At 37.9% G+C, this 227,229-nt stretch overlaps 11 protein-coding genes across 16 annotated transcripts; 3 read left to right on the forward strand and 8 right to left on the reverse strand.

Annotated features, from left to right (window-relative positions):
* Positions 1-7,533: 7,533 nt before the first annotated feature.
* Positions 7,534-57,278, reverse strand: dpf1 (double PHD fingers 1; the record flags this gene model as incomplete). The annotated part of the gene is made up of 12 exons (XM_081369801.1): positions 57,160-57,278; positions 43,918-43,947; positions 36,020-36,180; positions 35,811-35,918; positions 35,110-35,237; positions 32,631-32,720; positions 29,888-29,966; positions 28,988-29,119; positions 10,508-10,627; positions 10,312-10,424; positions 10,096-10,177; positions 7,534-7,604 (listed from the first exon to the last, which is right to left on the reverse strand). Exons 1-12 carry the CDS (start codon positions 57,267-57,269, stop codon positions 7,534-7,536), a joined length of 1,224 nt encoding a protein of 407 aa, XP_081225927.1. The 5' UTR covers positions 57,270-57,278.
* A 1,345-nt stretch (positions 57,279-58,623) lies between these two features.
* Positions 58,624-70,319, forward strand: LOC308693563 (zinc finger FYVE domain-containing protein 1). The gene is made up of 11 exons (XM_081370554.1): positions 58,624-58,821; positions 60,653-61,157; positions 62,865-63,082; positions 64,501-64,607; positions 65,492-65,600; positions 66,765-66,862; positions 66,952-67,069; positions 67,151-67,321; positions 67,443-67,632; positions 68,525-68,623; positions 68,734-70,319. The coding sequence occupies exons 1-11, from the start codon at positions 58,702-58,704 to the stop codon at positions 68,964-68,966; spliced, it is 1,968 nt and encodes a 655-aa protein (XP_081226680.1). The 5' UTR covers positions 58,624-58,701; the 3' UTR covers positions 68,967-70,319.
* Positions 70,320-74,246: 3,927 nt separating this feature from the next.
* numbl (NUMB like endocytic adaptor protein) lies at positions 74,247-119,888 on the reverse strand. 3 transcript variants are annotated; one of them, XM_081370246.1, is made up of 9 exons: positions 119,692-119,888; positions 91,153-91,303; positions 88,982-89,056; positions 87,262-87,336; positions 83,495-83,635; positions 82,061-82,265; positions 81,711-81,977; positions 80,008-80,184; positions 74,247-77,896 (listed from the first exon to the last, which is right to left on the reverse strand). In XM_081370246.1, exons 2-9 carry the CDS (start codon positions 91,276-91,278, stop codon positions 77,094-77,096), a joined length of 1,869 nt encoding a protein of 622 aa, XP_081226372.1. In that variant the 5' UTR covers positions 91,279-91,303; positions 119,692-119,888; the 3' UTR covers positions 74,247-77,093. The 3 variants fall into 3 exon arrangements, with proteins under 3 accessions (XP_081226372.1, XP_081226371.1, XP_081226373.1); XM_081370245.1 differs by lacking the exon at positions 119,692-119,888 and adding an exon at positions 100,059-100,379; XM_081370247.1 differs by lacking the exons at positions 87,262-87,336; positions 119,692-119,888 and adding an exon at positions 100,059-100,379.
* Positions 119,889-120,648: 760 nt separating this feature from the next.
* coq8b (coenzyme Q8B) lies at positions 120,649-129,965 on the reverse strand. 2 transcript variants are annotated; one of them, XM_081370791.1, is made up of 15 exons: positions 129,851-129,965; positions 129,066-129,244; positions 128,654-128,974; positions 128,101-128,167; positions 127,686-127,757; positions 127,482-127,601; positions 127,142-127,227; positions 125,849-125,989; positions 125,683-125,764; positions 125,483-125,576; positions 125,194-125,335; positions 124,823-124,930; positions 123,300-123,365; positions 122,913-122,999; positions 120,649-121,725 (listed from the first exon to the last, which is right to left on the reverse strand). In XM_081370791.1, coding segments are annotated over exons 1-15 (1,863 nt in total). In that variant the 5' UTR covers positions 129,852-129,965; the 3' UTR covers positions 120,649-121,428. The 2 variants fall into 2 exon arrangements, with proteins under 2 accessions (XP_081226917.1, XP_081226918.1); XM_081370792.1 differs by having other exon boundaries at positions 120,789-121,725; positions 129,066-129,269; positions 129,851-129,921.
* Positions 129,966-134,111: 4,146 nt separating this feature from the next.
* On the forward strand, positions 134,112-144,180 carry fbxo46 (F-box protein 46). The gene is made up of 2 exons (XM_081370799.1): positions 134,112-134,506; positions 141,157-144,180. The coding sequence occupies exon 2, from the start codon at positions 141,274-141,276 to the stop codon at positions 143,275-143,277; it is 2,004 nt and encodes a 667-aa protein (XP_081226925.1). The 5' UTR covers positions 134,112-134,506; positions 141,157-141,273; the 3' UTR covers positions 143,278-144,180.
* A 674-nt stretch (positions 144,181-144,854) lies between these two features.
* On the reverse strand, positions 144,855-152,076 carry slc5a2 (solute carrier family 5 member 2; the record flags this gene model as incomplete). The annotated part of the gene is made up of 15 exons (XM_081370163.1): positions 144,855-145,507; positions 146,207-146,342; positions 147,074-147,289; positions 147,395-147,563; positions 148,637-148,787; positions 148,902-149,009; positions 149,097-149,232; positions 149,317-149,546; positions 150,632-150,712; positions 150,938-151,043; positions 151,147-151,251; positions 151,347-151,406; positions 151,496-151,600; positions 151,782-151,853; positions 151,978-152,076. The coding sequence occupies 15 exons, from the start codon at positions 152,074-152,076 to the stop codon at positions 145,293-145,295; spliced, it is 1,989 nt and encodes a 662-aa protein (XP_081226289.1). The 3' UTR covers positions 144,855-145,292.
* A 71-nt stretch (positions 152,077-152,147) lies between these two features.
* On the reverse strand, positions 152,148-159,468 carry LOC308693321 (kelch repeat and BTB domain-containing protein 8). Its single transcript, XM_081370154.1, has 5 exons — positions 159,002-159,468; positions 158,286-158,451; positions 157,007-157,085; positions 156,454-156,681; positions 152,148-156,366 (listed from the first exon to the last, which is right to left on the reverse strand). Exons 1-5 carry the CDS (start codon positions 159,002-159,004, stop codon positions 154,842-154,844), a joined length of 2,001 nt encoding a protein of 666 aa, XP_081226280.1. The 5' UTR covers positions 159,005-159,468; the 3' UTR covers positions 152,148-154,841.
* Positions 159,469-160,431: 963 nt separating this feature from the next.
* On the forward strand, positions 160,432-171,434 carry sars2 (seryl-tRNA synthetase 2, mitochondrial). The gene is made up of 16 exons (XM_081369738.1): positions 160,432-160,738; positions 160,856-160,951; positions 161,401-161,430; positions 161,646-161,786; positions 163,225-163,279; positions 163,799-163,862; positions 163,942-164,047; positions 164,246-164,293; positions 165,176-165,284; positions 165,925-165,970; positions 166,081-166,168; positions 166,918-167,030; positions 167,346-167,439; positions 167,686-167,778; positions 168,633-168,698; positions 168,779-171,434. Exons 1-16 carry the CDS (start codon positions 160,472-160,474, stop codon positions 168,902-168,904), a joined length of 1,542 nt encoding a protein of 513 aa, XP_081225864.1. The 5' UTR covers positions 160,432-160,471; the 3' UTR covers positions 168,905-171,434.
* Positions 171,435-185,347: 13,913 nt separating this feature from the next.
* p4ha3 (prolyl 4-hydroxylase, alpha polypeptide III) lies at positions 185,348-197,224 on the reverse strand. Of its 3 annotated transcripts, XM_081370194.1 has the most exons (15): positions 197,150-197,224; positions 196,903-196,972; positions 196,365-196,519; positions 196,001-196,224; positions 195,223-195,366; positions 194,327-194,378; positions 193,996-194,159; positions 191,228-191,404; positions 190,943-191,038; positions 190,357-190,421; positions 189,991-190,150; positions 189,696-189,758; positions 189,445-189,513; positions 188,856-188,952; positions 185,348-185,998 (listed from the first exon to the last, which is right to left on the reverse strand). In XM_081370194.1, exons 3-15 carry the CDS (start codon positions 196,405-196,407, stop codon positions 185,928-185,930), a joined length of 1,425 nt encoding a protein of 474 aa, XP_081226320.1. In that variant the 5' UTR covers positions 196,408-196,519; positions 196,903-196,972; positions 197,150-197,224; the 3' UTR covers positions 185,348-185,927. The 3 variants fall into 3 exon arrangements, with proteins under 3 accessions (XP_081226320.1, XP_081226318.1, XP_081226319.1); XM_081370192.1 differs by having other exon boundaries at positions 196,903-197,189; XM_081370193.1 differs by lacking the exon at positions 190,943-191,038 and having other exon boundaries at positions 196,903-197,224.
* Positions 197,225-201,186: 3,962 nt separating this feature from the next.
* On the reverse strand, positions 201,187-204,784 carry LOC308693206 (adenine phosphoribosyltransferase-like; the record flags this gene model as incomplete). Its single annotated transcript, XM_081369999.1, has 6 exons — positions 204,600-204,784; positions 204,324-204,417; positions 203,934-204,074; positions 203,396-203,461; positions 201,702-201,740; positions 201,187-201,371 (listed from the first exon to the last, which is right to left on the reverse strand). Exons 1-6 carry the CDS (start codon positions 204,720-204,722, stop codon positions 201,187-201,189), a joined length of 648 nt encoding a protein of 215 aa, XP_081226125.1. The 5' UTR covers positions 204,723-204,784.
* A 13,619-nt stretch (positions 204,785-218,403) lies between these two features.
* or95a1 (odorant receptor, family 95, subfamily A, member 1) lies at positions 218,404-219,354 on the reverse strand (the record flags this gene model as incomplete). Its single annotated transcript, XM_081370000.1, has 1 exon — positions 218,404-219,354. The coding sequence occupies one exon, from the start codon at positions 219,352-219,354 to the stop codon at positions 218,404-218,406; it is 951 nt and encodes a 316-aa protein (XP_081226126.1).
* Between the last annotated feature and the right edge of the window lie 7,875 nt (positions 219,355-227,229).

The raw sequence follows: 227,229 nt of genomic DNA on the forward strand, positions 1-227,229 counted from the left end.
ACTAAAGGGGTTACGGTTAGGTTTAGTGGTAGGATCAGGGTTGGTATCTAGTTTTTGTAATTATTATAATAGTACATAGTAAGTACATGCGGAACAGAACTGTAAAATGAAGTGCAAAGTTTATTTTATTTTATTTTTTGCTATTTAGCTTTCAATTGTATTTATTTCCGTTTAATTTCATTTAGTTGCAAAAGGCAATTTTTTTAAGTTTAAGTTTTTCAACTAATTTTTATATTTTATTTTATTTGAGCTTTTTTTATATATATATAATGAAAGTAATTTTTGGTATTTTTTGGATAACAATAACAACACTGAGGTTAAATGACTCAGGATTGAGTCAATATTTTAAAAACACAATGACAGTTCTCATAATGTGACCCCTATTTCTTGGTGTGTGTGGGGGGGTGTGGGGGGGGGCAGTTTAATCAAAGGGGGGGGGGTACCTTGATTAAAAAAAGAGACCATTATTAATTCCAGGTTAATGCTAGTTAGTGCTTGTCAGAGTAGTATACATTTTGTACATGTTATGACTAACACTAGATGGCAGACTAGTGACAGATTTCATGTGGCGTTAGAACGCAGCAGGACCCTGGGCCTCGGATTCCTTCAGAAAATATAAAAAGCTAGAAAAAAAGAGTTATGTAGAATTAAAATAAAGCTGTTTAAAGCCTGTATATACACATTAGCATTTCAGCTTTCAGTAAAGGCATGTAGAAATGTGTGAGTTACATATAAAGCATATTATTATTATTTATATAGATGGTTTAAACAGTAAAATCTCAAATATTACTGTCTCATAAGTTGGTTTAAGTTCAACATTCCAAATATCTTTATAAAATAGTTCAATGGGGAACTCTTTTAGATAATATTCCTTCATAAAGCCACATATCTATGATTTTCAGACCCATGTTGAATGGGCCAAATTCAAACATCCTCCACTCTCCTCCTCTGTGTCCTTTAAGTCTATGCATTTCAGATTTATTCATACATTTCCAATATATTTATGCATGAGTTCTCTCCACTCACCCCTCCCTTCCTGCACACCCCATCCCATTACTGTAATCCATCACCCCAGCATCATCCGCCATGCAAGCAGCCCCTGAGTTGCCATGGCAACCACCTCAGGCCCCAGCTCTTTGCAGCCGTACTCTTATTGGAAGGAAGGCTCAGGCAGTCTGAGGATGTCTGGTGGATGTGGTAATTGGCTTGGAGTCTCCGATCACCCCCACTCCTCCCCCCCACAAACACACACACACACACACACACACACACACTCAAACACATATGCACGAATAATGCAGCGGAACGCACAGACATTTTTTTATTTAGAACTGAATGTTATGGGCAGAATTCTGATCTTGGTGCAAACGGGTTTAAATTTTGTGGTTTGGACAGATGTATTGGAATTCAGATCGTGTTAACCAAAGGAAAATGCTTTTTTTTTAAATGCGGATCAAGATACAGTGCTAAAATAAATCATTAAAATGGAATAAAAATAGTGTGTCACAAATAGGCCGTTTACTGGTTAGTTAATTGTGTTTCTCCAAAACAGGCTGGCAGAAGGTTTTATTTATCTGTTTTATAATTCTCTCTTCCAATTAAAAGCACTGCTTTACAGTACAGCATGTGTGCTAGATTGCATGTCATTTATTAAGATGTAATGTTTTAGCAGTAGGAGAGAAAAAAAAGCCTTCTTTTATCACACAAACAGCTAAAGCCAGTTGGTTTCCTTGCACCAGAGCAGGAAGCTTCTATTGACCAATATGTTAGTTAATACTAAAAGTGTCATATACACTTTTTCCATCCTGTCTGCTTTTAATTTTAGTCAAGGTATATTGCACCAAGACAGTCATAATGTCGTTTTTCATGACCATTTTCACAGTTTCTATGAATTTAAAGTCACCATGAAATCAAAATGGACAATTGCAGTATTTACTGTATTATAAATGCGACCCTGGATCACAAAACCAGTCACAAGTCGTACGAGTATTTGTGGCAATAGCCAACAATACATTGTATGGGTCAAAATTTTCAATTTTTCTTTTACGCCAAAAATCATTAAGGATATTAAGTAAAGATCATGTTCCATGAAGATATTTTGTAAATTTTCTACCGTAAATATATAAAAACAATATTTTTGTGAGTGGATGCAGCAAAATCGTAAACATAAATGGACAACTTTAAAGGCGATTTTCTCAATGTTTAGTATTTTTGCACCCTCAGATTCCAGATTTTCAACTAGTCAACTTTGTATCTCGGTCAAATATTGTCCTATACTAACAACCATGCATCAATGTGAAGCTTATTTATTCATCTTTCAGATGTTGTATACATCTCAAATTAAAAAAAAATTACCCTTGTGACTGGTTTTGTAGTCCAGGGACACAAATGATTTTTTCACATACGTTATGTCTCTTCTCTTCTCTTCTCTTCTCTTCTCTTCTCTTCTCTTCTCTTCTCTTCTCTTCTCTTCTCTTCTCTTCTCTTCTCTTCTCTTCTCTTCTCTTCTCTTCTCTTCTCTTCTCTTCTCTTCTCTTCTCTTCTCTGATGTGTTTACTGGCATGAGGGCGGGACAACCTGTCACTCACATGAGATCGACCAATAGCAAACCACAACCATCTCAAACCAAAATCAAGTCCCACCCTACATTTTTTTCTTGTTCAAAAGCCGTTTCACTCATATTTATGTCACAATTGGGAACAAAAGACTATCATAACATCTGTTTCATTCCTACTTTAAAGGAATAGCTCACCCAAAAATGAAAATTCTCTCATAATTTACTCGCCCCCAAGCCATAGGTGTAAATGATTTTCCGTACACAATCTGAGTTATATTAAATAATATCCTGGCACCTCCCAGCTTTGTAATGACATGAGTTTTTGAAGCTCCAAAAAGCACATCCATCCATCAAAAAAGTAATCCATATGACTCCAGTGGGTAAATAAATTCCTTCTAAAGCGAAGCGATGGGTTTTTGTAAGAAAAAGATCCATATTTAACGGCCGTACGTGCGTTCACGAGAGAGCTGAGTTCCAGCAGGAGAGTGACCTCTGACCCGACGTTTGACGTAGGCGTAGACGCCTCGCACGAAAACCATGTAACTCATGTGATCGCGTGTACGGCCATTGGTGGAAGCCAGTGATTATAGTTTATAAAGTTTTAAATATGGATATTTTTACAAAAACCCTCGCTTCGCTTCAGAAGGCATTTATTAACCCACTGGAGTCATTTGGGTTACTTTTATGATGTATGGATTTATGATGGAGGCACTATTCAATGGCATTATTCCAAAGCTGGGAAAAGCTGGATATTATTTATTATAAGTCTGATTGTGTTTGGTTGAAAGAAGAAAGCCATATACACCTAGGACAGCTTGAAGGTGAGTAAATTATTGGGTGAATTATTCCTTTAAATTCTGTATTTCAGCGCTGCTCCACTGGAAACATCACAGAAGACAAAACCGGATAATGGTACAATTTTTAATTTTTTATTTCCTGCTTGTCAAAATGGACAGAAATAAAAGAAAGGACATTCTTTAAAGTGGATCACTGAGCAGCAGTCATCAGAGATGCTCAGTTCCATGAGGAGCACCCATTTCAAGTTCAATGAAAACAAATGTACAACTCAGTCCTGAGTCAGAACACGCTTCTTTTCTCCATACGTCTGTTTTATTTTTCTATGGACAGTTACAAGAAAGTAAAACACTCACGCATCCTCTCGCATGAGAGTATTTGTGTGTGTGGGTGTTTGTGGGGGAATAAAAAAAAAAACTGCAAGCGAAGATCACAGCACAACAATATACAGGTAGAGAAGACCCTGTGAAATCAGCGAGACAGATTAAAGACAAATAGAGCACAGATCTCAACCCAAGCAGGACAGAGGACACAGTGGTCCGCGTTGTAATGTAGCTGCTCACCATTTAAACAATCTGGTTAAGCCTTGTGTACCATCCTCCCACATAATGCCACTCATACTCTCACATTACTAAGAATACAATCACATCATTATGACTCCGCCCCTCGTCAATAAAGGCCTGTGAACTAACAAAATATTTTCATACAAACCAATCACGGCCCCTCTTTCAAACTTTGGGGGACATGAAAACAGCTTGACAATCGTTTGTAGTTCTAGAAAATACTACAGAACATGAAGGTTAGTTTCTAACCAAAAATCTCACCAAGGCAGACAAAATCAGAATATATTTCCCCCTCTTAATACTGTTAAAAGTGAATTGTGTCATTTCACTACTGAAAATATTCTAAAAAGGTTTTCAAAACACTCCTACCAGCCCTTCCATCTGCTATTGGTCACACAGACAGATAGCTCCACCTCCAAACGCTTGCTATTGGTTGAGCCAGTGTTGCTATGCCAGGCCGCTCAAACAAATAATGTTTTGAAAACAACACAAAGCCACAGTGTTTTGGCTTCAGGAACCGAGAGGGAAAGAACCCACACATTCCATGTGTAATCATTGTGTGTTATCAATATCAGAACATGCAAAATGCGTCTATAATTTTGTCTCTGGTGTAATTGCTTTAATTAAAATGCTCTAACAGTGCCCTCGTCCAAAAAAAAAAAAAAAAAAAAAATCACACAGACTGTGCAAAATAGTCATAAGTAAAAAAAGAACAACAAGGGGTTGGCTGAACAAAGACGTTGATATATCAAACGTGAGATGTGAAATCAAGACTATTTCTACCGAAGACTAAACATTTCTACAACTCTTTTAAAAAGAATTGAAAAGATTTACATATATGGAGTCAGAGTTACCAGTGGTGTAGTGCTCATTAAAACCATAAATTGGAAAATTATACAAAAATAGAAATAACCCAATAACATGGATTAATATTTCACTGACAGCGTAGAAAAGGCTGTTTTCACATTTCGATGAATTACAGCACATAAGACATTTTCACTTGAGTCTATAACATGGACTGATTCTGGAAAGACAGAGCACTTATCTATTTACAGCAAACGTCTCGCAACTTAAAGCTCAAAGACTCGGTGTGGAGAAAATGGCAGGCAGTCTTTTCAGTTAGGCCACGGATAAGAGGGGACTTTGGGTTTAAAACAGTCACCTCAGCACAATCGCACACACGCACACATGCTGCCGTCCCCATAACACTCCTCTGGATTTAGCTTGACATTTTTTCTTCTTTTAAGCAGGCTGCAGTAGCAAGTCTCAGAACACAAAGCAGACTTACAGATAGTAAAGAGCTCATTCTACAAAAGAGGCGCACAATTTTTCTTGTCACAAAGAGGAAAAATGCCCCTCCAAAGAGACTGGGGGGGATGGAAAGGAGTCTCCAAAGCTGGTCTTCAGTTTGTCCAGGAAATCAAAATGGAGAGTTTGCAGTGGCACCTGAAAACGTCAGAATTTCACAAACTCCTCCCCCTTTTTAAAACCCCGCCCCATTTCCCCATTCTGTCGTTTACAGTTTCGAAGTTCCACGAGAGTTTTAAAAGCGCACGTACATACCGACGCAACTTCCCCAGAGAGGGTCACAAACACAAAAACATTATTGCAGAATAAGTGTGCTTTCTTCGATTTTTTGTCCTTAAATGATTTAAAAACGATACTATTACAACATGCAAGCAAGTCATCATAAAAAAGACAACAATCAACCGTTTAACGCCCTGTTTTTAAAACAAGGACAGACGTCGCTCGATAAATATACACTCTTATAAACGCACCCTGGCTGAGAGGGAATTTTATGTTGGCTTGTTGAGAATAGGAATAGGAGGTGGGGATCATGTTGGAAGTACGGAATTAGTCAGCTGATTTTTGAAATCTACTTTTCTTTCTTTTCTTTTTTCACACAGAGCAAGTTTGACTCTGGTTGAAAGACATGCACCTGGGACTTTCTTAATAAAGGGATCTTTCTATGCATGAAAACTGTTTGCAGCATTACGACTTCCCTTGATATTCCAGAATTTTCCAGATTCAATACAAGTTCAGCAGCATTTGTGGTATAATGTTGATTGCCACAAAAATCATTTCTACTTGTCCCTTGTTTTCTAAAAGAAAAAATTGCAGGAACGTCGAAGCACTTAGAACGGAAGTGAATGGGGCCAATTTTAGAGGATTTAAAAGCAGAAATGTGAAGTTTATCATTTCATAAAAGCACTTACATTAACTTTCTGTAAAAACTTGTGTTGTTCACATATTTTTATGGTTGTTTTATTGTTTTTTCTTAACATTGTCATGGCAACAAAGTTGCTAAATTGGACAATTTTACATAGAAAAGGTCAGTAAGTCATTTTTTTCACACTAAAATCATGTTAACACTCATATATTTTTGTGTAATTTTGAGTAATTTAGTGCTTATGGATTGGCCCCATTCATTTCCACTGTAAGTGTGAGGAATGGATTTTTCAATCCCGCTCATGAAAAAATAAATAAATAATTGTCCTGCTCACACCGGCAACTTTCACGTTTTGTCCTGCACCTGTGGCAAAAGCCTGCAGGAGGAGGTCTAGACAGATTTGTCAGTCTCAGTCCAGTGTCATAGGCATTTATTTTATTCGCACCAATTCTCTGCTTCAGATCTCAGGTGCCAAACTTGTGCAAGTAGCATGTTGGCATTTGTCACAGCAGGCAAAAGGAATTTGCTCTACGCTGTTTCATTTGTTCATTGTCGCATACAATCGAAAAATATATGAGAATATCCAACTCTGCATATATAAATTGTGTTTTTTTGCTTAAAATCACTTTTTCAAAGTCTCTTTGCGTTAGGTCCCATGGATCCCGCAATTGACTACTTCACTGTAACCCTTTAAAAAATAATAATAAGTTTTGTGGTTACCAACTTTATTCTACAAGTGCTTGTATTGAACCTGCAATATTCCTTTTAACACAGACTATGCTCATGATATATCACCTTTTTTTGTAATGTGTTGCAAGAACCAAAAGTTGTATCCTCAAGGGATATTAATTATTGAAGAATTCATTCATCTCTACAACAGAAGTCTAATTACAGCTAGAATAAGGCCAAATTTAATGACTAAACATGATCTCATTATGTGCTGGTGTCTGCTCCTGAAGAATATACCGCAAAAAAAAAAATAAAAAAAAATGGCACATTGATACCATCTCTCACCAGAGCTAAACAAACCAAAAGCTGTGGTGAGATCAAGTGGCACTCGTCCCATCTGCAGTTGGTGCGTCATCTAATGGTGTCACAGAGACTCCTCCCACTGACATGCCCCCCTCAGATTCGTGCAAAATGTCTCCTCAGCGACAAACCGTTTGGCACTACTTGTCTAGCCACCATAAGATGGAGTCAGACAAGAAGAAGACCTCTCTGATCATTGAAGGAAAGAACTCTTTGGAGGGACTGACGAGGAAAGGTCTGCTTGAGTCCCAAATGACACAAAAATGTTAGTCGCACCCTACGTTTTCCTTGCTGTCACCATACAGGCAATGGGCAGATGAAAGTTGTTCTCTTCTGGTGGATGTTGGGGGAGTCTCTTTGGATCTGTGATGATGGGATAGAGTAGGATGAGACTGCTAGGGTGAAGTAGGGCACGGAGATTAGGTTAGTGTGATGTAGGCGGACGCTTTTTCCTTTAGCTGGCGCAGACACAGATGGCAACTCCAGCTCCCTGCAAAGGAAGAGACACAAATGTTGTTTTAAATTGAAGCGTGTAATATTTGGCCAAAGTTAGACATGGCACTTTTAAGTAACGGTTCTTGAACACTGCAAAAATGTATTGTTTAGCAGTATTTTTTCATCTTTTTGTTTTTCCAGAGAGTATATCGATACTGTCAGGCAGAAACATTGTATCTCCATATGTCATTATTTGATTTTTTTTTGCATAAATCATTACCATTGGTCACCCTTTACGGATGTCTGTGGGTTTTGCAAATATTTAACTAATGATAAGTATTTTAAAAAGCTTGTGACTAAACCTTGTAACTTCACTGGATCCTCAAACTGTCGGGAAAGCCTCATAACTACACACCGCCTCTATCGTGAATGAAGTGCCAATGAGAGTTTGGACAGTCTCTGATTGTTTGCAATGCAATGTGTCTTAGTCTAGCATTTGTTCTCAATTCATAGCTAATACTGTTTTAAATAGCCTGTGCGAAGCACTTGATCTTTAAAAACATGAGATTTTGGCCAGATGACAGAAGAAACTGAGCGCTCACATAGCAGTTAACTTTATAACTGGTAAATTGATGGAAATGTAATATGCTGCACTTTGTCCACTAATGGTGGACAAAACACATACACGTCCAAAATTCTCAAAATATTCCTGGTTAAAAACCTTGTAACTCCATTTGACCTTGATTTTGGTCAAATGTTAATAATATAATGACACAAGAGTCTGACCATATATAAAGCTACAATATCAACTTTGGCAACACAGTGTTTAATTATTTAAAAAGCACAGTGTTTTTTCCATTTCTAGAAAAGTAGCGTTTGTGGAAAATGCGAGGTTTCCACCAAACAAACTTGTGTAACAAAATGTGCAAGAGTAAAGTGCTTAAAACTAGAAAAAAAAAAAAAAACAATCCGACAAAAAATATCTACTAAATATTCATATTTGGCAAAAGTTTGAAATAGCAGTTTTAAGTAGCAATTTTTCATTAGCAAGTTCAATTTCATTATTTATTATTAATAAAAATAAAAATACTTATATACATTTTTTATTATATATGTGTATGCTTAATATACACTAACCTAAAGGATTATTAGGAACACCTGTTCAATTTCTCATTAATGCAATTATCTAATCAACCAATCACATGGCAGTTGCTTCAATGCATTTAGGGGTGTGGTCCTGGTCAAGACAATCTCCTGAACTCCAAACTGAATGTCAGAATGGGAAAGAAAGGTGATTTAAGCAATTTTGAGCATGGCATGGTTGTTGGTGCCAGACGGGCCGGTCTGAGTATTTCACAATCTGCTCAGTTACTGGGATTTTCACACACAACCATTTCTAGGGTTTACAAAGAATGGTGTGAAAAGGGAAAAACATCCAGTATGCGGCAGTCCTGTGGGCGAAAATGCCTTGTTGATGCTAGAGGTCAGAGGAGAATGGGCCGACTGATTCAAGCTGATAGAAGAGCAACTTTGACTGAAATAACCACTCGTTACAACCGAGGTATGCAGCAAAGCATTTGTGAAGCCACAACACGCACTACCTTGAGGTGGATGGGCTACAACAGCAGAAGACCCCACCGGGTACCACTCATCTCCACTACAAATAGGAAAAAGAGGCTACAATTTGCACAAGCTCACCAAAATTGGACAGTTGAAGACTGGAGTCTCGATTTCTGTTGAGACATTCAGATGGTAGAGTCAGAATTTGGCGTAAACAGAATGAGAACATGGATCCATCATGCCTTGTTACCACTGTGCAGGCTGGTGGTGGTGGTGTAATGGTGTGGGGGATGATTTCTTGGCACATTTTAGGCCCCTTAGTGCCAATTGGGCATCGTTTAAATGCCACGGCCTACCTGAGCATTGTTTCTGACCATGTCCATCCCTTTATGACCACCATGTACCCATCCTCTGATGGCTACTTCCAGCAGGATAATGCACCATGTCACAAAGCTCGAATCATTTCAAATTGGTTTCTTGAACATGACAATGAGTTCACTGTACTAAAATGGCCCCCACAGTCACCAGATCTCAACCCAATAGAGCATCTTTGGGATGTGGTGGAACGGGAGCTTCGTGCCCTGGATGTGCATCCCACAAATCTCCATCAACTGCAAGATGCTATCCTATCAATATGGGCCAACATTTCTAAAGAATGCTTTCAGCACCTTGTTGAATCAATGCCACATAGAATTAAGGCAGTTCTGAAGGCGAAAGGGGGTCAAACACAGTATTAGTATGGTGTTCCTAATAATCCTTTAGGTGAGTGTATACTTTAATATATCTTATAGATTATATATACTTATAAAATAAAAAAATGATTATCTCATGCAATAATAATTTAGCTTCTGAAGTAAATGTCTCTTGCTTTAAGGATGTTTCGATTTTTACTGAACGATAATACAAAAATACTGATTAAGAATAAGATTTTTATTTTTTTTTGCAGTGCACATAAAACACCTAAATGTAAAACACATAGTACATACCCTCCGGAGGCTCCGACATAGGGGGGCTTAGACAATACATATGATACCCTCTGTCACAATCATCACAGAATAAAAGCTGATCCTGTAAAAATAATGCAAGTTGATCCTTGTATGCACATGTCCCCAAACACTAGCGCTGGGGACTCGGACTAAACAGTTCTCAAACACAACAAAGATTGCACTGGAAAAGAAAGTTGCTTCGTTCAGCTGACTTACATCGTTCTCTGATGTACCACACAGGCTGCATGATTTGCACTCGATGCACTGCCAGCGGTAGGTCCTCACCGCCGCCGTCATGTTGACGGTGAACTGCAGGCACGACGGATGACCTGCAACAACCGAAAAGAAGGTAATATGTTGAGAAATTAATAAATCCCATTTCCGAGCTGAGCTTACGTGGGTTAGGCCGCACCTGATCGGCCGCAGTCCGCACAGGAAATTAGATCTTCAGGACAGCCTGTTTTCTTGGAGCCTCCTAGACAGAAGTCACAGTAGCCGTTTGGGATGACAGAACCATCAGCTGCTTTTTTGGCTGCAAAGAGAAGAGAAAGGTGCAAAAAATTTAATGAAACGAAAGAAATGACGAAATACGTTATTATTAATTAATGCATTAGGTATTATGGACTAACAATGAATTTTGTTTGGCATGGTAATGGATATGATAATGTTGATATGCTTGGTTTGGCGGAATAGATATGCTACGCTGCTGCTGTTGGTTATTGCTGCTGCAGAGCAAGTATGAGACTTACTACTGCCAATACATACACGACATGCCGCTGCTGTACAAAAGCATACATGAATTACCCGTAGCAGATCTATACAGGTGGAGCTGGGGAAGGTGGAGGGTTTCTGAAAGCGTGCTGGAAACTGCTACGCAGACAATGAGCAAGTATTAAAAAGTAAAGCAGCAAGCTCATTGGCTGCTGATACAGCACGAACCAATCAGATGTGCATTATATAGAGAATAATGTGATTGCAAGCAGATTGAGTTAATGACCTATTAGTATCAGTAAGATTTTTTGTTCAAAAGTGACTGTAAAGACAAAATTACAAAAAGACAAAAGACAAAAAAAATGTATCATGGTTTCCACAAAATATTAAGCAGCACAACTGTTTCTTGAGCAGCAAATCAGCATGTTAGAATGATTTCTGAAGGATCATGTGACACTGAAGACTGGAGTAATGATGTCATCACAGGAATAAATTACATTTTAAAATATATTCAGATGGAAAACAGTTATATTACATTTATATAACAGGATATTACTGTTTTAATGTATTTCAAATAAACACAGCCTTGGTGAGCAGAAGAGACTTCCTTCAAAAACAAAACAAAAAACTTTTTCTTTATGTTTTTTTTTTTTACTTCACAATTATTTTAAACAATTATTTTAAACTTTTGCTGTTAATAGGTTACTAAGTGCTGTAAAATATTGTTCATTGTTAGGACGAATTGAACATTATTGTAAAGTGTTACAAGAAAGAAAAAAATGCCACAATATTAAATGTTTTTGAAGAAAAATCACGTTGGATGTAGGATTTAGGATGTTAAGATGTTGTGGATGGTCGCTATGCAGCTCATTGTTACATGGTTGCTAGGGTGTTTTTGTGGTTTCTAAAGAGCCTTTTAAAGTATACTCCTTGGCAGTGGGTGTGCAAGATGTGTTTGGTGCATGCGCACTAACTAGTGGACTCTAAGTGCTCAAGTCACTCATATGTGGCGTAAGCGCGGACACAAAAATTGGGCAGCACGTGGACGGTGTGCGTAAATGTCCACGTAACCGTCTGATGATGAAAATTACCTCGCGTGGACCACCAAAGTAAACTTTGGGCTTAGGCTGATGCCACCCCAAGTCACTATGATATTCTGTTTCTGTCTCTAGTGTGTTTTCTGTCCATATGTTTCCTTTCACAGTGGTATACGGGCCTGCTGAAGCCTGCAGTCTGAGCGGAGGGAGGGGGACACGCTCTCCGCTGGGAGAACTGGAGGTCTGTTAAATATTGTCACAGGAAGAGAGGAAACTGCTGCGGAGAGAAACAAATACACAGCAGGAGACTGGTGTATATAATTAACAAGGAAACAAGGATGTCTCTGTGTAGATCAGTTTGAATTCATGGCTGAACAGGTCTGTCTTTCAGTGGGTTGAATTAAATGCAACACAGTGCGACTAGTGATGGGTTGAGCACATATATAGTGGAAATAAGCATATGTGCTACTGTAAATCGCACACACACACACACACACACTGATGATGAGTGGTGTGTGCAGCTCTATGGGGTGATTTGGAGAGATCTGGCCCTCTCCAGCGAGGTCATTAATCCACTCCATCCTCCAGAGATCCTATCAGTGGGGGAGGGAGCATGAGCGAGCAGGGGGAATATGTGCTGTTTTATTCCCTAATCTCCAGAGAGAAGAGAGAGAGAGGGAGAGAGAATGGACCAGGATAAGATAAGAGACAGAGGACGTATTAAAAAAAAAAACATTGCAGATGAAAAAGTGGTCACAACAAACTCCACAGAGCACACATTACACATGCAAAGTTGAGCGGGGAAGACAAAAACAACCCGGCAAGAACTGCATTGAAGCGGTTTGTAAATGAAGATTTAGGCGCACACTAGAGCATGTCGTCTGTGAGAGGCTGCATTGTGTTGTGTGCAGCTGCAGCAGTGGAGACCAGCAGCATTAGAGGCAGGACTGCACTTCCACACAGTAAGCCGCGGAGCTGTCCGTGGTGCTTACAGGGAAACTCATTTTAGTGCAGGTCGGTTCACACAACACAGTGTGAAAAAGAAATCTGGAGGTACTGACACCATCTGCAGGCCTCTATTTCACTATTATGAAGTTAAAATATAGTCTCAATACATCTCACTAATGGACAGGGCAATGCACAATTATGCAAACAAATACATACAATAAAATAAAAAATCATAATTTTACAAATAAATCTTTTTTGCATTTGTTCTCTGCATGTACAAAATACATGTGAATGCAAAAAAAAATATTATTTTTTTTTAGAGACATCCACAAAAATGGCAAAATCTTTCTTCAAATGTACCGTTAAGCATTAGAATATTGGAAGAATTCCACTTAAATAATAATTAAACAAATTTGTCCAAATAATAATAATAATTATCATTATTAATATTATTATTATTATTTCTAAAATATATGGACAAGTGTTTTTTTAAATAGTTTATTTATGACCAATATAATAATAATAACAATCATATTTTTTATATCTCAATAAACAAATTATTCAATAAAATATATCCTAAATGAATAATACATTCTCCAAACCATTTTTCCTCTTTAAACTCCCAGTAGTAATAATAATTATTATTATTATTACTATTATTATTTCTAAAACATATGGATAAGTGGATTCTCTTTATTTTAATTGTTTATTTATGACAAATATAATTATTATTATTATTTCTAAAACATATGGACAAATGGAGACTGTTTATTTTGTTTATTTATGACCAATATAATAATAATGATAATAACAAAAATAATTACTATTATTATTATTAATAATAATAATAATTCTAAAACATATGGACAGGTGGATACTGTTTATTATAACTGTTTATTTATAATAATAATAATAATAATAATAATAATAATAATAATAATAATAATTTGTTATATCTATATAAACTAATTGTTCAATGAAAATATATCCTAAATGAATAATACACATTCAATTAAAAACATATCATGGGAACATTCCTTGTTCTTTTGTATTTGCAACCAATTCTTCTAGATGGCTGTAAAAGCACCTGTCTCATGAATATGATCCTTTAAACAAAATACAGTATATTTTTCAACAGCTGCTGTCTCTGTGAACTGATCTGAAATCTGTGTACCCTGACTCCCAGAAATTGAGTCTATACAGCCAATCAGATTGAAGCATTGTGTTTTTGTATGCGACCAGATGGTCAGTCAATGGTTCATTGGCCTGAAGCTGAGACTAGCATACAACAAGCAACCAGTTCACACTTGCCATGCAACTCTGTTAAATAATCAGTGTGCAAAAATAGTAAAAGCTAGTAAATAGAGAACAAAAGGGTCGGAATGTAAGTTATAAGGATAATTATACAGACAGCTGGACAGTTCACCGAAAATAAGTAGTGTACTCAAAGCTTCTCATTCACACTGCATAATTAGAGCATGTCAACTGGTGAAGGAGTGAACTGCACTCCAGAAAGCAGCGCTACAATCTGCCTTACACAAATATTGGCTGTAGGATATGACATGAGGGTGAATAGATGACTGAATATTCATTTTTGGGTTTAAGAATGCAGAATGCACTATTGATAAATAAGAAGGATGAACTTGACAGTACAGCATCAGAGATTCTTTATCGAAAGTTATAGAAAACATGCAAGTATACAGACTAATACATTATGTTTTCCAACAGTTCTTATAGAAATAGAAATGAAAGGTTGTGAAAGAAATCAATTCTTTTGTCCGTCTGTCTTTTGTGATTCTCTCATGGACGCGATGTGCTCACAAGTCCCTGTGGAGTGCATGCATATGTATGTGCAGAAGCACTAACATTCTCCATCTCAACACACTTTCCTTCAGTCTCACATCATGTACAAAACACACACATATTGCATATATGTCTAAAATAAAGGCTTAAATACTAGATTTCAAATAGCATAGTGTGAATCAGCAGTTTCTAATATGGCTGTGTCTGTGTGAGAGCGGGTCTGCCCTGTAGTCTGCCTGACTCAAGCAAAAGCCTATCAATGATTAAAAGCCTGCAGTCGCGTTTAAGGTGTAGTGTTCGGATGACAGCCACAGGCAATCAATCCTGCTTTCTCGTACATGTGCGCACACACACATATCTACACACACACACACACACACACACACACACACAAAAAAAAGATGCGAGGAGAGAGAGAGAGAGAGAGAGAGAGAGAGAGAGAGAGAGAGAGAGAGAGAGACAAAAAGATCCTCTATTCCTAAATCTATTGAGCTGCCTCCATAGGCTGCATGTTAAGGCATCATAAGGCGCCCCCCACGCAAAAGCTGTTCCAAAAGGTACAAGGCAACTTAATTATGATGCCTTCTAAGATAGGCCTACCTCATTTCACATGTATCCATTGTGGAAAAAGAAATCCCAGAATGAGAGAAGGGGATATGCAGTAGTTCACTTCATTAGACAAAATTCATTTGTTTGTAATGACAAACACAAAGAACACTTGAGTTAATATAATATAATATAATATAATATAATATAATATAATATAATATAATATAATATAATATAATATAATATAATATAATATAATATATTAATAGTCAATTTATAGTTTAGCTTATATCATGCTATCACTAAAACTCGAGTATCAGATATGAAGAGTTTTCCAAATCAGTCACTTCTGAGTTTCCATGACAGAGGGATGCAGCTAAGACATCTGTCTAAGGCAGCAGACAGTGAGGCAGCACACTAGGTATTGGAACAAAGCCCTATATTAACACAAAAAAGGAAGATGGGAAGAACAGAGAGACGAGTCAAGCCAAAAGAAAAACATAGAGAGTTTCAGAGACAGACGCAGGAGTTTCTTTGCCATGCCTTCCTGCCTCCCTAAATCTTTCCCGATGCAGCATTTGGCCAATTACGAGGAGAATACAGGCAGAACAGCACACTTCACAGCTTTCAAGTGTGTCTGCAGCCCCATGGGAATCGAAAGAGAGAGTAGGAATAGGAATCCTCAAAAACCTCCCTCCCTTATCATTTCTCGCTCTCTCTCCACACCCCAATTCTTCTCCAAATGATCCTATAGTGACACGATTCTATTTTAGCAAGATCACACATCTCTAATTAGGACACAAATGGCTGGGAGAGAAAGCAGCTCAAGTAACAACACCACAGGAAGGACTCACGAGCACCTGTTGGCACAAACCTTTCTATGATCTCAGTTGCCAAATACTCCAAAAAAAGAAAAAAAAAAAACAGGCTTCATGAGGCCATTAAACTAATCATGCAAAAGCATTTTAGCAGCACCTCTCACATAAAGACAATTCCACATGCCTGGACTGACGTGTGTCTGTAAAATAAAATAAAAGCTTAAGAAAGTCAGATGCACATTTAGCAAGTCAAGCAGTTATTAGGTCACCAATGAAGAGCATTTCAGCACCATCATCCTGCACCGTTTTTGACTTGCATATCATACATTTAAATGTCAAATATTTTAAATATATAATGTGAAAATAGATTGTTTACACAGAATATACCTTGAATATGTGCCTTACGCTACAGAAAACCACACTCAATAGCGTCTCCATAAGCCAGAGCTTTAAAATAGAACATACTGTAAGAAGCACCTCATTAAGTTTTGCTGCAGTGTGGATGGATTTTGCACAAACAAATGACACATTCCACATGCAACCCCCTCCTGAGCTAGGCTTTATTGCTGGTACATCTTTGCCTAATCTTTTTTGTTTTTTTGAGGTTGCCCGCATGCTGCACCCCACTTCTTGACCATGACAAATGGGGTGGAATCCTGCTTTTAATAACCCCCTTCATCAAACTACCACAGACACACACACAAATGTCCATGTATGGTCACACATACAGTTTTTCTCAGTCGCTTTGGTGCATTTCTCACATCACTATTTACATTTGCACAACAGTTAGTTCAACCTCCACAACATTTAGTCATTTGTGCACATCATAGTAGCAGTTTCTCATTCCTTCCAACAAATTGCAAATGCTTTTGGACATGCATCAATTGCTTTCATACAACTCTCTGCTGTTTTATAACATTATCATTTGCTTATGTCATGTCAGTCAAAATTAACTATACTTGTGAATGATGAATAGTCATTCCATATAAAACTAATAGTCCTCATTTCATTGCTTGAGTCATTACATACAAAAATGTTGAACTAGTTGTCAAAATCTGTCATTTAAAACAACAACAACAACAAAAAAATCCTGAAAAAGTCTCCAAAATTGAAAAATTTGCAATTGAGCAAGAGATGATATTCGCTGGGATGTAGATGAAATTGTGACCAGACAGAGAGGAACGTCTGGATGTGCATGAATGATTACAGTCCTATGTATGTTGTATGTTCAGTTCCAGTACAGTATATAGGCCTACTGCAATATTGTTTACAGTTGTGCACAGCTCTACCCAAAGGGAGTTTATGTTTGTTGTAAATAATGGTGTATTTTTTCTTTTGCACAATGCTGTGAACAAATTAGAATTGCAAAGAGCATATGCAGTAAAAATGTGAAACATACATATTCAGTGTCTTGTACTCAGTTACCTCATAAATACAGTAATGTGTAACTTTACTGTATTTTTCAAATGGCTGTGCAAATAGTATTTAGTGCTGTATTGAGCATTTTCAGGTAGTGTCACCAAGATCTGACTTTTTTGCATTGGAAAATATTTACAGAGTAAACTGTCATGATGAAAACATGACAAAGCCATTTGACTATCTTGTTCATAAACGATGGTGTCAGGACTTTTCATTTTGATGACACTGACACATTCATTGACATAAATACTTGCTTTTGAGGAATGAGCTATTCATTTTGAGCAAGTGACACGCTTTTGCAGGTTATCAACTAGGTTTTGCAGTTTGTACTAATTGTTTTGAGAACTGCATTAACTGTTGTGCAAATGTAAATAGTGTTATGAGAAATGCACCAAAGCGACTGAGAAAAACTGTAATAAACACACAGCATTTGTATTTTTGGGTTAGGAATAAAACCAGACAGAAAAATATGTAGACAGACAGAAAAAGATATATAGATAGACAGACAGACAGACAGACAGACAGACAGACAGACAGACAGACAGACAGACAGACAGACAGACAGACAGACAGACAGACAGACAGACAGACAGATAGATAGATAGATAGATAGATAGATAGATAGATAGATAGATAGATAGATAGATAGATAGATAGATAGATAGATAGATAGATAGATAGATAGAGAAAGACAGACAGACAGACAGACAGACAGAGGGATAGATAGATAGATAGATAGATAGATAGATAGATAGATAGATAGATAGATAGATAGATAGATAGATAGATAGATAGATAGATAGATAGATAGATAGATAGATAGATAGATAGATAGATAGATAGATAGATAGATAGATAGAGAAAGACAGACAGACAGACAGAGGGATAGATAGATAGATAGATAGATAGATAGATAGATAGATAGATAGATAGATAGATAGATAGATAGATAGATAGATAGATAGATAGATAGATAGATAGATAGATAGATAGATAGATAGATAGATAGATAGATAGATAGATAGAGAAAGACAGACAGACAGACAGACAGAAAGTCAGATAGATAGATAGATAGATAGATAGATAGATAGATAGATAGATAGATAGATAGATAGATAGATAGATAGATAGATAGATAGATAGATAGATAGATAGATAGATAGATAGATAGATAGATAGATAGATAGATAGACAGACTGAAAAACTTGAAGACAGACATAAAAAGATAGATAGATAGATAGACAGACAGACAGACAGACAGACAGACAGACAGACAGACAGACAGACAGACAGATAGACAGACAGAAAGTCAGATAGATAGATAGATAGATAGAGAAAGACAGACAGACAGACAGACAGACAGACAGACAGACAGAAAGTCAGATAGATAGATAGATAGATAGATAGATAGATAGATAGATAGATAGATAGATAGATAGATAGATAGATAGATAGATAGATAGATAGATAGATAGATAGATAGATAGATAGATAGATAGATAGACTGAAAAACTTGAAGATAGACATAAAAAGATAGATAGATAGATAGATAGATAGATAGATAGATAGACAGACAGACAGACAGACAGACAGACAGACAGACAGACAGACAGACAGACAGATAGATAGATAGATAGATAGATAGATAGATAGATAGATAGATAGATAGATAGATAGATAGATAGATAGATAGATAGATAGATAGATAGATAGATAGATAGATAGATAGATAGAGAAAGACAGACAGACAGACAGACAGAAAGTCAGATAGATAGATAGATAGATAGATAGATAGATAGATAGATAGATAGATAGATAGATAGATAGATAGATAGATAGATAGATAGATAGATAGATAGATAGATAGATAGATAGATAGATAGATAGATAGATAGATAGATAGATAGATAGATAGATAGACAGACTGAAAAACTTGAAGACAGACATAAAAAGATAGATAGATAGATAGACAGACAGACAGACAGACAGACAGACAGACAGACAGACAGACAGACAGACAGACAGACAGACAGATAGACAGACAGAAAGTCAGATAGATAGATAGATAGATAGAGAAAGACAGACAGACAGACAGACAGACAGACAGACAGACAGACAGAAAGTCAGATAGATAGATAGATAGATAGATAGATAGATAGATAGATAGATAGATAGATAGATAGATAGATAGATAGATAGATAGATAGATAGATAGATAGATAGATAGATAGATAGATAGATAGATAGATAGACTGAAAAACTTGAAGATAGACATAAAAAGATAGATAGATAGATAGATAGATAGATAGATAGACAGACAGACAGACAGACAGACAGACAGACAGACAGACAGACAGACAGACAGACAGACAGACAGACAGACAGACAGACAGACAGACAGACAGACAGATAGATAGATAGATAGATAGATAGATAGATAGATAGATAGATAGATAGATAGATAGATAGATAGATAGATAGATAGATAGATAGACAGACAGACATGTAGACACAGAAAAAGAAAGACTGAATGAAAATGCATTGCTGTATCTCACAGGCCTCAGTACTTTGACCAGTCAGTGGGCTGAGTTGCATAACAGACCTCAAACAGAACGACACTGTGAAGGGAGAGGAGGATCAGCTTTTGGTGCATAATAAAACCTGATCTATGGTTGCGGTGCAGTCAGTCTGACATGCACACACCCTTACACACAAACCAAGACTGTGAGATACATGGAGACATAGAGCTCTAGTGATGAAAGCAAACAGTGTGATGCAGCAGTTCCACAAAGAGTATCCTGCATCCCAAAATTAATGCCATTATCACTCAAAAGCAAAACTACACTCCACCACAAAGTGTAATAAAATCAACACAAAACACACACAAGCACCAGCATGCTGATTCTTTACACAAGACAGTCACAGTGTGACTTTTCTGCTCTCCAACTTTCATTGAAGAAATGGAAACTGTAAACATTTGAAAATCAATAATTCTACTGCAGAACCCTGGGATTGTGAATCCAGAACAACCTCATGCAATACATATGATACCAGGCTCTAACACTGAATGATTTTGTACTCTCTGTCCTTATAGTATATGTCCTTAGATATGTGCATATTTGTAAAGAAAAGAAATGAGAGGTCAGGGGTGCAGTAAGCTCTTTTCAGAGGGCATATGCAGAATTTGACTCTGGGCCTCCCATCTGCTTGAATTGAGGACATTGGAGTGTAATAAAAACTAATATGTATATGCACGTCATTTGCAAGGTTAGGTCAGCTACAAGAAGTAAAAGCATGCATACAAATAGTTTCCAATGCACAATACAGAATATGTATTGTATTGCATTATATATTAGGGATTCACCAATGTATCGGCCAATAATCGGTATTCTCACTATATGTAATGTAACTGATTCGTTACAGCAAGCTCTACGTTAAAGCAAGCTCTATTTAACCCTATGAATCATCCGTTCAGCCAGGGTTGCCAGGTTCGTGGTTTTTCCCTACACAAAACATTATTTGTAGTGTGCCTCCCGTTTAATAATGGGAGGCACTGAGGCACTTAATTTCTGATAAGAAACAAAGTCTCAGTTTTCAAATTAAAAATTCACGCATTATGTGCATGAAAGTCAAAATGGCGTTTTGACGCTCTTAATTGGTCTTGACAAAGCCTTAGTTTATGCGGCAGTCTTTTTTCCTCTTTAATACAATTATAGGCAAGGGTGGCAGTGCCTCCTAAAAAATTGGGTGAGAAAATAACCTATATTACAAAAATAAATCAACGCAAGTATTACAAATTGTGACATTAAAAAGTGTATAAATCACACGTTTTTCTAAAGTAACAATCTCTAACAGCGACATCAGCAGGTAAAGTTACAGCAGGAGTCCGCATCTCTCTTGCCTCCCCTGAGCCCATTGACTTTTAACAGACCCCCCTAAAGTGTGTGGTGGCTTTGGTGGGGGAGAGTAACTGAGAATGAATGGGGGAAAGACACGTGTGAGGAGGCAATGTGCTATGATTGGATATGATTGGTTATGGTTGAATATAAATGGTTCATGCAATAAATCCCACCTCGTTTTTGTCAGAAGACTAATGGGAAGACTAATTAAAAAATAAATAAATAACTCAGCCACTTAGATATATATTACCGCTTTATGTCATACCAAAATCAAACGTGAAATGTTCTGAAAACATGATGAATGTGTTTTTTTTTAATGAGCAAGCCGCTTGGTGAAATTAAAGGTACATTGTGTCTGTGACCAAGCTTGATGTGTGACTGTTAGAAAGAAAAGCTGAACATTAGTTCACAAATAATGTAGTAAATTTTTACTACAGTTAGTTGTTATTTTGGAATAAATGAAAAATGCTTAAAAACATTAAATTGATGAGATTTATACTTGGTTTTAATAAAAAGAACATTAATTACATTGTATAGTTAATGAATATAAAATAGAATTGTATTTGGTTTCTCTATTTTTATGTAGTGTTTATTTAACTAGGAAAATGTGACAACATTAAGTGTAACTGGGACATGAATTTACATTTGATTAATAAAAAATAAAAAAAATAAAAAGTATGAGGACTTTGCCTCCTCATTTTAGAACAATATATATATATATATATATATATATATATATATATATATATATATATATATATATATATATATATATATATATATATAAAATACTACACATTTTATTAACTGTTAAAACAAATTGTTACAAAAATATTTTGGTACTAAACGTTTTTTATATGAGGATGTTTACATGTACATGTGAGATAGAAAGTGAAGAAAAGAAAAAGAAAAGAACAATGAGTGAAAGAAAGAGAAATTTTCATTTTCTCATGCATTTTCCTAAGGCCCCAGTCTAGCCAAACAGCCCTCGGCCCTCTTCTTAATACAGAATAGCAAATGAGGCAGAACGCAGTAAAATACAACACAACTGTCTGGTCTAATATATATGCCAAATCATAGAGAATTCAGCAAGTCTCTCTCTTTCCCTGATTTAATGAACCTCCCTACCCCTCCATCCTCAAACCTAGAGAAACTCCAAACTCCACTGCCTCCCCTCCCTTCCACGCTCTCGATGTACATATAACAACCTATTCTTTATAGAGAGAGTCTGGCTGGCCAGTCTCCATGGCAACACCATCACTAGGCAACGGCCACTGCTCTTCCTGCTTTGTTTCGGAGCAGACAGGAGTGCAACTGTGGCAGGTAGCGACCGGGGCCTAGCGGAGCGCAGAGTGGAGACAGGTAAACTCCTACGAAGAAGTATACTTGAGCTTTTGCCGAAATTGCCAGAGTCTAGCATAAAATTAGACTTTACTTAATTCATTTATTATATAACGCATTACCAAGGTAGCAACTGTAAAGGCAGTTATAATACGCTGCAATACCTGTTCATTCAAGAGTATAATGCATTGCTAAAACATTGTGTTTTTATGTTTAAGGTCAAAATCAATTAAAAATGTACTCTTTCTTAATGCATGTTCTTTGCTTTATTGTGAACTATTTTTTATTGTGAAATATATTACCGGGAATGATTTGTTGTCTTTATTCAAAATGTAGTAACATGTTCTGCTGCTGCTGTGTGGATTATTTGATGATGTTAATCAATAGCCAAATAAATGTACTGAACTCTAGAATTATAATGAGGGTATTATAAGAGAATGCGTATACCAACAAGACATTTAAGCCTTAGAGAAACCTATAACATGTCAGTGACATCACCATCACAGTATACAGATTTAAATATTAAACACAAATAATTATAAAATATACCCATTAGTTATAATAAAGATAATATATGTGAAACAGCCTGTATGGGATTTATGTTACGCCATTCCATATTGTTTAAAGTCTCTTTAGGGCATAATGCTATTCGTTGTTACTTTATTTTTGCCATCAGTTTATTGCAATTGGTTGTTGTGCTGCTGATGATGATAAGTTCAGCCTCCTCTCGTTCCCAGGTGTGCTGATATGCCATTATTATTTGTGCCGTGATTCAGCCTCACAATCACGATTCCTCTCGTACAAACAGCATGAGGGAATTCATCTGAAGAAGGGAGTCATTCCGAGCTTTCAGAGCAGTTTGCTTACCCGCCATAATCACTGCAATTGTCCATAAAAAAAGAGTATGTGATTACTTAGGTGTGTGTGCATGTGTCACATGTGGAGGAGAAAAATAAAAGCAAGGAGAAAGGGAAGAGGGAAAATAAATTTTAGGATTGAACATAGAACGCAAACAAACAGACAGAAAGAAAGATCAAATCTGACCTTCAATGCAATGAAAAACAACCCCCACTACCATCTCTACAAAAAAAAAAAAAAAAACCTGCTACTACCCCTTCAACTGTCCTCCTGCTGACCGCTTGTATAAAGCGTATTCCATAAACCTCAGTCTGAATCTCAGTGTACACTGTACACTCTAACTAGTTTATTTGTCTACTAACAATGGGCAATATCCAGGAGAATTCTGTCTTTTTATTAATAAATTAGTTCTGAACATTTCTACCACCTCTCAAATGATATACTGTGCAGTGGCCTAAAAACATTCAGTGGAAGTATCCTTTTTTTTTGGTCTTCAAATTTTCTCCAGCCATTCACTCCCATTATAAAGCTCGAAAGAGCCAGGTTATTTTTTAATATAACTCCAATTGTATTCGTCAATAGGAAGAAGAAGAATGTCGTATACACCTAGGATGGCTTCAGGGTGAGTAAATCATGGGCTAATTTTTGGGTGAACTATCCCTTTAAGTTAAAGCACTAAAGTTTCTAACTGGAAATAAATAAAAACTGAACTAAAAATAAAAAAGTTATAAAAATTACAAAAACAAAAAATTATACAAACAATACTAAAATAACACTGATACAAAATAAATGTTGAAAAACGAATGTAAAAAAAAAGGTGCGCTATTTACCTTTTGGCCCTCTGGCGGTTAAAAACAAAATTGCATGCAATCTGGAGAAGAACATTGTTTTGGTTGTGCTTAGGCTCTGCATGACAGTGCGAATGAATATGGTTTCCCAATAATAAAAACAAAAAAGTAATAAAAACACCATCTACGCGTGCGTCACCTTAACATTTCAAATCCCTCAGTTCTCGCCATCTCCAAAAAGCCAAGTCAATGTTGATCTTGTTTTATTACGAGCTCTGTCACGTTCTCTCTTTGCCAGCAGACTCTCCTCTGTTCAGCATTTGTTTTAAACGGGTGATTCACCGGAGATTTAGCGGCTCCATGTTGACCTTTCTTGCTCGTTGTGACAACTAGCCTCTGCCACTCACATACCATGCGTGTCAAAGTCGCCAGAGCAACTTTTCTCTATTTATGGATATGATGAGATGCACGGGCGAGTGACATATGTATGCATTTTTCCATGAAAACCAGGTCTAAAATATAAAAACTTATAATAGGGTTACCATAGTTAATAATAGGCGTACAATAGTTAAATGTTAAAACACATTTTGGAAGAAGGATTGATTATGTATAGACTTAGTGTACCTTTAAATAAATTAAAATTGTTTATGAAAATGAATGTTGAAATCAGCTCATTTAAAAAAAAAAAAAAACATACTCCTGGGACATAAAAGTGTCAGTAGTTTATGAAACACACTCTATAAACATTTAAAGTGATGTTATTTCTATTATTTAGAATGCCGTTTTTCCACATACAATATAAGACTTAGACTTAGACTTTGAATTCCTTCATTGATCCCCAAGCGCAAAATAAATTGCAAGTTATGAACATACTTAAGAGTTAATCATAATGTTTGGTTTCTTTTCTACATGTAAAACAATGCAACAAATTGTATTTATACTATTATCACACACAATGTAGTGCAATTCAGGTATTTTGTCATGTTCTGACAGAAAAACAGTGTAGTCTGCACTGATTTAAATTTAAATTTGAAAAAGTATTTTATTGTAAGAAAGTAGGGTTAAATCTATTTATCTATCTATTTATCTATCTATCTATCTATCTATCTATCAAATCCTAGTTTTTATCAGTGTTTTCAACATTGATAATACTTGACACTGAAGACTGGAGTAATGATGCTGACAATTCCAATTTGCATCAAAGGAATAAATGACATTTAAAAAGTTTATATTAATATACAAAACAGTTACTTTAAATTGTAATAATATTTCACAATATCACTGTTTATTTTTGATTAAATAAATGCAGCTCACCTTCCCCAGACTTTTAAACGATAGTGTAAATATCACTGAATTTTAATGTATGATTTAGATGTATGCTTAAAATGGTACTATTATGCTCATTTACAGATTCATAATTTTTGTTGATGAGCTCTACTAGAATACGTTAACATCATTTAATGTTCAAAAACTCCTTATTTTTCTTATAATTTACATTGTTGCAGCACCTGTTTTCACCCGCTGTCTGAACGCTTTTAGTTTCCGCTTCTTTAAAACCCGCCTCCCGAAAAGCGCAGTCAGCTCTGATTTGTCAACGAGTTAAGGAAAATACTGTACATGTAATTTAAGACATGTTCTCTAACGAAACATTTTAATGTAAAAATTCGCTACTCACACAAATCTATCTTGTTTTCTGGATGTTTCAATAACTGGAAAACGACAGATGGTGTGGTCTGCACTGATTTCACTTTAAAATGCAGAAAAAGTATTTTATTGTAAGAAATTAGGGTTAAATCTTCTAAAATGCTGGCTTTTTTTAACAGCCAAACATTATGTGGGAGCAGAGAGCTTGTATATGTGTGTGCGTGTGGGGGAGGATTTTAACTAGAACTCTCAAATCACGAAATCCAATTTTCAGGTGCACATCTAGAGGGTCGACCTCAAATGCAAACAGCGATCCCCCCCCCCCCCCCAACCCACCCACCATCTACCCCTCTACCCTTTTCCATACACATTGACACCAGACAGCACCCCTCCCCCATGCCCTGCTGGACAGCCCCCAAAACCCCCTCCGTCCGACCAGCAGCACCACAACACTATATGAAAAAGAATATGAGCAGGCATGAATTTTAATGCAGTCACTCATCTCAGCCAAGCAGCCTCACTTCTGCAGTGGAAATAAATAAAGAGGGGGAAAAATACAGAGCACTGATAGATGAATCTTAAATCAAAAGGAGACAGAGGAGAAAGCATAAAAGAGAAAGCAAGAAAGGGAAAGCAAAAACTAGAAAGGAGAACGAGAGAGCAAGAATGAGAGGTGAAATCTCATCTCTTGGCTGAATAATCTGTCATTCATCAAACTGATAGAACAGAGAGAGGTAGCACAGCCGTAAAACGAAATAACGGCAGAGGATGAGAATTTCGGATTTGGTCTGGCTCCAATTCACCATCTTGAGTTGGGTGGCCCTAGTTATCGTGCCTACATCTACATCTTTCTCTTTTTGGTCTAAATATTGCATGAATAATGCATGAATCTAGGTTTCATTAAAACCTCTCTTATTAATAATATCGCTCGTGGTGGAGTATGGGAATACGGGGTGTGTGTGTGTGTGTGTGTGAAATGAGAAAACGTACCTTCCTGCAGACGCTCACGTTTGTGCTCTGTCTAAAAAATCCTGCAAAATTGAACACGGCCCTAATTTTCTGCACTTTTCTTTATAACCAGCTTTCGAAACCAAAAAGCCAGTGGCGGTGAGGGGTAAACAGAGCGATGGGCAGGCCAATTCAGCCAAGCACTCAGCCAGATAACTCTGGGAGGCAAATGGGCATGATTTCACAAGGACACTGCAATGAGGTCACTGTTACCTTGTCTTTGTCAGGCAAAAGGATTCAGACTGAACACAACAAAGCCATAAACAAGTGGTGGAAGATCTCGATACTGATACTGTCACATGACTTTAGCATGATGCACTGTGCACTGCAAAACAAATCATTTTCCAAATCTGTATTTTTGTCTCGTTTACCAGTAAAAATCTCAAAACTAAAAATGTAAAAAACAAGATTATATGTGCAGTAAAACTGGAAGGCTAATTTTTAACAAATATATCTTGGCTAACTTTTTTTTTTTTACTTTGTGCTCTAATTATATCTTTCTTTTTGAAAGAAAGAAAGAATTTTAAACTTTTATTCAGTGAGGACACATTTAATCAATCATTAAAAAAATATCTTTCAAACAACCTTTCTATTCATCAAAGAATCCTGAAAAAATGTATCTTGTTGAAAAAACATTTTTTGCTGAAAAACGACCAAATACTGATCACGAAAACTGCTGTGTGACTCAATGTAATGCATGTGTGAGATGGTTAATACCCTTTTCCACCAAAATGGTGCTGGTGCTCAGGGACGTCTCTCAGAATTTTACCAGGTTTCACTGACTTTAGAGACAAACGATGAAGTAACTAAGTTAATAATAATCTTTCCAAAGACAAAAAATATATATATATATTTTTCAGATAAGCTGATTTTTTTTGCAAATCAGAATCAAATCCATTTAGTTTGAACAGAAAAAAAAGACATTAATCTTATTTTTACAAACTCAATCCCAATTTTTTTTTTTTTAAATGTCTCAGTCCATTGGACTTCAAATCATTGTAATCTTTTTGTCATTGGCCATTGCAGGTTTTGGACACTGTAAATGCATGAATATGTAAAAAATGCCTCGGGACATCAGCACCGTGGTGAGATGTAGCAAAAAAAAAAACATGAGCAGATGCAAAATGTCCAGTTTTCCATCTTGTTTTTCCACATTGACAGTTACTATTTATTGTTCTATAAGTCTCTTGGCATTGTTCTGACTGGTTATTTAATTGGTAGCTGAAGTAGATATGGATATTGACAACGTCTCAACAAATGGATCAAATTTCAACATTTGCGAAATAACAAAGCGGACACTGAATCCAAATCGGATTTGTGTGCAGTGTGAATGAACACAAGCTTTGTTTAGAAGTCTTTTGCTTTGTTCATGTCGTGTCGTAATTACCATAATTACAAGATTTTAGTGTGTTAACGTCTTCAGAACCAGATATTTGTTTCTATGGAAACCCATAGAACGCCAAATGGATCCAGGCTTTGATGTTGATGACAAATTACTTAATAACGATGTTAATTCACCACAATGCTTTAAAAACAAAGAAGGAAGAAAACGATTAATATTATTAGAATATTCAATATATAATGAATAAAAATCATAGCAATCAATTCACACATATTTGTAAATAAAATCTTTTTATTTCAGACAGATGGGGAAAATAAAGTGGCTGGAGTAGCTTTGCAGCACAACAAAAGTAGGAACAAAAAAGGACAAAACAGGATGTCGACTGCTGCATTGGGCACTTCCAGTTAGCTTTGTTGGTTATAATGAACGATCTAGTTCTGTCATGAGTTGTTGTTTTGGAAACTTTAAGTGGTATCCCGCCCCTGGTCCCTGGCGATAATGGTGCCTGGTTTAAGACCAGCAGAGTCAATTACGTCCAGGCCAGAAGCACCTTTAATTCATTGGAAATGAATGCGTGGAACAGGGCCAGATTGAACAGCGGCTCCAGCACCAGCACCGGGTCAGTGGAAAAGGGGTATGAGAGTGGGTTAACTGTGTTAGAATAGTTTTACTCTATGGGTTGTGGTATGAGTGTGTAATCCATGGCTGAGGCTGATGCTGGGCTCACGTTTGTGGTTGTTCTTGCGCTGGAAGGGCAGTGTGTGCCGCTCGGAGTCTTCCTCACCCTCCTCGTCTGCCAGGTGTGTGTGAGTGTAATGGTAACTCAAACCTGGACGGTTCTTGTAGCGCTTCCCACAAACTGAACACAGAGGAACACACAAGGAAACAAAAAGACAAAAAAAACTGTAAGAATGTGTACAAGAGTTTGGTTAATATAGTTATGATGAGTATCATTATATTTATATACATTTTATATTATTGTTGTTGTTATCATTATTTATTGTCAATCATTTTAATTCATGTAGTATTTTAATTTAATAATAAAAATTAAATTTTAATTTAATTCAAACTATATTAGTATAATAATAGCTATTATATACATAATTAGATTTTATTATTATCATCACTTGTTATATTGTTTAATTGTATAATTGAATTTTAATTGAATTTAATTAAATAAGTATTATTTTTGTACACTAAAAGCTATTATGTAAATATTTTATTACAATATTTATTAATTTATTTTGTATTAATTTAATAATTACAATTAAATTAACTTCAACTTAGAAATGTATTATATTTAGTTTATTATAAATATATATATTTTTTTTATTAAATACATATTTTATCCATCCTCATTCATGTATATAAACATTTCCGCTGTTATTGCCCATGAGAAAAGATACAGTTTGAGATAACAGTAGAGAATATTGTCACACCATGCAAGATAAGTCGCCACAATGAAACTTGACATTAAAAATCCCATTATCAGGGGAAATGCATTGTACACGTTCATATGGCTATATGGTGCTATATTTGTAGTTCTACCACTCCTTCCCCAATGCTGGGTTTGGTAATAAATATAGAGTTATATTCTGTGTTCAGTTGTTTTGTGCATGATACTCACTGTCACACACATATGGCTTGTCTCGATCCTCTAGGGATGCTGGGTCCTGTCTCTTTCTCATCCCCCCAACACCACATGCCTGGACAAAAATTACATGTAAACACACACAAATGAATTTACAGTTGGCGACCAGTCTATTTTACACAGGTGCAGCTAGAAAACCATCGTTATTTTTGCCTTGCGGTGCGGAGCACCCCCCACTTCCTTCATCAAGCTTTAAGCAAATCCTCTTACACAGCATTAATTACACCTAGCACACAATTATCACAGCATCTCTTCTACACACTGCCAGCTAACTATGTGGGGTGTGAGAGATCTTAGAGGAAGAAGTGTGCCCCAATTAACAGCGCAGAAGGTGACAGAATCCAGAGAGTGAATCGGAGACAACCTCGTATGTATTTCTGCTAGACTACAATCCTGAAAGTCGCATGTATTTCTGCCAGGGTCTTGCACGGCGCACCATACATCGACATTTAAATTTGCTGAATTTGAATTAACATAGCAAACAGAATGAACAATTGCCATTCAAATTTGATTTTAGAAGTAGAATTCAAATATAATGAAATTCTAAGAAACTGACGTAACTGTAGTTTTAAGTAAAACATTTCATTGTTTTCAGTATGAATTAATGTTTTCATACACATCTTATGCAGAAACATTACACGTTAATAATAATCAACCTTTAGAAATATGTATTTCATTTATTTATACATGTGATCAATTAATTTTCCTTTTCTTGACTAAGGTGGAATACGTTCTCTGGTACGTTCCTCTTTTCCCAGAATACTATATTACATTATGTAATATCAAATATTATGTAATAAATAGATTTACATTTTAATGTCAATATTTATTCTACAACTTTATCTGAAAAAATAATATGGTTACCATATTATATGGTGCCATGCGGCAATTGTTGTTTTGATGGCAGAGAAGTCATTATATGTCTAATCAGTTTGTCCAACACCAATTTCTGCATAAAAAAGTATACATTTTTCATGTAAGTTCATGTAATATTCAGCATATACCATATTTAAAACCAAATGCCCAGTTTTTTTTTTTTTTGTCTTATTTCACTCCAGAACCTTGTTCCTCAATAAAAAAATAGCTATCTGTACAGTTTTCCTTCTTTAGTTTGTGGTTATTTCATGGCTAGGCTACTGCAGCTTGCATGCATTTCTGCAGAGAACCACTTACTATTCAAGCCTTTCATGTATGTGGAGTTATAATTACAGATGAACTTAGCCATGTTTTCAGAGTTCTATCAGACATCAGGTGTTGTCTTTAAAGTGGTATACAAAGGATGTTTTTCATGGCTGTTGGGAAGGAGCTGCTTTGAATCAACGCAAACCCAGTAGAACGCAATGATGAAAGGTACTCAGGGATCAAACCTGGAGATGTACTAAACAGCCATAATGGATCAGTGGCTGATGATGAGCTACAATGGTCTGCTTTGTTCAGAATGCAGCCTTGAAGAAACAGGAATCCCAGATTAAACAAAGACCATGCAGGGCTCACTGCAAACCTACAGGTCTGTGATATATTAAAACATTCAATTTGGGTTGTGGGTTTAATTGCTACCTAGAGGAGTGGTTCTCAACTGGTCAGTTGCAAGCCAACAATGTATAACAGTTCTGTTCTGACATGATCACAGACAGAAGGAAACAAAACAATATTAAATGCAAGAAGTATAATGTAAATAACAAATAAATTAATAATAATACATAGTTAGGATAGCAAAGTGGCTTAACTTCTAAAAGAAGGCAAAAATGCTTTCAGTATTTTTTGTTGTTTACATTTAAAGGGGACCTATTATGCAAAATCCCGGCATCTGAGCCGTGAAATTCACTGTGGTTGAATTTTCATTTATGAAGTGAGTCGTTAAAGTGTTATATATTTGCGCAAATCATTTTATGCCGGACTGCTTCACAAACTAGGGTCAGTTCAAAACTGGATTTCCACAAAAGTTCTTATTAGATTAACATGATGGTGCATGCTAATCGATTAGTTGAATCAACTTAACTCCACGACAACTACTTAAACGTATCCACTATCCATTCAGAATTGTACAGTTGCATTATAAAAGTTGTAACTTCTTTCTGAGTCTCTCCATCAGTGTCCGACTCTGTTTCGAACATGTAAGGAAGGCTGAAAATCGCTTCTGACAATTTCTGACATTTTGGCTGCGTGACATTCTCCAGTTTTGTTGTTGCCGGAGTATCCGAAGCACAATTTATAAAGGCACAGCCCTCTTCTGGAAAAAGGGCCGGAAGCAGCTGCTCATCTCCATTTAAAGGGGCGCACAAAAATGACGTGTTTTTGCTCACGGCCAAATAGGGGCAAATTTGACAAGCTATAATAAATGTTCTGTGGGGTATTTTGAGCTGGAACTTCACAGACACATTCTGGGGACACCAGAGACTTACTGTATATTACATCTTGTGAAAAGGGGCATAATAGGCCCCCTTTGAGGCTCTACGCCTAATCAAACTCTAGAAAACACATCTAATACCATCTAAACTACTAAAGGTATATGAAAATACAACCCATATACCATATACATTTGGCTCGGAATAAATGAGTTTTTATAATGAGTTCTGAAGCAAAAGCAGTTGAATCTTAGGGCATAGTGAGTAATCAGCCTGCAAAACCTGATGATTCACTCTAGTATTAGTATGATTCATACTAATTAAGTAGTCAATGCAGGTCCAAGCAGAACATGTTATAGCTGCATGTGTTTTACCCGTCCTTTGGTGCGATTCTTGCGTTTGGGAACGTCCTCCTCCATCTCTTCCATGTCCAGCTCGTGAGGAAAATCTCCCACCAGCAGCTTCTGTGACCACAAGGAAAGACCAGCACATTTGAGTCAGCTGTACTGTATGAACAACACTGGGAAATCTGGTGCAGGAAAGAATAACAGACTAAAAGAAAAAATATATATGTAAAACGTTTTATATTGGTTCACAATAAAAATGAGCTTGTAATGGCATTAAGCAATTTGTGCAGGTTTACCCAGCGGACACAGGGTTACAGTTGCTTGAATAAACTGAATTATCTAGTTGACAGTATTTTTAACATTTAGGTTACCTTTGTTGTCTTTCTGTGAAATCTTGCAAGCAAAAAAAGTCCATTGTCTATTGTCAATAGTGAAGTAACTTATGAAGCACAGCTCAAACAGAAGTCAATTTCAAACCAAGCCGCTTTGTGTTGTTGGTCAATGCGGCGAATGCATAACGCCTTTGAACCAGTTGAGAAACCTTTCAACCTCACACCAAATTCCCAGTCGCTTGGTTTCCTATTGAAATAACTGGATTTTACACAAGGAAATTTGGTGAACAATATTAAATGAGACCCTAAAAAACATTAAACACTTTAATTGTTAAATGTAATCTTTAACAAATCTCAAACTGAATATTCATATCCATTTTCATACTGTACATCATAATTCAAAATGACAGATTTTATTTTTTTTATTTTTTTTTTTATTTAGACTAAATATAGATTAAATATAGAAAAAAATCTACTTATTTATATCAGCCAGACTATTGGTGCATCCCTAATTTTCTTCACCTGTCTGCCAGGTGGAATTTCTTAGGTCTGATCACTTAAAAAAGTAATAGAACACACCACAAAATTTTGCTAATGTGGTGCACCTTAAAGGCTCTGATACACTCACAGCCGCCCAAACTGCAAGAGCGGTGTTTAGATGAATATGGTGTATTAAGTGCTTTCCTCTCAATTATAAAATAAACACAACAAAACAGTTAAGTTAATAAAGCATCATAGCAACATGGATATGTTTGTACAAGCTCTGCAATTATGCACATCAGTCAAGTCATGTCACATTCATTTTAAAAGCACTTTGACTTTATACACTAGATTGTTTTAAAGCAAGCAACTTTACAGTATTAAACATGAAAAAACAGTGTGTGTTGCTTTCTATCACAACTTAAATTTCTACAATAACGCAGCTCTTCAGTGTGTTCATGTTTTTACTCGCGACTGACCTCGACAGGCTGAACAGAATAAATGAACCAGAGAAGATTTCCACGTCAAAGAAGGCGGAGTCTCAGAGCCACACCCGTTACATAATTACCATGGATCATTTTGAAAACAGCCATTTTGAAATCCTGAAACAAACTCCAAACAAACTTTGATTTGGCCTGATTTAGTTCGAAATGGTGTGACACCAGTTCATTCTTCAATTTCGCTTGAAGTATATCAGAGCCTTAACTGTGTTGATTGCCTTAAAAGTGCACAACTGTAAATGTATTCATAGTATGTGGCTGTGGGAAGTGAACAGAGGTAGCAGGGAGGCGCATAGCTTTTTACCTCCTGCAGGGACCTGAGGCGATACAAGCAGCAGGATCACAGGTCCGCTCTCAGGGGAAGGAGCGCTCTAAAGAGTGACTCTTAATTGAAGTGCTAATTGGTTAACTGTCCATCCCTGGGATAGATGTCATGTTGTGTGCAAAACAGTGAGGGTGATGACACTAGTGGCAGCTCAATCAACTGGCAGGCTGGTTCATTAGGTTCTATAAGCATTCGCACGTCAACACGGTCAAAAGTAAGTGCCAGTAAACTCAAAGACGTTGAAAATGAGCATCCGCTCTCCACAAAATCAATACAACAACTTTGTCAAACTTACTAACATACACAGACACACACAATAACATAAATACACTCGCGGTACACTTTGTAGTTAACAACGAAGTGGGGGTGTGTCAGCCCTGCAGGGATTTGTGTTACTGCCAAAAAAAATCAGAAGGGGAGAGAAAGAGTAAAAGAGAGGAAGACGGCAGAAGAGAGCAGACAGAAACCCAGAACGCAGTGTTGAACGTGATTTCACCAAGAACAACATGTTCCTGGATCAACATCTTTTTTGATCCTGGAACAACATTCCAATCAAAATCAGATTTGAGAGACAAGTTTACAGTTTATGTCAAGTTTAGGCTTAAAATCAGGGTTAGGTGCTTCTACATCATCTATCACTTCCCTCTGATTTTAGGGATAAGTTATGGGTTGGGTTAGGTTTAGGACAAAATTTTCAGACGCGAATGTTGTTCCATCAACAAAATATGTTGTTTTGTTCCCAAACAGTGTCTTAGTGTGTACTTCAAGGCTATAGTGTGTAAAATAACTCTTACCTAGTTGACTGTTGAGTGTGTGGCTACAAAATCTCTCTAGGGGGAACAACTCCATAGTGGAGGAATCTTTCTTACCTGGCATTCACTCATGGGTTCCTCCTCCTTTGTTTCAACTTTCTTGTCCAGCAGTTCTCCACTGAGGAGTGACTCCAGCACAGGACCCTCAGGAACACCCCCTTCCTTCTTTAGTGCCGTTTCATAGTCTGAACACACACCGGGCACAATTATTACGCCAAGGCATTTCTACTCAGCTCATAAAACATACAAACATATTAAGCAGCCCAGCTGTTTTGAAAATTGAAACAAAAAGTGTTTCTTGAGCGTCAAATCAGCATATTGGAATGATTTCTGAAGACTGGAATAATCATGCTGAAAATTCAGCTTTGCATCACAGGAATAAATTACTATTCAAATATATAAAAATAGAAAACAATCATTTTAAATTGTAATAATATTTCACAATATTACTGCTTTTACTGTATTTTTGATTAAATAAATGCAGCCTTGGTGAGCATAAGAGACTAATTTAAATAAGAGAAATCCCAAACTTGTGAAGAATGGTCATTTGTGTGGTTTTTGTTGTCGTTGTGTCTTTTTTCTGCAAAATCAGACTAAGTAGATACCTTAAGTTTCTGTTTTTCTTTCACTGACTGAAAAAAAAAAGTTTTTAGGGTGTTGAATCAGAAAATACAATTGTACAACATACAAAAAAAACAGCCCCCTAAAAAATGGATAAAAGATTTATTTGTGTCCTTCTCGTCAACACCAGCTCTCACCGATTTTAAACTCGATGGGTCCAAGACGTGGATCCTCTAAGATGTTTAACCGTCTCTTCTTTCTCCAGCAACGTGCTGGATAGGTATAGAGCTGCCCTGGAGCCACACCTGGGTCAAACAGAACCAGAGGCGGATAGAAACATGGCCTAAACATCCAAAACCTCAAAATCACCTATGTAGTACGATATACTGTACACATAGACACACACCTGGCCCACGATGGGTCTTCTCCATCCATATGTAGCAGTTACTCTGTGCAACGCCTGTTTGGGAGTCGAGGAAGGGCAGGCGCATGGAGCGCTCAGCACAAAGTCGAGCATTATAACTGCGGCAGTGCTCAATGGCCTCGCGGTAAAACTCCTCACCAAGGCTGGAAACAATTAAAAAGTGGAAATGTGTCACAACAAACACATGAATATAAGAACGATTGATTTCACCGCTCAAACAACTAATTAAAAACAATATTTATTATTTAAATGCCCATGAAATCGAAATTTGAGCTTTCCACGTGTGTTAGTTTTAAAGCCATCTATAGAGAACACTTAAACATTGAGAAAATTCAAATTCTAAGAACATACGCATTCATAATTTACACTCTCTCTTTTGGGAAATTAGAGTAAAAAATATTGATGAGTCATGTTGCGCTAAACAGATTTTTGTCCAAGTAACTTCAAGGGGTCTTTAAATTTTCATCCTTCTATGCAGAGAACTCTTTGTACTGACATGCAGGAGGCAAATAAATGTCTTGGTTGGTATTTTATTGGAAAATATAAATATCATTTCCAGCTCTGTTAGCAACATATCACATGTGCATTGCAGTATACTGTACAGAATCTCACTCGTGGATAAAAGGGTCAGGTATTAGGTATTGTTTAAAAACACTGCACCATGAGAACTGTGGTGAGCATTAATGGTTCATGTAGGGGGAGGAAAAGCACGCAGTCAACAGTTCTGTCCTCAAGAGTACGTCTGCATGCTTGAAACTGGTCAGGACACAAGTACCAGCAGTGATTTTATTGCTGAGGCTGCAGTGAGAAACCTGCATAGCAAACTGCTGTACTTGTAAAAACAATTTTAAGATCAGGGAAACACTTTATAATAACTCATGAATGAGTCAGTAACAACAGTTATATATTGCTTTACAGCTAAGTAGTTAATTTACATTCAAATTTGCATATATGAAAACATATAACAAGTTAATACATTTTATTTTGGTGTGGGTGGATGGGAGGCTACCTTGTGAAAAAGTAGTGCACTTGTAGTTTATTTCAAATCTTATCTTATATACAGTATATAAAAAAAAATTCAACTGTAATTGCTAATAATACAGTATTAATAAAATAAAAGGCCACTCTTAGTGTACTTACTACAGTAATAACGTTAATTTTCTAACAGAAATGACATTGAACTTTGAAGTATATTTTAGTTTACCATAAATGCTTGTCAGTACATTCAGCAGTACGCTTTAACCATAATTCAAGGACAATTAGAAGTAATTATAAAACTAGCACAGAATGCCGAATGACCAATCAAAATCCGATATTTCAAAGCGAGACGTAATAATGATTGGCAAAGTTATAAATCAAAGTGTCATCGAATTTAGTCAAGATGTTCCTTTGATTTTGCTAGTTTATTCAGCATTGAAGGTTATTCTCTAATGTTTTCTCTCTCACGGTTAACACAAGGAAAGATCAAAAGTGCAGAAATAATTGTGGGTGCTTATAAAGTCCTGACAATAGTCTTCTTAGCCCTTCTCTCTCGCGGTTGCCTTTTCTTCTTTCTTTCTTTGTGCAAACCGGCTGAATAAATGACAGTTGACTCCCTGCCCCGTCATAAGCTATTGTAAAAATGAACCCTATGGAAGTATTAGTGAGGACAGGAGTTTTGGGACACAGTCTGACTGGTTTCTGCTGATGCGCCATCATTTGTTTCATTGAAATCAAAAGCGCTGATCTGCAAACAGGAGTGAGAAATAGAGAAAAATTGCATCATGCAACAATGACTGCATCCCTAAAACAAGCCTGATAACAAATTGACAGAGGCTTGAGGTGATGTTGATGCTGTAAGTGTAAATCCATTGTGATTGGTGAACTCATCCATTTCTCCTTGCGGGGGAATGATGAAGAGCCCTGTGGCACAAGACTAACAACTCAGTCAGACTGAAATAAATAACCCTCATTTCTCCAAACAAAATGGCGGCCAGAGCAAAACACATTTTCTATCTAATTTAGACCATGTTTGATTTGGTGGCCACATCTTGGTCATTCAGTGTGGGCTGGAATCAGTCCTCAACATGTGGGTTGAAAAGTCACTAAGTGTGCAGGGGCAGTAAATTACAGTGCATCGAATGTCATGTGCTCAGGTCCACCTGAGAGGAAATATTAAGTCCTGTGGTGAAGTGCTGAGGTTCTCCATTTAAACACCTCTACACACAGCAGATACTCATTCTGCGGTCAATCTCACACAATGGACCAGCAATATCTAAAGGTCAGAGAGCGAGTAAAAAACAAAGTTCAGAGCTCTGTGATATGTGAGAAATAGTTTTTTAGGGTAAGATCTTATTAAATGAGCATTCAAGACTGTTTTCGAACAATTTCTGAAAGGCTTTCTGATTGGAGTGGTTTTCATTTTTTAAAGGTCCCATATTATCAAAACTGAAATTTCCTGGCTTTTTTCATGATAACAGGGGTCTAGGAGCAATGAAATTACCATAAAAGTTTCAAAACAGTCAATCACAGACAAATGCACACAGCCTGCATAAAGTAGCTGTGTCTTTTCACGAGACGTTGTTGCTGAGTCCCAATTCGCATACTATCCGTCCTAAATAGTATGCGAAACTAGAATTAGTACGTCCCAAATCGTAGCATGTTGAAATGAGTATTCCAAAGATACCCGGATGGTCTACTATTTCCGGTTAGAATTCGAAGTGCAGATCAATGCACACTCTAACGGCTAATATTGCCCACAACCCATTGCGTGCGGGAGGGAGGAGTTTTGCGGTGATGGTGGTGATGTAAACCTGGCAGTCGGATGCAGCAACGGAGATGCGCCTTCAGTTTTTAAGTGTAAGAATTCAAATGTTTAACCCTAATTAAAGTTATATTTTATTGTCTCGTAATATTAATGGGTTTATGTTGTGCCAAAAAAGTACCGTGTTTATCTTGTAGGGTCCGATGAAGATACCGAGCGCCTCATTGCAGGCTACAAAACAATAAATAAAAAGGCTCTAGTACAGTGTCATGCAAGTGTCTTTTTTTATGTATTTCTTTTGATGTTTCTGTCTGACTTATTTGTAGTAATACTGTGGATGTACATATGTTAACTTTATCAGTCCAACCAAAGAAACATGGTTACTACACTTTTACTATAGTAAAAGCATGGTTCATTTTCATCGGGGTATTTTTAAGTATTATACATAAGTATAAGATTACGTATAAAATACGTTAAACAATAGTTACACTATAAACTTTAAATAATTTAACTCAGAAAATAAGTAGCGCTAGCTTTTGTTACACATATTTGCACATGAACGTCAGAACCAGCCGCCTCACAAACGACCTGCGTTTGGTTGATCTACGACGACGCCCTGCTTCACTCCTCAATTTGGTAAACACATTGTAAATGTATTGTGGAAAAAAAGATGGGAATAGTAAGTAAAATCATATTGGATATATAAGAATGAATGAAATGTAGTACGTGATTTAAATGTTTTGTTAACAGTCGCGGTGTCACAGTGTCTGGTTTGTGTTCCTTGGGTCACCACTAGATGTCCTCCTTCCTCACGGTGTCCAGCACACTCTCGTACTACATTCCCCATGATTCTTGTCTTTTCATTGCACTCAGCTGTCCCTTATCACTCATCATTGCATACAGCTGTTTCTCGTCACATTGTTTGTACCTGTCTATAAATACCCTGTCTGTTTTAGTCCTTGTCACGGAGTCATTGTGGTATGTCACTTACACTTCTGTTTCCTGGTTTGAGTTTGTTTTGTTCCTTGTTTGTTTATTTTGTTATTGGACTGCTAACATGGATTTTGACCCCTGCATGGATGATGACGAATTGGATTGCCCTACGAATAAAAGTGTTGTATTTGGATCCACCTGTTTCTCTCCCTTTCCTTTGTGTGTGGATCGTGACAGAATGACTCCTTCATACAATGGATCCAGCAACATGAACATTTTGCAGGGCCTTGCTTTATGGGCCCGCCAGACCGAAGAGGCCAGGGCGCTGAATTCCCCTAAGCACCCTTCGCCGTTGATTCCGTCCAGCTCAGAACCTGCACGTTACCGTCGGAAACAGAGGAGGAGAAGGAAGACCTCCTCCGTGACTGTTCCAGGGGTCCCAGTTCTGGTGGTCCCGAGTCCGGTGGTCCCGAGTCTGGTGATCCCAGTTCCGGTGGTCCCGGGTTTGGTGGTCTCGAGTCCGGTGGTCCGGAGGCGGAGGAGGAGGAAGACTTCCTGCCTCCCCAATGGCCCGGAGGCTGTCCCCTCCAAGCAGCCCGCTGTCATCCCTGAGATCGTCTCGGAGTCGCCCACCATCAGTCCTGCCACGGCCAAGAGAGTGGTCTTCCTTTTTTATGCAGTGGCGGTACTGCAGTCGTGGAGGAAGCACGGGTCGTCTGCCGATCCAGAGACTGTTCCTGAGCCGGAGCCAGTGTCTGTTCCTGAGCCGGAGCCAGTGTCTGTTCCTGAGCCGGAGCCAGTGTCTGTTCCTGAGCCGGAGCCAGTGTCTGTTCCTGAGCCGGAGCCAGTGTCTGTTCCTGAGCCGGAGCCAGTGTCTGTTCCTGAGCCGGAGCCAGTGTCTGTTCCTGAGCCGGAGCCAGTGTCTGTTCCTGAGCCGGAGCCAGTGTCTGTTCCTGAGCCGGAGCCAGTGTCTGTTCCTGAGCCGGAGCCAGTGTCTGTTCCTGAGCCGGAGCCAGTGTCTGTTCCTGAGCCGGAGCCAGTGTCTGTTCCTGAGCCGGAGCCAGTGTCTGTTCCTGAGCCGGAGCCAGTGTCTGTTCCTGAGCCTGTTCCTGAGCCCTCAGTGACCGCGACACTGGCCATTATGGCCACAGCCATGTGGTGTGTGTGGGCTACGCACACACTTGGGCCGGTGGTGTCTGTTCCTGGGCCGGTGGTGTCTGTTCCTGAGCCGGTGGTGCCAGTTCCAGTGCCTGAGCAGGTGGTGCCAGTTCCAGTGCCTGAGCCGGTGGTGCCAGTTCCAGTGCCTGAGCCGGTGGTGCCAGTTCCAGTGCCTGAGCCGGTGGTGCCAGTTCCAGTGCCTGAGCCGGTGGTGCCAGTTCCAGTGCCTGAGCCGGTGGTGCCAGTTCCAGTGCCTGAGCCGGTGGTGCCAGTTCCAGTGCCTGAGCCGGTGGTGCCAGTTCCAGTGCCTGAGCCGGTGGTGCCAGTTCCAGTGCCTGAGCCGGTGGTGCCAGTTCCAGTGCCTGAGCCGGTGGTGCCAGTTCCAGTGCCTGAGCCATTGGTGTCTGTTCCAGTTCCTGCGCCGTGGCCGCCCGAGGGGTCTTCACCGCCCTGGCCGCCCGAGGGGTCTTCACCGCCGTGGCCGCCCGAGGGGTCTTCACCGCCGTGGCCGCCCGAGGGGTCTTCACCGCCGTGGCCGCCCGAGGGGTCTTCACCGCCCTGGCCGCCCGATGAACTGTTGTCTCCGCCCTGGCCGCCCGATGAACTGTTGTCTCCGCCCTGGCCGCCCGAGGGAAAGTCTCCGCCCTGGCCGCCCGAGGGACTGTTGTCTCCGCCCTGGCCGCCCGAGGGAAAGTCTCCGCCCTGGCCGCCTGATGGACTGTTGTCTCCGCCCTGGCCGCCCGAGGGAAAGTCTCCCCCCTGGCCGCCGGATGGACTGTTTGCTTCGCCCTGTTCCCCTGATGTATTGTCTGTGTCACCCTGGCCCCCTTTGAGTCTGTTACCCCCTGTTTCTGTTTCCCTTCATGGACCTGGCCCCCTGTCCCTCCCCCTGATCCTCCACCGTGCCACCTCCCTCCTGAACTCTTGTTTTGTTCCGTGTCCTGTCTTGGAGTGTCTGGGAGCCACTCCGTAGAGGGGGGGTTATGTCACAGTGTCTGGTTTGTGTTCCTTGGGTCACCACTAGATGTCCTCCTTCCTCACGGTGTCCAGCACACTCTCGTACTACATTCCCCATGATTCTTGTCTTTTCATTGCACTCAGCTGTCCCTTATCACTCATCATTGCATACAGCTGTTTCTCGTCACATTGTTTGTACCTGTCTATAAATACCCTGTCTGTTTTAGTCCTTGTCACGGAGTCATTGTGGTATGTCACTTACACTTCTGTTTCCTGGTTTGAGTTTGTTTTGTTCCTTGTTTGTTTATTTTGTTATTGGACTGCTAACATGGATTTTGACCCCTGCATGGATGATGACGAATTGGATTGCCCTACGAATAAAAGTGTTGTATTTGGATCCACCTGTTTCTCTCCCTTTCCTTTGTGTGTGGATCGTGACACGCGGTGTGCGTAACTAGGCAACCACGTTCAAGTTCACGTTGCATGACGTCATCGAAGTATGTCCCAGAACGTGCATACTTTTTTGCTACACACTCAAAAGTATGTACTTTTTCATCACAAAAAAAGTACATACATTTAGGTCGCAGTATAAGTAGGCGAATTGGGACTCAGCCTGTGACTTCCGTATAAATGTGAGGTCAGAACTACTCAGTCACCGCCTTCAGTCACCACCCCCACCAATGGTGGGTCACTCAGAAAACAACAGGCCAATCAGAAGAGAGGCTCATGAATATTAAGTAGACAGGCAAAAATCGACCTGTTCTTGGCAGAGCTCCTGAGAAAGGAGCTGTAAAAATATATTGAGATGGTTTTTGGTACTTATGCCATAAATATATATTCTTAAGGACATCAAAACCTAAAATAAAACTTCAGAAAGGTGTACAATATGGGACCTTTAAACAGAATACTCCATTATGGGCCTCTCCAACAGTTGAAAGGAGTTGGGTGCAAAACAGCAGTTCCCTCAAGAACTTCCTGAATCGGTGAGATAAGGTGGCTTCTCTGTATGACATAGTTTGTTTTCATATCCCACGAACACAATGAAAAAGCAATTAATTATATCTGAAATATATGGAGCCCCGCACGTGACATGCAGAAGAGAAAAAATTTAACTATACTGTGGCCACAAATTTGTTCTTACTTACAACTTATTAATATTGTACTAATTTGCTCCTTCATGTTGTCCCAAGAATTCCATCCCAAGATTTATTAGGCCTATTTTGTTCCCTCATTTTAAATAAATCATGGCCTTGTTGTACTAATTTGATTCATCGTTTTAGTTAAATCATGGCCAACTATCACTCATCATGGCCACTATTTAACTAAATCAAAATTAGGTAATGAATTAGTGAACATGGCTACGATTTAACTAAATTGATGCAACAAATTAGCACAACATGACCATGACCAAATCTTGGGATGGAATTCTTAATAATGTTTTAACAATTTAACAATAATGTTTTATTTTTCCGTAGAAATATACAAGCTAATGTAAATGCAAATAAATGCCGCATTCTCCACTTTGCCACAAGGGGCGCCATAGCATGGATTAGCATAAAATGTCTAGCATTTTCTCTTTCAGGTAAACAGCTTTTGTGGAGCAACCGTTTGAAGAGAATCTTAGTCTTGTTGAGCAAGTAAGTCACAGTTACTTAAACTGTCAACGTGTTTATAGGTTCCTCAAATCAATCGATGTTGTCTCAATGAGCCCACTTCTGCTGGTGGTTTAAAGTGTGGCCACACCAGCAGAGTTTCTGCAAAATTGAATGGGCAACAAAAATATGTCAATAGTGTAGCAATGTATGAAGCACAGCTCAAGCACAGCAACTTTTAAACCAAGCAGCTTTATTTTGGTCAATGCAGCAAATTCACTACCAACCAATGCGAAATCTTAGTGGGAACCTTTTCCACCCTCAATTGAAATTCCAGATTGTTTAGATTCCTATTGAAATGACCGGACTATGGCAACGAAATTTCACCAAGTCAATAGTAAATGTGACAGCACTTTAACACTCTGTGTTCTGTGTATGATTATGTACCAGTGAGGAGAAGGAAGATTAGATCAGTGTATTGGATTTAACAACCATACCTGTTTTTTATGACAGTTCCACTTGATTGCCTAAGAAGAGGGAGAAAAAAAAGACAGAAACAGACATGAGCAGATGCAGAAAATATCTAATTCCAGTGAGTTATGTACAATAAAAGATCATTAAATAGACGGAATTCCATTCGAACTATGTTAATTAACATAAAAATGACCAAGCATTAATTGCAAAATGCAATACCATTAACTATACAGACAAAGCCTCTTAACCATGGTCAACCTATATAGGTTTTTTCCAATGCCAATATTTAAAGAACAGGATGACCTACTGTATATGACCAATATAATGATGTAATACAATTTAAAGGGATTGTTCACTCCCCCTGTTTTTGCCAAAACAACCCTGAATCCCATTTTCTTTCATTGTATGGACAAAAAACCACTGAGATTTAGAAAGAAAGAAAGAAAGAAAGAAAGAAAGAAAGAAAGAAAGAAAGAAAGAAAGAAAGAAAGAAAGAAAGAAAGAAAGAAAGAAAGAAAGAAAGAAAGAAAGAAAGAAAGAAAGAAAGAAAGAAAGAAAGAGTCATACCAGCTGATTAACAGGCCTGGCTTATATCGGACTCTGAAACTAGGATCGGATACCTTGACATGTTTTCTGACTTGCCACATGAGCAGCATGAAGCAGCGGCATGCAGTTTTACAGCTGACAGGATAAGCAGTTACAGGAATAGCAGCTAACAGAAAACATTTCTTATTGCCTTTTTAACTACATTACTGAGAGATGCATTATTTGCAGTCATTGTATTCGCACTGTATGGGAGCTCCAAAAACATAGGGTATCTTGGAGGAAAGCTGACAGAATGGAGAAATGGGTGAGGTTAGCTAATATCAGAAAAATCAATAAGAGGAAGCAAAAGCCTAAAGCAAACCAACCAGAGCTTGGCTTGTGTGCGGGCAGAGCTGGCCAGGAATGGCATCCACGGGGAAAAGTGTGTATGCCAGTGTGCCATGAGGAAGCGCTTTCACTTCTTTGTGAGTAAAACTATGCTGAGAGGGAGTGAAAGGTCAGTGTGTGTGTGTGTGTGTGTGTGTGTGTGTGTGTGTGTGTGTGTGTGTGTGTGTGTGTGTGTTCGATTTTAGCCTTGAGATAGTTGATGCTGAGTGTTATGATTTCACTTTGATCTAACTGACCAATGAGAAAGTACAGCAGGAAAATACACATTAACTTTAGTTTGGTGCCCATTTCTGATTCATACAATATATTTTGTGCACAATATAATAAAGAAAATAATATAATATTCAGTAATAAATAATATACCATGACATCATGATTTATTAATATACCATGGAAGTACAATTTTTTGAATAACACTAGAGTTCAAAATGTGCAGATACTTAATTTATTGCCCAAAAAAGACACACACTATGGTGGGCACACTTTTTCATTGACTTTTATTGTTTTTATACTGATGATGAATGATACTATTTTTTCATCCCGTACACAACCCCTACTCTTCAGAAAAAACGTAATTTAAAAAAAATGTTTTTTTACATTAATACATATTTTTTCTTAAGACATTATTTAATTTGTTTATTAAGCTACTCGAATAAAGGACCAGTATGCCACTTAAAAAACAAACAAATAAATGTACTAATTGAATAAAATTGTAAATAAAGCAAAATGATAAATAAACATATTTAAACTGTTTATTTAATTAATGTTTTAAAATGTAGCAAACATGTAGTAACAATAAATACTACAAATGTTAACAGTAAAATGTTAAATCATTTTTAAATGAAACATTTAATTAAATTGCATCTCTATGTATTGCTTTTCTTTTCCTTGCTAGTCACGTTGTCATCGGACAGTTCACACAGAGCAGCCAATAAGCTTTTGACATTTAAATAAACAGTTAAAGATTTATTTATTTGTCAATTTCAAAAGTGATTTAAAAATGTATTATTTTCATGAATTAAATAGTTTTATGGACTATATAAAAACTAAATGTATTATTGAAACCTAAATATACAAACTAAATAATATAATATAATAATCAATGAGTTGATATTGATAATTGTTTCCTTCTATTTATTTTTAAGTGGCAGTCCTTGTCCTACTTGGCTACTCTTGACTTGTCACAATTATGCTGGCAAATCCTTCCTGACCCACGCAGATAGAATGCAAATTTTTTCCCAATAATTTAAAGTAAAAGTGAGTTACTGTGATATAGACTTAGGCACAGACTTGAAAGCCTTAGAAGGAAATGGGTAGTGAAAAAGACACAAATGCAAAGCAACTCACCCCTGAGGTTCAAGCCAATGCTCCCTCCCCCCTCAGCCTCTTTCTAGTCTGAGCACAGAGCCGTCAAGCCCCCCTTCTCCATTCCATCACCTCACTCCTGTGTGTGTGCTAGTGGAACAAGTCTGGCTTTCAGTAATAAGTTGACAGCTGTAGAAAATGGCCGCTCTCAGTTTGTTTGCTTTTTTACACAATCTCATTATATTATACTGTGGCAGTGGCCTTGAAAGCTGTGAAATGTGTCTTGCTGGAAGACGAACGAAAGCCTGCCATATGGAATGCAGTCTGAAAGTAGGCCGAACTCTGTGAATTCCAATTTGCTCGATCAACACTGTTCCCTGCAGTTCTTTCTGTAATTTAATCACAATTCTTCATATCATTGGTGACCAATGTTCGACTGTGAATAAGTGCCTATGGATTTCATTAACTCTTTTCTCGCCATTGATGGAATTTTCCGGCAATCCACATTTTCACTGTTATATGGTAGGGGGGCGCTATTACGCATCTTCTGAAAGATTACTGAATTTCCGGATCAAAACACAGGCGAAGAAGAAGCAGAAACAAGTGAGAGAAGCATTGCTTATGCACATGTAAAATAGCGCGATCATCAAACATTAAACAGCATATAAATCAAAACTGCCTAATACTGAATGAAATGTTGTCCCAGGACGAGCTATAGGACTGTGAAGCTTTGGGGCTGTTGATGGACTCAATCTACTCTATGTTTTGATCATCAATCGAGACATAGTCTTTGACAAAAATGCGATATATTCGGGGGCCATGAAAGTTTTGTGAAAATGATCAAAAATGCTTGCGCAGTGGCGCTGGTTGGCAACTTAAACACACACAAAAACTGGTGGGGAAAGAGTTAATAGAAGTGAGTGACTATGTTATTGTGAAGGAGAATTTGGACAAAACCTTTCAGGCCGGACTTCAATTTGTCAGCATCAGTGACAAATGGAGCACAGATCTAATCAGATACATCTGAGGCAATTACTCTTGAATTTTCATTACATTTGAGTTTGCTGCACAGTGTTGCTATATTGGAAGCATATATCAAAGCAAAGGCTAATGAAAGAAAGCCTCCAAATTAATCTACTCTCTTAAAGCTATTTTTGGTAGCTGCTGCCCACTTAAAGAGTCCTTTCTGTGCAGCTAAAGCCTTTGCAGGGAATTGTCAACATGTCAATTCCTGCAATAAAATGTGTTCAGCATTGATAACGCATGCTTGATACAATGTGAATGTGCATGCATGTAATAACCACTTACAATTTACACAAAGAAAGCCAGGCTGACACACACACACACACACTTGCTAAACAAAGGAAAACAAGGAACTCAAGAGCATGGTGCCTTTTCCCCAAACCAAAAGAGAAGGGAAAAAAAATAAATGATTGGAGAGGAGCGCTTCGAGCATCCACACTGTCACTCCTGTGCAAAGCTCAACTATGACCCTCAAAAATAGAACATCCTCCAAAATTAGCTCTTCTTCTGCAGCCTATTTAATTTAAACCAGCGAGGAGGCAGAGGGAGATGTTGTCCAAATTTGTCTTGAAACTTACTGGTGTATTCCTCATTATACTCATTACACTACCAGAAAACTCCCTACAGTGCCAATTAGTCTCAATTAACAGTTGTCCTTTTGAAAAGTAACAGAGAGCTCCCTCTAGAGGCTGCACTGTGTCAGTAAAATATCAAACTCCAGTTGAACTACAGTACAGAGACTCCCAGGTGATTGAATGCAAACACACACATGCACAAAAAAACAAAAAAAAAAACAATATACTCATTTTAATTTAGTAACCAGTTACTGTCAGTATAATAAAGATATCATATATGCAATAATCATATAGATTGAAAAATATTGGGTAATAACATTTTATATGCTCCAGGGTCACAGAAAAAAATACAGTTTTCATTACTAACAATATCTTAATATTATGTTTCTTAATATTTTGAAGATTGTAGCTGCACCTATGAATTGGATACATCACAGTGCCTTAAACTTCTAAAGCATTTTACTTTGTTATATAAAGTATTTATTTTTATTTATTTTTTAACAGTTAGTCTGTGAAAGGAGTCGTTAAACCTAAACCTGTTTATTGTGATATCTTCTCACAATAAATATTAATATTCTACAGAATTTGTGTAAATGTAATAAGATTACTGGGAGAAAGGGTCTACATTTTAAAGAGTGTAACATTTCTCATAACAAGAAAAATAATACATATATCAATTAAAAAATAATGTCACAATTGTAACATTTTTATTTAATTTTAACTGTCGGATTTAGTTAAGATGATCAAGACAGTTGATATTAAAAGAGAATCAAAAGAAGAGCAATTTGATATGATTGAAACTAGTTATTTCATGATATATATGTTAGATAATAATTTATCTAAGATATCTAATAGCTCTCACGCGCAAAAAAAAAAGGGGGGGGGGATTTGGGCCTTTAATGCTTTTTAAAATGTCATACAGCGTGCCTTATTCCTGAACTGTGCCAGATAATCTTTACATAAGCCTAAACTCTACTTGCCAAAAAGTGCAGCGGCAGTACCACAACATCAGATGGTAATACCAGCAGTCCAGGGTACTTCAAAAAATACTATGCTGCTTCATTGTAAGTGGATCTTAGCATCACATGTGGGTGTAAGGGACTGAATTTCTGTGGCTGGTGCCACTGATGGTGGAGGCTGACTAATATGTTGATGTGGCCCACAGTATTTCCATGAGCTTAGGATTGTTAAAAGAGGTTATTGGCATGCCCATCCCCCATCAGTACTGTAGATTACACTTTGCAATAGCAACCTCCTCGAGCACCTCTCCCTTTTCGTCATCCGCCCCACTACCCCTCCCTCCTCTTTTTCACTACACTACCCCAGTCAAATGATTTATCTCATTTCTTTCTTCATCTGCCTCTCTCCCTCTATAGAAGTGCTGCAACATTTCCTCCAGCCTGCTGAAGACTAGCTTATTGAGGACTGGAAGAACTGCAGCACATTAACAGATGCATAGTCAAAACTCAGCCCTGCATCAGAGGAGGCCAAATGTTACATAAACATTTATGAGTCTTATCGACTTAAATTAAAATGCATGCTGATTATGTCAGACAGTGGACAGCCAGTATACTACGGCTAAACGTTGAAATAAAGAACGGTATCGGAGCAATGCGAAATGAGTAGTAATATCATTGTAAACCGAAGTTGATGTGTCTGATTTGGTGAGATTTGGACCCTGTTCTGTCACAAGTTTCCATGTGAGGATTGATTTTGCACAAAAAGTCACTAGTGCATCATAATGTTTAACAAGATAGCTGATGGAAATGTTAATTAGCAATAAAAGAAATTGTTTAACTTTAGCTAGCGCATAATTATATATCGAAAAACTCATTTGGAAACACTTTTTTTTGCGGAGAAAAGGGGCTATAACGCAAATAACTGTGGTGTCAGTCACATGCTTTCACGTCTGTATTTTGATCCCATTAAAGGAGAACTCCGGTCAATTTTAACATTGAGCTAATTTTTTTTGTACATTTGGAGTGCTGTCAATACAGAGAACAACGACAAAAATCGGTGTTGCCTACACCGAGTTATTCTATTTTTAAAATTTGCACCCTGTCAATGGGGCAAGTACTAAACCTGCTTTTAGCCTCTTAACATCCTTGATGTGTCATTACAAGTGCACAGAAAATGTGAGTGATTCCTTCAGAGTGAACACGAGTGAATCTGACTGCAGTAGATGTGAAAGATATTCATAAAAATGGTGTTATTTAAGCCAGCGCAAATATGTGCGTTTACATCCTGTTTTCGGGTGAAGTCCAAAGTAGTCGATTGCCGAGTTCACGCGCATAGGTTTAGTACCTATGACAACGCACGTGAACTCTGCAATCGACTACTTTGGACTTCACCCGAAAACAGATTTGTCGTTGTTCTCTGTATTGACAGCACTCCAAATGTACAAAAAATGAGCTCAATGTTAAAATTGACTGGAGTTCTCCTTTAAAGTTGACATGAAATGAAAATTTACCCAAAATTCATTTGCAAGATCTTATTTTGAGCGAATCATGTATTAATTAAATTTTTGTATCTTTTTTTTTAATTTGCAATTTTTAATTAAAATGTCATTACTTGATTTCATGGTTAAAATAAATAAAAAACGTCTTCTTTTTTTCTGATGACGTATGCCAGATAATTTCGTCCTCCAATAATTTTGTCCACTTAATCCCCGCCGCTCCACAATCACCTCTAAGCTGGCATTCATTTTTAAGTGCAATGCCCTCATCTCAAAATCCAATCAACAACTGATGGATATAGAACCAAGTCTCCACCCTACATTTCTTTCTTTTTTTTTGACAATCTGTTATACTCCGGTATACATCACAATACAAAAGATAACATCTGTCGCTGCTTCTGTTTCATCGCGACTTTAAGCGTCATTTCTCTGTAATGTTCAAGGGTGCGTTGAATCTTTTCTGACTTCATACACAGTAGGCAAACACAATTCTTTAAAACAGAGCAAGTTAATTATTTATCCATGTGATGAAGAAATGATTAGGAAGAGAAAATTACATTTATTTGAAAACAGGTTGCATATGACATATAGAGCGCTTGCATGCAGAACAGCACAGTTGCTTGTTTCACATTAAAATGTCACCAAATGCAGCAAAATGTTGGTATTTATAAGTTTATTAAATATTCCAGCTCATATGAATTTGTCTATGAAAAATGTGTTTAACAAAGTCAATGGATTTACCCTCAACCACTATCAGTGGAGAATTCATTCTAGTTCACCAAGCACAAATCCAAGGATGCAAAAAGCAGCATGAAATTACTTCCATATTCATCAGTATCACCTCAGAGAAGAGTTTCAGTTTTAAAAAGTGTCAAAATATCTCATTTGCATGCAGAACCAAATGAGCTATTTGAAACGTACTCGCCGAAAGTGTTAATGCTGAAGATGCTCAATGAATTTTCAGAGATTGTCTGCTAAAAGACACCTGCGTTCACAGTGGAACGTGATGCTAGCAAACACCCGTGCTCAAACGGAATACCCAGGATCCTTCGCTGCTGCTGTAGACAAGAGAACCATATATCCTCACAGGCATTTGTCTACTATATTGAATTGCCCTGCTGTGTTTGCTGGCACAGGCTATGTGTTCACATAAATCGTTGCCTGTGGTATAACATGGACCTGATGTCCTGCCACATGTTTCACTGCTTGAAAAGACTGCAGGATGGACAGGGAGGCTTACAGGTGCACTTGTACTGCAGGGTGAATCCCATTGCTTATTATAAGACTCACATTTTCACTGCATAAAATACATATTTGGGGACCCATCAACTGATTTGTGAGCTCCGTACACTGTAGAACTTGCCTTTCAGCTTGCGCTTCTTGCGTGATGCTCTTCGCAGATCGTATTTAAGCCTTTATGTTTCCCTCTTGGACCATCTATGGTTTCCTTGAAACAAGTATTCATATAGATCTCCAGTGAAAATGGCTAGTGGGACAGTTTGTCCGGTAGAGAGATGAATATTTCGACCCTCTGCGCTTTAATAATATCTGAAATCTTGGGAGAGGATCTATCCACCTAATAACGGCGAAAGAAGAACAGCTATAAATCTCATCTGATGGACCCACGTTTAGCAATGGACTATGCCATACACTGCTATTCTGCTTCAAATGCATGTTCTGATTCATACTGACACACACACACACACTATAGCGCTCAACAGCACAAAGTACACACAGTCTCATGAGGCTGAAGATGCCCATGTAGAATAAGTTATATGTTCAAAGAGTGAACAAAAATGTCTATGGTATTAATACCCTGATGGATGCAGATGTCCACCTCCCAATGTAGAAGCTATATATTTGAGGGACTGAGGGGCATTTTACGTTTGGATATAGAGTACTATAATACTATAATCTGCTAGAGGCTGTACTAGGCACAATCATTATTTGTTTAAAGCGTGCCCTATAGGCAATCTCAGCTCGGGCCAGCCTCTGATTGCGTTATGCAGTAAACCCTGCAGACCACCAGCTCAGAATATCAGTGAGATCCATCCCATCGAAAACAGGCTGAAGTTGAAGACATTCTCAATCAAACAATGCTTTTTGTAAGAAAAAGATAGCTCAAACCATGTGGCTTGTTGAGGAGAGGTGTGATATTACTTTTCGAAGTCATAGGTCTTACAATTTTCACTTGGGAGATGAAAAAATGGATGAAAAAAAATCCCATAAACTTACACTGATGAAAGGACCCGAATGTCCAGAATATTATAGAGACTCCAGGGTGTGCATTTCTGACTTGAGCCTGTAAGCAACCAACAAAAATAACCTAGCAAGCAACTGGGGTGGGAATCAGTGATATTATATTAATATCTGGGACTGGGTCTAGTCTAGTGGAGCAGGGTGGCTGATTCAATGATAGCAAATGCAATGTACACACTACACAAACTTGCTTTAATGAAAATAAATGATTTTACACAGCATTTACCAACACGAGGAGAAAACTTAAAGGCCCCCTGAAATAAAAATGAAAGTTTTTTAGCTTTTAGTATGAATATGTTAGCCTTAAGGTTATGAGCATTAAGCATTAAGTTATTAGGAGATATAAGCATTCAAAACAGTCTATCACTTTCTCTAAAATGGATCACGGATTTATATGACATCCCCACTGAATTCATCTTCTCATCATGTCTTCAGTCCAATCAAATGCTCTCTAGAATTTAACGTATCATCAGTGCTCGGATTCAAAACCATGGTGCAGTCTGTGAGGTAAACTAAACGCTATTGGCTATTTGAAAAGGGGGAGGGGCCATTAAATATGTCCCGCCTTAGTTTCCTGTTTCGGTGGAAATTACGTCAACGCATCATACAAAGCTGCGCGTTCCAAGGCACTTCAGTGGTCCTTTAACTATTTTACAAGATGACGACATCGTATGAATTTGTATAATGTGATTGGTACGGAAACATAGCCTATAATTAAAAAAAAAGAAAAGAATGTCCACCCCAAACCTAACCGTAAGTGGGTTTGTAAGCTAATCGTATACGGAAACATACAAATGAGATCATTAACATGAATTAACCACCAATTCACCAAAATGTAAAATAGTGTTGTCATATAGCTACTCAAAATTCTAAAGAAAAATGACAGTATCATCAATACAGTATCATGAGGTAAAATACTTAATACAAATACAAAAAAAAAAAACTTCTACTATACTAATATCCAGACATTTTTGCACAGCCAAAGCTCCTATTCTCAAAACTACTTGACTCAGATGTTCACACTGACAAGACTGAATCATCAGCAAGCGGCACCCTCCCTCGGTCCACATCTGATGATCTTCCCACAAGGTGTCTCACCTCCCAAAAAAAAAAAAAGAGGGAAAGTGAGCAGACCCGTGCCTCTCTAACCTTCTAAACAACTGCAACACCACTAGTAACACTACATATAGACTATACATGCTAACTGCACATTATAAGATCCCTGAGCAACAGTGTGATGACTGACAGTGAGTAAGGTAGCTTTGGAGAAATAGGTCATAGAGCTAAAAATACCTATCTGTGTCTCTCTCTCTCCTCTTGAAGACAAAGAGAGTCTCTCTGGAAGAAAAAAAAGTGAGTGAGTGAAATGAGGAGAACAGCCCACACCAGTCTCAGAAAAAAAAAAGCCCTTATAGAATTGCGGCTGCTTATGCAAACAAACATTAAAAAGGGCCTGAGTATAAGGATGGGGAGGAAGGATCTACAGCGGGGTGACAGTCTTCGGCTTAAGAGCGACAGTGTGAAGAATTATCTAGAATTCATTTTTCTCAGATCAGTGAGGCAAAGCGGAATAACTATCCAAGAAGTCCGCATTCCGCATCCCATGAAATGACTGGGGGAGACAGGGCACCATCACTTTAGGAGACAGAGAGAGATAGTGGAAGATAGAGGAGGAAATATAGACAGTAAGTGAACCTGAGTAATTACTAAAGATTTGAAGACCAGTAGAGGAAGAAAGACTGGGAAAAAAAGCACAACGAGAACAGTGGGAAACTAATTCAGTGATTCAAAGATTCCCAATGAAATGTCATCATTTTGGTGAAGGCATGCCAGTTAGCAGATAATCAGCAATCAAGGCAGGCATAATTTAATCACCATCTCTTAAAAATTAGTGATTTATAAAAGCCAGTAATGTAAATTAGATTGGCTCCTCAACTGATATCTCCTCATGGCTCCAGAAGTACTGCACTTTAACTGGTTTCTTTGAAGAGGGATATTGAAGAGCGTAATATCACAGTCATTCAGACGCTGATTGCAGCCCGTTTCTGTTCATTCATGTTTCTCATGCAAATATTTCAAATGCACCAAGATGCACACCTGACCTTGTACATGCTGAAAAACATTCATCCACACTCAACAACAAAGTTCACCGCTCAGGGAAAGTGATCGAACCAAAGAGAACCCGGTAAGATACTGCAGGATTTGTCATGTATGAGTTACTTACACAAGTCACTGAATCAAAACTGCGGATTTACAAAATCCACAGACGTTTTATTCCTTTACAGAAAAGTAGTATAGTGCTACTGAAGTTAATCATAGTACTGAATGATTACAATATTCATGTACTGGCAACACTGTACAATAAGTTCCCATAGGTTAATGCATTACCTAACATTAACTAACAATGAGCAATACTTACAGCATTTATTAATCTTTGTTAACCTATAGGGTTAGGTTAGTTCATGTTAGCTCAGGTCTATTAAATGTTAACAGATACAACTTTTAATTTTAATAATGCATTGGTAAATTTTGAAATTAACATCAAGTAGCCTACCAGTAAATGCTACAGTACTATGTTCTATAGGCTATGTTTCATTGTTAGTATTGATTTAACTAATGTTAACAAAACAGAACCTTATTGTAAAGTGTTACAAATAGTGGGCTATTTATGATAAACTACGGTAGCCTAATTCAAAGAATATTATGAATGATGACACATGTCCAAAAAATACTTGTTTTAAGAGTAGGCTACCCATTGCTACACTTCATTAAAACTATTAAGGTAAGTTACTCTAAAAAGTAATTAATTACTAGCTTACTAATTACATCTTCAACAGTGTATTACTACAGTGCTACTAATTACTCCAGCTAAAAAGTATTGGATTCACTTTACAATATGGTTCTAGAACAAGTAGGCCTAACTGTAATTATATTAAAGAAAAATTAAGAGTAATCCCTTATTTTACCTTTTCAAGGGACAAGTAATTAAATTACAGTAAATAGATTGCTTAGAAGGCCAATTAATTACACTCAACACTGGTTAATGTATAGTATGGACAGGAAATTGGCGTTTAATGCCCGTCTAGTTACGCGAATGTCATTCGTGTGCCTTTAGAAATTAAGGTCATGTGACAAGTGTGTAGCCTAGGCCTAGGCTATATCTCTCCATATTTTTAAAAACAACTATATTCATGTATATTTGCTACACTTAGGCCTATATCCGTCCCACTTACTTTGGCATGTTTGAATAAGTATTTTCTACAACATAATATTTGTCTAAATTCAATTATGCCAAAGCTGTTCGTGCATTGTACCGCTATAGTATCCAACACCCGAATGTTATTTCACTTATATTACTCTCATTTGTTATTTGTGACCCATTTTGAATTATAATTTGTCATAAGGTAGGCTACAGCTCAAAAGTGTCTTACCTCATAAAACCTTGCATCCTGTCTGACTATGAATGCTGCGCGCGCCGCTCTAGTCAGTTAACGGGTTTTTGCGCGAGTGGGAAATGTCTACTGTCTCGTGCGATCATTCAAAGTTGAAATGATATCCATAAAAATATTAATATTTTACTTTAGTCATATGTTTGGTAACTGTGCCCGTTGAGCCATTTTTTAAGTTGAAAAAGTAGACTTAACATTCCACAAGCTTTATAATGTGGCCTGGTTGTATTTTGGTAGGCTATTTTTTTAAACGTAGCCTACATGTTACTAACGTGGCGTTGCAAACTGCAACCAAAAACAACGTTGTGAAGACGTTTTGTGCTTGCAATGGGTCAAGGTAGGCAATCGTGGTGCAACCTCCCGGGTTAAAAAACCGACACAAGTGCAATTTCCCCTTTTCAAGATATGGAAGCTACAGTCACATTTGCATGGCAAATACAAACACGTCTCCCCATTCCGAAGGTCCCAGTCTCTACCAGACGAATGTAAAGCAATTTTTGGCACTGAGCCCGTGTGGCGTCTGCGTGCCGCACGCCGAAAAAATGTGACAGTGTGCACAAAGGAATCTAATGGAAACTTCACAGAATGTGCATTGATGCAACGGCGCATAAGAGATACCAAATGTTACACACGCCACTAAAATAGCATGCATAAACATGCATTCGGCTTAGAAACAATAACACTAACAATTCATATTCAATATGCATGTAATTTTGTAGCTACAGTCTAATGTGATCAGCGCGTGCAATGTAAAACCACCGAAACATGCTTAGTGTGATAAATTGCAACATTTTTCAGTTTGTACATAGACAGCGCTGTTACACAGACAGCATACCAGTTCGTTTTGTTTGACATCTTTCTATACAAAAGCTAAAGCAAAAATGTTCAAGTGCCATCGTTTATCTTGAGACTCGATGACCAGTGAACTCTCCGATCTCAATACCAACAACTGTAAGTTCCTAGTGATCAATAGGCTACTGACCAGGGACGCCGGGTCAACATTCTCAACATTCCTCCATATCACTGTGCATATGCAGAAATGACACCCGAGACTCTGCACTTTATAACATGCCATATTTGCCCAGATGACAAAATGTCGTCGCATGCATTATGATTTATTGCATTTCAACATGCTTTCGTAGTTTAAACCTCGCCGGCATTTTATACTTTTTAAAGATGTTTGCATATTTGTTCATTTGAACGAACGCTGTTTGTTGCATGACATGCATTTAAAAAAAGCATTAAAATATAAATATTTTTACTTACGATTTCAGAGGATTTTGGACCACTGTGGCCATTTTGATATAGAATGATACAATGTAAGACTGCAGATCCCCGGTATTGTACATGTAATATAGCAGCAATTTCAATTTCATTCATTCTCTGGGGCTGCGGCTGGATCAGCTAGCCAATAGGAGCGCGACTGACTGATGACCAGTGATGGGAAATGTAGTTTTAGTTCCCTGATGTCTTCAAGAGTCAGCGGCGCGTGTACTACAAATAGCACAATGCACTACGGTTAACTGTATACTAGTCCCGCCTTGATTTTGTATGGGTAAGCCAAAACATCTACTGTAAATTCAAGGTTGGATTGCTGGACTGTCTGTCAGTATTTTGCTCTCATGTTGGTAGCTTTTTTTTGATTCGTAGAGAAATGGTAATATTTTTAGATAGCGATGGCAGAAAGAACAGCATAAAGAATCGTCCGTTCTTACAATGCATGTATTAGGCTATACTATAAATAATGACAGAAAATGTAGGTAGGCACTGATCAGTATCACATAGCTTTATTAAATAGATTTATTTAATAAATAGGCTGTTGGCCACATATCCATCTCACTAATATAGGCCATCATGTAGCCTATATATTTGTAGGCTACACACATTTATTTTCCTATCACTCCTTTGACTTCCACTGTGTAGCTATAAATATTGAGCTAATACTATCTCCTAAATCTAACCCTCAAAACAAACTTTTTTGCATTTTACATTTTCATTAAGCCATTCTTTTCGATTTTCTTATTTTGCATACACACAAATATATATATAAATATATATACAAACTACATAGACAATGACATTATTACTCATTAAGGAGTTATTCTCCTATATGGTTTACTAATGAAATACAAATTTACAAATATTGTGACAAGAGGCCTGACTGACCTCTAAAGGAAATGGAAGTGACTTATAAAGGGCTCTTCAGTCCAGTTAACTGCAATGGCGCCACTTTGAAGGCATTCTGTGACATGTGATATTTATAGATCCCTGCTAACAAATATTTAATGAACCTTAGCAAGCTCTATGGAAAGACTGTCTGAACAAAAAAAAATCCTGTTGATTCATCAGGGATTTCTGCAGAGCACCACATTTTTGCATTTTTAAAGGAGGTTTTAGAGTTGAGCTAATCTTCAATTCATCATAATATTGCGATGCAAGAAATCCTATAACTAAAATTAAACATCAGTGATATTCTGTTTGCACCACTATAATTTTACCAGAAAAATGCCATAATTATATAATAATTAAGTAATTTTAGAGCTTATTTTATGGAGACTTTTATTGAACAGGTTTGTATTACAGGATGAACTTCTGTTTTCTGCACACAAAGACCTCCACAAGACAGTTCATCAGAATATCCACTAGAGGGTGTCAGAAAGCGCTCAGTAATACTTAATGAAGGCGCTTCACAGAACAGCAACAGCGCCCTCTTGAGGTCAGCTAGATATCCAAGTAAATAGTCCTGGCTGGGACAGTTGTAGTCTAACTAGCTTTCCGGGGAGTTGGGATGGTTTTAAATCTTTCACTATGTCTGAAATGCTACTGAAAGATATGGATGATATTAGTCTCGAGTCTGTTAAGATGGACGAGGAGAAGAAGGAAAATGGACGGAGTTTTCTCCTGGTTGACGAAAACGAAAGCTTGCAGGTTTGTTTTTGTTAGCTTCTGCGTTAGCAATCAAGCTATTAGGTAAAAAGCACATGTAGTGTCTTTGTTGTTTTTATACACTTTGACAGGTGTTTGTTAATTCACGAGCATGATAGTTACTAATTATAAAACGTGTAATATAAATAATACACAGATAAACTAACCCTAAATTGTCAATATTGCTGAATCACAAGGAAGAGGTGTCTTTTGTCAACATTTAAGGATCTCACTGACATGTAATCTTACTCATCGATTATCATCGATTATATCTGTGGTTTGTGTAATTCTGATGTATTTTTGTCACGTACATTCATAATAATGCAGGGACACGTGGTACAGCAGATGATATATCTGTCAACACAGTGTGTGCTAGTGTGATTTACAAACATTGAATGATCTCAGTGCTGTATACTGCTATTATGTTAAAGTACATGAAATCACATGTGTGTTTGTGTAAATATGGTACCATGGTTTATCATGTTTTCGGACATGTATCATAATGATCAACCATTATATTATTGATGCACATTGTTAATACTTATATTAATCATACTGTTATCTGTTGGCTATCCCTTAAGAGGTGACAGTGCCATTTCAGATTGTTTACGGTCTTTCTAGTGACCAGCATGAAAGTAGTTAATTGCTTTCACTGTGAGATTGTTACTGTATAGAGATTCAAAATGAAACTTCAATATGTTCTTATTCTTTTGTTGTTTCAAATCTTCTGTTGTTTCAAATCCATCTGACTTTCTTTCTTCAATGGAACAGAAAAGGCAGGATGACTCATTTATCATTAATGATGACAATTGTAGGGTGAACTGTCCCTTTAAGATAGATAGAAACAGAAACAGAGACTGACAGATATATAGATAGACAGACACGATATACACTCACCGGCCTCTTTATTAGGTGGACCTTGCTAGCACCGGACTGGAACCCTTTTGCCTTCTGAACTGCCTTAATTATTTGTGCCATAGATGCAACAAGGTGCTGTAAAAATTCTTCAGAGATTTTGGTTCATATTGACATGATAGCATCACCCAGTTGCTGAAGATTTGTCAGCTGCACACATCCATGATGCGAATCTCAATCTCCCATTCCACCACATCCCAAAGGTGCTGTATTGGATTGAGATCTGGTGAATGTGGAGGCCATATGAGTATGCCAAGAAAATATCTCTCACGCCATAACACCAACACCACCAAACTAAACCTTTGCCGCAAGGCAGGATGGATCCATGCTTTCATGTTGTTTATGCCAAATTCTGACCTTACCATCTGAATGTCATGACAGGATTGGAACCTGGTGTGTTATTCTGTTGCTGTAGCGCATCTTCTTCAAGGTTCAACGTGTTCAGAGATGCTCTTCTGCAGAACTCGGTTGTAACGAGTGGTTATTTGAGTAACTGCAGCCCGAATCTGGCCATTCTCCTCTGACCTCTGGCATCAACAAGACATTTTCGGCCACAGAACTGCCACTCACTGGATATTTGCTCTTTTTCAGACCATTCTCTGTAAACCCTAGAGATGGCTGAGAGTGAAAATACCAGTAGATCAGCAGTTTCTGAAATACTCAGACCAGCCCGTCTGCACCAACAACCATGCCACGTTCAAAATCACCTTTCTTCCCCATTCTAATGCTCAGTTTGAACATCAGCAGATCATCTTGACCATATCTACATGCCTTTATGCATTGAGTTGCTGCCATGTGATTGGCGGATTAGGCTAGATATTTGCGTTAAACAAGTGTACCTAATAAAGTGACTGGTGAGTATAGATAGATAGATAGATGCTCTAATCTTGATGTCTCTCATACTCTTTCTCTCTCCCAGGTGAAGAACGAAATCCATTTTTTGGAGAAGTTGGGCTGCAGAGCTGCTCAAGGAGTTAAAGTGCTTTCCATCTTTGGCAACACGGGTGACGGCAAGTCCCACACTCTCAATCACGTGCTTTTCCATGGCGAGGAGGTATTTGCCACGTCTCCTTCTCCATCCTCATGCACGGTGGGCGTTTGGGCGGCTTACGATCCGCTCCAGAGCTTGATCGTGCTGGATACAGAGGGCCTGCTCGGTGCCGCCAATCAGCAGAACCGGCGTATGCGTCTGCTGCTGAAGGTTCTGGCCATATCAGACGTGGTCATTTACCGCACACGGGCCGAGAGGCTGCACAACGACATGTTTCAGTTCCTCGGCAGCGCCTCGGCCGCTTACCTGAAGCACTTTACACCTGAGCTCCGCGCTCTGTCTAACCGCTGCGGGCTGGACGTGCCTCTCTCCAGCCTGGGACCTGCCGTTATAGTTTTTCAGGAGACTTCTCGCACTCAGCTGCTAGGCCAGGGTAAGTCAGAACTTCCACACTTTCACATTTACAAGACCTGTATTTATAAGTATGAATACAGCATTTTTCTGATACATGTTGTTGCCAAAGGCTGTTGTACGACTAGCCTGGGGCAAAGGGATTGGGGTCTGCGCACCCTCGTGGGGCCTAAACAAAAACCCTTTGAAAAAATCCTGCATTTTAGACTGGTGGAGTGTCCCACTGGAAAAACACAAGTTGTCAGTCAAGCTGAATTGTTTCATCGCTCCCACTTTTATTTCTCTCTGCTTAGTGATGAGAATTTCAATTTGTTTCATTGTCTCTGTAGTCAAATGCTAAATCTTTATAGAGATTTTAGTCTGTAATATGCTGGGCCAATATAACAAAGTGCTATTGTTTTGCTCATTTTTATCTATTAGCCTATTTTAATCAAAAATACATTCATAAAATGCAAGCCATACAGACAAAGCTTAAATGCTTGATGAAAATGTTTTTAATTTATGAATTAGGTTTCATTTCATTAGGTCCATTTAACACATTCTGTTGACTATAAGTAACGTTGAACCTACATGTCTGCTAACTAGAGTATTAGTAGACTGGTTAGAGTTAGAATAAGTTGACATATAGTTGCAAAGTCACTTCTAGTCAGTAGAATGTCTGTTGGAGGAGCATAACAATAAAGTGTTATCAGATAATAAGCAGACAGTCTACTAATACTCCAATGACTGTTAGTTGACATGTAGTTGCAAAATTACTTGTAGTCAACAGAATTTTCAAATAAAAAGGGACCATCAAAATAAAATACCATGATGTTACCATGAATTAAAATTCATTTTTAACTGTCCTGATATCATAATGACTTAAAAGCCTAAGTAAAATAATTCACTTATTTTATTATTATTTCTTAGAAAAAAAAAATCACTGCTTATTAATATTTGAAAAAAGTCAAAAGTTTGAAAATAATGAAGTCATGTGGTGCCATCAACATAACAGGAAAAAAACCCTGCAGACTTTCATTGCTGTGTCAAGTTAAAAATAATAAAGTATATTTTAAAACATTTAACAAATAATGTGTGCGCATTTATTCAAAGTATAAGGAAAATGTTTTTACTTTTTTTACATATTGTTAGTCATTAAATTAAATTGTCATTAAATTGAACTACTTGAATATGGTATAAATGTTTTTAAAGTCATATGAAAATGATATTATTTAAAATATAATTCAATGTTGCATTTTCAGGTGCCTTATTGCTTCTATAAAAGATAACTGCATATTAGTGCATAATAAAAATATTTCATTAGGCCACATTTTCAAAGGAGACAGATATTCATAAAAATCCTTTTTTTTTTTTTTTTTTGTCATTTGTCCAAAAGAAAAGAAAAACACTGGTGCGTTAGAATTGGGAAGGAAGGTGATTTAAATGACTTAATGGTTAAGCTACTAGTTATCTAACACTGACTGCAGGGAAATCCCAAGGAAGGGTGGCTCAGGTGTGGACCGTTACAAAGATCACAATACTGCTCAATTACAATTGTGCCCTTGGGTAAACCCCATGCTTTCAGCATGCTGTAAATCATGGTTCATGAAATATATTATATAAACCACATGAAAAACGCTGTAAATGCCTGGAAAAACATCTTTCATCTTTTTATTTTGAAACTATTGAGTTAGTGTCATCCAGTGAAGTGTGTCAGGCTAAAGAAATATGGGTTTGTTTTCTTATCCAGATGTCTCTGTCCTGGGGCAAGCAGACACGCTGCTGCAAAAGCGGTTCCATGACTTGAGCATGAGCACAGACGCCTTCAGCTCCGTTCAGTACGTGGGCACCCAAACCATCACTCCCCCTACAGACTACTCACAGTTACTGCAGATAGTCAATCAGCAAGTGAAGAACACATCCCAGCGAGCCCCGCGCCAGCCTGCCATTGTGTTCAGTGCATTACAGGTAGCTCGCATTTCTTTGTGTATGTGTGTGTAAAGTGACCCCAAAAAGAATTTAGACACTTAAAGGGATAGTCCACCCAAAAATGAAAATTCTGTCGTCATTTACTCACCCAGCATTCTTCAAAATATCCAAAGAAATGAAAAACAGGTCCCAGGCACTCAGTCAAATTTAATGAGGAGAAGGATAAAGTTAAAAAGCCTTTATTTAGTGTGGCTTAAGTCATTAACATGTTGGCTCGTGTTTTGTTTTTATAATGACTTAAGCCACACTAAATAAAGGCTTTTTAACTTTATCCTTCTCCTCATTAAATTTGATTGAGTGCCTGGGACCTGTTTTTCGTTTCTTTTGATTTTTTTCCCTACCCCAAGAGCACCTATCACGGACTTTAGAACTTTTCCTGAGCGCCTGGTTGAACCTCTTATAATTCTTCAAAATATCTTCTTTTGTGTCCAACAGAAGAAAGAAATTCATACAGGTTTGGAACAACTTGAGGGTGAGTAAATGATGACAGAATTTTCATTTTTGGGTGAACTATCCCTTTAAGCTTTGATATTTGGTTTGATATATTTTGTATCTAATGCAAATAAATTCATGCATTTAAAGGAATAGTTCACCCAAAATTTAAAATTCTGTCATCATTGTTTATTCACACTCATTCCAAACCTCTGTGACTTTATTTCTTCCATGGAACACAAAAAGAGAAGTTTAGCAGAATGTTCACAATGCTCTTTTCCATACAGTAAAAGTGAGCTGACCAGGGTCAAGTTCCAAAAATGCCCCCTAAAAGTGATCTTTTTGACTCTGTTGCTTTAAGTAAACACACTCTTGTTCAAAAGTTTGGGGTTAGTAAGAATTTTTTGAATGCAATAATGTGTTAAATTGATCAAAAGTGACTGTTGTTCTTTTGAACTTTTCATTCATCAAGGAATCCTGAGAAAAAAATATAGTAAGGTTTCGACAAAAATATTAAGCAGAACATGCTTTTTTTTAGCATTGATTATCAGAAATGTTTCTTGAGCATCAAATCTGCGAATTAGAATGATTTCTGAAGGATCATGTGACACTGAAGACTGGAGTAATGATGCTGAAAATTCAGTTTTGCATCACAGGAATACATTTGAAATTTAAAATGTATTACAATGGAAACTAGTTGTTTTAAACTGTAATAATATTTTACAATATTACTCTATTTTTAATCAAATAAATGCAGCTTTCGGGAGAATAATAGACTTATTTCGAAAACATCTTGCTGACACCAAACTTTTGAATGGTAGTGTACTTGCAGTAAGTGTGGCGTAAGTGTCCTAAAGTACTTTTTGAGTTCAGGGTAGGCATGTACTGTATGTGTTCACCTTTGACCACTGAGCATGTTTCTGAAACTGCGCTTCACTGAACCTCACTGCTCTGCTCTCTCTCAGGCCTTGAGCGACAGGTTCTGTGGCGAGATCTCCGATGACAAATTCAGCATATGCTCCTTCTTTCCTGATGAATATTTCACTTGCCCATCAGTCTGTCTCAGCTGCAAGTAAGTCCACACACTTTATGCTCTGAGCAATAGATTGAATGGATGTTGTTTTTTTAAAGAGATAGTTCACCCAAAAATAAAAATTATGTCAACATTTTACTCACCCTGAAGTTGCTCCAAATCTGTATGAATTTCTTTCTTCTGCTGAATGCAAAAGAAGATATTTTGAAGAATATGGATAACCAAACAGTTGATGGGCACCATTGATTGAAAAAAAAAAAAATACTATGGAAGTCAATGGGGCCCATTACCTGTTTGGTTTCCCGTATTCTTAAGAACAGTCTTCTACTTGAGGGCGAGTAAATGAGGAAAGAATTAAAAATTTTGGGTGAACTATCCCTTTAATGCAGAGGTCTTCAATCCTGCTCCTGGAGGGCCACTGTCCTGCAAAGTTTAGTTCCAACCCTAATCAAACACACCTGAATCAGCTCATCAAGCTCTTCAGAATGGCTTGAATAGTCAAAGGCAGGTGTGCTGAAACAGGTTGGAACTAAACTCTGCAGGACAGTGGCCCTCCAGGAGCAGGATTTAATGTGTGGCCCTTTGATGCATAGTAAATCAAGGAAATTTCTGCATTGTCACACAAAAGACTCTAATTTCATTACATCAACACTGAGCCACTTTGTAATTTGATGATTCACAGTTAGAAATAACTAGGATCTGTATTCAGCATGCAAAACTAATGTATGGAATTGATTCACACTGAAAGCACAAAAAGTTGTCAATACACTGTAGTTAGAATGTAATTAGATCTTGCATCAATTGTTATTGTTTTAGCGTGTGTGTGTGTGTGTGTGTGTGTGTGTGTGTGTGTGTGTGTGTGCTCAAGAGCACTTAATAGCTAGCAAATCATATCTAACCTTTCCAAAATCCCACGACTTTAGCGTTCGGTGTAAAAACGGCATGAACCACCAGAAAGACGCGGTCCCACACGTGGCTGATGGATTATGTCAGTATGCCCACCAATACAACAATAAAGTTCTCATCTGCAAGGTAACCTCGAGGTTAAGATTGCATTTTTTTTTTTTTTCACATTTATTTAAATTCCTTTTTATGGTTTGGTTTTTATTTTTCTGCTTTTATTTAGATCTTTTTTGTTTTTTTATTTTATTTTATTTTATCATTTAATTGATTGTTTTGTTTGTTTTTCGTTTTGTTGTACTATTGAAGAAATTTTTTTGAAACTTTATTTTACGAAATTTCTCATTGTATGCACCACACAGCTATGCTGCAAACACTTTGGCAATGCAAAAGTGCAGGTTTTTTTCCCATGTAAATAAATCACACTAAATTAAATTGAAATTAAAACTGATTAAAGGTACACTGTGTAACTTTTCGCCCTCTTGCGGTTAAAACATGCATTTTGCAGAAGAACATTGTTTTGGTTGTGCTTTGTTTCTGCGTGACTCTGCAGACGAATATGGTTCTTTCTCGTAACTAAAAAGAGGTCATAAAAATTGTATCGCTCATAAAACATTCACTACTAGGCTTAAAAGATATAAGCAGTTTAGATGAAAAGGATCTCAAGCTGACTAGCTGAAGACGTTACTGTAGCTTTACCCATTAATAGACATGGTACTTCCTTGAAAATAAATAACAGCACAACAATCATAATGAAATGAGCCTTCATAATAGATAATGCTTTACAATCAACTCTGTTATAGAGCTACATATGGCAATTTATCTGTTCAATAAAATACCTTACTAACCTGTTCAGTGAAGAAAACAAAAACGGGTGATTCGCCGGAGGTTTGAGATTTAGCAGCTCCATGTCGGCCTTTCTCGTTCGTTGTAACCACTAACATCTGCCACTCGCACACCATAATGTAGCCGGAGCAACTTTTCTATTTACGGATATGACAAGACCCGCAATCATCACGCTAGGTCTAAAATATAAACACTTATTAATAGGCTTACCATAGTGAAGCAGGGTAAGACAAAAACACGTTTTGGAAGAAAGATCAATGATGTGTTGACTCATTATTTAAATTTTGTTAATTGAGAACAAAAAAATGAAGGCTATTTTCTTTAAGACTAGTCCTTATATTTAAGGGGATTCGCCACTTATTTAATTGAGGTTTCCGATTAATCTGTTTGATTTCTCAATTTAAAGCAAAAAGATGATGGGATAATTATGATAAACCATTTCTGTTACAGAGGTGCTATGAGGGCGGAAAGGAAGTAATTGTCGTACCCAAAACAGCTGCCTCTACAGATAACCAATGGCTTGGTCTGGCCAAGTATGCATGGTCAGGGTGAGTGAGATGGTTTTTTTTTCTTCTACTGAAACTACCCTCCACAGCTGCTCCTCGTCCATGCTCTGATCCCTGGTCTTGTTCTACAGATATGTTTTAGAGTGTGCCAGCTGTGGCATCATCTACCGGAGTCGGCAGTACTGGATGGGCAACCAGGATCCAGAGAGCGGTGTGGTGCGGCCAGAGGTCAAGCATGTCTGGCAGGGGGTGAGTCGTTTCTCTGTGTTCCCATCCATGTGCTGACTCCATTGATGCTCACAGTAGTTAATGTTGTTTTTATGCTTGTAGACCGATGCCTTCCAGACAGACCATCAGAATGCAGCTCAGCGGGTTTTGGATGGAATGAATTACATAATCCAGTCAGTGTCAGAATATAGCTCAGGCCCAACCAAAGCTGTCACTGCCTGGCTCACAGACCAAGTGGCTCCACCCTACTGGAAACCCAACACTGAAATCAGTGTAAGTTGAAATGCCCTATAGGAATATGTGAAAAAGAATTACAGCATGTGGAAAAAAAAAATCAAACGCATCAATTGTTTTATCATGTGAAGACAATTAAACATCTTGTTGGTCTGTTCAGGAATGTCATGGTTGTAGGAGAGCGTTTGAGGAGGCGGAGAGGAAACACCACTGTCGGGCATGTGGGGAGGGTTTCTGTCAGGCCTGCTCCACTCACAGCAGGCCAGTTCCCGAGAGAGGCTGGGGCGTCACCCCTGTACGAGTGTGTGATGACTGTTACCGGCAGGGAGGACCTCAGAACACTGGACAGGGTTAGGGCATCGTTCTCTCTTAAAAGCACACTTCCCGTCAGCCCTCACCTCTGTAACGCACCTCTGTAACAGAAATGGTTTATCATGGTTATCCCATCATCGTTTTGTTTCAAATTGAGAAATCTAATCCATATTGGACAGTTTTTGCAAACAGATTAATCTGAAACCTCAATGATATAAGTGGAGCATCTAGGGGACTAGTCTTAAAAGTACAGCATTTAAAGGTATAGCGGAGGATTTTCCCGAATTTTAGAAAAGAACCGCCCTCTCCACTTTTTGAAAAAATGCACATGCGCAACACTCTACCTGCTCCCGAGAGGGAACGCCTATTAAATATTATTAGAAATTTACATGAGCTGTTTTCCATTTGTATCTATTTTAAAATGTAATCTATTCCTGTGATGCAAAGCTGGATTTTCATTACTCCAGTCTTTAGTGTCACATGATCCTTCAGAAATTATTCTAATATGCTGATTTGATGCTCAAGAAACACTGTTGAAAACAGCTTTTACTGCTTAATATATTTGTGGAAGTCTTAGATGAGTAGAAAGTTCAAAAGAACAGCATTTATTCAAAACAGAAATCTTTTGTAACATTATAAATGTCTTTACTGTCACTTTCGATCAATTTAACGTGTCCTTGCTGAATAAAAGTATTGATTTCTTACCCTAAATTTTATATGTAGTGTATTCAGTTTGAGTTTGTATTTTCTCATCTCGACTGATTCTGTGCTTATTTGTCATATGTAGTGCAGTCTGCAGAGAATACTTAGCCTTGTCAAAAGAATATTCTCCCAGGGTTATTAAGTTCAGTTGACTGAGTGTTGCATTTTCCAAAACAGTTTGTAATGGCCTCAGTGTGGGATGTTGACAGTACATTCTCTCCCTTACAGTGGCCAGTACGGAACCCCGGATACTAGTTGCCCGCAGAGTGACGGAAGTAGCTCAGTCCACTCTCGACATGGTCTCCACCGCTGTGGACTACCCTCTCTGTGAGTGTGACCAGTACACGTTAAGTGTCTGAATTTACACAAGAGAAATTGCTTATGAATTTTTGTGTGTGTGTGAGGTGACAAATGGCATTTTTTTGCACATAATACAGGTTTTGTAAAGGGAGTTGCGAGACCAGACTACTGGATCCCGGATCATGAGATCACCCAGTGCCACTGCTGTGCTAAACCCTTCATCCCCAGCATGTCCAAGCACCACTGCAGGGCATGCGGGCAGGGAGTGTGCGGAAACTGCTCCAGGAAGACCAGGCCAGTGCCGTCTCGTGGCTGGGACCACCCAGTGCGAGTGTGTGACGGCTGCGCTGACCGCAGGGATTCCCTGTGACCTTGCTGTGCCTCTGTAGCGCTACTCTAACACGGCCGGCATCTCTTGGTGCTCAGAACCAGGTTGTAAGCAGTTTTTCAAGCCTTCATGGATGGGGGAAATGTGAAACTCACTGCAGTTCTGCATAGACAAACACTCAGGCTCTATAAAGCATTAGCTGCTAATAGAGAGTGATTATGTCTGGGTTCAATTTAAAAGAGTTAACTAAGAAATGTTGCATAGTGAAAATAATGTGTAGAAATATCAAGGTTCATTATATGACAGTGAAGCATATTTTATCCACAAATGCTCATTGCTGTAATAAAAAATAATAATAATACAGTTCTCTATACTGAAATACAGCAGTGAAAATCACCCTGGACACACACATGTAATATAAAGAAATGCATTTTTTTTTAAGATTTGCTGCAGAAATTATAAAGAAGAGAAAATATAAATTTTAATGGATTTTGATAGATTCTATAGTGCTGGCACTGAAAACAAATCGCCTTCTAAATTTATGCATTTCTGTGTTTAACATCTCATCATTTCTATCCCAAAGATAAGATAACAGACTAAACGGCGAGAGCAGTAAATATTAACATATCTAATGTTTAGTAAATTATCATTTGAGATGCGTAGGAGATGTTTTACACTAATAAAGAAGCGTTTGAATATGATATAGCAGCCTTTTATTGGTAGAGTTTTATACTTTATTCCTGGAACAGAGCAAGAGTAGACAAGGTAAGCCTAGAATTCACATTCCAGTCAAGACAATGCAATGTGAGCTCATATCTCATTGTATTTTTTATCAATATAGTTCTTTACTAATTTTTCTGAAATAACAACTGCACTTTATCTAATTTTTACTATCAGATTTCTTTAGTTGAGAGCAATGTAACTAATACTGAAGATACAAACTGTACATATATAATGAAAGTGGAATTATTCAGCAGCATTTGCAGTGCCTAATGGATCTCAACAACTATATCTTGCATATAAACAGTAGTGGCAAATAACAGGATGGTTTCACAATGTGGCTGTGAATGACATTTAAAGCAGATTTACACTAAACCAAATGTTGAGTGGTTTCCTAACATGTACAGCTCATAAAATGGCTTATATAAGGCACTTTATTCTTATTTGATTTGATTTTTTTTAACTATGATGTTATTTTGTTTTACAATTCTGCTTCTACTCTGTATTTTTATCTGGATTAGCACATTGTAGTCTTCTATGAAGGGGTTTAACCAAAGCGATGGCTGTAATTGCATATAACTCAACCTGCATTTGACAATCCTGCGAACTTTGTTTTGATTGGCCGGTACTGTTTTTCAGGCTTCGACTCAGAACATTAAAGCTATTTGAAAACCGCCTGCCTTCCTGATTCACAAGATAACAGACATCTATGGAAAAGAATAGGCTATAGCTCTGTAAGTGCACAAATGCGAGGTCATCTGGAGGTAGAGGTCTAGATTTCCTGCTCAAGGCCCTTAAATAGATGAAACGGACTCAAAATCTGATTTAAATCATGGAGGTTGTACTCACATTTCCTCCATTTATAACATTACTGTCTGGCAAACAGCCTGCCTCGTCACATCTACAGGAAATGATGGGTTTACTGATTATGTCAGCACTTGTGTGAGTATCATTATGAACATCACATACAGGCCTGGTTTCACAGACAGGGTTTATATTAAGCCAGGATTAGGCCTCAGTTCAATTAGGGCAAGTAGCTTTTATAAGCTTGCCTTTGAAAAAAAAAAATACTGGTGTGCATCCTGAGACAAAACAAGGGCACTGACATATTTTAAGGTGTTCGTGCAAGTTGCTTTCAGTTAAAACAGCTCAAACATGCATTTTAGTTTGGGACTAGCTTAAGCCTTGTCTGTGAAACCTGGAGAAAGTGTATCATGTGAAGAAGGGCTATTGAAGGGACATCAAATGTGTGAAAAGGTAGCTATTGGGACCATGGTATTACCATATAACTAGCCAAAAATATGGATTTTTAATTGCTGGTACTGGTCGAGAGCAGGACTGATAAAATGGCGAAATGTAGTGTATATGTCTTTTCTTATACCCTTTTCATTTTACTTACCCCAAACTTTTGAATTGTAGTGTATCAAAATATTTAGCAGCAAACTGTTTTCAACATTGATAATAATATTAATAATAGTTTGATAATATGAAGAAAATGTACATAAAATCACTGAAATTAGCTGAAGATATATATCACACATATATGTGTGTGTATATATACACAATTGTAATTATTTATAAATAAAATAAAACAAAATTTCAATATTAGATTTAAAACAAATTAAACTACAAAGAAACTTAAAATTATTTCAGTTATTTGCCAAGGCAACATTTCTAACATTTAGTTTAATACCAATATTAGGCTACTAAAACTGAAATAAAAATAAAGCTAAACAGAAATATATTAAAAAATATATTAAAAAAATTATAAAAGCACATAACACAATTACTAAAACGCAACTAAAATGAAAACTTTTTTATTATTATTATTATTATTATTATTATTATTATTATTATATAAATAATACTAAATTAACACCATGGTGTTCCATTTTTTTTTTTTTTCTATTTTTTTTTTTTTTACAAAGTTGCACTACCACACTGTAACCTGCAGAGGGAGGCACCACCACTCCCAACAAGAGACCCACTGAGACCCCGTTCAAGATTTTAGGATTTCATTCATTCTAGGGTCTTGCACATTGTACGTTTTTATTATATTTGTAACGTAGTATATATACATAATAATAATAATATAATACAAAAAAAAGTGACTGGGGTATCAAAAGTCTGTTAAATAAAAAAGTGACTGAACTAGACGACAGGTCTAGTTCATTGCCAAAAAAAAAAAAAAAGCCATTTCTAGCTCTGGTTCATTTAGGGACAAAAGGATCAAAAGAGTGACTCCACTGTTTAATCCATGGGTCTTTTATAATTGATATTGTTCTTGTAAAGGAAGATAAAGATTATGCACAAAGACAAAGATCTAACATAAATACTTCATCAGATTACTTTATGAAAGTACATTTGTTGCACAAGAAATGATGTAATGGACTGCTTATAAAACATTTCACATCCCATACCTTCATTACGACAGTTTAAAATATATATATATATAACACCCAAATTTTAGGAAAATTCAATATAGATAGATTTTTATTTTCAGATTTAATCTTCACTGGTTTTTTTATGCTATTATATGAGTTTTGGGTCTGTAAGATTTTCAAAAACAAACAACATTTTTAATGTTTTATGACCTCATGAAACCACTTGATTTTTAAGTATATTGGGGAAACGGGGACTATATAGTGGTTTCACTTTAGAGAATTTTTCAGTGATTTTTTTGGGGGGCCAAGTTATTTAGTAAATTCCACCATTTATATAGACTATTCAGTAGTATTTTGTTTGAAATCAACATAGAAAACTAAGGAAGACACACATTTGTGTAATTGGAAAAAGCACTTTCTGACAGCAAGCCCCAGTCTACAGTAAACTCTGCAGGTCTACTGTTGTCCTCTTTATGCTGTTTAATGCCATTGAGGTCCACTGCTCTATTTGAGTCTGAATCATTACATATTTCACTGTGAGCTTTATCAGTCTCTTAAAATGCGTAACATCATTTGCATGGACAGCTTATAGTCCACTGCAGGACGCTGTTTATCTCGTCCTGCAGACGCACATGCTCGGACCACGAGCTCCAGCCAGTCAGAACAATGAGCAGCACATCCCAGTTCAACAGAAAGAATTATTGTAATTCCTTAATCCCCATTTCACACATTACTATTTCAACTGGAACCACTCTGATAGGCTGTTTTATTTATGTTTTGGATGAACCTTAATCTAGGCCACTGTTTTAAACACAAAAACTGCTGTGGATGCATCAGTGTAGAACATTGTATAGCCTACTCACCAGTGTCCTCTCTTATACTGGAAGCCTTTGCCAGTTTAATTTATATCCGGGGGCCCAGTGTTTTTCTGCTTACTGTGGCTCTTTTTGGATGATTATTAATGGCTGTTTTGCTTCCGTATCCATGGCAACTGATCCTGCACTGTCCTGTTTTCCCCCTCATCCATACAGTCACTCTGTGGGTGCAGGACAATAAGAGGAGAGTCGCCACCGCGGAAAGCATTCTCTCATTTTCTCACGCTTCCCCGGGGAAGACACGGCGCCTTGCTTGGGTCCATTTAACAATTTGGATTCTCAGCTTCTACTGTAACACAAAGAAGGCACTAATAACCAGTTCTGCCAGTTTGTGTGGTTGATGGTCTGTGACTTTTTAATTTCAAAAAGTCCATTCATAAATCTTTTCAAGGGGCTCTATTAGATTAAGAACAAGAGGGACCATACAGTATAGTGAAATAATGGAGGAGCACATCAACAATATTCCGTTTTGTTTCATAGCCCCGGACCATACTGAAGACATTAATGTAGTCAGATTCATTTGACTAATTTCTATAGAAAATGGTATTTTTTATGTCATTAAACTGAAAATAAAGTAATTAATATTGAGCATAAAGCAAATTAAAATGATACTGATACTGATATTGATACTGATATGAAAAAATCATTAAGTATAAGTAAATACTTAAGTATTAAGTAAAATCATGTAAGTATTTATACATCATGGTATGCATAAATACTAAAATTAACATCACTGCATCATATATATACATACTGTATATATATATATATATATATATATATATATATATATATATATATATATATATATATATATATGAAGAGTTCAGATGCAAAAGCCTCTAAGTGCCATCTGAAATTTTCTTCTAGAATGATAATTTTTATCAAGCTTGTATATTTAAGTTCAGTAATTTCACTTAATTGGCAATGAAAATTACCTATTATTTGTCATTTAAGTGAAATTACTGAACTTAAATATACGAGCTTGATAAAAATGACCATTCTAGAAGAAAATTTCAGATGACACTTAGAGGCTTTTGCATCTGAACTCTTCATATATATATATATATATATATATATATATATATATATATATATATATATATATATATATATATATACACACACACACACACATAGTATGGTAGTAATTGTGTATGTGTGTGTGTGTATGTATATATAATTTTGTGTGTGTAACATAAATACTGTATGTTTGTGTGTATATATATATATATATATGTGTACATACACAATATATTCATATTTTCATCTTCCTATGTATGTATGATGTACACGAATTAAGCCACCAACAAAAGTACCATTGTTTATATTATATTATTTATTTATCTTTTATACAATGTAATTACAATAGAAATATGTAGGTTTAAATACAAAATTCTGTAAATAAAGAATAAAAATAAACTCCACTGGTTTGTTATCACTACACTTAAGTTTACAATCAACTTCATGAGGTAATTTAGTTCCCTGGTTTTGAAAAAACCTAGATTTTGTCAAGGGGGAGAGAGTGGACAAAAAGACCAGGGCAATCGAGTAGAATTAATTCATCCATTTAACGCCATACATCATATCGCTTGGCCGAATTACAAACGCATTGTCTTTGGAAAAAGAACAATTTTTAGATTCATTGTGCCACACAATAGACCTGCTTGACCCTGTAATAAACAACTGATAAGAAAACCGGGAGGTCAATTTAAAACACATTACGGTCAAAATGGCCTTTTCGAAACAGGAGTTAAAAACATTGTGCCTGCCTTGAATGTCCACTGCTATTCCGTCTCCACAGGAAGAGTGTGTGGAGTTCACTTCATCGAGCACAGTGTGCAGTCTGACTTTGATCGTCTAGCTTTGAACCTTGCAGGCTCAACACACTCCAGAAAGATCATTCAACATCTTATTAGTACACTCTGATGAAAATAAATATACAAACATTGAGCATTTCTAAAGAGGTCACATGATGCTTTTTAATGTTTCATCAGATCAGCAAAGTTTCAAAGCCTCCTACAAAATGATTTATCGAATCGACCTCAATCGAATTCCAGATATTACTTCGGGGAATGTCTGTGTCACGATGTGGCATATTGAGCCTGTCCAAAAAGGCATACGCAAAGAAAGGAAGAAAGGCTTCAGTGAATTCTAGTGTTGTTATCATGTCGTGGAGACGCTGTGTGTTTGGATGCGAAAACAAATTTCCTTTGTTAGGCCAGCAGAAAATAGATGAAATTAGGAATAAGTGGTTACGATTTATTTATAACACTGTTCCTGCACAATAAAAAAACAAAAGTTTGCTTGTGTACAGCGAGGACAGCTTCTTGAACCAGGGAGAGCTCAATACACTTCAGTATGTTTTTTAAACTTTATTTTATGCTCTCACTTCAAGGCTTAAAGTTGTTACAGTGAAGATGACTAATTAAACCGTCATGACATTTTATCTGAAAAGTAAGTTGTACAAAATAAAAACGTACCACCGTGAAACGTTCTGCTCAAGTCCTGCTTGCTATATTGGTTATGTTCTATCTGCTCGATCAACCACATTTCCAGAATCTTACTCGTGCTTGATACTGTAATACCAATGACATTAATAAATGTGTGTTTACAAGCCTTGGAAACTGAAGCTGCGGTTATGGTAAAGGGTGTTACATTTCTGACACATGCTTGAGGTTTATAGCCAATCACAACGCACCATGTCAACTGGCCAATCAGATCGCTCTGGGCTTTTTGGAAGGAGGGGCTTTGTAGAACATTTCAGACAGACTGGGAATAGAGGTACTGCAATAATTTACAAAATGTGAAAAATAATGTGTTTTTTGAACATTACATTACACCCAATAAACAAAATAAACTTTTAAAATAGCATCATATGACCTCTTTAAATGATAAATGTGCCTAAACGCACAACGTTGGAGAAAATATGAACCTCATGAATGAGAAGGATTTGATTTTAGAATAACTGCATGAGATCCTTTTGTGTAGAATGCTTGACATTATTCACCTGCAATTAAAGACAATTATTCCCTTTCTTAGACCAGCGAGAGTGAAAACAGTGGTGATAAGAAACGAAAGCCAAGACTAATATGCATATTCAATGTTTTAACATACTGTAATATGGGATATTTTAAACATGCATGAACGGGACAATTTGACTCTGCCCCATTAAGAGTCTGTGTAGTCGTTCCATTGCTTGCATAAACGAACACTATAACCTCCCTCTTCAACCCTTTTCTAACATTTTCTAATACAGTTGCTCTTCACAACCACCCATTCTAACCCATTTTGTAATTTTAATGCCCTAGAATGGTCACAAAGTTTTTGAAATACATTCTTAATAACTGAGAAGCCCCATGAACCCTACTGAAGGTATTGTTATTGTCGACTTAAAACATATTATAAAAAATAAAACTATAACCCTCAGAAAAGTTTTTCCAGAAAAGGTTCCATGTCAATAAAGAAAGGTCAAGGTTACTACACTGGCATTTTGGTCTAGTTTTTCATTGCATTATGGGTGTCAATAGTTAAGTCAGGGTTGGAATGTGCCTGTTGGTGGAACTTTTCGTATCCACTTGTTTCAGAGCTGATGCTTCAATGGTCACGACTGATTCATTTGAAATGAATGAAACTAAACGGCCACAGAAGGGGCAATAAATAAAAGTAAACTGAAAGCATGCTATTTACATCACAAAGTAAACTCACTGTTCAACAAGATACTGTAGCTCAAATTATTTTTAAATCTATAATTTGGTGACTCGGTTTTCAAGTAGCCAATTTATTCCACTTGTAATTTTTCACCCTGTTCAATAAAAATAAATAAGGGAAACCCAAGAATAATTAAAATCTGATTTAAAATAACCATTATAATCGGATAAAAACAATAAATAGATTCTGACCATCCCCTAATTTCAGCATTTCCTTTAGGTAAAAGGGTCATTACTGGTGAAAGTAATGTGCAGGTTTCTCTTTTAAGCTGTCCCGTAAGTGCCGAACCATTGTGACTGTCTTTCCGTTCTCCAAATCTTGAGTCTTGACTCATGACACAAAATGCAACCGGATGATCTTTTACAACATCCAATGTCCTCAAACAGACCAGGAGCGTAAGAAAACCCATTCGGAGACCAAAAAAAGGGGAAGGGGAATTGGTTATGAAACAGTTCCAAACTTTCAGAGTCTCCTTACAATTATAGTTCAATCTCAAAAGTCTTTTGTAAGTCATTCGAGAAAGGGTTTTGCGCCTTCGGTTGCGATTTGGACTCCAGAGCTGCCCACTTCGCCTCAAAATGCTCTGCTTCCTGGGAACTGCCTGTGGGATTCGGATTCAGACTCTCCATCGGCCAACTAGTACCGCTTTTTATGGTACTACCGTTTTGAGTAACACTGGTGGTCACGGCCGTTGATGGAAAGGAGTTGTGCGGGTGGCCGTTGACGGTTGGAGGAGAGGCGAATGTGGTGGTTGGGAAACCTCCGGGCAGGGTGGGGAAAGCTGAATGTTGGCCACCACCAAGCGTACCTGTCTTAGGCCCCATCCCGATTCCCATCGCTGCTCCGCCCCCTGTGCTGGCTGCAGAGCAGAATGCGTTAGCTACCATTTGCGATGGTGTGATGCCCACCACGGGCACACTGGCATTGGGATAGGTCATGCTGTTGGCCAGAGTGGGCATATATGCCTGCATAGGTACAAAAGCCGGTTGAAGAGGCTGTTGGGCGAACATGCCGACAGGTGCGGGAGTGACGTCAAAGGCCATTGGGAATGGCTGCACTGAGGTGGGGAGGGAACCAGGCGCGATGGGAATGGTGGGCATGGGTGGAGGTTGCTGAGTGGGTGGTGGCGGTAGAGCAGGTGGAGTCTGCTGCTGGGCTTTCACCGCTTTAGCCACCTCTTCCAGCCAGCGCTCTGCTTCAGATGGGGTCCGTTTGTGGCCGCCCTGAGGCACGGGAGGAGGAGACTGGACAGCAGGCTCTGTTTGAACCCATGAGCTTGTAGCTGGGGAACAACGGGAGGGATAAGAACGTTAAAATATGCCTGTACTATTCAAGTCACCTTTATTTATATAGCATTTTAAACAATCCAGATTGTTTTAACCTGTTAACAGTAAGCCCCCATTTTTAGCATAGACGTGAAAGTGTACTATGCAAACTTAAGGCCAATTCACACCGCACCGACAGGCAGAAATAAACATTTCGTCAGGTTTTGTCGAATCGAGTGTTACCCCTGTCGGAATCTGTTGGCGTCTGTCAGAGCTTGATTTCGCGGATTGAACATGCTGGATTGCCGTTAGAATGTCTGAGAAGTGACGTGCTGTAGTCTGATTTCTGTCGGATTCTGTCAATGCAGTGTGAATTGGCCTTTAACTGCTTGTAATTCATGAATGCTTTGGGTTTGGAAGACACTCAGCGGATAATTGCTCAAGTAAAAGCACTTGAAAAAAAAGAAAGTGTAAAAAAGTTTGTTTACTGTAAAGCAAATGTACTGCACTTAACATTTTATATTTTATACAAAATGTATATTTTACAGAATAACTTGAACTCTAAAACTGTTCGAAAATCAAAGCCGTATGTCTAACCAAGTTGTGTTCCAAATTTGAAGTTGATATCACAAAAATTGAGGTTCCTGTGAGATTTTGTTTAGGTGATATACCAAAACAAGTAATAAAAACTCGGTGAGTGTTTTAGCGCAATTTTCTCACCTCATGGGATCACAACACTAAGAGAAAGTAAATCTTTTCCTGGATTTTTTTTTGTGCGTTCCCGAGATTAGACCTTCCTTAACATAATGCCGAAACCCCGAAGTCTCTAGGTGGTCTGGTTGAGGAGTAGATAGAAGTGCAAGATTGGTGCGCACAGACAGAACAGAAATCATGAGTTAACAAGCGCAATTTTGTCCGGTGGAAAATTGCGCTAAAAAGCAAATGGGTGACACCCACGCTCCAGTCACAAAACCGACAAAACTTCTATCGCAAAACAGTGGCCAAATATATAACATTGAGTCTAAGACCTTTTCAACGATATGTGATTTGTCAAGATTAGAAAAAGTTTTGAATACAAAATAGTGGAGTAAATTTTGTCAAATTTGAAACATGAGACCGCCCACTAGGGGGAGGAGCCCCTGCTTTCATGGTAACAGAATGTCCAGTTTTAAAATGGTTTCCACAGAATGAATTTTGAGTGTTTAAGCTTTTGAATGATACCTAATTTTTGATGATTACTAAAATATGTGATAGGGATAAAAGTGAATAAATATGGAGCGCACTTAGGGCCTGATTTATTAAACGGGAGTGGAATGTTCGGCACGTGATCTACGCAAATTAAAGAACACCAATGCAGCCGGATCATTTCCATAATGACCAACGCAATCTACCAAGAGCAAATTAGCATCTGTTTTTTTTAATAATGGCGCAAATACCATTAAATCGTCTAGCGCAAACCTTAGTAAATCACCTTGTATGATTAATTTAAATACAGTACTACTCTCCTCCCATAAATTTTGCATATGAAAGGGAAACTCCAACAAATGCACATGCAATGAGCCAGACGGAAAAATAATCCTTTCCACGCTTTTTCAGCGAAAATTTTTCACTGCATGTCTAAATCCTGACAGTAATTTATTATCGCCAAAAGAGGGTTTGGACTAGTGCAAGCTGTTAGTAAATCTAGCCTCTAGAGTCCCGCTACCAGGACACTGACAGTTAAACAGCTTCACAGAAATTAACAGGAAACTAACAGAAACACAGAAATACAGAAATATGAGACGAACTCAGTGTTGATTCAGTTCAGTTCAGTTTAAAGTTAATCAATTCTAAAATTTGTTTAATTCAGCTATTCAGCTCTACAAAAGACAATAGTGTCGTTATAAACCTCAATTCAGTTCAATGTTGATTCAATTTAATGTCGATGTTGCAAAATTCGTCAATTATGAAATTATGAAATGAATTTGATTCATCTATAAAGCAGCTCTACGGAAGACAATAGAGTCATCATCCAGCTCAATAGAGTCAGTGTAGTCAGATTGATAATATTATTGAATATCAAGTGTCTTTTAAACCCCTGTTCGCAATATATCTATATGTTTGTGTTTGGTTATGCAGTTTGTGTTACCTTGCAGTGGAGCAGGTGGAGGGGGAATGGCAGGTGGAGCGCTGCAAACTGGCAAGCAGTTGCTGATAGCTTTGGCACACAGGTCCTCAGATGGTTTGGTGAAAGAGTTGTTGATTTGGCTGCACAGAGCGTTTATGCTGTCTGCCTCTCCTGCCAAAGACAGATCCATCTCTGGAACTAACACAAACCAATAGGGAAGCTCAATCACACTTGTGTGGCTCATATTGGTGCGCCATGCATGCAGTTTATGGGATTTTGCTAGTTACAATAACCTGGATCTATGATATAACATACTGTTTTGAATCAAAAGTGATCAAAAGTGACAGTAAAGACATTTATGATGTTACAAAAGATTTATATTTCAAATAAAGGCTGTTCTTTTGAACTTTCTATTCATCAAAGAATCCTGAAAAAAAACTTTAAGAGGTTTCCACAAAAATATTAAGCAGCGGGTTTTTTATCATTGATAATGATAATAATAAGAAATTGAGCACCAAATCAGCATATTGAAATGATAAAATACATATAAAGAAATTATATAAATAATATAAAAATCATGTGACACTGAAGACTGGAGTAATTCTGCTAAAAATTCGACTTTGTATCACAGGAATAAATATATTAAATAGAAAACAGTTGTAACAACATTTCACAGTATTACAATTTGTGCTGTATTTTAATCATATAAATACAGCCTTGGTAAAACCTCTTTCAAAAATATTTTAAAAAGAATCTTACCAACTTCAAACTTTTATTTATACGTATAGGTTTATAATATGTGATATGATAATGCTTGAATTCTCAAATTGTTGAATAAATTCATTTGTGGCTTTTAAAACTATTAATGTAATTTGTAGTGTGTTATAATGCTATTTTTAATACAGTATAGTATAGAATTTTATTATCAACCATATATCGGTTATCAACCCTAGCCTGACAATAATTGTCAGATTATCAGGATCACACCGAATTTTAAAATAGGATTTCTAATAAAAAAAAAATAGCCTGAATCAACAATGCAGTTAAAAAACTTTTTAATGATCTGCTTTCTATTACAGTCCTCCTCATATCAAATTTGCTTGCACAACTACAAAGGAACATTTTTATGAAGAAAAACAATTGTACAACATACAATATGATGTCCTCAAACTTCCTACATATTTATCCATGAATAATAAATATAAAAATAATAAATATGTAGGAAGTTTGAGGACATCATATTGTACAACATACAATATGATGTCCTCAAACTTCCTACATATTTATTATTTTTATATTTATTATTCATGGATGGCATTGTTAAAAACATGACCCATAATTCCCCTTTTAGAATTTAGTCTAGGGGATTAAGCTAGAGAACAGAAACAGCAGCATAATTCTGTGCAAAACATGTTATCTATAGAGCGCTACATAAAAAAGGACCAATGGAAGGATCCCTCATATAGATAACAGATCTAGGTAAATGCAGCAGTTTATGGTCTAGAATACACGCTCAAATGAATTTATGGGTACAATCAATGGAAATAGAGTTTTCTGAGATGGTCCTTTATACATATTTGTATGCAGGCTCTGCATTAGATACATTTTAAATGCCAAAGTCCACTTGATGATACAGAGCGCACAAAGTTAAGGCGGTAAACATTACTGGGTCAACATTACGGTTCCATTACACTTACACAGCTGAGTACACAAAAATAACTCACCTGGGTTCTTGGTCTGGAAGTCCGTCTTGCGCTGAAGGGTTGATGGGAGATCATTCAAGCGTAGGGAGAGCTGCCGTTTGAAAGGTGAGTTCTTCTGGCTAAGTTGAGGGAAGCCTCGGAAGGAGCCCTGCCGCACCAGCTGCTCGATAGGAGCGTGTCGGCGCGGGATGGCGTGAGGCCCGCCTGGCTCCGCCCTCTCCCCAGGTGAAGCCGCTCCTTCTGGAGGAGAAGCATTTCCAGGTGGCATTGCAGAAGTATAACATGCTTCTGCAGAGAGGGAGATTCACTAATCAGCATCATTTGTACAAAGAAAGCCTTTGGTGTTTGAGGGTAATGGAAACGAGACTGACCTTTCTTTTTGTCCTGCAGCTGTTTCATGATGTCCTCCCGGTCACTTTGCTGTCCAGCAGAGGAGATGCGGAAGGAGCCTTCCCTCACGAACGAGGTCCGGCTTGCATCGAAGGAAGCCGTGACCCCGCACTCCTTCTCTCTGCGTTGCTTCCGCTCAAGGCAAGCAGCAAAGGCGCATCCAACTGCATGACTCAAACGTTCACCCTAAAGTTGCATTAGCATTGTGGAAACACCAAAAAATATTTAGAATGAGCTTTTTTGTCTTGTTGTTCAAGTAATAAATAATAAATAAATTTCAGATAAAAACATAGTATATATATTCTTAAAAATAATAATATTAAAAATAATGTTTAATAAAACAAAATACAAATACATACTTTAAAGATATTTAAAACTTCTGATTTTTTTTCACATAAGTCTTATAATAATAATGAAAATGTTGTGGATGATGCTACATCACGAGGTAACACTTTAGTTTAGGGTCCAATTCTCACTATTAACTAGTTGCTTATTAGCATGCATAGTAAAGCGAGCCGAGTCGAGTCATACCACACAGTGGAAAAGTGCCTTTACTAGGATATTGGCTGATTATTATTACTTATAAAGCACATAATAATGCCTTATTCTGCATGATATTCTACATCCCTTAATCCTACCCAATACCCAAACTTAACAACTACCTATAAATAAGCAGTAATTATGAATTTATTGAGGCAAAAATCATAGTTAATAGTTGGTAAATAGTGAGAATTGGACCCTAATCTAAAGTGTGACCCATCACAGCAACACTGTACACTTAAAAAAATCTTTTTAAATGAGCTTTTTTATTTTATTTGACAGTTAAAATATTTTGAAAAGCTAAGACCAATTTAAGATAAAAATATATTATATATAATAATAATACATTTTTTTATTAAAAAACAATACAAATATATATTTAAAGATATTTAATACTGCTGACAGTATGACATTATATCTTAAATTAAGCTTATTTTTTGTCAATATTTGTAGATTTATGCTTGAAACGAAAAGAAGATAATGCTTTATAAGTATGTAACTATGTATTATGTTTTAAAGGTTGTTTAAACTTTTTAACTTTGGAATGAAAGTACTGATTGGAAGTACTGTATCTAAAATACTAACTAACTAGGTTAGTCTGTATTCACATATCCAGTTCTGTTATTGTTTTTTTATGGGGTGGACAGAAACGTGATATGGTCACAAAAGTTTGTTTTTGTCTAGAATAGTATTGGGCTCCTAATCAAAACTCCATTCCATTCTAATCCTTAATGTGTTTTTCTCTGTGCCCCAAGTGCAGATAACAGTCTCTAAGCGGTTATTCCGCTTGAGATAACACTGCCATAATCCCTATCTTAATCCCACTTTGCAGGGAACAGAGGCTGAAGAATTAATCCCCGCTGGGTTCTCCTCACCGAGTCCTTCAAGGCCATGAAGCAGTGGCACATCCAGCGGCGAGTCGTTCCATCACGGCAGATGTAGGAGAATGCCTTATCGTAATTACGGTCAGGTGCGCAGAAAGACACTTTCTCAATGGTCTGGTCAACAATGAGGTCCTACAGAGAAAATAAGAAAGGGACAGATTGGGACAGAAGTATTTTGGAAGTGCCTAGTTCCATTTCATCAATATTTATTCAAAAATGTATTATTGTATTGGGTTTCATATTATTACTGTACATATTATAATTATACAGACAATGGGTCTTATTAATTTTTCATGATAGAGATAGTTCTTTCAAAATGTTAGAACAAACATTTTGTGTTCTTTTAGGCAAACTGATGACTGCATTGATAACACTATAATAAGTTTGTTTGCCACCATAGATCTTTAACTATTGAGGTTAAACGTATTTGGCTTGCTGTCCCCAGGAGGGGCTCAAGGAAGTGGCTTCAACTCAAGCTCTAAAATACCTCCAGGGACTACTAGTGCTTGGAAAATATTTTTGGAAGGGTGCGTGTCGTATTTTTCTGGCCACCGAAAGTTGAAAAAAGTTCAACTTTCGGTAAAACACAGTGCTTGTCACTTCACTTTTTACCCAGCTGTCCAATCACAGTGGAGGAGGGGTGGGACAAATACCACACCAACAAAATGTCACATACTTGAACAATGACAAAACAACAATGGAGGAGAAGTATTGTTGGTATTGGTATTATTGCATTTTAATGCTCAGTAATTGTTGATAAATCAAACTATCTGCAAAATCATATACTAGTAACACATTACTTCCTCGGATATTCCGTATCATAGCAACCAAAACGGCTAAAAAACGGTACACTATGCAACTTTTTTTTTCAAAATGTACAAAATCGTACATATGTCAATCGCCCGTGCGTGTTTAGTCATATCCGTAAATAGAGAAAAGTTGCTCCGGCTATTTTGACGCGTGTATGGTGTGAGTGGCAGAGGTTAGTTGCCACAACGAGCAAGAAAGGTCGACATGTAGCCGCTAAATTTCGAACCTCCGGGGAATCACCTGTTTAAAAAAAATTCAGAACAGAGGAGATTCTGCTGGCAAAGAGAGAATGTGACAGAGCTCGTAACAAAACAAGAATCAACATTGGCATTGCTTTTCGGAGATGGCGAGAACTGAGGGATAAGAAATGTAAAAGTGGCGAGAAGATGGCGTTTTTATTACTCAACAGGCGAAGTATTTTTTTCAACATAAATTGCTATATGCAGCTCTCTAACAGAGTTCATTGTAAAGCATTATCTATTATGAAGGGTCGTTTAATTATGGGTTGTTGTAGCGCTGTGCTGGAATTTGTTTTCAAGGAAGGACCATGTCAGAGCCAAAGCACAACCAAAACAATGTTCTTCCACAAAATGCATGCAGTTTTGTTTTTAAACTGCTAGAGAGCTAAAAGTTACATAGTGTACCTTTAACTATAAAATCTGAGGTTTACCAAGCGTTTGAGGAGAGTTTTTAGGAAGGTCCAATTCCTTGAAGGTCCAGTTTTAAAAATTTTATTTATTTTTCTTTTTTCTTTATGCAAAAAGTGGTATAACTGTACTGAGATAGTGATAAAGTGATTTCAGTTTTAAAATATTATTTGAATTATTGTATCCAAAAGATTGGTCTTCCTTATTTATTCTTATTTGTCCATGACCCAACCACATTGTACCGTTTTAGTCCTTTTGATTGTTCTAACATGACTAAAGCTTTTTGTGTAGCCTGGACCTCCCACTGTAACAGTGGCTAGTGTTTCCTAGTTAGGGGCCACACTAAATACATAATGCATGAGCTGAACAGTGTAGAAGTGGTAGGTGAGGGGTCAGTGAAGCAGAGGAGGACTGGGTTGAGGTGAGGGGCCCATTCATTGTAAGCCAATTACTGACCGAAGGGGCCCTGGTCAGATTTCTAAAAGCTTGAACATGGATGAATGTGTCCTGGGGGGATAACGGGGGTTTACAGTGGACGGGAAGAACTTTATGGATTCATGAATGCTGACTCATCTCAGTTGTCAGGAATAAGACCGTCTGGTCTTTACTAACAAAAACAAGTCTGGTCTTGTAATCAATAACCCTTTTACTATAATGAAAATTGACATGCCAAGTAGGGCTGCTAATCATAATTGTTTTGGTCAATATTGTAATTACGGCTATTTAAATGATCAGGACTGGGAGATATGTCCAAGATCTTATGCATATATTTTTTTTCACAATAGTGATATATATTAAGTATATTTTTCTGGAAATAGGGTTGTTATGATATAAAAAATGTAGATACCAAATGTAAGTAAAAAAAAGTCCTCAAACATTCATTGAAGACAAGTCAGAAATACAATAAAAAACTAATCACAAACAAAATGACAAATACAATAAAAAAGATGATTCTTAAAGATTCTTGTTCAAGCTATAAAAGTTATTCAGTCATGAACAGTGAGTGACTTCCTCTTTATCTTTTGTAGTTCTATCAACAGTAATGACAGACGGCAGTAGGTATATTAGGCTACTGTCACTTTAAGACCTAACACATGGATCCAATATACTGACACACATCTGACCTTTTAGTAACACACCCGAAGTCCAAGGTATACTTCGCTTGTTCGTGTTTCGCTCCGTCTCGAAGCGCACACACTGAAACTCACCTGGGGAAGAGTTTGAGTTTTCTTTCGCAGCTTAAGGCCTGTTCACACCAAGAACGACAACAATGAAGATAACCATATTGATAACTATATTAGCATCCACATCTATGCACGATAAAGTTCTGTTTATTATAAGCATGTGCTGCAGTAATGTCGTCTGCCACTGTATTCTGATTGGCTGTCAATCTTTTCATCGTTCATCAGCTGGAAAAAATCATTTTGAAAGTGATTCCAACGATATCGTTCCTCTGTGCCATTAACGTCATTGTTCTTGGTGTGAACGGGCCTTTAATATGCTCTTAATAACTCTTTAATATCAAGCAATGTCCTGCAGTAGACTGCATTTTATGGCAGTCACAATGATTAGACTGATTTGGACATTAAGTTTAGGCTTTTAAGGAGGGGCAAAAGTGATGTAGAGGAATGGAATGCGCTTTATCTCAATTATAATGTTTCACTATTGTTGGAAGACAAATTTGAAAGAAGAAATTTGATTAATTGCACAGCCCTGAAGTAAGGTTTAGCACGATAAAGGAGAAGAGGGACAGGACACACAGGTGGCGTGAGACAGCGGCAGGAAGGATTAGGTGGCAGTGCTGACTCATATGCATATGGGAGGATTACTAGAAGGGCATAATGAATGGACGTTTGAGTCTGGAGCCCTTACGAGAAACAAAAAAGAAAGCTTTGTGGCCTTCCGCCTTCTACTATGTGAGCTGAAAACTCATTATGTGAGGCCTTTGACCTTTTCTGGTTAACTTTCCGGGTTTTGTGTGAGGGAAGGATGTTACATTAATCCTCCAACTTTCAAAAGAAAAACCCAACCGTGAGAGACACGGGAACCCTTGGCCTCAAAAGTCATCTTGTGTCTGAGACAGTCTAAGTGATGTCTCATGAAGCCGGATGGTCATGTGACGGGTCTTTTGGAGGTCTGCCAGGTTCCTCTTACTGCATGTTTTGTTTCCTACAGACCTACTCTCTCACTGATAGACTCGGCTAATTGATGGCTTGGGAGCTTTTCGGGGATGAAAGACTTTTTTGACCCTTGATTAATCGCTTTCAATGGATGTACAACAAAATTTCTATGCACACATACCTTAGTTTTATCGTCCACTACTCTCAGGCCATCAGCAGACACCCAAAGCACAGCCTTGACAGTTTTTTTCCCACTCTGAAAAGAAATATTGAAATAACATCAGCCTTTTGACACAACTGGATATTAGCACTACTGCAGAGGTTTTGATTTGCTGTGGATCAAGCATTCTAGCACAATAATTTTTGTCCATGATATATTTCCATGACAGTTTTAGCTTTTGTCAGCTCAATATTTCCTACAGTGCATTAGAGGAGCTGCCTGACAACATGCTGACCTGTGATACATGTGAGTTCCAGGAACAAGCCCCATTAAGGCCAGATAAAACATTTAGCAGCTCAACCATTTTCAAAATTGATAATAATAAGAAATGTTTATTCAGCACCAAATAAGCATATTAGAATGATCCAAGGAATAAATTACAATTTAAAAAAAAACTGTTATTTTAAACTGTAATACTATTTCACAATATTACTATTTTTACTGTATTTTTTATCAAATAAATGCCACCTTGTAGAGCAGAAGAGACTGTGTGTGTGTGTGTGTGTGTGTGTGTGTGTGTGTGTGTGTGTGTGTGTGTGTGTGTGTGTATGCCTTTGTATATTAGTTACTCGCAATGCGATCTTCCTATTTGGGGGGTCCTTGGCCCTGAGGTACATTCTTTAGGCCAAACCATTAGACTGAAAGTACACATCTAGTGCGAAATTAGGACAGGTTCAGTAGACTGCAAGAGCAACTCTCTAGGTTTTGGAACAGGCTTTAAATTTTTCATTGAATCTGTTGTGAGCACATGTCTACTTGCGAGAGTGAAGGATAGGACACAGTGAAACGCATTTAATCTGGAAAAACTGAAGGAATAAGTAAAAGTGAAGAATGCAGCTAAATCAAGAAGAACTGAGGGAATCCAAATGTTGTTACAAGCAGCCCAAAAGTCACTGTCCAGCAGAACACTGAGGAAATGACACTGGCTGCAGGTAGAGAGAAGATACCGGGAAAATAAGGAACAAGCACAGGCACAGAGCAGAATGAGATAAAGGCTTTGAGGGTTTTGGGAAGAAGAGAAAATAAATGAAGTGACTGTGTAGACAGACACAGCTGGAACTACCATCATGGGGATAAAAGAGCAGAGCGTATATGAACAGATGGAGTGGCCCCAAAGACGAGGACCACACACAGTCAGTGTCATACAAACTTGAAACAATTAAAATTAAACTTTAAAAAATTGTTTTACAAACAAAAGTACATTATAAATACATAAAGGGTATTACAGGTCTGTTCTGACAATTCAGTAATGAGATTTGCAGTGTCAGAATACGGGTACTGACAGAGCAGCAATACTGAAGACAATAGCCATTGACAGAGCAGCTCCGATCTATAAAGATTGATTTTTAAAATAAATGTGACTCTGTTACTGTGAGGACTGAGGATCTAATGTACTGAGAGTCTATAAAAAGCATTTTGAACACAATGTGGAAATTTCAATTACTTTTCAAAATTACTCTTTTTTTACTTGGTGAGCAAATGGCCTAGACATGATCTAGCAAAAACTGTTCCAAAAAGTGGGGAATAATAATAATAATAAACATATCTATTGTTTGTTTCGTGCTGGTTACGCATTATTCAATTTCTCCAAAGAATTCAGCTTCTTTGGCTGCCAGTTTGCTTTTTATAGCAAGTGTATATTGTTTTACTCTGTGAGAATGGAAAGCATTACTGTACTCACCAGTTTCAGTTTTTTCACTGCATCTTCGCACACATGCATCCCTCTGGACTCCTCTACCTCCACCAGACCGAGGTACTGCAGAAAGAGAGAAAAAATATAGAGAAGAGAGCGAGAGAGAGAGAGAGAGAGAGAGAGAGAGAGAGAGAGAGAGAGAGAGAGAGAGAGAGAGAGAGAGAGAGAGAGAGAGAGAGAGAGAGAGAGAGAGAGAGAGAGAGAGAGAGAGAGAGAGAGAGAGAGAGAGAGAGAGAGAGAGAGAGAGAGAGAGAGAGAGAGAGAGAGAGAGAGAGAGAGAGAGAGAGAGAGAGAGAGAATGATGAAATTTTTCTTCCACAACCCCATTAATTCTCTAAATGACATGACATGAATTGTGAAAATAAAATCACTGCTCTGTCATTTTTGGTGAGGTTATGTGAGAAAAACAGACAGGAACACAAATTTACTCAACCACTTCAGGGAAAACTAGTCCTGTACAAACAGGGCTAGTGTAGATTTCAATGAGGAACCCATTGAAAGGATATATTTGCAGAGGATATATTTGTGGAACTCTGAAGCGAGACACTTTGTCCAGCCTAAACCAATCAAAATGTCCTCACATGGGCACAATTAATAGTCATCTAGCCAGGGTTATGTGATTATGGTGGCCATGAGGACAGAGGCCATTAAAGGATTACATCTCAGTCTCACAGAGATTCCTGATGCCACAGGATGGAGAGTAAAATTAGGCTGAATTTAATTATACAAGATCCACTGCAATATATCCTCCACTTTACTTAATGATAGTCTTTAGTCTTGAAAAAGCATCTTTGTATTTCAAAATAGGATTGTCAAATGCCTTTAATCAAAATAATTACATAATATTCTGATTAATTAATTACATTAATCACATATATCAGTACTTATTTGAAAAGCTTATTTGTTTTACTTTAATAGCAATACTAGCCACATTCTGGAATTCATATAGAGGTTAAATCTGTTATATCTCACAATAGATTTTCACACTGAAATAGGGTTGTGAATTTTCATTAAAATATTCACATAATTACACATTTAATGGCTTTTACATGAATGAATGGTATATACTCTACTTCTTAACATCCTATTCAAGCCATGAACTTGGTGTTATTGTGTGGGGCTTTGATTGGTTGCCCTTTAAGTTCAAGTCTTTTTTTGTTCAAGCTCTAGCCTTTGGCCCTCAGCCAAACACTGTTAGGGTGTTGCTGACTTTCAAACATTTAAAAAGTCAATCTATATCTGGACTTTCCTATTATACCTGTTTTATTCTGCCCTCTTGCCCTAGTATTGCTTTTAATAACAGCGCCTTAGCGCGACAATTATTCCATTTGAAGTCTAAGCCATTATATGAGTGTTAATGCTTAAATAAGCAAGTCTGGAACATCATAAACTACACTACAGACATTTATGTTGGCAGAGCCTGGGTTAGATTGAATTCAAATGAAACTGACACTATTTACTTTCTTTATAAACATTCCTAGTCTTATTGTGCACTCTTAGAAAAAAGCTTCAAAGGGGTTCAATATAGAACCCTAGAGTTACATTTTAAAGCCATTTTATGGCTTTTTATGCCAAATTTTATGCCAAAAAGGTTTTTATATAAGGAGAAATGTTTTAAGTGATTGCATAATACTTTCAATACTCATGTTTGACAGGTTATTGTTATACAGTATATATATATTATATATATATATATTAAAGTTTGTTTAAGAGGTGCTCACTTCATCAAATTTAATAAAAATAAAAACGAATAAAAACAAAATGAAATAATTAAACTAAATCCATAAAATGATCCCATGATGGGAACCCCACTAAAAGGTTCTATATATGGAGTGCTTGACAGAACCAACACTTAATGTATTAGCAACCATGAACTAACAATGAGCAATACATGTGTAACTGTATTTGTTAATCTTTGTTAACGTTAGTTAATAAAAATACAGCTGTTTTTTGTTTGCTCATGTTACTTCACAGTGCATTAACTAATGTTAACAAATGCAATTTTTGATTTTAATAATGCATTAGTAAATGTTGAAATTAAAATTAACAAAGATTAATAAATGCTGTAGAAGTGCAGTTCATTATTAGCACATGTTAACTAATGAAACCTTATTGTAAAGTAACAAAGACTTAAAAAGCCAGTTGACTTCTCAACTTACCCGGACAGGAAAGTTGCATTTGCCCTTCCGTACAGCCTCTTCATCTGCTTGCCATTGGTGTGGCCGGCTGGCTTCCGGCACGTAGGTGGGCTTCTTCCTGCGCAGGCTCTGACGCAGCTTATTCATCTCCACGCTCTCAAACTCTCTGTTGCTGAGGACAAGAAAGACGACGCGTTAGCAGGAGCACAAAGTAGCCCTTACTTCACCTGAGCTTCTAACTGTGAAGTCAGGACACACACTGGCTGGGACATCACACTGAATGTTGACATATCATACAAACGGCAGTGTTTCCAGTCATGCTGGATAGGCAGGATGTGATCACTCTGATTTGGATCTCAAAAAAAAAAAAAAATGCCACCAACATTAATTTCAGATTTCTTGGTATTTTTCACTGAATGAAAATAACCACAGTATATTGGATTAAACAGAAATGGCAGGGAATGTATTCAACTCGGTCTTAAAAAACAATTACTTTGCTCTCAAGAGGCCTATTTATGTAACATAATTAGGTCATTCATTCTACCCTTAATTTGCATTGGTAATTTCAAATTCTGATGCACAACACAACAAAGCCAGGTCGCTCTGAAGAATGCAAATATTTGAAGCTGTTTAGTCCAAATTACGCATGCACATCATAAAAATTCCACTGAAGAGAATTTACAGTAATACGCATACTAAAACATCAAACACTTAGATGGACAGTTCAGTGAAACAAAAAAGAAGATATTTTGAAAAATTTTACAGAAAGGTAAATGGGGACTGAGACTGTTAAACTTGAAAAAAAAAAGTTATTATTAATATTTTAGCTTTTTATGTTTTGATTTTCAGTTTTCAATTACATTTTTTTTTAAATGACTCATTTCAGTTCAGTTTCGAAGTCAAAATTTTTGTTTACCTTAAGTTTTTCATCTGAAATTTATATTTTATTTTATTTCACCTCAATTAATAAAATAGTTATTATCTAATAGTTATACAGGTATTAATTTTGCCAAATATCTTTTCCACAAAAGAAAATAAATCATACGGGTTTGTAATGACATTAGGCTGAATCAGTGGTTAAAACATTTTTGCTTTCATATCCCTCTTACATTTCAACTTTTACATACTAAAATCTCAAACTATAAAATGTATTATTATTACCATCTTTTCACACGGTTCGGCATATCTTCTCCTTTAAAAGCTGTACACTTTCCACAAACTGTTGTACCGCGTTCTTCAATGTGAACCACAAGCCACACAACCACTTTTGCTTTTATAGCATCACGTCAGAGGCTCAAAGCTCACATTTCCCAAAGCCATGACATGTTACGGGTAACAGGTGGCAGACATGGATTGGCGGAAGTACCACTATGTACGCCTGGCCCGAATCCTAAATGCCACGTAACACACCCACATATTCAAAGGAACACATGATTGTATATGAGTGTGTGTTTTTTTAATAGCCCTGGCATCTAAGTTTCTGGAGGCTTGACTCAGCTCTGGCACGCGCCTGTTGCTGAGCTTTACAGATCGGTTAGGGGTCAGACACAGGATACGCAGGACTGGCACCTGCCGCTCGTCCGGGTAGTGAAGCGGGAATGGGCAGCTGAATAAACCACATGACATTTTTAATGAGGCAGCAGGACATTACAGTACCACCAGTACATTCCCAACAGGAGGGTCTAGATGTTTGGCGGTTCTTGATCAAGATCAGTCAATGCTTTTGCAGGAAGAAAAAAAAATGGAGGAGCTTCCGAGATTCTGCTATACTTTCGGGATTGATCTAATGGCTGAAAGGCTGCCAAAGCTACAGAACAGCAGAGAGGGAGGGGAAGACATTCGCAGACAGAGAACAGGCCAAACGCCAATGAGAGAAAGAGAAGAGACTTTATAAGGAGAAGAAAGAAGGAGCTTGAGATGTAGAAGGGGAGGGAGACAAGTGCTAAACACACTCATTGAATCTTATTGAGGTCACAGTTTTAATGTGTGTCGCTCACACTGTGGAGCCAGTCACAAACGTCAAAAACTAAACATTTTTTTAACTTTAACTTTAAGTGAGCATTTTTTTTATTACAAATTTGATCTAAATGTAATAATACAGAAAATGACAATGCACAATTAAAAAGTTCAATATCGACCAATACGGTACTAACATCATGAATCTCTAGTCGGATTGTGTATGATTGACTGTTTACATTTGAATAATAACAACTTAAAACAACTTGAGCAATGAATTTGCTTCAATTCAATTCAATTCAATTTCTTAATGCTTATGTGAATATGTAACATTTAAATAAAAAACTGTTTACTAACATAGTAGTTTCTGCAATGGCATCGCAAAATTCCACTAGATTTGGTATCGCCTACTAATATTTTGGTGTCCTGACACTCGTTAACACATACAGCAAAGAAAACAATTTGTTCTTGAGAGTTTCTTATGAGACCCGCTAGGGAAATTTCCAAAACATGCATGTGAAAGTCACACAACAGCCATAAGAGCTATCCAAGCCATTCCATGGAAATGATTTCATCACCAAATGAAAACCAGCTGGAGCAACATGGGTAGAGTGAACCAAGACTAAACCAAAACAACACTCAAGACTTCATACACAAAACATTTGGCAGAACACTTCTCTTCTCATGTGTATGTCTGATGGACCGACCATCTACCACATCAGATCCAAGCAAATATCTTGGCTACTATGTATAAAGATTATACATTTATATTACGAATAATCTTGGCTTCTCTGTGAAGCAAATTAACTGATTTATTTTAAAAATCATAACATACTCAAAGCAAAATCCCACTGAAACACTTTTAAAGTAACAAGAAGAACATTTTTAAAAGGTATGACTTCAGAAGACTTGGAATCCACTGCATGAGTTGAATGGACCACTTCAATACTATATTTATTATGCTTTCGTGCCCTTTTTGAAACTTGAAGGAGAATGAGAATAATGCATGGATTCTCATTTCTGGGTGAGCTATTCCTTTAAGGTAATGGGTTGAAAGAAAGAAACTGTGTGGGAGGGAAAATGAAAGCGAAAAAAACAGCCTAGTGAAGGGGCTAAAACCTCACTTAGGACGCTTCAGTGAGCATAAGCGTAGCATCACGTGTAACTAACAAATCAAAAAGGGCTCCTATAGCAAGAGGCTCAAAATCTACAAAAGACCATCGTAAGCTCCCCTGCGGCATCTCAAGACTGTAGAGATACTGATGAGGCAAAGGCTGCAGTATGACTCTCACTACAGTGTGGAGGCGGGGGAGCAGATATAGCTTTTGTCTCATTATTGCAAAAAATCAATGCTCTCAGCGCAAGGAATCAAACCGCAGCAGCTGCCTGCGCTCATTTTAGAGACACCGTGGGTGGACAGTGTAATGGAGGCTTTTTGGGTGCTTTTGAAAAAGGGAGTAATTGTAGCATGACACTTACGGTCTCTTACGGTAGGCTGTGCTCAGGCCTCTTCACTGGCATTGAGATGATCGGGTGGAAAATAGTCACACACAATTTATTTCAGCAGGGATTAACGGGATAGTTCAACTAAAATGGAAAATTCTGTAATTGTGTTATTCTATCCTCATAATTTACTTGGCCTTTTATTGTTTCAAACATCTGTGAAATATAAAAAGAAATTTTGAAGAATATTACTGCCGCTTAATGAAAATGAATGGTGATCAGGGGCTGTCAAGCTCCATAAAGGTCATTTTCATGATGCTTTTTTTTTCTTTTTGCAGTTTGAAAGCTCCTGTTCACAATATGCTTTCATTATATGGAAAACAGAAGCTCAGATATTCCTCAAAATATCTTATTTTGTGTTCAATGGAACAAAAAAGGTCATACATGTTTGGACTGAATTATAATAAGTTCCGTTATCATGAGACAAGCAGGGCAAAGCAATTATGGATGCCCCGATATAAAAATTTGGACCAATACAATAAATCTATAATTATTTTCATTATTATGTCCGATAACTTATAAGTAGTTAACTTTTATACTAATTTGTCAAAATAAATTAACAATAATACAATGAAAAAAAAAGTATAATCTAAATGTGAATTTAGGTGTCACAACATTATAATATTGTACAAATGAAACTGAATATTACATTACTGAATATTAAATTATTAAAAAATAAACTAGTTATTATTAAATTAGCGTTTTAAAAGTTACATGTAAAATAAGAGGAAAGAATGCACAATTAAATATCTATTTTTGACCGATGCAATAAAAAACCTTCAAATATCGGCTGATAACCGATATGTTGCTGGTATGGTGTTCAAAGGCTTGGGGTCAGTCTTTTTATTTTTTTATTAATACTTTTTATTCAGCTAAAACAGATTAATTTGATCAAAAGCGGCATTTATAATGTCCATTTCAAATTTTTTATTCAAATAAATGCTGTTCTTTTGAACTTTCTGTTCATCAAAGAATCCTAAAAAATATTTATATCCCGTTTTCCACAAAAAAGATTTAGCAGCACAACTATTTTCAGCATTGATAATAATAATAAATGTTTCTTGAGCAGCAAATCAGCATATTAGAATGATTTCTGAAGGATCATGTGACACTCATGTGATATTTACTGTATTTTTGGTCAAGTAAATGCAGCCTTGAAAGTTATGTCATATTTCATCAAATAAGAGACCACAGTCCAATAAGAGTTGTACACATATTTCTGGAGTACAGATACAGAGCTGCACACAAGTGACCCAGTTTTAGACCTTATAAACCCCGTTTGCAAATATTATCTGACCCAGAGAGCAAAGGCGACTTGTTTCTCTGGCCATCTGTCACAGCTCGTCTAAAGAATCCACACCATAACACACCTGCTCCGATTGAGGTTACACTCACACACACATAAACATGACACCCACCCACACACACCCACATACGTCAGATCCAGACGTGAGTAATCGTGTTTGCAGCAGATGACAGGGGAAAAGGGACCAAAATGTTTATCCCAAGAGTAACAGGCCTGTGCTAATATCATCAATACCGAAAGACACTGACACAGTGACCATTTCACACTCAAAGCCAGTGTGAATATGTGGGTCATTCAGGTTTGCAGTACATGCTGTCGATTCAATCACGTAGGAGTTTTCGATCAGAATTCACTGACATAAGCTGATGAATGTTCGTAGCACACAAACTAAACCAATGTCCTAGTAAAACAATCCTCCTACAAAATGTATGTCTGCAAAGAGTTAGACAGCCGTGGGCTGTAATGCAGTGAGACAGCTGATTCAGAGACTGCCATCAAGACAAGTCTTATGCGCTCGATTGACAGACACTCTGCCTAACCAACAAGGGCTTCTGAGGCTTTTCCCAAACCAAATTTTCCCTCAATCCACCACAGGCGGAAATCAAACTCAACTTAAGAGGCATGATTATTATTTGGCAAGGATATTTCCCTTGCTCTGCTGTTTATTTTAGGGATATGTAGCTTCTTATTAGCAGTGGTTGTGAAAAGACATTTAACTCTCCTTTAGATATAAATCAACCTTACTTAGCGTTGAAACAATGAAAAACAATGACACAGAAGTAGCGACAGATTTTCCTCCAGGTTATTCTTCAGCACATCCAAGTGTAGCAGATTATCGGAAAAGAAAAAAATGTAGGACGTGGAGCATCGGTTGTTGGTTACATTTAGAGATGTGGGCATTGCATTCAAAAATTGAGCAAGTTTGCAGGGGTGGGGTTTATGCGGAATAAAGTACAAAGTATACTTTAGTTTTTAGTCGAAAAAGAAACTGAAGAGGCAACAACACTAAACTACTGGACAAACATTAATCTTTCTAGTAACTTTGAAAGGATATGCCTTCAACTCTAAGCAAATGCCTGTGTTCACATCCAAACTGAGGTATACTTTGGGCTTAAAAGATTGGAGAAATCCAGCAGAAAATGGAGTTATGCAACAACAACAAAATTACAAGGTCAAAACTAATTTAATCAAATAAAACATGCATTGCTGAATTAAAACTTGTGTCATTTTTCATTGAACAAAGACATTCAAAATTGAATTCCTTTTGAAGTAGGACACTTTCCGGTTCATCTTCATCCACCTTGGTCTTCCTCAACATCCCATATATGCCCACCTGACGTCCGTAAATATTTTTTAATTGGAAACATTTTATCGCATTCCCTAGACTCTCCCCAGGCCTACTGACCTTGACTACAGAAAGAGGCATTATTCACAAGTTTCTTTTCACAGCATTTGTAGATTAAACTTGAAACATGAGAGACAAAAAAGAGATAAAAGAGATAAAAGAGGCAATATATCTGAGTCTTCTACCAAGAGTGAGGGAAGGAGGGGCATGTGAACGGTTGTTATCAGAGGCTTTGCATGCGAATACCTCAGTTACATCTCCATACTTAACAGTCAAACTCTAACCCTGACCTCCTTGAAACCTTCAGTTCATCCCCTTACATTATTTAACAGCTAACATTCTCTAGAAGTGACTCCTTTGTCTTCCTCCTCTAATCCCTCTGTCAAAAGCATCATATATTGAGTAACAATAAAGGTAGAGTGTCTGTTTTCAATACATTCAATAAAAAAGATTAATATAGTTAAGTAAGAAAATCTCAACTCATGCAAGATTAACTAAATTTATCATGTATAAGCAGTGGTATTGATTGAATACACATAGGAAAATAATATTGTCTTGCTTATCTAAATGTGATGTAATGTGTAGTTTTCCTTGCTGTGTTGACTGAAAAACAGGATTTAGGCCTATTTTATGTAGCCTATTTTAAAAACTAAATAAATGAAACACACAAACTTTTAATGAATGTGCAGACTGGACAGAGTGCAGGGAAAGAATAGCTAAAGGTCTTCTTGAGTCTTGACTTGAATTATTGATTTTGTTTATTTTTGGGTGAAGGGCAGGACATTGAAAATAGCTCTGAGGTTTCTTTTTCAACAAAATGTCAACCAAGTACATAGTCTCTCATAGATTATCCAACATAGAGTGGGTAGATTGACATCCAGGAGGTTTCAAGAGCTGAGGCTTGAACTGTCTAGACAAGCATGTGTGATGCTCTTGAAGAATAATTCAACCTTGAGATAAAATTGAACACCTTGGTTTTCCAAAGCTTTTCTGACTATTTTGAATGTTCATAAAATATATTTTTGTCAAACAAAGATCTGCATGTAGCGTCAGTTATCAGCTCAATCTTTAGCCTGGCTGATCCATCGTCTAAATAAACTTGGACTAGGGATTAGTCACGATGGTCGACTCAATCAATTAATGAAATTCAGTGGGCAACTGGGATGTGTTCCTGGGTCAGTATTGTTGTTTGTTCTGAAGCAACATTCCCATCAACCAATCAGATTGTAGGGTTAAGGCTTAGGGAAGGGCTTGGGACTTCCTTACAATTTAAGGGTTGGTTAATTAGTTGGGGTTAGGGCAGTGGTTCTCAAGGTGTGGGGCGCGCCCCCCAGGGGGGGCGCAAGGTTACTGCAGGGAGGGCGCGGGAGATGAGCAAAAAAAATAATAATAATAATACAGCCGTTACGTTACTACGGCATTCAAGTGCGTGAAAGCGGTAGTGATAGCGCTCTTCTTTTATAAAGCGGCAACGAACGGCAATGAATCGTTCTTCTTCAGACCGTTGGAACAAGCCCAACATAGAAGTTGCTCGCCAAAGAAAAAAACCTCTTCAGCGGACCGAATCACGAGCTGCTATTGTGAACGCGGCACGCGGCACAATATATATATATATATATATATATATATATATATATATATATATATATATATATATATATATATATTTATTTATTATTAATTTTTTTTTGGGAGGGGGGGGCGTCAGATTTTTTTATAGGTTTAAAGGGGGGCTTGACCAAAAAAGTTTGAGAACCACTGGGTTAGGGTCATAAATACATCCATAGGGAAAAATAAATTAACCTAAAGAAAAACTGTAATATAATAAGATTTTTCTTACTCCATAAGAAATATACATATTTTATCTTAAAAAAAAAAACACAATTCAAGATATATTCTCTGTAAACTAATCCTAATAATGCACATACACCATTTTGCTTCTGAGGTAAATGTTTTGTTTTAATCATTTTTAGATATTTTTACTTTATTTATTTTGTAAGTGTCGAATGTTGTTCGAATGAATAAGTGTCGAATGAATGTTGAATACCTGGTATTGAATACCCAATACCTGAATTGAACAACTACCTACTAACCATTAATAAGCAGTAATAATGAGTTTATTGAGGGAAAAGTCAAAGTTAATAGTTAGTTAATAGTGAGAATTGGACCCTAATCTAAAGTAATCTAATCTAAACATATATTCTCTGAAAACAAGTCTTACTAGTTTTGTTATGTGTTTTAATTTGGGGGAAAAGTTGGGATTTTTTTCTTAATGAAAATGATAATTCCTCATACACAATTGTAGTGACCTATTTTGCCTTCTGCATATCATGCATGTAACCGTGGCCCTTTAAGGCCACCAGTAAGAGAAACTGATAGGTAGAGACATGAGAATCCTCTCAGTCCACTGCGTTCTCTGTAATGATGCCCTTCCAGGAGAGGAACATCAGACATGATCAGTCTTTAATTTGTTTTCTGATCAACCAGCCAACAATGCATTTGATAACCGCAGAGAGCCACAACAACATATAAATCGAATAATAAACAGACAGATAAGTATCAGCTGATCTATTCAGTTGGTATATCAATTTATCTATTCATCTGAGCCATATGGAGGCTCATGCAGTTACTTCCTGTAAGAGTATTAGCCAAACACAAGCCTTCAGAATAAGCTTGGTTACTAATCTGTAAGATGCACTGGTTCTAGGGCCCATGTATTTATTTTAATAAACACAAATTTCACGGCACGAAGCAAAACATCCATTACCCTATTCCCGCGAGGCTAATTCTTCATCTTTAAATAGAAAAAAAACTCACCTCCCCTCTTCCGTCTCATCCATGTCACTGCTGAAACTCATTTTAGACAGATAGCAGAAGACCAATGCCAGGTAAAGTCTCAAAATCGAACCACCGTTGGTTTCGCAGTCAAAACTGACGTTTGATGTAAAGCTTGAGGCAAAATGCTGTTGAATATTCAGTACTGGGATCCAAGAGAAGGAGGAAACCACACCTCCCCTTCAGAGATTAACTTGGAGAAGGCGACAATAACACATGTGCTCAGTCTCATCACCATATGTGTCCCCGTCTACAGAAACACACGCGGACGGAGGGAGACATGCGATTTGCCAGGATGTGCTGAGCTGCAGCCTCTGAGGAACAAATCAACTTTTTGTCTTTCCACAACACAGACTGCGAGGGGAGGATGGAGAGCGAAAGATAGAGAGACAGGGAGGGGAGGGGAGACAGAAACAGAGGAGGAGCGCGGGCGGAGGTGATTAGACTGGAGATGGTGATGACACACTTTCAGTCGCCCATCTGCAGTGCCAGTTGTCTGTGTCGTTGTGTTTGTACTCTTGCTGTGTTCCTAAGCTGCACTCAGCTCTTTAGGCATCATTTCTACTCATAGAATAGCTAATGTAAAAAAGACAGTTTTGTTATTCTGATAGATTGGTTATTGAGGATAGAGCACAGTACGTGCACATAGCATGCTTCCTGTAAGCCTATTAATGCTGTAGTTATGAAGAATGACCTCAGTGTACTGTACTACTTGCGTAACAAAACGCCTTTCATAATTTAAAGACATACTGCCTTTTAATTTGTATGTTTATATAGCTTTTTATTGTTTTATTTGTTACATTTTTCTAAGGAAAGACATTTCCTTGACATTTATAATGAATTTCGAAATATTTTTATTATTTGTTATTTTTTGAGGAACCCCTTTGAACTAAAATATGCACTTTAAAATTTAAAGTTAATATCAATAATTTTATATAATTATTTAATAAATTATTAGCTTTTTTCAACTCACAAACTCCCTGCAGTTCCCACACAAACCCCCTTTTTTTAAAAACCCTGAGGGTTTATTCCATAATTATTTATTTATTATTTGTTCTGTTTACATGTGCATGAAAGGAACCACAAAAAAAGTCAATTGTAGGTCATGCTTAAAGGTACAGTGTGTAATTTCTGCAATGTTAGTGGAACAAACCGAAATTGTTTTCAAACAGGTTTCCCAAAAACTGTCACATTGTTTAGGTATACAGTAAGTCCCGCCTCAAACTCACACCATTGGTTGAGCCAATGTTGCCATTTTGAAAGCACAAGTGTTTACTTTCCAACCTTACTTATTGTTGTCTCTGCACAATAAACTGGGATATAGAAAGTATTTTGAAAGTGTTTGCCCTTCTTTTTGTTGTACATGTGATAAACATTTTTTTTTTTATCAGGAAATGATGAAATCGCTCAATATGTCACTTGAACGCACATCATTAGGACTAACAAACCTATCTGTGATAATTTCACAGGACTTGAAGGCAGTATAACTGTCCCTTCAGCTGTCTTGTGCTGACTGTATAAAATCATCACTTATCTTTCGAATCATGTCGCTGCACCGGGAGTCTCTTGGCCGGTCCGACTGGTGGAGCTTCCCTCTGGTGCTGAATTGATCACGCTCTGTTGATTGAACTTGTCCTAAATTCTCATGACCCAAATGAGGGTCCACCAGCAGGACTGGATCAATGTATTCACATGGACATTTAACCAGACTAATCATGTCTAGCATTTTGTATAGCTGTTTTACCTAGAGGCAGAGGGGTCTTGAGCTCGAAAGAAAAATCACATGCAAAGTCTAGCAAAAGTATTTTGGTCCTTAACTAATTGCAAATTTTGTCACACTTTAATTCACAGCACTTCATTCTACAAATGGAACCTCTTTGGGTAAGCAAACTCTCCAATTTAGATGGATTGACACATAAATACATATTTCTATGCTATCTGTTAGTCGAGATGTATGCATATCCAATCCTCTCTGATATGAAATTATAAATGCTATATAGGAGGACCTCATATGAATATAAACAGGCCTCCTGGCAAACATGCTTTCCGTTGCCAGTCAGTTAAACAAGAGTCAATCAATGTGTCCTCCTCTCTCTAGAGGGTCAGAGAAAGCGAGGTCAGATTTATGCAGTTTGACTGTATGAGCCGCATCCTAGAGAATGACAGTCACAATGATTCAGTGGCACATTGCCCTCTACCTGCACTGAGCAGCAACAGGACAAAGGCCTGCGCATCTTTACTGAGCCGTCAGAGGATACATGATGTAAACGAATCTGTCAGTAGGCTACAGCTGCATATACCACGGCACAAGAGATCCACATTAAACAATCACTCAGTTAGAGTAAATTAATTCATTGTAATTTGTAATTTTATTTGAAAATGTCGTTATCAATGAATTGCAATTTCATTTCTTAGAATACTGCAATATTACAATCTATTTTTACAGTCAAATTTTTGAACACACATTCCTGGTCATATTGTACAAAAAATATCACCTCACACTATTCCAAAGAGGAAGAAAATCTGTACGTGTAAACTTTTATCAAAATGTAATACTTTGGATGAATGAAACATTTCTAATAATAAAATGTGACAAACTATAATCTTAGCCAAGACTACATTGAACATTAAAGGGTTAGTTCACCCAAAAACTAAATGTCACAAATTACTCACACTCATTCCAAAAGCTTTAAGACTTTCAATCATCTTCGAATTACAAATTAATATTTTTTTTAATAAAACTTGAGACTTCTGTCCCTCCACTGAAAGTCTTTTCAGCCAAACATTTAATGCTTTAAAAAGTTCATAAAGAGATCTTAAAATAATCCACATGAATCAAGCAGTTTATACCATTTCTTCTGAAGAGACATGATCACTTTTTACAGATTCTCAAATGTCAGGCAAATATGTTTGACCTTCCATTTATCATATTTGACGTGCACTACGTATATGTTCTGATCAACTTTTATATGTGAACAGAGCTTGACATTGACACCCACCAACCTGCCATTTCTCCATACATATTGATACTGAAATATCTGAAATGTTTCCAATACTCATTTTCCACAGAATAGATGATACCAGCTGCACTTCCTCACTCTCTCATCTCACCCACAGCAAGTTGACACACAAACCTGCCTCCTCTCACTCACTCGTTTAATTTACTCCAGATGAATATTGTTGGTGTTACAGGGCTTGAATTTTGCCGTGGGATTGCGCGTATTGCGCATAATTTTACTCATTCCCGCAGATTTTGAGCTCACACCCAAAGTACGTGCACATAAGGCCGCCTCTTAGTACTAAATTGAGCATAAACATAGTCAGTTATGTTTCAAGTAAACATAAACAATTGAGAAAGAAAATGCATGTGTAACAGTATAAAGGATCTTAAAGTGACAGCAGCATAATTTCCCTGCTGCCAAATTATGACATTATGCCATTATTATGAGATAATATTAAAAATATCTATATGGCATGTTTTCACCATGGTATCGATGTCAAAATTGTGGCCAGTGAAAATTCTGAGTGGCTGGTAACTTTGGAAAACCACTAGCCAAAGTGGCTTGTGGGCAAAAAAAAAGTTAACATCAAGCACTGTGAATAAAAGCCTAAATGAAATTGGTTAAGTGATCTTGTCTTTTCAGAAACCTTGGATTTGGAAAGAAAGAAGGGTGAGTAAATGATAGAATTAAAAATTTTAAGTAAATGAGTGCATGCAACCAGCAGTTTACTTCCATAAGTCCCAACAGAGGGCGGGGACTATGACTTCCCTCAGCTGCCCTGCATTCAGTCCCATCACCATGGAGGGGAGCCCCAGGCTCATGTGAACACACTGGCCCGGTCTGCTTGTTCTCAAAGCCTCAAGGTATAAAAAGCAGCCCATCTGACGCAGAAGCACTGATATCAAGCAGACGAGAGCCTCCGGCGAGGCCCAAAGAGGCGCAGAGACCAGTAGCGATGCCACTTCCTTGTTTGTTCTCTCGAACTCCACTGCATTTGATTACTAAATCTTAGTCTCAAACAACTCATTACCCCTAATGTGTTTTCTCCCTGCCCTCTCCTCTTTCTCTCTCTGCCTGTTTTCCTCCCTCGTTCTAATTTTCGCTACAGGCATGATTGCAGTCCCTGTTTGATCTGACAAGAGACCCAGAGAGCAATCACACCCAGAGGTCCGTCACGCTAAGAATCCTCACTGTTCGTCATACCTCACTCCAATCTACATCAACACCCCCCAATCACCACCTCCTTCGACTGCATGGCAACCAGCTCCCATGGCAACCACTCCTACAAGGGTTGTATGGGGTGAGTACCAAAGCCTGATGGAAGGAAGAGGCTATGGGAGAGATGAAGCATGGAAATGATGTGCTACTGCAAACACATTTTGACTAATTGTTGTCTTGACACTACTTCCTGGCACATGGTGGGGAAAATTCACAGTTTAACTACGCATAAGTGTCAGGAGAAAGTTTAACATACCTAATGCTAATATTTATACAAAGAATCTCTTTGGCAAATGACTGGGAGTGTTTTTGACAAATAGAATTCACTGGTTTTCATTGGCCGAGAGCAGGGTGTTCGATGGCTGATACAGCATAAAACCAATATGAATAGTATAATGAGACACAAAATTGTGTAAATTATTAGAAAACTTATTAATAAATAAATGAAGAAATAAATAATTGTGGAACATTTGCATGGGAAGTTATGTGCTTCTTTTTCTTTGTTCTGGTTACTTAATAAAGTTGATTGTTTAAAATCACTATTAATTTTAATTTGTAACCCAATTTACTTACATAATGTGACATATTTCAAAGTGAAACAGGATATTTAACAAGAAAAAAAGTATGGCACAACTTTATCCATTGGTAATTGATGGAAAGAATGGAGCCAAAAGAATGGAGCCAATGTAAATGCAAATTTACTAAAAAGGTTCTTATAGTTGTTTAATTTGTTGACATTATTCAATAGTCCATTGTGGCCAAAGTGATGACAGTGAAAAAGAAACGTCATTTCAGAGGAGGAGCAGGTCATTACTTTTTTATAGTAAGTAATAGTTACACTCAAGTTACACTTTGTTTTAAGGTGACATTGTTACATTGTACTTACTCAAATAAGTACTGAGTAATATTAATTAACTACATGTACGTACTATAGAGTTACGGTTAGGGTTTGTTACTTGTAATTATGCATAATTTTCTGTTACTACTGTAGTAAGTACATGTAGTAACGTATAACTGTACCCGTAAAATAAAGTGTTACCAGTTTTTGTATTGGAACAAAACGGAATAGAGAGCTAGAACTTCTGTTAAATGTCCAAGCAGGAATGTTTAATCAACCGATAATCTCAAAATGGCTAAATACCACACGATTAACCTGTTTTATGTATAAATCTGTCAATAGGTCAGAGTTAATGTCAACAGTGCTCACTGACATGCTAATGCTTTCGCTCAATTCTCCCCCACAAAGTCTACATTTCCCTGAAAATGTAATTAAATGCCGCTGGGTGCACAGTTCACAGTACACCCAAGACAGAAAATAAATAGACCACAGTGGGAAAGCACGAAAAAAGCCAGTGACTGAAAAATGTCAGCATGGCAGGACCTCCAGCCACGTCCAAGTCCATATATTGGATAAACACAAAAACTGTTTTTTAAATTTATTACCCGCAATTATTAGACTGCAGCCGAATGGTGCGATGACTCAAGTATGTTTTATGGAGGTTTCCACCACACTGGTAAGAGTGAGTCAGGAAAAGTGAGTGGAAAGGAGAACAGACCCACAGATGGCCCACAGCAGGGCTGGGACATGCCACATGGTTCCTTCTTGACAGCTAGTGGCATCCAACACAGGGAGCAGAAGTGGACAACTTTGTTATGCTAATGGCGTGGGACAGCTGCCTGTGGTCATGGGGCGAACTTAGAACGTCACTGCCCGGGTGAAACTAATAAAAAAAATGCTAATAAACCTATCATCACAGACGACACTGGTTCCTATCCATGCCATTAAATGACAAAGGTTGTCATATAATTTTAGGGATGCACAATATATCGGAACCATATCGGTTAGCAGCCAATATATTTATTGGTATATGTGAATAAAAGTCTAAATTATATATATATATATATATATATATATATATATATATATATATATATAAAGTATAGTTTTACTATCTCTTTATGAACTTTTTGAAGCATCAAAGTGGTAGTTGTGTAGCTGTCAATGGAGGAACAGAAAGCTCTCAGATTTCATCAAAAAGAACTTCATTTGTGTTTCAAAGATGAGAAAAAGTCTTCTGGGTTTGGAACAACACGAGGGTGAGTAATTAATGCATTATTGGGTGAACTATCCTTTTAAAGAAAGTTTGGAGTTTCCTACTCATTCTTGCTTTGTTTTCAGAGACTTAACATCTGCATGCTGCCGTTCTATTTAAGAAAGAAAACAAAGGCATGCACTTGTCTGACCCTGTTGTGATACGCAACCAAGAGTTTTTTTAAAAGAAGAGAAGTAGAAACCATTATGCTATCAGGCCATGCTACAAAACATTATCTCAAAATAAACCACCTAAATTGAAAATATTCCAGACATACCATGTTTGAAAACCTTCGATGTCCTTCAATACGCCAGAATAACAGACGGCTGTTATTTGTGGACTACATCGATTGTGCTTTAGTAGTGCCTTGGCTATAGTCTGGACACTTCACCCAGTGCATTGGATGACCTTCGCTAGGCAGATACAGTGTATTGATTCAAACTAAAAGGCAAGAAGAGCAAAGCAGACAGAATGAAGTTAGCGCTCCATGCTAGACTGAAACGACTGTTATCTCCAACTCTCGACCAGTCAGTGAAAGTCATTTAAGCCATGGAAGCGCACCTTTCCATTAATGTTTTGTCTGGATGTTAGGAAACAAAGCCTTGCGAGAGAAAGGGACTTGACAAAAACTCAACCCAGGCTGAGATGCTTCCTGAAAATTTTCCCCACTTGATAAAAATCATGAATAGTGGTAAATTTCTATTAGAGCAGAGGAATATAATGTATTACTTATATTTTTTGTATTTTTATTTTTTATTAGAATTTGATGAGAAATTAGTTATTTAGTTACGTATTAGCTATGTTTACAAGCACCCAAATAATCAATTGATGTCTCAATCAATCCAAATGAAAAGCCTTTATGTAAACACCTCATTCGATCCGACTGAGTTCGATCTGAATGAAATTCAAATCAAATAATCCGATCAATAGAAATAATTAAGCATATAAACACTTGAATTGCACACGCTCATTTCCTCAATTTTATATTTAGATTACCTTAGATTGCCATAATCAAACACTCACTTTGGGTGTGTTCACACTTGTAGTTCGGTTCGCTTGGTTCGGAACAAAAAAAAACAAGAAAAATGTAGTCCTGGTTCGTTTAGCATTCACATTGGCATTTTAACACCGAACCTAAAGGCATAGGGATATGTTCACACTTCACAACCTGATTGGTCGGCTTTTATTATGTATATTTCATGCCGTAACTTACCAAACATCCAAAACAAGGCTGTGTGCTGGGATTTCTGTGCTCGTCTTATGTGCGTAGCCTATAATGGTATTTTGACCAGCTGAGAACTCGTGAATAGCTTATATAATGTGTAAAGGAGTCAAAACAGCAGCTGGAATCCCTCCGTCACACACACAAATGAAGATCTGCTTCGAGGAGACGTGGTTCTGATGTCTGAACAGAACTGTGATGTTCAACATCGCGTCTATGACGAGAAAAAACAAGTATGCTTGAGCATTCTGTCCTTCTTAGGGTCGCATCTTGTGACATCATATCCCGTTTATGGTTAGTTTTCGTGTTTTATGTTTGTGTTGCGTTCATGTTTCATTCGAACCGCACCAGAGTCCGTTTGGAAGCAAAACGAGACCCATCTTTTCAGCGCTCTCGGTCCACTTGTTTGGTGCGCACCAGTGTTTGGATGACAGCATTCACACTTATTCAAATGAACCGCACTAACAGAGCAATCACACCAGGGTTCGTTTTAATCGAACCAAACATGCCAAGTGTGAACACACCCTTAAAGTTAATCTTCAAAAATCACTAGTCACGATGATCAATTTAACAGTTATCAGGCATAGCATGACATTATGAGCTTATTGGCCAGAATTTCAGTGTCAGAAGTTCAATATTTCAAGAGACAAATGTGAGATTTTAGTACATGTGAGATCTTCAATATGAGATCCAACAAATTCAGTCTGGACTCTTCTAGATCTAGGTTTTTGAAAACTTTACCTAAGAGACAAACCAAAAAAAGAAAAGAAAACTGAAGATATAAAAGGTGTGGCTTAACAATGGCTAGGATTTGAAGAGGCTGGACGGGTGTGCATACAGAGCTTAAAAGCACAGATCACAGATGGTCACCGCGTCTCATCTTTCAGCGGGCCCCAGCAAATAATTTGCAGAGGTATGCTGTGCGGCCTTTGTCAGCACGTGCGTCTGTCAAACACTAGCGTGTGCCAGGAACAATGGCTGGACTACAAAGAGACACAGCCCGGCCTCCCCGCCACCAACACAATTGCTGTGAATTGCTAGGCACGCGCAACTTGGAACAAAAGGGAATGGGACTGGTACTGGGTGGCATCAAGCCGACACAAGGCCCACCCTCAAGGTATCTGGCCAAAAAGCTTCAGCATCAGCATTCTGTCAGACCCCGTTCTGTCAGCCTTAAAAAAAGCGATTTTTTTTATACTATGCAAATCACTGTTCTGTTAAATTCAGTGTGCATTTAATATCGCATTAAATTTATCAACAGTGACAGTAAAGATATTTATATACACTCCAAAATATTTATATTTCAAATAAATGCTGTTATTAAATTGTGCAGCCCAACTGTTTTCAACACTAATAGTGATAAGAAATGTTTCTTTAGAAGCAAATCCATATATGTGACACTGAAGACTGGAGTAATGATGCTGTAAATTCAGCTTTGTCATCACAGGAATAAATTACATTTTAAAGTATTCAAATAGAAAATAGTTCTTTTAAATTGTGATAATATTTCACAATATTACTGTTTTTACCGTATTTTTTTATCAAATAAATGCAGCCTTGGTGAGGATTAGAGACTTCTTTCAAAAAAGGTTCAGCATCAACATTCTGTCAAACCCTTAGAAGTTGTGCTCACAGTTTTGCAAAAGCGTGTATGCGTACGAGTCGTGAATGCATATGGAAGCGGGGTTAATTCAGTGGAAGGGAGGTCACACCAAAGAAAGGAACATAAAAAGATCCTAACAGCTGGGACAGATCTACAGGGATACAATGGAGTCGGAGTGGGGGAGGGAGAGTGGCAGAAGAGAAATGGGACAAGGAAAAAAAAGATGGGTAGACGGGCCACCTTTCTAGAAGCCTGACAGGGGTCCTTTGTTACGGCAGCTGGTTGCAGGATGGTCAGACCAGCTGTGCTTCCACTGACCCCCTCCCCCCGTCCCGCTCCGCTCCCTGACCAAACACAGCCAGCTGTATGAGGGAGGAGTTAGGGGGTTTCAGTGAGTTTGGGGGAGGGTGTCCAAATCTTAGGACCCTTACATGGCTCACTTCTAAGTGATCTGCAGCTTCTCACTGTGGGATGATTAAGTGCTTTCAAAATGGTTTACAAATGGATCCAGTGCCTCACATTAAATGGCTCTGGACCCCAAAGCATTCAGACTCTAAAGCAGAGGTAGATAGTGACAAACCAATAGAGATCATTTTGAGATTATCTGCATTGCCAAAAGTGTCCGACTGCCTGAATAACAAAGGTGGTCAGTCTGGCTAGTATTTCAAAACAGCCTTGTCAAATGGATGGTACACTTTTTTGAGCAATATGTAAATTTACTGTTCTTTAAAGGATCATGTGACACTGGAGACTGGAGTAATGGCTAAAATTCAGCTTCGCCATCGCAGGAATAAATTACATTTTGAAATATTAAAATAGAATTTTTAGTTTTGATCAAAGTGATCAAATAAATGCAGCCTTGGTGAGCATAAGAGACTTCTTTCAAAAACATTAAAATAATGTTTTAGTGAATATAGGGATGACAAATTGATATTCTTCCTAAACTTTGCAACAAAAAAAATACATTTAAGACTTAAATTATTTTTAGTGTTTTTAAAGATCAACTTTACGTCAGTGTTAAATGACGGCAAAGGTAATCTAAACGTAAAAATAGAGCAAAGAACAATTCAATATCCAATATTGGCTTTTAAATATCCATCAATATGATTGGTATCAATAAACACAGATGAGCCAAAACATATACTGTTATACAGTGTCGACCTGCCGAGACATGGACTCTGCAAGACCCCTGAATGTGTCCTCTGGTATCCGTATTTGGCACCAAGACATTAGCAGCAGATCATTCAAGTCCTGTAGGATAGGAGATGAAGCCAGAGTGGATTGATTTTGTTGGTCAAGCACATCCCACAGATGCTAAATTGGATTGAGATCTGGGGAATTTGGAGGCCAGAGCAACACCTTAAAGTCTTCTTCTTGTTCCTCAAGCCATTCCTGTACAATGTGTGCAGTTTGCATTATCCTGCTGAAAGGTCCACTTCCACCAGGGAACACCATTGTCATGAAGTGCTGTACTTGGTCTGCAACAATGTTTAGGTAGCTGGCATGTGTCAAAGGTACGTCCACAAGATTGGCAGGACCCAGGGTTGCTCCGCAGAACATTGCCCAGTGCATCACACTCCTCCACGCTTGTCGTCGCCCCACAGTGCATTCTGGTGCCATCACTTCCCCAGGTAAACGGCAAACATGTCCAAGTGATGTAAAAGAAAACGGGACTTGTCGGACCAGACAACCTTCTTCCACTTCACTAGGGTCCAGCTGCAACGCTCACGTGCCCGTTGTTGGAGCTTTCAATGGCGGACTGGGGTCATCATGCACTCTGATACAGAGTAGCCCCATACAGAGAGTGCAATACAATGTGTGTTGTGATGCATTTCTCCCATAACCGTCATAAAAATTTTGTGAGACTTGTGCCAGAGTAGATCTTCTTTTTCTCGGATGAGACGAGATAGCCTCCGTTCCCCTCGTGCATCGATGAGCCTTGGGCGCCCAACACCCTGTCGCTGGTTTGTGGTTTGTCTTTCCTGGGATCACTGTAGGTAGATTCTCACCACTACTGACCAGGAGCAACCCACAAGCCTTGCTGTTTCAGAGATACTCTGACTCAGTCGCCTTGCCATATCAATTTGGCCCTTGTCAAAGTCGCTCAGATCTTTATTCTTGCCCATTTCTCGTGCATCCAACATGTTGATTACAAGAACTGGTCTTTTCTTACCATCTTATCGACCCATATGTGGCCTAGTTAGGTGATGATCAACAATATTCACGTAATCGCTTTACCTGTGACTGGTCATAATGTTTTGGCTCATCAGTGTATATTGTATACTATCAATCATTACCAATAAATCCAAAGAAATCTCTATTGGTATCACTAGTGGAGAAATCTCCACTAGTCAGACAGACACTGACACAATCTGAATTCTAAAATAAAACAAAGAATTCACAAAACACTACTATCAGAGAGAACACATTTGCTGTGTAAAAGTGTCATATGCTATGCATTGCCCCCCTTCTGAGACCATCTGCCTTAAATCCATAATGCATGTCACTGTATTACCTAAATGATTCTTTTATTTTAGCATTAAAAGCTGTTAAAACATTTACAAAGTGAAACTATTGATCCCAGCATCTATCCAGCCTGCTCGTAAACCTCTATGTTATGTTCACTGCTCGCAAAGGCTTTGCTCTATTGATAGACACATCTCATTTAACCATTTAAAGTCTGCAGAGGTCCTCTTATGGTCTATAAGAATCATATAATGGAAGCTAAAGTGCCAATCCACAGAGCAGGAAGACACTGCGGTCCTGTAAAACGGCGGAGAACCATAGACAGGAATATTCACTATTTTTTTCAAAAAGAGTTCCAGTAGAGCTCTTATTACACTACATCATGTTTCCAGACTTCTGCAATGACAGCCTGCAGGCGCCGTTTCACAGTGGATATATTTGCAAGTGAAGTCTGCACTGTAGATTGCTAATGAGGACTTGAGCTTGAGGTACACCTATGATATGAACAAACTGAATAAAGACCCTATTAAGAATATTTAGCCAATATTTTAGACTCTGAATTTGAGGTCTGTCTATTTTTCTTTGAAACTGTTAACTGAATGTTACTCAAGAATCTTCACTTGTTCCTAAAAAGGAAGCTCAAAACTCACAAAACGCATCAAGTAAAGATTTCTTATATTCCATCAAAAAGAAAATTTGAATCACTGAAAACTTCCAATGGTTCATTTATATATCATTTATATTAAAATTTATATATGATGATTTTAAAATAATTTGCGAGGACAACCAAAAATAGATAGGCTACTATAGGGATTGGAATTTCAAGTACTTTTGCAGTAGAGTACTTTAAAACATAAAAAAAAGTCTTAATAAATTAATAAACCTCAACAGATAAGGTTAGATTCCAGAACTATATTAAAAATATATGCATAAACCATGGACTGTAAAAAAATATACGGAATGTCACACCTCCACTCTCTTCCATTGTAGAAAAGTGAAGCCGCCAATGTCCCAATATGGCGCTGACATCTTGCGCTGATTCGGGACCCGAGTCTGCGTAGTAGTGAGCATGGAGTGGAGTATCAAGGCTCCGCCCACACTCCCACAGAGTCGTTTAGTACATTTTACTGCAGAACAACTCATGTCGTGTGAAATAAACAGTTATCGAAATGTAGAAATTAAAATGAAAGCACCAATCTCCTCCCCAAAAAAGTCAGTTGGTGCCTCAGTGACTACTTTGCTCAGCTGTCAATCACAACGGTCAATCACGTCAATTTTTATAGCATCAAATAACTATCTAAAACCAAATTTATTTTAAAAAAACGAACATTTGCACTTACATCAGCGTGATAAAAACTACATAAAATGACAAATACCATCTTTGGAAAAAAAATTTTTAAAGTGTAATTTAATTGTTTAGTTTGTCTCACGTGCCATTAAATTACATGGAGAGGGCGGGGTTTATGACCTATACTTTGACAAACCACCTGGGGGCGTTCGAGACACTTTGGCTTCACTTTTCAGGACTTGTGCGGCACGCTTGGCACAAACACATACAGACACACCAATAAAAAAAATAATAAAGTTACGACTACATAATAGTAAAATGTTTCATTCGCCCTCACCCATGGCATCTACACAGAAACAAAGTAAACTGCTAGCATACAGGCTAACGAAAGCGAAAAATCCAATTTAGAACAAACACAAAAACATATGAAAGATCTGGTAAAGGTCAACATCATAAACTCTTAGGGACAAACAAAGTTTTGTTGTTAACAAGTTAAGTTAACAACATGTTTCAAATATTCTTTCCAACTTCAATTATTCCCACTCATCTTGGCTAGACTTGCCATTATCATCAGTGAAGAACTGGCTCAGTTTTCTATCATCTGTCTTTTCCAATGCATGGGTGTGGTGTGTTTCGTTGTGCAGCATGCAAAGCAAATCAGTTTGTAAATTCTGAATACCCTGCTGAAAAGAAAACAGCTAAAACACTAGACTTCATAATGCATATAGGCCTATTGTTTTTGAAAAAGAGCTTGTGAAATGTGCTTCTTGCTTTTCTAGCTAGCAGGCTAATATTAGCTGTGGTTTATGGCCAGGTATGGCCTGGCAACCCAGAAAGCAAAGTCAAGTAATCAGATCTATTGTCATATCTGTTGTCAAACTCAAGATGGAGTGATGGATATTAGGGCTAAATGATTAAATTGATATAAAACAGCAAAAGCTATTATTATTATTATATACTATAGTCTATTTTACAGTGAAATATTACAATAATATTTACTAGTAGTAGTAAAAATAAAAATTGTGCAGCCCCACACAGCAAGGGCTGTAATAATTTTTTTAAATTATTTTATAAAATAAATAATAGATTTTAATTGCATTCACAATTTTAATCAGAAAAGCTAGTAAAAAAAAAAACTAACTAAATGGTGAAAAAAAGGTCTGGACATGCACTTTGTCACAGCACCCCAACAATTCAGCTTCTTTTCACAATACTGAACACAAGTTTTACTCATAAAAAAACTCTTTATACACTACAGAAAAATGAGAAAACATATTTCAATAAGTTCACTGCACATCTTGTTCAGAAAATTCTTTGTGGAGTTGAATACGTTCATTTTCTAGCCTCACTCAAACTGAAGAAAAAGTGAAAGTGAGTGAAACCACTACACCATATTGAGCAAATGCTGCAATAATAGATGATATGGGCTCCGCACAAGACGTATTGATCGAGGGCAGGAGGCTAAACAGAAAACGTAATAGACAGATGAGACTTAGCAAACCATGGAAGAAATGATGGAATCCAACCTTCTCTGATTGTGCCATGTTTCAATTGCATAATAGCATTTTTCTCTTTTTTTTATTTTGTAATGTAGATGTTCTATAGAATTTTGGGACATTCAGGTCTTCACAGCTATACAGTCGCACTGTCTGACTCTGACTACAAAATTCTTCCCCGAGAAGTTTACATGTTCTGTGTTTACATAGAATCTAACTTTCCATAAATTCCTTCCTTCCACTTTAAGTCAACTATTTGTGGAAATGGTATAGGTGACACATGAAAGGATAATAAAATCAGTCAAAAAGAAAAAAGCGACAACAAATACTACTTGACCTCAACATCCGTCTCGTATGAACAGATCACGTGGTCAGACGAGACAGATCTCCATTTACTACTGTACACCATGACCACTTGAGTCAGATTTCATCAAAGGGAGGGTCTCTGATAGCCTGGTAATACCAAACTCTGCTACTTCGCTTGTCTGAAGTTTAAAATCATTGGTTACCCGTAAGCCAATCACATAACGTTTGGTTATGGCGTGTGTTGTGCGCATGCTCAGCCGCATCTAACTTCCACTGTAAACACATGTATGATGCGAAAACAAAACCATCGAGTGAAATACCGGAGTGACCATGTCTGTGAATGACTTTTGCAGATTATGTGAAGTAAATCTACGCATCCACGGTACAATCAGCGTCTACGTCACGGCTCTCAACCCCGCCCTCTGTTCGTTGATTGGCCGGCTGTTTTCAGGCCGGAGGAAAACGGAAAGCTATTACGCTGTCTCAGACTGAGTACAGAAGCGAAATGAAATTGAGCGGAAGTACGAAGTCTGACATAGTCAGGCTAGGTCTCTGATGCCATTGATTTTGATGCCATTGATAATGTGTAATACGTCAAACACTCAGCATTACAGTAAGCATCCCTGTTCCATGGACCACCATTCTCATTTTTCTTTTCATATTTGGCCTAAAATACACAGTAAAATGTAAAAGCATTTGTTTGTTTCCTCCAACTCTTCCTCCTCCACCTCATTCCAGCGGGATCCTCGGTTACAGATGAGAGGATCTGCAACATCTGTTCAACAGCTGAAGACTTCTGGCAGATGTTTGGAAAGGAGAGGATTGGAAACAGGGGAATGTCAGGATAGGCAAAGATGGAAAAGCCACACCCTCCATCATTTGTCTATGTTAGCATTAGGCATGAGTCACAGTAATTACACAGGGCTGGAGCGGCACAAACCACGCCTCCTATACCCCAGTCACAGCCATGTGATACTTCTAACCTTTCAGACGAGTATTTGTGGAAGTATCTTGGCAATCAAGGTGCATGACCATGTCTTTTGCTGTGATCTTGGTATATTATAGCTGCCGTGTGTATTTTTCGATACTAAAGCACTATTCCAGTTCAACGCACATAGACATCTATAAGAATCTATTTCCACTAAATAAATAAATCATGAAAAATATGTTTCAACACAAGTTCACACTCCCATGCTGATTGAGATCATCTGAACGTGTTCCTTCTGAACTTTGTTTAAAAAAACATATGTTTCTAAAATATATTTATTTACTCCCCAAAATAAGAGATGGTCAAATTAAACACTCCTTTAAACATTTAGCAAGATAACTTATTCGTTAAGCAGTGCTAACTGGTTATCTTAGTGGTAAATAAAAACTAAAACTTTCTACTAAAGGCCCCCTCTACTAAATTTAATTGAATTCAATGCATTATTTGTCATTTCTGTGTAATTATTTGTAATTTGTCTTATGTTGCTAAGCAAAACAAAACTGATAATCTTCCAAAAACTCCAATGTTCAATCAAATTTTAAGATGTGAATCCCTCGTTCACATCTTAAAACTAAAGGTGACCGGGCATTTTCTTTTGACACATTTCTAAAAAAAGTTGTAATGGATTAGCCTGGCAAGCCAGACCTACATCAAGATGTTAGGTCTGGAAACTCACCATAGTCACGGCTCAATCCGAGGGGCGGGATAAACGGCTGTCTTTCAAATTCCCTCTGCACGCAATAGGACAGCGCTTCAACCAACCAGAGCGTTTTCCCTACATGATAGATTCAACTTTTGCCATATCTTGCTGGCAAAACGACGAACACATCTTCCTTTTTTTAAGAATGACTTAAGTGCCGTTCTTTGCTCTTTTCTCAAAGAAAAACTTAACTCCAAGTCCTCCAGAGTCGCGGCCAAAGCCGATTCGAAAGACCGTTGTTCTCCATCAGCAGCCGCCATTCTTTGTTTTCAAGTAGCAGCAGCCAGGTAACCGTCGCAACTCTGTCGTGTATGTTAAGCCCGCCCCCGCCTACTCTATACACAACGTGATTGGCCTGACCCAATCTGGGTTTTTGCAGCGAGAAGGTTTATTGAGAGTTGCTAGACGTACCTGGCTGCGAAATACATTTTGTTGCCGCTAGGGTGCGTCTAGATTTCTAGGCTAGTAATGGATGCTATGTCCCTGGTTTTTTAAGTACGTTATGGAAACATTCTTTTTGAAGTTCCATTTGGTGCCATAAATGGTGCAAAAATTGCACCTTAATGGAATGAAATGGCATAATATAAATCATTATTATTATTATTTTTTTATTCAGATACAAATTTGATTGTCTAAGACTTACATTATGAAACACAGCACAGCATAAATCTGTACTGTAGGGTGTGAAATTTGCTTTGCTTTTATCTTCTGGGTGTTGTGGATAGAATTAAAGGCTAACAGCAATGCATCTGCAAAAAAATCAAGCAGTTCCCTGCTGTTTCTGGCATTCGGATGTGGATGCTAAAAATAACAAAGGCATCAGACAGGAGATGCTACTTCATATTTTAAGAGTGCCTCATCACTGCAATCAGTGTGGAATTTCATTTCATTTTGTAATTGCGGTGTCCCTGACTTTGAAGTTGTGCCACACAGGGGAGCTCTCTCAGTCACAAACAGAGAAACGCCACTACTTTTATCCATCTCCTGTTTCTCTATCCCTGTTGCTCTCGCTCTCTCACTCGCTTTCTCTTACGTAAGCACAGAGACTGCTGCGGATGCTTTACAAGAGTACAAGACTATGAGAACACAGAGCATGAGCTCTTGTAAAGCATCCGCAGTGGTTCTGTTTATGGCTGAAACAAGCTGCTCTAATCTTACGGTGTTCAGTTTCATCTCCTTCCTTCACGCAAGTCTGTAACCCAGTCTGTAACCACTGATAGAGATTCCCATCGTCATTTACTAATCATTTAGAAAACAGTATAAAGAAGAACAATTACTCAATTCTCCACAAATGAATAGTGATGAAGGTGCCATAGTGGTTAAGGTCAACATGAAACCTACTCTGAAATGTGATCAACTCTCTGAGTCTCTACCTTTGATTTTGAGATGTTACTTCAGGTCCCACAAAAAAACTTTATAAAACTGTTTATAATCAACAACTTTATGTTAAGTATAGTGATGAACCGAAATTATTTTTTTACTGAAACACCGAAACCAAAATTAAAGTTTTCATTTTGCCCAAAAATTAAAATGATTTATTGAATATATAAAAATGTATTTAAGTTGTATTGCACATATCCGTTAAGCCACATTACAGAGCCCCAAAACAACATTTACTGTTTCTGTTAACTATTTCAGTTCAAATGTTCAATCAAATCAATTTCTCCTCTCAGTCCCTCGTTCACATCTTAAAACTAAAGGTGACTGGGCATTTTCTGTGGCTGCTCTATAGGCTCTGGAATAGTCTTCCCTTTCCCATAAGATCTTCCCCTTATGTGTTAATCCTTCCTCTTTGAAGACTTATTGTTTTTATTTATGTTTTAATTTAGTTTAAGGGTGTGATAATATATAGTTTATAGCAGGGGTGCCCAATCCTGCTCCTGCCGATCGACTGTCCTGCACAGTTCATCTCCAACCCTAATCAAACACACCTGCCTTTAATTCTCAAGTGATCCTGGATTAGCAGCGCAATACAACCAAAAATTCAGGTGTATTTAAAGACTGAATTAGTATTTCATTTGACGAAATAAATTGATTTAGATATAAGTTGACTATATTAGAATATATAAAGTATATGTAAAGGTCAGATAATGTAAAAAGCTCCAACAACCATTAAATACTACCTTAATTTAAGTCAAATCAAACTGGGATCATTGATAAAAAGAATCGAGCTGAACTTCTGAACACATGAGAAGAAATGCCAGAAATTACTGTAGCAAGTTAAATGGATGATAAAAATTATGTAAAATTGATGATAAAAATTATGTAAAATTGATGTAACACTGACGTCTTATGATATAATGTAATGTGGGCTAACCACACCAGACTTAAAAGATTTAAAGGGATATTTCACCAAAATGAAAATTCAGTAATCATTCTATGTCATTCTTCTCTTAAGATATTCTAAAATATGTTTGTTTGTTTTTTCATCCATTAAAGCCAGAAGACTCCAATGTGGTTTTGGACCTTATTGACTTAGATCGCATAGGCAAGACCAGCTGTAACATTTTTCTAAATATTTCCTTTTTTGTGTTCAACAGAAAAACTACTTTTAAATACTTTAGTATACATAATTTTGATTTGCCAGCATAGGCTTGCCGATCCATTCAAGTATGATGACTACATCAACTAAGAACATTATATAAAGACAATTAATATTATTTGTGCATTTAATTATTCTATGCTGATTATTATGTTGCTGATAATGATAGTCTATATAAAGCATCTATACACTGCAGTCCTGTACTCATATTTCATTGAGGGCTCTGACAAACTCCTCACAGTGTAAGGCCTAACCATTATTGATCAAAAACAGTCATCTAATTATTGATGAGGATGGCTATGCGTTTCTAATAAAGGCATAATATCACTCTCAATAGAGACACCTTAAATGTTACATAATTTTACACTGGATCATGCTATTATCATCTATCATATAGGCTAGGTTGTGTTTTATGATGCTGTGTGTTCAGAAACATCTGGACTCAGTCGCACTTACATTCTTGTGTATCCAGAAAAGGAAGTCTTGATGTTGTTTTTTTAACCCCATCATACCTTAAAACTCTAAGGGAATAACTCCATTATTTATATCTTCATGTTTTATCATAGATGGAGCTGATGAAGCAGATATGAGCAGACATGCAATCCCAAACCACTTCAGCTGTATTATATGATATCCTAAAACTATAAATAATGCATGTTAAATGAGAGCACAGATTGCCATTGGGACTTACCGAATAGAAGGATACTACAATGAGTGTCCGTGCCGCCTTTTGTGTAATCCAGAGGAAATATGGGGGAAAAAATTATTTAAGATTATTCTACATCAGAATTCCTCGCGAAACCGACGCTCTATTAGATGCACGTGGCCTGAGGCGCTTCGAATGGTCGTAAATTTTAAACACGGTCGTGAGAAATGGACGGATTTTTGATAATCTCTGCGTTTGTTATTCAGTGAGCAGCAGTCACTGGCGCATAGACTGCGCTCCTCCCGCGGCTCCACCCGCTAGCCCCGCCCAATCGACGAGCCCATTGGCGCACACGGGCGTTTATGCAAATTTTCTCTTCCCGCTGATGTTCAAGAGTCTGAATGGGACCATACAAGTATCCAGACGGCAGGCATAAAACACCGTCATCTAGAGGCCAAACCACACTTTTCTGAACGTTACCGTGTCTGTATTTTCAGTTTTTTTTTTTTTTTTTTTTTTTTTTTTACTGAGCGATTGTTCATAGATACTGACTTTATAATTTTAGAACTAACAACAAAATAATTATTTGTTGAAAAATAAATAAATAAAAATATTAAAACAATACTTTATATATATATATATATATATAATGAGAATTGATAATAATAATATTATTAATAATAATATTACCATATTCATGTACCATTGTATTTACATTTGAAGAGTTCAGATGCAAAAGCCTCTAAGTGCCACCTGAAATTTTTATAAAGCTTGTATATTTAAGTCATATTATATGCATATATATATATATATATATATGTATATATATATATTAAATTATATTATATATATATGTATATTAGTATATTGTATATTATTGTCACTTAAATGACAATTAATAGGTATTTTGCATTGCCATTTGAGTGAAATTATTTAACTTAAATGTACAAGCTTGATAAAAATGATCATTCTAGAAGAAAATTTCAGATGGCTTTTGCATCTGAACTCTTCATTTATTCCAAGGATTTCCAAGGAATACTATTGGTACTACCATGGAACATGTGGAAAACATGGATCATATTTAGTGATTTAATAAATAAATTGATAAATAAATAAATAATAAGAAAATATGCCGAATATCTGGGTGTGACCTCAGATTTATAATTTGTTCATCTTTAAAGTAATAAACAATTATCATATTTATGTGTCATAGTATTTACCTCCGTTTTCACAATATACTGTATGTTAGTGGTCTTAATTCAGTGGTCTTAAAACTATCACAAAGACAGTGTAATATTTACTAAACCATTATTCACTAATATTTACTATCTGCTACACCAGTTATGTCACATACTTTTAATGATGAGAAGAGAAATACACACATTGACTTTTCTTACTTGGTATAATTTGAAACATGATGTTGCAAATCAAACCGTGCGGTCAAATTCTATTGTTAGATTTATATCATTCACAAGAATTCTGATTTGTAATTCACTCCACTGGAGTAAAATCGTTATATTCATTGCTTACAGTGTCATAACTTTAAAAGCTTGGCAATGATAATAACAAGACCTTGTCAACTAATTCTAAGAATATCTACCTTTGCATTCAGTTTTTGTTTTTTTTTCAATCAAAGAAAATAAAAGGGAAAAAAACATAATGACACAATTGAACTTTCTATGTTTACATATAAATAAACATCTGTGTGTCATGATGATCTTGAAGTTCTTGATGATCTTGAAGTTCTTGAGTGATTAAATGGTCACATATAACCCTCAAAACCTAAACCTGCATGCATCTTTCCTGTCGTTGAAGTTTGTAGGCATTGTAAATATCAAGGAACATATTTCGGCAGGAAATGTGGGCCTTTAGCTTGGAACAGATGAGGAATGAGCCAGCCATTTTGCGGTGCAGAGAGTAAGTCTCCTCTGGAGGAGGAGTGAGACGGTGTCGAAGCATGACAGGGATCAGGCTCTGGATGCGCTGTGTGGTACTCTGAGTGCCAAAGTCAAACACTTCCGAAGAAGCAAACGCTTCACCAAGGATCATCACTGCCTCCACGTGTGCATCCTCGAAAGCCTGAAGAGAATAAGACCATTTTTTTAAAGAGGACAGTCTAGAAACAATAGACACTTAAAGGGGTCATATAATGGTACATGCACTTTTACAAGTTGATTGTACTTAAATGTGTATTGGCAGTGCCTGTACACAACCATCATAAAATGATAAAAATCCATCCAGTGTTTTTTTTTAATCTTCTTATATGTTTCCCCCTCTCCTGAATCAAGCTGTTCGATTTTGTTACGTCACAAAATCGACGCCCCGCCCACGATGGTTGATTGACAGCAACGTTTCAACACAGACCCGCCCTCGCGCCCTCGTGAGCGAGCTGTCAATCATAGCCCGCGCCAACTGGCGCGTTCATTGCTGATAGCTGGAGCACTGAGTAGAATGGCGTCTAAGCGATTGTGGTGTTCTTGGGTGTTATGGTAATAACGAACACAGCAGTCATTTTGATGTTCCTAAATCCGTACAGCTGAAGACGCAGTGGCTGAGTTTGTTTTCAAAGGGAATTCCCCGCGCTTTTATGTTTGCGCGAATCATTTCACTAGACTGCTTTACAAACGAGGGTCAGTATAAAGCTGGTTTTGCTAAGAAGCTGCTCCTGAAAAAAGGATCGGTACCAACTATTCGTGTTCCTGCTGCACCTCCAGAAGAAGTGAGTGAGTGTAACATTTTATTAACCTTTATATTAATCTTTATATTAATCTGTGCAAATCGCTTGCTGCACGCTTCACGATGAATGCGGATATTTTTACACTCGGGGTACATTATGGCATGTTTTCTATGTATGACGTTCTCAATATAATTCATAATCCCATGTTTATAACAAACAACGCGTTATGGTTATTGTGTTAAATTGTGTTACAAACGGTGTACGCACAGAACAGAGGGGCGGGGTGAGCAGAGCTCATTATCATTTAAAGACACATGCACTCAAACGGCGTGCTGAAAACAGAGCTGTTTTTGACCAGGTAAAATTTGTGTTTTCTTACAATACTAATGAGAATTTTTAATTAAAGTATATTACAAACTTTTAATTTAGACCCTAAAGAATCATATTAGCTTGTACAAAAATGACATTATATGACCCCTTTAAATCTTTAAATCTAGGGGGAAGTAAAGGAAAAAGTGGATAGAAAATATCCAAGACAGTAAAACTATTGGGCATGAGTTTTATAAACCAACCATATACAGCCACAAACCTTGGCTTCGAAACCGGTAAGGAACTTCAGGTCTTTAGATTTCTGCAAAACAGTTGCCCTGTCTCCGATTGACGCTGCATGAACCACCTTGAATGACAATCATACACACTTTAAGAAAGATACATAAAAGGGAGCAATGGCAGTAATGATGTTCTTTTTAACATTTACCAATATTGTTGCATCATCTTACACTGTTTTTAAGTTATATTGTGAATTTTATAATAATTCACATATTTATTAGGTTACTGAATGTGTCTATGATGACAAAAATAGAGATTCCTATTAATAACAAAAATCTCAAGCTCACTTCTTAAGCAAAGCCCCTTCACATCCCATTCCAGCCCTACCCGCTAAGGTGTTGTGTAAAAATATTCCCAAAATCTGTACCTCAATGTAATCATCTGTGAATGACTCTGGGTAATCTCGGCAGGCTCCAAAGTCCAACAGAAATATCTGTTATGATGAAGAACAAATGAACAAATCAAAGTTGTACATACTGTTTCAATGGGGAGAAGTGGAAAGGTCTAACAGCACCCTGAACACAAACAGACATGCAATTAAGAAATTATGAAAGAAATATGGAAGTTAAAATATACAATATTACAATACACTCACCTAAAGGATTATTAGGAACACCATACTAATACTGTGTTTGACCCCCTTTTGCCTTCAGAACTGCCTTAATTCTACGTGGCATTGATTCAACAAGGTGCTGAAAGCATTCTTTAGAAATGTTGGCCCGTATTGATAGGATAGCATCTTGCAGTTGATGGAGATTTGTGGGATGCACATCCAGGGCACGAAGCTCCCGTTCCACCACATCCCAAAGATGCTCTGAGGCGTCAAGGTTGTGCGTGTTGTGGCTTCACAAATGCTTTGCTGCATACCTCGGTTGTAACGAGTGGTTATTTCAGTCAAAGTTGCTCTTCTATCAGCTTGAATCAGTCGGCCCATTCTCCTCTGACCTCTAGCATCAACAAGGCATTTTCGCCCACAGGACTGCCGCATACTGGATGTTTTTCCCTTTTCACACCATTCTTTGTAAACCTTAGAAATGGTTGTGCGTGAAAATCCCAGTAACTGAGCAGATTGTGAAATACTCAGACCGGCCCGTCTGGCACCAACAACCATGCCACGCTCAAAATTGCTTAAATCACCTTTCTTTCCCATTCTGACATTCAGTTTGGAGTTCAGGAGATTGTCTTGACCAGGACCACACCCCTAAATGCATTGAAGCAACTGCCATGTGATTGGTTGATTAGATAATTGCATTAATGAGAAATTGAACAAGTGTTCCTATATCCTTTAGGTGAGTGTATATACGATTTTGAAATATGATCACATTTTTAAATAACTGTTTTCTATTAATATCATTTTAATATAACATTATTATAATTTAATAGCAGTATTTTAAAATGTAATATATCCCTGTGATGGCAAAGCTGAATTTTCAGCATCATTACTCCAGTCTTCAGTGTCACATGATCCTTCAGAAATCATTTTCTGACCAAGAAACACTTATTATTATTCTCAATGTTGAAAACAGTCATGCTGAGCAAACCTTGATAATAGAAAGAATTATAATCGTCTTTACTGTCACTTTTGATCAATTTAATGCAAACTTGAGCATTAAAGTATTCATTACTTAAAAAAAAAAAAAACATTGTACTGACCCCAAACTTTTGAAAGAGAGGGTCTATAGATTAAATGCGATCTTGACGTGATTTCTAAAAAGTGATCAAGACCTTTAGAGCTGATTGGACTGAAGAACACATGCACACATTAATAGTTTTGAGTAATACAGAATGTGTGTGTGTGTGTGTGTGTGTGTGTAAGATGATTAAATGGGTTAATGTGAAACTATAGATGAGCAAATACATCTTGTCATCAGTACCTTAGTGGTTGCTCACCTTGTTCTGTTCACTATTGTAGAAGAAGTTGGACCAATTGGGGTCTGTCTGCATGAAGCGGAACTCAAACAGCTCTCTCAAACACAACTGCAGGATGTTAAAACTTATCTACCGAATAAAGGTGAGCAAGAATTATTTTCTGAAAGTTCATTTTCACAGTGAAATAAAATAAGATATCATTAGATAAACAGTCTCAAATTGCCAAATCAGGAGAAATACTATTGTAGATTATTCACACAACTCTTAGGTAATATGCAAAGGGTATATCTTTGATTAAAAGATTTAGTAAAAAAAAAAAAAAATGTAAGCAAATGAATAAATAAATCAAACAAAAGCTTATTGCAAATGTCTGTTCTCTGTTTAAAACTCACCTCATTTCTAGTCTCCTGATTCAAATCAACACAGCTGTCCAGTGGAACTCCATTAACCAGTTCCATGGTGAGCACACGACGACCCGACAGCTCATCAAAGACCTCAGGGACCACGAATACTGGATCTCCTTCAAGCAAATTCCTGTGAGAGTCAAGAAAAATAGTCAATAATGTGTAATAATAGTCAAAAACATTACCGACCCCAAACTTTTGAACGGTAGTGTTGTTGTGGTTCATTCAAACGGTACACAATCCAGATATTTATTATAACTGAACATTTATTATATACCTGAATCGCTTTGCACACTCTGCCTCTCTCTTGTAGTCACACTCCCATGCCAACTCCCTCTGAAGAACCTCGAGACTACTGTCAGCAAACAGACCTGTTCAAATAAATCAACAGCTACTGACATCCCACACAATGTGTATGACTCAATGTACCCAATTTTTGAACTTAATATAAAAAGGAAAACAATTGGCAGTGCTCACCATCAGGCAGCACAACACTCATCTTCAGAACAGACATAAGATTGTTGATGTCACTATGAATGCTCTCAGCGACACCAGGGTACTTATGAGAAATAAAGAAAAGTTTGTTTACACAAAACATTAATATATCTTGCAAAACATTAGACTGCTGAATTCTGTCTAATACCTGTATCTTCATTGCAATTTCCCTGCCATCAAGCAAAACTCCATGATGCACTTGACCAATGGAGGCAGCAGCAAAGGGTTTTTCCTCGAATGATGAGAGTTTCTCCCTCCATCCAGACCCTAAGTCTTCCTCAAGCACTTTCTGCACATGGGGTTTCAACATAGTTGGTGAGATATCACAAAGTGAACATAACAACATCTGAAAAACGTCAGTTAGTAGAAACTATTAAGGGTTAGAAGCAACACTAACAACTGCCATCAGTGTCATATAATGCGTTTTTGTCCTCCTGGGAAGTTCGTATTCACAAAGTCACTTTTGTCAAAGCAAGATGGCGTTGCACCTTCTCTTAATTACCTACACAAAAATACAGCAAGGTTTTTAAACTCTACTTCTAGAAAATGAAGAACAAAGAATGTGCATCAGATGTGTTTTGCTTTTTAATGGTTTTAATTTATGAAGCCACTGTATACTTTATCATTGCTATATTACAATGTTATCATATTTTGTGCAGGGAATTAGCTTATTTTGTAGTACATAAAAAAGCCTGGCAATGTCACTGCTAAATACCTATAAATATTGTGGTAAACCACCACGTTTTTTCACTGACAAACCCCAAACTCATACAGCTCGAGGCTTAATAAAAATCCACTATGTGATGGCATTCATGTGCGTTCAACTCATAAATGTGAACCAGCTGTATAAAGTGCACTGCCATCTACGAAACAGCATTGTTATGGTTAACTAAAACTAAAACTATTACAAATTGTTTTTGTTCATTGAAATAAATCTAAAATAAAGATGAGAAACTTTTACACATTTAGAAATGTTACATTGGCAACTGACTGAAACAAATAAGTTTAAATTAATGTACTAAAATTACTCAAATAGAAAGTGAAATAAAAAATGAATTAAAGCTAAATAAATAAATAAATAAATACAAAAGCAAAATTGCTAAAACAAACTAAAATTATATAATAAAAAAAAATTAAAATGTGAATAAATAATATAATAGTAGCATATGAATAATTGGACATTTCTATCTTTATTTCAAGGTAGTGTCTTAACAGTATTTTTGATGAATATTAAAACAGCTTGTTAGTAAAGAGTCTTTCCAGCATGGTGCTCATTAACCCAATTATTTCAAGACATCAAGGCAGTTTTTAATGTTGTGTGGTTAATATTTTATAAGATCATCATCATCATCATCATCATCATCATCAAAAAACCGCCCCAAAAAACAGAAGAATGTTTTCATAACACTGCATCAATGAAGTAGTAACCACTGTAACTTACATGCATTTGCCAGGCTGGCATGAAGTCTGCACTCTGTCGAACCCTCTCAAATATTTTCTGCAGTTGTGGGCTAATGAAACTATTATCTATTGAGGACATAAAAAATGTAAAACATCACAGCGGAAAATTTCCTAACACCACAAAAGTATCTAATTCTTTTTGTGCCTTTGGAATGCTTTAAATAATATTTAGTGAAAAGCAACAAAGGACAGAAAACATCTGGAAGAGTTTCAAGCTCTAAAATGGGGCTCTTGAAACAGGAATATTTAGTGTCATCATGTATATGAACAACTGAAAGCATTTGGTCCCAAAGTATTCACAATAAAATTAAATTACATACCCTGAATGCTTAGCATCTGTCCAATCTTGAGGGCCGCTCCTCTAACCTTACACAGTGTGTTCACTATTCTCTCTGCATTGGCCTCTGACAGGAGGGGAGAGTCTAAAAGAGCCCCCATCTCTGAAAGTGAAAGACACCAGAAGAAATTGGACTAATATGCCCAATAACAGTTTTAGAAACAAGGCAAGGGGTACCACACACTACCTGAGCGTTTTCCACCAAAAGACTGTTTTGCAACCTCAGCAATGGCTCCAATGCCTAAACCAACCACTAATCCTGCAAAAGAAAGCAGCAGGATTATTATGAATAGTCCAATTAATGCATTTTTAAGGTGTGACCACAATTATCAATAGTGTAGCGATGTAAGAAGCCAAGTAGCTTTCTGTTGGTCAACACGGCAAATCTACACAACCAATTACCCCGTTGCCCCGTTGCGAAATCCACTTGGGGAAACCTTTCACTTTCACAACTGAATAAAAAAACTGAATATATATATATATATATATAAATTATAACAATTTTATAACAATGGAAATTGAAAGTAATACAGCAAATAGAGGTTTTTTGTGTGTGTATTATACAGTCTGCAGTGCAAATAATAAAACTGAAAATCACTGACCCCCAAAATTGGCAAGGCGACTGATCCGCGTGGCAGGTACCTTCCGCTCTCTGGCTCGCTCGCTAAGCTGCAAAGCATCAAAATCATACCGCTCAATAAAGTCTACAAATGAGCAGCACATGCTGAAAAAGAAAACTGTAAATAGACACTTTTCATACTAAACAATATACTTCAATGACAAATACATTCCAAAATGCCATCAGAGGAGCTTTCATTTTAATTTTATGATTTTGTAATTTTTGTTAGTTTTTTATATTCCTATTTAAGTTTAATTCATTTTTATTTCAGTTGTAATTAATTAAATTTTTATTAATAATTATGAATTTATTTTTTTATTTAAGTGCTTCAACTTAGATGCGAATACATTTCCAATTTTCGTTTTTTCGTCTAATATTTATGTTTTATTTTAGCTTAATTTCAATTGTTTTAAATGTTTTAATAGTTTAACAAGCTAATGGTTTTAGTTTTAGCTAACAAAAATACATTTTCAATATATATTAATTGTAAATCACAAGACAAGTTTTCAACATAACGTTAACATTTAAAACCTCACCTTTTGCCGTACAGGCTTGGAAATATTCTGCTTTGCCTCCCGCGCCTTTTTAATGTCTTCAGGGCTTAACCTGGCCACCACAGAATCGTGGACAAACCTAGTGTGGTGACGAGACATTGATATGTGCAGAAATCGAGTGTTTTGACCAGGCCAACCAGTTCCGCCAGTAGGTGCAGCAAAAGGCGTCTCTGACGTTTCACCCCTTCCATCTTTGCTGGAAATGTCTGGGGGCATTTCAGAGCCGACTGCCCACTTTGCTGCTTCATCCGGGTCCATCTCCTCCCACTTCTCAATGTCAGGAAACTCATCAGTCTTGGGAGTCTGAAAATGTCCATTTAAAAAGAATTTATCTTACTATGTTCATTCATATCTATAAATGGGCAGAGAGATAAATCTTTATGAGTTCACTAACCACGCTTCCTCCCATTACAGTGCCCATCACACCCTCGACCGCCTCCGTTGCAGCTTTGACCCCTGCACCAAAGGTCGAGTTACAGGCCATCAGTCGGAGTTGTTCGCCCTGAATGTTGGCGAAGGCAGCACCCACCTTGCTGGCCCCCCTCAACACCTGCAGCACTTCTGCCAACATCACTGAAAATCACAGGTGCAGACGAACCTTCAAACATCATATCATTACTGAAAAGTTCAGAGCAGGCAGTTCTTTTAGTATTATTTATTTATATACTATTATAGTTTATTAATGAGTTTTCAGTTTTCAATTTTGATGTGTCTTTGTCATTTTAATTATTTTTTTATTTTTTTATTATTTTAGATTTGATCTATTTCCAGTTAGTTATTTAGTGCTTCAACTTAATCTTATTTCAGTTAGTTGCTTTGGCAACATTTCTCATTTACATTTAGTTTAAGTTGTTATGTAATGTTAATATTTTGTAATATTATAATATTATGTAATTAATATTTTATTCGAATCATATAATATTATGTTATATCATATAATTTCACTTTGCTTGTCATTGTGAAACGCATGCATTTACAATTTAGCATTTGCAAATGTGCGATTAGGCTTGATGTAATGTAAAGTTAAGGCACATTACAGTGCATTTATCCCATGTCCAAATTCATTGAGATGGGCATTAATAATACTATTGAATATTTCAGTATTAAAAATGTATCCGATCATGGAGCATTTAATAAATAAGTACAGAGGTGTAGTTTTCTAACAACAATAATACTCACTCGTGTTGAGAGATTGGTATCCTTCTCAGCGACTGTGAGAAGTGTCCTTTCTACTGCGCACACCTCTGTCTGTTTTGCAACCACTACCGGACACGGAAAGACTCTGGTGATTGACAACTGATATGGCCAACCAAATTTGCAGATATCAAAAAGGGGTTGGTTTTGCTGCTGACAACCAATCACGAGTGGAAATCAAACACGTTTAACATGGTAACCATAGTATCAGTTTTGACATACACGTCTTGGGCCAATAGAATTTGGTCAGGGCGTATCCGAATGTCTCAGTGACCAATGATCCGGTGGAGGATAACGCCGTATACTGGCCAGTGTGAGAAGTGCAGTTACAAACGACGCTGTCGCTGATTTTGATTGAGTGAAGCGCAACTAGCGGAGCTAAGTGACTTTCATTTGACTTTCTGGAGGAATTAATAACATATTATCAGAAAACTGCAGAGTATGTGTGTGATTCTCCAATAGAATATTATTAAATGTTCCTGAAACTTTTAAAACTTAAACACATCCACACTAAATAAATCGAAGATTATTTTTAAAATGTTGTTTAACGTTACATAAATGCACCGTTCATGTTAGCCTATCTATTTTAATAAAATTATGGCATTATCGCTTACCACCCCTGAAACCATGTGTCTTTTAAGATACATTATGTCCTGCAAGAAGGAACTTTTTTTAAATCATAACTCTTTTATAAAGTTTATGTCACTAAGTTTTGTCAGCAAATATTTATGAAAACATTAAAAAATTCAGGCGAAATGTAAAAAAAAAAAAAAAAAATCAACGTTGATAAAGGCCATGATTTTGTACTTCACTTAGCAGGTTCTCATTTATGACTGTTACAGGACAAACAAAAAAAAAACATTAAAGTAGGATTTGTACTGTAATAGGTTAACTGTAGTCAATAACAGTCTAATCTAAAAGTTTTGTACAAAATGTGTGCTGTTTTACTGTACACTGTAAAAAAAAAATCTGTTACATTTACGGTAAAATACCAGCAGCTGTGGTTGCCAGAAATTTACCATACAAAATATGGTAGCAAAATTTTAGATTTTACAGACTTTACTTAAATTTACAGTAATATACCGTATTTAAGTATCTGATATAATGTTAATTTACTAGCCTATTGAAGTATTTACCAGTATTCTGAAGAATTTATTGAAGGTTTGTAGTGTAGCAGTCCTTCAGCAGCGATGTTAGCATGTCGCCCTTCAACAATCTTAACCCAAAGTTCTGTGTCTAAGACAGAACTGTATACATGAAGACAAAAGGTCTACAAACAAAGGAAAACTGTTAGGACCTCCTACAGGAGATCGATCTAACTTGCTAATCCACTCTGAGCAATGCTGGTTCTTTTTATTCATTCACACCAATCAGTTTCATCTGTATGGGCCATTTGGCACACACCTTTGCAGACACAGACAGAGTTGAGTAAATCTAATGCACAGTAACCATGTAAATGCATCTGACTTAAGGTAACTGAAAATACACATAATCTTTCAACAGTCACATGATGAATTAAAGATCATCACAAGCAGCTCTTTCATAACAAAATTAATATTAATATATAGAAGCTGCACAGTCTCATTCATACAAACACTAAACACCATCATGTTGGTTTTTTGTATTTTTTTATTTTTTTTTATTTTAACAACATTAAATGTAACATAAAACCCTAATGTACATAACTGATTAGAAAAAACTAAGAAAACTATGACGAAACATAGTTATTTCAACAAAAATACATCAAATGTGAAGTGTCACGCAGGGATTTGTTTTTTCACTGTAAATTATACAATGACTTTTTCTTTTTCACTTCCAAAAACTGTAAATTTAACGGTATTTTACAGTAAAATTGCATTAAATGTACCGTTAGATCTATCACAGTTGTTTACCGTATATAGTAAGGAAACTTTCTCTTAACCAATTAGCCTAACAGTTTTTCACTGTAACATTTTTACAGTCTTTGACCGTTAAAATCATAATCATTTTTTACAGTGTAGCTTATATTAAAATCACCCTGATGATTTATCTGTGCACACCATTATTTTTTCTAATTAGCCTCCTTGTAAACTTTAAATAAAATAAGTTCCCCTCCCTCATGCAGCTTCTCTTCTCTTCTCTTCTCTTCTCTTCTCTTCTCTTCTCTTCTCTTCTCTTCTCTTCTCTTCTCTTCTCTTCTCTTCTCTTCTCTTCTCTTCTCTTCTCTTCTCTTCTCTTCTCTTCTCTTCTCTTCTCTTCTCTTCTCTTCTCTTCTTTCTCCTCTCTTCTTTCTCTTCTCTTCTCTTCTTTCTCCTCTCTTCTCTTCTCTTCTCTTCTCTTCTCTTCTCTTCTCTTCTCTTCTCTTCTCTTCTCTTCTTTGATGACATGTTTACTGGCTAAATTGTTTTCTTGTTCAAGAAGCGGTTTCACTTGGATATAAGTCACAATAGGAAAAAAACAATGATTGCAGCATCCGTTTCACACCGACAACAGCTGTGAATATCTTCCTGTACTTGCACAACCTGCATTTATTTTCCATAGTACAATCTCTGGTATGGTCTTATTTGCATCTCTTGCATTATTTATCAGTTATTCTCATTGGGAACTGTTTCCTCTAAAAGGCCGTCTCTCACTACACACTAAAGCTATTATAAGATAGCTGAATGCATTGTCTTTTTACCATTCTCAGTCCTAAAGATATGTGTTTAGTTTTTTACAGTTTTTCTCGATTGTTTACACACATTTTCTGAAAGCATGCCTCATATTCTCAGAACTCTACACACAAATCAAAAAACACACACACAATGGGCAAAACCCCTCAATTCTCCTGCAAAATGAAACTTTACATTCAAAACAATGTTATTTCTTCTCAAAATGGTATTTTGTTTTCAAATGACACACACAAACCATATGAATAGACATTTATAAGAACCAGTTGAACACTGATGTGCTCAATGTAAAACACTATGATGAATGGAAAACACTTCTTCTCCATTCATCATAATGACTTAGGCCTTTTTTTTGTTCAGTGTTACACTTACTACAGACAGTACATATATAAGTGTGTTGTAAAATATTTGAGAATATTGTTTTTATACTCAGAACACACAAATACACGGTAACAAATATATTTTATTTTTCCCACAAAAACAATATACACAGTATACATCCCAACCAACACAAAGCTGCACATACAGTGGTCTACATACAAAACAACAGAAGAATTTACTGTATACAGTTACAGTAAAAAAAAAAAAAATCCAATGTTGGCATCCATTGCCCCATTGAAGAGCTGACCTGTTGCCCTTTTATGCTAAAGCTCTGATTGCTGATTGTAAAACTGTGTGACGGGTGTTTGCCCATGTGATGAGTCAGTGTGCATTTTTGAATGGCAGTGTGTTCCTTGTGAAAACAAGAGATTTTCTGCATGAAAATTGTGCCAAAAGCAGAGAATTGTGTGTAGTGTTTTGAAAAAAGTGTGTTTTAGAACTGCAATCTGAGTGTAAAGCAGGAATTGTGCTTGTAGTTTAGCAGAATTGGTTCAGGGGGTTGGTGAATGAGTTACATGTTGTGGTCATTGTGTCTCAAGTACCAGTATTTGTGTGTAAACAATTGAGAAAAACTGTAAGCACCTTCAAGTTCACCCCGTGTTCTCATACTGATCATATCCAGTTATGCTTACTTTGACTGTGATATGGCAGCATATTTAGACAATTAGGAAACAATAAGGAACGTTTTTTTTATAGTCTACAGCTGTGCCCCACTAAACATAAAAACACAATACCTTTGCACTGTTCAGTATCCCTGTAGTCCTCATATTGTACATAAAGATAGATAATCCCATACACATCATTCACCCCTACTGTACTACAATGAACATACTGTGTGGTGCCCATACTCTGATGCACATTGCTTCTTATCCTTCTCTCACTATCTGTGTTTATTTTATATTTTATTTACAGGTATTTCAATACTTGAGAATTGTTGTCTTTCTTATTTATGTTTGTCCAGTGGCAGTGGCAGCCAAAGACCAATTGTAAAAGTACAGTTACAGAACAAAAACAGAGTCTGCAATTACAGTATGTTTCTGCTCAGACTTGACTTTTATGTGAAATGTGGTGAAAGTGAAAGATGCTGATTGTAATGATGAGATGAGTTAGAAGAATTTTCCTCTTTGTGGGTGTAGTGATAGAGGGGGAGTCTGAACATCCATATATGGGCATGCCATCAACTTTCTCTCCCCATTGGCTACAAGCGTTTTGCAGCTGCTTGTCAACAAAATGGCCTTCCTCAATTGCTTTTCGAGGACCTACTAACTATTTCTGTTTTGGTGAAATAGTATCGAAACTCTGGTTAAACAATAGAGACGACCATTTTTTTTAGACACAGTATTTACCAAAACATTACTGTGTTTAAAACAGACATATACAGTTGATAAAGCCAGATGAATATTGGGATTTTTGCTTCATTTTCGAGTTAGCTTGCAAATGCTAACAGTCTACCTGCAAACCCTCATCGACCTCAGCTTACATTTCTGTTTGTTTTTAAAAGCACAGAGAAAAAATTGAATGACTGTTGGTTTAAATCGACAATATAGCCATTTTTGGTTATAAAAGAAAAGCTGTCGGAGCGAAATCAGCGGAGATTTGGTCTCAGAAGAAGGTAAGCAGAGACATTATTCTAGCAGAGCTGCTACTGTTTTAGCTTGGCTTATTATTTATTGTTGATGGTGACATCAAGTGGAAATGTTTCAAAACGTTCAAGGCTGTCAAAAATGTAAACATTTGATTCTACAGAGTCGCTGAACTTCCACTACGTAATACTGAAATAAGCCAAGTTAGGAAAGTATAATAGAAAAGTTAGCAAGCTGAGGTTTACACTTCATGAAGACAGCTTAGCTAAACATATGCTAATTACACACTGGCGCAGATAAATAACAGCGTCAGTAATACACATTCCCTTTAGTGGAGAAAATACTAGTTTTAGTTATACTGCTACCGATTATTTCGGTTGACATGATTGTTAATTGAAACTGCATTGGAGAGAGAGGTTCGGTCATTTTCAGACGTTTTAAAGCTGGCTAATAGTTTGCAATTGCCAGTTAGCTGCTAGTCAGTTTGATTCGCTTTAACTGCCTCAAGTCAAATGATCCCAAACGCGTTGTCTTTATTTCGACTATTTACTGTTTTGAGTTCAGAGTGTTTATTGAAATTAAAAACATTGAAGATGCCAAGCGATTATGTTCAGACAAGCCATGGATTAACTTGATGAGTAGGCCTAGTGAACAGGAGGAGAGCTGGGAATATGCAATACATGACAACATAATTCACAAATCATTTATGAGTATCGTAGGATTTAATATGAAATCACTTATATTATTTTACTGTTTGGACTGATATCTTTGCTATGTTAATTATCAGCAATGCGAATATTTGCTGTCTTTTTTGTTATTTGCTTTTGGTGAACGGTTGATATGATTCGATCAATTTTTGGTGGTTTAAATTTAATCCGACCGTTTTCTAAGATTTTCCAAGAGTAGGCCGAAAAATATATGGTCATATTAACATTAAACGGATAAAGAACGATTTTACTCTATAAGGTACAATTGGTATTTAGAAAATAAGATACAAATATAATGTACTGTGTTGTTCACTCCTGAGTTAATCATCTCGTCGTCGACCGACTTGTTTAACAAGTCTTTGAACATTTTGTTTGTCCTGATTACCTGGAAGCGTCCTGGAGGAGTCATCAAATCTTTCTGTCCCCCTTTTTTCTTTTCTTTTTCTAGCAATAATGAGATCCAGCATGGATTATTTCCCGATGAAAATGAACTAATTAAATTTTCATCAGGTTAACTAAATTCCCACTTTCTTGATTTTTATTTATTCAGGAAGTTTTTTTTTTTTAAATTTGTATAAAGAGTTGTCCAAGCAATGGAGATTAGATGAGATAGTGTATTGATCTGAACCATGACTTTATTTATTTAAAGTAATTTGCTCAGTCTCTAAAAAATAGCAACCAACAAGACTATTAGCCATTATTGCATAAATATAATGACATATATTTAATTATTATTGTCATGCCAGATATAAAAATTAAACTCTTTTTGAACAGTACACATTAAACTATTCTGTATTATTCTTAACCATACTGTTTAATATTTATCCTTGTTTAGCAAACCTTTTTTCTCATATGGGTCAATGACATGAGGTGCCTATTTTTGTGTTTTGTTTCCTTTTAAAATAATTTAATAAATTAATGACATGTATCACTTTATTCTATAAAACCTATTTAGTTTGGATTAATTATAAGTACATTCAAATAATTAATATTATTTTATGTTTTGGGATCTTAACTCCCCAAAATATTAGATGCCGGCTAACCATTAGCACAAATAAACAAACTAAGAAAACTATAAGCTGGTGTTTTAATTATGAGAAATTCAAAATAATGCATAAGTTAAAAATGTTTTACATTTTCAATTATTTTCATGATCATTTTAAAAGCCACTATAAAGAAAAATAGGTAATACGATATATTACAATAATGAACATGCAGAATATTGTTATCGTGGGGACTTCAAAATATCGTGAATTATTAAGATTTTTAGAATGAAATTTAAGAATACGTTTCCCATTAATTGTTTAAAATGCACAACACCGCTGTATCAAAGAGGAATGCGCACACTCAGAGGTAAACAAGCCCAACACGCGTGAGCAGTGCATGGCGGAACAAGTGAAGGTGGCGCTGATGGAACGGCAGACATGCAGCCGTTACCCTGGTAACACCATAAACAAAGCATCTGCACTACTTTCTGTTTCTGAACAGTGTATAATAACGACACAAAAATCCTATTTTTTTCCGGACAAGCGACTGACCCATTTACTTGTAATATATGAAATCGATGTCACATTTTCAATCGTGATGGTATTCAGGAAAACGGCACTCCTGGTTGTGTGATGTTGCTTAAATGTATTATATGTTATAAATATAAAAACATTTTGAATTGAGTTTCTTTGTGTGTACTGCGCTCATTTGTTTCGATTTCTTTTCGAGAGACTGCGTGAGCCTCAACAGCACAATCTTGCAGGGCTCTGGACTGCGACCATTTTTTGAAAGTGTGCTAGTTAAAATTTGACGTGCTTGCATTTGGGACTGATCTAATCTATCACGTATTATCCACTACTGCAAATAGGCAACTCTCCAGTAGTTAGTCCCGTTAGAGTTTTTCCCTCTTTTGCACCTCACTTTGAAATTGCTAGCCTAATTCGAAAGCGAACGTAAAATTCGCACAGCTGCATGGACATTCATAAGTTGAGCTTCCATAGGAATCAACTGAAAATGCTCAAATTTATTTTGTTATTGACGTTTTAGTCAGGATTCTTGTCCAGTCGAGCAAATAAAATTCTCTTTCACTTGCCCCTTCAAAAAATCTTTCTCTCCTCAGCTCTTTACATTTTGTGCGCTAGTTACCTCCCTGTCATGTGACAGCGGAGCGCAGTGAAAGGGAGTGATTGACGGCTAATTAAAGGGATGGTTCGGAGTTAAATCAATCTAGGGTCCTTTGCACCATGACCTCAAGCCAAACACCCCCCCAGAAGACTTTTTTTCCCTTGGTCGGATATTATTAAAGTTAGAGCTTATTTAGAGATATCAGCCGAATGGCTTAGTGCAGGCGCTAATGGATCCAAGGATGTATCTCGTAAATTACCCCATTAATAATGCCCAGAATGGTACCAAACTTATACAGTAGTACAAATAGGTTCTGTACTCATAAAATGAGGCATTGGAAAGTTTGTAAGTACATCAGGAGTTTATTTAAATAACACTTGCCTGATGGCTCATGCTACCGCTAACCCGGACGTCGAGGCCACTTCCGTTATTTGGGAAAAGCACGTAAAAGTCCTGGCAGAAAGCGATGCATAAGGATGTAGTGTAACGACGCCCATTTCCAGGAATGCACTAATATTTTGTTGTTAGTACCATTTTGCAACAATTATTAGTTAACACTAAGTTGTCAACACTTCGGAAAAATTTGTTTTTCGCTAACGACGTAATTCGTCGTTACACTACATCCTTATGCATCACTTTCTGCCAGGACTTTACGTGCTTTTCCCAAATAACGGAAGTGACTTCGACGTCCGGGTTTGCAGTAGCATGAGCCGTCAGGCAAGTGTTATTTAAATAAACTCCTGATGTACTTACAAACTTTCCAATGCCTCGTTTTATGAGTACAGAACCTATTTGTACTACTGTAGAAGTTTGGTACTCCGAACTATCACTTTAACTAACCTAAATCTAATCTGCTTTAAAGTTAACAACGTAAAGTTGAAGTCTAATTGGTTATGTGATAGAACGGTGGACCGGTCACTGTATCAGCTCACAGCAGGCACATACTGTGCAGTAATTAGCAAACGTTTTGTAGAGAAACATTTATTTGCACTCGCAGAAATGCTCACAAATATATTTTGAGGTCGCACAGATAAAATTTCGGGAGCACATGCGACCAAAAGGGTCGGAATTTCAAGCCTTGTAATGGGCTATTTATTTTCAAACTTAAACATTTTTACATTTTAATCTGGACTACAACATGCCCTAGAGATATTGTTTGAAAATGTTTTGATTCTTTATTTGGTCACACTTTGCATTAAGGCTCCATTAGTTAACATTATTTAATTAATTAGTTAAAAAAAAAACTGACAATGAAATATACTTCTAAAGCATTTGTTAATCTTAATTTCAACATTTAATAACACTATTAAAATCATAAGTTGTAATTGTATTATTTAACAGACTAACATGAACTAACAGTTGTATTTTTCTTCTGTAACTTCCGTAACAAATGAAGCCATTGCTCGTTGTAATGTTAGTTAATGCTTTAACTAATGTTAACTGAGACCTTATTGTAAAGTGATGCTAATTATTCTCTATCATTCTTTTGCATTTTAATCTGTTATACATGTTTGTGTATTGCTTTATTTTATTTAAATATTCTATTATTTTTGTTATAAGAAAAAAGTTATAGTATGACAACACTTTTTTTTTTTGCAACTTATTTCAATATCGTGATAATACTGTATACTGTAATAAAAGCTTCAGCAATTATCACAACATGAAAATTTGATGCCATCAAATGCCTAGTTAGGACACATTTGATGGTATGGGTAGGGTTAAGGGGTAAGGGAAGAGTCAACAGTGTAATTATAGGCTAGATGTTAATTACAGATGTAATATGCAGGCTTTTCTTTATAAGTAAAATGTAAAACGTGTATATGTACACAAGTGCATTGTAACAAATTATTAATTTAAATGTTAATACATGATGGTAGTTAACTATATTTGTAGTTGAAGACTGTAGTCTAATGTTCAATTAAAGTTGCTATGCGTTTTATGTTTTAAACATTTTGATGAATGCATTTTTGATATTTTATTTTAAAATTCTCAGCTGACTTGATTATCAAGCTGATGATTATTTTTGTATCAATATAAAAAAAATACTTTGTTGTTATTCAATCCCAATTTATTACAGTGTATACCTTATCTATTGCACTGTAGCCTGTTCCAGTTCCCACATTCTGAATGCGATGTTGTGATTTATTCTGTTTTTGATCAATTTACTACTTTACTTCAATAGAGACTTTTGACCAAAACACTTTTAAATGTACTTGAAATGAAATGAAAATAAAATAAATAAATAAAGTCCAGTATTCAGCATTTTTCCTGCCATTATTAATGTGTCAGGTGGCACAACTGATATTCATTTACAACCATATAAATTCTTGATTTAAACCAACAAATAATTGGTCAAAGTGAACAAATGGCTGAAAATCGTTGATTGTGAATAGTGATTGTATTGAATGCATTTACTGGTATACTTTTTGATATCAATCAGTCTTTTAAATCAGATGCTGAAGATACTAAATACCTGGTCACTAGAATGCAATGATTATAAATTAATATGAATAAAATACACAACCATAAAATAATAAGTTAGGCGTTGTAGACACTCTAAGAGGTTAGGCTGCTTTGCTAAGATTTCACAATACAATTAGGAATATATATTTACAAACATTTGGTTGTCAAAAAATGTATTTAAATGTTAGGAAACTTGCAAAATGCAATTGAAACTTGTTTTGTTCCTGACTGGAAAATATGCATTACATCAATTTTACTTTTTACTTTTTTGAAGTTTTATTTGTCATTGAACCATATTCATTCATAGCAACTATTAGCAAGCATGTAGTGTCATCTTTCATATGCAATATAAAAATGCATTTAAAATGCATTGTGGACTAAAAATAGCAGCTTTTAAAGATTTTCAAATGGCTATACCCATTAACATTGTGATAGGTTTTTCAAGGTCATTTAAAACGTTGCATACAGTATGGTTCTAAACAAGGCTTCTCATTCTCTTTCCAGTTATATGTATTACACTCACAATATTATGTTAGTTTATTAAAGAGACTAGCAAAGCAATGTGTTTGTATAACTATAGTATAACACTTAAGATTGTCCTCCTCTACAATAGCATTCCCTCTCTTGGCAAAGGGTTTTTGTTGTATGTGGTCTTCAGAATGTATAAGCTCTTCTGCTAATTAATGGCCACAGAAAATAATGGGTTTTGTACGAAGCCACCCAGAATGAAAGACTGACCTACACTAATTGTGTAATTGTGTACCACATGTGTTGGAATGCAATGGGATCTGAAAGATCCAGTTTAATAAAAGGTTTTAGCCTAAGTGTTAAACAACTACATTTAACAAAAGGAATTAGACTAACTCAATATTGAAAGCAAAATTCCTGAATTTTCACTCTTTATTGATTGGAATTTTTCAGTTCTCCAAGTATAGCTTCCTTCTAGTAGAGATTACAGATACACCAGCAGCAACACCAGTACTGTTCCTGTAAGCTGGAATGATTAATCAATTTAGTTGACTAATAAAATCCACTGACATTTGTATCAGTGATTAAGTTAATAGAATTGATTGTAGTCTGTCAGCCCAGTCTTATTAACAGGCTGGTTGTAAAAAGCTGTGACACTGAAACTTTACATAAAGTAAATCACACAAAAGACAACGTACCCTACTTAATGGGATCCTCAATTCTCAACTTAGTGGCTTAAATGATATGTCTGATATCAGATTTAGCTCCTCAATACAATATTCAGCATATAATGTAGCCTTTTTTGGAGGCAAGTTGGTGTTCACATTCATTTCAGATGATTCACTATTTATTGTTGTAATTCTGATTAAGACATTTCAACAGATTTAGATTAATTGAGTGAAACTAAGTCTTGCCTCTTTTTCTCTTAGTCCTCAGATGGAGTAATCTGTCCAGCTGGAACATGCAGACCTGAAAAGTGAAGATGAGTGGTGAAATGCAAAGTAGCTGCCCAGTATAGAGGCAGGTATGCTCCCCATGGGCTCATAATGAACCGTGACACCTTTTCCCACATCCGGCTGTGGTGCCCACGCCCCTTTGGCACCTACTCCCAGAATAAGCCGTACAGCAATGGTACAATTCGTAATGGAACAACTACTACCCACTGCAAGGCTGATGATTCGGGGCTTACAACATTAGAGACCCATGTAGTCGGTGAGGAGCAAGATGAGGATGTTGGCACTGAAAACACCCCACCAGCTGCTTCATCTACCCTTCTGGTTCCACCACTACCTGCACCACCCTCTCCGAATTCACAGATGGAGGATGGCAGGGTACTGCTTGATACCTGGTATGTCATCAAACCAGGCAACACCAAGGAGAAAATTGCCTTCTTTGTAGCTCACCAGTGTAATGGTGCTGGAATTCCCAGGCCTAGTGCCATGAAAGTCAAGGGAAACTGGGCTACTGATTGTACCAAGGCCAAGCGGCGTCGTCGCTGTTCCTCTTATGACCCTCCCACTAGAGCTCAAAATGTTGCTGTTGATGTACCCACAGAATCCAACTTGGGGGAGGATGGTGTTGGAGTTAGTGAAACAGATCTGCTCTCTGTGGCCGAAATGGTTGCCCTTGTGGAACAGCGTACAGCCTTGGCCCTTCAAGGTATGGTAGCGCAAGGACAAACTAGTCCTTATACAGTCCATCAGAAACCTGTTGTAATCCTCTCAGAACCCCCTTCATCTGCACCAACTTCTCAAAGTGACTTTGATTTGCTGCAGCAACAGCAGGAATCCCGACGGGTTGCTCAGACTGTTGCACAGTTTGAATCTCGGCAGCAGAATCTTGACAGTACAACTTTGCGGCCTGAACTTAATGGTTCAGGAATAGACAGCATTCACACTGGTGAGTCTATGGGTGGTGCTCCAAGCCATGGACGAGGGGAAGTACGGATTGCTTTTCGAGTGTCAAGTTTGGACCCTCGCACCCAGTCTGAGCCTGTTGGCCGCCCCAAATGCATGTTTATGAGTTGTGGAGTCGGAGGGGGGCAAGCAGGAGCTAGAGGCAAAGAAAAGATCACTTGCGACCTCTACCAACTGGTTAGTCCCTCATCTCGAGATCCAGGTGCCCTCCTTGCTGGCTCTCCAAAGGCCGATCCACTTGGGGAAGGTATCAACGACAGGCCTCCCTCCACAACGTCAGATCCTAACCAAGACTCTGCCTCAGGAGAGAAGGCAGCGGTGACTCGAGAGCGGGTGACCGGCTTCCACGTTGAGGTTGTGGTCACGGGTGCAGTAGACCAATGTGTCTTCTATGGGAAGGACAGCACAGAGAATGTTCAAGAAGAGACTGTATGTTTTGCTATGCCTAATGGGGCTAATTCAACTGAATCCTCAGAGGATCCACCTCCTGGCCAGCTGTTCTTTCTGCAGTCACCATCCACTGAAGATGAGAGTTGTTCAACAGTAAATAGTGGGATGCTGTCTTTAGACTGTGCAAACAATAATGGGCAAGTGGGGCCTACTGTCGAGAGGCCAGACTCCCCACTGACAACTGTGGATGATTGTTCTGATCCTCCGTTGTGCCGCCTCTACCGACATGTCTCCCATGACTTCCTTGAGATTCGCTTTCAGATCCAGCGGCTTCTGGAACCACGGCAATACATGCTTTTGCTTCCGGACCACATTATGGTGAATATCTTCAGCTACCTGCCCACCCATTCGCTAGCAGCACTCAAATGCACCTGCCATGATTTCAAGACCCTGATCGAGACCTACGGCGTGCGTGCTACAGACTCTCGCTGGAACCAGGACCCGTTGTACCGTGATGACCCTTGCAAGCAGTGCAAGCGGCAGTATGAGCGGGGAGATGTATCGCTCTGCCGCTGGCACCCTAAACCTTACCACCATGACTTGCCTTATGGACGTTCCTACTGGATGTGTTGTCGGCGCACAGATAAGGACACACCTGGCTGTCGAGTTGGGCTACATGATAACAACTGGGTACAGCCATGCGAGCTGGTTCAGACCCGCACCAAAAGAGACGATGGGAGGTAAAGGATTGAGTCAGGGTTGTCCTTTCTCTCCCTGCTTTTGCTCTACTGAAACCTCATGCCACTGTACTATTTATGGTTGCGCTCGCCTCTCCTATCTTATCTTGTTAACCTTGCTATCATTGTCAGTATCAGTTCTTATCAGTGCACCATACTTAATTCTCGGTCCCTACATTAGCAGACCAATGTTTTGAAATTTGAAAACCAATGCTGGTTAAATGAATTGTCTGCTGCATGGGACTAGTCTTCACATGTACTTTAATTGGTTAGAAATTCTCACGGCTTGGCAATCTTCCAAGACAAGCTTTGATTCTGACCCCAACCTTATAAAAAAATCTGCAGGCTAGACAAAGGACTGCGAGTATAATGTCAGAGGTTGTTGTCAAGTTTAATTTGCTGTCCCTTTGGTCAAAAGCGTGCAGAATGATGTCACTTTACAAATCCAAATCCCTGATGTCACTTTGTAATCAACAGTTTGACTGCTTGTTAGATTTTTCTGTTTTGTGTGAATGTGAGTGAATAATATTTTTTTTGTTGTTGTTGTTGGACTTCATTTTTCCCCTCCTTCAAATTGATTTATGAAATCAGTCTTTATTTCTTGACCAAACCTTTCCTCTTACCTATCTCTTTGCCTGCCAGGCTGTCTCTGTGCTTGTTGGCAAAGGAAGCTTTTGCCAAAGCAGTAATTAGCTTCATGTGGCTGAAAGAACAACAAAGAACAGGACAACTCAAAACCTGATTCTAGCCTTAACCCTGTTCGTTCTGCTCATTCCACCAGTCTGTGAAATCTTACAAACAGAAATATTGATGCTGATCCCTCTGGTTTGGGAGACCGTTCTAGGTTTCGCCGTCAATCTGCTATTGGGAATTTTTGCCTCTAAAATGAATAAAAGATATTTAAAACTGGTGTCTGTGATATCATGTGTTTTCTTGGTACTTCAACAGTGAAATGTTTGTTTTGTTTGTAAATAATCAATTTATTTAAATTATTTATCTTGTTATTTTTTTGTTTCCTGCAATGTACATGGTTTTTATTTGTTTTGGATATGGTCTTAAAGGGATAGTTCATCCAAAAATTTTAATTCTGTCATTTATTAACCCTCAAATTGTTCCAAACCTGTACGAGTTTCTTTCTTCTGTTAAACACATAAGATATTTTGAAGAATGGTGTTAACCGGACATTTGACGGTAAACATTGACTTCCATAGTATTTATTTTTTTACTTCTATTAAAGTCAATGGCCACCGTCAACTGTCTGGTTACCAACATTCTTCAAAATATATTTTGTGTTCAACAGAAAGAAACTCATACAGGTTTGGAACAACTTGAGGGTGAGTAAATGATGACCATTTTCATTTCTGGGTGAACTATCCCTTTAATAAAAGGTGCACTTTGAAACTTTTGGCTCTCTATTGCCATCTGTGGTTAAAATACAAAATTGCAAGTTACTTGGGAAGGCGCTCTGTTAGTTGTGCTTTAGTATTACTTATTGGAATTGTTCATTTTTACTTAATATCTTCCATAGTACATTGTTTATGTGTATATAGGAACGTATTAAAAAAAAGTTGTACTATTAACTTTGAAAAAAATCAAAGCTTTTTATTTATTTCTGTGACACTTAAACATGAGGTATCTTGTCTGACAGTGTCAGCATCTCAAAAGTGAAATCCAGCATAATCCAATTATGTTCTCTCTCTTTTTAACTAAACAATTTATTCAATGATTTTATTGCATTTTCAGTGATCATTTAAAGTACTGTTCTCACACATTGTATCAGGTAGATGTTAGTCATTAACAGATTCTGTAGACATGTGAAAATTTAAAGATTTAAATCAGTGTTTCCCAACCTTGGTCCTGGAGTACACTTATCAGTACACACTTAGATGTATTCCTTATCTGGCACTTATTTCAGGTATCTCTAGTAACAAACTGATGAGTTGAATCATTTGTATTTGATTAGGGAGACTCTAAGACCAGGGTAGGAAAACAATGATTTGTCTTATGGTCAGTATTTTCCCCTCATGCATAGTAACCCCAACAATAAACAGCCACAGTCATCATTATTAGCGCATTAGCATTGACTATATTCTTCCAAAGTGGGTCTTCACTTATGTCAGGTAATTGTTTTGATGCTTCTGCCACTTCCTCCTCTGTAGGCTCTGGAGCCTGAGCATCACTTATGCCACAAACCCAGCCAATAATCTTCATCATTATGGATCGGTCACCATGTTCAACTATGGCAGAGAGTAAAGATATTATATATATATATATATATATATATATATATATATATATATATATATATATACACACACACACACCATACCAGGGGTATCCAATCCTGCTTTTGGCCAAAGTTTTGCTCCAACCTTCCCCAACACATTTGACTGGAAGGCTGTGTCCAAAATCACATACTAGTAGGTACTTATTTTGAATAAGTAATTACTTTGTGACCTTTTTAAAAAAAGTATGTTTGATAAAGTAAGAGTGTGTGTGTATGTAATCTAGTTTTACTACTTTCCCCAGACTGTCATTATCATGTGACCTACCAGAGTCAGTTGTGTCACTTCAATGCCATTCACAAATCCTCTTCAGTTGCCTCATGAGATAGTAAAGTGTTCATCAAATGCACACTTCAGAATCTCACCGGAAATAGTAGGTTATCTGAGTACTGTGAATTCGGACACCTCTTTTGTCAGTCACATTTTCGCCTATACTATACAGTAGTAGGGATGGATGTATGCGATTTCGAATGCAACCGAAGACCGTGATTAGATTTTTCAGGTGTGTTTAATTAGGATTGAAGCTGAACTCTGATAACTCTGATAAAGCCTGATAATGGCCCTCCAGGAGCAGGATTGGACACCCCTGACCTACACACATTAAAAATATACATTTTATCTACAAATGTTAATTTCAACATGTCATCTTACTTTGATTCTCATCAGTTACGACCTTTTCCTTTTCATCTGCCCCTCTTCGTGCATTCCTTCCTCGTTCCTCCGCTTCCCAGTCCAGATCGACCCTTTCTTCTTTAGAATAGCGCAAGGTAAAGACAAGGCGATGGAGCTTGGCAAAGAGAGCGAGGTAAATGTCATGAATATGAAGTCATTTTAAACAGCTTCAGCAGTTGATAAAACTACTTAGGTTAGAAATCTTTCATAATCCCCTCTAAGGATTATTTCACTTCAAAATGAAAATTCTGTCATCATTTACTCACCCCCAAGTTGTTTCAAACCATGTATGAATTTATTTCTTCTGCTGAACACAAAAGAAGATATTTCGAAGAATGTCTGTAACGCAGGGTTTCTCAAACTCGGTCCTGGAGGGCCACTGTCCTGCACAGTTTAGCTCAAACCCTAATCAAACACACCTAGCTGTGAGTTTCTAGTGATCCTGAAGACATTGATTAGCTTGCTCAGGTGTGTTTGATCAGGGTTGGAGCTAAACTGTGCAGGACAGTGGCCCTCCAGGACCGAGTTTGAGAAACCCTGCTGTAACCAAACAGTTGATGAGCCCCATTGACTTCCACAGAAGGAAAAACATACGGAAGTCAATGGGGTCCATCAACTGTCTGTTTACTGACATTCTTCAAAATATCTTCTTTTCTGTTCAGCAGAAGAAATAAATTCATACCGGTTTGAAACAACTTGAGGGAGAGTAAATGATGACAGAATTTAAATTTTGAAGTGAACTATCCCTTTAAGGAGAAACTCATTTGACACCATTACACAGCGCAAATAATTAAACATTACAGCACAATCAATCCATTCAATAATTACACAGCTTCATTAACTTACATGTTTGTCCTCTATGGGTGGGGTGTTGTAGCTTACAAACAGCACTAGAATAGTGGTGCAGAAGAAGAGCAGCACTGCAAAGTAAAGGTAATGAACTCCACATATAAGTTTTGGGCAGTCGGATGGATAGATGCAGTTTCCAGAGCCATATGCAAACTCGGGTACCATGCGACACAGACCGATAACCAGTCCTCCCATCAGGCCCCAGAAAGCTCCCTATAAGGAAGAAAAGGTGAGGATGCAAGCTTTTGGTAAATTTGTGGTGCAGGCATATGATGTTACATTTAGTGAAGACTAAATATGTGCAAAGCAGACACTTACTGACTCATTGACTCTCTTCACAAAAACGGCAAGGAAGAAGACCGCTGCAATAGGTGGAGCTAAGTAACTAGTCACAGATTGAATATAATCAAATAGCTGACCACTCTGGGCTGCCTGGACAACTGGGATCCAGCAAATGCTAATGGCGACAATGCAGAGTACCCACACCCTGTAACAGAAGCCACACCATGTGTTCAGTCCATGAAAATTGTAGAAAGAAATGTTATATGCTGGATATTAGGGTTAAACTGAAAGTACAATTAATATTTATGGTAGTTAAGGTACAATAAGGTTTCATTTATTAGTTAACTACATCAGTTAACGTGAACTAATAATGAACTGCACTTCTACAACATTATCATAATCATAATATTAATCTTAATGCTAATTTCAACATTAACTAATACATTATTAAAATCAAAAGCTGTACTTGTTAACATAAGTTAATGCACTGTGAAGTAACATGACCAAACAATGAACAGTTATACTTTTATTAGCTAAGGTTAACAAAGATGAATAAATACTGTAACATAATGTATTGCTCATTGTTAATGTTAACGAGACCTTGTTGTAAAGTGTTAATTAATTATTTGAATTAATCATTTCATATTTGTCCTGTCTTTCTTAGAAGTTCCCACATTTGTTGGAATTTAGGAGTAGGGTTGGAAATGTAGGTTCCATTTAGATTTTAGTAGGTTCCATTTAGATTTTTCCAGAATTCTTCAGATTCCAGAAAAAAAAGTAAGCGTGAATTTGCCACAAATTCACCTAAAGGAAAGTTATGAATTGCCAATGAGAGTGTTGAGGGGATAACAAAGATATAGCAAAGTTGCTTGATGGAATTGATGTACAAAATAAAAAAGTAAATTATTTTCTGAACATTGTTTCTTCACAATTTTTCAAAATGACTATTCATTGTATTGTTAAGGAGTAGGAATTGGAACAAGTCCTGATGAGAAACTATTGGTAATGATGTAATTCGCTCTATAAGTATCATTTTAAAACAGTGTATTTTGACACTCTAAAAAATGCAAAGTTGTTTCAACCCAACTTTGGGTCAAATATGGACAAACCCAGTCTTTGGGTTAAATTTTTAAATTACATTTTTAACCCAAATTTGGGGTTTGTCCATATTTGACCCAAAATTGGGTTGAAACAACCCAGCATTTTTACACAGGCAGATTTTGGCTGTGAATAAGTCATTAATTAGTGTGATTTAACATAAATTGAATGGCTCCAAACCTTCCAACAACCATTAGCTCTTTATCTCTAGCTTGAGGCCGGATACGAGTCCAAATGTCCATGGTGAACAAGGTGCTGCTGCTGTTGAAGATAGACGCTAGTGAGCTCATGAGAGCTGCTAACATAACTGCCAGCATTAAACCTCTGAGACCTGTTTAGGGATTGATTACATAGAAATAGGATTGAGAGCAAAAATGTATTGTAACCCAAACAACTTAATTTTTGTATAATTAAAAATCACAGAAAAATAAATTTGGTTGATCACCTGTTGGCATTACAGAAACCACTAGTTTGGGGTAGGCAATGTTGGAGCAGCCAACCTCTGTGCCACACACTTCCTTACAGATGCTTGGCTCCACACAACCTACTTCATCTGAAAATTGATTTTATTATTGACATTCTCTGAGCAAAATTGTAATTATAAAGACACGTGGTATGTTCATACTATTAAAATACATACCAGGGTAAAGCACTCTGCTGACCATGCCTGGAAACACCATGAGAAACATAGGGAGCAGTTTCAGGTAACCACACAATATACATCCTGCCTTCACATGCGTCAGACTGCGGGCAGCCAAACAGCGCTGCACAATTACCTGCAGAATACAATATGTAATGTGAAGAAATGGAGCAAAGAAGGCAGAGTTATATATTTATAATTATTTAAACACTGTCCTCACCTGATCAGTGCACCAGTACCAGCTACCAATAATTGCGATGCCAAATAACACACCCGGCCATGGCAGGTCCCCAGTCGTGGGATCCCTAAGCAAGTGAAAGGCATCCTCTCGTGGAGTGTAACAATGTTCAGAAATATTATATTCCAGAGGGAATAGGGAAGTCCTCTGAGATGGTAAAGATAAACTATACTTCTCCAATAAAGCACTGTAACCTCCAACTTCATAGAAGGCTGTTGACATGTAGGGGACAACACAAATGTCAGTTTATAACATAGCTTTACTGATATAAGTAAAGTATTTATTTATTTTTTTACATTTGCAAATGTCTGAGGTAGGACTTCATTATGATTTTGAAACACAAAATCTGACCACAATTATTATTATTATTTTTATCTCCGGGTGTGTTGTAACAATTGTGTTTAAGCGTGAAAAGAATATTTATGAAAACAACATATTTCACTTTTAAAAAGTTGTCTACTACACCGTGCAATTTCTTTTAATTCTAAAACACAACTTGTGATTCAAAATATGGATAAAACACACAGAAAAATCAACACAGAAAATTCCTTAATATTAACACTGTACATTGGGCCGTGATTTTATGAACTTTTCTTGGATTGTTTTTACATTTAAGTCAAATCAAGTCAAGTAACCTTTATTTATATAGCGCTTTTTACAATACACATTATTTCCAAGCAGCTTTACAGTGATAACTGGAAAATAATGCAACAAAGTTTGTTTCGGCTGGACAGACGATCTAGAAGAAAATAGTGTCATAGTCCAGCTTAAGTATGTTCAGTGATGGTTCATTTTTGTTGTAAAAAAGTTATTAATTATCTATACAGCCGCTCTGGAGAAAACAGGGACGTCGTCGTCCAGCTCAGTTCAGTTCTCATAATGATGTCAATGCAGGCAGGTCAATAATATTGCTGAATATTAAATGTCCCCAACTAAGAAAGCCAAAAGCCAAAGGCGACATTTACATTTAATCATTTAGAAGATGTTTAATCCAAAGCGACTTACAAATGAGGAGAACATTAGAAGCAATCAATCAAACCAACAGTAGGGCTACCACAGTATACGTAGCAAGGTTTAAAAAAAAAAAAAAAAAACATGGGTGGGGTGGGGGGGATTGTGTTGGTTAGGGGTGGAATGGTGCTTAAACTTAGTTAATGTTTAACTCAGAAAAAAACAACCATCAAGAAGTGCATGTGCTGTCTTTCTTCAGGAATGTGACATTGACTAGTACTTTATGTAAAGCGTCATCAAGTAATAAGGATGAATGGATTTTGAACTCCATGCAGTTGGTACTTACAGAATCCCATGAGGACGAAGGCTCCAGCAATGATAACAAAGGTCTGGACCGTATCTGTATACATCAGTGCAGCCAGTCCTCCTACAGAGGCATTGCATGTCATTTGCGGGCCTCAACAAATGGACGGAGCTCAATAGATAATTTGTTCCTAAAATGCTATTCAGTATCAACATTATATAATGTCGCTGTACCAACACCAAGGTCATGGATTTGATTCCCAGGCAATGAACTGATAAAATGTAGTCTTTGATAACTTTGGATGTAAGCGTCTGCTAAACGTAAATGAAATGAGATGGATCAGTTTACCTGTGATAGTATAGAGTGCTGTTATGCAGAGCAGAGCAATCACTGCAACATAGATATTCCAGCCAAGAGCCTGCTGTATAAAAACCGCTCCTGAGAACATGTCAACCTACGTTCATGCAGCGAGGAGGAGAAATTGATGAGTCGTGGAAAACAGCTCATTATGATCCTACATCGTTTTTTCTATTGTCTGGATATGACTTTATACTTACAGAAATCTTTGTAAAGATGTAAAGGAAAAGTGAAATGACAGAGAGATACAAGCTAATTCTAGACCCTCCAAATCTTTTCTTGAGGTACTGTGGCATTGTAATCACCTTTTGAAAAAAGAAAAAAAGAAGTGAAAGTATATTAAGTCTCTTTCACTTACATTATTCAAATAAACATTGCAAAGCATGCAAAACGAACATACCCCTGCGGTCAAATAAATAGGGACGAACACCCAGCCCAACAGCAAAACAATAAATAATGCCTGTGAAACAGAAGAATATTTGAAGAATTACAATCTAATCCAAATTACACCAATGATAATATTCTTATTTATTAAAATTTCCAGCTTACGTTCCATTCAAAACCCCCAACAGCTATTCCACTAGCAGCTGCTGTTCCTGCAAGGCCAACAAAATGGCCACTGCCAATGTTGCTCGCAAAAAGAGACGTTCCCACCTTGTGTGATGTGAATGTAAATACATAAGCTTTAAAATAAGCATTGAAATCTTTATATTATTTAGTAAACTTTTTTCATATGAGGAATGGAGATATTGCCACAAAACTGTGTGACTTAACATATAAACTGCAAATTAAAGTTTTTAATTAAACATTTAATTTGAATAAAGTTAGTACTCACAGGCCACCACACCATGGTCCGACCTGCAAGAAAGTAGCCGCCTACTGTGCCACGATTAGTCCTAAATGTAGACTACGATGAAAAAAGAGGGTTTTTATTTACATAAATTTAAAATGTAATTCTACAAATTTTAACCGATATATCAATTAGCAGCTATTTTGGCACTTTAAAACACAAAAACAAACTTTTCACCTACCCAAATTCCCACTGCAATAACCACCAAAAAGTAGCCAATGATCACACTGATGTCAGCTGGATTGTTGATGGTTGCGAATTTCGCTGTAGTGTTTTCCATTTTTGAAGGCAGACAGACACGATGCTAATTTCATTTATGAGATGACAGGATATGAAACAAACACCACGGATGAAGCACTTGAGGAGAATTTTATTCATACAGGATTTGAGGGTAAAATCCATGATCTTTGCCCACATTGCAAAAAGGGCTGATGAAGGAATATTAACAACAATAATTAACTTATTACTAGCCACTGAGAAGGGACTTTAACAGTTTTGAGCATTAAATGTTAGTCAAACTTACATCTTAGCTTACTGTACTTTCTCTTGAAAACATAACAACGTAGAACTTAAATTACTGTTAAATTACGAGAAAACATTAGAAGAGAACAAATTCCTTGTTAGTGTAAAACATTTAAGAGTATATGTTCATTAACTACATGTATTTACTATAGAGTTAGATTAGGGTTTGGTTTAGTGTTAGTTACATGTAATTATGCATAGTAAATACATGTAACAAAGACAATGAAATAGCTACCATTTTTCTTTTACATAAGCAGAAAAACATTTTCTTCCATTAATTTTCTTAATATCCCTTATGTTTGAAACACATGTTTGTGTTTGACACCAATGTTTAAAACCTAAAGCAATGTTTAGTATTAATGGTTTTAAAAATACATCACTGATTAGAATAGTCACTGGTCTGTGAGTTCCCCAGCAATACAGTTCTCGCCTTATTTGGAAATCACTAAAAGAGGAGGGGAAAAAAACTATTTTATGGTCTGGTTAATAATCCTGCACTTTGGTGTGTGTGACAGTATCACTACTTTACTGGTTTTAAATGCTAAAACAATTCACCTATATCTACAAGACAAGCCACAAAAAAACGTATGTTCAATTTATTTTAATGAAAACCAGAGCACAGACTTTCCATTCAAACAACGTCCAATATTTGACAATTCTAGGTCTTTAAAACAAACAGACCTGTTTGACATCAGATGTAAATACAGAGTCCTTTTTGTCTCTGAGAAAATGTTACTGTAAGATGAAATTACAATAACTTAAAGATTAAAAGAACAATGAAATCATACAAAAAGCATTCATTTGGTTTCTATTGCGATTCTATGTTTAAAACATGTCAGATGAGATGACCAGCTAAACCCAAAAAGATGCCATTAAAGCACTACTGATACGTTTACTGATCCACTTCATTGAGGGCAAGCTGAACAGTGCGTTACAACGATGTGCAGAAAATCATCAATCACTGTCATAATTAACTCAAACCTCCAAAGATGTTGTAGTGGACACTACAAAAATCACATATGATACTGAAAGGCTAACATAGACTGTGTTAATGTTAAGACTCATGTTGTGTTGCATTATTATTCAATGTTAGTTCAGTCATGTGAGATTTAAAACAGCGACTATCATCTGGGTTCTGGGTTTCAATCTCAGTTATGATTGTACGTATTGTACGTAAAATGAAAATGCAAAAACAATTTGCAAAGAAAAAGAAATGTCAAAAGAAAAAAAAATGGGGGAAGCCACTCCTTTATGAAATGTAATAAATTACCTTAGAATGCACAGATAAATGCTCTTAAAAACATTATTTGCTAGCGATCACTTGCCAGATAAAATTTCAGAATAACCAGAGCAACATTTTTTACCTAAGAAATGTATTAAGTCACATGACTTTATCTCTTTCTCCGCCATTAACTGAATTTTCACTGTCATATGGTAGGGGGATGTTATTACATATCCTCTGAAAGAGTATAAAATCACTGGCTCAAAACACAGGCAAAGAAGCAGAAACAAGCCATAGCATATGTAAGCAGATGCATATGTAAAATAACGCCAACAACATTCAAATCAAAATTTTTGTTATAAAAAGCAGAGGGTCTGTTCATTCTTTGAAAATATTGCATGTTCAGATATTCATACAACAAAATATTGTAGGGTCCAAGAAAGTTTTCCAAAAATTATCCAAAAAAAAAAGCTGGTGGGCAACTTTTTTCAAATACAATGGCGGGGAAAGAGTTAAAGTCTTTCAAATGCACATCAAACGATTTATTCTGTAAATGTATTTCAATCGTAGTTTATAGGTATGTTTTCGGGGGAAGAAAAAAAAATCATCCATCTCAAGAGAAGTGTATACATTTATTAAGAACATTATGGATATTTTTTTCGCATAGTGGTTTTTGCATCCGGCATTTTTAATGCAAATTTTGGGATACTACATAAACATGCTGGTTGATGGAAACCCAGAAAAAAAAAGAAAAAAAAGTCATGATGTTGCTTAATATTGGTTTAATATAAGTGTAATTTGTCACCACTGTCATTAAAAATAAATTAAAATGACAGATTTTAAATTTTCTTAGACTGTTTAAAACCCATATTAAAGATCTATGACTTTACAGTAGTATCAACTGCTGTAAGGGTAGCAATCTTGATGTTCTAACGCATGTAAAACTATACTCTTGGCTTTAAGCAAAAAATTTCAAATAAACTTCAGTGACTTTTTATTCATCGAGTCAAGCATCTTTACAACCTGTTTTTTTGCTGCAATTCAAACATTTAATTATTCTCCAAGATTGCTGTTTCTAAGATAAAATTTTAGCATCCGAAAAAAAATTAAGAGCAAAAAATTCTGAAATCATAACCAAATATTATGCATTTTCTGTCAGTACTTAGTAAACGAAAACTTGCGTTCAGCTTGCAAAAATGAAAAAATAATAATTTGAAAACATCTAGACATCAACTAAGAGTAAAGATGTAAAAGTAGGTGCATAAACTTGTCCGAAATGCCGATTTGTCTCTTTGAAAAAATCACACTTCCTGATTCGCCCTGTTGATCCGCATGACTCTGCATGACCGGGTCGGCCGTTTCTCCTTCCCCCGTTTCTGTTGAGCAGTCCGAAGACGTGCTAAAATGTGTTTTTTGGGGAACTTTAGGGTAGTACACCCAAACTGGCTAACTCCTCCTGTATCCCCTGGCAATTTCTCCCGTCTTTGGACCCAGCTTCTCCAGCCAGGTTTCCAGCAGTAGACGCTATCATAAAATCTTGATCCGTTCTCACCACCCAAAACATATATCCTGCGTTTCCATCTAGCCACACCACCGGCAGCAATGCGCCTCGGCAGACCTGGAAAAACCACCGGACTAGGGGCGCGGTCGCTACCGCCACCCCCTCGCTCTACTCCAACCGGGACCTCCCGCTCTACTCCAGATCCTCGTCCCTCTCGGAAGAACAACACGCGTCCTGTGGCATCAAGTGGTTCGGCCTGGGTGTAGTTGCCATCGATGAACTTGGCGGCATCGCGCAAATAACCCCCGACGGCACAAACACCGCCACGTACTGCTACTCCTCCAGCCAGGCAGGTGGCGCCAGAGTCTAGGGCGACACGGCTCCAGGTCCTTGTAACTGTGTGGTAGATAAGCACGCCAGCATGTACCACAGCCCTGCTCTGCTCCAGTGTGGTACCACCAAGTAAGTAGAGCCGACAGCGAAGGGCAGCGCAAGCAAAAGAACGCAACGGCAATGGCAAACGAGGTCCTGATGCCCAGGTCAGCGCATTAAGGTCAAATCTTTCGCATGTGTCTAGAAATGCTGTTCGGTTACAGCCACCGAGAGCGTATAAGAAACCTCCACAGCCAAGAAGACCCAACATCGCACGTGGTTCAGCCATCAATGGTCGTGTAATCCAGCGGTTTACCACGACATCGTACTCATGCAGTGATGATGAGACCTGGCCACTTCGCAGGATGCCGCCTGCCACAAACAGTCGACCTCCAACAGCGATGCAGCCCGGGCAAAGCAACGAGCCCAAGGCTGCCAGCTTCTCCCACTTCCCTGTACGAGGGTCAAAGCAATCCACCGTGAAGTCCCTGTCCTGTAGAGAATCGTCCTCCCTCGGCTTGAGATCTACACAAACTATTTTCTTCTCAAACATGCCTTCTCGAGGCCTCAGCGGTCCTCCCATGCCCTCGGTAATGGCTCGAGGCCCAAGTTCTTTGTTCATTCGGACGTTCTCTTCAGGACCCAAAAGGCCGGGACGTAAATGGCGTAACAAACTGGGCATGTGAACGTACCGATCTGCGGGCTGGTATTCTGCCCAGCGCCTTGCTGCATCGTAAACTTCGGTCTCAGTCTCCACACCCAATCGATCAGATTCCAACAAGCTGCCGAGAGTTCCTGGGTCCAACAGCAGGAAATCTCGCTGCCGAGACACTCGAGGGAAATGCTGACCCACCAACCTCAAAGAAGCCCGAAGAAGCAGCTGGTCATGATGTGAGCGAGCCAGAGAGTACATGCCCAGGCAATTCTCCACAGACAGGTGTTCAAAAAGAAACCTAACAAACAGGAAGATACAAATGTGAGCATCAGCCAGACAAGATACAAGGTAGAACGATCACAAAAAGATAGCATCTAAATAATACCTAGAGCAAAGGTCCTGCAAGGGCATCACTTGAAGACGATTGGCCGCTACAAACAAATCCTCTGCTGTGTCGAGACTAAGACCTGCCTCTCCTGTATAAACAAAGTGGATAACTGTCTCCATAACAAAGGGTGTCACCTCCTCCAGTCGGATCTCAGTAAGACGTGACTCTACGAGAGGGCTGGTAAACATGGCACGGAAATACGGACTGACTGCTGCTAAAAGAACTCTGAAAAAAAAGAAGAAAACCATTTCAAAGTTTGTGGCTAGTATGATTTTTATATTTATATTTATATATATATATATATATATATATATATACACACACTCACCAAGGCTGCATTTATTTCATTGTTTAATATATTTTAAAATATAATTCATTCCTGTGATGTGGTAGTGTATAATTTCAGCATACAAAATGTGCCATACAATTTAATGTGTAGTAAGATACAGTAGATTGTATGCCTTTTTTTAAATGATTCTAGTTGTGAAAATAAAACCTTTTTATGACAATCTGAAAAATAACCTTTAAAGCAGAAAACCATAAAACCAACCTGTGACACATGAACTTCTTTCCTTCCACCAAAAGAGTGACATCACACAACTGCTGAGCATCAAGTAACTGCTTCAACCCTGAATGAGTTGACAGAGGGAAACAAGGCAGATAAAAAGGTGGCTAAATTAATCAAATTCATATTGTCCCCATAATGGTCTCAACACTTCCACATGTGATGAATATGGTGAAATTTAGTTATGCTGTTTTTGAAGAATGGAGGAGTTTTTTATTTTTACTCATGACATGGCTGGATCTTTAGGGTCCAAAGGTCTGCAACCACTAGTCAAAATGCTTCTATTTTTCATTATTTAATTTAATAATAATAATATCTGATTATTATTATTTTTTTAAACTGTTTTGCATTACAAATTTACATTATTTGGATAGTGACCAAGAAGTAGTGCACACTCATAAATATTCCTTCATTTTACATTATAGCGTTCCCTTGATTTACATTTTTCACAAGCCTTAAACCTTTTGCCCCGGTTTACACCTGGTATTAAGATGCGGTTTGGTCGTTCAGATCACAAGTAGAAGAGGAAGACATTCCTGTTTACACCTAGTGTTTTAATCAGTCTCTTTTGTCCGATTTTCGACCACTTCTGTCCTGATTTCTTCAAGGGGAGGGTCTATGCATGGGTAAATGTATGAACTTTTTCATATCTTTCGATCTAATGGATAAAATAAACTCTCGCAATTTAGAGAACATTGTGCTTGGTATCTTTTTAATCTTCAAACCAAACTTGGGTCTCCAGGCGACAGAGTTTAAATCCCATCTGGCTAGCGCTTCCCATAATGTTTACGGTCAGTATGCGGAGAGTAGGTGGTCTTTTGTGGCTGTTTGAACATAACATTGATAACATGAGCGTTTAAACAATGAAAGCCATCCAGTCTTTTACGTTTTCGACTAAGTGGTCGTAAGTGGACAAGCTCAAAACGTTTTAGACCCCGTTTACACCTGTATTTAGCATCATCCACGTGTGATTAGATCGACCAAAACACATGTTAATACCAGGTGTAAAAAAGGGCCTTTGTTGGGTTCAAATGAAAGAAAATTCCTAGATTTTCTATCTTCTGGACCCCAATGCATATCCGGTGGCTGTTGTGATGTAGGACATACGTGTAAAGAGCAATAAAACAGGAGGAAGATAGATTGAAGCATGTCTGCTATGCAGACTCTTTTGAGATATTTAAAATTAAATAAGAAATTACATTATAGAATCCATAAATATATAATTATCTAAACAATCCATGTTTAAAAACAACCAATATCTCACCCTGAGTTACATATTCCCCCAAAGGAGTCGAGTAGTCATCAGGAAAATCCTCTTCCTCCGAGTCACTATCTGAGAGAGGTTCTCCACCACCTCTATCTGCATCCTTCCAAGGCTGTGGTCGCCAGGTAATAGTACCACCTCTGAGTGTACTACCTCTGACACTCATCTGTGACAGGGATTTAATGTAAAAATACATTGTTTACTCACTAGATGCTCTTATTCTGACAGTATAATACTTGTGATTACATTTACTGCACATTGATGACAGATCTGATTGGTGACAGCGTGCCAGTTTCTAGGCCTGAACTGGGAAGATATTTACAGTGAGTGTTCCCTAATTTCTAGAATTGAAAAATTTGATATTAAAGTTGAGCACAACTACTGGTATAAATACATTTAAAAAAAAGTTTAACAATAGAAACTTGAAAAAAAATAAAATAAATTAAGACTGTAATTGTGTTAATTTTCATGACTTTAATTATAAAATTATCTGCTATTTCCAGCATTTTCTTCGTCAAAACATTTCCCAAAACTATCTATAGATGATCTCTGTTTGGTGATTATTAGCAATGGGATTGACTGACCTGATTCTTCACGCACCATAAGTAAATAAATCAGAATATTGCAATGCAAACTGACGCGAACAAATACAACAGCGAGCATAAAACACTCGTCTATAAAAAATAAAATAAAATGTACATTTTCTCAAATATTACCATGAGAGGTGAAGGTTTCTATCAGAGAGCGAGTTGACCCTAGCAGTATAGCTCTAGGTAACGGACAGTCTCTTAATTCTTGGTGCGTCTTCAGTTCGATTTTGAGTATCAAGGCTATCAGGGTGCCACAATGGTACAGACGGCCTGACACCCTTCGGCCTGTTCACAACGCCTTGACCTTCCTGGGTAGTTTCAGCGCAAATTGTTCGGCTCATTACGGTGTGTTGCACATCCTTAGCATTTCAGCTCAGAAATATACACGCGCGTCTGATATATCCACCTTGACGACCGCGGCTCCATGTAGTAGATTATTAGTGGCTGTAATCCGGATTGGCCGTAGGCACCGTAGTCACAGGAAAAATGGATGATTGTTTGACCAGTAATATCTATTGCAACTATTTCTCACAGCTGCAAGTATTGCGCCATGATTAGAGACGAAGCAAGCGGATTCTGTCACTTGCCGGAACAACATACTAAACTTCCGCTTTAGTAATAAATAGGCCAATTTACCGGATGTGACGGATATTTACTTCCGTTTCAGCGCAAATCGACAGTCTTAAGACTCTCAAAGCGAAAGAAAAGGGAGAGATAATCACATAAAGATCAGAATAAAGGTGCATAAAGATATCAAAAAAATATTTGGTAAATTCCACGTTTTAATATAATATTTTTAAAGTCTTGACAGCGTTTTTAGTCGGAGAGTCTCTAATACTGTATACATCCAGTCTTACTTCAGTCAACAAAATTATAAAATTGAGGTTCTTATTAATAAACCTACAATTATGAAAATTTGGTAAAAAGTATCAATAAATTAATTAAATAAAATATTAAGGATAATCAGTGAAACCAAAGAGTACATTCTGCTTTACTTGTTCCTTGGGGTCTTTTCTAAAAAATACGTTGTTTATAGGCTTGTTTGGATAAATAACTTTTTGGTTAATAACATCTTTATTCTGGGAAAATGTGTATACACTGTCACTACGGATCGAGTAGTGACACACACACACACACACACACACACACACACACACACACACACACACACACACACACACACACACACACAATTCTAAGAACTCTTTAATTTTTTCTCTTTTCTTAAGTCCAGTTCATACCAAACAGACAAACGCCAACAAACAAGTTGGCCATTGTATTTGAATTTAATAAAAACCAACAGCTCCGACAGAAAAAGCTTGCAAGAATATTTACTATGGTTTTCATAGTAAAAGTCCCTGCAAACTAACTATAATTTTCACTAAAAAGCACTACAACGGCAAAATACATAAAACTACAGCAAAATTGTCAAAGTGAAATAAGCTTTCCGGTTTATTTATTTATAACAATAATAACAATAGACTAAAATAATAATAATTATTTGAAAAAAGTATCACTGTCATCGCATTTCCAATTGAATTTACACGAAATGACTCCTCTCGGCTTCCGTACTATTAAACTGACAACCCGATAACCATGGCGTCCTCTGTAAGGGCAGCTACACGGTGTTGCTCTTTTTATCTGCTTACGTCTTCGAGACTAAATGTCAGCAGTGGATTTAGATGGTCCTGCCGACCTTGCTCCTCTCGACCGGTCAGGAGCAGCCTCTATGAGCATGTACGGGAAGGGTACAGTCACAAACCCGAGCTGGACATGCAGCGTGTGTGCGATGAGACAGATGCGGTGACAGCGGAGGTGCACAATCGGAAAGGAGATCTGCAGGCAGCTGATGTCGGAGTTATAGTAAGACACAGCATGCTTTAAAACAATACTGCTGCACTGACATTAGTTAAACTGAGATTTTCAGATAATGCGTGTGAAAACGTTAATGGAACAATGTGTGGTACAATGTGTGTCTAGGTCTCAGTCTGGAAGAAACTACAGAAGGTGCAAAAAGAAATATCAGATTTGGAAAAGAGAAAGCATGTGATCAGTGGCAAAGTCCGCGCTCTTGTAGTAAGTGTCCATAAACATTAACATAATAAAGGTTTCAATATGAAGTGTGTGTACTTTACATTGGACAGTTGACGTTTCCTGCAGTGTGCTATGTTATTATTCATCTAAAATTGCATAACCGTTAAGCTAAAAGATCAATGGTGGGGGGAAATGACAACAAATATTATTATTTACAGTGCTTAGTTATAATATACATACTGCTTTATACTTATAATTGTTTACCCCAAAATTGGTTGGTGAAGGTAAATTTGAAAGAAGAATAATTCTGGCTATTTTCTCTTTGAATAGAATAGAATAGAATAGAATCGGTAGAAATAATTCACTGTATTCCTTAACATAATGACATAACATCTTGATGTTAAAATTAAAGTTAATGTTGATATTATTTGTGATTTATTTCTGGATGAAAATTTGGTTCAGACTATTTTTCCCACCCTTTTCCCTTTCAGGATGAACATGACAAATCCACTTTGTCTAGTGTAAGTTACAGCTTTTTTTATTTATTTGCGTAACACTCTAAACCTTAGTTTGAAGAATTAAATATGGGCTTTTTAATTAATAAAAGCATGAAAGCTTTTTAAAATTGAAAGCTGCTGTATTTTAGTGATTTTTCTGCTTGCTTTGCGATTATGTAGTATGCATAATATGCATTGGAATATTTGTATGACATTCTTTCCCTTCTTTGTACTTTCAGCTTGTGGAGTACAACAGTGCGAGAGAAGAAGGCAGAGCACTCAGGGAGAAACTTAGTCAGTTGTATCTGCAAGAGAGCGAGCTGGAGAAAGAACATTACTGCCGCGCTTTACGACTGCCCAACAGAACACATCCAAGTGTGGTAAGGGAGCACTCACCTTTCATAATAATAATAATAATAAAAGTTAAATGTAAAAGGAAATATTATGTATTATATATATAAAAAAGTAATCCTAAAAATAGTAAAAATGTTAAACCAGTCCTATTAACGGCTATTAAAGGGATAGTTCACTTTGAAATTAAATTTTGGTATGTTTTAGCTTACCTCAAGGACATCCAAGATGTAGATGTCTTTGTTTCCGCAGTAGTTTCAATTTTGATATTTTTAGGTCAAACCGTTCTTGTCTGAGAGTCATATAATGCAGGTCTATGGTCACTGTCTCAAAGAGCATGCACAGAGAAGTCCATCGTAAGTACACATTGATGGCCTAAGACACGAAACGAGCAGTTTGTGTGAGAAAACGAACAGTATTTATATCGTTTTTACCTCTACACAACCACGTCCAAGTGATCTGAGGGCGCGTGCTTCCTGGTGTGTGACGTGTGCGCGCGTTCTGGCTTAGTCTGCGCAAGCGCCGGAATTAAATGAGGTTTTTTTTTTCCTGTCATGGGGGTGAAATGGTCATTTTTCCGCAGCGCCGGATGAAATTCTATGAAGCCTCTATGCGGGTAAATAAGGGGAATGTATGTCGGTTGATAGGTTAAAGAAGTATAGGAAAGTGTCAGTGGTCCATTTCTGAGATAGGTGGCGGTAATGCACATATTTGTTTGCGATCCGCCGTAAAAAAAAAACAAGAAGAAGAAAGCGCCGGAAGCGCACGCGCCCTCAGATCACTTGGACGTGGCTGTGTACAAGAGGTAAAAACGATATAAATACTGTTCGTTTTCTCACACAAACTGCTCGTTTCGTGTCTTAGGCCATCAATGTGTACTTACGATGGGGAATTGTTAAATTTGGACTTCTCTGTGCATGCTCTTTGAGACAGTGACCATAGACCTGCATTATATGACTGACAGACAAGAACGGTTTGACCTAAAAATATCAAAATTGAAACTACTGCGGAAACAAAGACACCTACATCTTGGATGCCCTTGAGGTAAGCTAAAACATACCAAAATTTAATTTCAAAATGAACTATCCCTTTAAGTTGTGAAACAATTTATTACTAAATGTTAAATGAACCAAATCCATGTATCAGATTTGCACCTAATCAAATAACAGTATACAAAAACATACACATCATCATAATGGATTTTTTTAATGCTTTGTAATAACTGGCATCTCTTAATTACTGTAATAACAACATGGTGTGAACGCAGCATAAGCTTGTTGTTTTGGTTCAGGAGGAACTGTAAAAGGTTGTTGTAAAAAAATAATATTTAGACGACTTCTATTATTGATTGCTATCAGGATGTGAAGAGAGTTTCACCCAGTATGACAAGAAGTGTTTATGAATAGCATTGCCTACCCTTGCTTTGACAGGAATGTATTTTATTTATTTTTTTGTCTTTTCTCTTAGCCCATCGGAGATGAGAGCCAGGCAAGAGTGGTTGAATTGGTTGGTCAGAGACGAGGTAAATTTATTTGAATAAAGCTATAAACCATAATATCCATTTCTTGAAATCGGTTTGGTCAAAAATACAATTTGGAGTATGATTTGAAGCAGCAGCCATGGGTTTCCCTGACCTTGAGGTTTGACTTTGTGTTACATTTCTTGCAGCAATTTACAGTAAATTTCTAGCAATGAGATCAGTGTTTGAAATGTGTATTTGATTTATTTTATGCATATACCTGTTATGTCAACTAGCTTTATCAGGAGGGGGGGGCAGTACTGAATATAAACAACATGCTTTTTACATGCTTCGTTATAAAAAAAACTCAACATCTTGCATATTCTGCCAGCGATAATATGAGCAGAACTGTATTGTATTATGTTGCTGATATTTTTAAATAACTTTTTGCTCCTTGGATCTGCTGCTTTACCAATGCTTTTAGTTTTGATCAATACATGGTGTGACTGATTTGAAATATTTCCTAACCTGTGTACAAAAAAAGTATTGTAATTTTACTGTTGTGTCATGTGTCCACCATAGAATTTGATTTCAAACCAAAAGGCCACCTGGAAATTGGAGAGGGTCTTGACATCATAAGACAGAGGTTAGATGTTTTCTCATGTTTTAAATTTAGTAAAGTATTTATTTTTATTTGTTTTTCATTTGCATCTCTTTCCTCTTAGACGGCTTGCCCATGTGTCAGGGCACAGATCGTACTACTTGAGAGGGGCAGGGGCCAGACTTCAGTTTGCCTTGCAAAATTTTACTATGGATCTTCTTCAGAAATTGGTTAGTATGATTTTATCTATTTCTGTTATTTAGAATAATGTCTCCACTCATGAATGGTATATTATAAAACCAGGAACTTATTATAAAAAAAAAAAAGTAAACAAAATCTATTTTGATTTCGTATTGACTTTTTCGTGGTGTCTTTTTTGGAGGTTGAGTACACTTAAAACTCTGTTTTGATTTTTTAATATTTTACAGGGCTTTATTCCCATGGTTGTTCCTGACATGTTAAAATCAGTGGTTTTTGTGAGTATCGCTTTGTTCTAATCTTACGGTATAATGATATCTAACAACATATTATTACATTGTGGTTGCCAAAATTCTGCATTCCTTTACTGAGATATCTCTGTTTTTATTTTGTTTTAAACTATTCCTGAATTTTGAAGAGCTTTCACAACTATAAATGTATGAACATGGGCATTTTAAAATGAAAACAATCTTTGTCCATACTGGCGTTTCCACTGCAATCCAGAAAAGATCTCCGTCCACACTACACGACCGAAAACGGCACATTAGCCCTTAGCCATTTGTTGCCGATTGCTCTAATAATAGCTTGCCTCTTGCGCATATAGGCATCTGCAGTACAAAATGATGAGTTTAACTACACAATGGCTGCTAAGAAGGACAACAAAGTCAGCAAAGCTTGCAGTTCCACCTCTTTGTTTTTGTTTACACGGTCATCGTGGCTGGTCTGTTACAGAGCCGTTGAGAGAGACGAGTGAATGTGGGCAGCCAAGCTTCGTTTTCAAAAGTCTCTGTTTTGGTCTGTCTACACTGACACGCAACCCAGAGTTTTGAAACTAAATGGGGTCTGCAGTGTTTCCAAAAGTCTGTTTTCTAGGGTCGAAAACTCCGGAGTAGTGGACGCCAGGTGTAACCATAGCAAAAGTTTTGCGTTTTAATTGAAAACACAATTAAAACCTTAATTAGATCTTCATAATCATAAACTATTATGACTAATGGCTTTAGCAATATAATCTAAAATCATTTACCCTGAATACTTTAGATGCAGCTGTGTATTAAGATTCTTAATGGAAATATAATGTAGTGACTGACAACTGTAGTAACCTATAAAGAATCCCCATGAATCTCCATGATATTTGTGCTGTTTTTGCATCTGTTGTTCAGGAAGGTTGTGGGATGCAGCCGCATGCTCATAAATCACAGGTGTACTCTCTGGACCCGTCACGATTTCCTGACCTTAATCTTGCTGGAACAGGGGAAGTAGGAGTGGCAGGTGATAAAAGCATGAACTTATGTGATATAATAATTAATCTTATAATATATGATATTTCAAAGATAATTAAAAATGTGAATTATAAGATTTATTATAAATTAAAACAGAAGTAATGTAGTTTGGAATAATTAAGATTTTTAAAATATTTTTTTAAAGAAATGTCTTATGGTCAATTAGACTGCATTTATTTTCACAAAAATACAGTAAAAACAGTAATGTTATGAAATATTTTTACAAAAAAAAAGTTTTTTTTTGTGTGATGGCAAAGCTGAATATTCAGAAACCATTACTGTAGTCTTCATTGTCTCATGATACTTCATAAATCATTCTGTGTTGTTGATTGAACTTTCTATTCATTCAAGGAATTGTGAAAAAATGCATCATGATTTCCACAAAAATATTGAGCAGAAAAAACTGTATTAAATGCTGATGATAATAATAATAACAACCGTTATTAAGAAGTGAGCAGCAATTAAAAACTCTTAATTATTCCTAACTTTTGACCGGTATTTTAAGTTATTACTATTAATAAAATTATAGTAAAATATAGACCAGTAGTCACCAAATGTTAGTTTAGCTATTTTTTTTTAGTATCCACGAATACTTCACAATGAATTGATGATGACCTATATTGTACTAGGATATTTCATGGATCATGCTGTAAATTTGAAGGATTTACCTGTCAGGTAAAAAAAGTCCCTGATTTACCTATTGATTGATTGTCTGAATGCTACATTCAGTTTTTATTTGATTGATGCAAGCATAAAGTGTCACTTGTATTGCTTTTATGTTCTAGGACCATCTGTAGTAGCACATGTTATCGAGCAGAAACAGATACTGGAAGAGAGACCTGGGGGCTCTACAGAGTTCACCATTTTAACAAGGTAATCAGAAAACAGAAGTGGTAGCATGGGAATGAAAGAAACACAGAAAAGCAGAAAAGTTAAGATCCTTGATGTCAAGATTAAAGGGATAGTTCGCCCAAAAATGATATTTAACCCATGATTTACTCACCCTCAAGCCGTTCGAGATGCATATGTCAATAATTTTTCAGACGAACACATTTTCAGTTATTTTAGAAAATGTCTTACATCTTTCAGTGGTTATAATGTGAACCTATGGGGTTCACACCTATGTCACGACGCTTCCTACTCTACGTCCTACATCATACGCCAGCATCCATCTCCGTGAACGCGCGTCGACCGCTACCGGAAGCCAGTTATTTTCGTTTATAAAGTTTTAAATATGTATATTTTTACGACAAAACCGCATGGATTACCCTCAGAAGGCCTTCGTTTATCCCCCTGGAGCCGGATGGATTACTTTTGTGAAGGATGAATGCACATTTTGGGACTTGAAGGAGGTGGACCCCATTACTTCACATTATAACCACTGAAAGATCTAAGACATTTTCTAAAATAACTGAAAATGTGTTCGTCTGAAAAAAGACTGACATATGCATCTCGAACGGCTTGAGGGTGAGTAAATCATGGGTTAAATATCATTTTTGGGCGAACTATCCCTTTAATGTAATTGCAGTACTATGAACCTGTTCTGTTTGAAATATGAACTGTTGTATGAACTATGATCTGTTGTTACCTTTAGGGTGTTTACTTTGTTTACTTTTATGCAGATTGAAATGTTCGGTGTGACTTCGAATGAGACGGGAGAGGAGAGTTCCCAACTGCTGGATGAATTTGTCATGTTACAGAAGGAGATTTTCTCTTCCCTAAAGCTTCATTACAGGTTTTATCTAAAATCTAACCAGTGTTTACACACACTAAGATTAAGCATAGTTAGTTCATTCATGTTTTGATTTAGAAAATGTGACATTCATATTATTTTGAAAAGGGTATGGTATTAAAACCTGAAAAGCATTTATTTTAAGTATTTATTTGGCTAACAGTGGTTCTTAAACTTTGTTCACACTAAGAAGTAAATATTTGTTGTGAGTTTTCACTTGCTGTCAGTGGTCAGTGAATACTAGGAAGATATGTAGATATGAAACCAGTAGATGGGTAATTGCTAATAAAATAGTAATAGCAATTCTTTCCCTCACAGAGTCTTGGATATGCCCACTCAAGAATTGGGGCCTCCTGCCTTCCGAAAGTATGATATTGAGGCATGGATGCCAGGACGTGGCAGCTTTGGAGAGGTTGTAACTGTATTTTAAAATGAAGAGTTAATAGTCAGTGTAATTAATCGTTAGATTAATGCATTTAAAAAAAGAGAACCATCCACAAGAATAATAAAACGGCATCTTTAGAATATTTTATACTTGTTTTTTATGTATAAGAATTTGCTATTTGAATTTGTTTCTGCTTTTGCTTGTCAAAAAGAGGAATACATTTCTACTTTTGCATCCTTTTGTTGAATATCAACTTACTTAGTCCTTTATCAGATCTCCAGTGCCTCAAACTGCACAGACTACCAGAGCCGACGTCTTAACATTCTCTATGAGGGAAATGATGGAAACCCTAAGTATGCGCATACAGTAAGAGGCTATTTATAATACCATCTTAATAACAGTGTGGTGAGCCATGGCTGCAATATGTCCATTCTATTTGTTGTGCTGTAAAAAAAAAAAAAAAGTAGAAAAAGAAGTAGAAATATTTCCGAGAATACAGTCTTCCATAGAAGTTCTTATTTATTGATTTTTGAAGTTGAACTGCTTCTGACATGGATCTAAATATAATAGTAGCTTTTTGCTTTTATCTGGGCTTTCAAAAAAAAAGGAAATTCTACAGCTGCTAATCTACCAACATGGCATTACCATTTGTCTTAGGACGCCTATAGACGAGCACGAAGACTCCGCCGGAGGAGGTAAAGGCACCACAATCTAGCTGGAAAACGTGTCTTCGTGCTCATCTATAGGCAACGCCATCTGGGCCGAGAACACTCAACAATAACCGTACTGTCTCCCTCTTTACGTAAATAATTTCTGGATACATTTTAAGTGCATAATTCTGTATCAAATCATTTGGCCGGATATATTTTGTAACGTCCTAAAACAAATGGTAATGCCATATTGGTAGATTAGCACATGTAGAATTTCCTTTTGTTGGAAGCCCAGATAAAAGTAAAAAGCTACTATTCTGTTTAGATCCATGTCCGAGGCAGTTTGACTTCAGGAACACATTTCTTCACACACACGCGCGCACGCACGCACACAAAAACTTCTATGGAAGACTTCTCATAATTTTGACTTTGTTCTCAAAATATTACGACTTTGTTCTCATAATGTTAGATTTTTATATTTTGGGGGGGATTTTTTTTTTAAGTTGCGGTTCAGAGCTTCCATAAAAAATAGCTGAGGCAGTCAATAACACTTTATTTTTCATATTTTAGGTAAATGCTACAGCTTGTGCTATTCCACGTACCATCATTGCCATTTTGGAGACACACCAAACCAAGGTAGAAACTAAACAAACTATTATTTTTCAACAGATATTCATTGTATTATTAATTTTGTCTCTCTGTTTGTCTTCTGTTAGGAAGGGACGGTTCAGATTCCTGAAGTCTTGCAGCACTATCTTGGCTTGGATGTGATAGAAAAACCTAAATACACTCCTATTAAATATATGGGACCAAACCAACCCAAGCGACATACCTCAAAATAACTTCTTAATAGTATATCAGACTTCAGTGAAGTATGATTTTTACTGTATTCTCCACAGTGAAGGCAATGTATATAGGTGTTTGTCTTATTGTCTCAAACCTCTCATTTCCAAAAACAACATTTATGTGGCCTATTTTCAATAAAATGCCATCAGCGACATCTCAAATTGCTATGGCTTTGTTCACTAGTTGTACACTGGGCTGTGTACATTTTTTCCACCAGATAAAGTTTGCAGATAAAGGTTTTATTGGTGATTTTAACATAATAATGATAATGAAAAAAATGCATTGGGATTGGCATTTGTACACATTTTTAACTCTATTTAAAGTTTTAAAGTTAGACAACGTGACAGGACCCACTCACAGTTGTAATCGTTCTTCAGATTTTATGTTGTCATATGGAATTGATGTTGATGACATTGAAGGAGCGTTTGCAGCAGAGTGATGACGTCTCCAGTTATTATCTAGTCTCTTCCATTTAGCCGAGGCTGCAAAATCAAAACAACTTGTTACAAATAATCTACCTGAATTTTCTAAATTCCTCAGCAAACCAGATATCTTAGACCTTCAATAAAAAAAAGATTTTCGCTGGTTGTACAAATTACTTAAAATGAGATAAAGCAACACAAGTCCTATACATTTTATCCTAACTTAATTTCATTTTGTTCAGTTTCCTTTAAATAAATGTAAAAATATAGCTGCAATCAGCAGTTATCGGGCCAAACCCCTTATGGCCATTTTTGGCATGTTTGGACTTTGTATTAGGAAAACTTTTGAACATTGCACCATTCACTTGGTTAAACACTTGCTACACATCAAATTTGATTCAAACCATTTTCAAAGCTATAGCCTGTTGCTTTAAACAGCATGTCACTTATACATTGGTTTGTTTAATTTTACAGAGACTTGAGTTTTTGAAGGCAGAACTGCAGCTATTTGGTTCTAAATGACAGAACATTACACATAATTTTATAAAGTCCCCACACGGGACTCAAATCCACAATCTATGAAGATGTATTTTCTCACAGATGCTGTAGTTCCATTGTTCAAGTGAGAAACTCAAAATGAAGATTTTGTATATAAATGCACTGTATGTTATATTTAATAATTTCAGATGAGATAACTCTTAGAAAAGCACAATGTATGGAACAGAAGCAACTTCTGGCCACAGTACCTCTTACTGCATGTGCCACACAGGATTCAAACCCACGTGTCACGACCTGAAAAGGTTAGGGTTTGTGGTATTACTGATTGTGCCACTCAGTTAATGCTGGTTTACTAGGCTGCCGAGGAGAGCCTTTAGCATGAGAATGAGCACACAAGAGCATTACTTAATATTTTAATCAGATTAGCATGCTAAGATAACTTAATACTAATGGTTAACCTGATAGCTGAAGAGCCACATTAGAATGGCAAATAGATGCTAACCAATTAGCATGCTAAGCTAACTGGCAAAAACACAGGCAAGGTAAAATTCTGTGACTTATTTCTCAGGAACAGTTGCGAATATAAAAAAAATCTGTTCAGTCATTTCTGTGCAGCTCAGTTTAAAGATTATCTGATCAGATTTTGGACAAAATTTGTAGGAGTTTTGCTTTAATATGGCAGACAGGCACAGGAAAATGACAAATGAGATATCGTTGGAATCGCCATAGACCAAGGAACGTAATGACAAAAAACAAAACAAATTTTTATATTTTTTCAAGTTATGTGTTTTTGCAAAAAATCCTTTTATCTCTGTAACACTAGGTGTCGCTGTGTTCAAACTTCTCAGGTACCTTCAGGACATCCCGATAATGATATCTACCAAATTTTGTGCTGATATGCCAAATCGTTTAAAAGATATTGCAATTTATGACAAAATTCTACATGGCAGCCTGATGGTTCATCCGATCCTTACACAAGGAATCCATAGACACCATGATCATGATTGAAATAACCATTTTTAAGATCTCATGACCTGTAGGTGGCGCTGTTCCCAAATTTGGCATGGACCCTTAGATTATGGTTCCGATGAAGCGTACCAATTTTTGTTTTGATTGATCAAACTTTGGTCGAGATACAGCCTCTGAACCAATTTTGGGTCGACCTCGTTAAGTTCACGACATCATAACTTTTTTTTTTTCATTTCTGTGCAGCTCAGTCCAAAGATCATTTGATCAGATTCTGGACAAAATTGGACAAATTATGAAGGAGTAGCGAAAAAATTAATGCTCTACTATTCAAAATGGTCGCTACTCTAATGAGTCTTAAAGTAAAATGTTGAATGTGATCAGCATGAAGAGAGGTTTTTTTTTTTTTTTTTTCAAAGGGTTCAAAATAAATTTCCTTTAGAGAAGTGAATTTTTTAACTAGTGGTGGCGGTATAGAGTTGGTCCTAGGGACTCCAAAATTGGTCAAATCACCATTCATAACTTATGATATTCCTATGCTCAGTTGATAGGGCTGCCATAGACTCCCATTCGGGAAAAAATAATAATAATAAAACTAACAAGGGGCTACAGCCTCCCCACGACTCTACATAGGGCAAGTGTTTTGAAAGAAAGAAAAAAAAAAATAAAAATATATATATATATATATATATATATATATATATATATATATATATATATATATATATATATATGGAATGAATGCATGGATCTAGAGTATACTGTGAGGGTTCTAGTCCTCCCTCTCTGCCACTTTTTTTTTCCACACCAATATATCTTCCTTCATCCATGTTTCCAAACGATGATCCATGTTACGGTGGCTGCCCCAAATCAAATTTGGTTAATTAATATGTAAATTTAATTTAAATTGTTCGGTGCCAGACAAGTCAAAACTTGTCAAGTAAGAAAAAAATCTATAAATGTAATGGTCCGTGTACTTTTTGATCATTTCATTTCCTGTTTGGAATGGAATAACGAGAAATGAAAACCAGCTCGTTTATTCGTTTTTTAGTTTAGTTTAAAAAACGAGAAATGTGATTTTTGCAAGCGACCCCAATAATGTGAGCCACAGTATATGACAGATTATTTTAGCATGATGTATTTCCCATTGATAAATAAAGTGCAAATAGTTCCGTCTCTTTGGATAAAAGGGAAGTGGAAATAAAAATCAATAATTGGCTGTACCATGATAATATGTCCGTAACATTTACCACTCTCGTCTTTTATTTACATCAAAAGGCAGGTAGGCGTGTGTATAATTTTGTAAAATACATTTAACACATGTGTGCATTAAAAGTACTATTTCGGCAACGAGAACGTTTGAGCCAAATGAAGATAAAGATGTGTTCTGGTGACTGGCGTGTTTATTGAACCAATCAGATAAGACAGAGTAAATTCGATTGGCTACATGAAGAAGGTGGACCCGCCCTCCTCTTCGCGCTTGCAAAACCCAATGAGTGAGAGAATCGTGCCACTGCTAAAACTGTAAGCGCAGGTAATGCCGAGTTCAGACTGCATGATTTTAGCCCCGATTTTGGCTCGCCGACAGGTTTTTAGAAATCGCCGACAAATGCCCGAAATCACAGGCAAATCGGTGCTCGTTCACGCGAGTGACAATCACGCAGTGTGAATGAGCAAAGACGCGATCTGAGAGAATCACCGACGAGTCGCCGACGCTCGTGAGATATTTGGCATGCTAAATATCTGGACCTGTCGGCGATTCCAAATCCTGCTGTGTGAAAGTGTTCTGACTGCAAACTACATCGGCGATGACCAACAGCAAATGAGAGAGCAAGATACAGAGCAGCGGGGAGTTCGGGGAGGAGTTATAGGCCTCAATATCAGTATTTTAATAGATATATTTACAATTATATTAAACAGAAACAAAGCACAAACATTTGCTTGACCAGCAGCAACAGCAGCACATTGCAAAATTATTTATTTACCCCAAACTCTCTTTGCAGAACACACAGTCCTTGCTCCCCTTGTCTTCCCATCCATTTCCTCACGCATAATGTTTTTCTTTTTCTCCTTTTCGCTGCAAATCAGTGCGCAGACAATTTGGATCGCAAGCTTCTTGCAGGCTATCATTTTTAATAACATTTTCAAACTCGCGCGAGAACTGCGGTCTTACGCACGCGGGATTTTGCGTTATTTCCTTATCACTTCTCGCGTGTGTTTGGTTGCGAAACGTAGTTTGCGGGCCAGACAGGAGTTGTCGGCGATTCTTCCTCCTGAAAGTCATGCAGTGTGAAACCTCCTGTCGCCGATGCATCGTGCAGTGTGAACACACCAGCAACTGAATGTTACCCTGGATAGTCATGCAGTGTGAAAAGAACAGTGACCCGACTACTTTGAAAATCGTGCAGTCTGAACTCGGCATAAAAGAAGCAACTGTACAACTGTTTTATTTCGGTTATTTCGGGAACTTTTTTGCCTCATGTACACAAGTCATTTAGACATTTGCAACAGTTAAATCTTTTTACACAAACGCAATTAATTACGCAATTAATCTGTTTTGCAGTTCCTGACTCAGTTGTTTTCGGTTGCAAATTGCTGTTCACAGGTGCTTTTTGCCGTATTTGTGCGAAAAAAACGTGTCAAAAGTGTAAGCGCGGAAAAATGTAAGTCAGATGAATACAGATCCTATTTATTTTGCGTTAGTATTAAGCTGCAGTTTCACAATACGTGAATTACACTTACGAATGACAGTAAATTGCTGCAAATATTTTTATCTTACACCTTTACAAACCTTCTCTTGCGCATGCAAATTTAATTTACGCTTGCAATCTTATGTACACTTTCACAAATCTTACTCTGCGCATGCGAGTCATATTAACTTCATTGTCTCCCCTATCAGCGGGCGTGACTGCCAGTGTAGCAACAATTAACATCCTACTTGCACTGAGTTAGCTGCAAAAAATCTTTTAGAAATATGGCATAAATAAATATATCAAACACTGACGTAACTGCCATTTAGTCAAAATCACAGAATTGAATTCAGATATAACTGATAATTGCTGATATAACTAAAGAACTTTGAAGTTTGACTAAAATATGCCTTTAAAAAAATCAAAAGATGCAAAACATGCCCAATAACCATCCAGTGAGGTATGGGAGTCACTGTCTTGAATAATGTGAATGCAAGACTTGAACAAATGTCAGGCAACAGAAAGCTTTTGAGGTCTCTTGTTCTCAACATATTCATTTAAATAATGTCAATCAAGTCAAAAGGCTTCAAATCATGCCCAAGAGCCATCCAATTAGGTATAGGAGTCACTGTCTTGCATCACGTGATGCCAGACTTGCACTCTAAGGTGCAATGGATAGCATCTTTAAAGGGATACTTCAGGATTTAGCATTAAGCTTTGTATTAGTAGAAAACATGTAGTATTTTCGAATTACCATGCTTTCCACCCTCATATCCCCCTGAGACGAGAGATTTATGTATTTTTTGTCTGGAAAAAATCCTCCGATGACGCAAAAATCATCATTTTGCGTCATCTGAGGATTTTTTGGCTAGAGGCTAAATACTACAGCCAGTAGTAGGAGCTAGTTCCGCATGTTTTCAACCGCCCATAGAGGGTGGGATCTCACTCACAGAATGTAGCTAGGATGCAATTCATGAAAATTGGGCACTTCTGGAAAAGTTTTTGATTTTTGGCAGGGTGTTAGGTATAGGCCTAAGGTTTTCAAAATCCATGGATACAAGTTGGGGTGGCCCCCCTAGTGGCAGTTATCCATAAAATCCAAATTGGCCCCCGCCGAAAAGAGAAAAGGTTATATCTCAGCTTCCTTTAGTCTTAAATTGTTGTATACTGTAATTTTTTCTGCTTTGTTTGATACAAGGAATCCAATTCTGATATATTCTTCTTATTTTAAGTCCATTTCCATGTTAAATCTATTATCATAGTCATATTTAGCTCAAATAAACTGTCAATATCTCCGTTTGTGGTCAGTTCTCAGAAAAGCAAGCGGCTGCATGGGTTCACAGACTTGCGACACACAAGGATATCATCAAAGGCACCGCTGGGATTCGAACCCAGGATCTCCTGTTTACTAGACAGGCGCTTTAACCAACTAAGCCACGGCGCCTACCTCCGTTCCCTGCTGCCAGAAGGGCGACCCAGAGGATCAAAACATAGAGAAAAGATGCAAATCGTGGACCAGGCGCTGGATAGCATAAAATAGTTTGTTGACAACTGCGTGGGGGGTGGCCAGCTAGCCTCTGTGTTTGTTGGCCAGCAGGACTCCCAGAACCCCCGTCACACATGTTTATGGAGCTCCATTCACAAGGGCTGCAAAGACCATCTAAGCTACGGGAAGAGAAAGGAAGTCTGGCACTTCTCTGTGGTGACGGCCGGTCCTTGTGTGCAAGAGCCAAGAGGTTTCCGTAAGCAAATGTGGTAGTAAACCAAAGAGAAATTTTGAAGCCTTTTGACTACATTGACATCATTTAAATGAACACATTGAGAACAAGAGGCCTCAAAAGCTTTCTGTTACCTGAGGGCAACACTGTGCAGTATGGGGTTGACAAAACGGCAAAAGTCACGACTCTGGTGGGACTCGAACCCACAACCTTTGAATGGCTTCATTTTGAAATCTAGAAGTCCAATGCGCTATCCATTGCGCCACAGAGCCCACGTGATTGCTTGGCCGGGACACGTGGCGGTTTTTCATCTGGGCATCTGCACATCCAACACTGTACTGCTGTACACTCTGCGGGCAGAAAAGACAGATCCTCGAGCCTCTGCACAGTTGAAACCCGATTCAAAGTTCTGAGGCCCTCTGTTCAAGAACGGTCCCAGAAAGCAAAGCCAACGGAGTAAAGGCACTGCTGGGATTCAAACCCAGGATCTCCTGTTTACAAGACAGGCGCTTTGACCAGCTAAGCCACGGCGCCTTGCTGCCAAGATGTATTAGCTTGGGACACTATCCTTCAACAACAGCTCAGGGATGGTTTGCAAATGGAAGCAACTGCAAAGGAAGACCTTGGTTTCACCGTTTGTGGTCAGTTCTCAGAAAAGCAAGCGACTGCATGGGTTCACAGACTTGCGACACACAAGGATATCATCAAAGGCACCGCTGGGATTCGAACCCAGGATCTCCTGTTTACTAGACAGGCGCTTTAACCAACTAAGCCACGGCGCCTACCTCCGTTCCCTGCTGCCAGAAGGGCGACCCAGAGGATCAAAACATAGAGAAAAGATGCAAATCGTGGACCAGGCGCTGTATAGCATAAAATAGTTTGTTGACAACTGCGTGGGGGGTGGCCAGCTAGCCTCTGTGTTTGAAGCCTCTAAGCTACGGGAAGAGAAAGGAAGTCTGGCACTTCTCTGTGGTGACGGCCGGTCCTTGTGTGCAAGAGCCAAGAGGTTTCCGACTACACTGACATTATTTAAATGAACACGTTGAGAACAAGAGGCCTCAAAAGCTTTCTGTTACCTGAGGGCAACACTGTGCAGTATGGGGTTGACAAAACGTCAAAAGTCACGACTCTGGTGGGACTAGAACCAACAACCTTTGAATGGCCTCATTTTGTAATCTAGAAGTCCAATGCGCTATCTGCACAGTTGAAACCCGATTCAGCTAAGCCATGGCGCCTTGCTGCCAAGATGTATTAGCTTGGGACACTATCCTTCAACAACAGCTCAGGGATGGTTTGCAAATGGAAGCAACTGCAAAGGAAGACCTTGGTTTCAAAGGCACCGCTGGGATTTGAACCCAGGATCTCCTGTTTACTAGACAGGCGCTTTAACCAACTAAGCCACGGCGCCTACGTCAGCTCCCTGCTCCCAGAAGGGTGACCCAGAGGATCAAGACATAGAGAAAAGATGCAAATCGTGGACCAGGCGCTGGATAGCATAAAATGGTTTGTTGACAACTGCATGGGGGGTGGCCAGCTAGCCTCTGTGTTTGTTGGCCAGCAGGACTCCCAGAACCCCCGTCACACATGTTTATGGAGCTCCATTCACAAGGGCTGCAAAGACCATCTAAGCTACGGGAAGAGAAAAGAAGTCTGGCACTTCTCTGTGGTGACGGCCGGTCCTTGTGTGCAAGAGCCAAGAGGTTTCCGTAAGCAAATGTGGTAGTAAACCAAAAAGAAATTCTGAAGCCTTTTGACTACATTGACATTATTTAAATGAACACTCTTACCCCTTTTCCACCAAGGCAGTGCTGGTGCCGGTTCGGAGCCGGTGCCTACTCGCGAACCAGTTCTTTGTGTTTCGACAGCCAAAGAACCGGTTCTCGGCCAGGAAAATTGGTTCCAGAGCGGCACCAACTCTTCGCTGGACTAGAACCGTTCTTTAATCACGTCATGCTGGGGGCGGGGTTATTGTCGAACTTCTTCTCGAACGTATCCTCCGTCCGAGCAGCACAAATGTGTTCTAAACGTCTTCTTCTGACCCCAATATAGGATCGCAAAGCAAGGAGAAACATTTGCAGAAAGACGGTGTAGTCCGCCATTGTAATTGTTATGTTTGAATTTGGCGCAAGCGTTTCTAAGGAAGCTAAAGGGGGTCGCACACCGGACGCGCAGCTCAGCTCAGCGCCGCACCACGTCTTTTAAATTCAAACACATTATTCTCTAGAAGTGTACACACACCGGCGGCGCCGTTTGGCGTCTGTCCGCGGCGCCCAGCAACGGCTCAGGACCGTGTTCAAAATCCTGCCGCGCAACAGAGCGCCATTTAACCGACGTTACATAGTTTTATATTAAATTTGCATGTATGTGTCTCATATCGTAGTTAATGTATGACTTCACCATGTGCTGCAATATACATTTAGTTTAATATTAATTTACAGAAATCAGAAAATTGCTGATGTTATCGGATTTTCAGGTGAGAGATGTAACGTTACTAGACGTGGCGCTGTGCGTCAGGTTTACGACCCCCTTTGTAGCCTATGGCAACATGATGACGTCGTTCGCTGGGCTCTCTAGTCAGTGGAAAAACAAACAGGTTCTGAGAAGGTTCGCAAGTTGAACCAACTTTGCACCAGTTCCGAACCAGTTCTTTTTTGGTGGAAAAGGGGTAATTGAGAACAAGAGGCCTCAAAAGCTTTCTGTTACCTGAGGGCAACACTGTGCAGTATGGGGTTGACAAAACGGCAAAAGTCACGACTCTGGTGGGACTCGAAGCCACAACCTTTGAATGGCTTCATTTTGCAAACTAGAAGTCCAATGCGCTATCCATTGCGCCACAGAGCCCATGTGATTGCTTGGCCGGGACACGTGGCGGTTTTTCATCTGGGCATCTGCACATCCAACACTGTACTGCTGTAAACTCTTCGGGCAGAAAAGACAGGTCCTCGAGCCTCTGCACAGTTGAAACCCGATTCAAAGCTCTGAGGCCCTCTGTCCAAGAACGGTCCCAGAGAGCAAAGCCAACGGAGTAAAGGCACCGCTGGGATTCGAACCCAGGATCTCCTGTTTACTAGACAGGCGCTTTAACCAACTAAGCCACGGTGCCTACCTCTGCTAACTGCTGCTAGAAGGGTGACCCAGAGGATCAAAACATAGAGAGAAGATGCAAATAGTGGACCAGGCTCTGGATAGCATAAAATAGTTTGTTGACAATTGCGTGGGGGGTGGCCAGCTAGCCTCTGTGTTTGTTGGCCAGCAGGACTCCTAGAACCCCCGTCACACATGTTTATAAAGCTCCATTCACAAGGGCTGCAAAGACCATCTAAGATAGGCACTTTGACCAGCTAAGCCACGGCGCCTTGCTGCCAAGATGTATTACCTTGGGACACTATCCTTCAACAACAGGGATGGTTTGAAAATGGAAGCAACTGCAAAGGAAGACCTTGGTTTCACCGTTTGTGGTCAGTTCTCAGAAAAGCAAGTGACTGCAAGGGTTCACAGACTTGCAACACACACGGATATCGTCAAAGGCACCACTGGGATTCGAATCCAGGATCTCCTGTTTACTAGACAGGCGCTTTAACCAACTAAGCCACGGCGCCTACCTCAGCTCCCTGCTGCCAGAAGGACGACCCAGAGGATCAAAACATAGAGAAAAGATGCAAATCGTGGACCAGGCGCTGGATAGCATAAAATAGTTTGTTGACAACTGCGTGGGGGGTGGCCAGCTAGCCTCTGTGTTTGTTGGCCAGCAGGACTCCCAGAACCCCCGTCACACATGTTTATGGAGCTCCATTCACAAGGGCTGCAAAGACCATCTAAGCTACGGGAAGAGAAAGGAAGTCTGGCACTTCTCTGTGGTGACGGCCGGTCCTTGTGTGCAAGAGCCAAGAGGTTTCCGTAAGCAAATGTGGTAGTAAACCAAAGAGAAATTTTGAAGCCTTTTGACTACATTGACATTATTTAAATGAACACATTAAGAACAAGAGGCCTCAAAAGCTTTCTGTTACCTGAGGGCAACACTGTGCAGTATGGGGTTGACAAAACGGCAAAAGTCACGACTCTGGTGGGACTCGAACCCACAACCTTTGAATGGCTTTATTTTGCAATCTAGAAGTCCAATGCGCTATCCATTGTGCCACAGAGCCCAAGTGATTGCTTGGCTGGGACACGTGGCGGTTTTTCATCTGGGCATCTGCACATCCAACACTGTACTGCTGTACACTCTTCGAAAAGACAGGTCCTCGAGCCTCTGCACAGTTGAAACCCGATTCAAAGTTCTGAGGCCCTCTGTCCAAGAACGGTCCCAGAGAGCAAAGCAAAAGGAGTAAAGGCACCGCTGGGATTCGAACCCATGATCTCCTGTTTACAAGACAGGCGCTTTGACCAGCTAAGCCACGGCGCCTTGCTGCCAAGACGTATTAGCTTGGGACACTATCCTTCAACAACAGGGATGGTTTGAAAATGGAAGCAACTGCAAAGGAAGACCTTGGTTTCACCGTTTGTGGTCAGTTCTCAGAAAAGCAAGCGACTGCAAGGGTTCACAGACTTGCAACACAAACGGATATCGTCCAAGGCACCGCTGGGATTCGAACCCAGGATCTCCTGTTTACTAGACAGGCGCTTTAACCAACTAAGCCACGGCGCCTACCTCCGCTCCCTGCTGCCAGAAGGGTGACACAGAGGATCAAAACATAGAGAAAAGATGCAAATCGTGGACCAGGCGCTGGATAGCATAAAATGGTTTGTTGACAACTGCATGGGGGGTGGCCAGCTAGCCTCTGTGTTTGTTGGCCAGCAGGACTCCCAGAACCCCCTTCACACATGTTTATGGAGCTCCATTCACAAGGGCTGCAAAGACCATCTAAGCTACGGGAAGAGAAAGGAAGTCTGGCACTTCTCTGTGGTGACGGCCGGTCCTTGTGTGCAAGAGCCAAGAGGTTTCCAACTACATTGACATTATTTAAATGAACACGTTGAGAACAAGAGGCCTCAAAAGCTTTCTGTTACCTGAGGGCAACACTGTGCACTATGGGGTTGACAAAACGGCAAAAGTTACGACTCTGGTGGGACTCGAACCCACAACCTTTGAATGGCCTTATTTTGTAATCTAGAAGTCCAATGCGCTATCTGCACAGTTGAAACCCAGTTCAAAGTTCTGAGGCCCTCTGTCCAAGAACAGTCCGAGAGAGAAAAGCTAGCAGAGAAGAGGCACCGCTGGGATCCGAACACAGGATCTCCTGTTTACAAGACAGGCGCTTTGACCAGCTAAGCCACGGCGCCTTGCTGCCAAGACGTATTACCTTGGGACACTATCCTTCAACAACAGGGATGGTTTGCAAATGGAAGCAACTGCAAAGGAAGACAATTGTCAAAGGCACCGCTGGGATTGGAACCCAGGATCTCCTGTTTACTAGACAGGCGCTTTAACCAACTAAGCCACGGCGCCTACCACCGCTAACTGCTGCTAGAAGGGCGACCCAGAGGATCAAAACATAGAGAAAAGATGCAAATAGTGGACCAGGCTCTGGATAGCATAAAATAGTTTGTTGACAATTGCGTGGGGGGTGGCCAGCTAGCCTCTGTGTTTGTTGGCCAGCAGGACTCCCAGAACCCCCGTCACACATGTTTATGGAGCTCCATTCACAAGGGCTGCAAAGACCATCTAAGCTACAGAAAGAGAAGTCTGTCACTACTCTGTGGTGATGGCCTGTACATGTGTGCAAGAGCCAAGAGGATTCAATAAGCAAATGTGGTAGAAAACAATAAACATTTCTGACGTTTAACTGTACTTTAATTTTAAAAACATTTTATTAGCTTCATGCATCCTTTTTTATCAACACTTGAATGTTGGTAAGTTTCATAAATAAAGGCAACATTTTAAACAAAAAAGATGAGAAAATCACATTTTTGTCAAAGACTATAACTTGATCAGATTCAGAAACGTGATCGAGGCTACTCGATCAAAAGTTGGTTGCTTCAAAGCTGCATCTGTGGCTGGAAAAAGATAACATCAGAGAAGGGTCTCAAGATCCACCAGGGCAGGAAAAAGTGCCTGAGAGAGCCTAGCGAGGGGCCTCGCATTGACCACTACTTCTTCAGAGGTAGGGCAAATCAGTCGAGTGAAGTCCAGTGGCAGGATATTCACCACAGTCTACAGGGTATCAGAACCCCAGACGAAGCTCAACCAAGCACAGAGCCACCAAAGGACATGAGTCCAGAGCCCATCCAGCCACAGACAGCAGTAGAGAGGAAGATGAATGGACGGAAGCCTCAAATCTTGTGGCCTAAATCCTGCCAGAAAAAGGAGTGGGAAACCACAGACACAGACCTTGTCCATCTTTTAGAAGGTCTGAAAGGGTGTGTGGAAAGAAAGCTGGACAAGATCGGAGAGATCATTTACAGCTATGGAGCAGTGAGATTTGGGGTGAAAAGTACAACCCCAAACCTTGGGACGCAGAAGAACCCATCAGTCAAGCTCAAGTCCAGGAGACAACAAGAGATTGAGCGACTGGTGAAAGAAAGAAGGAACCTGAGAAAACAATGGAGGAAGGCCACAGAAGTGGAAAGGAAAGGACTTGAGGCACTACAGGGTGACATCAAGCAGCGTATTGCAACTCTGCGAAGAGCAGAATGCCTTAGAAAGCAACATAAGAAGAAGGAACGAACTAGGACTGCCTTCTACAGAGATCCCTACAAGTTTGTCAAAGACCTCTTTGTCAAGGAAAAAACTGGGACCCTCAAAGTACCCTTAAGGGAACTAGAGAAGCACCTGAGGAAGACCTACTCTGACAATCAGAGGCATGTGCCAGCCAGCATCCCGGATGATATGCCGCCAATTCAACCACCCGAGCACCAGCTGGAAGCAAGACCTCCTACTTGGAGCGAAGTGGAGAGCACAGTAAAGCGGGTAAGAACAGCCTCAGCCCCTGGGCCCAATGGCGTTCCATATAGGCTCTATAAGAACGCGCCAGGCATCTTGAAGTACCTCTGGAAGCTCATGAAAGTGGCATGGGAAAAAGGAATTATACCAAAGGCATGGCGACGGGCAGGAGGAATCCTGATTCCCAAAGAAAAGAATTCCTCAACCATCGATCAGTTCCGCCAGATCAGCCTCCTGAATGTGGAAGGAAAGATATTTTTCAGTGTTGTGGCCCAGAGGCTCTCTGTGTTCTTGCAGAAGAACAACTTTGTCGACACCTCAGTGCAGAAGGCAAGGATAAGTGGATTCTCAGGATGCCTGGAACACACAAATGTCATCTGGCACCAGATACAGACAGCCAAGAAGGAGAAGAAAGACCTGCATGTGGTTTCCTTGGATCTTGTCAATGCCTTTGGGTCAGTGCCGCATGAAATTCTGTGGACTGCGTTCAAGTTCTTCCAAGTTCCAGAGGGTATCACAAGGCTGGTCAAAGCCTATTTCCAGGACCTTCAATTCTGTGTGACAGCACAGGCCAGTACAACTGCCTGGCAACACCTCGAGATAGGCATAATGGCGGGCTGCACTATCTCTCCACTGGCGTTTACCATGGCGATGGAGCTCATTATTCGAGCATCCCGATGGGTGGTAGGAGGGGAGCGGTTGAAGAGCGGGGACGACATGACGACAATAACAACAACAAATGCATGCACCAAACGCCTGTTGGATAAACTCCAGGGAAACATCAAATGGGCAAGAATGGAGATTAAACCCAGCAAATCCCGCAGTATCTCCATTGTCAAGGGCCAGCTTACCAATGAGAGGTTCCAGGTCAACAACGAGCCAATACCAACAGTTCTGGAGAAGCCCATCAAAAGCCTCGGCCACTGGTATAGCGCAGAACTCAAAGACTCGAAGCAGGTGGAGCAACTCAGGCAGGATACAATCAGCGGCCTCAAGAAGATCAACAACACAGCTCTCCCAGGGAAGCTGAAGCTGTGGTGCTTTCAGTTTGGGCTGCTACCCCGTCTCATGTGGCCAATTTCTATCTATGAGGTCACGCTATCCCATGCCATTCGACTGGAGAGATTAGTGAATGCACAAGTGAGGAAGTGGCTTGGACTGCCGAGATGCCTTACCAGCATTGGCCTGTATGGCAACGGAGCCCTCTCCCTGCCAATCTCAAGCCTGGTGGAGGAGTACAAATGTGCCAAATCAAGGCTGGAAATGACTCTGACAGAATCCCGGGATCCAGTCGTCAGAGGTGCTGCTCCTTCCCTAGCAACGGGGAGGAAATGGAAGCCGTCGGCAGCGGTTGCGGTGGCAAAGGCTGCCCTCAGACACCGGGATATAGTGGGGCATGTCCAACATGGCAGAGGGGGCCTTGGATTGGAAGCAGCAACCCCCACATGGCAAAAGGCTACTCCAACTGAACCGCGGCACAGGGTTTTGGAGGATGTGCGCCACCAGGAGGAAGCAGCCAGGTGTGCCAAGGCTGTCTCCCAAGCCCAGCAAGGCCGCTGGATGAAGTGGGATGGCATGGAGAGGAGAAAAATCACATGGAGTGAGATGTGGGGCATGGAGGCTAATAGGCTAAGTTTCATCATCAGAGCCACTTACGATGTCCTGCCCTCCCCAACCAACCTACATCTCTGGTATGGAGAGGACCCAGCCTGTCCCCTGTGTGCAGCCCCAGCAACCCTCAAACACATCCTGGTGGGTTGCAAGACCAGCCTAACTCAAAGAAGGTACACCTGGCGCCACAACAAAGTGCTGAGGTGCTTGGCTGCCGAACTTGAGAACAAGAGGGTAACCACCAACGCCACGCCTCTAAATGCCCAGACTACCATCCCACGGAGAACAACCTTCATGCGGGAAGGGGAGAAACAGTGGACTAAGCCATCACTCCCAAACTCTGGCCCACTGAACGCAGCTCGGGATTGGGAAATGCGGGTAGACCTTAACCAGAGGCTCACCTTCCCACCCGAAATTGCAGCAACCAACCTGCGCCCAGACCTTGTCCTCTGGTCCAAGTCCTGCCGGCGTGTCTTCATTGTGGAAATGACTGTCCCATGGGAGGATGCCATCGACGAGGCATTCGAACGGAAGAGGCTGCGATATGCCAACTTAGTAGCTGAAGCAGAGGGGCGGGGCTGGAATGTGAAGGTGTGGCCAGTGGAGGTGGGATGCAGAGGTTTTGTAGCCAGCTCTACCACAAGGCTCTTGAAGGAAGTAGGGATCAGAGGGCAGTCCCAACGGAGGGCAATCAAAGAACTTGCCACTGCAGCGGAACGGAGCAGTCACTGGCTGTGGCTGAAACGTAGGGACGCAACATGGGCTGCCAAATGATCGAATGGTGCCACCACCGTGTGACACACACCCGGGTCTGATCAACCCGTGGTGGGCCAACCCCAGCAGAGGGTGTCTTGTGATAAGTGGCCGAAACACCCAATGAGGTCGGGCACACAACTGAAGATGTGTCGCACTGGTGGCACCATGAGTTCTGTGCCAAATTTCACCCCACCCAAGATAACATCCCCATTCAATTGTTGTGCTGAAAGTTAGGGATCTTTAACAACCAGTCATAGTAAGAATCATGAGAAGTATATAAAATGTAGACTTTTAGATGAAAAGAAGTATAGTAATAGAACACTTGAATAAACGTATTTTTCGTAAGGGAATTATTATCGCTGTGTATAAGATCAGGTTCAGTTCCATGCTTATTTTATTTACTCTATATATTTTTTATTTATTTAGCTATTCCATCCGAAAGCTTGTTACTATATAAACTTGAACATGTTAGTTAATAAGTCAGTATGTAATATTATGTTTTAAAAAAAGTATTTAATAAGCTACTCAATCAAAATTGTAAACACAAGTACAAGTCAAGAATACTTAGAATACTTAATTATACTTTTAAGTATATCTCAATCAACAAGTATAGGCCAAATATACTTAGACTTTTCTGTCAGTATAAGTCAAGTATACTTAAGTGGAATTTGAAGAATATTTCTGAGAAGTACATAAAGTATATTTCTGAGAAGTACATAAAAAGTAGACTGAAAGTCTGTTCGCTATTTTTACATTTAAAGCAGTTAGCTATTACTATTTTTATATTCTATATCATGGCAATGTAATATATAACAATACATTGTTTTTGATGAAAATCAACCCAAAAATGCCAATAAAAAAAAAAAAAAAAAAAAAAAAAAGTTCACAAAGAAAAGGTCCATCTCATTTCATAATTTATTTATATGTTTACAACATTTATGGAACTTTTATGGAAGTTGCTTTGCAACCATAAACAACATACAGTACATTTGCACCAGATTTACACAGGTAAATCATCAACATTCAATAGTGGGTAATTTATTATACTTTTTCGAAGTGCATTGTAAAAATATTTGTATTTGCTGTCAGAAAAAATAAATGTTACCACAGACTACTCATCAAAACAAATCATCATCAGGTACTCATGTAAACATCTGTACATTCAATTTTCAGAACACATTCTGGTGTTTATCTTGGGAAGCAGGAACAGGAGGTCAGCTTGGCCTTTGGGCTGCATGCCAAACTATTCCCTAACCCACACACAAACATACACACACTTTTGAAATCTCTCTATGTCCTGTGCACTTCAGACATCCATGAAAATGATCCAAGTGCCTCTCTTCCCAATGCTCAAATCAGCTATAAAGGCAGGTGGGTTTAGCTGTCAAATTCATTCTCAGCCTTTCACTCCCTCACTTGCTATTTGTTGCTCCTTTAAGGGGGTTGACTCTTATACTTTAAATGGTCTCATGCTTCCTTCACTCTTCAGGATTGAGGCTACAACGATGTCGGAATTCTTGTCCATACTCATGAACCCACTTATTGGCAACTGGAAAAGAAAAGACAGTGAATGCCTTTATATTGGTGGGTTCCTCACAGAAAGCTTATGGCTTTAAAGGGGTCATGAACTGGATTATTTTCTTATTTTATGTTTCATGGGGTGCCCTTATAATGTTAGTATGATTTTTACATAAAAAATGGTCATGATTTAGAAACAAAAGGCATTTTTCCTACCCTGATTTTAGCCTCTGATTTTTTCGAAAAGGCGTGTCTGCTGTGAGAGTTCAGTGTAAACGCCCACTGCTGTGATTGGCTGACATGTTTGCATATGAAATAGCTAGCATTACAATTGGAAATCTCTTGAATACTTGTATACGTTTTACTATTACAGATATCGAGATTAACGAATCGTGAGAAGTTTTTAAAGTATTTCCATGATCACATGGAAGGTTGCAGTGATGAGTATTGAGCAGCAGTCTGTTGATCGTGTGAATGAAAAGATCTTATCATTACAAATGCTTTCACCAAATAACAATGCAAAGACAATGTAAATACAGTAAGAGCTTCGATGTGCAGTGTAACAGCGTCATTGATTTCATAACGAGTTTTGGCAAGTGTCCACATATATTCGCGTTGTGTGATTGACAGTTTGAGCGATTGGAAAGGGGTCGTTCTGATAGCTTTTCTGTATAATAATCAGTTTAAATAAGATTATTTTCATCCTACTAAGATAAATGATGTGAAGTTGATCTTTTAGTCACTGGATTGATTTACTGATGCATAAACATTATTTTGAGAGAAAGATTATCTTTCTGAACTTGATTAGGCTACACATCAGAAATCACAGATCAGGCATTGGAATAAACAAGGTTATGGTGCGTTCAAGTCATCTCGTAAAGATCGTATTATGAGTTGAACGCACATGAACGCCACCACAATGTTGTAAATATGAGTGGGAAGTTCGGGATTTTCTTTAAAGGAGTGGTTGATTATGATTTCACTTTTTTAACTTTAGTTAGCGTGTAATGTTGCTGTTTGAGTATAAACAACATCTGCCAAGTCAGGATGCTCAAAGTTCAAAGCAAAGGGAGACATTTTCTTTTAAAAAAAATGTTTTTTAAGGACTACAACAAATGGCTGGTATGGACTACACCACATTCCTCCCGGGTTAGTGACATCACTAACCCTAAAATTTACATAAACCCCACCCCCTGAAAACGATTTATAGATTATCAAGACAGAATATGCTAATCAATGATTAAAAGATAGTTAACTCCACATCAGCTACATACATTTAAACATAAAAAAGTTTTTGAAATTTTCAGGACACAAGCTGTTGTAGCTCCACCCCCCGTGCTGGGAGCAGCTGCTCATTTGCATTTAAAGGGACAGACACAAAAACGGTGCATTTTTGCTCACCCTTAAAAAGTAACATGCTATATAAAAATATATTTGGGGGATTTTGAGCTAAAACTTCACATACACACTCTGGGGACATCAGAGACTTATTTTACATCTTGTGAAAAGAGCATTATACCACCCCTTTAAGCCCCAATCTTACTAGTTGGGGGCATGTCAGTGAGAAACATGGCAAATACCACAAAGGTATTTAGCAGAGAAATTGTCAGGCTTTTCTATTTACAGCGAAGTAAGCTAATTGCCTGCACAGTATATGATGGTATTACAATATAACAATGTAATATTTAACGATATGCAGTGGCTTCATAAATTGATTAAAAACATGAAAAAGCAAAGCACATCTGATGCACATTTATTTGTTCTTCATTTTCTAGAACTAGAGTTTAAGAACCTTGCTGTATTTATGTGTAATTAATTAAAAGAATGTAATCTTTTAATGTAATGCCATCTTAATCTGATGAAAGTGACTTGAATGCACCTGCCGTTGTAAACAACTTCCCACCTCTTAAGTTCCCAGGAGGACTTGAACGCAACATTACTTACATGTTTGTGGCGTCGCTGGTGGCAGATCCATATCATATAAGTCTGTTTGCAAAGCCTGCATCGAAACTACGACTGAATTACCAAATGGTTTTGAGTAGTATTTGGGTTGGTTTTGAGTAGTAATTGGGCTGGGTATGAGTAGTAATTGGGCTGGTTTATGATCCACAGTGAAATGCACCGAATTAAACAAATAATGCACTGCTGAGACATTCACATTGTTGAAAAAAAAAAAACACTATCCTAGCATTAGGATCGTTTGGAAGGTAATGGTATTGATCCTGTGTCAATCTTTTCTCTTTCTCATGTCACGATTTACTATTGCTCCAGTGGGCGGAGCCAAAGATGCAGTGATGTAGACGTAGGGGTTGGTTCTTCTGCAAAGGCGGGCTTCCGCTACCCGTGGATGTCACAAGTCTCCACTTTTGAGATCCTGTCGTTTTATGGCCATGGTTTCAATAAAAGCAATCTTTGGAATAACAATGAAGTTTCCAGTTTTGAAACTTACAGGGTATTTTTATAGTATAACAAACTCACCTGTCAAAAGATCAAGGAAAATTTAATTCTCAGTTCATGACCCCTTTAAAAGCCTTGAAATATAGCACACGTAAGGACATCTTTGATGTTTTTTAAGCTTAACAGGTGAGTAAATAAGTAAATCACCCAAAAATCTCAATTAACCATTCCCAATTCATTAAAGGTTCACATTTTTCCTTTCACTTTTTTTGTATCTTCTTTTACAGAGTTATTATCTACTGTTGGAGCATTCCTGTAGATCAAACAATAGTGTGTGGTGCCAGCAAGTCATTGGTTCAATTACCAGGGAATGAATTAATCAAATGAATACCTTGAATGCATTCTAAATTGCTTTGGATATGATTGTCTGTCAAATTAATGTTCTTTCCCTATGTTGGTAAACAAGACACCATGTGAAACAACAATCATACCCCATTTATCGCCAACAATGACAGGGCAGCCAGCATGAAGAGTGTCACCATTTCCTTGACCATTTCTTTTAAGATTCCACCAGAAGAGAGCCCCGTTCTAGAAAGCAAACATAAAAAAAGTGAAAATGTTTTGAAAAATACACTCCTTACAGAGAATAAAGAAAACTCCTACTATAGTTATATTATGTTTATTTAGTCTAAAACCTTCTTTGATTGTGTACACAACAGCCAAATTCCTGGATTATGAACCTTGATTAATGTATATTCCTTTTTTTCTTTTGTGAGAGTTTGTGCAGAGATGACATCCCCTTATTGGGTGGTGAAAACCTGAGTGCCTTGAGGTGAAAGTGCAAATTTCTAGATAGCTATCTCTCAGGTTTCACCAACAGTTCATTTATTGAAACAACACTGACTCCCAAACCCAAAGTTTTTGTTGTAACAGGATATCCAACGAAATGTCTGACCTCAATACAAAACAATCTGTTATTACAGAATTGTAGGTCATAATATTCTCAAAGCTGTGCAGAGTGAAGTCTGGTTGTCTTTTGTCTTTAGTGAATCTGTGAGAATGATATATGGAATTATGTACCTCCACTACAGGAACACTGAAGTTAGCGTAAATGAAGGCTGTGAATCCTCCTGCTTCCACAGAGCTCAACTAAAAAAAGAAAAAAATCATTATGTTGTAAAGTGGTTTACTCAAATCGTATTAAATCCATTTTGGTTACTGCTAAATGCTTCCAAAACGCATTTATTTACTTTCTCACTCAAAACTACATTAGCAAGATATTGTCTTTTAATTAAGAAAGCAAGCAAGAGCTGAACAATTTATTGACTTACATATATCATTAATGTAGCCACTCGATTTCCAGTTTTTAGCCTGTACAATGGACTCGAGTCAGACTGCCAATAAAAAAAAAAAAAAAAAGGTTTTAAACATTCTTCTGCTGTAAAAAGTCACAGTATACACAATGGGTATGCATCATGGCTGATAATGTATATAAAAGATACATTATAAGTAGGAAATCTCTATATTGGAAAACATTTATTACATATCAGGATTTTTGTAAACGTGTTTCCTTAAATGTGTGTGAATGCTTGGGAAATTTTTAAATGAAAGAAAATTGTTACTCACTGTGGCATGGTCAAAATGAGGTTCATAGTGTCCTCCAATGCCATAATTTACCACTTGGAGATATTCAGCATAAGGAGGCTGCACATTCAACCCAGTGACCATAGTGATGCGTCGATCCACCTTGCCCACAACCTCATGGACCGACTCTTTAAGCCATGCACTGAAAGATAATTGATAAAAAAAAAATGCGAGAGCCACTTCACACAGAAAGAAAAAAGGGATATTATTGGAAATTGGACTAATTATTACTAGTATTATCTACCATTGAGATATGTTGGTTTTGAATGTTGTAGGAGTACACTAGCATAAAGATGAGCTGATATAACTTTGATTTCATTGGGCCTTTAAACAAAAAATCACTTGTACCTCTTGCTGATGCGATATTCTGCAGTGGCCTGATTTAATCCTGATGCCACCACTGATCTTCTAAGCTGAAGGAAAACATGAACATTCACATTTAAATATTTTTGATAAATTTTAGTCACTGTGAAGAATAAAGTACACATTTGAAGGGAGAAACAGTAAGAGAACTAGAAAAAGTATAAATATATAAGATAAGATTTTTTTTTTATGTGGGAATTCCAGGAAGAAACAAAATTACTTAACTACTGGCAGCTACAAAGAAAGAAAGAAAGAAAGAAAGAAAAGCAATGACGGAAACACGTGATTTAATGCTCAGTCTGCCCCTACAAAAACACTCTGGGTGGAATAACTGACGAGCTGAAAGCACAGTTGATTCCGACCGCATGACTTATTCACATAATATGCTCTTCATCTTCTTTCCAGCTCAGTTCGAAGCTGGCTTAAGTTGTATGGTTAAATATGTCTGGAAAAGGAGAGAAGTGTCTCTCCGTGTTGACCCAGTCAGTAACTGGCATGCTGTCAGCAACTGGATGTGACTAATTTTACTGGTGACTGAGACAAAATATATTAAAAATGAAAGCAGAACAACCTCAGCTGAGAACTGGCAACAAATGAGAGCTGAAGTCTCTGCCAATCTTTTTCCCTCAATCCAAAAATGATCCAAGTAACATAAAGGACTCCAATTCTGAAAAAAAAAAATATGGGGAGAGTTCTGGTCCAAATTCACTCACTCTTGCATGTGCTTCATATCAAAGGTAGCATGGGTCATTAATTCATTTACAATGAATTACTTTCACATGGTCCTAGATTTACTTATTGCATACCCAATTCTGTATGTTTCCACATTAAGGCTTAATGCAAACAGTACACTCACCCCTGGCATTGCATATTCTCTGATGCTTTTAGCTTCAGGTCGGGTGACAAAACCATGGAAGAGCACAACATAAGGGTGTAGGCTGATTAGCTCTCTTTTAATTGGTTGCAGAAGTAAACCAGGGTTGCCATTGGTGAAATAGTCACAGAACAACCTGGGGTTCTCAAAATGTTTTGGCTGTAAAAAGAAAGTGTGTTATTAATTCTAAGGCTCTGAAACATAAATATTCCTAACAGGCTTCAAATAATTATTAATAAGTTATGGCTAGCAACAATAATGAGTTAAACTGATAAACATAAACACAGGTATTTCAATTAAGTTAACATAACTAATTAACTCAACCATCATTCAAGTGATGTCATTATGAATGCAATAAAACTAACATTACTGTGTTAAAAGGACATTTATCTATGGCAGTGGTTCCCAAACTGGTGTACGTGTACCCCTGGGGGTACGTGAGGTGACAGAGGGGGTACACAAACAAAATGCTGAGTTTTGTCATTCATTCAATTCTGACCCACTTTAAAAAACATTCAAACCAAGCATGCATTTCTAACAAAAATGCTGCCTCTATTGTAAAAACAGCAAAGTGGTAGTGCCGTAAAAGTCAAATACATCACATCCAATCAAATGAAATCATAGTTTTCAGTAAAATCTGTCTGTATCCACACAAGCACTGTGCATATGATAGGTTGCGTGCACAGTATGCCGCCTTAGCAAATCATGCTACATTACTGCCGTTCTCGATAATGTACCTTTGTAAAAGTGGGGTTTTAGCACTTTTAGCATAGAGATCGATTTAAGACTCAAACTATCTTCGATACAAAAACATACCCTTTGTGAGTTATTGTTTTTAATGTTGATAATGTATTTTACGAGCAAGAAATCAATTTTTCCCAAATGTCCACACGGTTGCAAATGTGACATTTATTTTATACAACAGTATAACAGTTCAGTTGTTTTTTTAATACTGATTCCATTTAATTTAAATTATTGATTTAGTTTATTGCTTTATCTATTATATTAATAATAAAATTAGGCAAAAATGCCCCAAGAAAATCTTTAAATATATATATATATATATATATATATATATATATATATATATATATATATATATATATATATATATATATATATATATATATATGAAGACCTCCGATGCAAAAGCCTCTAAAAGCCACCTCTGTCAAAAATGAGATAATAATATTGAGTGAATGCTCTCTGCACATAGTATACGTTCATCAAATACTTTCACTTCAAACTCACTAAATCCCAGCCTCAGTCCGTTCAGAAATGCCGGTACTTGGGTAGAAACCTATACATAGGAGCCTGATAAAAATGTTAATATTAAACAAAAACTTTAGACGGATTTAGAGGTTTTTGCATCTGAAGTCTTCATATATACAGTATATATATATATATATATTCACTTCATGTAAAGGATGTTAGATGCCTCAGGGCTACTCTAAAACGTTTTGGAACTACTGATCTAGGCAATGTGTCTTTATTTTTTTTATAAAACACTGCATAACATTAGGTAAATATAAATTTAAATTGTTTTGAAAGGCAAAATGTTTAATTTCTATGCCATTAATGGCACCACTTGTCTTTTATTTTGTAATTCTCATAGTCATGGTTTCCTGGTTTATTATGTGATTCCCTTATCCCGTCATGTGATCTTGTCATGAACTTCCCCTTTTCATGTGTCATGCTGTCATTGGTTCATTGTTCATTGCTTTCAGGTATGCATTGTTAAACCATTAGTCTGTGTATAAATAGCCCTCATTTTTCCATCGTCTCTTGTTGAGTATAGTAAGTGTAATTGCTGTTGGTGAGTTCTGTTTAAGTTTAAGAAGTCAAGTCTTTGTTTAGTTGGTATTTTGTTCATGTTTCGATTTTTTTTTTTTTACGGCACTTTGGTTCATCTACACTTGCCTCCAGTGGATCTGTTATATGATGGGATAAGGGAATCACATGATAAACCAGGAAACCATGACTATGAGAATTACAAAATAAAAGACAAGGAAACAAGAACATGAACAAAACCCCATGTGACAACAACATTATAGCATATTATGTTCACAAACATCACATATTTAAACAAAATTCAGAGACTGCCCTGCCTTCCATTGGTATGACAGACAAGTACCACATTGACACCATTGGTCCAATGTGTTATTGTCCAGTTGAGTTAGGTAGCCAAAACAAACGGATTGAAGCTTCATTTGGTGTCACTAGTTGCGTAGATATTACACACTTAATATTTAAAGCAGGTCATTGTTTCATGTGATCTCCTCAGGATCCAAAACTGAAATAATTAACTTTGGTACATTGCTGTGTAATTTTCTTCAGGCAGCTCTATGACGAATTCTACCAAGATCCACACAAGATTTGCCACAGCTCTTCTTTTGACTTTGGCTGCTTTTTGTGTTTTCTCTTTTTTTTATGATAGGAAGTATTAAATAGTCCAATAATGGATGCCATATTATAATAATGAAAGTTTACTCTATTTAGAAACTGTAATCATCAATTGAAATTAATTATGAGTTGCAATGTGTGAATACTTTTCCTTTTCTAACTTATGCGCTAACTTTTTATATTTGTGATGCTGATAATACTATAGACAATAGATTCCAAACAATAGATTGGAATAAAAAGATATAGCCTCTGATGAACACTACACTGTCTCGATTTTGTTTGATCTCTGTCACAACACTGTCTCGATACGCTGTCTCGAAGTTGTATAGCATAGTGTGGAATGATACCTGAGATCCTTTTGTTTGGCAGAGCTTCTCATAGACATTCCTGGTTCTCAGATAAGTGGTGTCAGCCCTTTTCAAAGCCAAGCTTTGGTTAGTAGCAGGCGGACTTTCATCAAGGAGCTTCTCATACTTCCCCACATTGAAATGTACCCTTCTGTTCATAGGATCTTGAAGACAAGATTGAAATTTCATTGTGATGAAATATGATAATTTTTCCATATAGATTGAATTTAAAGTAATTGTTATTTATGAATTAAAAATAAATTGATCTGTTTTGGACAAGTTTTCTCTCACTGTCTCATTTATCGGCAGGTAGTAGACTGCAGAGGTTTACCATGAAGCAATAGTTCCCGAGAGAGACTGAGGGCGTAGGATATGTTTCCAGTCTGAAAAAAAAAAAAGTTTTTCATATAGTTAGTATCTATATAGTATATATATATATATATATATATATATATATATATATAGACACACACACATATACTGCTATTATACCTATATATATATATGTGTGTGTGTGTACAACATGATCAAGTATTAGTAAGTCTATTACATACATTATGTATAACATAATTAAGTATTACCTATGTATAATTCTATTCAGCTTATGTTCTATTCAGTTTCCCCTAATCAATTAAAACTAATTAGTAGATATGTGAAAAAAACACATTTCAAAACTACTATTTGCATAAAGCACTGGATAATACAGAACCACCAAAGATAAGACAAAGAAAGACAAACTAAATAAAATATGTTTCAAACTAAGAAAACACCTTTGTGATTTGAGGGGAGTTTTGAATCAGACTGAATATTTAGAATATTCAAAATCAAAATTCTTTTTATATTTACCATTTTCATTTCAGTTAAAATTTTAGTAATTTTGTAGTGCACTTTTGTCATTTTTTTTTTAAATTTGTCTACATAGTTTTTATTATTATTTTTATTTCTATTTTAGTTATTTTAGTACATCAAGTTAAAGTTTATGTTTTTTGCATTTTTGTTGTATTTTATTTTAAGTAACAAAAATCTTTTTTTGTGCCTTAATAGGCGGTTTTTCACTGTTATCTTTGGTATGATATACACTATGAAATGTTGGCCACATGCATGTGTGAATACCTCCAAATGTGATCTGAAAATATGTCCCGTATCAGATTAGATCAGATCACACAAGATGGATCTTAATACCAGGTAAAAAATAAATTCATATTTATTTTGTAAGATGTACCATACCTTGAAATGAGAGAAAGCTAAATGGTCAAGGGCATCTTCAAGTGTGCCTTCATGTTCTGGACTCCATTCTGTTCCTCGAAAGAGACGAACTGCCTCCTCAAACCACTGCACAGAATGGTAGTAATCTTCCAAATCATAGGCCACCTACAAACATAAAGCTCTCACAGATGTAACATAACACAAATAAGACATGAGGGGGAAAAAAGCAAAAAAGATGATGACATCCCACATGTCTGACACTTGGGCTCAGAACACTTCTTACACAACAGTTAAAAAAAAGGATTTTAGTCAAAAACCATTTAGTCACTAGTTATTTAATGTGTTCCTTTCGAAATGTTAAAAGAAGTTGGCAATCTTTGGCAACGTAGCACGTTTCACTTGGTAGTTGTTTGGATGTTGGTAAAGAGAACAGATGGTGCTTATTACAAGACAAAAAACCCCAGAGCTTTTCTTTATACACAAAGAAAGAAGAGTATAATCCATTTGGTAGTTGTTATTCACCACAAAAGAAGCACCAGTTACTAAACAAATTGAGAAATATGGAATCTACATCAGGAAGTGTGCTCAAGCAGGAACACATTCTGAACACATTTTTTCCAGAGGCTTTCCCAGAGATTCACAATACATTCCAAACATTGATAGAATGGGCAGTTGACTCATCTAAGAGTTAAGCTTGTGACAAATAAGGAAGTATTAGCTTTAAAGCCACACTATGTTTTGCAGACATATTTTAAAGCAGACTGAAAATAATAGATTTAAGCATATTTTTTAGTTTTACCTTTCCAATAAGGAAACAATCATCCCCAGAGAGTGTATCAGACAAAGGGGGTTTGTAAATGTCAACAGCATTTCCATTTGTGATTTGCTGGAAGTGTCCTTGCACAAGTCCCTCCACACGTAGATCATACACATCCTGAAGTCTCATCAGCCCCTGTGCTGCCCCCTGAAGATCCTCCAGCTTGGGTAAGCTGACCTCCATCTTCCTGTAGCCCTCCCTAAGAGCTAAAGGAAAGTGAATGGGGGTTGTGAAGGGTTAGAGACTTAGAGTTAAGTGGGACAAGCAAGCCAAAAGTAAATAAAATAAAATAAAATTAAGCTTTAGATCGAGGCTTTCCTTAAATGTGTGAAGGTCAGCATATTACCTTTGATATTTTCTTCGGCTTCATTTGTATAGACAACATTCATCCATTCAGACTTAAGTCTTTTGACCAGTTTGAATGCAACAATTGGATTAGCTATGGTAGCTGATGGCTCATTGTACACACCACTGTGTAATGATGTGACTCTTGAAAAGAACCTAAAAAACAATGGTTAGTATTTCATTCAAATGTTAAACGTTAACATCATATTTTGTTCAAAAATCAATCCAATTTAATAAAAAAATACAAATTTTTCAGTTTTAGTGTTGGTGTGATTGCCATGCCAAAAAAAAAAAAAAACATGATATAGAAATGTCTTCTACAACTTGTGTCGTTTTAATTTTTATATGCTATTGAAAATTAGAAAAACAAAATGCCAATATAATAGGCTATGCCATACAAAATGTTATGTGCCACAGTGACCACAGTTTCAGACAAAAGTTCGTAAGTTAGGTGACCATCTTGTTTTGGCTATTTAGATCGCTTAATAAACTTACTTTAATACATTCATAAATGATCAAATATGCTAGTTTACTCTTACCTTTTAATATCTTCAAGTCGTTGTATTTCCAGTTCTATGTATATTCTTAAATGATCGATTAGTTGTTTTTCTGCGAAAACAGCTTGATTCATGCTCATCATCGAAGTAAACATTTCACCGGATGATATATTTAGTACGCATAAAAATATAAAGAGGCTAAAGTATGAAGACATCTTATAAGTTTAAGTGATATAGTAACGCGCTGACTGTGTTATTCCACAGCTTTTAATTCCTCTTCATAGCTCACCATGTTTTCACGCAGGAGATGAAAAACCCGCACACAGCCCATGCACGATGAGCTGAGCATCATCATATTGTGTGTGTGTGAGAGAGAGAGAGAGAGAGAGAGAGAGAGAGAGAGAGAGAGAGAGAGAGAGAGAGAGAGAGAGAGAGAGAGAGAGAGAGAGAGAGAGAGGAGAGGGGTGTAGTGGGGGTGTGGTGGGGTTGGGGTGGGATGGGGTTAGGGGGGTGCTGGGGGGAGGGGGTTTGGGGGGGGGGGTAATTAATATCACAGGTAGGATATTCTTTTTAAAATATCTCTTTGATCTCTCTAAATATTTTTTATATTTTTAAAAAATTTCCTCGCCAAACCCAATTCCACAGCCTGCCACACACCCAGTTTAAGAGCAGTTTTTTATTCTTCTTGTAATTAGGAGTATAGTGAGTTCATGCTTTACCTTCACAAATGCATTTTGCATTTAAAGAAAGTCCATTTTGAACTGCGTTTCTGTTATTAACACACTTTATGAAATTTCAATGTTTTCAATCTAATGCTTTTAGACTTGACTCTTTGTGATCACACAAATAATTAACCATTTGCATAACTTTAACACAAGTTTTTATTTCTCAAATAATAAAATCCAACAGAGCTTTGGCCGAAAAGTTAGCTGATATCACAAACTATAAATAGTATAATATCTGTTTTTAAGCTAGCCATTATAAATAAATAATATAATGTTCTTTTTTAATTTTATCTATGTTGATGAACAGCATGAGCATGACCAAACGCAGGATTTTATAAATACCAAGGTCCTTGCTAGTGATCCTGCTATTGGGGCCTACATATAATTATGCTTTTTACTCTTTGCGTTTCTCCTTTGACATTTACATTTAAGGAACATATTGACGTATTGGTTTCCCTTCAATTTATTCTTTACATTTTTACAATTGGTTTTAAAAAGACTTTTTTTTTTTTTCATCTTCATAAATCCTGCAAAAACCCTGTATCAATACTGTTTAATTAAGGTTTAATTTACATTAAATTAATCATTATTGATTTTTACTATTTTCAAGGTTGAAATCTGAGTTACAATCTGATAGTGACCTCTATTGGTAATTGTGTGTAACAACTGACTGAATTCTTAAAGGGGTCATATAATGGTACATGCACTTTTACAAGTTGATTGTACTTAAATGTGTATTGGCAGTGCCTGTACACAACCATCATAAAATGATAAAAATCCATCCAGTGTTTTTTTTTTTTATCTTCTTATAGAGCTCGGGCGTAGACGTTATGGAATGATGCATTGTGGGTAACGGCGGCCATTTTAGAGGCAACGCAGAAGCGTTCGGAATAAAGTAATAGCGTAGCCGACCGGTCTCCACCGGCACCGAGAAAGAAAGAGAAAAAGTTATGGGCTGTGACAAAAAAAGTTGGCTATACTGTATACTGACAAACTTAATAATGAAGCCAAACAACGCTACTTAAAAAAAAAAATTAGATTATAGGCAAATCGATCCCTATGAATAAAGTCTGGAGTAGGCTAATACCAAGCCTCAGTTTCCCTGATATTTTCCTACCTGGTCTGTGGAGTGAGCGCTTACACCTCCGATCCAGAGCCGGATGTACAATTTCCTGTGCCCTCGGCAACAACATTCACACACACATTTTAATTGTTTAATAAACAAATGGGGTTTTTTTTGTCACAGTCGGCTGCAAAGATGAGGTTGACGATGCTGATTGGCGATCTTCGCTGTACGCGCCAGAGAGAAATGCAAATTGCATACTGATTAACTTACATAAGCAGAGAGCTGTCTGTTTTCTTTCGTTTTGAATTGTTTGTTTAAAAGTAGACACTTTTAGAAAAGTAGAAACTTGTCACTGGAGGCTCACTTGCAGTTCACAAATGGATGAGTGCAAGATCTGCATATCTACAAGGTAAACGCGGAGAAAACAATCGTTCGCACCGTGAACTAAGCATCAGTGGTGACACACACACACACACACACACACACACACACACACACACACACACACTTGTCAGATTCTGTGAGCTATGAAGCTTGTCTATGCGGGTTTGTTACACTTCAGGAGTAATTTATCATACGTACAACAATCCACTGTTTTCGTCCGGTTGACGACCAGCGGCGACCCAAGCCATTCAACGAAAATAGGGAAAACTATTATGATTTATGAGGCGTTTCCCCTGTCGATCATGAGACCGATTACAGCAGTTCACAATACAGCAATACTGAACCATTTGCCAAAAAATAACCTAAATTAATGACCAAATGATCAACGTTACCTACTGCCTAATATACGCTACTATACAGTACATCTACTTCCGTACCGTGATTCCCACAATGCATTGCGGCGTGACGCAACGATCCCGAGCTCTATATGTTTCCCCCTCTCCTGAATCAAGCTGTTCGATTTTGTGACGTCACAAAATCGACGCCCCGCCCACGATGGTTGATTGACAGCAACGTTTCAACACAGACCCGCCCTCGCGCCCTCGTGAGCGAGCTGTCAATCATAGCCCGCGCCAACCGGCGCGTTCATTGCTGATAGCTGGAGCACTGAGAAGAATGGCGTCTAAGCGATTGTGGTGTTCTTGGGTCTTATGGTAATAACGAACACAGCAGTCATTTTGATGTTCCTAAATCCGTACAGCTGAAGACGCAGTGGCTGAGTTTGTTTTCGAAGGGAATTCCCCGTGCTTTCATGTTTGTGCGAATCATTTCACCAGACTGCTTTACAAACGAGGGTCAGTATAAAGCTGGTTTTGCTAAGAAGCTGCTCCTGAAAAAAGGATCGGTACCAACTATTCGTGTTCCTGCTGCACCTCCAGAAGAAGTGAGTGAGTGTAACATTTTATTAACCTTTATATTAATCTTTATATTAATCGCTTGCTGGATGCTTCACGATGAATGCGGCTATTTTTACACTCGGGGTACATTATGGCATGTTTTCTGACTTTCTCAATATAATTCATAATCCCATGTTTATAATAAACAACGCATTATGGTTATGTTAAATTGTGTTACAAACGGTGTACGCACAGAACAGTGGGGCGGTGAGCAGAGCTCATTATCATTTAAAGACACATGCACTCAAATGGCTTGCTGAAAACAGAGCTGTTTATGACCAGGTAAAATTAGTGTTTTCTTACAATACTAATGAGAATTTTGAATTAAAGTATATTACAAACTTTTAATTTAGACCCTAAAGAATCATATTAGCTTGTACAAAAATGACATTATATGACCCCTTTAAAACACAAAGTCTGTAATGGATCAAATCTATTTAAAGGTATAGCGGAGGATTTTCTTTTTCCGGGTGGGTAGTGTAAACTATTGGTCCACCTAAGTGTCAATCATTCTGGTGATATGTTTACGTAAGGCCGTCGTACGTGCTCGTCCCTTAGTTTTCGCTTTCTGCGCATGCGCACTTTCAGGTGTTTATGTGTGGTGAGCTAGAGCTAAGCCATTCATTGAAGCTCGCCGTTTCACCGGGTCCTTTGAAAATGTCTGAGGGTCGCAAGAGAAAAGTTTGTACGAACTGTATGAGAAGAAGAGAAAGGCCTCAGAAGAGAGAAACAAGATCAGAGTGTTTTTGGGAGATTGTTTCACACGATGGCGTGCGCTGAAAACACAGGTTGGGCTTCCCACTGATGCCTCAGTCGCGAAGTTTCTACTCGACAGGTAAAGTTTGGCATGCTATTTGGAGAAAAAGTGCAAATCTTCTTTTGGAAAGTAATCTTGTATGAGCGATGCCGACAGCAACTTGTAAACAGAGCGTGCACGAGGAGAACCTCGCACACGTTTAATAGGCGTTCCCTCTCGGGAGCAGGTAGAGTGTTGCGCATGTGCATTTTTTCAAAAAGTGAAGAGGGCGGTTCTTATCTAAAATTCGGAAAGATCCTCCGCTATACCTTTAAGATTAGAAAGATCAGTCCTCAAATGTTCCATACATCTCCACACACAAAAATGCACAACCTCTGAATAATATCTTAAATATTATGTTTCTCCAAATGATTCAAGGGCTGATTCCTCTTTGGTATTTCACATTTTTACATGATTATATATATTTTCCTGATTTAAGTATTTAACCACTATAGTTTTTAAAGATTCCAAGTATTGACTATCTATCTGAGAATGCAGCTCATTTGGGATGCAGTGGGAATATTTATAGTTTTCCTTTAGCCACTTCCCTCCCTCGCTGTTTTCAATGGCCACAGCAGCAATGCCTACAAAGAATAGAAGAATAATAGCACTCATTTTAGCAAGTTAATCAAGGCTACTGAAGTGATCCTATTCATTCGACAGCGGGAGCCATTACACCCTCTCACAGAAAGCAGCTGTTCAAATCCTTTGTGTTGTATCTTGCATACAGCAGCTAATGGCACAAGAATGTCAATAAACTCTCACCAGTCGCACTCCAGCTACATTATTTATTTTTATAGTTTCCTAAAGGGGAGAATCAATATCAAAGAAAGACATTACGGTTTTGGGTGGAGAGGGTCAGTGGATATGTTCACCATGTCTCAAAACATTTGTATTAGGTGTTTTATGCTTACCTACAACAGTAGCTCCTTGATTCTCCACCAGTTTGAGAGGTGCCCATTATGCCCACTCCCATGAGAGGTATTAATGTAGTGGTTTAAAAAAAGGCTGATTCAATTTTTTGTGTGGATGGAGCTTAAGTGCCATCAGTTTAAAGAATAATTTTGGGAGTTTTTGCCTTTTATTATGATAGGACAGTGTGGGATCAAGAAAAATCAAGAAGTTGGGACTTGAACTCGGGTCGTCCAAAGCCCAAAAGTGGCACAAACCACTTGGCTATCTGGGACAGATAATCACCTGCAGTTTGATGGATATTTGAACCTCACTGCTAAGAAAAATGGAGGGAACAGAATCTGACAGCAAACTAACCAGCTGTCGGAATCCGTTTCCCCACTCCCATTATGAGAGGTGTTGGTGTAGTGGCTTAAAGCTACACTGTGTTATTTTTTAAGTTGATTCTTAGCCAAAAAACACTTTGTTCTTTCAAAATGATATGTGCTCATTAATGTGTAATTACTTCTACCAACTAACAAAGTATTCTCGTAAGCGTAGAATATGCCATTTAGAATATATACGAGCGAGTCCCTCGAATGGCGGCAGCCATGTTGCGCCTCCATCTTGAAAATACATTAGCCAAAGGGGGACATACCTGTAAATTCAAGCTTCGCCTTTCGTGTTTTTACACTCAGTGGCACCGTGACGAATGCGAGGGGGAGATTACTCGCGACTGCTGGCAGATTTGAAATAATACACCCACCGTAGGAGTTAAAACATCCTCGGATTGGGAGGGGCTAGAAAGTAATTATTCAGTTGGTAGTTATAAACAATTTCACCGCTAGATGGGAGAAAATCCTACACAGTGTAGCTTTAAAAAAAAGGCTGATTCAATTTTTTGTGTGGATGGAGCATAACTGCCATCAGTTTAAAGAATCATTTTTGAAAGTTTTGCCTTTTATTATGATAGGACAGTATGGGATCAAGAAAAAATCCTTGAGTCGGGACTTGAACTCGGGTCGTCCAAAGCCCAGAACTTCACTGTTCACTTCCTATTATGAGAGGTGTTGATGTAGTGGCTTAAAAAAAAGGGTGATTCATTTGTGGGTGTTAATGGAGCTTAACTGCCATCAGTTTAAAGAATAATTTTGGGAGTTTTTCACTTTTATTATGATAGGACAGTATGGGATCAAGAAAAATCAATGAGTCGGGACTTGAACTCGGGTTGTCCAAAGCCCAAAAGTGCTAAATGCCAGAGCACAGACCACTTGGCTTCCAGGGACAATTATTCAAAAACAGTTTGATGAATATTTGAACCTCACTGCTAAGAAACATGGGGGGAACAGAATCCGACGGCAAACTAACCAGCTGTCGGAATCCGTTCCCCCACTCCCATTATGAGAGGTGTTGATGTTGTGGCTAAAAAAAGGGTGATTAAATTTTTTGTGTGGATGAAGCTTAACTGCCATCACTTTAAAAAATAATTTTGGAAAGTTTTTGCCTTTTATTATGATAGGACAGTGTGGGATCAAGAAAAATCCACGAGTTGGGACTTGAACTCGGGTTGTCCAAAGCCCAAAAGTGCTAAACGTCAGTGCACTGACCAATTGGCTATCTTGAACAATTTTTAGCTGCATTTTGATGAATATTTGAACCTCACTGCTAAGAACAGAATCCAACAACAAACAAACCAGCTTCCAGCTGAAAGGTCAAGCTGCTTTCATAGTTCCTCCTGTCTCAATCCACTGGTCTACTATAAGGTACCACTGGTCCCGTAGACCTGAATTACATCATAACACATCTCAGAATTTCCCATTTTGCTGTTATAGAACTAGATGTCATTGATGGAAAAAATGGTTGAATACACAGTTCTGCAGTCATTATGTAGTACAATGGAATTATATAGTACAATAGGACAGCAGAGCTGATCAATAATTTATAAAAGCAAACATTATATTTAAAAAAATAACTAATTTGATTTGTCTGTTTCCATTATCAACCAGTCTTGAAAGTAAAGGTCTTTTTTTGGCATTGATGGTTTTATGAAGAACCTTTATAGTGGAAAAGGTTCTTTAGATTATTAAAATGTTCTTCAAACTAAGAAAATGGCTCTTTTAAGAACTGTTCACCGAAAGGTTCTTTGAGGAACTAAAATGGTTCTTCCTTGGCATTGCTGCAAAAACAACCTTTTGGAATCTTTATTTTTAAGAGTGGCATTATAGTGACATATACGAGTTTATGTACATCAGTACCTGGCTTTAACACATCAACACGCACTTCCATGCATTTCTCTCGTCCAGAGTAGTCGCTGTAGTCCTGAGTGCAAGTTTCAACACACAAGTGTCCTGCTTTTCGAATGGCCAAAAATCCTTTTCCTAAAGTCATGGCCACCCCTGAAATGAGAAAGTAAAAAATAAAAGTAAACTGTTTTTCAGTCATTCATTCATCTCAAACTAGTGATTAGATAGGCTAGTATATACATTTCATTAAGTCAGGCCGTGGAGAATATCCCACTCTATATTTAGTCTACTTCCCCAGGAGTTATATTTACTTTTCCTGGAACATGTGAACTGAGCTAAAAATATAATCTCTCGAGTTCACTGTCTTACCCTATACCAGCTACAAAAGTGAAGGTTTTATACTGAGGATGAAGCCCCTGGCATCTATTCCAGCCACCAGGTCAATGGTCTCATTCTTGAATGGTTTTAGAAGATCTTTTACACAATCTGACAGTGCCTGGATCAGCCAGAAAAGAGAGATCAGAGACTTTAAACAAGAAAAGCCCATGGTTGTCAATCACATTCTAGCAATGCTTACTTTACCTTCCAGACTTCAAGATACAAAGTTTCAAAGCTAGGTTACTCAATAAAGTACATTGTACACTATAAGTTTAGCATGCAACACGAGGGAATGTGTACCTGTGAATTGCAATAGAGTCTTGATGGATCAAGCCATGCAAACTTCGGTCCCTTTGTGTTTGGTGCCATAAGAGACAAGTACCAGCCGTATTCTCTCTTTTGGGGACCTGCTAAAACATCCATTCTGTTTTAATGGATTCTGCTTCAAATTAAGAAGCTGCTATCACTACCTCAAACCACACATGAGCACCAGGTCTTAAGCATCTATACACTCTCGCCGTCCTTCTCAGGTATTCACTGGTCCGACACAGGATCATTAATAGAGTATTACAGCCTCACCCCGAGGGCGGATAGTCTTCCAACACTATCACTGTGTTGGAAAATCAGAAGCAAAGACCAGGAGACTTGGTTGTATCTTCAGCAGGATTCTTTATTGAGAACACAAGCTTTCGGTAGCTGCAGTCATCAAGTCTAACTAAGGCAGTGTACATTGTAGTTCATATACATTTAGAGGGCAGTGCTTAGAAATGGAGACAAAGCATTTGGGTGACGACCTTAAACAAAGCATGCACTAAAAATCAATGTCGCTCAAGTCTTCTTCACTGTGATTTGTTCTGGTGATTGGGTTGTAATAATCTATAATCTGATTGTTAGTTCTGTTTCTGATTTCATGAAGAGATCTAATTTCAGCAGTAAGAAAAAAAAGTGTTTTAAAGCTTGTTGTTTAGCAGATCACCACAACCACCCGGTACATGACCAACCTTCAATGTGAAATATGGTTTGAATAATGTCAGTTGTTGTTTTAACTGATGACTATTCAATTTAATATAACATTAATTAACAATACTTTGTGTCCTGCCAATATCTATTGGTTAGAAGAGTTTTGATGTGTTAATTTATATAGCCTATCGTTATTAATCTGCATTCTGTGTTAACTTTTCTGGTTACACTATTTGATTACAATGTCACATGCCTATCCATTTTCAGTCACAAGATGGTGCCATTAGCTGTGCTATCTGTTAGTAAGAAAAGAGAGTGATTTAGAGAGAGAGTGAAAAGAGAGAGACTGTCCAGTGATTTAAATACTAGGCCTGTGTTTAACATGGAAAATAAATGCACATGAGTTGTCAGACTGTGGTAACTCAGCTTTGCTATAAAGGTTATAAATCCAGTTTGATGTTCTAGTTTTATTGTTTATGCTACAAACGTACATGCCCGCATACAGGCACTAAATTGCATTTGATCCTTTAATTATATATATATATATATATACATCAGAGTTTCCGCTAGAAAAAAATGGTGCCGGTCAAAGTGACCGGCAGAGGTTTCGTTTTCCGGACATTTCAATGATATGCCGGTCAAATATCGCCTCTTAATTAGTCAAGTTGAGGAAAACTGGAGGCAGGCTATGTAACTTAAAAAATGACATAATCAGGCCGAATGCAACATGTTTATTAGCCTAGCTTTCACATAAACAAAAAAACGGAAAAAAAAACATGAACGTCCGTTTGGCGTCAATCAACGCCAATTGTTAGGGTTTCAAATTCATAGTTTAACAAACCAATCCCCCTTCTCCACATAAAATATCTGAAGCCTATTGTTTTTACTCAAGCGAACTTCCCAGTGTCTCTCTACAACTTGCAGTGCGCATAAGCCGCGTAATACGGTGGCCGAGAGAGCTCAACGCGCTGCAAATGAAGAAAACACATGCAAACAGAAAAAACGCATGCAAACAGAAAAAAACACATGCAAATAGAAAAAAAACCACCAGCGAATAAGAAAACATCTTCATCAGTTTTACAACTCACGTGCGTCCCAATACTCACAACACAACCAAATACGGAAACGCGCTGCAATTACAGAAACGCGCTGCAAAAGTTCACAACAAAACCAAATACAGAAACGCGCTGCAAATAGGACAGAACACAACGGAAATGTTTCCGGGGAACCCAATAAGTGACGGACAGACGGCTCGCGAGCTTTACCAGAGTGACGCGGGCTCTGGCTTTACCTATGCCCTAACGTTACTCTCTTAAAAGGGCAGACGGCAGAGCCCTTGAATTGGGCACTTTGGAGTGAGCGGGGCACTTGTGTGCCATTATGTTGATGAAGGGAGCAACGAAAGACAACGTAATTTCCTCATTATTTTCACCTGGGATGTTCCCATGACAACGCAGCGCGTGTCCATCAGCTGAATAGCTGTTCTTACCAGAAATATAGTATTAATGCTGTTAACATAACTGTTGCAAATAAATATACATTTTATGCAACAAAGTTTTTAAAATATGTGTTATATCTTTGTGTGAGTGTCTCAACTTTAAAACTTGCCGTCTCATATTTGGAACTATAGCTACATTCTAACATCTTATGAAACTTATTATAACATAACATGACAAAATGTGTTCAATGTAACTGATGTATAGATTAATGTCTTTTCCTCGTTCTTTTTCTCTATCTTTTTATTTATTTATTTATTTTAGTCTTCAGCTCATTGTTCTTTTTAGTATTCTTATGACATTGAACATATCGCAAATACATTTTGTATATTGTATACAAAGTTGTATGTCATAAACGTGTCATCTTTGTATGTTTTGCAAAAAAAATAAAAAAATAAAAAATAAAAGTAGACAGCTGTAAGCACGTCCTAGCCGTCCGTCCGTCACTTATTGGGTTCCCCGGAAACATTTCCGTTGTGTTCTGTTCTATTTGCAGCGCGTTTCTGTATTTGTTTTTTTTGTTGTGAACTTTTGCAGCGCGTTTCTGTAATTGCAGCGCGTTTCCGTATTTGGTTGTGTTGTGAGTATTGGGACGCACGTGAGTTGTAAAACTGATGAAGATGTTTTCTTATTCGCTGGTGGGTTTTTTTTCTATTTGCATGCGTTTTTTTCTGTTTGCATGCGTTTTTTTCTGTTTGCATGTGTTTTCTTCATTTGCAGCGCGTTGAGCTCTCTCGGCCACCGTAGTGTAACCTTGTTCTCCGCAAGGCGACTTTACTGCTTCGTCTTGATCCGATTCTGCAGCGAGAACCCCCTCTCTGCAGGAACACCCGAGACCCATTTTCTACGTTTCTTCATTCGGATCTATTTGCGATCCATTCCATTCTAAACAAACAACGCAGTTTATATGCTTCGTCCATGTTTCATTATTCATTAAGATAATAATTAGCCTAATAAATGCGCGCATAATTATCAGTGAACTTGATAAATGTTGCAGATATGTTTTGCTATGCATGCACAAACAAATGCCTTTCAACTTATGTGTGCAAAATTCTGAATAAAATGAATGTGCAGCAATTTGTACAAATAGAGAGTCTGTCTACTATAGGTGTTGTTGCCATTAAATAAGCTCATTTAGTTAAATATTTGTTAAAATTTTATAATGTTATTTTTTAATTTATGTTGATTATGAAAAGTGAACCGCACGAGTAAGATAGGATGCGCAATATCGAGAGACATGGAGCGGGTCAGACATGATTTTGACCACTTAATTAAGTTTGGTTTTGTAGAAAGACTTTTTTGAAGTGAATTTCGTTTTGTATTGTATCTTAATTTTAATATTTTTTTATCAACCAATTGCCTGTATTTAATATATAGCTAAGCAGCAAATATAGCAGACAATTGGCCTAATCATGGAGGCGCCCGTGAGGTCACTTGCATAGCACGTGAACCAGGGGCGATTCTAGGATTTTCATTTTAGGGGTGCTCAGCCCCCAATGAAGGTATGATAAAAAAAAAAAAAGTTAGTTTATGGTCTAATGCTCATTATTAACTAGTTACATTCATTCATCCAGTAACACGCATATGGCAGGGTTTTATAATCACTGAGGTACCGAATGTGAGGTATTTAGGGGGGTTCGGGGGCATGCTCCCCCGCGAAAATTTTGATTTCTCTGATCTACATATGTGCATTTTTAGATGGTGTGAAGGCCAAAAAAATTGGATAACAATAGCTTTAAAACCATGTACCGGCATGTACCGTTTTTCTCTCCTCATCAGCATCACACTCTTTTTTCTCTTTGTTTTTATCTTGCTCTGTCTTTTCCCCTCCTAAAGCTGAGCTTTGACTGATATAGGCTTTTCATTTTTGTCTGTCATTGAAGAAAGTAAACATTGGGTCAACTGATAGGTTGATTTATGAATCATTTTCTCAGACAAAGCTACCAGGAAAGCTAGGTAACTAAGTTTATTAAATTCATTCACAATATGTACACATTCATTATTGATCTAGGCCTAATACATGGCCATAGACAGGGCTTTATAATCAAAGAGGTCATAAATTTGAGGTTGTTGTGGGGTTACACATTTTTATTTCTCTGATATGTGCATTTCAAGATGTTTGAAGGCCAAAAAAGGATAAGAAATATATTTAAAACCTGCTCTCTCCTCATCTCCATTACTCTGTCTTTTTCTCTCAGTCTCCTCATCTTGCCCTGTCTCTTCCCCTCCTAAAGCTGAACTTTTTTAATTTACTGAAGGCTACAAATTGTATTATATTAATTCTCAACATGTACACATGCATTATTAATCGTGTGCCTATGAAAACGACTTTGTTAATGTTTCTTGTCCCCTCACAATGACATAATTACACGTTATATAGGCCTATTTTCAGCTCAAAATGGCGAAATTAGACAAAAGTTTATTAGTTTTCTAATTATTTTTGTCATTCGTTTAACATTTATGACCTAAAAAACTGTCAAATATAAAATGCTTAGTTTAGCTACTTACATCTTCTTAACTCGCACTTGACCGTAAACTGAAGCGTCAGTCGTGCTGCTAAAACTCGCGCTCAGCAGCTTCTGCGAACACGCATTTGTGTAGCCTACACTTAATCACAAATGTTTAGGGGGGCGAGGCAGAAGTTTAAAAAGGGCCTAGTGACGCCTTGGTTCTCACTCTGCGAGTGTTTCGCGCTGGATGACGGTCGTGCTGAGGAGTGCAGGTACAGAGGAGAAGTAGAAGAAGAGAAGAGGATTACACCATTTGCTAAGCGGGGATGTTTTCATTTTCATCCGTAACACATAGCCTACATTTTAAACCACAAACTACAGAGTATGTTTTGGACATTATTTAACCTTGTCAAAGACGAACAACATTTTTAGAATAACAACATTTCTTACTCCAAGTTTTAGGGGTGCTGAGCTCCTTTTTAGGGGTAGCACCCCTAAAAAGGGGCTAGCCTCGCCCATGACGTGAACTGCACCGCATCTCATCCTAACTTAACGAAACTCAGCGTAGGCCTCACAGACATGAAATATATCTTAAAAAGCTTGAAACGTGTTTTAAACAATTTAAAACGAAAATAAATAGGCTACTCTCTGATTATGTAATCCATGATGTGCATTTCTCTCTAGGCGCGTTCACTATGGAGATGGCGGTCGTCAACTTCATCTTTACAGCTGTTGTTGCTGTTAATAAACCAAAAATAATAGGCCTATAATTTCATTAAAATTATATTCAATGAAATTGTAATTGTATTGAAAAAAAAAATCCTGTTCAAGTTTTTTTTTTTTTTTGCATTAAATTCAGGTAGGCTACTGAGTCGCTGTCCTCAGTGCCCAGAAAAGCGCTGAAACGGAGATGAAGGGGAACCCGTTTTTATTTATTTTTTGGCTTATTTTAACTGGCCCATCCAGTTTTCTGGAGGCCCACCTACAATCAAAATCCTGGCGCCGCTAGTGCTTCACTTCGTCTGATATCAAGAAATAACAGACCGCATTCCACATTGGAATTCAACCAAGCCATGTAATAATGTTTAATAACTTTCAAACGGTAGAGCCTGTTCCTTTATAACATAGCCAAATTTCGGTGTATTTTTGCTTTATACATTTTAGGCTTAGGCTATTCTCAAATTCAGATTGTGTTAGGGGGGCGGGATTATTAGGCAATTTTAATCGGACAATTTGACCGGAGAGATTTATTTTTGTCGGACATTTCATTTTTTTTCCGGTCAATGTCCGGTAATTACCGGACAACGGAAACCCTGATATACATATATATATATATATATATATATATATATATATATAATTAAATATCACTATATCACTAGTGAAATGTCACCATAGGCTTGTATTCAAATTCAATTGTTGATATCAACAACGGAGACAATGGTGTCCAACGTGCCGGAGATGGTGGTGTCTGTGCCGGAAACTTTGGTGTCCGTTCCAGAGACTGTGCTGTCCGTGCCGGAGACGTTGGTGTCCATTCCAGAGACTGTGGTGTCTGTGCCAGTGTCCATGCCGGAGACGGTGGTGTCCGTGCACTTCTCCGTGCCGGAGATGGCGGAGACTTGCCAGAGATGTTGGTGTCCGTGCCGGAGACGGTGGTGTCCGTGCCGGAGATGGTGGTGCCCTTGCCATAGACGGTGGTGTCCATTCCGGAGACACTGCTGTCCGTGCCAGAGACGGTGGGTGGTGTCCGTGCCGGAGACGTTGGTGTCCGTGCCGGAGACGTTGGATTCGAATTTTGGTGCAATTTTTTCTCTATAGAGTGTTGATATGGCATCTACACTACGTCATGCTAGCATGTGTGGAAGTATTTAAAAAAAGGGTGTTACAACTAGTCCGCGTTAGGTTGTACCCCACTCTCCCCTATCCCTAGGGGAATGTGAGGTGAAAGAAGGGGGTACGCGAACAAAATGCGTTTTGCGTTCATTTAATTCTACCCCACCTTAAAATAACATTAAAACTGAGCATATATTTCTAGCAGGTAAAATGCTGTAAATACATGACATCCGATCAAATTACCTCATCTTTTGCAGTTAAAACTGACTGCATTCACTCAACAATTCTGCCTTGGCTAATCGTGCTATAGCCTACTGCCGTTCTCGACCATGTAGTCTACCTTTGTAAAATTGGGGGGGAGAAGGTCATATCATCACCAACTGCCCAATACGACCTCCAAGCCCAGCGGTGAGTTCCATCCAGTTTCTGTCCAAAGTTGCATCTCTCACTCGCACGGCTGTCCAAATTCTAACCCCAAAACTTTTTTTTTCCGGGTTTGCAGGGAACTCTGTCTCTCATCAACTTCTCCAAAGACTTAAAGGGTTACTTCAGGATTTAGCATTAAGCTTTGTATTAGTAGAAAACCTGTAGTATTTTCGAATTACCATGCTTTCCCCCCTCATATCCCCCTGAGAGGAGAGATTTATGTATTTTTTGTCTGGAAGGATTTTCTGTCCAGAGGCTAAAGACTACAGCCAGTAGATGGCGTTGTTCCGCATGTTTTCAACCCGCCCATACAGGGTGGGATCTCACTCACAGAATGTACACCGTATCAGCCGTCTTTCTTTGGAAGCTAAGCTAGCATGCTCTTGTTCTGTGGAGAAAGCTGAATAATAGGAGAAAGCTGAGTAAGTAGGGGTTACCATCTTCCTTTTCCCGGACTTGTCCGGCGGGCGAGACTGTTAAAAATGTCCGGGATTCGGCTTTTGCGTTCTGCGGTCGCCATTCATTGTTTACATGCACACCTCTCGTTTCAATCTAACTGAATTAATTCCGATCGGTGAATCTGACTGTAGTGTTTACATGAACGCTAAACAAGTGATAGGTTGATGTGCGTTTTAACATTGCTAAGAAGATTCCCGCTCCTCCGTGAGAGATGCGAGACCCGGCGCGTCTCAGTAATGACGCCACCGGCCTCGCGCCGTTCTCCCGCGGCCGTCAGCCTCGTCCTGCTCGCCACAGTAAACATGATGAATGGCGACTGTAGAACGCAAAAGCCGAATCCCGGACATTTTGGGTCTCTAAATCCCTGGCAAACTCATCACTTACTTAGGCTAGCCTTGTTGTTTTCAACTGTGCTCTCTAACCGGTAGGCGTGGCCTCCTAAGGCAGCGAAACAAGTGCATTCTGGGGGTTGTTGTCTTTCATCCACATAAGCCAAAAATACATTTTCTGGCTTTTCTCAGTCTAGAAAGCTCCAAATTCAAAGATTTCTCCACATTTCTTCTACTTAAATGACCTATTTTAAATACACATTCATCTTCCCAGAGGTGAAGTATCCCTTTAACCTCCAGAGGAAATGCTGCTCACAAGAATTAGCCATTCACACCATCCTCGGCAAGCCGTGGTCGTGTCTGCCACTTCTCCCAGTCACGCTACGATTCGGCTGCCTGCATGAGGAGAAGATCTCGTTCTTGGTGCTGGAAGGATCCACTGCTGACATCATCATGGAATGCCCCTGGATGATCCAGCACGAACCCACCATCAATTGGAACTCTAGAGAGATTCTACAATGAAGTGACTCCTGCTTCCAGAACTGTCTGTCATCTGTGATTAAACCGTCTACACGTTGGAACTGTCGACATCTCTCAGTCTTCATCCAGTCTCCAGTTGAACTCCACCTCTGTCAAAAGTAAAACTGAAATCCCTCCAGAGTACCAGGTGTTCCAGGATGTATTCAGCAAATGGTTGGCTACCCATCTACCACCTCATCGGCCATGGGACTGCGCCATCGACCTGCTGTCTGGGGCGACGCCACCTAAGGGTAAAGTCTACCCATCGTCCATCCCTGAACAGAAGGCCATGGAGGAGTACATTCAGGAGGCTCTCAAAGTTTCATCCCCTGCCGCATCCAGCTTCTTCGTGGCCAAGAAGGACGGAGGCTTGCGGCCGTGTATCGGCTACCGGGCCCTTAATGCACAGATTGTTAAATACAGTTATCCTCTTCCTCTGGTCGCTGCCCCATTGGAACAGCTCCGTGGGGCTCGCATCTTCTCCAAGTTGGACCTGCAGAGCGCCTATAACCTCATTCGGATACACGAGGGTGACGAATGGAAGATGGCGTTTATCACTCCAGCAGGCCACTATGAGTACCAGCTAATGCTGAATGGCCTGTAAACTCCCCTCCGTATTCATGTACCCGAGGAACTGGACAGATGGTGTGTGGAACTCGCACCTCTCTCAAGTTGGAGAAGTGCGAGTTCCACACACCATCTGTCCAGTTCCTCGGGTACATCATCAACCAACAAGATATCCAGATGGACCAGAGGAAGGTGGACCCCATCCACAACTGGCCCCAACCTGTCACCGTCAAGAAGGAACCCCAACGCTTCCTAGGCTTCGCCAACTTTTATCGCAGATTCATCCAGAATTGCAGTCTCCTCAGCTCACCTATCACCTCACTCCTCAGGAACCGATGCATCTACCACCGGGGTTGCCGTTGCTACTTACCCAGTTCCCCGCAGATTACCCTGACCGTCCAGCCCCCCGAGACCGACCCCATCGCAGAGTCCGTCAGCCGTCAGGAGCCAGCCATGGAGGAGGGGGTACTGCCACAGAGTTAGTCACACCGTCACAGCCCCAATCATCACTCAATCACCAGGACCAGCCCACTCGTTCACAATCACCGGAGTACTAACTCGCTGCCCCTGCACTCCCTCATCAACACACCCTTTATATGCCCCTTTCACACCTTGTCTGGTCTCGTTGTAGTACACACTGCTTTATGTCAGACACCTACTCGCCTGAGATCGTCTCGTCCTGTCTCCAGTCTCCTGGACACCACAGCTGAATGAGTGAAGGCAACAACTGGAATCCATGTAATGCAGCAGTTTTTAAGCCTTTTACAGCTGATTTACAGAGCTTGCCATTTTTGCAACACACATGATTTTGACATAAGAAAACAAAATGGTGCAAAACATCATCATAAAGAACACCTGTGTAAAAACTGACCTCAGCTGACCCTGCCACGTGTGAACAATAAGCTCTTCCATTTGGCATAATACCCTTTTCATATAGATGTTGTGGGATTACAAATTTAAGAATCTTCTTAAAATCTGCTGATCCCATGTCCTGGCATAACATCACATGAATACTAAGGTGAACTACATTATATTGGGCATTATAATGTATAAAAAAATCCTGCTTAAGATACATCCAAGTCTCCTGGTCTTCGCTTCTGAGTTTCCTACATGAAGTAGAAACATAGAGGGCCCTATAGAGCAGAGAACATGGATGATGAGAATGTTGTGGATTGTTTTGGGCAGAGTACAGATCTGAGAGTGTCGCAGGGGCATACAGATGGCTTCATATAGCTTTAGATTCATAGCGGTGAGAACGAGTAGTAAAGCTCAGTACTTCCAAAATGTGACAAAATAAGACATATTCCTATAGGCATTGTTGCATTCTAATTGAGAAAGATTAGAATCAAGCAATTATTGGTTATAACCAGAAACAGCCTATTTAATATATATATATATATATATAGAGAGAGAGAGAGAGAGAGAGAGAGAGAGAGAGAGAGACAGACAGAGAGAGAGAATATATAAAAAATATGTTTTTTAAATGCTTTTTAAAAAACATAAATAATACAATATTCAAAAGTAAGAGTGCAGACAGTGTACACGCTATATGATTTTTTTTTCTCTGCCTCACGACATTGAGAAGCCTTTGCTAGAGTCATTTGATGAGTAGTTTTGTACCAATAAGAAATATACAATGAAGTCCAAGAAATGTTCTAAAATGAAAGATGTATGCCATGTTTTATAATCTGTGCGGATTTCACTCAGCAATTCAAACTGACAACACCCAGATAGGTATTTTTAGTCCAGTTGTCAAAACACAAAAGAACAAATATAATTTGTTAAACATTGCCTCACTCAGATCGAAAACCTGACCTCAGCAAATATGTGGTAATACTTTACAATAAGTTCCCATTAGTTAACGTTAGTTAATGCATTAACTAAAATTAGTGAACAATGAGCAATTCGTTTGTTAAATTTATTGTAATCCTTGTTGTAGTTAGTTAATAAAAATCGAACTGTTAATGTCAGCTCTGTCCATTCAATAATGTTAACAGATACAACTTTTTTTTAGTAATAATGTATAAATGTTGAAATTAACATTAAGTCTAAGATGCTTTAGAATTATTTTTCATTGTTAGTTCATGTTAACTAATGATCTTTTTGAAGGTGTTACCAAAATGAAAATGCTAAGAAAATCACAAAATGTTTCTGTCCTTAACTCACTCAACTACACACATGGAACCCAAGAACAAACCCATGTAGGGCCCATATACCTCAAGCCCCACCATGAAATGTTGACTGGGAAACTGGCATTAACTGAGATAGCAAGTTTAGAAAAGGGATTAGCATAAGTGAAATGCTTATTTTTGTTATTATGTAGAACTGGATGCAACTCTCTGATTAGACATTAGCTGTATTATTCTATATTAGCAGGGCATTATATCTAATAAAGTTAATAAGCAAAGTTAATGAAGTCGTCATAGAGGGGCCTGACATATTATGTAGTTAATTATGCTTAGCATAGGCAATTTTGTTGTTTGGAAGAGCATCTGGTACAGAAATTGCCTCTAAGGACTGATGTAACATGAGACTACTCGTTGCTTGTTACCTTTGTTAATTAACCCAAAGCAGGAGGAAAACACGTGTTTATTTCATGACTATGTGCTCTAATTAGACCCAAGGGAGATAACTGTCACAACACTTCTAATAAGCACAAACTATTACTGCTTTGTGTGTGTTGCGTCAATAAACATTTACTCTCTGCATTGCACCATTATATCATAATATTTTTAATAAATTACATAATTCTTCATTATTATTTACTTATTTATACAGTATATATTTTGTGTATGTCTGATTTACTTGTGTACTTCCTTTTTCCCAAGAAAGTCATGCTGGTAATTACAATATTTCCCAAAGTTGCCATGACTTTTTGGATGTTGTTTTATATGTTTATTTTTTCCCCAGATAATTTGAGGCTTTGTGCTTTTTAAAAGCGTATGTTTAATTTAGCATACACAAGTACTATTTAAATTAAAATGACACTACAGAAAACAAATACAGATGAAATACAGCATACTAGAACTACTAATAAAATTAATTTAGTAGTCTGTGCATGCTGGCATATTTACACTACTCACTAAAAGTATTTTGATGGTGATAGCACGTACATATCAGAATGTAGCAAGGGCTTCTTAATATCATACACCCTTGTTGCATATTTGCATGCAAGCATGAGATTCTAGCCTAATTAATTTTCATAAAACCATTATCATTTAACTTTTATTTAAAACTGCTATGGCAGGTTTATCCTCCTTCCATATATGTTAAGGTCAAAAGTTACCCATCACAAGCAAGGTGTTATGGGCAGTATTTGGGCTGAAAAGCATGCATGGATGTAAACTGCAGAAATGTTTTGCATACTATGGTCACTCTAAGGCACAGACACAATGATGATGACAAATGTAAAATCAACAACTGGTAAGTTTATTGCTTAAGAGACTTTGGCAGATGATTTCAGAATAATGTGATGGATAGTGATGCAGTCTTATCTTTTGCAGGTTGGACGAAGACGACAACAACACACTGGGAAGCAGACGAGACGAGGATATAACTGACTTGACAGGGCGATGACTTGGAAAGCTTCAACTGACCAGATAAAGAAAGGAATCCTTAGATAAGTAAGTGAGTCCGTATTCTCTGACAAGGCCAAACACCAACTGATGCTAAGTGTAAGCGTGTTATATACAGTAGTGCTGTTGATGAGCTGTGATGAGTGACAGGTGTGTGTGATTGGAATTCTGGGGACTGTAATTCTGTAGAATGAGGTAGAGCCTGGCAGGAACATAACTATTTGCTATGCACTATGATAGGGGATGTGCTAATTCTAATGTATAACGGCAAATGTATATTATTCCCAAAATGCAAAGTAGGCTATCCATTTCAAATTTCCTTTAAAAAAAGACAGCAATTTAGTATGAAAATTTAATGGTTGTGTAATATTTTATACTACTTAAAAAAATAGCATGCGTACACATACATTAGCAGTGCAGACAACATTTAGCATCATAAATGATCAGAATTATTTTTTACTCATAAAGTATATATGAGTAAAACAGCCTCCATATCTTCATAGAAAATAAGATCTAAAATATTGCCCAAACATAAGGGTCACACCAGACTTTGAACACATTTTCCACATTTATATTTGTATATCATATACATACACAACCGTTCAAAAGTTTGGGGTCAGTGTTATTTAAAAAATAAAATAAAAATTACAGGAAACAGTAAAGGCATTTTTATAATGTTACAAAGTATTTCTATTTCTATTTCAAATAAATGCTGTTCTTTTAAATTTTTATATTCATCAAAGCGTCCGGAAAAACAATATCACTGTTTCCAAAAAAAAATATTTTGCAGCAAAACAGTTTCCAACATTAAAAATAATAAGAAATGTTTCTTGAGCACCAAATCAGCATATTAGAATGATTTCTTAAGGATCACGTGACCCTGAAGACTGGAGTAATGGCTGCTAAAAATTCACACAAATTAATTACATTTTAAAATATATTAAAATAGAAAACGGTTATTTTAAATAGTAATAATTTTTCACGATATTACTGGGGGTTTTTTTACTATATTTTTGATCAAATAAATGCAGCCTTGGTGAGCATAATGTAATTACAACATTAGTGTAATTGTGAGCCCACACTTTTTGTTCCATTGTTATTATTACTATTATTAATGTAATTCTGAATGATGTATTATCATTTTAAATTCAGTATATTTACATTTAAATATTATCAGCCTGCATTTACAGAAAATAATGTACATAAGTTAAAGGGGAGAAATCTTATGACCTCAGGATCCTAATATAATTATTCTGTTCTCTGTAGAGAAAAAGAAATACATTAAAAATCATCTGTTAGTGAACACAATTATTAAATATTGGTTTATTGGTTAAAAATAATATGTTTATCCATCAAATGATATAAATATGAAACTTTAGTTTTTGATGGTGTGTGTCAAATATACAACAGAATGTACATTGATTTTAAATGCTCGATCTGTCACTCTTACAAAAGCAATAACAAACAACAACATTGTTCTGACTCTCTCATTTAGCTATTTTAACTTCTTTATTTGGGTCAACACGTGCACCATAACAAGGCATGGCTTTCTTCATATAGCTTCTGAGGCTCTCATCTCTAAGGCCGTAAATGAGCGGGCTCAGAAAGCGAGGAAGCAGGATGAAGCAGAAATAGTAGATAAAAGACATATCTGCTTGAGACAAGTTTACACACTGGATAAATAAGAATTCTGCGACAGGTTGTGAGAAAGCCATTATGCAGAGGAGAAGCTGGAACCCATGAAGCAGCACCGTGTGCAGAGCCTTCCTCACTGACACTCGGTCCTGCCGCATCTGACGGGTCTCCAGCAGGATCCGAATGTACGTGAAGAGGATGACCACAGCGACCACTGCAAAGAAGATCCCATTGAGGCTCACTTTGAACAGAGCTTGAATAGGAGAAGCATTGAGCACATTGCTCTTGCAGAGGACAGGGGTCGAGTGGACATCTACACCCGGCTTGAGCCGCATCAAGACAAAGTCGACAGTGGGCAGAATGCAGCTGATGATCCACAGACTTAAAATGATGATCCAAATCCATTCCGGTCTCCAGATGGCAGGGCGGTGAAGCGGGTAGAAAATGGCCACGTAGCGCTCCAGTGACATAGTGGAAAGGATGAGTGGGGTGTTTAGGAAGGTAGCAGTGGACACAAACAGCAGTGGTGCACAGTAGACGACTGCAAACTGCACAGCGCCCATCACTAACAAGAAGAGGGATACAGAGGAGAGCAGCTGCAGGGTGTCGTTCATCAGCATGTAGGTGAAGAGGATGTAACGGGAGCTGTCAAAGAACTGCCTGTGAGATGCAAAGGTGTACAACGTCAGGAGGATGAAGAACATGAAGGCAATGAAGAATGGGATCACCACACACACCTTTACAATGACAGAAAGGTTGTTGCTGGATGTTGTGTTGCCTGGGAGTTCTGTCAGATTCTGCATGTTTTCAAGGGCTTTGCAACACTGCTGATGTTACAAAGGCTGAAAGGAATTTTGTTTGTTTAGTTTGGAATGTGGAAAATGAAAATGGTATAAAACGGTAATTGTACTTTAAACAAAATGCAATGTAATCTAATCTAATGTGATGTTCACTGGATAATTCATTGAATAATCTGCATCTGATCTGACCTCTGTTCACAAAATAAACTTCACACGCTTGTTGACTCACCAAGCTGCCTCTGTTGGAAGAGAAATTAAAAGATGATCAGAGATGCCAGATGGGTAGCCCACTTTTATATTGCTGAAGATTTGCTTCATGACAAAAGAATGGGATTTGTTTCCCCATAGAATGACTTAATTTCACGCTATGAACACAAAGCATAATTATAGCAATTAACAACCAAACAATCCAAACAAAAATAAAATCAAGTTATCTAGTGTGTGTGTGTGTGTGTGTGTGTGTGTGTGTGTGTGTGTGTGTGTGTGTGTGTGTGTTGTCATTTTTTATAAATGTTGTATCCAAGGTTTTATATAGACCTAATTTCTTCATCTGGTTAACAAGACCCTATAGCAAAACTTTATTATAAAATATTTAATTACTTTAAAACTTTTATATTCTATTTACTTAATAAGTTTCAATAAATTACATTCAATTTAATAAAGTTATTTTGTGGATATTAAGTATTTTTCTTTCTATCGTTTTTAAAAATTATGTAAGTTGTCAAATATTCACCACTAGAAGAGCGTATTTAGAATGTTTGGATGTTTCATATGGCTAGTCATTAACAGAGCTATCAATTATTGACTGTGAACTCATGTGCTCTGCCTTATTTTACCATATTGTTTGTTCTGCTGTGCAGCAAAGTACTCAGAGGCGAAAGTACATTGACAGCTTCTCTGCAGAGTCATATGCGTCACTCATTAGACCAACGAGACACGTATCTCACAACTGTCTGTTTTTTGAAGTGCACTGACCTAAAATGAGGACGGAAGAGGGAATCATCGAACAACTAAAAGCAAACAGCAAGTTTTATCATAAAGAAGATCTGGAGCAGTTAGGGGCTTTGAAAAACAAGCTGTCTGCATGTTTTTGGTCAACATCTAGAAGTGCTGCTACTCGCTGTGATGTAAATATTAAACTGATGAAACTTAGTGATATAAGTATTAAACTTATTAAAAAATATTAAGCCTTTGTTCCTTTTAGTTATAACATATTTTAATTCAAATCAACCATTCCCGGACAACAACTTTACAGAAGATAAAGCCTTTACAAATAAATATAGAGCTACCTTTATATATATTATATATATAATTATATATATATATATATATATATATATATATATATATATATATATATATATATATATAATTTCCCCCCACACATGTACTCTTTTTTTTTTTTTTTTACTGTATAAAAAGCATTCGGAATTGAATTTCTAAATCGTCTTTACAAATTCTAAGATTTTGCTTTGTTTTGCATGCTTTAACCATTCTTTGATCCCACTTTACTGCATCCCACAATTGGTCGAAAATGTAAAGGGTCTTCATGCTATTGGTCTATATCAGCGATGAGAAACTTCGGTACTGGAGGGCCACTGTCCTGCAGAGTTTAGCTCTAATATCAAACACACCTGAACAGTGTCTTCAGAATTACTAAAAAGGTACAGGCAGGTGAGTCTTTATCAGGTTTGGAGCTAAATCCTGCGGTACAGTGGCCCTCCATGACCAAAGTTGGCCATCCCTGGTCTATCTAGGCCTATTTGATGCACAAAAATAATAAACACATTTGTAGTGTTATATCAGCTAAATATTCAGATCTTTATATGTTACACTAAAACACTCAAAAGTCTTCAATTATTTATTTTATTTATGAGTTAATGTTTCTGAAAGCCTACCATTCTTAACACTAGAAATAACCCTGAGGATCAGATGTGCATCACGGAAAACAGTTGACCAAATCTTCACAGAGTCAAATCCTATGTGACTAATTATGTGCTTTATCAGTGCATAGTTATTGCATATCAGTGTAATTTGTGCTTCCTAATTGTTTGGCAATGATGCATCCCACCTGGCAACATGAGGCCAAGTTGCTTGATCCCTTTGTGAGTTGTACCGAGCCAAGCTGCAAAGCAAATATTTATTTAATGACTTCTCACTCTGATTAGTCTCCTGAGCATCTGTTATAATGATGTAAATATGTTTAACAAACATTGGCCTACAGAGAGTACAGCACCCAAAACACTTCCATAGTTTTGTGAAACTTTTTTTAAAGAAAGAAAAGTTATGTGGTTATAGTTTATGGACTTTGTGACACTCAATATCTCAGACAAATACACATGATGCAATGATAGCATTGCTGCATATTGTGACAACAAAGTCACAAGTAAGAGGGTGCACCGTTTCCTTTAGTCAACATGTACATAGATAGATGGACGGATGGATGGATGGACAGACAGACAGACAGACAGACAGTAATTACGGAATAAGAACATTGTATGTACATGGGGAACAGGACTGCAAAATAAAGTGCTACCCATATTAGTATAACAAGTAATCAACAAAACCAAAGTAATTATAATAAAAAATGTAAAAAAAAAAAGGAGAATTATTAAAGCTGTATCATTCATATAAACTTTAAAATTGTTGCACATTATTTGTTTGGGGTAAAATTTCAATGTTTAAGTTCAGTTCTCCTCGGTTATCTGTCCCCTAAACAAAATCAAATCTAAATGTAGCTATGTTTATTCACATCATACTTCATCATTTGACTCCTAATATTACACTTGATGTATGACCAGAGCTCAAGCAATCCATTTAGAAATACTTAAAAGTAATATTTTCATATTTTGTGTTATTTGTGCACATGACAATCGGAGGAGGTGGAACCATGGTGAGGGGAGCCGGCGAAACAGAGTGGGTGATGGACCAGGATGACACAGCAGCCCTGGAAGCTTGGCGCCGAGCCGCTGGTTCGTGGGACTGAAGGCACTTTCACACCGGATGCGTAACGAAAAAGCGAATAGTTTGCATCAAAACCATTCACATCAGCCGTGACGCGAATTTGCGACGTCTGTGACGTTCAGAGAGCTTCAACATTCCAAAACTTTCGCGCCGACAGCTGAGAAAACATGGACACTTCATCATCATCATCATCATCCAGTCATAGTCATAGCAGTGAAGACGAGCTTTTCATTTTATTTAAAAGACAGAAGGTTTTGGGTGCACCCAATCTTACAGAACAGAGAGTCTGAAGGGGAGTATGCTAATGTGCACAGTTTTTTTGCGTCTTCAACTAAACACAGTGCGTTTTGTAATGTAACTACGCATTACATGTAACACACGAAGTAAGTAAGTTAAAAATCATTCGACTAGAAACTGTAGATATCACACAAAGAATGTATAGTATACTAAAAGCAGCCCTAAATAGTCTCACTACATTTTGTTACGTGTTCAAAGTAAACACGGTCTCTGACTCTATCTTTGACGATAATAGTGTTAGCTTTCTATCCAAAATGTAGTTTGGCCTGCTAGTCTACACAGCACAGGACTATACAACGACTAAAACTATCACACAGCATACTCACAGTCAAGATAACCGAGTTGGTTGGCAATGTTACGCCACACATTGTCTTTTAAATCGTTGTCCTTGTAGTATATGATTGGCTGAAGCCTATTCTGTCGCCGCAAAAGTAAAAAAATAAAATAAAAAAAACAACGAAGTGAAAAAAATAAGTCTTTTTTTCACCGCAGCACATTCGCGTTCGGTGTGGAAGCTCTCATTACACAAACAGCTGATCAAAAAATAAACCCATCGCGTGAATTATTCGTGCGTCAAAATCGCATCCAGTGTGAAAGGTCCTTGAGGCGGTGACGGGTATCCGGCTGAACGGGGTGACAGTAGGGTGATTGAGGGCGACGGGGAGGTCAGAGGAAGGAAGGAGCCCGATGAAACCGTGGGGTGCAGGGTGAAGGCTTCGCCGGAACCCCGGAAGTTCGTGGTAGAAGCCGGGCATTGACCTCCGAAGGCCGACCTGGAGTTCCGAAGGAGCCCAGTGGAGTCTCCGAGAGTACATTGAAAGGGCCACGACAGTGATGAGTGAGCGATGAGCCTAGGTGAAGGCGACGTGTTGACAGGCGGAGGAGGAGATGTGGGCCTGGAGGCAGCCGGGGACTCTACCTCGTGCCGAGCTGGTGAAGGAGAAGCCCGAGGTGCAGAGGATGAGCCAGAGTGACCAGCGGGGGCAGAGCCGAGGAGCTGGACCACACAAGTGGTGCCGACAGATCCAGGGGACTGACCGTGACCAGTGATGGAGACGGGAGTCGGAACTAGGAAGTCAGGCAGGGATACTGGCCGAAGAGGGTCATTACCGGATGGGACCGATGAAGAAGGTGAGGATTCGAGGGTGGGGATTTGGGTGGGATCTGGATCCGCGGTCCACAGATTTATTAAGTAAATGTCCGCTCCTGGCTCTGCGATGGGCTGATCCACCTGTCTGGGCTCCGGCTCTGGGGCAGCCTCGGTGTGTACCCTGGGCTTGCTGGTAGCAAGAGAGAGTCGGCTGGTACCACTGTCGGTTCTCTGGTTGGAGAAGGAGGGGCAGGGTGGGTGAGTCTATCTTCCTTATTTTACTTGTTTAAGAGGGTCAATTATTCTGTCACAACGTAGCCGATGAAGGAAGAACACCGAATATAGTTGACAAAGAGTTTACTGGTGTCTGAATAGCATGACACTCAACAATAACTGACAAAGGATAGAACAGAACAGGGAGTATAAATACACATGGCTAATGAGGGAACTTAACAGGCACAGGTGGAGGAAGATGAACAAATCAGGACTAACGAGAACATGTGCAGACATGACTGAACGTAATCGTGACTATAATATAATATAATATAATATACAGACAGAGATATTTTGTGTATGTTTTTATTTTTGTTACGACCCATGCAATAAGGACTGGCTTAATGTGAACTTTTGCAGTTGGTAAAAAGGAAACCAGCCCCAGCTGACAGATCACAAAGACACAATTCTAAGTTCCACAAAAAGTATAATTTATTTAAGGTGGAAAAAGTAATTGAATTAAGGATCAATGGCTTCAGGGTGCCCCAAGGCCAAAATAATAAACAAAATAGACTTATAAACAAACATGTATAAATTACCTAATCAGGGAATAAACAAAATTTCAAAGAAACTTCCCTAACTCCCTAAGATATAAACAAATCACAAACAAAGTCAAAGTAAATGGCAGGACACCCCTACGCTCCTAAAACATAAAACAGAACCGAATTAAATCATCACAAACAAACGAACATGATCAACTGAAGGTTTGGGGATCTGCCAATGAGAGGAGGAATCCGGAGCTCTTGACGCCACAGGGCCAATGCCAGAATGAGCTCGACATCTTCGGTTAGCGCCGCATTTTAAAGCAGAGCATCAGTAGATCCACCAATCAGGCTCCTCCAACGGCAGCCAATCCCTGCACACCAGGCATGTGCACAGGTAGGGCTCAACCTGTGCAGAGCACATGCCCCTTTTTGCCTTACACTCCGAAGTGCCCTTTTTTTGGTTGTGCGGTGTTTTTTTTAATTCTTCAATAAATCAATGCTATTGGTCAACCTTTACGTCTGTCTGTCTATTTTACAAATATTTAGCCAATGAAAGTTATTAAAAATAGCTTGTGACTAAATCTTGTTGGATTCTCAAACTGTCAGTAATCCTCATAACTCCACCCTCTATCTTGACTAAAACTGAAGTTCCGCAGCAGCGCAGACTGAGAGTAGCTGAAAAAATTTGTTATGAGGTTTACTAACAGTTTGAGGATCCAACAAGATTTAGTCACAAGCTATTTCAAGATTTAGTCACAAGCTATTTTCATTGTCTAAATATTTGTAAAACAGACAGACAGACGTAAAAAGTGACCAAGTGTAGCGTTAGTTCTCTGGCAGGTCACGTTAGTCAAGCTCGCTTCAGCTGACTCTCAGATGATCCACATCTACCTATAGGAATACGACGCCTATCACCGTATACATATATAAGCTCCTTCAGTATTATCAGCAGCTATCGCGTTTCTCAGGAGCTAATTACCCTCCTCCATCCCCAGCTCCTCCTCTCGCCAGACGCCAGGCAGGATTTGGCATTCTGATTCCCCTTGAATCAGAATAAATTCTCGAATTATGTTGTACTTAAAATCATGAATTAAATATTTGCAAACATTCATGTTGGTTCTATTCTGTTTACCCCAAGGGGGGTTATTGCTGCTCTCATCCATGCTAGGCTGCATGGATGCGCAGGGAGTTCTCGCCCAGAACGGAACCATATCGCCAATCCAAACTGTATGCTAATTGTCAGTTGTACTTGACGGTAGTGGTCCTGACAGAAATCGTGTTTAAATAAGTACAGCATTTTCTTTACGCAAGAAACACTATGTCTATTAAGGCTCATATTTTATTTAAGTTCGGAGACATGTGGGACCGGAGAGAGAGGGCTAGCATTTGCAATGGTTCTTGAATTTAAACATTCAAGAGATGCGAAAGAGAACTTGTGCAAAAAAGATTTGTGTGTGAGTGTGAGCCTAATATTCATGCTGTCACTTTAAGACATAATGCACAGATTCAGTACACTGATACTGCACACATGCGTTGTCTTTCTCAACCGTATAAGTTCACATAAGGCATAACAGACTATGTCTGCTATAGGATACTCATCAAGACAGACATGTTGACAGTTTTTGTGTGAATTTGTCCATTCCAGCACAAGACTTGAAAGTGAACTCAATATCTGTGCACTGTCTGAGACGTACCGAACCGTGAAAAAAAAACGAACAGTGGGGGGCCTTTTTCAGTTTCAGCACATGCCCATCAAAAGGTCTGTGCACCGCCCTGCTGCACACATATACAAAACAACAACCCACACAAAACAGATACAGAGGATCGTAACATTTTGGTATGTTATCTTTTAGTTTCTTCAACAGCTGATTTAAATCTCAAAACAGACACATCAGGTTGTCTGTGGGCTTTGACTGAGGGTCTAGTCATGCATTATTGACAGCAAATAAGCATCTTTCAAAGTTGCTTGTAGGCCTAATTCAAAATTGCAAACTGTGTGTTTTGTATACTGCTTGTGCACAGATTAGGCCCTCATGTCAGTATGGTGGAAATATTTTGAGTAGGCCTAAACATTAGCTAAAAGTGAGCAACACCCATGACATTAAACATTTTTTCCAATAAGAAGTTTTTAAAATATCAACAGCTGTAACAACCCCCCCCCCCCCCAAAAAAAAATGTTTTGTTTAAAATATAATAAGTAAAAAAATATTTAGAGGTAAAATTGTAAATACATGAGCAGCATGTGGTCCATTTAATCAAATGCAATCTGTACTGTGAAACTGAATACATCTACATTTAGACAAACACAAATTTTCCCCAAATCCTTTCACAATTTGTGTTTACCAACAGTGCATTCTAACTTTCACAACCTCGAGATATGCAGCATGAACATTTGAGAATCATAGGGTCTTTGTTTTGTCTCATAATTGCATCCATCATATTTGCATTAGTTTCCAATGGATTGTGAATTTCATATTAACGTTCAAATATGAAAGAAAATAAAAAGCAAAAACATTAATAAAACATGAAATAAATAACAGAACAAGCACAGAGAACATATTTAAGGGTGTACCGTATTACAGATCTCAGTATGCCAAAAACCAACAATCCACGAGAAAGAAGGAAGGAAGGAAGGAAGAGCATTGATTATAAGTAGAAACAGAGACAGCAGGAGAAAATTTGTAACCTTCAAATGAATGTACTTTGGCTACTTGTATTTTTTTAGAGGCAGCGCACTATAACTCACTGTAAAACTGTTGTGTTGCATAT

This window comes from Scardinius erythrophthalmus (genome assembly GCF_964197995.2).
Source record: "Scardinius erythrophthalmus genome assembly, chromosome: 7".
NCBI lineage: Eukaryota > Metazoa > Chordata > Actinopteri > Cypriniformes > Leuciscidae > Scardinius > Scardinius erythrophthalmus.

Coding starts and splice junctions, on each gene's coding strand:
- LOC308693563 (XM_081370554.1), top strand. CDS start 58,702: ATGTCTGAAATGCTACTGAAAGATATGGATGATATTAGTCTCGAGTCT. Junction 63,083..64,500: donor TTGTGTTCAGTGCATTACAG/GTAGCTCGCATT, acceptor GCTCTCTCTCAG/GCCTTGAGCGACAGGTTCTG. Junction 64,608..65,491: donor TCAGTCTGTCTCAGCTGCAA/GTAAGTCCACAC, acceptor CCACGACTTTAG/CGTTCGGTGTAAAAACGGCA.
- numbl (XM_081370245.1), bottom strand. CDS start 100,099: ATGAGTTTCAGCAGTGACATGGATGAGACGGAAGAGGGGAG. Junction 91,304..100,058: donor GATGAGACGGAAGAGGGGAG/GTGAGTTTTTTT, acceptor TCTTGTCCTCAG/CAACAGAGAGTTTGAGAGCG. Junction 80,185..81,710: donor CTTCCAGACCAAGAACCCAG/GTGAGTTATTTT, acceptor GGTTTGTGTTAG/TTCCAGAGATGGATCTGTCT.
- coq8b (XM_081370791.1), bottom strand. Junction 127,758..128,100: donor TCGCCTTGCCAATTTTGGGG/GTCAGTGATTTT, acceptor TTTCTTTTGCAG/GATTAGTGGTTGGTTTAGGC. Junction 125,336..125,482: donor GAGTGTGCAAAGCGATTCAG/GTATATAATAAA, acceptor TGACTCTCACAG/GAATTTGCTTGAAGGAGATC.
- fbxo46 (XM_081370799.1), top strand. CDS start 141,274: ATGAACCGTGACACCTTTTCCCACATCCGGCTGTGGTGCCCACGCCCC.
- LOC308693321 (XM_081370154.1), bottom strand. Junction 156,682..157,006: donor AAGAAGTTCATGTGTCACAG/GTTGGTTTTATG, acceptor CTTTTTTTTCAG/AGTTCTTTTAGCAGCAGTCA. Junction 156,367..156,453: donor TTGCAGGACCTTTGCTCTAG/GTATTATTTAGA, acceptor CCTGTTTGTTAG/GTTTCTTTTTGAACACCTGT.
- sars2 (XM_081369738.1), top strand. CDS start 160,472: ATGGCGTCCTCTGTAAGGGCAGCTACACGGTGTTGCTCTTTTTATCTG. Junction 164,294..165,175: donor TGTTAAAATCAGTGGTTTTT/GTGAGTATCGCT, acceptor TCTGTTGTTCAG/GAAGGTTGTGGGATGCAGCC. Junction 166,169..166,917: donor GAGTTCACCATTTTAACAAG/GTAATCAGAAAA, acceptor ACTTTTATGCAG/ATTGAAATGTTCGGTGTGAC.
- p4ha3 (XM_081370192.1), bottom strand. CDS start 197,075: ATGTCTTCATACTTTAGCCTCTTTATATTTTTATGCGTACTAAATATA. Junction 194,379..195,222: donor TAGCTTTCTCTCATTTCAAG/GTATGGTACATC, acceptor TTTTTTTTTCAG/ACTGGAAACATATCCTACGC. Junction 190,422..190,942: donor GTTGCCAGTTCTCAGCTGAG/GTTGTTCTGCTT, acceptor GTTTTCCTTCAG/CTTAGAAGATCAGTGGTGGC.